This window comes from Ambystoma mexicanum, chromosome 1q (genome assembly GCF_040938575.1).
Source record: "Ambystoma mexicanum isolate Mex_15411 chromosome 1q, UKY_AmexF1_1, whole genome shotgun sequence".
In the NCBI taxonomy this organism is placed as follows: domain Eukaryota; kingdom Metazoa; phylum Chordata; class Amphibia; order Caudata; family Ambystomatidae; genus Ambystoma; species Ambystoma mexicanum.
The window spans coordinates 640,786,347-641,074,704 of NC_090922.1; the positions used below are offsets into that span (position 1 = coordinate 640,786,347).

At 46.3% G+C, this 288,358-nt stretch overlaps 1 protein-coding gene across 1 annotated transcript; it reads left to right on the forward strand.

The window, feature by feature from the left end:
- Positions 1–8,912: 8,912 nt before the first annotated feature.
- On the forward strand, positions 8,913–232,270 carry DDX59 (DEAD-box helicase 59). The gene is made up of 7 exons (XM_069641229.1): positions 8,913–9,930; positions 51,914–52,081; positions 58,609–58,698; positions 99,032–99,283; positions 126,971–127,123; positions 137,532–137,660; positions 223,406–232,270. The coding sequence occupies exons 1-7, from the start codon at positions 9,091–9,093 to the stop codon at positions 223,658–223,660; spliced, it is 1,887 nt and encodes a 628-aa protein (XP_069497330.1). The 5' UTR covers positions 8,913–9,090; the 3' UTR covers positions 223,661–232,270.
- Positions 232,271–288,358: the final 56,088 nt, after the last annotated feature.

The following is a 288,358-nucleotide window of genomic DNA, read 5'->3' on the forward strand; positions in this document are numbered from 1 at the left end:
CACCTTAAGTGTTTCCTAAAGCGTGCTCAAACATTGCATGCTGCCCTGGTTAATATGCACAAATTCTTCGAGTTTGTCCCCGAGCCCTGCCCTGAAGATCTGATCTGTAAGGGCTCCTGTAGGCATTCGCCACATCGGTATAGGGGGACTGGGGCCCTTGATTGTCCAGTGAATGAGTAATGGTGAGTGGTCTGATACCGACGTGCCCAGGTATTGTGCAGATTCTATTTGCGATAATAGATCTCTATCTGTGAAAAGGTAGTCTATTCTAGTATGTAGGCCATGGGGGGAGGAATAGTACGAGTAGCATCTGTCAGTAGGATGTAGTTCCCATGAGACAACCACTAGGTCTAAGTGGTCTATCGTTGTGTTCAGTGCCTGGGGGATTACATGTGTTTGGTGTTGTGGTGGATTAGATCTGTCTAGGACTGCATCCCTTACACAGTTGAGGCTCCCCCATATGAAGAGACCGTCTCGGTGATGTGTTATTTTGGTGCACAGTAGTTTGAGGTGTGCAGGTATGCCATGGTTGGGGAAGTAGGAGTTCACTATGCAGATCCTGTTTTGTTCAATAACTCTCCACATTATCAAGTATCTACCTTCTTTGTCTGCCTCTGTGCCCACCAACTGAAAAGGCACCTCCGGGCTCACCCACGTGAACACCCCTCTGGCGTATTTAGAGTAGGAAGCACCATTTCCTTGAACCCCCCCAGCATTCCTTCAGTTTGGCCATGGACTCTGCCATGAGGTATGTTTCTTGCAGTAGAGCTATCAAGACTTTTTCCTTTGTATAAAGGATTTGATCCTATTCCTCCTCAAGTATGTGCCCATTCCCCTTACATTCCTTGTCAATACCTTAAGTTGTCCCGTCATTATCATGGGTGTTTACTCCGCCAGTGGCTTGCATTCAAAGATATTTTCATCTTTCGCATTCGCAAATCTTAATGTCTTTTTAAACAGTTCACTGTGGACATCCCACTGTCGGGTTCACTCTTTGTCAACACAATGTTTACCAGGCATCATGCTTCGCCCACTTCTGCAGGCATCCCTCTGTCGGGTTCACTCTTGCCAGTCTTACAGTTCCTTTGCTTCCCTAAGTTTCTAATAGTTTGCCGGCCAAGACTTTTGACTGTACAGAGGATTTTGCAAAACCCCTGTATGACCACTTTGACCTTTCTCTTTTGGCCCTCCTACGGCCTTCTGGTTTCGGTAATTTCAACACTAGGGGGAATTAACCAGAGTTACCCAAGTGAGCATCCACATGGTGCCAGATCCCTTTTCAGCTGGTTTTCCCTTGAAGCGTTTACAGTTCTTTAATTTCCCTTTCACTTTGCCATTTGCAACTTCCATTCAACACAGTTCTGTTCTCTTATTGGTTCTTGCCTCGATTCACTGGCTGTGATGAACCACTTCGCATTTCTTTCATGTGGAGTCAAGGACGGTACCACGGTAGCTAGCATCTCTCCCTGTCCTGATTATCAGCGTAGGAGGGCTCTGTGTACCGTTGATATCTGCTGCAACACACGCTGGCTATTGTTCGCGGTCTTATGATTCCTTTCATGGAGGCTTCGCGGGCCGAGGTCTGAAAAGGCACAGTCACTTTTATCCTTTTCACCCCTACGGTTCTCGCCGTCTTTCTCCTACTATTGAACTGCAGTACTTGGATAGCTGTCTCGTCGTGCGGTTTATCTTGCTCCTTGTGTGCTCTCAGGCTCCACCATTTATCCCTTTGGGGAAAGGAAAGGACCGTCAGGTGTGTGTGTGATTCTGGTTAATTGCCTGACTCTGCCTGAACCTTGTGTCGGGACATGTCAGGTAAATGGCTCTAGGGTTAGTCCGTTGTTTTCCACGGCATGGGAAAGTGTTTGTGTCGGAAATGGGGGTTGTCATAAGGAATAATATTCTTCATTTTAGGAGGGTTGGTAAATTCAGAAGGGTGAGACTGGTAGGGTTTATGAAACAAACGGGAATGACCGGGATTATTATTGTGAAATTAACAGGGCGGATTGTGGGAACGGTAGGGTTTTGTCAAAGCAGACTGGGAGTACGGGAAGGAATATTCAGGGGGACATGGAGAAGAATGATTGGGAGTATTCAGGTAGGAAACAGGAAAACAGGGTTAGTGGGAGTTATGGTTTTCGAGTGCAACAGGGTTTCTAATGGATTTACCAGATGCAGAGGGGATGTTGGATTCTGGTAAAGGAGGTTAATTGGGTGGAAGGGAGGTCGAGTTGGTATATCCTATAAAAGCCTCAAGGACCTTGTCTTCCTCGTCCCTTTCTCCAGTATAGTACCACGCCTCACCTGGGGCATTACCCCAAGCATAGCCCCAGGCTCCCCTATCCAGGTGATCCTCCGTCGCTTGTCCACCTCCAGTGTTGGGATCTTAGAGCGCCAGCCCTTCCCTGGCAACCTGAATAAGGGATTCTCGGGGGCTACTCAGAAGAACACCTTCAGGTTTCTCACACCTGGGACCCCAGCAGTGAAGTTAACCTGTGGATACACTTCGTCCAGAAAACCTGGATTTGTTCACATTCCCATAATATATGGAAGAAAGTGCCCGCCGCTCTCCCACACCTCACCCAGGTGTCTCTACCTACTATACCCCAGCAAGCCATTGTAGTCCATGAGTAATATACCCAGTGCAATATAATGCATTGGATGAGGCGGAACCTGGCAGCAATTCTAATCTCCCGTGGGAACACAAGTGCCTCTACCCATTCTTCTGGGTCCAATGGTCCGACATCCCGCTCCCATCTATCCTTGAGTCAGGACAATTCCTGGGCCCCAAAAACTGTCAGTACCTGGTATAATGTCGAGGTGACCTTGGCGACAATGCAGTCGGGAAAGAGATTGGCTTCTAGAGGTGAACATTGTGGGACCTCTTCCAAGGAGGGGAACTGGGAGCTGATGGCGTGTGCAAGCTGCAGGTGTCTGTACTGTTCGCTACTCGCTAACTCAAAGGGTATCGCTGTGACTCGCAAATTCCAATTCAAAGTCCTTCCTTTTGGCTTAAATGGCACGCCAGCCATTTTCCCACACCTCATGGATCAAATCCTACAACCAAATTCCGATTTCCGTGGAGCTTATATTGACAATATTGTCATTCATAGTAAGACTTGGGAGTACCATCTCTTCCATCTTTATAACATCATGAAAGTCCTCAGAAACGCTGGCCCAACTGCTAATCCAGCTAAGTGCAGATTGGCCAAGTCAGCCATAAAATAGCTTGGCTTCTTCGTAGGGAATGGGAATGTACAGCCCCAACATTAGAAGGTAAAAGACGTCTTAGATACACCAACCCCCAAGACCAGAAGAGATCTTAGAGACTTTCTCTGGTTAATAAGATATTAGTGCAGTTTTTTCCCCAAAATTTTGGGCAAAACAGCCAGGCTGACAGATAAACGTAAGAATGTCGAACTGCAGAAACAATTTTGGAATGACGAGGATGAGATATGTTATAACACCTTGAAACAGATTCTGTGCCAGAACCCAATCCTAAAGGTAGTCGACTTCTCTAAGGAATTTGTGTTACAGACGGATGCCTCCCTTACAGGGTTAGGAGCCGTCCTGTCCCAGGTTTGCAACGGATTGGAACACCCCATATTATTTACTAGTCGCAAGCTGTTCCCACGTGAACAAAATTACTCTGTGCTGGAACTAGAGACCCTGGCCATCAAGTGGGCCATTATACATCTTAGATACTACCTATTAGGACAGAAGTTCACACTCGTTAGAGACCGTTCACTCCTAGTTTGGATTAGCCAATGCAAAGACTCTAACCCTCAGGTCATACAATGGTTTCTAGACCTACAACCCTATTGTTTCACTGTTGAGCACCGAAAACAAAAAGACCAGGGAAATGTAGAAGATTTTCTTTCCCGGTTCCCCTGTGAAACAAATGTGGCTACATCGCATGGAGGAAGGGTATGTGAGAAACCTGACGGTGTCTCCCTGACTCGTCCCTGGGGATCTGTCATCCAAGTGGCCAGGACACGGCCATCGCTATTAGATCCAGTTCCTGGGGGTGCTCCAGTGTGAGAGGATCACCTGGATGAGGGGTCCTCAGGGAGTGGAGGTGGGACACCGACGGGTGAGACGCGATATCCCCCTTCTAATAACACCTTTTCCCCATCCTACCATGTAGGATACTCAGACACCAAACCCCCCCTTTTTCCAACACAATCACTTTCTTATACCACGAAAGACAGTGGACTAACACTAGAGCCGTTTACCTGACATGTCCCAATACAAGGGTCAGGCAAAGTCATGCAATTGACCAGAACCACACACACCTGACAACCCTTTCCCTTCCCCACAGGGATAAAAGGTGGAGCACGAGAGCACACTACGAGCAAGGCAAACTGCATGTCGAGACAGCTATCCCAGGGCAGCAGTTCAAAATTAGAAGAAAAGCGGCGAGAACCGAAGGGGCGACAAGGAGAGAAGCAACCTTGCCCTTTTTCAGACCCTAACCCACGAAGCCCCAGTGAAAGTTATCGTACGACCGTGAACAATAGCCAGTGTGTGTTGCAGCAGATGTCAATGGTACAGAGCCCTCCTACACTTATAATCAGGGCCTGGAGACGTTTGCTACCGTGGTACCATCCTTAACTTCAGAGACAAGAACAGCCAAGCGGTTCATCACAGCTGTTGAGTCGAAGGGAGGACTGATAAGAAAGAGAACTGTGTTGAACGAAAATTGCGAATGGCAAAATAAGGGGAAAACCAGCTGCAGAGGGGCACGGCACCAGGAGGGGACTCACTCGATAGACTCTGGGTGATTCCCATATTGTTGAAACTACCGATACCAGAAGACGCTAGGAGAGCCACAAGGATAAGGTCATACGGGGGTCTAGCAAAACCCTCTGTACAGTCAAAAGTCTTTGACTGGCACGTAATTGGAAAGCTATGGGCGACGAATGCCACATAGTGAGAAAGAGGAAGAAACTGTGTGTTTGGCAAGAGTGAACCCGGCGGAGGGATGCCGACAGAAAGGGCCGAAGCATGATGCCCCAATGAACATTGTGTTGACAAGAGTGAACCCGACTGAGGGATGTCCACAGTGGATTGTTTAAAAAGACATTAAGATTTGTGAATGCAAAAGGAGAAATCTTGTAAGTTAAAGCCGTAGAGAACCCAACAGAGGGAGGCTGGTACTCATGAGGGATCTGAGCCCGGAAGAGGAGGATGCAGGGGTGAAAAGCCATCACCCACCGTACATACAGAAAGGAACTTTTTGTTTTATTATTTTGAACCCCTCAGATCCTCTGAGGCATCAGACTTTTTGTAGAAAAGAGACTTAACCACAGAAAATAACAGAAGATCCTGATACCTGAGAAGGGAACTGTAGTCTTGTGCTGGGAAAGCTTGAGAGTGTGCTACTCTCTTGAGTCCCGCCTTGTCTCATGCTCAAAACGTGGGGAAGGGAGACCCCTGGCTATAACATGGTAACATATCATTTTGTGAACACATCTTCCTTTTTTGTGAACACTATCCCATACTCTTTTTTTGGTATTTAGTTGTAAGGATTGGCAATTGTTTTTTTTTTCTTCAGTACAGGCCCTTTTATTTGATAACATGCCACTGTGGCTGCCTTATTTTTATTTTAAGGTCGTAGCTTGCTCCCATTTTAGATTTAGGTTTAGATTAGGCGTTTTTCCAGCCTACCTATACAGTTTAATAAACACCCTTGAATGTGATCACGTGTGTCCGGCTTTACTGTTGCCCGTCTATTTGGGAGTACAGTCCTCTGCCAGAGAGGTGAAGACCACAGACTTCCAAGCAAGAGGCAAGCTCTTACCTGCAAATGAAACACTGGTAACCAGGACCCTGTCACTGGAGGTGGCACAGCCCTATATATGTGCACACCGCAAGCCTTCCTGGTTGGGAAAAGCTGAAGAAAGGACTCATCTTGGCCCCCCTCCCCTTCAGCACCCTCGAGTTCCTGGGCTGGGTCCCTCAGCAACTGTGAAGCCCAGAAACCAACCCAAAGCTTGTTTACTGCCTCAAGATGCTTTTCGAGCTGACTTGACTATGCTAGACTCCCTTTGAGCTGCCACAGGAGGACCTGCAGTGCTACCTTTGGCCTTCATAGACCTTCAAAAGGCATATATGCCTTTTGAACAATCTCAATGCCGATTCGACTCAATGAAGAGCATTGTCAGTCTTGAACGCTGGCTTGACATCATGACAGCTACAGACTTGCTGTGTCTCAACTGCCAACTCAATCCATTAGAAGCATTGTGTTGACCTGACTCGAAAGCCAACTCGACCAGCAGAAATCCACTGACTTGACTTACCTCGACGCTGACTCAATCCACTGTGAGCCCTGTCTATAAGCCATCTCGATGCTGACTCATAATTGGGACAGCATTTCTTGATCCTCTCGACAGAAGGAAAGCTCCTAGAAGACTGGCTCAACACTGTTTATCCCAAAAGAAAAGAACTAAGGTAATGGAAGAGGTCCTCCCACTTTGTTCGCCTTAAAGGACTCTAGTGACTTTTAGGGCCCCCTTCTTTACCTTTTTCAAAGACATATTCGTAGACATTGCTGATGAAATCTTAAGTCTGAGCACTCCTTCCTAGCATTGGCCAGTACTGTTTTATTTGTTGTGTGTATTATGGTTAAACTAAAGCTCCTATTTTTTTTATAGAACCATGATTGGATGTTCTTTAATTTTGGTACCACAGAACTATGCTTGTTTGGATTGCTTCTGCCTCAGTAAACACCTCTCCTGAAAAGTAAAGAGTGGCCTTGCATGCGCTATCACAGCTAGAGGAACACAGGAAGTATGCCTGTTTTGTTGTGCATGTTTCACCTTTATGATTGGGATCACTGCTGGTTTAGGAATGATAGTGTCGGGGCTCAGTAGGAACTCTACTCATCCCTGTACTCCTGCAGAGCAGCTGTGATTTGGTCGTACAGACATAACAGAGACCGTGGCTACAAACATAAATCTAGATCTTGGGCTCTAGCTTGTAGGCCCATGCAGAAGAAACCCTACAAAGTACCAGACCTTCCTTTATAAGCCCCATCCAGAGATGAAAGTGTAATATAACTCATTGGTACGTCATGCCACCAGTTTGTTTGCCTTTTACAGAGCGTGCCTTTAGTTCAAAGGCCCAAGAAACTAGTCCTTGAAGCTTTTTCTTTCTCCTGAGCCAATTATAGAATCGACTCAGGCCGGACATTCAAGCACTGCATATATATATTTGTTTATTACCCAACTTCTTTTATTACATGTCTTAAATCACTGAAAGTACAGTGGGGTTAACTAGACTTTTCAGGTTGGCATTATCTTACATTCTGAGACTTATAGTTTACCATTCAGGACGTGAAAATTAAAGCTACAATGATATTCTGTTGGCTTAACATGTTGCCATAAGAATGTACATGTTGTCATGTGGCTTTATTATGCAATTTGTGTTTTTTTGTAAGTAAACTCCACAAGACATTATTACGGTAGACCTTGAAATCCAACAATTTGAGCCCAAGTTTGTGATCCTGGTCAACCCTGCTTCCCCCCACTGCCTCCTTAAGTACTTCATGTGCAGGCAAAGAGGACCAGAATGGGCGCACAGCCCCCAAATCCAGTGGTGTCACTAGGGGGGGGCAGGGCCCCTCCTCTGAAATCCTGCCCCCCCTTCTCTCCCCCACCTCAGCTGGGCTACTTTCTCTGCAGTGTCTCCAGTGCTGTGTCTGCCCGCACAGCACACACACAGGGCCACAATCAATAGTGCTGAGCTGTTAAGTTCCCCCTGCAGCCAAGAGCAGCCCCTCCAATCAGAGTTTAGCACATGAAACCGCTGATGGGTCATTGGTGACTTAATGTTTTGCTGCCTACAGTATGATGGGAGGGGAGGTGCAGCGGGGTGTGGTAGTTGGTGGGCACAAAAGATTCTCTGCAGGAGTGCTTCTGACTTCACACATTGCACTTTTATAGGCCCCCCCTTACCTTTGTCTGTGCCCCTCCTAAATTTGATTTCTGGTGATGCCACTGCTCAAACCCCCCACCATCTGTCCGTCGATCCCACTCCCTCCTTTTTGGATGCAACCAGAGTAGCACTAGTTCCTTTTTTCCACTTCCACCACTGACCCCATCCAGACCTACCCTTTTTGCAAAGCCCACCCATACATCCTTGTTCGCACTCAATGAAACACCTCTACAATGGGCGGCAATTATCGAAATATACCCCTAGCCCCACACATACTTGCCAACCCTACTGATTTAGGCAGTAGGCTACTGCTTTTTAAGCAGTCCTACCGCCTACAGATTTGGGGGACAGATCCTACTGCTTTTAACAGTGGCAGGTAATTTATGTGACTCTAAGGTAATTAATATGTCTGTGCAGTGGGCGGGTAAGTGATACATTTGAGTGATGGGCTCAGATCAATCCACTGACCTGACAGCTACATGACTCTGTCCTGCACTCTTGCCTGGACAGATCTTAGGTGAACCACCAGTGAAGGCAAGTGGCAGAGCGTACCGCCATTACAGAGCATCTGCCTATCAGACTGAGGAGGTAATCAGTCTCCATCTTGTTCAGTGTTCAACCTGCACTGCAGGAATAAATATGTACTGCCTGGGCTGCTGCTATAGAGCAGTGGCAAACGTTGCTTACCAGCTCTGTGTGATTATTTTCTGTGAAGTTAGTTAATTGAATTTGGTGTTAACTGACCATTCACAATTATACATTTTAAACATTTGAGCATCTTTCGATGTTGTGCTGTTTGATGGGTTGTGCATTTTAGAATTCTCCAGTGGTGCCAACAATGTATGTTTTGTAATTTCCTGTTTTGTCATTGTTATGCTAAGTATTATTTTTGAAACTTGAAAAATCCTACATCTTTTTGGTCACAGAAAGTTGGCAAGTATGCCCACATATCCGCCTGGAAAATTCGCAGGGACATTTTTTTCTTTCACACGGAGGATAGGTCTCCGTGTTGTATGGTGGGGGACGTGCCAACGTAAGACATGTGATGAGAGAACGTTGCTACGTCCTTTCCTTTAATGGGAAATGGCAATACTACTCTGTAAAATGTTACTGTGTTATGAGAGCTAGGAGCGCTCAATTCAACTGTGACCCATGTTTGTACCTCGGTCTCTGAAAGTGAAGAGGGCCGGTGTGGAAGAGAGCTTCCCGGCAAAGAGAAGCCGCTCTTGTTTGGGAGAAACTGACGTGCTAAGTACTTCATGTGCAGGCAAAGAATACCAGTATGGGCGCTCAGCCCAACTTTCCGATACGGGCTGCCCCGGAGGATCCGGCCTGTCAACCGAGATTTGCGCTGTATATTCACCCGCATCTCTTACCGATGCCTGCTCCCCAGCGGGCTCAGCCTTGCTCCCTGAAGCCCCTCTCCCACAGAGCTCCCCGGAAAACGCCGAGGAAGAGCCGGTGAAGTCATTCAGTAAGAACCAGCGATGGCCGGAGCCTGGGGAGCCAGTGTGCACGCAGTGCGGCCGTTACGGGGAGTACGTTTGCCATCAGACCGAGCAGGACGTGTGCAGTTTGGAGTGCAAGGCCCGGGGACTGCTGCAAGCTGGAGAAGGGCCGAAGCCGCCAGAGCATGCGGTGCCAACGCTGCCTCCAAATACGCCGCATTCACCCGAGCACCGCTACCGGTATCAGGAGCACCCATTCATCGCTCAACTGCAGGACGATCAGGTGCTGCGCTTGCAAGAACAGCTGGGCCTGTCTGTGCGGGGACCGAAGCCTCCGAGGCCCATTGTGGAGTTTGAGCACTGTGGTCTACCGAAGACGCTTCAAGAGAACTTATTCAGGGCTGGCTACGAGGTTCCCACCCGAGTGCAGATGCAGCTGCTGCCAGCTGGGCTAGCTGGCAGGGATGTCGTGGCCAGCGCAGACACTGGCTCTGGGAAGAGCCTGGCTTTTCTGCTACCCGTCATTACCAAGGCAATGGGACAGGTATGGCTAGCACAGCACATGAGTTTATGTACATGTTTAAGGAACCTAGTACAAATAGCATGGGTGCCGACTTTTGATTTTTAGTTAGGGGGCAACATATTTTCTATTTTGCACTTAACGAATCCTTAACCCACATGTCACAAAAGGTACCACGATGTGCACCAACAAGTGGTAAAACGCTAAAATCTTCGGCTAAAACATGGGTTTCTGTTGTAGGGTGTCCAAATGAATATAGAATAATGCTGTGCCTTTCATTCAGGAGCCTAGAAAAGCAAACCAGTATGAACGTAAAATACAGTTTATTTAAATTACCACTATGACATGTAATCTTTCCACGCAAATGTATTTTCACGTACAGTTGCCGCCTGATACATTAATCCATAATGGCGCAGTACATCAGAAAGACAATTTTAAATCAAAAAATGCTAACAACCTAAAATCTACCCAAGCGAGGGCCCATTATATGTGCCCATTCAAGCCATAGCCTCACGGCGGAGACATACAACAATGAGGTTACAATCAGCACTAATGTGCTGTGATTTGATGTAAAGCACAGGCCTACCCGCTGAGAATTAAGTCACGTGGAACCATTCCAGAGTTTTGATCCTTGCCTGCATAAATCGGATTAAAACGGAGACCATGGGGAGGAAGGTTCGAAGGGTTGGAAGAATACAAAGAATTATGAAACTTTAAGGGCCGTCTGAAAATGTCAGGGCTGGTAGGGCCTATTTCAAAAAGATATTTTGCAGACCCCTTCTCTACAGCTGGGAAAACGGTTAAGTTCAGAAGCAGTGGAGTGCTTGAATTAAAATGGAGTCAAAAGAATGCAGCAAGGGGGCTAATGGTTGCAGATTATCATGTCAAGGCATCCAGTGGGGAGATTACATGCTAAATGACCACTGACAAGTTTCTAATAGCTTTTTAACATTAGTGTGGTAATGGGAGAAGGCACCCGTGTAACACTGCAACACAGCGTTAAGAAGGTTGCTGGATACTGCAAGAGGCACGAGGGAGGTGATAGCTGGAAGGCACCAACAAATGCAACCTGTAATGTGTGCCCTGCAAAACGCACATTTAATCTCCTGAATTAAAGGACCATGTTGCTGTGTCCTAAGACTGCCAATGTACGTCCCCTCTATGGCTCGGAACTCATTTCAACTGAAAATGTTGATGGGGCCTGACGCTATCTGGCCATCAGAGTAAGATTTGGGAGGTGGGGTGATGACCATCATAATGAATGGTTTGCATTTTCTCAGCCCCGTTAGAAAGTGGGCCTCATAGAAGCCTTGTGCTTCAGGAGGCCTGTGGTTCTGCTGCACAGTTTGAAGGGTGGTAAATCCCTTCCTGTATCCTTGCTGCCTCTGCGAGGGTATGGATTAATTTTCAGTTTCCTATCTTTTTGTTTCTCAGAGTTTGTGTCTGTGTGTAAATGTCTCAGGACGAGTTCCATCTCACTCCTGTTTCCAATATCTCTCATCTCGCCTTCTCTCACCACACATTACTTCCCGCCCCATCCCTCATTCTTCTGCTCTGCCCTTTCCTACCCCCTCCTCCTCTCCAGATTTCCCTCTCTTCGATTCCTCTGTCAGTCTCTTAGGCAGCTTGACGTTATGGTTGCACACAACATTCTACGGCAGGTGCATTAACATGATGAGCTATCTTCTTGCAGGGACATGTGGCCCAGGAGCGGGTGGGGGCTAACTGGCCACTTAAGAGGGAGAGACAGACAGCAGCAAAATCATTTGGGTCGGGGCAGATGAAAGTCGAACAAAAAGGTATGGTTTGCAGGTGTAATGGCTGGACAAAACAATTCAGAAATTCTGAGAAGGAAAAATGGAAATAAAATGAAATGCACGATTTCTAACTTATTAAGCCCGGAAAGAACCCAGATGGCTCATTAAGAACCCAGCAATCCTTAAATTGTACCAACATACAGCCCTTACACCACTGACTAAACTGGCCCTAACCAGCGGATTGGAATCGTTTCTTGATAAAGCATGCAAATATCAACATGACATATAGGAGCCTGCGCTGTGCATCAATCCACCCAGCTCAACAGATATGTTTGGATGAGTGGTACTGTACCATGAGATGACTAAGTATCGCCAATATTTTTGCTGCCTGATCTGAAGAGAAACTTTATGGTGAAAACACATCTTATAATGTGCAGAGTCACTATCTGCAATGTGTAGGAAAGAAGGTTTCCTGGTACTCAAGGTAAGTTATAATGGGTCTTTAATGTCCAGTTCCAGCTCTTCCATCAAACATTAGGATTGTAGGGGAAACACAGGATACAAGTATAAGGGAGAAAACACTGGGACAGTCCCACACCCCATCAACACCTTTGCTTACTGAAAAGCCAACCGTCAATAATAGAACAGATGAACCTCCACATTCCACATGACACCCTCACCATTCCACAGCCTAGTTATGAGCCTATGCTCATAAGCATAGATTATAACACTTCCCCCTCCCTTGGGAAACAAAGAACGAGGGAAAATGACCAGCATTGTACCCAAGTCATCACAAAACAAGCACTGAACTACAGAACACAGCGGCCATCCATGTCCGTAATTGCAGCACCCAACATAAGGAAATCTTTCACTGGGCCAACGGGACCACTACCATAAATGCTCCACAGGCCCACACGGACCATCAACAAACACCGCACCACCACATGACCAAACTCCAGATCAAATGCCGATGTAATTCCTAGGTTTCAAAATACCACCTAAAATTCCACCAGAAACTACACAAACCCGCGATGGAAACCTAAAAGGAACACAAATAACAAATAATGCACTACCACCGTTCCGAGCTGCACCTCGGAACCCAGGACTGCCACTCCCAGATGACGCAGTTCATTAGAGAACACAACTTCCTAACCAACCTATACCACCATCGCACAAACATCTTCCCACTCTGGTCTGCACCCCAGAGTCTCGGAACTGCCACCACCGAGCACAACCCAGCTCAACAGAGCACAACAAAAGCGAGGGACCAGGCTAATACTAAACAAGCAAACCACTCCACAGTAATCTTACAAAGAGAATTACCAAAAGTCCTACAACGCATCTGACTGAATATGGCTTAACAACACATCTTAACACGCCCCAACCAACCGGTATAAAACAAACCTGGGGCAAACCCGTACAACGCCAAGGCACATGGCATGAGATTGAACTACCCTTGGAATTCGCTAACCTCTAACATGGCTATGTGCAAAAAAATGTACTCCCCACATGAAACGCCTATCATGCACACAACACCTCTTACATAGCCATGTGCATGTGGAAAATTCCCTACATGGCACTTAAGAAGACCAAAACACTGAGTAATAACCGTGTACTCGCCACATAACGCCAATGGAATGGTGGACCCACCAGCCTAAAACCGGAAAAGTAACAGTATACTGACCACAGAACACCACCCAGTTTCGTGGACCCAATCCGGCATCCACAACCTAAAAACTGGAAAGAATGGACCCACAAGCATCCATTATTTCAGATTGACATCCCACAATACAACATTGTGAACTCTCCCGGATGTCACAACATTGACCTGCATAAAGGCACATAAAACTTGTATACGCCGCCGCCACCGCACACACACCTAATAAAACCTGAGTATGCGCATACTCAATAAATACCTGAACAGCATATCGCGTGAAGCCACCGGGCCATCCACAATTATTATAGATGACGAGTAAGAAGCAATGGAAATGAAGCGACATAGATCCACCCGGACATCTACACCTAAGCCAAACACCAAACCCAAAGATTGGCATGAAAAACTTCATAGCCATATTGACACTACATTCACCCACTCACCTCACAAAACAACAAGAAAACAAAACATCATTGTACATTTCATACAATTCACATTTCTTGGTACAATTTGCATTACAATTGCTTTTCATTACATTCCCAATGAACGTTGTCCCTTAGACCACTAGCCTCAAGTCCAATATATTCCAGTCCTTAGGAAAAACCACCCGCCAGTCCAGCGTGTTATAGCCCCATTGTCAAAATTCCAATGCAACACACTGTGCTACGTAAAGATGAAAACACCACCCACATGTCCTTGCTTCCCACATAAGGAATAAACCCTCTAATCCATGGAAGCACCACCCTAAACAGTGAGCATAGACTAACAGAATTTCAAAATATGGCTTATCATGGCAACTATGGCTTAACATGGCCACAACAAAACACACCACTGGGAAGGGACAACGGCCTCACAACATTAGCCCCTTACTCTAACCGGAAGCTACACCTCGCACCCCTAAGAGTTGAGCCACGACATAAAGGACAACGACACACTGGCCCAAGACACTAACCTTGTCTATCAGTTACTTGATCTTCTTCGAGTCCACACGGTTCATTGAAGGGCCCAAACACGAATCCAGGAAGTGAAGATAAGTGACACTACATCCAGCGCCGGCACAAAAGTCCCCCTCTCACCATTCACCGTCCTCTGCTGAACGTCCAAGACCAGGACTGTGCATGTGGAATCCCATCGGGACCAAGTATAAGGGAGAAAACACTGGGACAGCCCCACACCCCATCAACACCTTTGCTCACTGAGGCTTCTTTATTGGCAACCAGCCTAAGCCCAGCAGTGCTGAGCCTACATTACAGCTCTCCAGATCAACTGCTAACCGTCCTCTTGGAATGTAGAACCATAACATAAGCAAACATGACATCAGAGCATGGGTGGAATCCAAGAGCAATTATAACACTTCTCCCCCCTTTATTCAACAAAGAAACAACCACCCTAAAGTCCACACTCAAACCCTCACACATGTCGGCAACGCGGACCGGTGTGCTGTCTGGCCTGCGCTCCCCAAACTGGGTCGAGTGCGGTGCTCCCACAGCGACAGAAACAGGTGAGGAGCTCCGTGACCCTTCCCCACTCCCGCTAGCAACGCTAACGGTGCCCATTTCCACGCCCCTTTTACCGGAGCGCAGCGCCAGGGAATCCGGGGATAGCAGAGAGAGGGAGAGCGGGAGAGCGGCCCATTTCCTCGCAGCGCCGCAGAGTCCGGAGACAGCAGAGAGGGGGAGAGCAGTGAGCAGCCCATTTCCATGCCCTCCTTGCCGGAGCCCAGCGCCGCAGAGTCCGGCGACAGCGGAGAGGGGGAGAGCGGTGAGTCGGGAAACAGACGATCGAGGAGCCGGCAGCTCTGGCCCACGCGCAACTGCGGTCCCAGCTCTCCGGCTGGTTCAGCGTAGTGCTTCTCCTTTTTCCACGGACATCTGAGGAGGAAGTCACCAGCAAGGGGGAGAGCGGAGACTGAGCTCTCTTGCCGGGCAGAGTCCCAACCCACGCAGAAGCTGTCCGTCCAGCAGTGGAGGAAGGAGTACCAAAGGGGCGTTCCCCTTTTTCGCTCGGAGAGGAAAATGTAACCCTGTGTCTACTAATCTGACATTGTTCTAACTATCTATTATCCAGAAGGCCTGGAAAGCATGGACAGTGATTAGAGGAAGTTGAACGGTGCCCTTCCAAGTAAACTTGCCAGCCAGTTTGCATCTGTCCCAACATGCAGCACAACAATGCGCGTCCGCCCCCAGCCTTTCTGGCCAGTCCCGGTGAACCTCCAATTGTATGGGACTTATGGGTTGACACGTTAAGTTTACCTAAGGGCGGCAGGTGGCGCCAAATTTACAGATGATGAAAAAGAGGCTGCTCTACTCAATTGTTTGGGAACTGAAGGACTCAGACTGTTCAGGCATCTTCCTGGCCCCAATGTGCATGCTGCCCCTGCTGCTCCCGCGGAAGGAGCTGAAGGGGGTGATGCCCTACCAGGAGTAGTACTAGCCTATGAAACAGCCTTAGGAAAATTGAAAGCGAGGTTTGGCAAGAGAGCCAATGTGGTACTTGAGAGATATCACTTTTTCTCGAGAGCTCAAGATTCCAGTGAAGGCATTGATGCTTATGTAACCGCTCTACGTACTTTAATAGCAACGTGCAAATTCACAGGCACCATAGACGAGTACATCCGTGATCAAGTGATGATGCGGACGTGTGATGTGCATGTCCGAGAGACTATGGATAGAGAAAGATCCACCTCTAGATAAGGTCATTGAGATAGCCCGTGCAATTGAAGAATCCAGGAAAAGTGTGAGAGTGATGACTGATAAGGGGTAAGCTGTACATGCTGTGATTCCGCGCGGGACTACGCAAGCTAAAGGGAGGAATAAAGACAACAGGGCTGTGTCTTCCTCGAAGGACCTGTGCAGGAAATGTGGGTGGCGTGGCCATGTAGCGGGTGCAAAGGGGTGTCCTGCTGCCAATGTGGTTTGTAGGAAATGCAAAGCTAAGGGACATTATGCCCGCATGTGTAGGGGTGTCCTATCCATCAAGGACTCGGTGAAGATTGTGGACACTAATGATGATGATGATGTGCAATAGTGGGCTACATGGGTTGTTCAGACGGGAGTGAGAGAAGTGTGCCTGAGGGTTCATTGCTGAGTGTGGAGAACTGCAAGAAAAGAGCTTGGGCAACGCTCATGGTTAATGGCGTCCCGTTGGAAATGATGCTGGACACAGGGTCTCCATACACTATGATATCCCCAGAGCTATATGAATCCAAGTTCCACAAAAGAGTATCTGATTTATCCTCTCCTGACATAAACCCATACGCTTATGGGCGTCTACCCATTAAAGTCCTGGGATTTGAATGGGCTGACATAGAGTTTCAAGGTAGAACAGCTAGGGGCAAGTTGTACATGGCCCACAAGGGTCACCCCGTTGTTGGGTGGGAAGAACAAGCTGCTCTGGAGCTGTTGATTAGACCCGGGAAACTTGTTCCAGTGATGAGTCTGACTGAAGAGAACAATTGTACTGTGTGGTCTCGGGGCATCACGGCTGAAATTTTGGAGAGTGGGTTTCCCTCAGTTTTTACTTCTAAGTTGGGCAAATTGAAGGGTTTTGCACACAAGATAGTTCTCAAGAGAGGTGTAGTACCTGTTGTCCACAAAGTCAGAAGGGTCCCCATCATGGCTCGTGATGCTTTAAAGGAGGAACTGCACAAACTCAAGGAATCTGGGGTCATAGAAGATGTAGAGTGTTCAGAATGGTTGGCCCCAGTGGTGTTGGCACGCAAGGGTGATGGGAGGAATGAGGATGTGTGTAGACCTCAGAGATCTCAATTCATGCATTTGGGTTGATAGACACCCCCTACCCAATATTAACGAGATGCTTTCCTTGGTATCAGGGGCTTCATGTTTTTCTACTTTTGATCTCACGTCTGTCTATCACCAGATAGACCTGCACAAGGAATCTCGCCCACTCGCATCCTTCGTGACCCCTTTTGGCGCATTCCGTTTTTTGTAGGATGCCCTTCGGCTTGGCCTCCGCTGCGGCGGTTTTTCAGAGGATTATGCAAAAACTCTTTGGGGACATTAAGGGGGTGGAATGTTTCCAGGATGACATCCTTGTGTGGGGTAGATCACAAGCTGAGCATGATTGCAGGGTTCTTAAAGTGATGGGTGTCTTGAAGGATTGTGGTCTCACTGTCAAAGTTAGCAAATGTAAAGTAGGGGTTCCCAGTGTGACTTATTTGGGACATTCATTGGACGCTGAGGGTATTCATCCCAAGGCAGAGTTGGTGACGGCTTTGAGTGATGCACCGGCCCCGGTAAACAAGGACCAGTTGAGATCCTTCATGGGTCTTGCGGAGTATTATAGTAGATTTGTGCCTTCGTATGCTGAAGAAAGGTGTGCATTTTGCATGGTCGGATCAGTGTCAGGCGGAATTTGTCAGGTTGAAGGAAGAGATTGAACAAGCCCCGTCCCTAGGGTCCTTCTCTCCGGCCAGGAAAACATTTCTTACTGTGAATGCGAGTGAGTATGGCATAGGTGATGTTTTGGAGCAAAGGGTGGATGGTGAACTGCGACCTATTGTTTTTGCATCTAGAGTGCTCAGAGAGGCTGAAGGTAGGTATGCCGTCATAGAGAGGGAGGCTCTCGCTGCTGTGTGGGCCTCCAAATATTTCAGGACCTTTGTGTGGGGAATCGAATACACCCTGCGTACGGACCACAAGCCTTTAGTGCATGTGTTGACCACTAAAGGGTTATCACACACGTCTTCAAGGATCATGAGGTGGATGGCCGATATGGCGGAGTTTAATTTCAAAGTTGAGTATGTCCCGGGAACTAGCAATGCGGTAGCGGATTGTCTGTCGCACTTTCCGAAATCTGACGGTGATCTTGGGCTCCAAGATGTGGCAGGGGACTATTGTAGCCTGGTTGCCAGTGTGGTGCCCGCAGTGTCGGAACATGAGTGGGGTACAGAATGTGCAGCTGATCCTGAGCTGATGGAAATGAAGACGGCGCTTAGCAGTGAAGTTTTAGGTCCAGCTTTGTCAAAATCCTATGGCCAGGTCTGGGAAGAATTGTCGGTGGGTCCATGGGGTGTGGCTAGAGGCCTGAGGTTGATTCCTCCTCGTTCCCTTAGAGGGAAACTTGTTGACTTGGCCCATGAGGGGCATATACGGAGGTCCATGACCAAGAGAAGGCTCAGAGAAGATTATTGAAGGCCCCAAATGGATGCTGATGTGGAGGACGTGGTGAAGGATTGTGCAGCTTGTTACACTAGTGACAAGAGCAAGGTTCCCGCTCCCCAACCTATTTATCCGGTGGAACTACCCCGTGATGTGTGGTCCAAGGTGGCGCTTGACATAATGGGCCCCATTGATGCATTGGGGGGAGGTTTAAGGTTTATTGTCGTTATGGTGGATTATACATCTCGATGGGTGGAGGCCACAGCTTTGTCTACGGTTACCGCTGAGAAAGTGGTGGAGTTCCTCTCTGCAGTGTTTGACAGGGAGGGTGTGCCTGCAGGTTTAGTTACTGACAATGGGTCATCATAGAGTTGCACTATACAACCCACAAGCCAACGGTCTGGTAGAACGCATGATTCATTTTATCAAGGGGGCCATCCAGTTGGCTCTTGCCAATGGTCTTCCGTGGAGAAGAGTGGTGTCAGAATCAGTGGTGTCAGAATCACTTAAGGCTTACCCCATCTATTGTTACTGGTCATTCTCCTTTTGAGCTAATGCGAGGGAGGAAAACTGGCTCCAAGTTGAGAGTGCCAGCCCTGGGTGGCGGTGTTCAGACACAGGTGGACATGCGGGAAGTTTTGGATCGAGTTTGGAGCAAGCAAGAACGGTTCTTGAGTGAGCAAATGGCCCGTAGGAAGCCCCTTCCTGTGAAGATTGGTGATTGGGTTCAGATTAGGAATCCTAGGTTTGTGGCCAAGGGTCTCAGCAAATACTTAAATCCATGCAAAGTGGTCAAGCGTGGTCGTGGCTATGTAAAACTTGATGATGGATCCACCTGGAGTCTCAGGCGTGTAGTAGTGGTGGACAAGGAGAAAGTGGTTTCTGCGGGTGGTGAGTCTAGTGTGCCCGGTAAAGGTTCAAGAGATGCTGGGGTGGGTTGTGATGTCCCCTTAGAAGGCTCAGCAGTCCGGGAGGAGAATGAGGGACTAGTTAACTTGCAGCCCATTGTTAGTGGAGCGGCTCTTGATCCCCAGGGTGTTGAAGAACATTCCTTTCTCATCACTGTGCCTGATTCTGGTGTTAGGGATGTTCCGGTGGATGAATGTGAAGTGTCCGCTGCTGGGGCGACCGACTCTATTCCTACACATACTCGGTCTGGCAGGGAGAGGAAGGTTCCCTCCAAGTACAAAGAGTTTGTTTTGGGTGCTGGTGTTTAGTAGCACCTCTTAGTTTTTGGTATTTCTTCCTTGCTCTTGTGGGCAAACTATTTTATAGTTGGAGTTAATATTGAGTGAATGTCAGTCTGGTGTGGTGTGTGTCTGTGTGTGTGTGATTGTTGGTCGAGTGTGTGAGGGTTTGAGTGTGGACCTTAGGGTGGTTGTTTCTTTGTTGAATAAAGGGGGGAGAAGTGTTATAATGGTGGCCTGTGGAGTATTTATGGTAGTGGTCCGGTTGGCCCAGTGAAAGATTTCCTTATGTTGGGTGCTGCAATTACGGACATGGACGTCCGCTGTGTTCTGTAGTTCAGTGCTTGTTTTGTGATGACTCGGGTACAATGCTGGTCATTTTCCCTCGTTCTTTGTTTGTTTCCCAAGGGAGGGGGAAGTGTTATAATCTTTGCTTATGAGCATAGGCTCATAACACTCCCCACAAAATCTGTCCCAAAACGCGGCGAGTACTGAAAACACTTTTTACGCACAGAGGATCCCTTGTGGTCCTCTTTGGTTTGGGTAGCCTCTGCTTCCTAAAGTCCTCCGAAAGTTGGGAATAGCTTTGGTCATAGCAGCAGACCATCCCCTGACTCTTTGAACCTGTTTTCACCCTTCAGAAATCTGCCCCTAACTTTGCCAGCTTCCTAGAAAGGTGCTTTGGGACTTTTACGCACGACCGCTCGCTTTTACATGCACCTCGAACCTTAAACCCAAGGCTCCACTCATCGTAGGGTTGGACCTATTAAGTTAGGGTTTTTCATTTCTGAAGATTATCTGCCTTTTTCCTGTGCAGGTATTGGTGGAGTTTCTAACTTTATCGCATTGGCTCCAGTGGCTATTTATATATTTTACATAGTGTGTTGTGTGTGCAGTATTTTGCTATTACTTTTCAATATTCACTTGTGTTTATTCTTGGGCCTAATAAATTGTATATTTTTGTATACTTCTGTCTAATGGTAATTCTTGGTGTTTCACTGTGTGTGCTCATCAAAGACCTCTGATCACCGTGAGACTTAGCCTTGAAAGCTCCCCAAGCTACGGTGAATTGGTCTGGCTATTTTCCCAGAAGTGTACCCCGTTTCACTAACGAGGGTGGCCTCCTAAATATCTGTCCATCAGGCCAGAGTTTAGAAATCCATTCTAACAAATGGCAATCTTACAATCTAACAACAACTTAACAATGTCTAAACAACCACTTTAAAAAAGCGGAATAGCTTGGATGCTATTTACCCTGGTTTCCCTGTGTGCTTTGATACAGTCAATCTTGAGTCACCGATTTGATAACTAAACTGTAACAAAGCATTCGCAAAAAGTTGTAAACGGTCGTAATTCGATTTCATCTAACATAAATACAAGAACACAATTTGAGTATGGAAAACGCCTCACGCACAAAGTTCTATTAAAGGTACAATAGATGCTAAATGATGACTATTACTATTATTTGTATATCTGTGGCCCATGTGTATCTTCAATTTCGACTGCTTCAGTAGTAGACTCATTGAGCATATCACATTCAACACAAATTGTATAGTATTTATTTGAAGTTGACTTGTTAATTCACAAAGATTAAATCTTCATAAGTAAAGTTGTCTGTTCATTTTGCACCATAAGTTATTCAATCATACAACACAAAATGGTAAATCATTAAATCAATTGAATACATTTTTTGTAAAAATATGTATTCTTTAAAAAGATACAGTAGATCATTGAAAGTAAATATAACATTTTAAAAATAAATGATTTTGAAATGTTACTTTTGAACTTCACTGTCGCAGGGAATTGGCGTTTGAGTTAGTACTATGCTGTCATCCTTCAAAAATAAACAGATAACATTTTTGACACCAAAAATAAGCTGTATTGTCATGTTGATTTTCACAAATGGCACTTTAGATGTCAAGCAACATTTATATTAATGCATACATCGCAAGGGTTCGAAATTGAGGGAAGCAGGGAGCTATTTTCTCCTGTTTGTAGTCTAAAGGAGTCTGGTTAGTTTAACACCAACCAGGAGCTACCTTTTGGCTCCACAGGCCAACTACTGATGCTGAACAAACACATCTATGTGAATTTGACTCTGTGTTTGGGCTAATCTATAAATAAAACATTCAGACACATCTATACAACATTTAAAGAAACACGGTTATAAATAAAGGACAACATTATATGTTTGCATTTTATGTGGAAGTTAGTTTTGCGCAACACTCGTCATTCCGCATAGGTAGCTCCTGGTCAGGGGTTACTTCTGGACACCCAGAAGCTGCTTTTAGCTCCTGCTTATCCAATCCGAAATTCGAGCCTGCCCCCCTATAGGAGGTCGAGTACAAGGTACTTGCAAGCAGGGGCTTCCCCAAAACCATTGGGAGGGGTGTGAGCTGATCGTAAGCTAGGTAAGAAGTGTGAGATTGGGGGAGTGAGAGAGTGGTTTTCTCGGGAATAACCCCATCAATGTGACTGAATGTAGGTGGCTGGCGGTGGCATTGAAAGAATCTATCACTCAGTTTAAGGAATTAAAACGGCAACTTTAGCACAGATGATCATTTTAATGTCATTTCATGGAATGTGCAGGGTTTTGGGCAATACATGGGGAATAATCTTTTTCACTCCTGCTTTTGCAGGAAGTTTGGCTGGTGTCTTGCCCCAACTTTGATGTGTATTATGTGGCTTTTAAACCTGCTACTAAAGGGAGCCTAGGGTGTCCATCTTGGGGTAAGGGTGCCGGCGGGGAGGCTTATCGCTGCAGTGCGTAATGATTCAGGTTTTAAACTGATAAATCTGTGGGAATTGGGCAGGGGCGTGTTGGTAGTAACCCTTTCACAGGAACTTAATCAAGTCCAGTTATATTATTTGGTGGTGAATATTTATTGGCAACAATCTCATGTGGATTTGGGGACTTTTTTGGGGAGATTAGCCATACTTCTTGAGGAGAGGTACACTGCAAGGTGTAGTGGTAATGTAATTGTTGCTGGGGACTTGACCTGCACCTGTTGGTTTGCCCCTCCTTCTGAAGGTGATTGTGTGCAATTTGGGGGCTTCATTGGGAGAATCAATTAAATGTCGACAAGGGAATTTGTGGCGACGGACAATGGTTGAATGGGGTCTGTTCGGGTTTAATGACTGTAATCACCAAACCTACTCTGAATCTATACGTGCCACAAGGTTAATCCGTTCTCTGTTCTGAGTTATGTTTTTTTTTTACTAGAAGCGTATTGGACATATGCACAGACTTTCATATTAAGGACTCCTTTCTGAGTGATCCTAATGTTAGTGGCAAACTTTAACATTCCCCCCAAAAAAGGGGAAGAGCGCAGACACTGCTCTCTTTTAGTAAACTGTCGCCTGAATAGGCTAAAATGGAACAATAACAATACTGAACGTTGTTCTTATATAAATATTGAACATTTTTAAACTCCTTTCTGGAGCAGAAGTTGTTAATATATTCTACTGCTAATTTTTTTATTTCTTTTATTCAAGATTTCATTTTACCACTAACAAAAAAAAGAATAGGAAGGAGAAGGCTGGGAAATATCACCGAATAGTTTTGATCAGGAAGGCCAACCCCCCAGAAAATTGAGCAAGAAAGTAATTGGAGAAATTAGACTAAGTGAGAGGGATATGACCAGTTTTATGTCAGTTTCATGCAGCAAGAAATGCAAAGGTATAAGAATTGGTGCAAATCCCATCGTCCCATTCTTTTACAGCATGATGGTGGAGCCTATGCTGGCCATTATCTCTGGGAACATGGAAACCGATTTTTGGTCTATTAACGCTCTTGAAACCCAACTGCCAGTTTGCTAATCTAATCCCCATTTAGGGGATGTATGGTTGGAGTTTTGGGTGTATGGGCTGGTGGCTTTATTCCCATGGATAGCACACATGTTGGGATTGTAGCAAACTATTGCTGTTAGCCGAGTGTGTATATATAGGCAAACCAGTTAAAAATTAACCTCTCTAAAACTAATCTGATGAAATGTTCTCTTAGTAAAAAGCCTAGCAAATTTGCATGGCTAATTGATAAGGCTAGACTGATTACTAGTAGTGATCTTGTCTATTTGGGATTCCTGATATCAGCCTATCCGAATAAATCTTAGTACAGAGAACCTAATTGGGGAAGCTAGTATGTTAGCAGCCCAAATGGGAGAGGTTAACAGGAAATTGGGGACATTTCCAGTCCTCCAATTCTATATTGGTAAATCAATCCCAAAACGAATATATGGTTTAGAAGTTTTGCCCATGTGGTTGGTGGATGAGCTGGGTTATTATGAGGTGTTTCTGTGGAGGAGAGTCTTGTATTTCATACCAAAATGTCTTCCTTTTAACTATGATACACCATGAATTGGGTTTGCAATCAACACATAGTAGGGTGGTGTGGAAACAGCAGGCCCTTTACAGGAAAATACTATGCCCTCCTACGAACACGATGTACGCTGATATGTATCCTGCTGCTTTGAAGTGTTCTGGCTTTCCAATAAGTGACTTTGTGAACCACTGTTGTATCCAGCTTGACGAATTATATCTGTCTCAGGAAATCTTTATTTCTAATCCAAGAAAAGTAAAGCTGGTAGTGACTCTCTGAGGGACTGGATGCAAAGGGGGGGGGGAGGCCCTGGCTGGCATGCTTTTTACGCACACTTAAAGTTAGATCATAAGGGAGTGGGCACGACAGAGCCTTATTTGGAGAGATTTCCTAATAGGAGTTGGAGGGATAATTTCATGAGGTTCTGATTGAATGTCCTGGAAATGAAAGAAATAGTGTGTATAAGGAGCCAACTGCTCAGGAAATTGGTATTTTGTCGCTTCTGTAGCAATCTGAAGGAGATTTAGAACTTGAGCCACTTAGTCTTATTTTGTGCAGCACTTCTGCCCCTGCAAATAGACATTTTTTGGAAATGTGTCCACAATCTTGCACATGTGGACTTGGGGAATTTGTGGTTGAGGGTTTTGGGGGGAGAATCTGTGTCGTTGACTCTTGCAGTCCTTCGATTCTGACAGAATCTGAAATTAATTTAGTCCCTTGTGGGCCTATCATTTTTACAGAAGCTGAAATTGATGTAATCAGTTGGTAATATTGGATGTTGAGTATCCAAGTTTTAGTCTGTATCGAGCCTGTCGCATTAGTCCATTTACAGTGTTTATTATTTTATCTATGATGAAAATAGTATGATTGTTGTCTTTTGGGTTTTACTTCATTGTGATATGGAAGTGTATTGTTTGTTACATTGTAACTTGGCGTTTTTTTTTAACTTACATTTTATTGGCTTTTTATTTTCCTTTGTACCAACAGTCGCCATGAACACATGAGCAAAACTCTTCCCCTTCCCAACTGACCCCCTTCCCCCCCTCTTAACACTTGTCAATGTTCCGTCATGAATATTATCGTTGACAGCAATTGCAAGGCATTTGGGGTCGACCATTAGGTTCCAGTTACCAGTATAACACACAGGCTCCCATACTCCACTGGTAAAAGGGTATGTATCCCACAAGACAGGTTATCTCGAGCCACCCAACTCTTGAACACATTCCAAAACCTATCCCTTATCCGGGTGATGCCCAAGCAGGGGTGGGGTCACCGTCCCACTTCACAACCCACCTCCCACCCAGAGTGCCTGTCTCACGCCAGGCGTCAACCTTCTTTTTCATCCCACCAGGTAATGAAGGGTCCCCATTTTTCTTGAAAAGATCTCATACGATCGTTCATTATTGCAGTGCAGTAAATTTTTCCATTCCCATAATCTCTTGGAGTTTTATCTCTCACTCTGACTTGGAGGGGACCTTTTTAATTTTTCCATCTTTGGGCCATCACCAGCCTCCCCACCCTGAGCATCGCCTGCCACATCCTGGGAAATCTGTATTCCTCCCTGTCCGTTGACAGAATGCCCAGCAACATCTGGATTGGGTCTAGAGTGAGCTGTAACCCAGTAATCTCCCTTATGCAGTCCAAGAGTTTGCCCCAAATATTTGTTATTCCTGGGCAGTGCCACCACGTATGGGGAAAGTGGCTCTACCTGACCACAAGCTCTGGGGCAAAGTGGGGAGACTCTTTGGAACATCCTAGATACTTTAAGGGTTTGCCTGTGCCAGTTTTGAGGTTGCGTTCCATGATGGATGTGAAGAGATTCCCGTGAAAGCTGATCTTCAAGATCTTTGCCCGATCTTACTCCCTATGGTCTCCACAGGCCAGACACGTCCACAATATCTATTAAAAGTCTGCCTCCCTGTGAGGTCTGCAGAGATGAGGGTTTTGTATAATTTTGAGGGGATCCACTTACTATTAACTGAGGAGTTTAAAACCTGCTCAAACGGAGTAAGTTCTCTGGACAAGAGAGCGTGCCATTTCTGGTCTGCAATCGCTTAAGTCGAAGGTAGTCAACAATGGTAATTGTGTCCTTCCCTAAGAACTCATCCACTTCCACGAATTTAAGAAATTCACCCTCCTTGAATAGTTGGTCTGCCCATTCCAGCGTTGAGCATGGCAAAATCCCTAGCCAGATAAGTGAAGTGCAGAAGCCCACACAGATGTCATGGGAGAAGGGTCCTCCTATTTGCTTTCTTTTTCCAAACCGTCTCGAGCGCTCCCAGGGTTTGGTGTTCCCTTAGCCAGCTAGATAATTCACTATGGATCGCCCATAATGGAGCCCTCACTTTATGAGGATGAGTTTCCCAATCTTCTAAATACGTCCGATGGGATCTATATCTTCCCTCATTTATTTCTAGGAGCACCTGTAGTTGGGAGGCTTGTTAGTGGTGGAGGAAGTCTAGGAAAACCAAAGCCTCCAAGGTCCCTTGGGAGTGGCTCTTTTCACCCTTGGTTGTTTGGTCTGCCATATGAACCTACTAATCGACCCATTCCGCTCGCTGGAGAAGCTTTGTGGGACAATGCTTGGAAGAGCTGTAAACGGGTAACGAAGGAGCTGGAGAATGTTTGTCTTGACGAAGGTCCTACAACTGTACCAAGTTGGGTCCCATCTTTTCAGGTCCCAGTTTATGGCTTTTAGAAAGGGGTTAAAAATAGCTTGTTTTAAATTAGTTGGATCTCTTGTGAGGTAGACCCCTACATATTCAATGGGTAATTTTTCCACCCTCATACCCAAAAGTCTTGTTCTGGAATCCCACTGGGAAGCACACTCTCCCATATGCATTAGACATGATTTATCAATGTTTATTCTTGGGCACGAGAACTGTTCAAACTTCTCGGTTTGGAGAAGATGTTCAGGGAGAGAGCACCGGGTGTCCGAGAGCCGAAGATATCATTGGCAAAAAGGAATAGTTAAAATTCTACCTGCCCACACGTTATCCCCCCTGTAGTGGATTGATTAGTTCTAGTAGCGATAGCTAATGGCTCCATGGATATGGCATAAAGCAGGGGCAATAAGGGGCACCACTGTCGTGTCCCTCTCAAAGTGAAATGATGTAGAAAATACTCAATTGACCTGTAACTTTGCGGTCAGGGATCTGTATAGTGCTTGAACCCATTTCCGAAAGTTCTCTCCAAACCCATTTTCTCAAACTCTCATATAAAGCCACTCAACCCAATCAAAGACTCTGATTCTATCGATACAAGGCAGGCATCCTGGCCTACTGATCTTGCTTGATGCATCAAATTGGTAGTTTTTCTAATGTTATCGGAGCCCTGCCTGCCCTGAATAAAGCCAACTTGGTCTGCATGGATAACAAAGGGGAGGAGACAATGGTCCATTTCCCAGGATTATTTCTAGTATTTTTACGTTATTTAGCAAGGAGATTGGTCTAATAGGAGGAACAGAGTGATGGATTCCTGCCCTCCTTGTAGATAACCACAATAATAGCTTCCATCATTGTATCCGGGATCGTGTCGCCTGTAGGGCCATGTTGAAGACTCTCACCAAATAGGATGCCTGGGTCGATGGTACATTTTGTGAAATTTTCCTAGAGAAGGCATGACTGCCAGAGGTCACTTCTGACTTCATAGTCTTGGTTGTTTGAATTGCTTCTTCGGGTGAGATAGGAAACTCTAGGGAGAAGCCAAGTATTTACCTGGGTTTGATGTCCCAGGCAGCTGAGCTGGAATGACCTGTGTGAAAATCCACTTAGTTTGTTTTTCACTTTTTATTGTAGTAGTCTTTACAAATATGAAAAAAATGTCTTTATTCCAAAAAGGGAAAGGGTTAAGAGATGGGCCTGTTGCAGGTGGTATGAACGAAGAATGCAACTATGCATGTTTTCTCTGAACCAAATTTAGTCCAAAGGGCATCTTTATAGCAGAATGCACATTGGTTAACATTATGGAATAGAACTCGGCAGAATATGCAACCAATGGTGAAACGGCGATAGCACTTTGTTTACACCATGTAACGAACCCTGAGGATTATGAAGAAATACCACATCTCTTCAAAAAACAGTACATTGGTAGACGTGACATTAAGGTTACCTCACGCAGCATTACGAACCCCTCTATCTTTTGATTTCTCACATTAATCTTTCCACCAAACAACCTAGAAGCACAATAACACATTAATTGCCTTTAAAGGAAGCATTATCACAAAGTGTGCTACTTTCCCATTGTAAAGCAATTTTATCTGATCATACCCAGCAGGTGAAGTATCCTAATTGAACTTTTATTGCATCACGAAATCCGAACTATTCAAAATGGCCGGCGGCAAGCGATGACGTCATCACGTTACGCATGCAAGCCCCATTTTGGCACTTATTGATACAAAGAAAAATGAATATCGGGTGGGCAACTCGTGCTCCGATTGGTGATTATGGAGTATAGACAATATGTGATATGGCACAGTTCTGTAATGTCTGAAATGTGGTTTACTTAGCCTTAGACTCGTATATGGGATTTAACCCAGGACTGCGCATCAAAACATCTTATCCGAGTACGTAGACTGGCTATGGCATCTATGCACCTGGACTTTGAATCGTGTATGTCGACAACAGCTTACCATTAGACTCTGCGGTTGCCAATTTCTCTGCATGAATACAACCATAAGGTGACTGGCATTCAAGCCTGGATCACAAGCTCAAGATGCTATGTCTCTCGTAGAAACCAGTCATCCTACCAACACTTAACCTTGGGACTTTTCAGAATAAACCTTGAAAATGACCAGGAGGTCGAAACACGTGTCGGCTGTACTACTCTATTAACTTGTGGAATAAACAACATTACAGAACTGTCATATCACATATTGTCTATACTCCATAATCGCCAATCAAGATGCGAGTTGCCCGCCCCGATCTTCATTTTCTCTGTATAATTTCTTTCAGATCACAGTGGATGATCTGTGGGGGGTGGGCATTTGCTGCCAATGCTCAACTTTATACTTACCTTAACTTCGAAGGTGGCAAATAGCGCACAGGAATTTTATATCGATTCCACCGACCTTAATTCATTTATTGAAACTATCAAATATGTTGACATTGCAGGTACCTGATCACGGACTCTTGAACATAGTAACTAACAGATATTAAGGTGTGATACTTGTTTTCATATCATGCTATAGTGCTGTAACCACATTATAAGAACTTGGGAGTTTCAAAGAAACTGGATCATTAGTAATTGACTGATGCATTGGCGAAATATTGAGGGCCCCAGATTGAAGGAAATTCAAACTTTGGCTAGAACCAAGTCAAGATATAATAGGAAGCCTGGTAGATATAAATGGAGAATTTAAATTTAACACAATATTCAATGTAGTTAAAACCACCATAGCTTTATGATATGCTTAGTGAAAAACATGATTTTCTCTATATGTCTATTTCTATCTAGAAATTATCCTTGAAGATGGTTATTAATGACCGAAATGCATTGGACGCAATTTGCAACAGGCCCATCTCTTAACCCTTTCCCTTTTTGGAATAAAGAACATTTCTTAACTATTTGATGAATCATCATTTCTTCATATTTTTAACAAATACTACAATAGAAAGTGTAGAACAAACTTAAGTGAATTTCCGCACAGGTCCTTCCAGCTGTCTGGGACATCAAACCCAGACAAATATTTGGCAAATGTAACAAATCACTCCATTGTGCAAACAGGGTGGCATCTGGTGACGGGACCAAATAATCAATAAGAATACAAGAACTACCAAAAAACAAAAAAACAAAACATAGCTGTGCCCACTCAATCCAACCTGGTATATCGACTCTAGGGAGAAGGCCAAGTCATGGGGGATACCCCGTATTGCCTATCGCTCGAGGAAAGAAGATATTAGAGACTCGTCCCCAGAGAATTCGGAGGAGTAACGGTTCTGATAATATTTGAAAAATTCCTCCCAGATTTTCTCAGAATCATAAATCCTAGGACAGTCTGGTGGCCTTTAAGAAGACTACCATTTTCCTTTTCATCTCCTCCCTATGCCTCCAAGCAAGAATTCTCTCAGCTTTGTTCTATGTTTCGTAATATTTCTGTTTAGGAAAGGACAGTTTTTGAATGAGAAGGGTCTTAAGCTTAGTTTTGTAAAGTTTTAACCTGCAAGCACCAGCTGGGGTGAGACACCTCCCGGGCTCTCCTTTGGGTTATAACTGCTAGTTCCCCCTCTTCTTTCATTCTTTCTCTCTTTTTCTGGGAGCCCAAATGTTTTGGAATACCTCTCCCTGTGGCCTTGAATCCCTACCACAAGGTCTCGCCCCCAACTACACCATTGTCATTGTGCTAAAAATTAGTTTGTCTGATAGGATAGTTCGGGCTATCTCTGCATCTTTAAGCAGGAGATTGTTATACCTCAACCTACCCTTTGTTGCAAGGCTCTCCCAGTTACCTACTCCAATCCTCACCAATTCGTTGTCAGACCAATGAACTGGAACTACCTGGGAGTCAGTAACTAGCTCCTTTTTGGACTAGTCCACCAGAATGAGGTCTATTCTAGAGTATGAGTTGTGGATGGATGAAACATAAGTGTGGTCAATCCTCTACGGAGGGTTCAATGAAGTAATTCTTAAGTCCCGGTCCATTCTCTGGAATCGTTTGGGATTGTTGTCTGTCAGCTGAGCCTTAGTTGCATACCCTAGTCTTTTTCGGTCTCATACAGGATCTCGGATCATGTTGAAGTCTTCTCCCACTAGCAGTTTGCCCTCCGCAAACAGTATCAATGTATCCTTCACACTTTCCCAGAACAGAATTTGGGCAATGCACTGTGCCCGTTGTGACTAACCTGTCTTTAACCCTCCCCTTCACAAACATTTATCAACCATCTAGGTCGGACAGCTTGTTTTCCACTTTAAACCCCAATCTGTTAAGACAGGACTATAGCCATCCCTCTATTCTTGGTCGTGGCTGATGGTTTAAACACTTCCCCTTTGCTCTTAAGTTAGGTTCCTTTCCCTTCTGCCAGTGAGTTTCTTGCAGTAATCTGATATTAAGGTCAGATCTCTGAAATTCCCCAAGGACCTTTGATCTTTTGGCTGGAGAACGGACACCCCTTGCATTTAGGGAGCCTATAGTGAAATCAAAACTCACAGCTAACATTGGAACTGGGTTGTATCACTGACACTGTAAGGACCCTGTAAGGACCCTGTGCCGCCATTTCTGCAACGGCACTTGACCATATGTTGAGGCAGAGTTATTAAGAAAAATGGACTAACAACATTTGAACTAATAAACCCAATTCCTTCCGTGACATTTCCCCCGCCCCACAAACATGAGCGTCTAGACTTCCAGTGGGTACCGAAGCAACGGACTAGTCACATTGTACCATTTCTTCCCTTGCCCGACAAAACATCACGCAGTCCCCCCTCTCTTATCCCCTCAATGAACCCCTCAAGTGGAGACTGTGATCGTGATTTCCTGAGCATCAAAGATGAGAACACACGTCTTAACTGTGGACACTATAGTACCTCCCTCTAGAAAATAACCAGCTTCATATCCACCCCTAAGGGGGCGTGTTCAATTTATTTGAACTTCGGGGCTCCTGGTACACGTCTTCTTGCACCCAAGTTTCCTTTCCCTGGAAACGCCCTGGAAGCCTCATCCGAGAGCCGGTATCGCTGTTAGGGAGAATTTTCATTTTAGTGCTTAATTCCTCCCACCTTAGAGACCTTCAGCTCTTTTGCTGAACTTTAGGACTTTCCCTGGAGAGATTGAGCCCCTTTTCTCACTCTCATGTATTATTGACCTGATTTGGATTATGTGTTAACTTTGTTTTCGGAGTCTGACAAACTCCATAGACATCTACTTTTTGCATGGTTAGCAAACGGCACCTTCAGTGCAGTGTCACAGAGGAATCCCTTAGATTTCTCATAAGGTTTAAATACCTTTTCTTGCGTAAACTACTGTTCCCAAGAATAGTAAAGTGACATTGACTTTACTTTTTCTCTTTGTAGGTCCAGCACACCCATTTTATGTGGAGTGCTGGGGGGTTACTTAGTAGCCCCTTTTCCTACTTACTCATGTAACATTTTGTATGTTACCCTCACTACTTTAAATGGCTGGTGGCAGCAGTTTAATTTTCCTACCATTGTGCTTTCCTACCGCAGGCTGAATCCTCAGCTGTAGTATAGCACCCATGGGTGACCATTTTGTCAAAATGCCCCCCCCCTCTTCCTTTTTCGCTATTTCTTGTTTGTGAGGTCTTTCTTGGGTTTTACTGTGTGCGCCAAACCAGGTTTGAGCTCTTTGTTCGTTTTGCCATTGGCGGGCTTCATTACTGGACCACGCCTCTGGCTCCAGTGTGTCTGCAAGTGCAGGGAGGTACTCGAAACTCCCCTGTCCTTAGTCTCCAGGGAAACCTGAATGTTCCCAGTCCTGATGCCACCTTGCTGTGTGAGTGACAGCTAGGCTGTGCATGAATGGGAGAAACCTGCCTAAAAGACAAGGGTTCTTGGACTGAAGACAGTCGACCACTGGGAATAACACCCCGATGAAGAAACCGTGAACGAAGCTTGCTGCATCCTCCTGGACCGTTTAACTGCCCGGTGAAGACCTGCTGCTGTGCTGAAACTCCTTTTTCTGATCGACAAGAGCAGCTCCGGAAAGGATGACTTCTTCCCTTGGACCAACTAACCCAGAGATTAACTTTTCTGGAAGACCTTCCCCAACAGGCTGTACTTCTTTGCTGCTGTTGAAACCAAGTGCCAGGGGTCGAGAAATCTGTAGTCTAGTGCAACATCTGTAAACCAGCCAAAAGCTCCAGGAGTCTCCTGAGGACCCTCTCGAAGCAGGACGACCCAAGCACCTCACCAGAGTGCTGGATTCAAGGAGTGAAGGAAGCCCAACCGGTGTCCAAGATCTGCAGTGGTGCTGTTTACCAAGCGCTGAAGCTGCGAAGTGCCGCTGATCCGAAGAATGGCCATACCTTCAGACCTTTTGAATTGCTGTGCTGGAGTCCTCCAGATATCCTCCCTCTTGTTCGCACGACTGAGGCCCAGGAACACAGGATCTGCATCACTGCAAGCAGACAGAAACCAGCTGGATCCTCTTCTTGATATGATATATTTTATTTATAGCGCGCCTATACAGACGTGTTTAAAGGCGCAAAGTGGTTCTTCTAACAAAAGGTACTGTTCTGACTTTGGGGTACTTAACTCCGTCTGTAGTTCTGCTCTTCTAAGCTGAGACTTGCATTAGCTGCTTTTCTAGAGTTGATTTCAGCTCTACCTTTCACAAGTGTATCAGCTTGTGACCCAACAGTGATTTTCTACAACAAACTCTCTAACTTGCAAGATATTTTGCCATCTAAGAGGTGCCTCAGCTCCATAGACTTTTCTCCAATTGACTGCTCCAATTGACTTTGGCTGTCCTGGCTCCCTGTAAACTCTTCCAGTCCATTGACTTTGATTCTTACTGTCCCTCATAGGTGATACATTGGTTAATATTGCTGGGAAAGGTTTGTATCTAGACTTCATTGGGAAATTTAAAAGTGCTCACATGCTCTGAGAACCTGTTTAACCTTTTCCTTCCTTTAACCTTTCCTTTCTATCAACCTCAGAAGTACAAAAGTGATATAAAAATGCCAATACTGTCCTAGTTAGTGAAGTCACCTCAGGGTGTAGGAAGTGTATGAAGCATCATAAAGAATATCTTCTTGCTTTGCCTTGATTGATTGATATTTTATTTCTATCGCGCTCGTACACAAGTGTTTCAGAGCGCGACAAGGCAAGGGAGGGGAACAGGGGAGAACAAAACAGCGATCTTACTAGGCCCAGTGACATTGAGAACGCGCAAGTGCATGGGAGAGGGGGAGGGGAAAAGTGCATGGAAGGAGGGAGAACAGGAAAGTGCAAAACAGAGGAGAAAGAGATAAATAACAATAAATAATGAAGGTAATAAACAGTGGTAATGCAGCCAGCAATTTGCAAGTGCTAGGTTTAAGGCAGCAGACAGGGTAGGTCTGATAAGTGCAAGAAGAAAAAGGGGGGACTGTATGGGTACAGATACAGACCCCAGTGCAAGGGGTGGCCCGGAGGCAGTACGGAAGGGTGGCAGGGTGAGCAGGTACCTGGGCCCGAAGGACAGAGGGTGGCCAGGTGCACAGTGCCAAGAGAGAATAGATCAGCAGGGGAGATGGGGAGCGAAGGCAGAAGAAAAGAGGAAGGTCTTGAGGTGCTTCCGGAACCGGAGAGGGTTCTCCTCAAGTTTTAGAGTGGCAGGGAGGCTGTTCCAGAGGGAGGCCCCAGCCGAAGACAGAGATCTACCCCCAGCTCGTTTCTTTGAAAAACGACTAACCCTGAGGGTGTTGGAGGCAGAGGAGTGAAGAGTTTGTGAGGGGAGGTATTTGCGGTTGGATAGCTGAAGGTATTTTGGACCCAGAAAGCCTTGTGGACAGTGCAGAGGGTTTTGAATTGAATCCTTGCATCCACTGGGAGCCAGTGGAGAGATTTCAGAGCTGGAGAGATACGATCCCAGGGCTTGAGGCCAAGGACCAGTCTCGCAGTCCTGTTCTGGATTAGTTGCAGAGGGCGGAGAGTAGAGGCAGGTAGATTTAGAAAGAGGCTGTTACAATAGTCCAAGCTAGAGAGAACCAGAGCTTGGGATACCATGAGCTTCTGGGGGAAGGAGAGGAAAGGCAGAGTACCTCTGAGGAGGTGCGGTCGGAAATTTGACTTTTTAGAGACCTGTCATGATGCCTACCTCCAAGGAGCCAGGTCCGACCCAGCAACCCCAGAGGCAGGCATCATTTCCCCCGGGGAGTGCCAGCGGGCCCAAGCTGGGGCCCTTTGGACTCAGTCCTGGCGCCTTAGGCGCCAGGCTCATGTTGGACCTCTGTCCTGGCGCCTTAGGCGGCAGGCTCATAAAGCTAGACATGTGTTCAAGTGTTTTAATGTGCACTTACCTGATGCAGACCATGCTGCCACATCCAGGCCCTCTTGAGGCCTGAATAGGAACTACTTTACCTGTGGGACTACTTTCCACCCGCGTGTGGTCGGGGAAGGATACATACCTGATTGGAGGAAGGATACACACTTGGAACTTCTTCCAAAGCTAGTTAAACCACACCCGATCAGCAACTCACGCTTCGCGTTGTTCTGCTTCTCGCAGCTGGACGCTTACCGTGTCGGCTCCTGCATCTGGACTTCAGCCACGCCTGTCAGCATCCTGGGTCTCCTGCAAAGGGAGACAAGAGACCTACCAGCTAATCTGCACCACAGAGACATCACCGACGATCCTGAAAGGGAAGACATAATTTTTAAAAGCATTTCGTTACGATCGCTGCAGCGCTGCATTTCACTCACCTTTCCTGGGTTCCTCCATCTTCAGCAGCGATCATCTGGATACACAGCCACTTCCCAGAGCATAGAGAAAAAGACAAGAATAAGAGGTGAGAGAAGGAAGGGAATAGGAAAAGCTCAGTTTCCTTCTAAGACTTACCTGTTGGGTCATTCCCATTTCATTTCAGGTCATGCTGCTTCCAAGCAGGACCCCGGCCCCTATGGGTAAAAAAGACAAAGACATTAGATGAGCGAATGCAAAAACATTACCTGAGCGCTCATCTAGGACTTACCAGATCTTTACTGGAACTGCACGTTTCACTTCGGGTCGGCGCCATATCTCCGGCATTCCGAACCCCGGCCCCTATGGGGAAAAGACATCAACATCAGCGCTTTGTTGCAAGAAGTCTCCAAAGGAATCTTCATTCATCACCTGAAAAAAGACAATGAACATTATTATTTAAAGCTTGAACTTTTGAACTTGCAACAGAACTTTTACAGCGCCTTACCAGTATAATCAAGCTTACCTGAACTCCCATCCAACCTCAATCCAGTGAAGTAACTGGGTTCAACGCGCCCCTGCGTCAGAAGCAGGATGGAGAGCTCCTCCTTTCAGACCCTAAGGTGAGACTTCATGGGGAATCGTGGAAGGGTATCGTGGAGGGTTGGAATAGAGTGGGAGGCTTGAGCATAACTCGGTCAGTAGGTAATACTCCCTTTTCACGCACAGGGGAATATTCCTGCGAGCCGAAGAAGCCAGAGTAGAGGGCCCTTCCTGTCCATCTTCAGAGTCCTGCGCTTCACCATTGAAGAAGCATCAGCACTCGAAGCCAGACCTGTGCCTCCGTGGGAATCAGGTGAGCGTTACAAGACCTCAGAGATGTGGGCGGAGAAGGGAAGGGTGGAGTCAAAGATGACCCAGAGGTTCTTAGCCTTGCAGTTGGGGGTAGGAGGAGGGCCAAGGGTGGCCGGCCAGAGAGTGAGGGGAAAGGATGGTGAAGGTGTGCCAATGAGGAGGATCTGCGTCTTGCTGGCATTCAGACAAAGATCATTGGGGAAACACCAATCTTGAATGGCAGTTAGGCAATCGGAGATGGAGAGGTGGTGACAGAGGGCAGCCTGAAAATGAGTTGTGTCGTCAGCGTAGCACTGGAATTTTAAGCAGAAAGTGGCAATGCAGTGGGCGAGAGTTGCCAGGTATTGGTTGAAAAGCCAGGGCGAGAGGTTAGACCCCTAGGGAACACCACAGGTAGAGAGGAAGAAAGATGAAAGGAGGTACCCAAGTTGGAACTGGGAGAGTCGATCTGAGAGGAAAGAGGTCATCCAGGCCAGAGCCTGATCAGTGATACCCAGGTTTTCACGGAGACGGTTGAGCAGGATGGTATGGTTGACCGTGTCGAAGGCAGAAGAGAGATCGAGGAGGATGAGGCCAGAGGGAATGTTAGAGTCAAGGTTGGAGAGCAGATCTTCACGGATGTTCAGGAGAGCAGTTTCCGTGCTTCTGGCAGCTCTGAAGCCAGACTGGTGGTCATGGAGACGGCCAACAGAATTGAAATGAAGGTTAAGCTGAGAGATGGCCAACTTTTCCAGGAGTTTGCCAAGAAAGGGAATAATGGAAATTGGGCGATAGTTAGCTGGACAAGAAGGATCAGCTGTGGGTTTCTTGAGAAGAGGATGCACAAAGTTGTGCTTCAGAGGGGAGGGGAAGGATCCCGAGGCAAAGGAGTGGTTGCAAAAATCAGCAAGGGCTGGAGCAAGGGTGTCAATGTGGTCCTTGATGGTTTTAGAGGAACGGGGATGAACCTGTTTTGATGAGGCTTTCATAGATTGGACTTGTCTGGCGACCTCGTCAGCGGTAAAAAGAGGAAAGGACGAGAAGGATGGTGGGAGGGTGGCTAAAGAAGGGTCAGCAAGCACAGATGGAGAGGGGAGAGGCGGGGTGTGGGTGGAGAGGGTGGACAGGATGTCCTGGGTTTTTTAAATGAAGTGAGAGGCAAGGGCATTGCAAAGAGCCTGGGAGGCAACAGGAGGGGTAGAGACTGCAGCAGGGTTGGCCAGCTCCTTGCAGATTTTAAAGAGTTTGGCCGAGTTGTTAGATGCCGCATAGACACGAGCTTGAATGTGGACTCTCTTCTTGGTGAGGACAGAGAGTCGGTATTGGCTTTGTAGCAGGCGACAGGCCAGTTATTCTGAGAACGTATTTTGAAGTGTATTTGTATTGTTGCACATTGCCCTTTTAAAGCATGCTTATTTAAAACTGACAGTTACACTAAAAGGTTTTCTAGTAAAAGAAATATTTAAGTGTTATTTGGATACGTATCTTGGTGAATTTCAATGCTACAGCTCCACAGCTCACATTTACCCCTCATGAGAAAAACCTGGCTGCTCAGTCACTCTAACCACTTGTGTAGTACAGACCTATACCAATAGGTGCATTAATACCCAGTGGAAAAGGCTGCTGTAGTCTCCCCCAGGATTACTACATCAATTCTTGCCTGACACTTGCTTATCTGGATTCCCCAAGCGTTCACCCTTTACCCTCATCATATTCTGCCACCAACTACAATGAATAGGGAAAAGGGCAACCCTCCACCCCTTAGTACTGCTCACCCTCACCCTTATCCTTTGAGGGGAGCACCTATCCAACTTCCAGGATCTACCTTCATTGTGACTAGAAGACGGCTATCTGGGTGCTCCTATATCCTGTAGGGCCCATCTTCCTCGCCTTATCGAGGATTGTGGTCTTTTGCGAGTAGAAGTGAAATCGGGTAAGAACAGTTCCGGTCCCTCTCTTGCTTCCGCCTGTTTGATCGGCCTGATCTATGGTGGGTTTTTCTGTCGTGTCCTTCCCAAATAAGGTTTTGATTACATTATGAATAGCCCTTTTTATATCTCTCTCGGTGTCGCTGTCTCTCTCCGGGAAACCAAACAACCGAAGGTTGTTGCGGCGCTCTGTTTCCAAAGTCGTACATTTTCTACATCGTCTCACTTTCCCTCCTCTCAAGTTCTGAAAGTATTGTCTATTTGGGTTTCTAGGATGTCGGCCGATGATTGATTGGTGGAGCCTGGTACCCAATGGGACTATGAGGGAACCAAGCAACCAGTCGGCGCAACAGACGGGTAAGTTAGCAAGGGAGCAAGAGAGAGAAAGCAGAGGAAAAATTTGGCTCTTGAGCTGCTTCTGGAACTTCAGGTGGTCCGGCTCAAGTCTGAGAAGGGCAGGGAGGCTGTTCCAGAGTGAGGCACCTGCAGAGGAGAGATCTACACCACCACTCTCTGCCTGGAGAAGCTTCCGACCCTCAGAGTTGGAGGTAGCTGAGTGAAGGGCTCTAAGAAGGAAGGTATTTTGGAAGAGGGTGTTGGAAATAGTGCAGCTCTGGCCCCAGAAAGCCTTGTGGATGATGCAGAGGCTCTTGAACTTGATCCTTGCAGCCACTGGAGAGATACGGTCCTTGTGCTTGAGGCCAAAGATTAGTCTTGCAGTCTTGTTCTGGATTAGTTCCAGGGTGCAAAGCGTAGAGGTAGGCAGATTGAGAAAGAGGCTGTTGCAGTAGTCCAGCCTGGAGAGAACCAGGCTCTGGAGACAGCGAGCCTTTGGAGGAAAGTGAGAAACGGTAGAATACCTCTGAGGAGGTGCAGCTGGAAAGTGGGCCTTTTTTGGCAAGGTCTGTGATGTGAGGAGAGAGTGGAGTCGAAGATGACACCAAGGTTTTTTGCCTCCCAGGAAGGCGAGGGTAGAGGGCCCAAGGATGGCGGCCAGAGTGAGAGAGGGGAAGCGGGTGCAGGGGTCCCAATGAGAAGAATCTCCATTTTACTGGCATTAAGGCAAAGATTGTTGGAGGCACACCAATCCTGAAATGCAGATAAATGGTCAGGAATGAGCGAGGGAGCAGAGGAGGCTGAGGGAAGCCTGAAAGTGAGCGGAGTATCATCTGTATAACACTGGAAGTAAGTAGAGAAGGTGCAGATCAGGTGGGCCAAAGGGACATTGAAGAGCCAGAGTGAGAGGATAGAGCCCTGGGGAGCACCACGTGTGGAGACAGAGGTGGTGCATGAATGACCATGTTGAAATATGAGGAAAGGTCAAGGAGAATGAGGACAGAGGGAGCGCAGGAGTCTAGGTTAGAGAGCAGATCTTCACGGGGGTTCAGGAGAGCAGATTGTGCCTCTGGCTGCTCTGAAGCCAGACTGATGATCATGGAGGCAGCCAACAGATTGTGTAGAGGGTAAGCTGAGAGATGGTCAGCTTTTCCAGGGGTTTTCCCAGGGAAAGGAGCGATAGAAATCGAGCGATCGTTTGTCGGACATGTAGGATCGGCAGAAGGCTTTTTTAGGAGGAGGTACACAAGGTAAGGAAGTGCTTGAGGAGAGTGGGGAAAGATCTAGTGGCGAAAGAGTGATTGCAGAAATCGGCCAAGGCTGGAGCAATGGTGGCAATGTTGCCCTTGATGGTTCTGGAGGAGTAGGGGAGCACCTGTTTGGACGACGCTTTCATAGATTGGACTTGTCTAGAGACATTGTCAGGTGTTGTCAGAGAAAAGGAGGTAAAAGGAAAAGGAGAGGTAGCGGTGGCCAAAGTGGGCCTGAGGGGGGATAGAGGCAGAGGAAAGCGAGAACAGGATGTCCTGAGATTTAGTGGTGTAAAATGTTGGGTAGAATAGGTGGTAACGGCTCACTTGGGTGATACCTGTGGCTGCAATGTGAGGTGTAACTATGAATTTACAGGGTTTCAATTCCCCAAGCAAAAGAAAGACTGGTCTCCACTAAATAAATGACAGGAAAGCATACATTTTTTTTGTTTATGTAATTTTTTTTTTTAGTGGCATTTGATGTTCAACAGTGAAATCCAAACATATCGGCACTGTCCACTTACATTTTATAACCCAGTAAATTTGTCATGCTTTAAAACAACAAAAACAAATCATGAACTGTGCCCTACGTTTCCCTTCCCTTACCCCCTCTTCCCTTGCACCTCCCACTGTCCACCCCACCCCACCCCACCCTCATCCAGCTAGACAACTGAACTCTTGTTCATCACAGCATGGTTCTAAAAGCGTATCCACAGTTCATACGTATCTTTGCGCTTGAATGTCACTACTTCCGACTGGGGCTTCAATTCTTGGTTTTCAATCGTAGATTACCTCGCATACCGCTTTGGTAGTTTGTATTACAAGTATGTTATTTATTGAGCACGGGCCTAGCTTGGAGAAGCAACAGAGCGCTTTACAGAGATATACAACAGTACAGATGCAAAATGGAACGCATTTCATAGGTAACAACTGAACAGCTATACAGTGGGGGTAGGATACAGAGGGGCACAGATGAGTGGTTACAGCTGTACAGGGGTGCGGAGTGGAGCGGACGGCGTCTAGTGAGTCAGGAGGTGTGTGGAGGGGGGATGACGTGATGACCTAGGAGTTTCCCACCAGCCGGTCTTTATTCATATATTCAGGAGCCTTAGCCTGGTGGGACATGTGTATTCCTTGTTGCGCTTCTTACCATGCTCTAGCATTGGCCCCCATACTGCAGCATATCTTGCTAGGGATCTTTTAATTCCTTACTACACTACACTTCAAATCTCACTGTATAATCTGTCATGTCGGGGGAATGTAGTTTTCCACTGCTGGGCTATGGCTATCCAGGAGGCTAGGAGGGCTTCGTCCAGGAAGCATACAACCCAGGTGGAGGTCTGACTTTTTGGAATTGCTGTGTGGTATATGTCGCTTAGTTCCTTGAACACATCCTCCCAGAGGCGAGTATGTTTCGGCCAATACCACCATGTGTGCATGAATGTGCCTGTTCCACCAAAGCCTCTCCGACCACAAAAGTGATGGGTGGAAGGTTTCAAATTAATCTAAACCACTGGCAATTGCTCTGGGCAACCTTCCACACCACCGTTTTTTAGCCCGTCTGCGCCATTGCAAAAGGGGACCAGCCGCGTGCAAATCAGTCAGCAGCTGCCGCCACCGAAGGTAGCAGCCCAGCCCGAACTGCTAGGCCAGGTTCCCTCTGCACAGAAAACCAAGCAACCCCAGACATGTTTCGGCCTTGTTGGACCTCCTCAGTGAGGTGCAGCCTGGTTCCCTGTGGCGCAGCGAGCAAGGGACCCACGTCTGGGCATACCCTCTCTCACAAGGAGAAACAAACTGACCACAAAAGTGATGGGTGGAAGGTTTCAAATTAATCTAAACCACTGGCAATTGCTCTGGGTAGACGGGCTAAAAAACGGTGGTGTGGAAGGTTGCCCCAAGTCCCTGTGCCATGCTCAAATATGTGAAGCTTCATGTGCTGTGCGTGAGAAGGATATCCTAGATATTTTAAATTGGGCCCTTGGTTGAAGTCGCCGAGAACATCCGGTCCTCAAATGCTGCAAAGTCACAAGCAGCCACTTTGCACACTTCAACATTACTCGCCCATTGTCTCATCAGCGAATATCTGAACCATTCCCTTTCATCTACCCCAAATGATGCCTTATATTCTTGAAACCAGAGCACCTATGAGCCCCTAGCTAAGTGACACATGAATTTGCATCCCTATCGTCCCACCTCTAGAAGCTTTTTCTAATGTATGCCAGGGTTCCCTTGTATCGTGGTGGCAGGGCCAGGAAATGTGTTAAGAGTCGCTTTATCGTTCCATTGTAGTAGTATTAATAGCTCCTCATTTGTGTAGTGACTTTCACCAATTGTATGGTCCTAATGTGCTGTTGGTTGAATGCCCTCGGGGACAGGAGTCCAGACATGGAAAAATCAAGGAGGTGCTAGTATGCAGTGTCCCACATTTTCATTGTCGCTGCAATAGCCAGCAGTTCTGTCATGGCCAGCGGCCTGTCTTTGGGAGGGTAGCCATATAACTCTCCTCAGCCGCTGACCCACTATATCCTCCTTGATTGTTTTCCACGGCTTATTAATTAAGGGGTACATTCATTAATTTAAGATCCACAGCTGTGGGGTCTGGCAGTAGCAGACACGATCAGGGCATGGCATCTATCGATCTATCTATATGTTTTTTATATTGCGCCACTCGCCCAAAGGCCTCGGGGCGCTCACAAGACAGAAACAGACGGAAAACATATAATGACTCTAATGGGTGGTGTCTCAAAATTGTGCTAGGTTTTGTATTTACTAAGCTATCCCTCTATCAAACAGTATTGTTTTCAGTTGTTTTTTAAAAACAGTTGTAGTAGCACAGATCCTAAGATCCGGGGGAAGTGAGTTCCAAATGGTTGGTGCCCAGGCATTGAAGCTGGCGCCGCCAATCTTCTTGAGAACCACACGTGACTGGAGTAACAACACACTATTGTTTGAGCGGAGGGTCCACCTAAAAGGAACTTTTTTTTTTTTATCCTTGAAAAGAGGTAAAGGGGGGGGTTGCCCAAAAGGCATTTGTACACCCAAGAAGGATCCCTTGAATTGAATTTGCTGATCGACTGGGAGCCAATGCAGCTTCCTAAGAGCTGCAGATATCTGGGAGCAACGCAGTCCACATACAGCACGAACAGCTCCGTTCTGTGCCACTTGAAGCATTTTTATATTGGCCTTGGAGGTGCCCACCAGAAGACTATATTGCAATAGTCTTTGCTGCAGAAAATGTAAATACAAAACAATCGGGGTTCTATTAGCCTCTGGTAAGTACCGGCGGATCTGTCACAGTAGGTGAGCAGGATGATTTAAGGTATGACACATTTCTTGAGACAGATGTGAATCGAAAAAAACTCGTAATATTTTAACTGATTCAGAAACGGTGATGGCATTATCATTCATCATAAAGCATTTGTACTGGGGGTTAAGGTTTTTTATTTTTTGTTGAGTGCCAATAATAAGCAGCTCTGTCTTTGAGTCATTGAGGGCCAGCAAGTTTTCAGCCATTCATATCCGTATAGCTTCAAATACTTTATTCACTCCGTTCACATCTTCACTGTAAGCCCCAGACAGTTGAAAAAGTATCTGGGTGTTGGCTTAATTTGCAAACCGTACACCCAGAGAGACCAGTAAATCACAAAGGGGCTTAGAGTACACATTGAAGAGTAGTGGGGACAAACATGATCCCTGGGGGACACCAAGTCAAGTGGTTTTAGTGAATGGGAGTTTCCTTTGGCCACTTTTGCAGTGCGCGGTCCAAAGAATGACTTGAACCAGTTAGCAGCCAGAGGGGTACATTTCCCAACCCCGATCAATCTATTCACCAGCAGTGCATGATCGACCAAGTCGAACGCTGATGAGAGATCCAACAAGAAGAGCAGGGCTGCACTGCCTTCCTCAACACAGTCTCAGTCCCGTGATTCATAAGGAAACCTGGTTGTTCAATGGCCAGGTTATCGTTTATCTCCACAAAATGTTGGTATTGTGTGCAGGCGATTTGATCTATTATCTTTAGTATGAAAGGGACATTTGTAATGGGTCTGTAGTTCCCTGGGACTGCTGGGTCCTCGTTGTCTGTCTTATCAGCGGAGTGATCCATGCCTCCTTCATATTTTCTGGGACATAGGCCTCTTGGAAATAGCGGTTTACAAAATGTGTAACCCATGGGGCCAGAGTTTTTGCGAAGTCCCTGAAAAGAGTAGCGGGAAAAATATCCCCCTTACAGGGTGTAGGTTTCATACTGTGTATAATCTCCATTACCTCCTTTTCAGATACTTCTTTAAAAGAGGACTGAGCAGTTGCCTTAGTTACAGTGTTGGGTAATATCTCTGGAGACTCAACAGCATTTAACCTGGTCCTGAATACCCTGTTGATGTTGCACATTTTTTTGTTGAGAAAAACCGTCATGGATACGCTGGCACCAATCATTATCTTCATTAATAGATGTCTTGACCACCAAACCTTTTAACTCCTGCAACACAGTACACCATTCTTTGAGTTTTGATTTTGCCTGTTACATTCTCATATTTAAGTTATTTTCCTTATCCTTGAACACTTCTTCCTTAAAAGCTCTAGCTGCCTGCTTATAGACTGGAGCCATGGAGGGCTATTGGCATAACCATAGTCCTCCACAGTCGGTACAACACTTTGCATGGTACCCTTGGCGTTCTTCCCAATGTGAAACGGGCATGGTATGAAGAGATGACTCAGACAGAAAAGTAGATTTTCAAAAACCTTTTATTTCAGTGGTCAGGATGGGAAAATGCCTAACTTGCCCTTACCCGAAGGTGGGAATGTTACCTAATGAAAGGAAAACTAAGGGAAGTCTAAGTCTGTCAGTCGAAAGTAAAAGTCTGTCTATCAAAACCTATGCTTGCCCTCACTTCTACAGAGTAACAGGGTGTATGGGATTTGTCCAACTCCATAGTGTTTAAAGTAAAATTAGGGTGACAATGGAACTCTTCCGTAACTTTTAGATCTTTTAGTTTGGCTGGGAATCGGACGCCCAGATATTTCTGGCTGATGCTTGCCACTCTTAACTCATTTTAATGATCTGTTATGTTTAAGTTCAACATTTCTGACTTTAGGAGGTTGGCTTTGAAGCCTAAGGTTTCTTTGAAATCTTCCAGCACCTGCTGTAGCACTGGAAGCAAGGTCTCCAGTTAAGTTTGCATGAGGAGGCTGCCATCCTTGAACAGCGAGATTTTGGACTCCTTACCCCCATAGCTAAATCCCGAGATCCCCTGGCAGTTCTTTACTCATTGGGCCAATGGCTCAACCACCATTTCGAACCGCAGGGGGGAGAAGGGGCACCCTGCCTGGTCCCCCTTTGCGACTGATTGGCCCGAATTCTTGTGATTTATTTTTTTGTGTTGAAACTCAGAGGCCTTGAAATAAATGTATTTGTATTTTTAATATATCTACACCTGACTGGGTGTGATTTGTAAGTGTCCTTTACTCTGTGTGCTTATTGAGGTCTTTCAGTCACCCTCACCCCTCCTGAGACCTAGTCTTGACCGCTGCCAAGCTACCTTGATTGGTCTGGCTTGTCCAGAAGGTTACCCTGTTCCAAGAAAATAGGCTGGCATTCTGAACCTCTGCCCATCAGGTGTGAGTTCAGAAATCCGTTTTAACACACTGTGCCTTAAGGTCAACAATATGTAGGGCCTGAAATGAGAACATTACCTTGACTGTGAGTCATATAGTGGGCTCCCACTTCCAGATCACACGCCCCAGACTTATCCTTGACTGAAATTCTGGACAGCTATTCATCAGTACTCAGTGTGGTTATTAGTCTCTTATTCTACTTCTCCATCAAACCCACCTGTCCCTCCTCCCCGATGTTCAGTTCAGTGAGGTGCATCGGATCCCGACCCCTGGGCCTAGGCTTGTGACCAGGTAGCCCTGGGCATGCTCCTTGATCAGTAATCTGTCCGTCCCCTCTAATCACCTCATCGGCCACATGCCTTTCGAATGGATTGTGTCCTCCCAAATCTTTGAAATGTAATGTCCACAGCTGTGCTGCTTTGGACATTTTTCGGCAGAGGGTGTCCTGCGTCGATGCCATCGGGTTGATGTCCCTCGAAGGCCTCCGTCGAGGGTGACGTCACCGGATGTTATAAATGGGATGCACGGCACCCGTAGCCTCAGTTCAGTTTTTTTCCGCAAATGTGTTTGCTTCGAGAACTCAGCGCGCCTCTTGTTACCTTCTTCGAAGAAGATGTCTTCATCTTCTCCGACTCCGCGGTCTAGGTTTAAGACATGCCGGAACTTAACTCCAAAATGTCTATTACGGACCTGCACCGCATCTGCTTGTGGTGTTTGGGCGAAAGTCACCATACCGACAACTGCTGAAAGTGCCAGTTGCTGACTGCCAAGGCCTTGTGGGAGCATAAGGGGAAGTTGCAGGTAGGTCGGGTTTCCAAACCTCGTAGAAACGAAAAAATCGACTGGTATTTACACTGATGATCCGAGGGGTGACTCTCCCCGTCGGAAAGAATCCAGGGGCTCTTGGTCCCGGAGTGGTCCCCGCCACTCGTCCTCGTCGAGGCACTCCCGGAAGCAGCGTCACCGTTCACCTTCCCCGTCCTCGTCCGATGATGGCTCCGTGAGGTTAGTGGCTTGTCCCACTAAATACTCTACTCCAGAGGAATGGGAGGCATTCAGGGAGCAAATGCTGGCGTTTTTTCAATCCTAGGGCACAATTCCGTCTGTGCCCTCGATGGAAGCCGGCAGGGAACGGTCTCGGTCCCTATGTGATGCGGTGTAGCAAGAGGGAAAAACAGATTAGATACATATGGAAAATCAATGATTCATTGATCAACCAAGTGGAGTGCATCCATACTTGGGATTCTGTCTCCCACAAACGGAAACAAATCATTGAAGAAGCAAAAACGGGGAGAAAGTGGTGGGCTTGCATGTCCCTACCCAAAGCAGTTCCAGGTTATGTAAATTTTTCCTACTGCCCCTAATCGAGTTTTACATGGCCAAGATATCAGCGATCGTCCTATATGGAGTTGCGCTGACACATGGTAAGGGCAGGAAGTTCCTCGATATCCAGGAAGCAAGGATCCTGAAGAGTGTGCTGGGGCTCCCTACTTCAGTCCCAGTGAGTATAATAAGACTAGAACTGGGGCTGGTGTCGTGCTGGGCGCAGTTGGAGTGCAGCCGTACCCTGTTTTTTAAGATGGGCAGAGCAGAACGGCCGCAGATTAACTATTATCTCAACACCACCAGGGGCAAGGGAGCTAAATCCTTGCTGCGCAAATTTTAAGAAAAGGCTTCAGAATTTTATGGAGCTACTGGACCGGTAGGGGCCGATTTCAGACGACTTATTAAAATCAAAGGTTAAGAAATAGTTCATCGTAGGATGCCTAAAAATGTATGGGGGTCATGACGTCTGGTAACTGCCCCAAGGGAGGTTAGTATGTAAAATAATTCCCATCGACCAAGCTGAGAGATTGGTACCTTAACTTTAGATTCAACTGTTTGCCGACATTAGAAGTGATGGGGCCTAAATCGGGGATTCTCGTAGAGTTACGGCTGTTTAGATTGTGTGGAAGGAAAATAGTCGCTGCAACATCTGGTGATGGATTGCCCAAGGGTATTGGAGGAGAGGATTACAACGTTTGTGCCCTTCATCAACTCCCCTTCTTGTCTTATAACGGCTCACCTATGGCATAGACCAGGGGTCCCCAACCTGTTGTGCTCAATGAGCAAAATGTTCATATCATATATGAAATGGTGAGCAACCGCTACTCTTCGACAGAACATAAGAGCGGTCAGTTTGCGGAAAATTATTGCAACAAATTAGAAATGTGATCAAATTAGGACTGCTAATAGAACATTTTAATTTACAGTACTTAACAGTTCTCTAGATCACGTGCAATTCTAGTAAAGAACATTTGAAGGCCATTAACTTAATTTGACATTAAGTGGTTGTTAACAGGAAATGTTGACAAAATGGAGTGGACAGTAGTACATTTTTAGATGGATAGGACCGTCAAGATGCAAAACATTTAAATAAAGATTAACAGAGGCTTCAGGATCCTGCGCAAAATATTTTAAAGTAATTTAGTGCAAATGTTTGGACAGTAAAATTGGTCTGAAACGGAACACTGATTTTCAGGTGTACTTTGGGGCTCTGCCTGGGGTTTTTGTGGTGATTTTAGAGGCAAATGGTGCATTCCTAAGCATAAAAGACCACTAATACTGTTCCTCAGTCAATGATTTCTGTATTGTGGACTGTGTTTTCTATGTTAGGACATTTATTTACATTTCTGATTGAACACAGAGTGATAATTATCCTCTTGAATTAATGTTCCAATGTCCTGGGGTAGACACCACAAAGAAGATGAACGAGTGCCAGTCTGGCTGGTTGGCGATGCCTAAACCTGACAGGAAGGCAATGGGAAAAAAATACTAATTTGCAAGAAATTAAAAGATATTATATTTTATTATATTAAAACGTTTAAAGTTCAGAGGCCACAAACAAAAGTGGCAGTTTGAGCCTTTGGTTGAAACTGTCTGGGGGAGAGCTATTGGCAAATGACGTCCCCCAGTTCAGGAGGTCGAAGTTATAGAAATCTATGCCCCGTGGTTCGATGCAGAATCTCAGACAAAATTGAACCATGATTTAATGAGTGGTGTGGACACGACTGGCCAGATCTATAGCTTCAAAGGGATATTAAAATTGCTAAAAGATTTTTAAAAAAATTTGTGAGAAACCAGAGCTTTTAGAGGGGGCTACATTTTAGAATGACATCAAATTCTTTTAAGTTTAATGCAATTGTCTAGACGCGTATTATGCCATCTTCTTGGAGAAGTAGTACTTGTACCACCAGTCCCCCACGGTTATAGGCCAATTCCCTTACTGCCAGTATGATATTCTCCAAATGTTTGTTGCTCAGACTGGACGAGTGGGCTCAAAGTAGCAATATCTTGAAGCCCTCCTAAGTGGGTTTCAAGGGAGGACTTAGTACAGTGGACCACTGCTTCAATCTGAGTGGTAAGGTTAAGGGAGGGAGCTTGTGTGGCTTTATTCAGATTTGGAGAAAACATTTGATTTGATTGATAGAAACTTCTTGTGGCGTAACTTACATGTTATGGGGGTCCCTGATGTTTTATTAAATTATATCTGACTGTGATACACGGACATCTCAGGGTCTGTCCGATATACAAGATTAGTGAAATATATATTCTTTTCCCGAATTACTATTTTGGGAACTATAGTTTGAAATTAAATATGATAAAAACAAAAAGGATGGTGTTTAGGAAAAGGGTGAAACATTCGTGGCTTTAAAAAAAAAAAAAAGAATGAGCCTACTCTTCTCCAACAGTTGTGCTTCGGTCAATTATTTTAAGAAGACAGCTGAAAGGGCATCATTAAGGATTACAGGGATTTTTAAGATTTTATTTCAAGTTTGGGGGCATACAGTTTGGACAAATGCCTCCAAATATATAAGGCAAAGGTCTGTTCAATAATTTTTTTTATGGCAGTGAAATCAGGGGTACGAATGGTCATGTCCTGGAGGGGTTACTCCTGTGCCAAATAGCAAGTCTCCCTCCAGGTCACCTGGTAGTGCCTTATGAGCTGTACTTGTGGTGTTCACATTGAAGGGGTCGGCCCAGTTAAAGACTTAACTTAAAAGCACATCTGGGATTTTCTGTAAAGTATAAAGTGAATATCGGTGTAAGCGCGATTGCAGCTTCCCATGGTAAAGAAAACTACTTGTGATGCGGGGGTGGAGGGGTTGTAAAGCACTGACCATTTGGATAGGTGGGTGGGCTACAACTAGATTTGGCACATTAAGTCAACTGAAAATAGCTCTTCAAGCAAGACCCATGGGCAGAGAGGCACATGTCCAAAATATACATACACTGCCCTCTTTAGCTTTTTCGGCAGACTTACGTATACATATAAGACGGCGAGGAGACATCTGCGAAATAAGATCCCCAGAATGTAGCAGGCTTATGCAAATGAAAGGTTTCAATTTTCCCTTCCTCAATAAATGAGGATTGCGTGTCGGAGGAATCGCAAAGTGTGCCTACAAAATGGGAGTCGATGAAGATGTATTATCTGTTCATTTGTCGTTTTTCTGTTCTGCATAAGCGTGGACATGCCTGGAAGCTGTGCTTTATATAATTAATTGTAATGATTAGATATATATTGAATAAGTTAAAGCTGCTTTATTATTTTGGGAGTGTTCCATGTGAATTTTATTAAATATGATACTTGTTTTTAACTGTTGCTAACTTAATAGAGAAATACAATTAAGCAAATATTGATGGATTAATACCGGTCATTACAAGGCAGGGCTTACAGATCACTTCAGTGGGGCTTTGGAGGTTACCTCCTAGAATTCCTTTGGCATGCAATGGCAAATAGTGCATTTTAAAGCAGTTTGTGCCTTTTTACATTAGAGAAAAAGTGGTTGGGAATAGAAATAATATTTTTCTGAACGATTTGGAGCCTCTTTTCTCTACCCAAACAGGATTTTACACAAAACATTGCTCAAAACCCAGACCCTTTGACGACCACTTCGTAGAGGTGCATGGTGATGTTAACCAGGTAGTTGGATGAATTAATTGGCTTGCTAAATTGAACATCTTTACAGTAACCTAATTAGATAAAACAGAATGAGTTTTCTCTCAGGACACAAACATGGGAACATGACTCATGAATCCATTTGCCAGCTGGACAAAGTATCTTAAGACGACAGGTTTTTTGCCTTATTTCTTTTAACAACGACACTGCTATAATAAATGAGAACATTTACTGAAAAATAATGTGCAAGGTGGCAATAAACTAAAAACTTGCATCTCCTAAAATAAGCCAACTGCAAGCAGGCTCACAGGGCAACATTCTCGCACAGTACAGGACTCTGTCCTGGCTATACTGCTACAGGGGTCTCATCCCTTTAGCACCTCCTTCTCGGCCCGCACACCATGGCCCAGAGCAACTGCTGAGCAACAATTTAGGGTGCCAAGAGCAACATGTTTCTCCCGAGCTACACGTTTACGATCACTGGCATAGACTAATGACAACCACTCTTCGGTCACTCATGCTGGCATTGGCAAACATTTGTATTGTAATCTTTGGCAGGCTGGATGAGGTGATGTAGGCTGCTCGGCTCGAGTTACAGGATTTTGTGGGAGTTGCGTAGGGCACTCGTAATAAATGCACCAATTGTCCACTTTACGAGAGATGGAGGATGATTTTTGGTAGCCGCACAGACCACTCTCTGCTGCAGACTGTGACGGTACCACTACTGATAAATTTATATTTCGAAGAGCTGCAAATAGTCATTATTTGGAATTATGTTGTGTGCTTACCTTATAATCGCAGTGAAAACTAATTTTATTTGTATTTCCTGCAGTGAATTCATTTTTATGTATTATGTAAAAGTAACAGGTGTACTGAAAACATTTTAATAAAGAAGTTATCTACATAACCAAACATCTGGTTCTCTCTAGGCATGCACTAACTCCTTCATTAGTGAACTCCATGAATATCTTGGGTGGAAGGATCTTGATGTATCCTAGTTTGGGTGTACTGAGTTGGCTTTCAAACAAATGTGTGTGCGCACATTGTCTTCTGACATTGTCTTCTGATTGCATCATGCTTACTACTGAGCCATTCTTACCCACGGCATGGGCTGGCCTCCCCTTTAACAGCCTGCCGCCCAAGTTAAGAGCAAGGGTTCTTTAAGGTGGACAGCAGTGCCCTTATCAGCAGGGTCAACCTGCTGCCACGGGTAATGACACCATAGCACCTACAAAACATACCAGGGGGATCCGTGAAGCAGCCATCATGACACCCACAATAAGGAACAAGGAAAAGGTGTGTTAAAAGTACAAAGTGGTTTTCTGGCTGTCTCTTGTATGTTTTCGTTTCCCCCCCAAATTAGTTCTTTGCACCCCCCCACCCCATGTAGTTTTTGTGGGTTCCAAGCGGTGGCTCGGTTTATGTGGGAGGGTGCGTGCCTAGGGAAGCCATTGGCACTAGGGGGCATAGGGGCAATTGCTGAGCAGCACTGCGGCTGTTTGGAACAGCAGACCTGTAAATGAGAATGCAGTCTGCATTTCAATCACTCTAATTGGCTGTGTGCCAACCCATCCCACCACCCACGGTGCAAATCTGAGCCCTTATCACAGATGCTCCCACATATATCTTGTTGAATCAATATCTTTATTGTGAGATTTTAGTACTCCTGCCCTTTATGCTTAGAAAACTGGTTCCTGATAATGTTTATACATTTATAGATCTATATTCTTTCGCAGAGTGAAACTCCTGTTGCTCTTATACTGACTCCCACAAGAGAATTGGCCATTCAAATAGAGCGTCAAGCAAAGGAGCTGATGACTGGCCTGCCCAACATGAGAACTGCTTTGCTGGTAGGCGGAATACCTCTCCCACTTCAATTGCATCGACTAAAACAAAGTATACAGGTGAGAGCTTTATTTTGAGATATTGGCTTTTCCTGGGGTGTTTATTTTTAATTAAATGTGTGTGTGTATATATATATATATATATATATATATATATATATATATATATATATATATATATATATATATAATATATATATATATATATATATATTCAGTAAAAAAACTTTGTTAAAGGGACGTTATGGTTCAAAGTAAAACCGAAAAACCCCTGAAATTCGGCAGTTATGGTAACATAGGCAACCATAACTTGCGCCACCGTGCACTGCTAGCACTAACACCCAGGACATCAAAGATGACACCACAAATATCAGAGTGACCCATATACTTTTTTTGCAAAGTTTGGTTAGGATCCGTCCAGGGAGAGCGAAGTTATAAGCCGCCCAAAAAGTGCTCTTCCTATGGAAACAGCAACTTAACCATAACTACATGGCCACTAACGTGGCCATGTAATATATATATATATATATATATATATATAATTCCCCACAGATGCCTGAAACTAGTCTGGTTAAGGAAAATGTATATTCAAACAGTTGTTTCTTCGCAATAATCTTTAAATATTCAGCCTGCCCTCTGTTGGAGGCCTTCCTCTGGAAAGTGTACCAACAAGCTGACAAGGTTTCATAAGTACTCCGGGATCTAGTCGGGATTTTGGGGAGGGGGGTGTTTTCCAGTTTGACTGCACAAAACATGTTTCTGTACAGCACTTGTGTCCTTACAAAGGGCAGGATCAACTTTTAAATGCAAGCTACAGCATCCTACAAAAGAGTTCTTTGTACATTATTAGGCACTTGCTGGTAATCTTCCGGGATTGCTGCGCATCAGGTTTCCACTATACCCAATTTATATCCATTGTTTGTAGATTTGTCATTGGAAGTAATTGCTGAAATCCTAGATGCACAACTGTGATTGGGTTTAGGACTTTACGCCCTAATAGTACTTGGATTTCATGTTGATAAGGAACACATTTTAAGCTTACAAATGAACTTTGTATTTTATGATTTTGCAGGCCATTTCAAGCATGGTATCCAAAAGTGTCTGCTGCTGGTCTTAGTTTCTTTCTCCAGTGTTGCTATCATACACAGGTTGAGTAAAGCTTCTCCACTTTTTGTACCAAGGTTCCTTGACTTTGTCCTGAAAGGACCATATGATGCTAGTGTGGTGGAACGCCTTGACGCAGGCAACTGATGAAATGCTGCCATAGACAATTAAAATTGAACAATGTATGATTCTGGAACCTATGGTCGACAAACATGTTGGCCTCGTACACAGGAAAACACCATCTCAAACGATTAGAGGGATGTAGGGCTAGAACTGTATAAGAAGGAAGGTTTTTCATTGGTTGTTTTTTTAGTTTTAGTTTTGCTCCTTATGAGCATTGGATTTACTACTGTCACTGCGACAAGCTAGTACACTGTAAGGCCACTGGTTGCATTTGTTCCATGGTGAAACAAAATAATAATGTTAACATAAAAATGAAAAAAATGATAGTAGGGTGGGGCAGGATTTTTTTATCTTCGTTAGGCTAGATAAAATTTTGTCATGATGATTTTGAGTGGATACTGTGAGGAATCTGAAGGCGTCCTCACTTCTTTCCACAACGTATCCTCCTCTCAGGTGGCCAGGGAAAGGCCCTCACTTTTGGATGCAGGGGGTTGATAAGCGAGGTAGGAACACCTGGGTGGAGGAGACTTGAGGAGTGGGGATGAGGCACCCTTGGGTGAGATGCGGTATCCCCGTTTCCCTTTTGTAAGGAGTGCAGTATCCACCAGGCCTTTGTACGCTGTTACCAATCTATTCCCTATATGGCCAGAAAAACCTTTTCCAACACACACCACTTGGGTATTGAGACGAGGAGGCCACCATTAACACAGAAGACAGACTGAAAGAAGAAACATGAGTGGTCTAGTTGTTGGACTCCCTCTCATGGAGCCGGGAACTTTAAAACTGGTGTCGGCTGAGAGGTTTAGGACGAGAAACGGAAAGCGCAAAGGAGAGTTGCAGGGCAGGAGCTGTGGCGGGCAGACGGCACCTTCCTGAGATGCTGGGAGGTATCTGGAGCGTGATCCGGTGCAGCGAGCGGGGCTCGTTGGCAGTCTGATGTGGAGCTGAGGAAGCAGTGCGGCGCAGAGAGGCGGTACCATGAGCGTTGAAGGGGCTCCTGAATGGTCGCCGGTCCAGGACTGCTGACTGCGCTCTGTACTAAGCAGCGAGGAAGCCGTGGAGGACGCTGTATGCCAGAGGGAACCAGCGCAAGCATACCACAAGCGGAGTGCAGTCTCCGGAAAGCCGCAGAAAGTGGAAACCAGACTGTAAGAAGGCTGGTGAGTCCGCCTGGGAGAAAAGGCAGGCCTGGACACAGTTGATGGGCAGTTTAGTGCTAGAGACATTTGATTTTGAATATTTGAGTTGAATATAAGGAAACCACGAATTCACATGATGAGGAGCTGTAAAAACAAGCATTGCCAAGAGCCAAGAATAGTTGTGCAAGAGAACTATAATAGTAGCCAAGTCTGTATGAAAGGGAGCCAGATGCTTTAATCAAGAACGCTGAAACAGAGAACAAGTTTCGTCTCAGGAGTGTGTACTGGGAAACATAGGTTGATGTTGTATTTGAAAGCTTAGAAACGAGTGAATGTTGACAAAGCCAGTGATAATAAAGCTTCAAGGGCACTTGAAAGGATATTGAGTCAAGCCTCATTGTGAAACTGGCAAGATATCTATGAAACCGATCCAAGTAAGGTGTCGGTTACGTGACCTATAATGGGTGGACCAGGTGGTCCGACAACTGCACCCAGACCAAATACACCCACCTAAGGAAAGGTCTCTTTGGGATTGAATAAAGGAAACCTATGAACTGAGATTGATGAGCTGAACTTTATACATTGGTGACAAATAACCAAATCTGAGGACTTGGGGAAGACCCCGAGGAACTTTGAATATCTCACTGTGTTATTTTGGAACATTGAATATCTCAGGGAACTGTTATTTTGGGACATTGGTAGAATTGAAAGCTTGGGGAAGGGAGCCCCTCTTTTGCAAAGTAAACTATTTGAGACTTGGGTAAGGGAAATCCCTTGTCCACCTTGGAACTGGAAGAAGCTCTTAACTTTGATGTTTTATTTGTTGCTGACATCCCTACACATGTATATAATTAGATGTGAGGGCAAGTATAGGTTTTGGACACAGGCCAACATTTGCTTTGGACTTCCTGACACAGACAATCATTAGTTTCATTTAGTTGTTGGAAATTGTTTATTAATTTTCTTTGTCTTGGGTTATACTTTTATAGGTTCGGCCATGATGATGGACTAGGGTCCGAAATGCATTGGCTCAATTTTTGTATTTGATTCTGTATGCCTCACTATGCACTTATATGCTCTTGTATTAAATCATTCAATCATCAAAATGTCTTTAATGAAGTTTTCTCTGTAATGGTACCTGTCCTTTTTACTATTTCACAAAATCTGTAAGTACGGTCTGGATGACTCAAGGGTGAGCATGCAGTACCAAAAGGTCCTTTTTGGTGTATCTGTAGTTCTGTGTCCTTCCGCCCTAGTGCCTAGGGCAGTTATGTTACTGTAGTGCTCTCTACACAGTTGTTAATATACTTTAACCCACATAACATCTGTTTGAAACATAAGTGGTGCCAGCTTTGATTCCTTTTTCTTGTTGCGATAATCTGACACCAGGTTTGGACAGGCAGTACTCTAGAAACTGCGTTTAGTCAGTTTTAGGTCTCCCCTCCTTCTTCTGGAGGTAAACGTGAAGGAAGGGGTAAGGAACGTTGGAGTAAGTAAAAAATTACTCCCGTAATTGTCACTCTAGTCCATATCCTCTCTTCCCCCATACATCCTTCAACCTTCCCAGTTACATTAGACTTCCCGTCCGGTACAGCCTAGGCAATGGAAAAGGACTGGTGGGATTAGGCTGTGGTGGTGCCGTGAGGGCAGGGTGCGGGGGTAGCGTGGCTGCGCTATCCAATCAAATTGAGAGATTTTCTTTATGCAAATATAATTGCTCCATCCTATCTCTGCACATGGGGAACTTCCATAAGTACGTAGGATGCATTAAAAGTACAGTAGCAGCTATGTTGAGTAACTTTTATTTTGCATGTACAACTGTACAATGACTTACTGTACCTTCATCTGGTTAGCTAGCCCTTCTAAGTTTACAATTTATCCTGTCTTACACAGCAGAAAAATCCAACTCTTTCGGATGGATCAAGGCTTTTTCATTGACTCTTCGATGGGTCCTAGGGCCATTCCCCTCTTTCTCATCCTTCCTAACCCAGGCATCCGTAACCCCAGGTTAGTGCTACTGAATGTTGACCCCTACTGTCTAAAATGACTTGTCCTCAGTGGTGCCTCAAAGGACGTCTGACTGGTCTCCCTCAGGGACTTCCTAACTGTCTCTACTCTATCCAGTTGTTAGAGATCTAACAGGATTTGGGATGCTGCCTTACAAATACCCGGTTTGATTCTGGCTTCATCTAACATACTCACTCTCCCTTATCCGTTTACTACTCTTTCCTCTTGTCCAGTCCGCCTCACTCTTCCCACCAATCTTCTGTCCCATCGATGGTCTTGCCTCCACCCTTTGATGTGTGTCCTTCCTCCACTGCTACTACCTCCTTCTTACCCCTACTCCTCTCTCTGAACCCCCATATCTCCATCCCCCTACTCCTGCTGCCAACCCTTCACTCCTTTCTACAAACCACTACTCCACCCTCCACTACTCACACACCCTCCTTTCACTCAGTAACATTTGGTTTACAATCACTCCTTACACCACCTTGTCTACCCACTTGCTACATGACCGCACACACTCCCCTTGCAGAACCACCTTCGCTCCTTTGCGAATGCTTCTTCTGCTCCACAAATTGTCTCCACGCTCCACTGCTCCTTTTTTTCCTCCTGCTGGTCTCTTGGTCCTCCACTACTGACCTCACCCACATGCTTACTACTTCCTATGCCCTGCTTATATTCCCCCCCCCCCCCCAGTCTCCCAGGACTGGCTCTCTCGCTTTGTCTCACTTGGGGTGTTTATGTATAATGAAGTCATAAGTATGGAGTCGAAGCCCCTCCCACTTTCTAAACAAGGACTTTCCGTGCACAGAAGATGCTGGCCTTGGAAGGTCATTGTTCATTTTTGTGTTCCTGGACCAGATTCCGTGGGGTTCCTGGTAAGCCTCTGAGTGGAGGGTGGGTCCGTTCCATGTTTCGTGCACGATGGTCTAGGGGGGGGCCACTGAGTTATTGTGCAAGCTTATCTGTGCTGTTCAGGCGCTCTGCCAGGTTTGCAGCGCTGCTGCTTTGGGAAGTGGGTGCTCACACTCCCCATCGTTGCTCATTGCAGCCTGTCTGCAGATTTCCAGAGTCTTTATTTTTATTCTCTAGGGCTGATCGCGGTGGCAGGTCGTTACAGCCTCTTTTCTGGATGGTGGTCCTCTTGCTCGAACACAGGATTTCTGAAATACAAAAGAGAAAACTGGTGAGCAATTTGTTGAGGCATAGCATGAGTAGAAAGCAGACCACAGAAGCATCTTGGCACAAAGGGCAGGAATTGGGGCCATCTATGCTTCCACCGTCCAACTAAGGGCTATGACTGGCTCTGTATTTCTCCCTGGTAGGCCTCCCAACCTCTGCTTAGAGGGGGTTCCCATCCCCTCTTGGCAAGGCCAAATGACTTGCCTTGTCACATGTGGCTTTCACTCTTCCATCCCTCTTGCCATCCATCGTAGAAAAAGTATTCAACTTCTTTCTGCTGCTATAAAAATAATTGCTTCTGGGTGGTAGAGAAAATCAATACTACTTATTCCAAATAGTGGTCATTTATCTGTTTCGCAATGAGATGTAACTAAACCGAACTAAAGCAATCCCCCCACCTCCCAAACCCTTTAATCCATCTAGCAACTCTGCATCTTTAACAAGAATATCTCTGCTCTGGAGAGGAGGCATTAGGAGTTATGTTACATTTAGTGCCTTCCAGAACATCTCCACACTCCTCCCTTTTCCAGTATCCTGCTTCATCATTACTGTATTATTCTTTATATCAATCTGGTTCCAATTATAGACTGCACTGTGGTGATTGGAGTTCCAGAGGCCACCTGCTCCCTCTACCCTGGCCCTTCATCTCTTTGTATCCCCCCTTCATCTCTTTTGCCAATTAGTTTTTCCCTGTAAATAAGCTTACAATTGATTAAAAAAAATAGCACACTAGTATATTCAACCTAATTGGTAGAAGGAAATACTAGGATTGTACTCTTTGGCAGACTAACCTCACAATAATGTGTTATCTTCATAGCATCCCAATTTTGTAATTCCTCTTCTGTTTCATCAAAACACAAAGGCACTATCAATGTGAAGGCCATTTCCATACCCATGCGCGTTTGCTGAACACCCTCTCCATAACTCACCACTCTATTTTAGGGGATATTCTCTTAGTGTTTCCAGCAACTTTTTCATTTCAATAACGATTATTTCTTTAGAATGTAAACTTGTTTTTCTTTCCCCTGTTTTAAGGTGATTATAGCAACCCCGGGAAGGCTACTGGAAATTTTGAAGCAAGAGTCTGTTGAACTTGGGTGCATACAGATTGTAGTAGTAGATGAAGTAAGTATACACCTGACGCTCTTTGATAATTAACATCGTAAATGATTACGCTATCAGATACCTCAAGTAGAAGCATGCACGTACACTTGTAGTTTGATGTTAATTGTTTTAATGTCGACTTGAGCATTCGTCTGTTTAAAGGCACTTTATAATCGAGGCCACATTTGTTTCTGAGTTGGTTAATAAAGAAAGTATCCTGCCAACCAATGTTGAGTACGAAGTTGTAGAACATATTAATGCTGCTATGCTTTCAATGACATTTCTAAGAAGTGATCATTTATGATGAAGCTCATTTCAATTATGCCCATCATGCATACAGCGTTGACTCTTAACAAAAGCTGAAACAAAGCTGACAAAGATTGGTTGGTATGCATAAAGAATCAATTGCACCTGGTCTATATAATTAACTGCAATCAACTGGTTTTTGTCTGTAAAAGCTTTCAGATAGTGAGCACATTGCTTGCTGCGACCCAGGTTGGCTATTGATTACCGTGCATGTTTTTATTGCATCGATTTATTGTTCTTGAACTTCAAAGTTTATATGGCCAACTATGCTTCAAACATAATATGTTTTGTGTGTATGCAGTATATGCTCTGAGTTTATTATCAGAAAGCATTCTGCTGGAATAGCTCTGGTAACCTGGTTAAACAATACAGTTGAGACAGTTGCCGAAATTCCTGTTTGTGTCTGCGAAGTCTGCTGCACTTGTGGTGTCAAGTGCACGCATTGTGAAAGCACGTCTTCCAATGGTTGGGTCTTCTGTTGGGCATTCCATTGTGGAGACATATGGGGCAATTACTAGAGTGAAGTGGAAGCAAAAGTAGCCCTAAATAATCATGCTCTCTCGTGCCCTGCAGCAGCTGGGCACAATAGTGCAGCTCTGAGGCATGCCCTCCTCTTTCAGGGTAGGACATGTAAAAAGGCTACTGTTCACCTTGCACTGCTACCAACAGTGGTGACACAGGCTACTTCCACCGTTGTCTGCCTCTTTTCTCCCTGCATTGACCAGGGGCCCTCTGCCACCACCTGCCTCAGCTGGCTCTAAGGTACTGCTCCTCTTGCTGCTGTTTTCATTTTGTCACAGGTCGTCTTACCAACTACCCATTTTGCTACATCTCTCAATGTCTGCAGCCCCCTGTCCACACAAGGATGCTCTGCTTTCTCTCAGCCCCAGATAGAGTAAACAGAACTTTGCAAGTTGCATTGAAAGTACCCCAATCTAAGGCTTGCTGTGATTTGTTACCCAGAGGGTATCGGAGCATCTTACAAAGTTCAAAAGGGAGTAGGTGAAAATGAAGTTACACTGTTTTTGTAAAAGGATTGCTATAAGGATAGCAGGGAGGTGGTCTGGTTGGTTTAGATGTAGGGAAAGAGGTATGTTTTGAGGTTTTTGGCAAAAGGTAAGGATGTATGGTGCAGACCGGATGCAGGGTGGGTGGGTGTGAAGGTAAGCTGGGGATTTGCCCTGGATGGCTTTTTATACAATGCAGTGTCCTTTTTAAAGCAGTTCCCTGGGGTATTGCAAGCCATAGGAGCTATGAGATAGCTGGGGTGATATGTGAGTGTTTTGAGTATCGAATGAGTCTTGCTGGTGCATTCTGCATTCTGAATGCTCGCAATGGGGTGGGGGGTTGGTGGGGCGAGAGTGTTGTTGGAGTCAAGTGAGGAATTGTTTCCGTATTCTAGCTTGGACAGACCGAGTGCTTGAACTATGGTACAGAAGTCGTGGGTGGGTGCACGAAGGATGTGCCATAACATGCAAAGGAGGAATAGTTGAAGGCTGCATGTTTGGTGATGGCAGCTATGTGGTGTGTGTGAGGGATAGATGGGGGTCAGTAGTGAAGCCATCGGATTTGCCTTGTGTGGAGATATGTGGGTGTGACGAATTGACTTCTGCCCTGCAGGAGTATAAGGCTAAAGCATCCACTCAGCCCTCACGCTTCTACAAACCAAGAGCCAACACAACCTTAAAGGTAAAACTGGGAGAGTCAAGAGATATACCTCCTTTCTCCAGCATGGGGTCTTGTATGGATTCACATGCTCATGAATATTCCCCGGCGTCGGGCTGGGAATCCTCGGTAAAGAAAAAATCAGTATCAGTTTCGTTTCTGATCTGTCTTGGTAGTAACCAATCGCTGATCTCTGAGTCATGCTGCCCCCAGCCAATGACTACCCTCTCCTTAAGCCCTGCCCCTGACAGCCATCCTCAGATTTTTACCGGACGCTCAAGTGTTGGGAGTCCTCGTGCTTTAGCTTGAGTTTTTGCTGCGTTTTCGCGCTTTTTCAGAAGATTTTCTAATTTTTTCGGTTTAATCGAGCCTCAAGCTCCACCGTTTCTACTTCCGATAACGGGGACCCGTTTCGGAATTCTTTTACGCCCCTCAAGGGTGAAGATTTTGTCGAGTTTACACTTCTTGGAGGATTCCGGAAGATCTGCGGCCTTTCTCAACAGACATGGCCCAGGACAAGGGGAGCTCGACGCCCGGATCCAAGCTGTTCAGGAACTGCCCTGGATGCGGATTATATAACGTTTTCAAGGAGGACGAGCATTCGCGATGTCTCTACTGCCTCCATGAGGACAAGACGCACGTGGAGAAGGACTGTGTGTTCTGCAAGAACCTTTTGGAACGGACCAAACAAGATCGTCGTTCCCGCCTCGCCACCTGGCTGGAGAAGGGCACAGCAAGTGAGAAGGCAAAGAAGTCGTCTGAGCGGGCTTCTAAGTCCTTTGAGGGCGCCCCGGCGACGGGGGCCCAACAGAAAGCCAAGCACCGCGAGTCTGCGGGCTCCGGGAGCGCCAAAAGGTCGGGCTCTTTGGTTGCCAAGCAGGGCGCTACTTTCCCGGCACGTTCGACCACGAGCCAGGGCTCTGGTTCGGGGAAGAGGAAGTCCGAGAACCCGGGTAGGCCGCTGGAGCGGACCCGGTCGATCTCGAAGGGGGAGCGAGGCGCTGACCCTCCCCTCCTTCCCCCCCCCAAGGCAAAGGCCGAGGATGCACCTAAGGTGGTTACGGCTTTGATCCACCCGGCTAAGGCCTCTACCGAAGTGGTCGCTGCGGCCCTGGCGGAGCCGGCTGAGACTACGCCAATGGAAACGGCCTCTGGGCCCAGAGTATCCCTGCCGCCGCAGAGGGAATCCTCTTCCAAGCCCGTCGCTAAGACCCCCGTGAAGCCCCCGGCTGAAAAAGAGGGTGGGGGCGGTTACAGACTCGGAATCAGCCTCTGAGGAAGAACTGGTGGAGACCGAGAAGGGCCTCAACGAAAAGTCCATAGGCCTCAACGAGAGGTTCATAAACCTCAACGAGAGGTTCGAGAAGGTTTGATCCCAGGGGACGGTCCCTGCTGACGTGATCGAAGATAGCGACGACGAACAGGGCCCAGTGGAGCGGCCATCCCGTCCGTCGCAGCCATTGCCCGAGCCCCAGGATAGCTCGGCGGCCATTTTGTTGGCAATCCAATCATTATGTACCGAGATAAGGACGAGATTGCCACGCACCCCGACGAAGGAGCCAGAACCAGGCCCGTCGGGAAGCCCTCCGAACAAGCGGAGGAGAGTCCACCCCCCCTCCGCTTTCGTGCCTGCGAGACCGGCGGACCCCTCATCCCACTCGCCGGTAGAGGATACGGCGACGGATACAGCGACGGGGACGGACGATGACGGCGGTGATGACACAGCGGACATCCCGCTGTCACCCCCCCCTCCCCCGCGGGCGTCCCCAGCCGACGAGGTTGGCTCTTTCCACGCATGCCACGATAACCAGGGCATCCAAGCGCTTCCAGCTCTGCCCTGAAGAACAGAAAAAGGAGGGGTTTCTGTACCAACGAAGAGAGGCTAAGAGGAAGACGGTCCTCGCGGTGCCTTTACTCGACAACATCTGGGACGAGGGGCTTGCTGTCCTCAAGAACCCTGCCACGACACCCGCCAAGAGGGACAGGTACGAGAAGAAGTACCGAGTCCCCGATGCCGCCCCCTTATGCCTCAGGGCCCAGCCCACGCCGGACTCGGTCGTCTCGGCAGCGGCTAAGAAGAAGGCAGCGGGCGTGGCGGCCGCAACTTCCACTTCCCTGCCAGACAGCGAGGGCAAGAAGTTGGACTCTATAGGACGACGAGTCATTTCGTTGGCGGCGACGATTAAGGCGGCCAATGCCTAGGCTATCGTGGCCCGCTACGATAGGGAGCTCTGGTTCAAGATAGCTCCCCTGCTAGATTTCCTGCCTGATGATAAAAGGGCGGAGGCCCTAGAAATTCTGCAGGAGGGGGAGGTGGCGTCGGATCACGCCATAACGGTGGCGACGGACATTGGCGATACCGGATTTCGCCAACTGGGCAACAGAGTTTGCCTCCGATGACGAGGATGGCTCAAGGCAACAGACTTTTCCCAGGACGTCCAGACCAGAGTGTTGGACATTCTGTTCGATGGCAACAACCTCTTTGGTAAGGCAGTGGATGAGTCTCTACAGGCCATCAAGACCGACTCAGAGACGGCCCGGGTCCTTGGGGTGCTGCAGCAGCGACGGCCCTTTCGGAGCCCCGGAGGCAGACAGGGTGCCTCCAAAGGATCCAGCGGTGGCTCCTCCACTTACCGCCAGGCGGCACGCCCCTCTTCCCAGGAGGCCTACAGAGGTCGCGGCAAGCAAGGGGGTTCCCGCCGTCGGCGGCAAGGCCGCTTCCAAGCAAGACTGACCCGGCCGGGTTGTCGGGCCCCCACCGAAGCACCCCGGTGGGTGGCCGGCTGACGAAGTTCGTCAGAGTGTGGGAGTCCATCTCCACCGATCGTTGGGTGTTGGACACCCTGGCCAACAGGCAATCGCTGGAATTCCTAAAGAAGTGCCCTCGCATTCCTCCCGTGGCCAGGAAGGAGAATCACGTCCCTCAACTGCTGTTGGAAGTAAAGGCGATACTCAGGAAAGGTGCCTTCGAGGTCGTCCCCAGGAGGCTCTGGGGCTCCGGAGTGTACTCGAGGTACTTCCTCGTCAGAAAGTAGACAGGCGGTTGGCGCCCCATCCTAGACCTGCGTCGGTTAAACAAATACATCAAGGCGCAGAAATTCAGGATGGTCACCCTCCAGCACGTGCTGCGACAGATGGAGGAAGGCGACTTCCTATCGTTGTTGGACCTGGAGGATGCTTACTTCCACATCCCCATTCTAAAAAGGCACAGGAAGTTCCTCAGGTTCGTGGTTCAGGGACGCCACTATCAATTCAGAGCCCTACCGTTCGGATTAAAGTCGCCACCCAGGGTTTTCACCAAGTGCCTGGCACCAGTGGCGGCGCGGCTGCACCTGCAGGGGATCCACGTCTACCCCTACCTGGATGACTGGCTAATCCGGGCAAGGTCAAGGGAACTCGCCGTCGATCATAAGGCGAGGACCTTCCGGTTGCTCACGGAGCTGGGGTTCTCCATCAACTACCCCAAATCCCACCTGGTCCCGTCTCAAGTAGCACTGTTTTTGGGGGTGAAGCTCGATACAGTGGCGCAATTGGCCTCCCCTTCAGAGGAGAGGACCAAGACCATCCTGGCCAAGGTGCGGCGCCTGTTGGCCATGGACGTGACCAGGGTGAGGTCCATCAAGTCCCTGCTCGGGATGATGTCCTCATGCGTTACCTTGTGCCCCTTTACAGACTTCGGATGCGTCCGCTACAGGAGTTCCTCGACGCCCGCTGGCTTCAGGCAAGGGGCTGCTTCGAGGACAGGATCCCCCTCGACGAGGAGTTCTGTCGGGCGATCCTATGGTGGGGCACCCGGGATCACCTCATGACGGGCATGGACTTTTAAACCCCGGCGTTTCAGAGACGGTGACTACGGACGCGCCTCTGGAGGGTTGGGGGGCCCACACCGGAGATCTCCACGCAAGAGACCTTTGGCTCCCGGAGGAGAGGTCTCTTCACATCAACATCTTGGAGCTCCGACAGTGTTCTGGGCGCTCAAGTCGTTCCTCCCGTCCCTCAAGGACAAAGTGGTGAGGATCTTCACCGACAACACCACCACGATGTTCTACATACGGAAGCAAGGGGGCACCAGATCCCCAGCCCTATCCAAGGAGGCCCAGGATCTTTGGCACTGGGCCGTCGCCCAGGGGATGTTTCTGGTTCCCTTCCACCTGGCAAGAATAAAAAATACCATCGCCGACTCACTCAGCAGGGAGCTGCGCTCGTGCCACGAGTGGGAACTGCGCCAGGATCAAGTGGATCGACTCTTCCAACGATGGGGCAAACCCCAGATCGACCTGTTTGCGACGGCGACCTGTTTGTTCGCCAGCAGGTTCCCACAGCCGAGGAGCATGGGCGATGCTTTCTCGTTCCCTTGGGACGGCCTGTTTCTATACGTGTTCCCTCCATTGCCGTTGCTGCTCCGCTCAAGAAGTCCAGGTGCAGGATGATCCTCGTCGCACCGGCGTGGCTGAGGCAGGTCTGGTTCCCGGACCTTCTGGACTTGTCAACGTCCCCGCCAGTCAGGCCGCCGGCGGACGCGGATCTTCTCTCCAGAGAAGGAGGCACCATTCTACACCACGACCCACAGTCACTGAACTTGCAGGCCTGACTCATGCAGCACTAGAGTTTGGAGGGTACGATATCCCGGCTGAGTGCAGAGAGGTTCTTGCAAAGGCCAGGGCGTCCTCAACTCTCAAGTGTTGCGGTCATAAGTGGAAGAGGTTCTCTGTCCGGTGCCGTGCACAGAAGATTAACCCTCTGCGGATTACGGCCCCTCAAGTGCTGCCGTACTTACTGTCGCTGGCCAAAGCTGGACTGGCTCACGCCTCCATAAAAATACATCTGGCTGCCATCTCCCGATATACCAGGACTACGGGACGGGCGTCCTTGTGGTCTCATCGCCTGGTAAAGGAATTTATGAAGGGACTATTCCGATCATTCCCGCCGGTGAAGGCCCCTGCCCCGGCGTGGGAACTTAATGTGGTGCTGACCAGGCTCATGGGAGCCCCATTCAAGCCTATGCATTCGCCGCCTTTGAAGTTCCTGTCATGGGAGACTGCGTTCCTCGTGGCCATCACCTCTGCACGACGAGTGGGAGAGATTCAGGCCCTATCTTGCAGGCCTCCATACTTGACTTTTCATGACACAAGGGTAGTGCTTAGGACGCACCTCTCGTTCATGCGCAAGGTGCAGTCGGACTTCCATCTCAATGAGCCCTTGGTGATACCAGTTTTCTTCCCGTCGCCTTCGATGCCGGCCGAGAGGACTTTGCACTCGCTGGATGTAGCTAGAGCGCTGAAGTTCTACGTGGACGGCACAAAGAGTTTTCGGAAGACGTCACAGCTATTCGTGAACGTTGGGTCTGTGAATCAAGGGAAGGCTCTCTCGAAGACTTCCATTTACAGATGGCTTTCCGGCTGCATCATGCATTGTCACCGGTTGGCAAACCGACCGCTGCCCGGCCACCCGAGAGCCCATTCGACCAGAGCGATTGCTGCTACCACAGGGTTCCTGTCTGGTGTGCCCATGCTGGACATCTGCAGGGCTGCTACGTGGAGGTCAATGCACACCTTCGCAAGATTCTACTGCGTCGATCGGGACTCCAGGGAGGAGTCCAGGGTCGGCCAAGCAGTGCTGCGCAACCTGTTTGCTTAAGGTGAGCCTGGTGAGGAGGTAAGAGATGCTTAATATTGAGTTGTTGTATTGCTTAATGTTGAACCTGTTGCCACCTCCCGTGGTTGTGCATGTGTATATTGATATGTGTTCTTTTATTCATGAGCATGTGAATCCATGCCAGACCCCATGCTGGAGAAGGAACAAGTTACTTACCTGTAACTGTTGTTCTCCAGCATGGGTCTGGCATGGACTCACATGCGAACCCTCCCACCTACCCCTCTGCGGCTCTTCACTTGGTCATGCTGCCACTTCACGTGCTACCAAATCTGAGGATGGCTGCCAGGGGCGGGGCTTAGGGAGAGGGCAGTCATTGGCTGTGGGCAGTATGACCCAGAGATCAGTGATTGTTTACTACTAAGAAAGACAGATCAGAAACGAAACTGATACTGATTTTTTTCTTTACCGAGGATTCCCAGCCTGACGACGGGAAATATTCATGAGCATGTGAATCCATGCCAGACCCATGCTGGAGAACAACAGTTACAGGTAAGTTACTTGTTCCGTACTCTAAATAGCAGGAGTAAACCAGGAGGTGGATGGAGAAGCGGTTCTCCAAGGTACTATACCTGACGGACAACTAAGTCTAAATGAGTGGGCGGGGGGGCTGAAAGGTTATGAACAAACTTGTTGGTACTATGCTATATGGGATACGATGGATGTGGAGAAGATGGCGACAATAAGGGGGGGTCAACGAGGAAATTAAGTACTTTTTGGTCACCCTTTATGAACTATGCAATCAAGGATACCACACATCTATGCATCCCGAAGAGACTGAGGGCACTGGGGATCTTAAAGGAAGAGGAGGGCTGAGCCGCAAGTACGAGGACTTAATGAGCTGCCCCTAGGAACTGGAGGGGATGTGGGACGGGGGGGGGGGTGACTGTGGTGTTGATGTAAGTATACAATGTTGATTGGAGACATGCTCTGTAAAGTATTACATGGAGATACAAAGCTAATCATATGTGCAAACAGCGTTGAGCAAATGAAGATTTGGTTAAAGAAATAGTTATGAGAATGTGGTTCCGTAACAACCCAGTAAAAACCCAGACAGCAAAGTATAATAGTCCAAAATAAAGGAATGTCCAATCAAGGTTCTATAAAAAAAATAAACTTTAATTAAACACACCAACTACAATACTAACTAGAAAACGCTGTACAAATCGACCCTTGTAGAAGAAACACAGAATATGCACTCTGGGCGACTCAGATTTTCCCAACTGCTGATGTGGATCGTCTGGGGATTGCTGGGCGCTCGACCTTCCGCTGTTGGTTCCAGTGAGAGGTGCCCAGGAGTTACAGGTTTGAGGATTCTTCTGGTTGGGTGCAGCTGCAAGATTAAACCTCTGTTTTAAGAAATTTAAGAACCACCGATGCAGGCCTCTTCAGGACACATTACAGGTTGGTTGAAGGAGAGTTCCAGTGGCGGTCTCTGCACACAGGTGACGACGGGCATCCTTCCAGTCATGGTCACAGCTGCTGCTCCTGGACAGGGTTCCTGCGAAGAAGGCAGCTGAAATTCGGAGAGAAGGCTTCTAGTGGCACTTGCTGGCGACCATTGAAGTTCCCTACTGAAACGCAAAACTGTGATGCTTCTGGCGAGGTCGCCCACAAGAGATCTGGTCGGTAACTGGGCAGTCTAGGGACCTGATGGCTCAGAAGGGTAGGATCCTCAAAGGCGTTGAGATACTTTAGTCCCACTAGTCCAAGGGCTGAAGCACAGATAAGGTTCTTTCGGAGAGCAAGCAGAGGAGCAAGGTTTCACTAGACTGGATACTGCAAGGGATTCTGGCCCACTTTAAGAGTCGTTCTTCAGCAGGCTGCTCTTCTTTGAGGAATTCTTGGCTCCAATGATTATCAGAAGAAATGGATGCAGAGATCCTCCTCTTATCCAAAATCCGAGTTGAAGGCAAGTCCAAGCCCACAAATGGTAAGGATCTGCATCATTCAAATGGCCAGTAGTTGTCCAATCGGGGACAACTACTGTTTTCACATTTGCCCCACACCCAACTTTCTGGCACCATGGATGTGGACTGGGACTAGACAGTCCCACTCCCTTCCTGGACCACACACAAACAAATGGAACACAAGCGCATGAAAGCAGAAGCTTGCCCGAGCAAGTAAATGACCTTATAAGGACTTTCCTGACATGAGAAGGCAGGAAGAAGGTAAAACTACTGGCTGGCCAAAGAACAAGTGAAAACCTTGTGATACAGCCGTTTTAGGGCATTAGCCACGTTTAGTAGCCAAACATAGCCAAATGCGTTAATCACAAATGTGCACACTAAAAATTATGACAAACCAGTAAAAATGTAACTGCTGCCATCAACCTGTCTTTAGGCACATATACAAGTAAGCAAACATACCTTGTGTAAAAAGCTAGTGTGATACAAAAGTATCCTTGTTGCACTGCACTGTAAGGTGTTATGTGCAATGTCAAAAGTACATTATTTCCCAAAACGGATAGTCTTATGGACTGAGTTTCCCCATAACATTGAGCAAAAGGCAAGGGAAGGACAGGATAAAAACTGAGCAAGTACAATGGGGTTCCATAAGAAACTATGGAGGGAACATTGCAAAAAGGAAAAGCTTTCCTAACAGTGTGAACAGAGAACAAATGTCATCTAAGGACAGACCAGGCCAGAAGAATGAGTATAGAAGAGCGTTTTGTCATAGCTAGCAAAGAGGAGATAGTCGGGGACCTGAAAAGGGGCAGATTGTGTGTGGGGTGTTAAGGACAGAAACCAGATTGTAAGGGGGGGGGGGGTAGAGTGAGTTGAGAAAAGATACCTGTATACAGACTACTTTAAAGATGTTTAGAAAGAAATGGAAGTCAGTTGTGAGACCGTTCCTTAAGATGAGAATAATGATATCCATTTTAGCAACGGAAATATTGAAAGGGCATGTAAGATATGATAGGACTGTGGGAGCACAATAAAAATAAGGGAGGAAGGGATAGAGTGAAGAGTGGAGGCAGTGGGATGGGCTCGAGTTAGAAACTGAGCAGTGTCAAGCTCAGTGAGAGGAGAGAATGAAGAGAGCTGAGGTAAAAGGAAAGAAGGGGAAGATGGTAAATTGGAGGGGGTAGTGCAAGAGAAAGTAGGGGGAAAAGATTAACGTAGAGTGGTGACTTCATTGGTGAAGTAGTCGGCCAGATCGGTAGAGGAGTTAGGAGAGGAGAGTGGTCTGATACGAATGGCAATAATAAGAAGCTGGAAAAGACACTGGATTGTGGGAAAGGGATAGAGTGAGTGAGGGAGGGAGAGCTAATGTGTTTTTTTCTAGTAAGGTATCATAGGAAGCATGAGGGGAAAGAGCCAGAGTCTAGTTCTTCTAACGATATTTGGCCTTACGAAATAGCAAGCAGATTGACAGGAGAGAGGGAGTTAGCCATGGTTGGAGGAGTTTACTTGAGGGGGTTGGGGGGTGCGGGGTATAGCGAGTAGAGAGTAGATTGAAGACGATTGAAGGTGAGAAGTAGCAAGATCTGGCGAAGGAGAGGAACAAGTAGTGAGGGTTAGAATAGAAGTAGAGTGTTAAGTGAAAGGAAGGGCCAGAAGAGCGCTGTCACGTCTAAGAAAAAAAAGTAGAGGTGGTGGAGGTAGGAAGAAAAAGCTAGGAGGAAATTGTCAGATGAATAGAAGGGATAGACAGTTACACAGGTGTCGCAAGAAAAAGAAGCAATTATGAGGTCAAGAGAAGAAGTTATGAGAGTGTGGAGAAGGGAGTTAGATTACAATAGATGAAAAGGGAGCAGAGGAAGTTAAGAATGAGTGTTAATGAGATAAGGATTAAAGTGACAAAGAAGAAAAAATGGGTGAGGAAGAATAAATGAGAGAAGTGCACTCTTGCGTGGGTCATGATCTCGAAGTGCATTCACTCTTGCAAACCCCTAGTACCTTTGTCTGCACAGACAGTAGCACTCCTCAGGGTTTCTTTTTTCCTCAGTTTTATTTTGTCTTAATTGGGCATCCATCTTGCCCTCCTAGAACCAGGCCCCCCTTTCCCACCTCCACCCCCTCCCCACTTTCTTTTATGACTGGGGGGTAAAATCAGGTTTTTCTCTTCAAGTGGTGCGCACTGCTTCGGTTTGGAGTGTCTGGCTTCCTGTCTACCGCATGGATGTGTCTGACCTGCAATGCACTTTCTGACTGGACCCGGTCAAAAAGGCTAGAACCCTACGAGATCCTCCAAGCAGTTCCCTCCAGGTCACCTCAGACACTTCATGAATCTCTCACGGAGAGAAGATCAGTGACTTTAACTTTTCCAGGGCACTTTGGTGTGGCGATGACTTTCCAGGCAATGCCGTGTTTGTTTGTTTGTTTGTTTTCTTCAACAGCTTGGCATTGTACTACCAGGGGAAACCACAAAGCTCTTGAGGCTGTGACCAGCGATTGTGCTGAAGGCCCCACAGGGTCTCACCAGTGCTTACACCAAGGGCCTTTTGAGTTCTCGTACTGGCAGAGGGCTTTTCAGAGTGTTTTCAGGAAACCTCTGTCGGGGATCCCACTCCGAGGCACTGCTTGCTGTACGAAGCATGCCCTGAGGCTGAGGTCTCGCCCGTTTCAACCAGATCTTGACTAAGCCTAAGGTGAGGGGGATCGGCAAGACCAAGCAATCTTCAAAACACTTAAGTATGTCACAGACCACAGTGGACAATGTGATGCGAGGCCTGACACTATTTTAACAGATTCTGCCTCAGTCATGTCCCCTTCTCAAGATTCAAGAGATTTGCCACAAGTCTGTTCACAAATGCACTACGCCCAGAGCAGATTTGGGACCCGTGAAACTTTTTCCCTCTACACCCCCATGTTGCTCAGAAGTCTTCTGTTCCATAAGTGAAATGTTCTAGGTCTACCTCTCTGTGGTCCACGCTCTATCCAATTTTGTGCTTGCAAAGGTTCATTGACCCCTGGCACATTCACCTGAGGCAGCCTAACTGGCATCCATCCCAGCATCTTCCTGGACTTCCGGCCACGTTGATACCCTGGACCCCCATCATTGCAGGCACCATGCGAGGACCAGTTCATGGACTGGTTCCAAACCATAATGAGATCATCCATGACTTTTTACTTCAGGGGACGATGTTAAGAACTGCTGTCTCGTACAAAAGCAGCTGCTCTGTCGCGACCCCCAGGATCTCCTCTGCTTGGTCAACCACACACTGTAGACCAATTGGCTCCCTTGCTGGTCTCTACCAAAATGCTCTCAAAACCTCCTGCAGACCCTGGGGAGTACAAAGGCCCCTCATACTCTTAGGACAGTTTTTCTAAAGTCCTACCCTGCCTTATAAACCTATACCTTAGGCTTACGGTCGGCAACCTTTGGATCTGCAGATGTTTTGGACTACAACTCCCAACAGCTCTAGCCAGCATAGTCAATGAGGGATCTTGGGAGTCGTAGTGCAAATCATCTGGAGAGCCACAAGTTGCAAACCTCTGCCTTAAGCAATACCAAATCTCCAACTATTTGATAATGCTGTACCACCTGAGATAATGGTAGCAATGGCAGACCAGCCAGGCTTATCTTAGGAGGGAGTTAGTGCTGTAGATGGGTACAAAGAAATTGTAGCATACATATGGTCAAAATAAACACTGATACACTGATGTATTGTAAACCGAATGGTTTATTTTATATACATGTAGGCAAAGATAAATCTTTGGGAAGGTAAGTACTATATCATAACTCATAAACCCACTTCTAAAAACCAGCACAATATTTATGATATGCAAAACAAAGTATAACCTTATTTAGAGCAGCAATATCCAGTTCAAGGCGAGTAAAACCTAATGAAACCCATTTAGAATGGCAACATGGTATTCATGGGAAGTAAAACCATATTAGTTAGACTTTTAGAAAAACACAAGGTAATTCAAGGGAGGCAGACCCTAATCGTAATTACCTACAGTGTTGTTCACCAACACTCACAAATGTACACCTATTTATCAATCTATCTATAATTTTCTTATATTGCGCCACACTCCCAAAGGCCTCAGGGAACTCACAAGAAAGACAGCGTAAAACAGAAATGGAAGAAACAGAGTGGAGTCCGTAGAATCGGAGCAGAGGGTGTGTTTTAAAGATTAATCCATCTGTGTGTCAAATAGTAGTGTTTTTAAGTTGTTTCTTAAGCCTGGTTATTGAGTCACATGCTTGTAGTTCCATAGTCGGTGAGTTCCAAATGGTAGGTGCCCAGGCATTAAAGCCTGCACCGCCAAACTTTTTTAAAGTGACACGAGGTTGGTAGAGCATTGGGTTATTATTGGTAGCAAAGAGTATGCCTAATAGGGGCTTTATGGACTCTTCAAGAAAGGTGTAAAGGTGCTTGGCCTAAAAGACATCTAAAAATCAGAACAGAGCCCTTAAATTTGCTGCTCGACAGGAAGCCAATGTAACTTCCTGCGAGACTCTGACATCTTAGAATGGTGGCTGAAACAGCATACTGCGCGAACAGCTCCGTTTTGTGACACCTGTAGCTTTCTAATATTGAATTTAGAGGTGCCTACCAGTAGGCTGTTTACAGTAGTCCAATTTGGAGTTTACAATGACTGCAGCAATCAATGTTAGATTGCCCTCAGACGGGTAAGGACATATCTTCCATAATAGGCTAGTAAAATAGGCAAATGAGGATTTAAGATAAGAAACATGCCTCTGAAAGGTAAGATTAGAGTCAAAATAGACTCCTAGAGTTTCTACAGTCTAGGACACAGCAATGGCAGTGCCATTTACCACATAGCAGTTATACAGAGTATCAAGGTTTTTTAGTGTGTGCTGAGTGCCAATGATAAGCAACCCCGTTTTGGAGTCATTCAAATCAAAGGAATTTGAGGCCATCCATATTTGTATGGCCCTAAAAACCTCACTTACTCTGATCCCAGATAGTTTAAACACAATATAATTTGCAAAATAAACTCAGAGGGAGGCAAGGAGATCACATAGGGTTTTAGAATAAACAAGTGGTGGTGACAAACTGGTTCCCTGTGGAACTTCACATGTTAGGAAGGTTCTTGAGGACTGGGCATTACCCTTCACTACATTAGCTGTCCTCGGTCCAAGAAAAGATCTGAACCAATTAGCAGCCTAATTAGTACATTTACCTACCTCGATCAGTCTTTTCTCTCTGCATCCACTAAGACCCTCCCTGGAAAGCAATCCCACCACAAACCATCACCCACTGCTACCCCCACGCCAAAAGCGGGCAGTAAAACGGACTCTCCTAATAGCATCCCTGCAAATACCAAACCAAGGGTCAGCCAGAAAACAATGTGCTCTTATCAACGTTCGCTCCCTGCCAGCGCATGCTGCTGAGATCCACGATCTCATCACAGACCTAGACATACTAGCCATTACCGAAACCTGGCTAAATAAAGCATCCGGTCCAGCCATATGCCAAACCCTACCACCAGAATACATCATCCTTCGCCAAGACAGAACATTTGGTAAAGGCGGAGGGGTCGCCCTAATTCTCAAGGAAACCCTCAACGCTAGGCAACTAAAAATCGCTGAGGCTGACCATTTTGACATGATATCACCAAAAATATTTCCTTCACCAAACGACACCATAACAATACACATTGTCTACTGCCCACAAGGCCCTACTCTTGACTTCCAATCTAACATTACCCATATCTTGGGGGACAACCTGAAAACTAGTTCAAGAATCATTCTAATGGGAGACCTCAACTTGGGCTTCAAGGACCCAAAACACAAGAAAAGCAAAGCCCTCACCAAAGCTCTCCAAGACCTAGGCTTCACCCAACTAGTGAATGACCCGACCCACGCCAAAGGTCGAATACTAGACTGGATTGCAGACCACAACTGTGCGGCTAACATTAGCTCTAACACCCCTTGGCCATGGATTTACCACCATCTACTAGATCTACTACACTATAACCTATTAAAACAAGAGGGATCCCAAACTCACCTGCGCCAGCCACTATGGCAAGATCTAAAAAAACTCCTCACTGCGACAGGATATTCCCCCCCCACCCCCCCTCCTTGAAACCTCTGCACTGGCCCAACCCACATCTAACAACCCTACCACACTAGTCGAGATCTACACCACCACTCTTAAAGAGGTATTAGATGTAGCTCCACTAGAAAAGAAAAAAGCCAAACATACGCTCCATGTAAACTCCTGGTTCACACAAGAACTCCAGATGCCCGAAACGCTAAACAAGCAGCACTAACCTCTTGGCAAACTAATCCCTCCACCACTACAAGAGACACCTAACTTACAATCGCGAAACAATATAAAAAGGCCATCTCAAAAGCCAAAGCTGCCACATACAACTCCAGAATTGAGAAAGCTAACTCACAATCCAAAGAGCTATTCGCCATCTATAATGAGCTGACCATCCCCCACCTCCACACAGCCTACCCAGAAAAACAAAACCCGGTGCAAAAACATCCAACATGCCATGTTAGACAAAATCAAAACACTCCAGAACAAAATTAAAATTCAGTTAGACAAATTGCCTAAAACCAACCTACCACCATCTAAACCCCCAAGTAACCCGTTAGCTGGAGACTCTCATCACAGCAGAAACACACCCAAACCCTTTGCATTTAGGGAAGTAACAATTCCGGAAGTCATTCTGATCATGAAGCACACCAAACCATCTCTATGTAAGATTTTTGCCCAGTCAACCTAGTCAAAGACTGCCACAGCCTTGGCCCAATTTGTCACCACCTTCATCAATGCCTCCTTCGCCACTAGCACTGTCCCGCTCACCCTTAAGAAAGCTTGGGTCCGGCCTCTACTGAAAAAACCTACCTTTGACCCGGACTCCTCAAATAACTACCGTCCAATCACCACCATGCCATTCCTGCTGAAAATTCTAGACAAGGGAGCATATTTACAGATTCAGTCCTACCTAGAAGCACACAACATCCTTGGAAAAAGGCAATCTGGATTCCACCCTCGACACTGCAGAGTCAGCCCTGCTCGACCTCAAGAACCAACTACTTGAAGCCATGGACAAAGGCAAGTCCTCACTCCTCCTTCTCTTAGATCTCTCGGCGGCCTTTGACTTGGTTGACCACAAGATCTTGTGCAAACATCTCACTGACACAGCCCACTTCCCCCAAGAAGCCACCGCTTGGATCACCTCCTTCCTTGATGGTCGAGCTATGAGAGGCTTTTCGGACCAGGCTTCCGCCTCTCATCACCCATTGGTTGTGGAGTCCCACAGGGGTCCTGTACCTCTCCCGCCCTCTATAATCTATTCACTCTCCCCCATTTCAGCGACCTAGAAGACTTCGGCACAGCATTTACCAACTATGCCGACGACACACAAATTCTCCTCCCCCTAACAGTTAACTATGAGCAAGACCTCAACATCCTCCAAGACACACATGCACGCATCGAGGCCTGGATGGCGGCCAATGGATTATGTCAAAACGGGGAAATAACAGAAATACTACTTGTAGGCCACAAAGAATCCCTAAAAAAACTGGACGACAAATATAGCTCCTTCAGCATTGAGAACAATGTCATTACAACCTCTGCTGCAGTGAAAACTCTTGGTGTATACTTGGATTCCACCCTATCAATGGATAGGCAAGTCGGCGCCATATCATCCTCATCAGCAGCAGCACACACCTCAAAAACAAAATGTTGTGAAACCCTACTTATCACATGAGAATTGCCTCAACATCACTAGAGCCACAATCGGCGCAAAAATTGGATTACTGCAACATCCTACTCCTATGCACCTCCATGAATAACTGCAGAAAACAGCGCCCTTTTAGCTGCACTTAATATCCCAAGGAGAGAGCATATCTCCCAGGCAAGAAAAGATGCGCACTGGCTCCCGATCAAAGAACGCATAACATTCAAGGCCCTCACAATCACGCACAGGTGCCTTGCACAGACCGCCCCAGCCTACCTAGCTGAAAGTATACACAAGGTTCCCTCTCGTAGGCCAAAATGCGACCAATACTCACACCAACTCTTAGTCCCAACTTTCAACAGAGCAAAAGCTGGCGGAACTAGCTTTCAAGTACTAGCCCCCAAAGCCTGGAACTCACTTCCGCCCACTCTAAGAAGTGAAGAATCCCTCACAACTTTCAGAAAAGCACTAAAAACAAATTAAATTTGATTAAAAGCTGTAATGCTTCCATCATTGTTCCTTTGTAACGACGGAACAACCCTCAACACTGTCACTGAATTTCCTCTGTAACCGTATATCTATACCTGCCTCTGTAACAACTGTATAACCTGCATCAAGTGAATAATCTGCAACAGCGCTGCGATGCCTCTGGGCCGCGGGACGCTTTATAAATCCAAATAAATAATAAATGGGAGAGCATGATCGACCAAATCGAAAGCTGAAGAAAGATCCAATAGAAGAAGCAAAGTAGCATTGCCCTCCTCAATGGTTTCCATTATGTTACATTTTAAATCCAACAGCGGTCTCTGTCCCAAAATTTGTACAGAATTCAGATTGTTTGTTCGGTCGGACGTTGCTCTGTTTCACAAAATTCTGGTACTATGTACAGGCTATTTTGTCAATTATTTTCAATAGGAAAGGCACATTAGTAATGGGCCAGTAATTACCAGCGACTGTAGGGTCCAGGTTCTCCTTTTTTATTAGAGGGGTTATCCAAGCCTCCTTGATGTTTCCTGGGATGAGGGCCTCTTGGAAAGAGCGATTTAACAAATCTAGTAACCCAAGGGGCAAGCCTAGTAGCAAAATCCTTAAAGAACACGGCTGGGAAGACGTCTACCTTACAGGGTGTGGGTTTGAGATTTTGAATGACCTGCAGCACTTCATCCTCTGATACTTAAAGAAAAGAGGGTGATATCTGAGGTTGAGACATCACATGACAGTACAGGATCAACTTTGGCTGGCTGCACATGTTTAACTTGATCCAGAATACAGTTTTGGTGTTTTATAGTTTTTTTTGCTTAAAACTGTTGTGTATGCATTGGCACCAGTTGTTATCCATGAGAATAGAGGTCTCTTCTATAGACCCATTGAGTTCTTGTAGAACTGAAAAGTTCTTTTAATTTACATTTAGCTTTATCTATTCTTTTATTCAGATTTTTCTGTTTGGCTTTGAAACGTTCCTCCTTAAAGCTCCTGGGAGCAGCTTTATATTTAATCTTGGTGTCATCAGACGGATTCTTCTGCCAATTACGTTCCGCCTTACGTTTCAGTCCTCTGGCATGTAGAACATCTGGGGTAAACCATTGGTTGAAACAAATTACTTTATTCTGTTTAAGTCTCACAGGAGCTAACTAATCAAACTCCTCATTAGTAGCTGCTCTAAAAATAGATTTAAAGTCCTCAAGAGAGAGACTCCCGTCTATAGATGGAAGAAGAGGTAGCACTTGAGGTATAAAAGCTTCAATAGAGACTTCTTTACACTTCTGACTCAGTGTAGAAGGTCTAGTTACTTTTGATAGTTTAGTAATGGACAATATAAATGGGACTTCAACGTGAAGAAAAAAGTGGTCAGACCAGATGCATTGTTCGACTGATGTGACCTTCAAAATTTTTTTTTTTTTTTTTAATGAATCCAGTCCAAGATGCTGGGAAGAACCGACAGAAGCTAATAGTTTGAAGTGATGACAATAATTAAAAAGCCTCATGATCTACAGGATTATTAGCCCATAAGTTAGTCCCCAAGAATAATAAAGGGTGTCGTATCCTTGGATGTTCCTCCAATGAAGGATAAACGTTGCTCTTCAAAGAGTGGTTTGTTTAGGTCTATATAAAAGTAGGGCACTAAGAGTTTAGAGTTCTCCAGCATGGGGTCTGGCATGGATTCACATGCTCATGAATATTCCCCGTCGTCGGGCTGGGAATCCTCGGTAAAGAAAAAACCAGTATCAGTTTCGTTTCTGATCTGTCTTTCGTAGTAATAACCAATCACTGGTCTCTGCGTCAGACTGACCACAGCCAATGACTGCCCTCTACCTAAGCACCGCCTCTGGCAGCCATCTTCAGATTTTTACCGCACGTTCATGTGTTGGGATCCTTGTGCTATTGCTCTCGAGCGTTAGTGCTATTTTTTCACGTTTTTTCTCAAACTTAGTTTTTTTCGGTCAAAAGAGCCTCAAGCTCCACCGACTCTCCATCCGATCAACGGGGACCCGTTTCGGATTCGTCTGCGCCCCTCAAGGGTGAAGATTCGTCGAGCTACGCTTTTGGAGGACTCCAGAAGTTTCTCAGGCCCGTTCATGGCCCAGGAGAAGGGAAGCTCGACGCCCGGAAAGCTGTTCAGGGTCTGCCCTGGATGCCAGCTGCAGAACGTCTTCAAGGAGGACGAACACTCTTTGTCTTTACTGCCTACACGAGGACAAGACGCACGTGGAGAAGGACTGTGCGTTTTGCGACAACATGTTGGAGCGGACCATGAAGGACCGCCATCAACGTCTCGCCAACTGGCTAGAAGGGAAGAGCCCGTCCGGCGAGAAGAAGAGGAAGAAATCCGAGCGGTCTTCTAAGACCTTTGAGGACGCCCCGGCGATGGAGGTCCAACATAAGGCCAAGTACCGCGAGTCCGCTGGCACCGGGAGCGCCGAACGGTCGGGCTCTACGGGCGCCAGGCAGGGCGCACCCTCCCCGGCACCATCAACCACGAGCCAACGCTCTGGGTCGGGTAAGAGGAAGGCCGAGCACCCGGCGAAGCTCCTGGAGAGGCCCCGGTCGAGCTCGAAGGCGGAGGGGGAGCGAGGCAGTGTCCCCCCCCTCAAGGATAAGGCGGTGAGCGCACCTAAGGTGGTGAAGGCCTTAATCCATCCGGCCAAGCCCTCTATCGAAACTGTTGTGGCGGCCCTGGCTCAGCCTGTGGAGGCTACACCAGTGGTGGCGACCTCGGGGCTCAGAGTCTCCCTGCCACCTCGGAGGGAGTCCTCTTTTGTGCCCATCGATAGGACCCCCGTGAAACCCCCCGTGGGGAAGAAAAAGGGGGGGCAGGGCGTCGTCGTGGATTCGGCCTCAACCTCTGAGGAGGAGCTGGTCGAGGTCTTAACCCACGGCCTCGGCGTGGAAGAAGACCGGCCCGTCGGGATGGATCCCGACGCAGGGGACGACGACATCGTCGAGGGTACCGACGGGGCCCCTGATCGCCCGTCGGATTTCCCTCAGCCAGCGCCGTGAGACAACTCGGCGGCCATTTTGTTGGCTATACAGTCCTTATGCTCAGAGATAAGGACGAGACTACCGTTGCCGACGGAACCTCTCCCGTCGGGGGACCCAGAACCGGGACCTTCTGGTGTTCCCCCTACCAAGAAAAGAAGGATCCACCCTCCACCTCCTTTTCAGCCGTCGCGCCCCTTCCAGCCCTCCTCCCCGTCCACCCGAGGGGATGATACGGACGACGAGGTATACGACGAGGATGTACCGTCGTCGCCTCCCACCAGGGCTTCTCCGCCCGACGAGATTAAATCGTTCCACTCAATGATTGCCAGGGCATCCGAGCTTTTCCAACTCTGCCCTGAGGAGAAGAAGGAAGGTTTCCTTTATCAGCGGCGCGAGGCCAAGAGGAAGACGGTCCTCGCGGTGCCTCTATTGGACGACATTTGGGATGAGGGCCTCACCCTCCTCAAGAATCCGTCCACGACGCCAGCTAGAAGAGACCGGTACGAGAAAAAGTACCGGGTCCCGGACACGGCCCCCCTGTGCCTCCGGGCGCAGCCTACTCCGGACTCCGTCGTCTCCGCGGCGGCCAGGAAAAAAGCGGGGGGGTGCGGCCTCCACATCGACTTCCCCACCGGACGGCGAGGGAAAGAAATTGGACGCTATGGGACGCAGAGTCATCTCGTCTGCAGCGACGACGATCAAAGCTGCCAACGCCTTGGCTATCGTGGCCCGATACGACAGGGAGCTCTGGTACAAACTGGCTCCCCTGCTGGACTTCTTGCCGGACGACAAGAGGGCAGAGGCCCTGGAGATCCTGCAGGAAGGTGAGGTGGCTTCGGACCACGCCATTACCGTTGCGACGGACATCGCCGACACTGGGTTCCGCCAGTTGGGCAACGGCGTTTGCCTTAGGCGGCGTGGATGGCTCAAGGCTACGGACTTCCGTCAAGACGTTCAGACCAGAGTCCTGGACATGCCCTTCAATGGGAACAACCTGTTTGGGAAAACAGTGGACGATTCCCTTCAGGCCATTAAAGCGGACACCGAGACGGCCCGGGCCCTTGGAGTTCTGCAACAACGACGGACGCCCTTTCGGAGCAGCGGAGGCAAGGGCGCCTCCAAAGTTTCCGGCGGCGGTTTTTCCTCCTGCCGTCAAGCGGCCCGCTCGTCGTCTCAGGAGGCCTACAGAGGACGAGGCAAGCCTGGCGGACCCCGCCGTCGTCGCCAAGGACAAGGCGCTAAAGCCTCGTCAAAGCAGGATTGAACCGGCCGGGGGGTCGGGCCCCCACCGAAGCACCCCGGTGGGAGGCCGGCTGGCGAGCTTCGTCAGCGTGTGGGAGTCCATCTCCACCGACCGTTGGGTGCTGGACGCCTTGGCCCGGGGCCACACGCTCGAGTTTCAAAGAAAGTGTCCGCGCGTCCCCCCCGTGGCCAGGAAAGAACTTCACGTCCCTCAACTTATCCTGGAGGTGAAGGCGATGCTCAAGAAGGGCGCCATCAAACTCGTCCCAAAGAGGCTTCGGGGCTCCGGAGTTTACTCGAGATACTTCCTCGTGAAGAAGAAGACGGGGGGGGGATGGCGCCCCATCCTGGACCTGCGACGTCTGAACAAGTTCATCAAGGCGCAAAAGTTCCTGATGGTCACCCTCCAGCACGTCCTGGGTCAGCTGGAGGAAGGAGACTTCCTGTCGTCGTTGGATTTGGAGGATGCCTACTTCCATATTCCCATCTTGAAGGGGCACCGAAAATTCCTCAGGTTTGTGGTCCAAGGGCGGCATTACCAGTTCAAAGCCCTCCCCTTCGGTCTGCGGTCGGCACCCAGGGTGTTCACCAAGTGCCTCGCACCGGTGGCGGCTCAGCTGCGCCGCGAAGGGATCCACGTCTACCCCTACCTGGACGACTGGCTCATCCGAGCCAAGACAAGGGAGCTCGCCGTGGTTCACACGGCAAGGACCGTCCAACTTCTCACAGACCTGGGATTCTCCGTGAACTACGCCAAATCCCACCTGGTACCCGCGCAAGACACTCTGTTTCTGGGAGAGAGGCTCAACACAGTGTCCCTTCTGGCCTCCCCGTCGGAGGAGAGGACCAGGACCATCCTGGGCAAGGTGCAGCGGATGTTGGTGGCCAACGCGGCCAAGGTGAGGTCCATCAAGTCTCTCCTCGGAATGATGTCTTCCTGCATCTACCTCATTCCCATGTGCAGGCTCCGGATGCGCCCGTTGCAGGAGTTCCTGGACGCGCGCTGGATCCAAACGACGGGCAGCTTCGATGAAAGGATCACACTCGACGAGAGTTTCCGACGAGCGATCCAGTGGTGGGGCACCCGCGCGCATCTGATGGCGGGCATGGACTTCCAGACCCCAGCCCACCAGGAGACAGTGACCACGGATGCCTCCCTGGAAGGGTGGGGAGCGCACACCGAAAATCTGCACGCAAGAGGCCTTTGGCTCCCGACGGAGAAATCCTTACATATCAACGTCCTGGAGCTCCGTGCAGTGTTTTGGGCCCTCAGGTCCTTCCTTCCGTCCCTCAAGGGCAAGGTGGTGAGGATCTTCACCGACAACACCACCACCATGTTTTACATCAGAAAACAGGGCGGAACCAGGTCCCCAGCACTGTCCAAGGAGGCGCAGGACCTGTGGCATTGGGCAGTCGCCCAAGGGATGTTTCTGGTGCCGTTTCATCTGGCAGGGATAAAAAACACCATCGCCGACTCACTCAGCAGGGAGCTGCGCTCGTGCCACGAGTGGGAACTACGGCAGGATCTAGTGGATCGCCTCTTCCGACGGTGGGGCACACCCCAGATCGACCTGTTCGCGACGGCGACGAACTCCAAGTGCCGGAGGTTCGCCAGCAGGTTTCCCCAGGCGAGGAGCATGGGCGATGCTTTCTCGTTCCCCTGGGAGGGCCTGTTCCTCTACGCGTTCCCTCCTTTGCCACTGCTAATCCGGCTCGTCAACCAGCTCAAGAGGTCACGGTGCAGGATGATCCTCGTCGCACCTGCGTGGCCGAGGCAGATATGGTTCCCGGACCTTCTGGACTTGTCAGCGTCCCCGCCAATCAAGCTGCCGGTGGACGCGGATCTGCTCTCCAGGGAAGGAGGCGCCATCCTCCACCACAACCCGAAATGGCTGAACTTGCAGGCCTGGCTCCTGCAGCGCTAGAGTTTGGAGGATACGACATACCGGCCGACTGCAGAGAGGTTCTTGCAAAGGCCAGGGCATCCTCGACTCTTAAATGCTACGGGCACAAATGGAAGAGGTTCTCTGTCTGGTGCCACGCACAGAAGATTAACCCTCTACGGATTACGGCTCCCCAAGTACTGCCGTACCTGCTGACGCTGGCCAAAGCTGGACTGGCACACGCGTCCATCAAGATTCATCTTGCTGCGATCTCCCGATACACCAGAACCACGGGGCGGACGTCCTTGTGGTCTCATCGTCTGGTGAAAGAGTTCATGAAGGGACTGTTCAGATCGTTTCCGCCGGTGAAGGCTCCGGCCCCGGCGTGGGAGCTCAACGTGGTGCTGACCAAGCTCATGGGACCTCCGTTCGAGCCTCTGCACTCGGCCCCGTTGAAGTTTCTGTCGTGGAAAACAGCGTTTCTTGTGGCCATCACCTCCGCACGACGAGTGGGAGAGATCCAGGCCCTTTCCTGCAAGGCCCCGTACTTGACTTTTCACGACACAAGGGTAGTGCTCAGGACGCACCCCTCCTTCATGCCCAAGGTACCGTCGGACTTCCACCTTAACGAACCCTTGGTGTTGCCTGTATTCTTCCCGTCGCCGGCTGAGAGAACTTTGCACTCTCTGGATGTGGCTAGAGCGCTGAAGTTCTACGTGGACCGCACGAAGTGTTTTCGGAAGACGTCACAACTCTTTGTGAACTTTTGACCTGTCAATCAGGGGAAGGCTCTCTCGAAGGCTTCCATTTCCAGATGGCTCTCCGGCTGTATCATGTACTGTCATCGGTTGGCAAACCGACCGCTGCCTGGCCGTCCGAGAGCCCATTCCACCAGAGCGATCGCAGCTACCACGGCGTTCCTTTCTGGTGTGCCCCTGCTGGACATATGCAGGGCTGCTACGTGGAGGTCGACGCACAACTTCACGAAGTTCTACTGCGTCGATCGAGATTCCAGGGAGGAGTCCAGGGTCGGCCAAGCAGTGCTGCGCAACCTGTTCGCCTGAGGTGAGCCTGGTGAGGAGGTAAGATGCTTAATGTTGAGTTTGATGCAATGCTTAATGTTGAGCCTTTGCCACCTCCCGTGGTTGTGCATGTGTGTACTGCTATGTATTCTTTATTCATGAGCATGTGAATCCATGCCAGACCCCATGCTGGAGAAGGAACAAGTTACTTACCTGTAACTGTTGTTCTCCAGCATGGGTCTGGCATGGATTCACATGCGAACCCTCCCGCCTACCCCTCTGCGGCTCTTCACTTGGTCATACTGCCACTTCACGTGCTACCAAATCTGAAGATTGCTGCCAGAGGCGGTGCTTAGGTAGAGGGCAGTCATTGGCTGTGGTCAGTATGACGCAGAGACCAGTGATTGGTTATTACTACGAAAGACCGATCAGAAACGAAACTGATACTGGTTTTTTCTTTACCGAGGATTCCCAGCCTGACGACGGGGAATATTCATGAGCATGTGAATCCATGCCAGACCCATGCTGGAGAACAACAGTTACAGGTAAGTAACTTGTTCCTTTTTATTTATTTTTACAAACATAGCTTCGAGAATGATTGCATGATTCGAGAAAGGGGTGATTGTATATGTTGAAATGTAACTCTTGTTTATAGAGTATAGCAACTCTTCCGTCCTCTAGTACCAGTTCAGTCGTTATGGACACACAAGTAGCCTGTTGGAGTAGTCAACTGTATGGCGTGATGAGCTGTTTCATGAAGCCATGTTTCAGTGATTAACAAAATGTCAGCATTAGTTTCCAAAATAAATTCTGCAATTTCAGCAGCATGTTTTACAAGCGAGCGAGTGTTAATTAGACAACATTTCAGTGCCTTGTTTGATACTCCCGGAATAGCTGAAGAGCCAGTAAGGTCGGAGTACCTTCCAGCATTACTAGGCGTGACCGGGCCGGGGGCAGGTAGACCAGCAGTATTACTCAGAATCGTAGGTAAGGGGGAACTGCCTGAGCTGCCCGGTGTGTTTTTAACCAGGGGGTCCAGCATTATGTTGGAAATGGAATCTTCCCATGAGGTTTCGTCAGATCTAGCCCTAAAACGAGCCTTGCAATTCCTTTAAATTGCTGCAACAAGGCTACATTGGGGTCAACATGATTCTGTAGAAATAAGTAACAGCAGGGACGACTGAGGAGAACAGCTACACTAACCGGCACCAACCGGCTTGGATGCACCAGCGCTGAAGTGCCTTGCTGCGTCTTCTAAAGGGCAAAGAACTAGAAGTCTAGTGTGAACTGTAGTTCTAGCCCATCGATGGCGAGGCAAGCAGTTGAAGAGCTGACAGCGGCTTAAAAAAGAACAAAGCACTAAGTGCTTTTCCAACAAGTAATGCAGGTTCAGGAAGATGATAAAATCCAAGTACAATTTAATCCAAACTTGTGTGTTTTAAAAAGTAGAATCAATAGTTAAAAATCAATGAATAAAAGGCTATCAATTAACGACAAAGGTTAATAATGTTTAAGGCGCACTTGCAACCCTGAACCAAATGTAACTTATTCTTCTGCTACGAATCGAGAGTTACACCACCATTACTTTTCAGAACTAAATTCAAAGAGAAGTAAAGCATTTATATAATTTTCAGAGGGGCAGTTAGCTACTCGTGGATAAGAACTCTGTAGGACTATTTTAGAAATGCACTAAGCAGTTCAGGGTAAGCAGAACCCAATGTACAATGGCAAAAGCGATTCAAGGTGAATAAATCCCTATTGGTCATAATCTAACACTATTTTTATTACGGGAATTGTCGGTTATACCAATGATCCTTTTCAGAAGAGTTCAACACAATTCGAAGGTCAGTAACTTTGTATACTTTTCAGAGGGGCAGAATGCAACTCTAGAATACGCGTGAACTCTAACACTATTTTAGAAATGCGCTAAGCAAAACGCAATGGTACACTTTTATAATGGCAGCAGCTATTCAAGGTGAGTAAACCCTACTGGTAGGGAAATATACAGATCATGCACACAGTTCAATGGCAAGTAAAATCACTTGTGTAGCAACTCAGAAAATGTTCATGTTGTAGGAATAAAATGGTTATTAAGCAACAGCAATAGCTGGTCAATACTTTCAAAGACGTGTAATACTCTTCAATGGCCTTAATGCTTCAGTAGTCCATCCCTACCCATGAATGAGTTCTTCAAAGTCAGATTGGAGGGAAAACCGGTAAGGCCCAGCAGCAGAAATGGCAACGTTCCAAAGGATTCTTTGATTACAAGATAATATGATGCTTTTGAGGGTCAAAAAGGTGCAGGGACCTTAGGAAAGGCTTCGTATAGGTGCACAAGCATTAGACTTTGGCGAATGGTATGGGTGAACACCCAAACACCGGAATCAGCACTCCAGCAACACCGAAGCGATAACATGACTGGTTAAATAGCACTTACTTACTTGAATATAACTTTCCATTGTGTACATAAAATACATTTCTATTTTACTATAACTACAAGTGTTTGAGTTTCTTTGGGCCCGTGTTTTTTCTGAGTTCATTGTACTTCTCTACAGCTCACATCCTCCTCCTAAGGCAAGCCTGGCTGCTCTGCAATTTTACCAAACCTTTGGATAGTACAGACTTATACTTGAGTTGGGGCCTGTATACTATGTTTTGCAGTCTCTCACCTGTTAGACTTTAGGAAAACTCGACTAACAGGCTTTACTCCTATCAGAGAGGAACCTACTCGGGACCCAGAGGAAGAGCAATAAAATGTTCCCTCCATGGATTGGGCCTTTCATGAAAGTGAGGCGAGGCTGCATACCATTCCGGTAGAATATCCTGCTGATGCGGGTGTGTTGTCCAGTGTCATTGGCCTTGGGGGCCACAGATCATTCCAGGGTACCTCTTCAACAAGGCATTTTTGCTGACACTCAAAATATTAATAGGAAGCTTTGCACAGTAACTCCTATGAACCGTAAACTCTGTTTATACTACGGACAGCTGCCAACAGATACCTTGTGATTTATGTGACGGAGCCAGTGTTGTAGCCCTGTATGGGGGGGCGGCGCCACCAGCCCAAAACGGGTGCCTGAATGCAGGCAGGCCCCCTCCTCACTCCTCCTTAATGGCAGAGATGACAGGCTGTGGCTGAAGTGGGGCATCCACCCCAAGAAGCAGTAGCCGGCGGCGGGGCCAGCGAGAGCCCCTGTTGCATCCGGAGCAATGTTGGAAACTGTGGCAGCATCCCTGTTAAGGAGTGCCACAAGCACAACAAAACAGACCGGAGGACACGGCAGTGGTCGACGGAAAACCAATGGATGTTGCATGAACCCAATCACCGGCAGGCACCAGCAGACTGTGTCTGCTGAAGCCTGTACCCACAGGGAGTCACCATTAGCCCACCAAGAAAAATTATATTTATTAAATAAAGGCCTCCATGGTGGTCATAGTGAAACCACTAACCCATCGGGCAGGGTTTAAGTAATGGGAGAGGGAGACCTGAGAGGGCAACAGGTCTATAGGAGCCAGTAGAGGTTCCAGGTTTGAAATGCATCTGGGGAAAGGTTTGGGGCTTATCAGCCATTTTAAGCCCCCAGATGGCCTTCCCTCTCACCCCCAGATAAGTGATTGCACAGGCTAAGGATCCAATTCCTGGGAGTGGGTGGAGTATTTAAGGTGTGTGCAAGTGTGTGTTAGTTGGGTGGAGGACGTCCAACAGACAAGTGGAGGCAAGAGCAAAAGGAGTGCAGATGCCATTATAAGCAGGGGCTCTGTGGAGTGTTTGTATGAGAGGGGAGAGTGTGGGTAGTAGAGGGAGAGTAGTGGAGTGGTAGTAGTGGCGGAGGTAGTACTAGTTGAGAATAAAGATAGTAGGTGGTGGGAGTAGCGAGTGAAGGGGATAAGTAGTAGAGTGGTAGTTGGTAATAAAGGGGTCTGCGGGGCACAATATCCCTGGGAGTTTAGAGAGGAGAATAGAGAGAATGGGAAGAGTGGGAGTACAGGAAGTAGCTATTGGCACAGATTAATGGAGAGCTTGACACTTGGCACATTAAGGAGTGGGGAGGGAAGTAAGATCGAAGGGTGGAGGTGGAAAGGTAGAGTGTGACTGGTAGGTCAGTAAGGGGGTGGGAGGGGGAAGATTAAAAAGGGGTCAGACACAGGTGTATGCATGTAGCGATTGTGGCACAGGGTGAATGAAGGCACTGCTTGTTACTCCCTGAGAATACTAAGGGACAATAGGCAAGGGAGAGGTAAAAGTTCCCTAGGGAGTCAGATAGCTGGCGATTTAGGGAAAACACATGAATTTAGAAAGAGGAAGACAAATGGGGGTTACTGATCCTAGTCCTACTAATCCTGATGGTGACGGCTGGGTTAGGAAGGTGGGAACCAAGACCGGGGCAGAGCAGAGAGAGAGGGCCAGCCCTAGCGCCAGTTCCACAAAAATCCCAATACCCCTGAAGAACTTTGAGATTAATAGCCATTCTGACCACTTATATTTTAATAAACACCCTTGCACTTACTTTAGGAGTCAGCATGATTCATTGTGACGGGACAACGGTGTCACACTTATCCCTGTATCCTATGCCATTGTCATCAGTGGTAGCTGCAGCTTCACTATTCCATAAACGAACCTTGTCCACATCTGCATCCACCTTGAGCTCCTCCAATCCCCCCTGCAAGTAAGCAAGCCTTCTGAACTCGTTGGGCAAGGACGTCTACTCCCCTCTCAGATCGGCCAAGGTGAATGCTCTCACTTCCACCAATTAACGTCTCTGAAAAGAGCTTGCTGAGCTCCAGGGCATCCTACCTCAGGGGAAACGAGCATAGTTTCGAGCTGGTCTTTGGGGATGTCCGGAATATAGCTTAGGCCACTTTGGAGACTTCTGCTCATCACAGCCGCACTGCAGCAAGAGGCATGCGTCTTTGGATGCACATGCCTAGGTTGGCATGGTTCGTCTCTCATTTTGTGCAGGATGTACAGGAAAAGATTTTAGATCTGCCCTATGAGGGTACTGACTTGTTCACCAGCTGCATAGACAAGAAGCTCACTAAAAAGATGTCCACACTAACCGCCATATCGCCGTCAGTGTTCGGCTAGCATTATTGCATGGGTATGACCATTTGGGCAGATGCTAGGTTTGGTCAGACTGTCCTTCAGATCCTTTTCGCTTAGTTGGTTCCTTTCTCCTAGGGAGATAGGTGCTTGGTATTTTCCCAGAAATATGGAGGAAAAGGAGCGGTAAATGGGAGTATGAAATAAGTACTTGCTGTAGTGGCTACTAAACTCCTAGTCCATAGTCCCATTTTCCCCATGCCCACTCTCCATCCACCTAATAAGAGCCCATTGTGTCTAATCAGAAGTATGACTCAGACCAGAGGACCTGGTTGAAGGTCGTTTTAGTTGAATAAAAAGAAAACGCCTAATTAGCGTTATTGCTTAAAGGGGATTCCCTTCCCATAGAACTAAAAACAAGGTGCTTGTCCAAATTTCAGAATAACCAAGAAAACAGTTCCCCTTCCTAACCTATTCAACTATCTTTCCCTACCACAAGATGAAACAAAACAAAGAAACGTGCTTTCACCCTGGGGTTTTGTGAACACCTCCTAGCTGGCCCCCACTTCTTCAGACAGTTTTTCCCAGGACACGCCCTGGCCTGGGTCACTGCAACAGTTCTAAAGCAAATGCAGATTTCTCTAAATTCCTCATATATACAAAAAGGGACAAAGTCGGCCATTCCGTGATCACTCGATTCACCCAAGTTTTTATTGCTTGCGTCTACGGAAGTATTAGACTTATCCTCCTCCACCAGTGTCTTATCTTGAAGCCCACCTTGCTCCCTCAGGATTTCCCACTCCATGGCAGCGTGGACTGTACACTTTATAATTCATTCTTCTCAATGTCCTCAGTTCCTGTATCCTTTGGAACCCCTCGACTCAGATTGTGGTCTATGCCAGGGATCTCTAGCCCTTGTTTCATCTTCTCATAGCGTTCTGCCAGATATTGCACCGCTTTCTCCTGTTGGGAGTTTGCAATCTGATTCTCTTGCACTTCTTTGATATCTTTATCTTGTTTTATATCACTTAGGAATCCCCGGTCGTGAATTAATCTGGCTAGTCTGTTTTGGGGCTCCTTGGACGTAAAAGGGTTCATGGTTTTGATTTCCCCATCGTAGTGATCTTCCACCCCAATCCCTTCTTCCATAGTGGCCTACTTACCTGGTTTTCCACAGCGTTTTTGCCAGGGTGGGTTGGTGCTGCCTGTGTCTACGACATTAGTCTTCACCTGCCTTTCGGTTGCTTTTCATTGGGGCGCCCTTCTCAGGTCCTCGCCAGTACTTCTGTACTCTCTTGCTTGGACTCTCAGCACAGGGTTTGAGGCGCTCTCGTCCCTGATGTTTCACAGGTTCCAGTCCGACCATGTCCTCTGCGCGGTCCTGCCTACAGACAGTAACTGTTTCTTCACCAGCGTCCTCTCTGCGCGTCTCCTCCATTGCAATTCTGCTCTACGTCAGGGAATCTCCTACTGCATGTGAGGACATCATAGATTTATAACTTGCTTCCGATTCTAATATGTCCAGTGTGAGGAGGGCTCAGCTCTGGTATCAGTAAAACAAAAAGGCTTCATCGCCTTTACAACTTCTGTGTTCCCCATGTAGGCTGAGAATACCAAGTTTATAGGGGTTCTTACTCGAGTGCTGGAGTCCTCTTCCCCAGGGGCCGGGGGAGACTCCAAGTTAGGTCCCACTTGTCCAAACCCATATGGAGGGTCTTGCGGAGCAGACTTGCTCCCCTAGCCTCATGGGGGTGGCTTCACACTGGAGCCAACTTCCTTCTCCTCATGCACCACATGTCTTTGGATCATGGGACAGTCTGGGCCACATCAAAGCAGTGTGTGTGGCGTGCTGAGCCTGAGATAATGCAGCAGCAGCTCGCACCATTTCCCTGCCCTTTCAAAGTGCTTCTTCATAAAGCACTGCAGCTCAGCTATGTTAATGTTAAAGGATACTTGTATCACGCACTATAACCACCGGAGTGGTCCCCTGGCGCTCTGACGGATCTGAATCAAAAAGGGGGTAGGTTATGTGTATTAGTAGGACAAAGTTTGGAAAAGAACAAGGGAGCTGTGAAGTACTGTTGGCAGCTTCAGTTCGGTTAACATTGTTCACCGAGCATATTCGTGTGGTATTCGGTTCTGAGTCCGGGTGCTGTTGAGTGGGGGTCTGTGTGGTGTGTTTGTTATTGTGGTGTGGTGAAGTGCGTGTGGGTTGCTGCGGTTTTAAGAGATGTGGTTGTGTTTGGTTAGAGTGTGAGAGGTATGTGTGGAGTGGTGAGGTTTTTAGTGGTTTTTTGGTGTTGGTTAATAGCCTTGTTAGGAGAAATGCACACTCCTATTGTTTCCTTCGTGATCTAGAGAGGTTGTCTTCCTTTCGGTGAGAAGGCGTCAGCCTGATAACGCTGTCTCCTCGCTCTGCCATTATGTTAAGTCGGCTATGTATTGGCCACCCCTTTTATGCTAATTTGTCCTTGCTGTAACTTAGTCCTTTTGTATCGATTTACTTGCGAATTACGCCCGTACCCTATTCCCTTTCTGAGTGGTTAAGGTTGTTGGTAGTGTTAGGCATGTTTGCTATTCTTCTGTCCTCATGGGGTTGTTGCTCGCGTTCTTTTCCACCCATCGTCTCTCTTGTTCTTGTAGGAGGTTCCCTTAGTTGGTCCTAGGTGGTGTCTGTGCCATCATATTTTCTGTCCATCTGTTCTTTGTGTTTCCTGTTTGATTGTTTCAAGTCGGTTACAGGGTGTTGAAGATCCAGGTTTTTAGAAGTTTTCAAAATTTGAGGTGGTCTTTGGTGTTTATCTCTTTCGATAGGTTGTTCCAGGCTTTTACGGCTAGGTGGGAGAAAGAGGAGCACCCTATTTTTTTCCTGGCGTATGGTTTTTGTTCTAGGCGTATTTCATTGCTTGATCTGAGGAGTCTCGTTGACTTACTTTCTTTTGTAGGAATTCAGCTCCCTGTCCGCTAATTGCTCTGTGTGTTATGCACATTGTTTTGAACGTGATACAATGTTTGATTGGAAGCCAATGTAGTATTTATAACGCTGGAGTAATGGGGTCCCTTCTGGATCGTTTTAGGAGGAGTCTAGCTGTTGCATTTTGGATGCATTGTTATTTCATCAGGAGCAGTTCCGGCATCCCAAGGTAGAGGCTGTTTGCGTAACCGATTCTTGACATAATGAGGGCGACGATTGTCAGTGTTTTGTGGGTGAAGGCGAGGAAAGGTAGGATTCTTCTTGTTGAGTGAAGGAGGAAGAAGCATTTCTTAATTATCGCGTTTACTTGTGGTTCTATGGTTAGACCGTTGATCATTAGGACTCCCAGGTTTTTACTACCTTAGATGGTGTGGGCGCAGTTCCAAGTTCCGTCGGCCATGGAATGTAGGTGGTGTTCTCTTGGTTTTTGGATATAATCGTGATGTTTGACTTTCCTGGGTTGATTTTTAAGTTGTTGGCATTCATCGACTCATAGACATTCTACGAGAGTTGAGTGATCAGCTTGTGTATCTTCAATTTTGTAGATGATTTGAGTGATGCCTGCATAGTTGTAGCATGTAATGTATTTTTTGAAAATCCTGATGAACTGAGTCTGGTAGATGTTGAAGTATAGTGGCGATATGATATGATATGGCATTTGTAACATGCCTATACACAAGTGTTTCAAGGCGCAACGAGGCAGGGTTGGGGGGGGACAAAGGGAAGGCAGACAACGATCCTACTAGGCCAGGTGTCATTCAGATCGCGCAAGTGCATGAGTAGAGGGGAAGGGAAAAGTGCAAGGGGAAAGGGGGAGGGGAAAGTGCAGTACATGGATAATAGAATAACAAGATAAATAATAAGGGCCAGCTGGTGGCAAGTGCAGACAAGTGCTGGGAAGGGGGGCTGTAGGGATACAGAGAAAGTCCCGCAGTGCAGGGGTTGCCAGGGAGGCAGTGCAAGGGGAGAGTGGCAGGGCCAAGGACCGAGGTTGGTGAGAGTGGCCCAGTTGCAGAATCAGTGCAAGTTCAGTCAGGAATTTAGCAGGGGAGAGCGGGAGAGAAAGCAGAAGCAAAGAGGAAGGTTTTGAGGTGCTTCCGGAACCGGAGATGGTTCTCACGTTTCAGGGAGGCAGGAAGGCTGTTCCAGAGGGAGGCCCCTGCCGCGGAGAGAGATCTACCCCCAACTCGTTGCTTGGAGAAGCGGCTGACTCTGAGGGAGTTGGAAGCGGATGAGCGAAGAGCTCGAGAGGGAAGATATTTAGGAAGTGAGAGTTGAAGGTATTTTGGCCACAGGCCCCAGAAGGCCTTGTGGACAATGCAGAGGGTTTTGAACTTGATCCTCGCAGCCACTGGGAGCCAGTGTAGAGATTTCAGTCCTGGAGAGATACGGTCCCTGGGCTTGAGGTCAAGGACAAGTCTCGCAGTCCAGTTCTGGATGAGTTGCAGAGGGCAGAGAGTAGAGGCAGGCAGATTTAGATGGAGGCTGTTACAGTAGTCCAGTTTAGAGAGAACCAGGGCTCTGGAGACCATGAGCTTCTGGGGGAAGGAGAGGAAAGGGAAGAATACCTCTGAGGAGGTGCAGCTGGTAGTGTGACTTCTTAGAGACATCAGATATGTGCGGAGAGAAGGAGAGTGTGGAGTCGAAGATGACCTGAGGTTTTTTGCCTTGCAGGAAGAGGGCCAAGAGAGGCCGGCCAGAGAGATGCAGGGAAGGAGGGAGTGGGAGTGCCGATGAGTAGAATCTGTCTTACTGGCATTAAGGCAGAGGTCATTGGCTGCACACCATTCCTGGATAGCAGACAGGCAGTCAGAGATGAGGGAAGGAGAGGAGGCGGCCGAGGGTAACCTGAAAATGAGCTGGGTATCATCCGCATAGCACTGAAAGTTGGGGCAGAGAGCAGCGATGCGGTGAGCAAGGAGTGCCAGATACTGGTTGAACAGCCAGGGAGAGAGGTTAGATCCCTGGGGGGACACCACAGGTAGAGAAAAAGATGTCAGAGAGGAAGGACCCCAGTTGGACCTGGGAGGGTCGATTGGAGAGGAAAGAGGTCAGCCACGCCAGAGCCTGACCAGTAATATCCAGGTTATCACGGAGACGGTCGAGCAGGATGGCATGGTTGACAGTATCAAAGGCAGAAGAGAGATCGAGTAAAATGAGAACACACGGAGTGTTAGTCAAGGTTGGAGAGCAGGTCTTCACGGATGTTCAGAAGAGCAGTTTCCGTGCTTCTGGCAGCTCTGAAGCCAGACTGATGGTCATGAAGACTACCAACAGAATCAGCGTGGAGATTAAGCTGGGAGATGGCCAGTTTCTCCAGGAGCTTTCCCAGGAAGGGAGTAATGGAGATTGGGCGATAGTTAGCTGGGCAGGAGGGGTCGGAAGAGGGTTTCTTAAGAAGAGGGTGCACAAGGGAGTGCTTATGGTCCTTGATAGTTTTGGAGGAACAAGGGTGAACCTGTTTAGACGAGACTTTCATAGATCGGACTTGTCTGGAAACCTCGTCAGCAGAGAAAAGGGGAAAAGCAGAGAAGGAGAGAGGAGGGGTGGCTGCAGAAGAGCCAGAGGGAGAGCAAGGAATAGAGGGAGGGTGGTGAAAGGAGGAGAGTGAGGACAGGATGTCCTGAGTTTTAGAAATTAAGTGTGAGGCCAGTGCCGTGCAGAGGGCCTGGGAGGGGACAAGAGAGGTAGAGACTGCAGCAGGGTTGGCCAGTTCCTTGCAGATTTTAAAGAGTTCAGCCGAATTGTTCGATGCCGCGGAGATGCGGGCTTGGATAAGGACTCTCTTCTTGGTGAGAACGGAGAGCCGGTATTGCGTTTGGAGCAGGCGGCAGGCCAGTTTGTCAGAGGATGAACATGAAGCACGCCATTTCCTCTCTGCCACCCTGCACTTGCGTTTTAGGGTGACGAGATCCAAGTCATACCAGGAATTACATTTGGCTTTGGGCTTCAGGCGGATTCTCATGACAGGGGCAAGGATATCAAGAGTATCAACTTTGGAGAGTGGAGAGGGCTGTGTCAGGGTGGGAGTCAGCCGAAGGGGGATGGGGTGGTGAGAAGGTGGCAGCGAAAGCCTCAACTGACACACGCTTCATGGGTCTGATGACCGAGAAGGAGGGTGGCAGTGATGAAGGTGGCTTTGCCTGTGGGGTGGGGTAGGGAAGGTGAGGTGTGAGGATAGGAGAAAGTGATCACTCCAGGAGAGAGGAGTGGAGAGAGGGACAGAGGGGGGGAAGGTCAGAAGAGATCATAGCATCAAGAGTATGCCCTGCAGAATGAGTCGGCCCAGGCGGGAGAGGGAGAGAGGGAAAGGGAGGGGGAGAGAGGGGGATGGGAAGAGGGGGAGACCAATCTGCGTAGGAGTGAGAGTGGCAGGAATCCACTCCGGAAAGATAAGGGCAACACAGCCTCCCCAGCACGGTTGGGCCTAGGCACGGAGAGGCTCTTGTAGCCATCAGGTAGGAGTGTGTCAAAGCTGGTGACAGAGCTGGCCGTGAACCATGTCTCAGTGAGACCGAGGACATCAAGGTCCAGTTCCTCAAGAAGGCAATAGATAGTGGAATGTTTGACAGCAGAGCGAGAGTTGAGTAGCGATGTAGAGAAGGTTGCCATCCTTGAAGGACTTCTGGGGAGGGGTACAGATCAGAGGTATGCCCTGCGGAGTTGAAGAAGGAGCACAGGGGAGGGAGCGAGGGAGGGGCAAGGCAAGGTAGCCGAGGACAGAGGAGGGGGGACAGCAGGAGAGGAAAGGAAGTTGATGAGGCGCGGGATGCGTCTATCGAAGAGGTGGAGGTTGGCCTGAGGGCCTTGGACCAAGACGGTCCCATTAGAGTAGACATTGATGATTGCCTTAGAGGAGTGGAAGGAGGCCAAGAGGACATCCCAATGGGTGCCACCATTAATGGGAGAAGAGGAGAAAGGAGAGAGCACAGAGACCATATGAAGGGTCCATAGGTCAGGTGAAGGCACGAAAAAGAGGATGTCAGTGAGAGTTTCCTTGGAGGAGGCACTAGTTTAGGTGTCCGCGATAGGGAGACCTGGGTTGGAGACCAGGATGTCTCCAACCCAGGATGTCCTTTTTAAACTTCTTCCTACCATACTTGGTGAGGAGAGCAGGATAGTCAATAGAGAAGCAGTTAGAAAAAATAGGGGAGACAGAGAGCACCATAGAGTAGATAGGGGAGGAGGTACCAGGGGTAGACAGACGAGAGAGAGAGGCAAGTGAGTAGAGGTATGGGACAAGAAGACAGGAATCTGGATGCAAGCGCAGAAAAACACACGACATTCTAAGACAGTAGAGAGAGATAGTGAGGATCCTTGTGGTACTCCACAGTCGTTAACTTGTGGAGTAGATTTGGAGGATTTTATCCATACGGTTTCTGTTCTGTCTGCTAGGAATGATTTAACCCAGAGTGGTGCCATGTCTGTTATACCTATATATTCTAATCTTTTGATTAGGGTGTCATGGCTTACTGTGTCAAAAGATGCCGAGAGGTTGAGCAGAATTAGAGCTGAGGTTGTGTTGGAGTCTGCGTTTGTTTTTAGGTCGTCTGAGATGGAAAGTATAGCCGATTCTGTTCGCTTGCGGGTCTGAAGTTGACTTGTGCTTGGTCTAGCAACTGGTGTTTTCCTACGTGTTCTTGAGTTAGTTTGTATACGTATGTTTCTAGGAGTTTTGCCAGGTAGGGAATGTTTGAAATCGGTCTGTAGTTGGAGAGGTCTTCCACGTCGCCACTTGTATTTTTTAGAAGTGGTTTAATGTATGCTGATTTGAAGGATCGTGGTACATTCCCTGTTGAGCGACAGATTCAAGATATTTCTGTAATATTCAGGAGGATTGATTTGCCGATGTCAGGGGTCTGGGATCCATGGGTGATCCTGCTTTCTTGCTGTATTTTACCAGCTTGACGAATGTCTCTACTGATAATTCCAGGAAGTTTTGGAGTTTGAGCTGTGGCTCATCAGGTCAAGTTGGTTGAGTGTTAGGGTTGGTTGGTCTGTTTTGTATGATTTGTCGGATGTCGTTGATTTTGTTTTTTAAATGGTCTGCCAAGTTGTTGCATAGTTTCTGTGAGGGTATTGGAGTGTTGGCGCAGGCTGGTGGGTTTCTCATTTTGTTTATGATGTTGAACATTTCTTTTTGTGTGTTGTGGCATTGGTGATTCTGTCATCATAATGCCTTTTCTTTGTCTTTTTAAATGTCCTTCTTATACAATTGGATTAGTCTCTAGAACTGGGTTTTCTTATCTTGTTCGTATTCTTTCCTCCGTTCTAATTCCAGCTTCTTGTTCTTTTTCATGTTGCTTAGTAGTTGGGTGAACCATTTTGCGATTGCTCTTTTTCTTGAGGGGGTAAATGGTTTTTCCGGGGAGATGTTTTCGATTGTATCAGTAATCCATTTGTGGCGTAGCTCCACTTTCCGGTCTAGGTCTGCCTTCTCCAGTTCTGCTGTTGAGGGTTTGCTCATCTCCAGTTGTTCTATTAGGTTGCTTCCTTTGATGGTTTTCCAGTTTCTTTTTCTGGTAGTTGGGAGTTTGAGGGGCTGAATGCGGACTTTGGTTGGTAGTGGGATCACAAATGGGATGATGAGGTGGTCTCTCCAAGGTATTTGTATTGATGGTGCAGTGGTGATACGTTTTCTTTTCTTGGCGACTATTACGTCAAGGGTGTGTCCTGCTGAGTGTGTTGCCCCTTTGACCAGCTGTTGTAGTTTCATGGTTGTTAGCTGCCCGATTAGTGAGTTTTGAGATTTGGCGTGTTTTTCTTCTACCTAAATGTTGAAGTCCCCTAGGATTATCATATGCTCATGTTGGATGGCTATGTTGGTGATGGCTTCTATGAAGTTGTCGACGAAGGTTACATCGTATGTCGGTGGTCTGTAAACCAGTATGAATAAAATGTTAGTTTTTGGATTTACCGCTAGGTGTATGACCATGGATTCGCAGTTCACGATGTTTAGAGGTTTGTCTGTTTTTACTTTCAGGTGATCTTTGAATGCGCAAGGCCTCCTCCTTTTAATTTTTTCTGTTAAACTGAAGGCATTTGAAGTTGGTGGGGAGGCAGTTTTGGAGTGTGATTTTTGTATTTGCCGTCCATCCATGTTTCTGTGATGAATAGGATGTCAATACCATTGTCGCAGAGGAGGTCGAAGATATCCGTTCGGTGTTTTGACATGGATCTTTAATAAGTTGCAGTGGATTTTTAAGGTATAGTTTGGTTGTGCTTTATTATCGGTGTTGTCTTTTGACTGGTTTCCTTCCAAGTCGATCTCTAGTTGAGGTGTTGGTACAGTTGTGTCTGTGTTGGCAAAAAGCTCTTCTAGGTTCAGTCCTGGGTATTTCAAAGGGGCACGCCTTTCTCTGTCTTCCTCTTTCTCACTTCGATGCGCAAGGCTGAGGGGAGCCTGGGAGAAAACACAAAGAACCCTGCTTTCTGATTTGTAGAGCCCCGGAGACAAAGGTGCCCCAATCCTCTCGTTCGAATGAGGACTGATCTACGTAAGGCTTGTGACTAGCCTGAGAACTTCCAACAGTGGTGGTAGGTTTAGCTGTCCTGTCAGATGTAAAGCTGACACTGCTGTCAACAGACACAGGGCTCCACCAAACAAGCTGTCACCATGACAGTGTGTGCCTCCAACAATTTGCTTGCTCAAAATGCGGATTGTATACCCCCCTCTGGGACATATCAAGGCCAGTCATTACCTGCATGGCGGGTATGTCAGGTGAGTTCCTTAAATGGCCACTGTATTATTTTCCAGGGGAAAAAGCTCTGTCCATACAGGTAAGTAAAACGAGGCACAGCGAAACATACGTAATTGATAACCTTACAATCACTGCATTTAGGGAATACTCTAAATTGTAATTACAGAAAATGTACAGATCAGTATAATAAAATATATTACATCACATTTCTACATTGTTTTCAGGCAAATTGTGTTGCACAACCCTAAACAGGTGGCATTGTCATTACTCGTGCCTCTCTTTATGCTCTGGTAATTATACCATTTAAAATTCTGCCACGGAACACATTTAATGGCACAGGTTATATAAATTAGTTTCCCCTATTTTATACAGAGTTACTTAGTCTTCTGGTGGTATATTTAATGCAATTGAATTGAGGAAAGTACAAGTATATTCTAAATAAGAACAGATGGTGAGCATACATTTAATACTGTGAAGTGGCATTAAGCATTTAAGTAAATGTAAATATAAAATCCTATATGCTACTCCTTTAATGTGTTGCTGTTTCATCCATCTTCCTGAAAACAGAATTGTGGACTTTAATTTGAGAAAACAAATATTAAAAGGAGAGTATGGGTTAGTGACATGCCATCTTCTTTTTAAACATTGTGCAACTTACCTTCATGCCCAATAACATTCGCACATGAACAAAAGCTGTACCCGCTGGAGCTAAATATAATGTATGGAATTTCAAAAAGTAAACACATTTCTTATTTGTGCGTTTTGTTTATTCAGGCCGACACAATGTTGAAGATGGGATTTCAGCAGCAAGTTTTGGAAGTTTTAGAGAGTACACCTAAAGATCACCAGACCATACTGGTGTCCGCTACCATCCCAGCAGGCATTGAACAGTTTGCAAATCAACTCTTGCAAAATCCACTCCGAATAACTATTGGGGAAAAGAATCTACCATGCTCAAATGTGCGGCAGATCATTCTGTGGGTCGAAGAACCTTCAAAGAAGAAGAAATTGTTTGAAATCTTGAATGTAAGTATTTTTTTATTTTAATGGCTCTCCATTTGATTTCATTTAAACCCCTAAAGTGCTGGTGTACACTGTTTTGTCCTCTTTATATATTTTACAACATGAATCTGTTTTCAATTCATTTTCATAGGCCGTGCTCCAGATAGGATTTTGAGGTGGGAGTATTTTAGGCATGATTTTTCAAATTAGAGGGTAAATGCAATTTCGAGGGGATTGGGACCTCCGACGTATTCCAGATCTATGACCGTAATCACCACAGCTGTGCTGCTTCAGAAAATCTTTCTGCGTCGATACGCTGTCCTCGAGGGCTTCCGTCGAGCCGGCGTCACCGGATGTTATAAGTAGGACGCACGACGCCCGTAGCCTCAGTTCCGTTTTTTTCCGAAAACGTGTTCGCTTCAGAGATCTCGGCGCGCCTCGGTTCTACTGAATCCTGTTATTTTGGTTCTTCGAACCTGTTTCTTCCTTGCGATATTGTATGTCGTCTTCGGCTTCTTCCGCCCCGCAGTCCGGTTTTAAGAAATGTAGGGTGTGCGGGTCCAAGATGTCGCTGACGGACACGCATGCCGCTTGCCTTTGGTGCCTCGGGGAAGACCACGATACGGATGACTGTGTTGACTGCCAATCGCTCACATCGAAGGCCTTGCGGGAGCGTAAGAAGAAGCTGTCGGTCGGTAAGGTGGTCAAGCCCCGGAAGTCGCGTTCCACTGGTCTTTTGACAGATGATTTGAGGGGCGACTCTGCATCGTCGTCGTGAGTCCGGGGGTTCTCAGTCTGGGAGTCGGTCCCGTCATTCCTCTGGCTCTTCGAGGCACTCCAGGAAGCGCCGCACAGGTCGCCTAACCCCGTCCTCGTCCGAGGACTCTGCCCGTCGGCGGGTTGCTTGTCCCAACAAGCATTCCACGCCTGAGGAATGGGATTCCTTCCGAAAGGAGATGTCAATTTTGCAATCGCAGGCCTCTGGTCCGTCAACTCCATCGAAAGACACAGCTGTGACCGTTCTAGAGACTCTGCTCATACGTCTTCGGGCTCGAGCGGTCATCGCGACCACCGGGCACCTTCGAGGTCCCGGTAGGACAAGGATGGTCGCTCTAGACATGCCGTTCCAGGTCCCGGTCCTCGATGCCCTTGAGACCGCGAGAACCTGCGAAGTCTTCGAAGAAGACATCGACGCCTGCAGCGAAGAGGTCGTCGATGGACTCTCCCGAGGCTCCGCCTCCGAGGAAGTTGTCGACACAATCGGCACCCAGGCTGTTGAGACACGCTCGGGGCTCCGCCCCGAGGCCTGTGTCAACGCCGATTCCATAGACACCCTCGACGCCTTTCGAGGCGTCTTTGTCGGAGGTACCCCATGGCACGGTGGAACCCCCCAAGAAAGGTTCTGGCCAAGGCTAAACATGTCTGTTCCTTTTTCTGTATCCTCCTTCCAGCCTCTGGATTATATTTCTGAGGTGGTTGAGGGGTCTGAGGAAGATGAGGTTCCTGATGGCCTCCTTTCTGGTCATAGCCAACTTGAGTACCTGCGTCAGTCGCTGGCAAAGACGAGGAGTGTTTAGATATGCCTCTTAAACTGGGAAGGTCTAGAAACTACAATCCCCAGCATTCTCTGGGTCTGCGTGTAGTTCAACACGCGCGGCCTTGGCCAGCTGTCTAGGATTAAGGACAGCATATTAACTAGTAACGGCAGCGTGCAGGTGTGGCTTATTCTGATTCAGCGTGGAGGCAGGCCGCATGCGGAGAGGAGCGATGGAGAGCAGGACTACATGAACTACAGACGGCTGCATTTCGGAAGGAGCAGGAGAGTGCAGATAAGGTTCACTGCTTTACGGTCATTGTCTGGGAAGTCCCGTGGGGCTCCCCAGAGCAAAGATAAGTACGGGGAAATGCACGGTGATTGCTTACATTGTTGGGAGTGATTTACAGCGGGTCGCATTTCGTCTGGGAAGTCTGGAGGGGCTCCCAGACATAAGATAAGTAGCGGCGAATGTTTTTGGAATGTTGTGATGAGAAAACAGTGTATGCGCTCATGTACTGCTGCGTTGGGACATTCAGGGTGTTTACTCATTTACGGTTGTGCTGGGCAAACCCAGTGTGTATCAAGCAATAGTGAATCTGCATCTTTAATGGGTGTCTATGAGTAATGAACTATTTACTGACAAAAGACTCAATATGATACATGGACATTACGTTTACCAAGTTCACCAAATCTTCACTGGTGCAGTAAACTAGTGTAGGAGGGAAATCATTTGTTATATGTTGCTTTGCTGCCCGAAGGGCCATGTGTCTTGTTTATCATGATGGGAAGTTTTCCTAATGTTTGTTTTCATCATGTTGCTTGCTTATGTGTTGTCTTGTGAACCAACAGGGGTTAGTACACGTATTAAGGTGTACTAGGTAGGAAGTCAGGTGATATACGTGGACAGTGTTGCGTACTGGACAGAGTAGGGTTCTTTCCTGGTGTTTCCCCTGTCCCATCCAAAGTAGGAGTTTGTTACCCTTTTTCCCTTTTCGGTTGTTCCTAAATTCCCCATCCTATCCACAACCTCTCCCTAGCGCCTCTTCCCCACTTTGGCTGCCATGTGGCGACCTGTTTTATATATCAGGCGTCTGTGCCAACCACGGTGGGAGGGTCGAGTTCATTCGGCTTCCGTGGTTCGGGGGAGAGTGTCGATCTCTCTTCCTTTCCTTTAAAGTGTGATTGTGACATTGCACGACGCCAGTGGTCTGGACACCCCTCCGGAGGTGGAGTTTGGTAGGCCTGAGCCTGGCACGCATGCCGAGTCATCAGACCGGCGCCTGATGTCGAGGGTCACGGATTACCTGGGGTGGTCTGACCCTCTGGGGATTTTCAGCAGGATGACCTGACTGATATCCTCAACCAAGGTCCACCAACTGACCCAGTGCTGCCATTCCATATGGCCTTGCAGAGAAGGGTGGCTGCGGCTTGGACTTCTCCGGAGAGTCTCCTGGCAGTGAGCAAGTCCTCGCCGAAGAAATATCGCCCAGCCAGTGGCAACCCCTGCTACTTGACCACGCACCCTACTCCCGAATGTTTGGTGGTGCAGACGGCTACGGCCCCCGCAAAGCAGGCGCCGTACCCTACCATCCCTCCTGATAGGGACGACAAACGTTTTGACGGCTGGGCGAAGAAGGTGTTTTCTTCTGGGGGTATGGCGCTTCAGGCTACCAACTCTGTCTGTGCCTTGTCTCGTTTCATGCACACTCTGTGGAACTGTATCTCCTTAGCGCCTGATCATATTCCCAAAGGGGAGGAACGGGATGGTTTTCTTGCTATCGTGCAGGATGGCAAGGATGCCATGTGTGAATCCGTTCAGTCGGGTCTGGACATGGTTGATTGCGTCAGCCGGTCCATGGCGGCGAGCACCGTAATACGCAGGTTTGCGTGGTTGAGGAAGACGGGGGTTGCTCCTGATGTGCAAGCCCGGCTCCTCAACATGCCCTTGGATGGTGAACATCTTTTTGGCAGCAAGGGTGACGAGAGTCTTGAGAGGTTGCAGACCTCCAAAGCTGCAGCAAAGTCGTTGAGCGCTGCAGTTCGCCAACCTCCGCCTTTTCGTCCTAGGGGACAGCAATGGAGGGAGGTTCCTTTCGATATTACTCGTCCTTTAGTAAATCGAGAGGAGCTGCAAGTCAAAGGGGCCACCGTAGGAGTGCCAGAGGTGGAAAACAGGGTTCTCGAAGTGCCAAGGCCGCTCGGGCAGTTGCCTCTTTGCCCTCAGGCACTGCCGCAGCTGCTTCAGCTCCGTCATGAGGCCATGCCCCATGGTTCGCCGTTTGGGGGAAGGCTGGCGCAGCATCTTGTAGAGTGGCGTGCCATTACTTCAGATGCGTGGGTTCTGGAGATCATAGCCCACGGCTACTGTCTTCCTTTCCGGCAGAGGCCTCACGACAATCCACCAGGGAATCTCTCTTTGAAGAGTCCGGATCCGCTTCTTGCGCAGGAAATACAATCCCTGCTGGAGAAACGCGCCATATAACTGGTGCCTGTAGTGGAGAGGAGCAAGGGATGGTATTTTCCTTATTTTTTGATTTCGAAGAAAGACTGGGGATTGAGACCCATCATGGACTTGCGCGGTTTAAACAAGCTCCTCAGGAAGGACAAGTTCAAGATGGTTAATCTTTCTCAAGTCCTCCAGGCCCTTCAACTTCAGGACTGGTTTGTGTCTCTAGACCTCAAGGTCGCTTATTTTCATGTGCCGATCCATCCCAAGCGCAAGAAGTACCTGAGGTTCGCGGTTGGTGACTCACACTTTCAGTTTCGTGTCCTGCCATTCAGATTGACCTCTGCCCGAGGGTCTTCACCAAGCTCATGGTGGTGGTGGCAGCATATCTCAGGAAAGAGGGGATTCACGTCTACCCCCTACCTGGACGATTGGTTGATCAGGGCGCGCTCTCCCGAGCAAGTCCTGGATCATCTGTCCGTCACCTGCCACTCCCTTCACAAGCTGGGCTTCTCCCTCAACTTAAAGAAGTCCCACTTGATGCAAACTCAGCGGCTCCAGTACATCAGAGCAGTGCTCGACACGTCCCTGGGGCAGTGTTTTCCTCCCCAGGGCGAGGGCTCATCACATTCAGCAGAAGTTGCACAGTTGCACAAGTTTCAACATGCCCAGAGTCTCCCAGCGTTTGAGTTCTTGAGGTTGCTCGGCCTCATAGCATCCTGCATTCTTTTCTTTTGGTTCCAGAGGCCAGGTTGTGGATGAGATCTCTGCAATGGGCTCTCAAGATGCAGTGGTCACAGTCCTCCGGCAGGATGTCGGACCCCGTTCAGGTGCCGCCCTCGGTTGCCCAGGACCTTCTTTGGTGGGCCGTCAAAGGCAATCTGATGAGTGGGGCTCCATTTTGGCTACCCTGGCCGGAGGTGACGATCGTGATGGACGCATCCCTCACGGGATGGGGAGCTCATGCCAACAAGTTGTCAGCGGTCGTTGGTCTCCGTCAGAATCCAGACTCCATATCAATCTGTTGGAGCTGAGGGCCAGCAGGCTTGCCCTGAAGGCTTTTCTGCCGACTGCGAGGAAAGAATGTCCTGATTCTGACGGACAACACAGTGGCCATGCACTACCTCAACAAAAAGGGGGGGGGGTGGGCAGGGTCACTTCCTCTGTGCAGGGAGGCGATGCTGCTCTTGTTCTGGATCATCGAGCAGGAAATTTCGATCTCAGCAGTTCATCTGGCCGGAGAAGAAAACGAGACGGCGGACACTCTGAGCATGCAGAGCGCGATCTCTCACGAGTGGGAGTTGGCGCAGGAGATTCTCCTGGAGGTCTTTGCCCTTTGGGGGACCCCTCAAGTGGATCTCTTCGCCTCCAGTGTCAACCGGAAGTGCGAAAGGTTCTGCTCGCGGGAATTTCCTCAAAGAGGAGCCTTAGGAGACGCGTTCCTGGTGGAGTGGTCATTCTAACTGTTGTACGAGTTTCCTCCAGTCCCCGTCATCCCGCAAGTGCTGCGGAGGTTACGGAGTTTCGGTTCCCGGATGATCCTCATTGCTCCGGCATGGGCCTGGAGGACGTGGTACCCGGACCTTCTCAACTTGTCCATCTGCCCTCCACGCCGTCTTCCCTACCGAGACGATCTGCTCTTATAGGGGGGGGGGGGTCAGGTTCTCCATCTAGAGGTCAGATCCCTCAACCTTCACGCGGGGATTGTACCTGAAGACGTGATGGAGGTGTTGCTTTCGGCCAGATGGCCGACAGCAAAGTCCCTGTACCGTTGCAATTGGAGAAAGTTCTGCGACTGGTGCAGGGTTAAGAATGTGGATCCTTTTTCATGTGACATTCCTGTGGTTCTGTCTTTTTTTGCTTTGGTTAGACCACAAGGGCTTGCAAGTGGGCACCATTAAAGGCTACCTGGTGGCGCTGTCCATCTTTAAGCGCACGTCTGAGGAGTGTTCTTATTTCAAAATTACTTTAATTTCTCAGTTTCTCAAAAGCCTCACTAATGTGTTCCCACCGGCACCTTTCCAGGTGCCGGGTTGGGATTTGAACCTTGTTCTAAAATTCCTAATGGGTCCTCCATTTGAGCTTTACATTCTTGTCCTTTGAGACTGCTAACACTTAAAACTGTATTTTTAGTTGCGGTCACTTCTGCTCGCAGAGTGAGTTGCAGGCACTTTCAGTTAAGCCACCCTTCACTGTGTTTCATAAGGACAGGGTTATCCTTGGAGTTCGCCCTTCCTTTCTTCCGAAGGTGCTGTCGGAATTTCATTTAAACCAGAAGGTTATTCTTCCGGCATTTTATCCTCCTCCACATCCTGGTAAGGAAGAGGAGAGGCTCCATAGGTTGGATCCTAGGAGAGCTTTAAACTTCGACATTTCACGCATGTCACGGGTCCGAGTGGACGATCAGCTCTTTATAGGTTACGCTGGAAGGCGTTTGGGACAAGCTGTTACTAAGCAGACTTTGTCTAGATGGATTATCTTGGCAATTTCTGAATGTTAACGCTTGGCGGGTAAGGACCCTCCGGTAGGCTTGCGGGCCCATTCTACTAGGGGTATGGCTGCCTCTACTGCCCTGCAGAGGGGTGTTCCTATTCGTAACATCTGTGAAGCAGCCACATGGGCTTCGGTCCATACTTTTGTACGACACGACTCCCTAGATTCGATCCATGGGCAGGATCTGGCCTTTGGCAAGGCGGTCCTTTATTCTGCAATTTGATTGGGCATTCTAAATTTCTATATTCTAAATTCTTTTCCCTCGTCCATACGTTGGTACTGCTTTGGGAGTCTGTCATAGATATGGAATACGTCGGAGGACCCAATCCCCTCGAAGAACAAGTTACTCTCGTACCTGGTAGCGTTCTTTCGATGAGATGGCCCGACGACATATTCCATATCGCTCCCTCCCTACCTGCCCCGCTACAGAATTTCTTATGCGATTGCAGCTTACGTTTCCGCAAGGCTTTCTGTGGTGATCTTGGCGGTGGTTTGGTGCCACGCATTCTGGGGAAAAAACTACAGCTGATGCTACGGGCGTCGTGCGTCCTACTTATAACATCCGGTGACGTTGGCTCGACGGAGGCCCTCAAGGACAGCGTATTGACGTCATCAATGCAGACGCCGAAAGATTTTCCGAAGCAGCACAGCTGTGGTGATTACTGTCATAGATATGGAATACGTCGTCGGACCATCCCATCAAAAGAACATTACCAGGTAAGAGTAAAAATGAGTAAAACGTATCCAACATACACCCAATGCATACGGAAAATCAGACCCGTAGAATCGGACCCGTAGACCAAAAGAGTTGTAGATCAAAGTTGTCTGGCTTGCCTTTAACCATTTTATTACACTTCTGGAAAATATTCTGTCATAAAATAACTTGTAAGTACGGGCTACATACACAGCTTCGTTTTCAAAATTCTGGACCCTAGAAACTCTGTTAAGACAACTATATATAGAGACTAATGTATTGCTTTCAGAGGGAGTGTGAGTAAGCAAATGTTAGCATATGATTTACTTACAGGAACTTGCACACATAATCTCAGCAACAGCCACAACCTGCTAAGCTACCTTCCCTGCTGTCTGCTGCAGGAAATTAATGTGGATCCCCACATTGTGTACAAAAACATGATTCTGGCAATTACAATTGGGAAGAAATATAGACAAGTGCATAAGTTGCAGACTGGTCCCAAATCCCTGCTTCAACACTAAAGTGTGTGATCCTGGGCAACTAATTTTACCACTGTGCCTTTTTAGCTACAACAAGTGATTTATTGCCAACTAGTTACTACTCAAAAAAGCCTGACTGACCCCTTTTCCACTGTTTGAACTATACCATTAATAGTAGTGATCATTTATATAATGCACATGACAAAGGGCCTAATTCATTGAGCATTTTCCAATGGGCTGTTGCCATTATAAAAGGTTTTTGTGAATTAGGCCCAAAGTGTATGTCTCGTGGTTTACTCCTTGCTACTTCTTTAATATAAATTCACATGAACTCCTCGAGTATTAATAACTCGCCTGTACCTGCCCCCATCTTCTACTTCCATCATAGGTGAGCAGTCTTGATTGCCCGATAGGTTTCTTCCAAGATAGTCAAGAATCTGCATCTCTGGCATGACACGCATCACAGCTAAATTAGCCCGTAATCGCTAATCACATCAGGGGGATTAAAGAGTGGTGGAAGTGGAAAAAAGGAACTACTGGTACTCTGGCTGCATCCAAAAAGGAGGGAGTGGAGTGGCCAGACAGATGGGGCGGGTAGGCAAGGGGGGAGTGTGGGACGGGACCAGGATCACAAACCTTGTCTGAACTGTGAAGCAGGGATTTTAATCCACTCTGCAAATTTGACCACATAGCTTCCAAGGTTTACTTGGTACAAATAGTTTGGATTTCAAGGCCAACAGTAATGATGTCTTTAAGAGTTTACTTACAAAAAACACAAATTACATAATAACGCCACATGACTACATGTAAATCCTTACAGCTACGTGTTAAGCCAAAAGAATATCATTGTGGCTTTAATGTTCACGTCCTGAATGGTATACTATAAGCCCCAGAATGCAAAATAATCTCAACCTGAAAGATCTAGTTAACCCCACAGTACTTTCAGTGATTTAAGACATGTAATAAAAGATGTTATATAATAAACTCAGATATGGAGATTCTTTGCAACAAACCTCCAGCTCATTGTTATTCATGATGTTGAAAACATTTGATTAGTGACTTAAAGGAACTTTATTTTTTTTGCGTGTCAATGTAGCAGATATCATAGATATATAAAGCTCCCATTTAATGATGTGTTAATATAAACACATCATTAAATGGGCGCTTTGGGTTGCTCACTTTAACTATCGTGCATATGAAAGGCTCTGCCACTGATAAAAGTATTGTTTGCTGGTGCAGATTCAAGACACCTTTTGCACTCTAGTGCCATCTAGTGGAGGAAAGTAGGCTTTTTAATGAAAATAAAGCGTAAATGGTACGCAGAAGAAAATTAAATGCTCTGTAATGGCCATAATTACATGCATAAAATGGTCCTTTACGCAGCTTATCTGGAGGGCTGTTCCTAGGCCACTGTGTAGTGGTTGGGTCAGAATATTACCACTTGTATACCTAATCTTAAAATGGATATAAAAGTAAGCAGATCATTTTGTGACATAGATGCTCATCCCATTTTTGTTCACTGAATAGACCCCATATTCAGGTTGCAGTTTTTGAGCCGTTGGGTCCAGTCACAGAGGAAGAAGCAAGACTTCAAAAGCATTTTCTCCAACATTTCAACTTCCTGCAGCTTCCAGTTACCAAGTATTATGGCACCAACACTAGCAGCACAGAAAGACTGGAAGACCTTGTGATCCACAAATCTGGCACTGAGTGAAGATGACTACAGCTACCAGAAGTCCTTGCAGCAGAATCATCATTGATTAACACCTGCACTTGCTGTGAGCTAGATGCTAAGACTGCCTCCCTGATGATGTGAAGAGCACAGAAACCGGTAGGAGGAGCACACCAGTGGCTGAGTAGGTTTACTGTGCATGGGAACTGGAGTACGCCCCTCTGATTTTTATTTAGGACAACCAGGAAAACATTTGCGGATTCCTGCTGAGGGATTTGCACTCTACACAAAGCGAACGCTAGCTCATTATTCCGCCAAAATTAGAAAATCAGCCCAGCAGCCATCAATTCTTCATAGTATCCAATTTTATTTGGCAAAAAGTTTAAAAAAGAGAAACAAAACGCAGAGCGATGCGTTTTGCGGGGTACTTGCTACTTGTTCACACACAAAGTAAAGCACACCCAGTGACACTTTTGACAACCAGCAGTAAACTATGTGGTTAGTCTCCATTGTCCTTTTTTTTACTTTCCATGTTTGACAATCTGACACAGCTCTGGCTTACTGATGGTTTATGGCGGCAGCCGTTTTGTAAGAGGTCATTAATGCTTATTCATATATCTTAGTGCCTCACCTTCTACAAGTCTCTTCTATATGCCATTTATCAATCATTTCTTAATATACAAAATTTTCTTTTTCGCAATTAAAGTGCAAATACAGAAGACAGCCCAATTACTTTCAAGAAAACATAATTTCACCAGTTTATAAGTTTTGTCAAATGCTCCATCTGAGTTAATGCATTGCTTACACAACTACCTTTTAATTAATTCACATTAAACTGGATGATAGTAAAGACACATTTCATTAGCTAGCAAATTTTATAAAGTGCTTCATGCATATATTTTTTTAGCTGCCATAGTTTGTGCCTCTATCCACACCCAAAGCGGAATTAGTAAAAAGTATATATGTATATACATAGATATATGTGCAAATGCACATATTTACACTTGAAAAAGTGTGCGACAATGGAAAAATGAATAAGTGCAACAATCATATGCGCAAGATATATATATATATATATATATATATATATATATATATATATATATATATATATATATATATATATATATATATATCTATATATATCTATATATATCTATCTCGGGCTTGTGGCATCTGCTTAGATCACATGCTGTGCATAGGCCGACATCTAGTGGAAGCTGCGGAGTATTGGTTGTTGTTTACGAAATTCAAAAAGAGATGTTGACAAGGCGTGCCAGTAATACTATCCCTGGTGTGACGTCCACTGTACCCATGGTCCTTCACATGTCGAGGTCCCTCAGATTGTTTTTTTCCAGCCATCGTAGACAGACGCTAAATTGCAGAGTTCTGATTTCAGCATAACGCCATTGAGTTATTAAAATAGTTTGTTTACTGTTCCTATCCTTTCTACGTTTCTATCACCGACTATTGTTAACATCTTCGGCAGCGGTGAAGAAAACATCCGTCGAAAAAGACTTCCATCGATGGATCCTTTCGGCCCTGGAGGGTCTCTTAGGACCGCATCGGCCCAGACAGTAGGGCAAGGGGAGGGAGGACATTGGAGAATGTATTTACCCCATTTCATAAATTATCTTCGCCTAGCTGCCATGTCATTTAACTATGGATGGGAACCCCTTTCAAATTCTGCCCAAGTTGTAACAAAAAATTCCCCTGCATCGACAAGCACCTGGTGTGCAATCTTTGCCTACCACGGGATCACCTCGAGGAGAGTTGTCGAGCCTGCAGGCTCTTCAAACCTAAGACGTTAAAGGATTGTTTAACTAGTCACTGGGCCCGCCATGCAGGCCAAGGCCACCATGGACGTGGAGGTTACCTACAGTGATGGCAACAACGCTGTGTTTTCAGATGGCAAAGGCGACGGGGAAACATTGGTTTCCCAAGCGCAATCCCCCCGACCCCAACAGACAGGCTGGCGGCCCTGTTACGGGGACGGCCCATGGCGGCGTCATCACTCACACTGCCCCTACCACTAAATGCACACAGCCAAGGGCCGTGAATCGACGCGTACGGTGACCAAGAGCCTACACACAGCGTCTCGGGAGAGATCCACAGAATCCCTGTGTCCTGGGTGCTCGATTTCCTGATCGTTGCATGACCTTCCCCGACTGTCGAAAGGCAGCACAGACGCTGTGCATAAATCCATTCCCGAATGTCGATAGATGAGATGTCTAGTCACTCCAGACGAGGTTCGACATGCCTCATTGAAAACTGCTAACAGCTTGAAACAATCGGGACTAGGCACCTGGTTAAGAAACGCGTCCCAAAAAGCCTCCTTAAGGGGAAAGATTCCAAGAAACACTCTTCAAAAACCTCTACCCACGAAACGGAAAGGTCTCCTACACCCCACAGAGAAAAGGATTCACATCCACACAGGGAAAAGGATTCACATCCTCGGGGAAGGGACTCCTTGTCAGCAGCATTAAAGAACAAAGGATTTTAAAGCTAAAATAAAAACTTGCCTTAGCAACAGGCCGCCTCCGTGAGATGCTACCTACCGTATCCTGAAAACTTACAGCACTTCTACCTCCGGATGCTCTCCCGTTATTTGTCTTTTCTACTACGACAATGCACTATTGCCTGGTTCACATGACCCATCTGTAACCGGGGACCTGTCATGACTCTGCTCAATTGCCTCGGTTGTCTGACCACTCTGTAACCATGGTCTCTCCTTATTTGTCGCTATTATATTCCCCACATGTATGTCACTGTAGTTTTCCCCACATGTATGTCACTGTAACTATCCCCACATGTATGTAACTACTAAATCTCAAGCGCCCAGTTACCCTTGGGTTCGATGTGCGATATAAGTAATAAACAAATAAACACAAAAAGGGGCAGCCCTCACCTCAGGTCCGAGTCACACCTCAAGGTCAGTTACTTCCACTGGACACTAAGTCCATACTGAGCTCTGCTCAATGGACATGCAAAGACATTGATAGTCATGAGAAGGTTGAACCCAGATTCTTTCCAAAACTTTCAAACTACCCCTCCCACTGCAGCTGCCTCTACTTCTCGGATCCCTGCAGATGCCCCTACTCCTCGGATCCCTGCAGATGCCCCTACTCCTCAGCCCTCTCCTAAGAGGTCTCGTCCTGATACCCTGGCTATTCTATCCCAGCAGGATCCACCCTTCATTGATCTGTATGATCCAGAGACCGATACAAGACAACTACATGGCTGAGGAGGGCGGAGAACACGACTATGACGATGGGGAGGAAGATATGAATAACATAGCCTCTGCCGTCACCCTAGACCCCCCCCTGTTGCAGATTCGTCAATAGACAACCAGCCACTACAAAAAGATAGGCTCATCAAAGCAGCTGAGCACTTCCACATAAAGACACAGGAGCCTCAACAAGACAGTGGGCCTCATTACGAGTCACCCGGTATGGAAATAACGGTGGCGGTGGGTTTACCATGCCGAGTGATCTCGAGTCCTGCAGGCGGACCTGGCGGGTTTAACACCGCCCGCCTGCAGGCAGACGTGGAAACACCGGCACCATCACGAGATGGTGCCGGTGTTTCCATGGTCCTCATTCCCATTGAGTCCTATAAGACTCAGTGGGAATGGGGATTTAGCGAATTCTGCCTCCGGAATTCCCAGGTCACTGTGGTTGAAATGCACCGGTAATTCCGGGAATCACGGAGGTGGAATGGTAATAAGAGTCCGGCGGTAACCGAGCCAGAAAACCCGGCAGGTTACCGCAGGACTCGTAATGAGGCCCAAAGACTTTGTTGAGGATATTCTAGGGGATAAGAAAGCCGTCAAGCAGTTCATTCCCATCCTGAAGTCTATCCAGAGAAGGATCCAGCCGTCTCTGGAAACGCCGCAACAAACGCAGGCAGTTAATCCACGCATCGAAAAGCTCTTCCGCCCTGCTCCCACAGATCACTGGACAGCTCAAACCAGACTCTCTTGTAGTAACAAAAACAAGAAAGAGAGCCACTTCTGCTGCCTTTCAGGTGAGAATCGCAAACAATACAACACTTCTGCCGAGTTATAACTGCCTTAAGTGGGATGAAGTGTCCACATTGTCATCAGCGCCTGAACCCCTTAAAACCGAATTGGCCTTGGTAGCAACAGAAGGCAGAGCACTTTCTAGCTTCATTCTAAGGAATAATTTAGACGCCGCTGACAACGCGGGCAGAATTATTGCAGAAAGTACAATTATTAAGCGTTGTGCGTGGCTACGCCAGTCCGCTTCAAGCAAGAGACTCGAGCTACGCTTCTTAATATGCCTATTGAGCCCAGCGTCCTCTTTGGAAAGGCCGTTGAAGACGCCCTAAGATCTGCTAAGGATGAATACGACACCTTAAATTCTTTGGGCCAACTTACAAATAAACCCCCAGGCCAAAGAGGCAATAACAATTTTCGTCGCTTTCTCTTGACAAAATTCTCAGAGGGGTTCAAGCTATGGACATAGCCGGGGATCGTCCTGGGGTAACAACCAAGGCCAGGCTTCACAAGGTTACCAAAGGGGACAGCGCCAATCTCGCGGCCCAGGGAGGTCAACCACTTCTAGAAGGGTGAGCCACACCTTCCAAACAATAACTACCCACTTCAGGTGCCCTCCCATGCCTTTCCAGTAGGAGGGCATATTTTAAACTTCACCCAAGCATGGGAGGGACTCACCTCAGACAAATGGGTGCTTTCCACAGTGGCAGGTGGTTGTGTGGCGCTAATCCTGCCACTCTCCCCCTACCTCCCACCCCGGAACCATCCCCCGCATCAGACGCACTCGAAGGAAGAACAATGCATCCTTCTCAAAGAGATCGAAACGCTTCTCCAAAAGGACGCCAAAGAAGTCATCTCGGTGAACCAGGTAAATAAGGGTATTTATTCAACCTACTACCTTGTGCCAAAAAAAGATCCAACAATGCATCCAGTATTAGGCCTACGCCCTGCAAACACCAATGTCAAGCCACAAAAGTTCTGATGACTACGTTACAAGAAGTAATCCCTCTGCTAAAGCGGGCGGACTACATGGCAACATTAGATATACTTATTTCATATTTCAATGTTCCCAGTGCACAGAAGATTATTGCGGTTCAAGATGGCAAACCAGCATTACCAATTCAACGTGGTAGCCTTCGGAATAGCATCCGCACCAAGGGTATTCACAAAGGTACAGGCGGTGGTGGCAGCGCACCTACGCAGGTAGACAATCCCAGTGTACCCTTACCTGGACGACTGGCTGATTACAGGGGAGACTCCCCAAATTTTCAGGCTAAACATTCAAAGAACTATCAACCTTCTCTTTCAATTGGGCTTCTCGATAAACGAGAAAAAATCGAGCCTACTGCCGAGCACAGCCAAACAGTTTCTAGGAGCTGTAATGGACTCAAGAGAGAGAAGGTTAGTCTTTTCATCAGAGGAAAGAGTCCAAAATATGTTACTGCAAATACCTCATTATCAGGCCGGCCGCCAGGTAAGCGTACACAAAGCTATGCGTTTGCTAGGCATGATGGCATCTTGCATTTACCTGGTACTGCATGCCTGTGCATGCACACCTTGCAGGAATGTTTGGCGAAACAGCGGTCTCAAACAAGCTGTGATTGGGATGAACTAGTGGTTGTTTCACCAACACTGTTACAAAACCTTTGTTGGTGGACAAGGGAAAATCTCTTGAGGGAAAACCCTTCTACGATCCAGCAGTACAAGCGATGGTGATGACAGACGCGTCACTCGTCGGGTGGGGGGCTCATCACCTTCATCGCACAGCACAAGGTCTGTGGACTCATGCTATGGCGCAGAACCGCATCAATTTGCTGGAACTACTGACCGTATTCAAGGCCCTTCAGGCATTCGAAATACACCTAACCAATCAGTCTGTATAGGTCCTCACCAACAGCACTACTGCAATGTTTTACATCAACAAACTCTGGGGCACACATTCTCCAAATCTGTCCAAACTAGCACAGAAATATTGGAAATGGGCACTCAAACGGAAGATATTCCTATCCTCTCAACACGTTCCAGGGGAACGCAACACTCTAGCCGACTCAATAAACAGAGATCCCCTACCAGAGGAGCACGAATGGAAACTAGACACAGGTGTCGTAGACCGCCTCTTCTCTCAGTGGGGTTTCCCCACGCTAGACTTGTTCGCTACAAGCGAAAACAAACAATGCCCAGACTTTGCGTCCAGGTTTCCCCAACCAGGTCCAAGGGGAATGCACTATGGATGAACTGTTCAGGAAGATTTACTTAAGCTTTTCCCTGTACTCCTCTTATTAACAAGGTGGTTAACAAGATTCACAGGAAACAGGTGACGCTCATCCTAGTTGCTCCTATGTGGGCAAGACAGCCATCGAATCCACATCTTTGCAAAATGGTGATGTGTGATTCCCATCAAACTCCCGTGCCAGAGCAACTTACTCACTCAACACGAGGGAATAACAGTGCACCCTCAACGTCACTGAAGTCATAGAGTTTGAACATCTGAACCTACCACAGAGGTGTATGGATATCCTCAAGGAGGCATGAAAACCAAACACTAGACACTGTTATTTCGACAAGTGGAGAAGAATTGTAATTTGTTGCCAGTCTAAACAAATAAAACCCTTACAAATGTACTCCATCCCGCATTCTAAATTATATGCTCCACTTGCTAGACTCAGGGTTAGTATTCAGCTCTATAAAAGTCCAGCAGCTTTACTGGCTTACACCACCTCCCACAATAAAGTATTGTGGTGGAAAGGGCTGGTCATCAAAGCATTCATGGAGGGATTAAAGGGACTCCACCCTCCAATTTCAAACCCACCGCCAGGATGGGATCTCAATGTAGTACTTGCAAAGCTCATGGGGCCCTCATTCAAGCCTATGCACAAGTTAAAGTCTTAAAAGCCTGACTTACAAGACTGCTTTCTTAGTGGCTATTACTTCCATAAAAGGGGTTAGTGAATTGCAAGCATTGTCGGTGCAGGATCCTTTCTTTGTCATACACAAGGACAAACTGGTTTTACGTACACATCCTTGGTTCTCTCCTAAGTTCATCTCAACATTTTATGTGAACCAGTCCATTGAGCTACCGGCTTTCTTTCACAACCCAAAGAGCTCAGCTGAGGTAAAACTCCACACAATACATTTAAGGAGGGCGGTCCTTTACTTACAGATGGATAGTCAGATGCATACAACTGTGCTATTCTTTATCAAACAAGACACTGTCTTTCACGCCAAGAGCTCACTCCACAAGGAGCATAGGAGCTACTCTGGCTTTTATTGCAAATGTTCCCTTAGACCGCATTTGCAGAGCAGCTACATGGAGCTCAATACACACTTTCACTCAGCACTACTGCACTGACACCCATTTCAAGACAGATACACAGGTAGGACAAGCGGTTCTAAAACATCTGTTTGCCAATGAACCTTCTCACAACCCACCAATTCTGATGCTTGTATTTGCTTAGATTGACATGCGCCCACCCTTCCTCCCCTTGGAGAGAAGGTGCATGGATGCTTTGAGCTTGTCTGATACATATCTGCTTGGATACACCTGTACTCACGCTACACTTCATGCTACCTCATGTCAGTAACAAAAAAGTCTGAGGGACCTCGACGCCTGAAGGACCATGGGTACAGTGAACATCACACTGGATAGTATTACTGGCACGCCTTGTCGACGTCCCTTTTCGAATTTTGAAAACAACTGTAATACTCTGCAGCTTCCACTAGATGTCGGCCTATGCACAGCACGTGAATCCAAGCAGATGCAAGCATCAGAAATACGATTACAGTGAGTAATGTATTATATATAATTACACACACGCTGAGGCTTGTGTATCTGCTTAGATCATAGGCTGACATCTAGTGGTAGTCGCATAGTATTACATGATTTGTATTTGAAAAGGGATGTCAGTAATACTATCCCTAGTGACTTCTACTGTACCTATGGTCCTTCACGCGTCGAGGTCCCTCAGATAGTTTTTTTCCGCCATTGTGGTCGGTCGCTAGTTGCAGAGTTGCTTTCTGGCTAATGCCTTTGATTAAACAAAGTTTAATTTTAGAATTCTTTCTATCCTTTCTATAACCGCCTGTTGCACTAACTGCTGTGGCGGCTCTCAACTGTCTCGACGAAAGAAGACTGCAGCCTAAGCGGGCTTCACCGGGCTTCAGCCCTTCACAGTATGGAGAGTGGGGGTGGCCATATACTTTGTCTCCTTAAAAGAATGCCTCTTCTGACCCCTTATGTACCCCTTTGTCACCGCGCTGCCCTCTCCATTAGAAACAGAGAATACTCCTTTTAAATGTAGCCCTTCCTGCAACAGGATGTTCCCCTGCAAGGACATGCACAGGGTGTGCAACCACTGTCTGCCAGGGGACCACCCTGGGAAAATCTGCAAGTCCTGAGTCTCTAGGTTTGCTGATGGTACTCTTGTTCAGAGGAGAATTGCCTAGCATTTTCAGTGGTGGACTGCACATGTGCGTGGGACAAAGGCTTATATGCAAATGGATATTTTCGATTGGATTGTGTCCTCCCATGTATTCCTCATCTTTAGATAAATAGCCTTCCAGATTTAGCTGCTTTTATGGGAAAAGTTTTTTTGGCAGAGGGCGCTATGTGTCTATGCGATCGACTTGATGTCCCTCGAGGGCTTCCATCCCGGGGTCAACATCACTGTTCGTATATACGGTACGTGCAGCGCCCGTTCGCTCTTGCGGAAAAATGGAACTGAAGCAAACGCTTCTAGAAATACGGGGCGCTTCGGTTCCTGCAAAACTGCGATCGAATGCAATGAATTTGTCTCATACTCCATCAACCCCGAAGACCGGGTTCAGAAAATGTCTACTAAAGAGCAATGTCCCTCACGGATCCTCACCGAGTGTGTCTGTGGTGTCTTGGCATGCAGCATAGGACGGCGGTTTGTGGGGCCTGTCAGTTCATGACTGGTAAGGCTCTGAAAGAGCATAAAGGGAAATTGGTGGTGGGTAGGCCCCCAACTAAATCCCCCTCAATGACTCCATAGAAGAAACGATCGACCGATGCGTCGGGAGACATCTCTCCTCGAATAAACGTTCACGCTCCAGGAGCTGGTCAGGGAAAACAAAGAAAAGGCACTATAGATCGCTGTCTACTTCTTCTGAATCTTCCCCGAGAGAAGTATAGCCTGTCCAACCAAATCCTCCACTCCAGCGCAGTGGGAGGAAATCAGACAGGAAATGCTTAAAATATTCGAGAAGGAGGTCCTGACCCCCCATCGAAACAAAGAAACGAGCCAAGCTCCTGTCAAGCCATCAAAAGCCAACCGAGAATGAGCTAAGGCCAATTCCTGCTCGCCCTCGAACCCGGGACGCAGGCCGGAGACCGCTCGAGGTCTTGACACGATGAAAAAACGTCAGACTGTATCCAGTCCTGGGTCGAGCCCTTTAAGGGTTCAGTCGACACCTAAAACGACACATAAATCACCAAAGTCCTCAACACCTTTCGAAGCCATATCCATCAACGCCATCAGCATTTTTGCCCTCAAAAACGCCAGTAATTACAAAGGAAGTAGAAAAGTCATACAAATCTTTGCCAAGGAAGGATTTTTTCAAATCCTTAACCTCTATTTATGAGGAACACAAGCCGTCCAATCAAAACACTCCTCCTTTTGGTTTGGACTTTGGCACTCCAAATGGCCCAGATGCTCTTCTCTCAGAAGAGTTTAAGCTAATAGATTTATACGAAAATCTCCAAGCGGCTAGTGGGATTGACACATCACCTGAGCTTGAGTTTGGCAGGTCAGACCCAGCAAACCATGCAGACCATTCTAATGCCTCTTATAGGAAGCTTATGACTAGGGTTATTGATTTCCTGGGATGGTGTAGACCTGCACCACCATTCGAGCAAGACGACCTAACTGACATTCCTGACAAAGGTCCACAGAAAGATCCCATACTTGCTTTTCATGTTGCCCTCCAAAAAAGAATTATGGTAAATTGGGAGGTTCCCGAATCTAATCCAGCAGTAAATAAGAACCTAACAAGAAAATATAGACCTTAAAGTAGCGATCCAAGCTACCTATCTAAGCTGCAAACACAAGAGAGCCTGGTGGTTCAAGCAACATAGTCTAATTCTAAACGGGCTGCATACCCACCATCCCATCAGACAAGGATGTTAAGCGTTTCAACGCTTGGGCTAGGAAGGTATTTTCTGCCGGGAGCATGGCTCTAAAGTCTGCAAACGCCACTTGCACCCTAGCAAAGTTTACATTCACCCTGTTCTTCTTTTCTCAGCATTTCAGGATTGAAGGTCCAAGCCTGGTATGGGGAGGGAGGCAGTTAGACCCTGAAAGCCTGACTGAGGTTTTTACCTGTGTGAGGCTTGCTTAAGGAAAATAAGGTATAAACTAGTGTACAATCGATGAACGTTGGACTTGAAGGAGAAGTCTTCATGCCTGAATGTTATGTTCTCCATATTTCAACCAACCCCAGTTGAGCAGATCTATTCTTAAGCCTCTAAGACATAGCTTCGAGTATGGAGGTTTGGGAAAATCTAACATCAGAGATCAGATAAAATTTAAATAAAAATCCTCCCCCTTCCGCAAGCCCTGCCAGTTTTTCCAGAAAGTGCATTAGAAATGTGACTTTGCTTACGTTGGTTGCGTACAGGGTTGCCACAGTTATTTTCAAGTTTTTAATCTTAACTTTTAGGCGTCAAACAACCTTTCTGTACCCCGCTTCACAAGCCCCTATCAAAATGTTTTAGATCTCTATGAAATACCAATTCCACCTCTGCTGCCTTCTTTATGGGAGAAGCATACGAAATATGAGGCAACTTGTATTGATAATTGCTGCAACAAATGTTTCCTGCAAACCAATTTCATCAGGTGCATTCTAAAAAGTTGACTGCATAACCTCAATCTCTTGGCTCGGGCATTAAGGCACCTAACATTCCAGGAAATGATGTTCACCATTTGGGTGCTGCAGTTACAGTACTCTTATTCTCTGCTCCGAGGGAGCTTCTAGAGCCTCTTGTCCAGGCCAGAGCAGGCCTGGTATAGTTGGAACGCAAACAAACTTCTGTGGTGGCTTCCACCCTTGATTTCCCTTGGTTGAAGAGCTAGTGCTGTGGTTCTCTGGTATGACAAGTCACGAAATTCCCGCTCTGACTCGTACAAACCGTCCCGAAAAATTCAGCAATTCTGAAACATTTGGAAACATTGGTATATTCCGATCCCTACAGGTGTCAATAGAGGAACCTCCCCACCAGCAGGTACACAACGGTTAGAACTGAAGTGTACAGGAGCAGTATAATCACCAACAATTACTTCACAGTTGGATAGCAGGCAGAGACCAGTGTCTTCATCACTTGTGAGCATGTTTGTGTATTTCATGTCTTGTGCATTGAAACTGTTCAATGCTAAGAGTTCTATCAACACAGTCCTCCGATCTCCATGCAATCTAAAGTGTCCGGTCATTGATCTCTCCATCTCTGTGTGGTTGCATAGGAGTGTAATGATCATTCTTCATCTCTGTCTTATCTCATCTTATTTGAGAGTACTCCTGGATGACCCTGCTTTTCTTTTCTGTGGTATGTTTTGTGTGGCCGTTAGTTTACTGTGAACTGGGCACCCACAGGGCATATCTGACGAAGCCAAATCTGCCATTTCCTCAATTCACTGTGCCATCTCTGAAAGCCCTTCTTTCATTATTTAGTGTAGTTTGTGCCACATCCTGAAATTTGCATATTTGATTCAGCAAATGAGCTTGTGAGATTCTTAAGATGTATTGTTTAGTCTGGAAGGAGGTCAGTTTAATTACAATGTCTGTTGGCCTGGTGCCTGGTTTCTCTGTGTCTCCTAATGGGCATGTTCAATTGATGAACGGAGGAAAGCACAGGGGCAACGCGCTGGTCTTGGAAGCAGAGCAACGGAGGTTCGAATTCCGAATCCACACTTAGAAATCGAACTCGGGTGCGATATTAGGCGCATTATAAAAATAATTTTAAAAAGACATAAATTGGGATATGTTGGTGTTTCGTTGTGGCCAATACTTGACCAAATAAAGAGTTAACTAAACGAACCATGTCCTTTCCTCTCACCCTATTGTTCATGTGTCTTGCGAGTAGGTTACTTATCTGGGAGTGAGTCTCTAGATCCTCTCATTTAAGGGAATGTGTATTTTTGGGGTACATTGTAGCTCCTCGCTCTGAGTTGTTGTCTTGTTTACTACTGTGGTCTTGGATAGTGTTTTCAGAATGTGATATACTTTCTGCCAAGGAGCTCCTTTCCGATTCCATGCCTATTGGCTCAACCGCAAGGTCTTCATAGACTTGTAGGTAGTGTTGGAGGTCTTCTTTTGTTAACAGCCTGGGTGCTGATGATTGGTTACTTACCATGATCGGGTCACAGTTGCTCGATTTACTCCCAGTGTAGGCCTTTGCCTGCAGCAAGCACCTCCTCTCGTCTCCCTGTTTTAGGTTTATTTTTCGTGGTTGACTGAGAATTTGAGCACTTCTGATTATGCGAGGGCCCCACGTGCAGTCTCAAGAACCAGCATTTGTTACAGCGCAAATGTTAGATTAACTACGAAACAGCTTTCTGGTATGGGCAGTATGGTGGGGATATATTAAGAATGTCGTACAGCAATGCCTTCCCTGCGTGGTGAAGTGCTGTGCTCCCTACATACAGTGTGAGAACCAGTCTCCATGAGAACCAGGCATCAGGATTTCACCAGAGGGGGCACATAGAAGAATCTCTTGCTGTGATCATCGCGGGTTCATGGCACTGCAAGAGATCCAGCATTGAGTCCCAGAAGGGAGAGTGCCTGTTGCATGTAAACAGAGCTCTACCGAGCCTATTTATCAAACCTGGATACAACTCCTGTGTGTAGAAGCCTCTGGCGAGAGTTCTTAACCTTCTCCAACACCACCTCTCATCTTCTTGGGGAGCGTAGCTTCTCCCTCACCAACCTTGTGGCAAAGAGCAGGGGCGATGCATCAAGCCCCTTTCTATCCTTCAGTTGCTATGCCTGTGTTAGGGAGTATTCTCTGTTTAGGCTGAATTTCCTAACCTAGTGAGTCCCCCAGCAGCTTTGCTGGATTTTTGGGGTTTATTTTTTCTCCTGCCAAGAGTGAGACTCTTTTACCCTCACTCTTGGGCATGATTTGAGTGTTTCTTTGAATCTAGATGTGTTTAATGGGCTATGGGGATAGGGCTTCATGTGTTTTTGTGATGTTACACAGCACCCTCAGTGCAGTGACACAGGGGTATCATAGGGACCCCCCACTATAGACTCCATACCCTGGGACTGACTACTGTCACCCAGGGCATGTAAAGTCACCATTGACTTTACTAGTCTTAAATTCTGAACAGAACCAGTACAAAACATCATATTGTGGACGTACTGGCTGGGGCAATTCAATTGCCCCAGGGTCTGTTAGTCGAGGGGGCATGTCTCCGTCCCCCCTGATCGAGTTTTGGCTGGTGGCAGTGGATACTACTTTTTATATTCAACCGCAAATATTTTCCTATGGGATTTCCCATTGTTTTAGGCTATTATCTTTATTTATTTACGGTAGCCTCGAACATACCGCCGGTTTATTTAATTAATATTAATTCTCTGGTTGGTATTTTTTTGCCAAAACTTGATTCTAAAATGCCGTTTGGGTTCTCTTCTGTGACTCCAATCCAAGTCGAGCCCTTTGTTCCACTTTTTGGCGGGCTTCTCCACAGAAGCCCTCCAAAGTGGTGCCACTCTGTCTGGGGTACTTAGGAGGGGTGGAGGGGGATATAGGCACCCTGGACTGAGTCGCACTCCGTCCTGATTGGCCCAAGTGGTGAGCGGCCGGCTCACCACTTAGCATGTTTGAGTGACAGCTAGGCTGAGTGAATGGGGGTTTTCTGCATAAAAGCAGAGCTTTGGGGACTGGAACTTCAGAAGTCGCCACAGGACCTAAGAATCCGACGAGGGAGAAGCCGAGCCGACGTGCCACAACACCACCACCGGTGGAGCCCTGCTGGACCGCCTCACCACTTTTCCCAACGACAGAGGAGATCTCCCGCCGGGGAATCTTCTTCCTTTGAATGGTGGGGATAACCAGTTTCACCGTCTTTTCGCCTTATCGACGTACCTCGTGGCTGCCTTGCCTGTGCCAAGCACCCCGGCAACCGGGATACCACGTTTTACCACGACCGCGAAACAAAGGTACCACCTTTAACCGGAAAACTCCGCGGCTGGTTTCTTCCCTGGTAGTGCAACGACCTTCATCTTTCCTCCAAGTCGAGATCTTCTCTTCCCCTGGACGACGACGCAACTTGCACCCACTACCAGGAACAACTGCCACCGCTGGAGGATCCTTCCCACTTAAGGTACCATGTCCCGCCTGGCTCCCCTTGCTACCGACTGTTCGGGGTAGATTTAGCCCCCAGCTTTCGAACCTGTGTTCGCCTGGGACACCCTGGCTAAACTTTCCTAAGCCTCTCTAAACTCTTTTTGAACTCTCTGCAAGACTTTCTAAGCCTAGACTAACTGTGTGATCTTGGGCGCATTTGTGCTCTGCTCTCTCTAAGAATGGGCCCAGCCTTTGGACTTTGGCTCACCAGTGACTTTTGCTCTTCTGCCTTGCTAACGGTGTTCCTGAACCTTAGAGTGGTGTACCTTTCCATATTCTGTCTTTTTCCCTCCCTTTCTCACAAACTTATTGGAGTGCCATCTAGTTAAGCGCTCACCTCTGTATGAAAATAAGTGGTGTTTTACTGTGACTTATCTGATCAGGAAAAAGGGGTGTACTTATTACAATAGTAACTGTGTTTAGAATATTTTACAACAAGAGTGCTGGAGTGTTTGAAACCGTGTGTTTTTAAATAAATAATTATATACTTTGATACCAAAGCTCTGGTCAGTGTTTGCTTGTATTATTGTATCTGAGTGCTTATTGTGTATACTTTGCATACTGTCTAACTCTTCTTGAGGGAAGTCTGACTGCTCAGCCACAGCTACCAGGTAAATCTGGGTGGTACACACTGCTACCAAGTGGGTTTACTGCCAACACCTGTAGTCTTAAATCTTTTGCAGTGTTCCCTAAGGGAACTGCACAGGTTTCTGTCTAACAGCCTGGAGCCTTGGCTGTAAAGTTGTTGTTTGTAGAACTAGTATGCATCCATAAAAACAAGATTGGTGATTAGATTGTAACTCTAGTTTTCAGGCACTATCTGCCACAAGCAAAACTGACTGCCACTGCCAGGTCGCTGTTGAAGGACCTGTCGCCAGAAAGAATATTGGATAAGACTGAGCCAACAGGTTTATACACAGTAGCTCCAGATTATGGAGACATATAATACGAAAAAGGATGTCCGCTGTCTGGAAGAAAAGTGGCAAACTGCTTTGATGCGATGTCCACTTTTCTCAGGGTCTGATTAATTGAAATTGAGCTTTCCAGCTCCGGGTATGTGTTATGCAGGGGAACTTTTGGCAGCTCTTGGCCATTTGTGAAACACTTGTGTACAAGCGCGATATAAATAAAATATCATATCATATATCCAAGATGAATGCTGCTTTTATTTATCATTAGGTTAGATTTTGAACGGTTGATTTTAAAGGGGACATAGATTTTACAAACATAAGATGTGGTTCCTATTTTGTATGTTCTGCACATTTTCTAGTAAAAAAACAATCCAATTTATCTTGTATTTTTATTACTATGGTTGGCCGTCATTTCTTGACCAGCATTCAAGCTTTTAAAGAGGGAATAACATCTGAATAGAAGAGGAAGTACAGTCTGCTGATCCATCATTCCAGTAAAGGGGACAGTAAAAGGTTGCATTTTCTTTTACTTTACACCATCAAGTGCATTTACCTACTAATCCTGTCCCACCAATAGTAGCAATAACAGAAGTAGTAGTACCTATTAGTAGTACTAAAACTACTACCAATACTTACATTACTACTACTATCAGTAGTGGAATGTTGGGTATTTTTCTAGTAGTAGTACTTTTTCTTAACAATAGTATTACTACCACAGTATGTCTATTACTTGTAATATTAGTATTACTGCCAACAGTAGTCATAGTACTTTGAGTGCTACTTCTTATGCTATTGGAAGTGCTTATACTACTACTAATAGTAGAAGTACTAGTATTTAAGTGTTGTAGTAGCTCCAATACAACTGTTACCAAATGTAACTGTATTGCCCTCAACAGTAATAGTGTCACTACTGCTACCACTAGTAGTAGAACTACTACCATTGCACTTCGTTCTAGCAGCAGTTGTATGGTTACTACCACTACTTACAGTAAACCCAGAAGTAGCAGTACTAATAACCACCTCAGAAGTAGCACTACTACTAGAAGAAGTAGTACCTATTAGTACTACTACCAATAGTTACATTACTACTACTATCAGTAGTGGAATATTAGGGATTTTTCTAGTAGTAGTACTTTTTCTTAACAATAGTATTACTAGTTCTACCAACATTTTTTCTCTGCAATTGTACCTCATTTTCTCTAACTGATTTTATATTGCTTCGAAACATCCCACTCATCCGCAACCCACCCTCGCCAAACAACCCCGAACTCCTGTATTTTCGTGGCAAAAATGCTGTAAAATAAGCTTTGTGACGAATGGTTACCCTACCCGTATTCGTTTTTAGTTATAACCACAGTGTGTCTATTAATTGTAATATTCGTATTACTGCCAACAGTAGTCATAGTAGTACATTTTATGCTACTGGAAGTGCTTATACTACTAATAGTAGAAGTAGCTCCAATACAACGGTTACCAAATGTAACTGTATTGCCCTCAGAAGTAGTGGTGTCACTACTGCTACCACTAGTAGTAGTAACTACTACCATTGCAGTTTGTTCTAGCAAAAGATGTATGGTTACAACCACTACTTACTAGTACACCCAGTAGTAATAATTTGACTAAACCAAGAAGTAGCAGTACTAATAACCACCTCAGAAGTAGCACTACTAATGCTATTACAAGTACCACTACATGTACTACTGGTAGTATTATTATTACTACTACTACAACTACACTACTGGTAGAAGTACTACTACCACTACTACTACTACTTCTTCTATTGTTAGTAGTAAGACTCATAGTAGTATTGTAATAGTGGTGCTTCTGTCATTAGTAATGCTACCAGTACTGGTGGTGGTACTAATAGTAGTGGTTCTCATATTGTCAATAGTGTTCATAAATACAGATTGCAGGTCTACTGCTAGCAGTAGAACCTCTACTAGTGTTAGCGGTGCAAGTTATACAACTCCAACTGGCAGTAGTACTACGAGTAATACTGTTATTAGTAAAGGTGGTAATACTCAGAAGAGCAGACCTGTTGCTGGTAGTGATAGAAGTACTATTAATAATATGTATAGTAATACTGCTACTTGGTACTATTATCAGTGGGGTAGGATTTGTGGAAAAGTGCATTTGTCGATGTAAAATAAAACAAACGACAATCTTTCCCTTACACACTGCTAATGGATCTGCCGACTACACTTCTCCTCGATCACTTCCACTTCAAGTGCCTAAAAACAGCTCACAAAATAAAGAGCCACCACCATAGGGAAGGAAATGGTTTACAAAAATGAAATGGATGGGAATGCTTGGTTTAGTGGAAAGTATTAACAATTGGCAACATCATACTTTATTTTTGTAAAAAAACAATGTTCCCTCAGACCTATTGTTTCTGTAGTATACAAATGTGGTGTCTACTTGCACCTGCAGGGTATTTGCGGTCTTGAATGCTAAAAACGAAATTGTTCACATGGAACAGAAGTAGCATCTTTTATCTCTCTATCAACCATGTGGAGATTTCATTGGATTATTGTGAAACATTTAAAGCACCCACACACATAAATGTCATTGCATAGCTGAAAACTTTAATTCAGAGGTTCAATTCTATTCAACTGTATAGTGTTCAAATATTGTGTTTTAACAGTCCAAATTAACGATTACTCTTTACCTTCTCCTTTTAGACTACATTCCAGTTGTCTCTTATTTTGATGGTGCCTTAAAGATGACTGTTATCACTATCTTTTTGGTCACTCGTGTCATTTACTTCAGCATTCACCTTTTCTGTGTTTTTTGGGTTCATCTTTGAAAACATAGGGCTCTCGGGCAGTTTGAATTTTGATTTAATGCCTTTTAAGTATTACAGCAGGAATGCTGGGTCACAGCCATAAATGCATGCAATTTCTTAATCTTGCCTAATTGTGGGACTGTTCCTTTTTTGACTGAAGTGTAAAGACTGCAGCTTGAAGTTTGTTTATTACAGAGATTGTTCCACGTGATTTGACCATTCTGATAATCGACATCCACCTGAATTGGTGCACACATGCTTTTAGCACGGTTTCCATCATCGTATTTCTTTACTAAACTCCTATTTTGCATTTTAGGACGGAAAGCTGTTTCAGCCCCCTGTTTTGGTGTTTGTAGACTGCAGACTTGGAGCAGATCTTTTGAGCGATGCCATTCGCAAAATTACAGAACTTCATTGCGTCTCGATACATTCTGAGAAAACTCAAAGTGAAAGGACAAGTATTTTACAGGTTGTTCATTACATTCGTTATAAACTGCTGACAAGTTGTAACTAAATACAGAAGTGCACTTTACAAATTCAGGGGACATATGATCATAAAACCGATTAATTTGTTACAAAAACCATAATCTCAACCCAGATAGTAAAGTGACGGCCCTACCAAAATAATGAGAAACAAAGAAAGCACAATCCCCAGGCGCTCCTTTTTAAATCATATTAAGCACAATCATGACTTTGCCCAAAATCAGGCTGCTTTCCTGAAAGGGAGACGATCTGTCGTATCTGTATATTGGTAGGAACAGGATTATAACACACCAAAACACTCCTTGGAAAAAAGGGTTTAAGAGTAGAGTCTGTCCTGAACATTGGCCCCTTTAATTTATCTATTTTGAAATGCTTTTTTTAAGGAACATCTCTCAAAATTAACAATAATTTGTCAATAAAAAAGTACTTGTTTAAATGTTCTTGCTTTCTATAGCTACACAAATGGCATTTTAGACTTTCCTGCATTCTATTTCCATCTCAGGTTTTTCATGCTTGCTGTTTGATATATCACTAAGAAACCACATCGCCATACATTTTTGTATAGCTTTTGATGTGTGGTAAGTCTTGAGACTGCCTTAGTTAATGTTTGTTTTTCTAAATTGTGTCCCTCGTTAGATGAGTTACCTGCTGAGCCGCCTTTTAAATCATGTTTGATTGCCCTTCCCACAAGGCTGACCAGTTCAGGCAATTGTAGTTCATTAATCACTCGACCAAACCCATTGCATGATTAAAACACACACACGTTTGTGCACAACTTGCACTCTCAAGCTCTTATTCAGGTCCTGCACCAGCAAAAAGGCGCACCATGAAATGGTGAGTGTTAAGAGTCTGAATACGGCACAGTGGTTATGTTGGAACATGGAGAAGAGTGTATGGCAGAGCGGCGGTGTGGTAGAGGGGTGAAGGAACTAAAGAGGAAAGAAGGGGAGCGAGAGAGAGCACGTGTGGCGAAGTGGCAAGGGGAGTGGGAGAACAAGAGGTGTAGAGTGAATGGTGTGTGAACGGAGGACAGATGAAGGGGAGAAAGAGGAAACTGGGGAGAGGGTAAGGAAGAGAAGGAAGAAGAAAAAGAACTAAAGAGAGGAGCCAGGGGAAAGTGGATAAGAGGAAAAGAAGGGTTCTAGATAAAGGGGAGGAAAGGAGGGAGAACATGGGATAGTCCCTAGAACTTTGGTCACAAGAAAGCTCTGACAATGGTGGAGAGGCCTACTATTATACTCAGATTTCTGGGCCCAAAGTGAATGTCTGCTAACCCCTCAGATCAAGTCATCTGTGCATTTGCCAGACACCAAACACCCATCAGAAGACCTAAGTGTACCAGGTTGGGTAACTGGTAGGGGAGTCCAGAAGGACAAAATTGCCATCCTGAATTCAATCGCTGCCAAAAGAGAAATGCTGGACATGTAAACCCCAGAGACTGAGTGTCTGCTGCTGCCAGGGACAAGGGTCGTAAAGAACGACACTGATTTGTAAAACCCTGAAACCAACTCAGGCTCAGTATAAACCTAATCCCTGTTTTATCACTACAAAACAAAAGACATTTGCTGAGTTCAAGTAGTCTGTTGATCCCTTCTATGACACTTCTTGTGCTTTGTTTACTACGTACTCTGCTGCTTGTTCCAGCGATACCAACATTTCTCCAGCATGGGGTCTGGCATGGATTCACATGCTCATGAATATTCCCTTTCAGCTAGGGAATCCTATGTAAAAAAAAACGGTTTCACTTTCACTTACAAACTGTATTTCTCCTTTAAACCAACCACTGTCCTCTGGGCCATACTGCCCCCATCCAATCTAAGCCCCTCCTCTGGCAGCCATGTTCAGATTTTTACTGTACGCTTCAGTGTTGGGAGTCCTTGAGTTTGCTCTGCGAGCTACTTATATGGTCTTCTGTATTTTTTCACGGAAAAAGGTTCTAATTTTGTTCCAAAAGAGCCTGCATGCTCTTTTCTCCATCTGCCAACGACAGCAGGGATTGGTTGTCAGTGAATTTCAGTGCCCCTCAAGGGTGAAGATCATCAAAGTTTCCAGAAGGCTATCTGGCCTACTTCGCACCCTCCGACCATGACTGAGGAAAAGGAAAGAAGGTCGCTCTTAAAGTCCTGCACCAAGTGCAGGATACGAAATGTGTTTGTGGAGGACAAGCACCTGCAATGCCTCGACTGCCTGTATGCAGACCACAAGGCAGGAGATTGTGAGATATGCCGTAGCTCCTCCAAGATGATGACAAAGGACCGGCACAGTATACTGGCGGCGTGGCTGAATGCCAAGGCCTCTGCTCCGTGCTCTGAGCAGGTCATGCCTCACCCAGATCGGTCGGTCCGAGGAGCAGTCTTCTAAGTCCTGTGAGGGCACCTCATCCGTGAGGGCCCAAGATGAGGCCAAGCACTGCAAGTCCGGGTCCATCGGGGTTGCCGCAGAAGTGGGTCCCACGGCCGACAGGGCGCGATCGACATCACCTTCGCCTCCATTGCCAGCTGGCAGTCAAGCTCCCCCTCAAAGAGAGAACTGTCCAACCCAGCTAAACTATGGGAGAAGCCTGAGAAGCCACGGACGGAGGAGGAGAAGGCTGAACTGACCAAAAAAGGTCCCGGCGGTACAGGAGAAGTCTTTGTTGATGATAGCCAGTGGCGGCTGCTCTTTCGAAAGCTAAGGGGGCTGACCCCGAGAAGGTATCCCTCACAGCGCAGAAGGTATCCCTCCCTCCGAGGCACAAAGCCACAGCAGTGACTTTTACAAGGTCTGCTGGCACACTGGAGAAGGAGACACCGTCTAAGAACCCGGTTTCAGCACCTCAGGGTGGAAAAAAGGGGAGGGGCAAGAATGCCCCAGATCAGTCGTGGCCGAAGCCATGGAAATTTCGTCCACGGACGATGAGGAGCTGGAGTCCTTATGCACGGTCCACGAGGACAAGGGGGACCGTGACAACGGCTCGGGTCTAGTGTTCCGATCATGCATGCTCTGCCGAGGGATGTGTCTCTGGACATACTATCAACCCTCCACACCTTGGTGTCGGAGATCCAGAAGAGGATGCCACAATGGCTTAGGGCGTCCCCACGGGACGAGATGGTGTCGTTTCATCCCATGATCGCCAGAGCCTTCAAGCTATTTCAACTTGTGCCCAAAGAAACCAGGAAGGAGGGTTTCCTGTACCAGAGTCGTGAGACCAAGAGGAAGACCATCATGGCGTTGCCCCTCCTGGATGACGTGGGAGGAGGGCTGGCCCCTCTTGGAGAACCCTTGCACCGCTCCGGCCAAATGGGATAGGCTGGAGAAGTACTGGGTGCCGGAATCGGCACTCTAGTGCCTGCGGTCGCAACCATCGCTGGATTCAGTGGTTTCGGCGGCCGCGAAGAAACTGTCAGCTAACCCACCCTAGTCGTCATCCATCCCTCCGGACAGCGAGGGGAAGAAGGACACCATGGGAAGGTGATTTTCACTACAGCGTCCACCATCAAGGCGGCCAACGCACTGGTGATCCCAGCCAGGTACGACAGGGAGATGTGGTACAATCTGGGTCCGATTTTGGAGTTCTTCCCGGACAAGAGGATGGAGGCAATCGCTCTCTTCCAGGAGGGGGAGATGGCATCTCATCACGCCATCACAGTAGTGCTGGACGTTGCTGACGCATGGTTCCAGCAGATGGGGAACAGTCTGTCTTCGTCGCCAAGGCTGGATGAAGGCCACAAATTTCCAGCAAGATGTCCAAGCGAAGGTACTGGGCATGCCTTTCGACAGATAACCTTTTCGGGAAGGTCGTTGACTAGTCCCTACATGCCATCAAGGCAGATACGTAGATGGCCCGTTCCCTGGGCACCCTCCAGTAGCACTACTCTTTTTTTGCTCCTCCAGAGGAAAGTCGGGATGGTCTTCAAAAGGTTTCTCCTTATCGTACCATCAGCCTTCCAGATCCACGACTCTGGAAGCTTACAGAGGCTGTTCCCAGGTGGCAGAGTGTCGCTGTCTCCCACAGGGCACAGCACCGAAGCAAGCCTGAACCGTCCAAGACATCGGGTCTCCACCTGTGCACCCTGGTGGGATGCCGGCTGACAAGGTTCATCAGCGAGTGGGAAAAGATTACCACCGACAGATGGGTGCCTGACGCTCTCACCCAAGGGCATACCCTGGAGTCTCAGCACAGGTGTCCACGGATCCCTCTGGTGGCCTGTCAGGAGCAGCACATCCCTCAGCTCTTAGAAGAGGTACGGGCCATGCTACGAAAAGGGGCAATAGAGCTGGTTCCCCTGGGGCTCCAGATACTTTTTAGTCAGAAACAACACTCAGGGACATTCTAGACCTATGACGTCTGAACAAGTACCTCGAGTCTCAGAAATTCTGGTTGGTCATGTTGCAACACTTGCTCAGCCAACTGGAAAGGGGGGATTTCTTGATGTTGCTGGACCTGGAGGATGCCTACTGCTACATCCCCATTCACAGGAAACACTGAAAGTTTCTACGCTTTGTAGTGCAGCACTACCAGGTCAAGGCCCTACCTTTCAGCTTGGAATCGGCTTCCAGAGGGTTCACGAAGTGCCTGACACCGTTGGCGGCCCATCTGCGTCTACGGGGATACACTTATATACCCGTACCTTGACGACTGGCTCATTCGGGCCCACTTGCGAGAGTTGGCCATCGGACACACGGAGGCAGCTGTCAAGCTTCTGACTGATCTAGGATTCTCCATCAATTATCCAAAGTCCTGCTTGACACCATCGCAGAACGTGTTGCTCCTGGGAGCCAGACTCAATACAGTGTCCTGCCTGGCATCACCCTAGGAGGAGAGCGTAGCGGCCATTCAAGTGAAGGTGCAGCGGCAGTTGTCGAAGACGACCATGGTGTAGACCATCAAGTCGTTGCTCGGTATGATGTCATCCTGTATCAACTTCCTCCGGCTCTGCAGGTTACAGATGCGACCCTCAGGAGTTCCTGGACGCTCGCTGGATACAAGTGTCCGGAAACTTCGCAGACAAGATCACTCTGGACAAGTTCCTTTGGGCACTAAGGTGGTGGAGTGTCTGCTCCAACATCGCCCCTGTGTAAGGGGGTTTCAGAACCCTACATTCCAGGAAACGGTCACCACGGACGCTTCCCTCCAGGCTGGCGAGCCCACACCGGGCCTCTGCACACCAGAGGCCTCTGGCTGCCAGAGGAGAAGGATCTCCATATGAACATCCTGGAGCTACGGGAGGGTTCTGGGCCCTCAAGTCATTCCTTCCATCTCTGAAGGGCAGGGTGGTGAGTATCGTCATGGACAACACTGCCACAATGTTCTACATCCGGAAACCGGGGCACTCGATCCCGGCGCTCTCCAGAGAAGCGCACGACTTGTGGCACTGGGCCGTCGGACAAGAAATGTTCCTTGTCCCTCTTCACCTAGCGTGAGGCAAGAACACCATTGCAGACTCCCTGAGAAGGTGATTGCGCTCCTGCCACAAGTGGGTACTATGGCAGGACCAGGTGGACCACATCTTCGCCAAGTGGGGCAGGCCCCAGATTGATCTGTTTGCGATGGCTGCCAGCTACAAATGCCAGAGGTTTGCCAGCAGATTCCACCAACCGAGGAGCCTGGGGGCCGCATTCTCCTTCCTGTGTGAAGGGATGTTTCTGTATGCGTTACCTCCATTGCCTCTCCTCCTACGAGTCATCAACACACTCGGACAATGTCAGTGCAGGATGATGCCAATCGCCCTGGTGTGGCCGAGGCAGATTTGGTATCCGGACCTTCTCAGCCTGTCCGCATCGCTACCAGCGGTCCTGGATCATCTCGCCAGAGAAGGCGCAATCCTGCATCACGACCCAGGATTACTCAACCTGAGGGCTTGGCTCCTGCAGCCCTAGAGTTTGGAGGATACGAGTTGACTGCAGGGAGGTCCTCGCCAAGGCCAGGGCGTCGTCTACTTTGAAGTGCTACGGTCACAAGTGGAATTGTTTCGCTACATGGTGCCGATCACAGAAGATTACCCTTCCGAGGGTCACTTTCCTACAGATTCTTCCATACTTGATATCCTTGGCCAAGGCCGGACTAGCGCACGCCTCGTTCAATTTACCTCTGGCGGATATCTCCCGCTACAACAGGTCTCCAGAAAGGTCTTCACTTTGGTCTCATCGACTCATAAAGGAGTGTCATGATCCCAGTCAGTGAGCATAGTCTTCATTCAGACATTCAGGTAAGGCACAGCACATTAGATCAATCGGCAGGTCAAAGGTGGGTGTTAGCCTGGCACATATGGCACTTATTCCATTCACAGCATCTACTTTCATAGACCTCTGTGGTGTTCAATAGTAATTTCATACACTAAGATGGCCACCCGCAAAACCCATTTACAAGTAGCAGCGCGGTTCTGTTCTTATCCGCAGAGGGATCTACTTAAGCCCTGCCTCTGCTGGAACGCGCGCTCCTCTGACAGCGGTGTAACGCTACCGGCGTTTCTCCTCACAGAACCTAAGAAACAGAAGATAATGGCGACATTAGTTTTACGAAAAGCTACAGAGCACTATAGTTCACAGAAGAGACTTACCTGAAAGACGTTATCTCTGACGCTGTTATATTAATTGAATAACATTTATTCGCTCGCTACATCTCCTCTGTCAGAAGTTTCACTCACCGCTGCAGCATCTTCAGTCAGCAGTTTTCAGTCACAGCATCTTCAGTCAGAAGTTTCATCTGCATCTTCCAAAGTTTTTTCCTCAGCTTTCCGAAATCCTGCAGGTATTTAATTAAAAACAGTTTTATAGAGAAGACATTTTATAAGCGTTTACGTACCTGAAGGTTTTTCAAGTTTTCACCTCCCAGTAGTTACCGCACTCCACCTTGAAGGCTGCAGTTACTCTGTATTGGCAAACTTACGTTTTAACGTTTACTCATCCCGAGTAACTCTGTAGCCATCATTCTTTCCCCAAATTCCTATAACCTGCGAAAAATAGGAAAAGACCAAAGTAATTAGGAAGAGAGATCTCTCCAACATAGGAATCATTTCAAGCCCTTAAGGACTACAGTATCTTCATCTGCTTACTTACATAAAGACCTAGAGTTTTCATCAGCATCCCAAGTTGCCATTGTTTCTCCATCTCAACGCGCCCCTGTTGAAAAACAGGATGGCGAGCTCCACAATAATAAAACACAGGTGAGTTAGAAGCACTAGTTAGAAGGGAGTGATTTTCGGTGTTTATACACATCTAGTAATTATCTCCATTAACAGATGTTTTAGCATTTCTATTGTTGTCATTTGTTTGTCCAAACAGAAAAAGAATCCTAAAGACTCCAAGGTATCTGGTCCACAGGCTGGCAAGGTATTACGCTCCCGAGGAGTAAAGGTAAGCGTTACAAGGAGTTCCTCAAAGGACTTTTTCGATCTTTCCTGCCAGTGAAGGCTCCTGCCCCGATGTGGGAACACAACGCGGTTCTGACGAGGCTCGTGGGGGGGGGGCTCCTTTGAGCCTATGCATCAGGCCCCTCTCCTGGAAAACGGCTTTCCTTGTGGCCATCACATCCGCCATGAGGGTGGCTGATATACAGGCCCTATCTTGCAACCTGACTTTACACGAATCAGCAGTGGTGATGCAAACGCACCCCTCTTTCATGCTGAAGGTTCCGACAGAATTCCACCTCAACAAACCTTTGATGTTCCCTGTTATTTTCCCCAAAACCCTTGTCACCAGCTGAAAGCGCCTTGCACTCGCTTGACGTTGCTCGTTCCCTTAAGTTCTATGTGGCACGCACAAAGGTTTTTGAAAGACTTCACAGCTTTTTGTGAACCATGGGAAGGCCTTGTCGAAGGCTTCCATTTCAAGGTGGCTCTCCGGCTGCGTCCTTCACTGTCATCATTTGGCGAACCGACCGTTGCCCGGCTGTCCGAGAGCCCACTCCACCAGAACTGTCGCTGCGACGACGGCGTTCCTGGCTGATGTGCCCATGCTGGACATCTGCAGGGCTGCTACGTGGAGGGCCATGCACACCTTCACGAAGTTGTACTGCGTGGACAGGGATTCAAGCGAGGAGTCCAGAGTCAGCCAAGCAGTTGCTATGCAGCCTGTTTGCTTGAGGCGAGTCTGTTCCAGAGATAAGAGTTAATTGCTTCTGTTGAGCCTTGTCACCTCCCGTGCTTATGTAATGTTGTACTGTTGTGTATTTGTTATTCATGAGCATGTGAATCCATGCCAGACCCCGTGGTGGAGAAGGAACAAGTTATTTGCCTGTAACTATTGTTTTCCAGCATGGGTGGAGCTTGTAACTTCTATGGCCTTTGTCTGAAGGTATGCCTGGCTGGAACTGGTTTGAACTGGGTGGGTGGCTGGCTGTCCTCTAAGGACAGCCACCCCCAGGTGATTGACAGGTCCATCAGACTGAATGGGTTCCTGCCTAAAAGGCAAGGCTTTTGGGACAGAACACTAAGTCGACGACTGGAACTGAACCTCTGAAGAAGACCACCAAGGACGCTGCACCTCTAGTAACCCCTGCTGTCCTGATGCAGTTTTTTAGTCGACAGGGAAGCTCTGCCAAGGATGACTTCCTTCTACTGGGCATAACCAGCCTTAAGATGCTCTTCAATTTGAGCTGACCGCCGACGTCCTTCGACCTTTCTGGGCTGCAGAATCCCAATACCTGGTGTCAACCACCTTGGAGTGCGTCATCTTGCCATTGTCTAATCTCGCAGGAACTTCGGTGGCATCAGTGTGGACCTCCAGAAGCACAAATCCTCTCCTCAGAGTCCCCTCACCAAAGTGCAGGACAGAGAAAAGATGATTCCAACTGCCGGTGATCGTTCACAACCGGTGCTGAGAAATGGGCGCCAAAACCACAAATCGACGCATGAGTAAGAAGACGTCTGTGCTGGCGAGTCCCTCTCTCGACCACTGCTGTTGGAGCCCATCGAGGGTCCCCACTTTCGTCCCCACGACCAATGATCAGGACACCGGGTTTGCAGCTGTGCATCCAGAAGGTGCCCAGCTGCATCATCCTTCACGCTCAAGGTACTGTGGGGCTGTTGGTAATCTTACCTGAAGCCATTTGTGTCGCTCCTTTGATTTAGGAGCACTGTTTCTACTGTTTGGGTATTCACCCATTTGCAGTCGCCCAGGACTAACACTGTGTGCCCTACAGGAAGGCGTCTCCTAAGCTCCTGTGCTTTTTACCAAGACAACATACTGTGCGAAGAACATTTGTATCGGAACTATTGCTCTCCTTTTGACTTTGGCATTGCTGGTTGCCTCCAAACCTGAACTGAATAACTCCTTTCTTGTTAGGGAAAAGACTACCTAAACCGTATAAGATTTGCTACAAGTATTGCATACCTGTGATTATTGCTCTATACAGTCTTGAACTTACCTATACTTGAGTTAATTTTAAATAAGTACTTTTACTGACCTGAAGTCACTCCGTGTGTGGATAGGAAAAGTATATAACGAATGTACTCGCCTGCTTTATTTGTCCTTATTATTTTAAATGTGCGTTTGATGTTGCTAGTATTTACACCAATTCCTTTAGTTTCTAACTGCCTTGTGTATATATATATATATTAAATAAATCCCTATTTTTGATATAACTACAATTGTGTAAAGTGTCTCTTTAGGACCATGTATATTCTGGTTTTGTTGTACTGATTTACAGATCACATTCCTCCTCCTAAGATGAGCTGGACTGCTCTCCCACTCTACCAACCTTGGGTAGTACAGGCCTATATTAGAAATTGGGGCCCTAAAACCAAGGGATAAGTCTTGTAGAGTCCAGTACCAATTGGACTATAGGAAAACGTACCTAACATTACTTAAACAGTAATACAAATTTATTTCCGTATAAAAACATGCATCTGTTACATGGCTCAAGAGAAACATTTGACTTGGGAGTTGACCAGATGGCTTTTATGAAGTCATTGTTACACTCAAGCGAAGGCCTTGATACATCTGCAAACTTTTCGCAGGACAAAATGGAAAAAGCAGTTTCATCATTCCTGCTACATAGTTTTGAAAATAAAAAGTTCAGTTCATACCAAGTGTTCTGTCTGCTCTGCTTGATTGCTAGTAAGAGTTTGTGGATGCTGCACTCCAAGACATAACTGGAACTAGAAGTTGCTGGAGAAGCTGAAATCTTTTTTGAACAGGCTTTGATTGGTTGTGTTGCAAGCGTGCACGTTGATGTATTTTCAATACTAATGTAAACAATTAAACCCTTTTTAATTATATACTAACTATTGCTAATGAAACGAAATTCCTTTGACCATTAGATTTTGCTTTTGTGTAGATGCTTGATTCGACAGTACATGCCATGAAGTGCATTTTCTCAGGACAGGGCACACAAGAATATAATTGTCAATTATACATAAATCCAACAATAGTGCCTCATTTGTAAAGTAAATATATATATGTTTGTATTATAGGGCCTGCTCAAGGGAGACTATGAAGTGGTGGTTAGCACAGGAGTCCTTGGAAGGGGATTGGATTTGGTGAACGTGAAATTAGTTGTAAACTTTGATATGCCTTCCAGCATGGATGAGTATGTTCATCAGGTAATTGTTATTGTACCAAAAATGTTTTCTAATTTGTGACTGGAAATGTTATGCATTAATAAATGCTGGTTAAACCTGCCATAATCTTTTCGAAATGTGTTCATATTGGTAAAGACCATTTTGGTACTGAAAATTGGAAATTGTGAGCAATGCATCAATTTATTGTGGTGCTGCCTGACCAAGCTCTAGGAGCCAATCAAACCTATTGGATCCCATGCTACTGGGCCTATTCATTAGTGCATTTTTAAATGATACTAGTGGGAGTGTTCCATCCTCGGTAACGCCACAATCCAATGTGGAGTAGATTAGGCTTGTTGGCCTACATCCACACAAAGTTCAAGAGCTCTTTGTCTGGCACTTTGAGCTGGGCTGGTTATAGTACACCACCTTCAGACCTTGGGGGCAGACAAAAATCTAACATGCCTTTGGATAGGGAGCATGTGTTTGAAGAAAATATCTAAATTGCTGTTTTTGGCAGAACAACTTGAATCTGTTGTAACTAAACAGTTAATTGCTTGTGTTGAAGCAAATGATTTAGTTGATCTGGCCAAATTGGGCTTCAGGCCTGAGGGTAGTACAGAAATGTTAAGCACAACCATTGTCCACCAGTTAAGAGGAAGCGATGGCGCAGGAGCTGCTGCTTTGGCCCTTTTGGCTATGTCTGTGCTTTTTAATACTGTGGACCATAACATATAGCTGGCAAGGTTGAAATTGAATGACATTGGTGGAAAGGTTCTATATTGGGTGACCGATAAACCGTTCAGATCATCCCCTTTACGTCAGTCCTTCTCTATAAAATGTGGGGTGCCACAGCAGTATTCTTTTTTCTTTATTCAATCTTTGCAGAAGTCCATTGGATAAGTTGATCAGAAATTGCACCTAGACCACCCTTGGTCCTGAAGCATCCTCTGGCCCCTTCCTCAGCTGAAAGAAATCAGCAGTGGCATCCCTATAAGCTTTTGTAGGTGGAATCTTTCTTTTACTGCAGATGTAGCACCCTCATCCTCTGTCACAGGTAAGATCTAGCAATAGGCAGAGGCACACTAAAACAATCTCTTGCATTTGAGACATTCATCATGTATAGGAGCTATAGAATTCGTGGGGCAGGTCCTTTCACTTACCTTAATGGCTTCCACCTTTTTAAAGTCCCTCGCACCACAGTTTAGGGGACATGATCAGCTAAAAGCCCAATCAGGATGCATACATTACAGCTTTCTTGCCCAATCTATTAGACACCACACGTCTGGAGGCCCTACTCGCCCCAGCATGTTTTGTGGCAGAGCGGCTTTCAGGCACCTTTATTGTCCCACTTGGCTCAACTGTGCTTACCGCACAACGCCACTCGTTTTGTCACCCAGGAAAAGCAGATCAGTGCAGAAATCTGTAATTCTCCAGCATTGGATCTTTCATTTATTCACATGCTGTGAATATTCTCTGTCGTCAGGCTGGGAATCCCTGGTTACTTTAGTAATTTTCCTGTGGCAAAAAGGACACCTTGAGTGTCCCATCAACGTCGTCGTGGGTGCTTTTGGTCTCCACCAATAGGACGTCGAGTGTATAGCTCTGCCCCAGCAGCTCTTCCCCTCAGATTTCAAGTCCTTCGAGCTGGTGGCATTGCTCGAGTTCTTCTATCCTGAGAGAAAATATTATTCCACACAATTATTTGTTACATTTATTCTCCAACCAGTGCAACCAACGACTATCTACGGTCCGTTTACGACCATGGAGACCGCTGGGCTGAAAAAGTCCTTGCTCAGACCCTGTGACGCCTGCGGCCTAAAAACGTGTACAAAGGTGACCGTCATGCAGATTGTCTATACTGTCTCTACCCTAATCATTCCCTGGAGAATTTGAAATCTGCCAAGGTTTTTCACAGAAAACCCTGAAGGACAGAAACGGTCGCCTCATTTGTTGGCTTAATGAACAAACGTACCCGGTGTCTCGCACTTCTAAAGGTCTCAGATCCTCTTCTGGACAAGAATTGTCCACGAAGCACCCTCTGATGACCAAATCGTCGTCTACACCCACCCCTATGACGAAATCGACATCGGGACATCACCCATAGATGACCCCTCATCGACTACCAAAAACACAAATCGTCCGGGAGTACGGAGAGTATATCATCCGGCAAGGGAATACCTAAAACCCTGTCAAGGGATCCTGTAGATCACTTCTTACTCTAGGAGTATCTCCTAGAAGCTACCCCAACATCATGCCAGATGACATTTTACAGCATGGAAATCACTTCAGGTTTCGAACTTCCAGGGGTCATGGACTCCGATCCTGAGGAAGGCAGGTCCCAACCTCGTGTTCATGACAAAACCCTCGGATCGCCTGCCATCAGTGTGACTCCACACTACCCCCTTTTAAAACCCACAATCCTGGCTCTCCCTGCAGGTGATTTCCACTCTACAAACACTGCTGGGACAACTCAATGCCAGGCTTCCACCTCCTCAGCTAAAGGGTGTTCATATGTACAGGAAAAACCAACAAAGTCATCCAGGGCATTTTTCCAGGGACCAAGACAAACGTCCAAGAGCCCAATCTCCTCCTCGACCTCCACAAAAGGATCGTCCACGAATACGCGAACAAGAAGGGGAACTAGTAAATACAGACCATGAGACCAGTCGAAGGCACACAAGCTCTACCGCCTCTTCATCTCCTCGCAGAGACGATACGTGGGACACGGATGACCCGGATCAAGATACACAAGGCAGTCCTGCTCAACCCTCGCCTCGAGATGACATTTGTGCTTCCACTTCATGGTATCTAAGGCGTGCCAGGAATTCGGTTTAACTCCTGCAGAAGAAAAGAAAGACTTTCAGTGGATCTCGCAAAAACAGGATTCAAACCAATTGGTAATGGAGTTATCCTCAGAAGAAACCCCAGAGGTCATGACGGCTCTCATGACCCACATCAGATATCTCTAGTACAAGGAAAAAGATATTGTGATACAACAACTGTTCCTGCGCACACCCAGATGGAAAGAGTGTGCATTTTTTAGAAGAGGCTTTCCAATCCCTACGTCCCTTTTTATTTTACTTTATTTTGCCTGTCCTTAGGCTTTTCCACTTTTTGAACTTCAAGTATCTCCTACTTTTTGTGACCTACGGGAATGATTAAAGATTGACACATGAAAAGGAATACGAAAAGTTGACCTGATCGCAGGTCTTCTCAATTACAAGACGACAGCTACAGAATCTAATCCACAGTTCTGGACAGCACTGTACTAATCAAAGTGGATCTGCCCCACCCCCCCTCCTCCCACCCAACACCTCTCCCTCACCCCCTTGTCCTTGAGTTTGAGCAATTGGATTACCAGTTCTTCATTTCATTGAAACTAATGAATCGCTCTTTTCCTATAAAACCGTTGTTTTTGTGTTATCACGTCTATCCTGTTAACGGTTCAAAGGAAACCAACGGCTTGCCTGTGCCCTCTTGCTTACAACAGTTTAACCTGTTTGTTGTTATTTTGTCATCCTCAGAAGACCAGGATGGCTACGTTGCACCAATTTCAGACATGAAGTACAGCATAAGGTGGTTGATATGCCGTTTGAGGGAGAACATTTTTGGTGACTAAATCGATGATGCCCTCAAACAATGAAAGCGAGCTCAGATCCTGCTAGGTAACTAACATCCTTAAAGGGCAGAAGGTCTTTCCATTCCTTTCGAGGTGCCTCGGGTCACTCTAGGTTCTCATCCTCAAGGACAACAAACTACAGCAGGTCCGGATACTATTCTCAGGGATACAAGAGAAGCTACCAGGGACAACGCAAACATGGATCATCAACCTCTCAGAGGTAGATCGAACAAAGCCCAGCAATGACTGCCTCAGGGGCACACAGTTGGGAGGAAATGTGGCGTTTCATCTCCACAAGTGGCAAGCAATTACAAAAGACAGATGGGTGCTAGATGCCATCCAGCATGGACACTTGTTTGAATTCAAACGCACACAGAATCTGTAAGCTCCCATAAAGGTATCGCATCTGCGCCTTCCAATTTTAAAACAGGAAGTGCGTCAAATGTTAAAGAAACAGGCAATCGAAAGAGTTCCTCATTCTTCAAAGGGAAAGGGAGTATACTCCAGATCTTTTGTCATCAAGAAACCGGATGGAAAGTGGCGTCTAATCCTGGACTTGTGAAAGTTAAACAAAAACATCTAAACATTGGCTAGCCGCCTCAGATGACTGCATGTCCTACTGAATAGCTGATACCCCAATTTGACATGTATGCTTGACTTATCTGCTCTGTTTCTTGATTCTTATGCTCTGTACTATGTTTTTTACCTGTACTTTTTGTACTATGTTTTGGGATTCCCATGATCTGCACCATGTCCATGTAATGTTGTAACCACTGTTGAAGATATGCGCCCGGTAGCCCCTGGGCCTGGTTCTGCGCTATATAAATAAATAAAATACAAATACAAAATAGTTCAAGATGGTCACACTACAAGACGTCATAAAGGCGGTACAACCCCATGAATATCTAGCAGTGTTAGACCTCAAGGACGCATACTTCCCAATACATCCAAGACACCAAAAGTATCTCTGATTCCAGGTCAGCGAAAATCATGACCAATTTCGAGTACTTCCATTCGGCCTCACATCAGCCCCATGACGTTTACCAAATGCTTGCCACCAGTGGCAGCTTTTCTCAGGAAACTGGGCCACCACGTCTACCCATACATAGACGACTGGTTGGTTCAAGGTCCAACATTTCAACAAACCAGTTTCTCTGGGACAAACTGAAGCCCTTCTCCAACATTTGGGATTTGCAATCAATTATGGCAAATTTTGCTCAGTTCCATCGAAGAGTTTGGTATTACTGGACGGGCAATTTCTCACAGACCAAAGCCTCGTCAAACCCTTGTCCGACAGAGTGAAAAAATGAATAGCCCTGACAAATTCCTTCACTCCGAACGGACAAATGATGGTGTGCAAATGCATGGCTCTACTAGGGACCATGTCCTCCTGCATTTCACTGATACCATATTGCAGGCTAACATGCGACCGGTACAAAGATTTCTAGCTATGAGATGGTCCCAAACACATGGGTCCTGGTCAGACAAAATTAACATCACACAGTCTCTATCAAACTCACTACAATGGAGGACAGTCCTTGGCAACATCCTGAAAGGGATGCCCCTTGTAGAACCCAATTACATCTCACAATCGTAACCGTTGCTTCCTGGCATGGTGGGGAGCTCACCTAGACAAGCACCAGGTCAAAGGCCTGTGGACCCCTGAAGAATACATCCTCCACATAAATGTGCTGGAGCTTCATGCAGTACATTGGGCCCTAAAGTCGTTCCTCACTCTAATCAGGAATTCAGTTGTGTGAGTCCCCACAGACAACACAACCACAATGTTTTATCTGTGCAAACAAGGCGCTACGCGGTCAAACACCCCCCCTCAAGAAGCGCAGACCATTTGACACTGGGCCATTCACAACAACATTCTGTTGCAGTTCTTCCACCTCCCGGGGTTACACAACAAACAAGCGGACAACCTCAGCAGGGATTTGTTGCAGTCTCACGAATGGCAACTACACAACAACCAAGTATCCAAAATCTTCTGGAAATGGGGTCCTCCTCCTCTGGACCTCTTCGCCACTCAGAGCAACAAGCAGTGGAAGAAATTTGCGGGAAGGATTCCACATCCCGACTCCCAAGGGCATGCATTCTCGTTCCCATTGATCGGCATGTTCGCATATGCGTTTCCCCCATACCCTCTCATAAGGAAAACAATCCAGATGATATACGCAAATATCACTGCAAAATAATTCTGGTAGCAGCGTACTGGCCCAGACAAACCTGGTTCTCGGACCTCTCTTCAACTGACAGCGGACAATCCAATCCATCTAGGATCTCACGCCAATCTCCTATTGAAGAATGACTGGGTGATTCTACATCATGACCCGGGTTCCCGCATTAACAGTGTTGCTCCTGATCACGCTGAATTCCGCCACTTAATCATCCCTCAAGACTGTCAGCGCATTCTAGCTGCAGCTAGGGCTCCATCCACTAACATTTCCTACAACCACAAATGGAAAAGGTTCTGTAGATGGTGTGCGCCGCAGCCCCAACCTTCAACCACTGGCCATAAAACCTCAACAGGTTCTTCCCTACCATCTCAAATTGGCGAAAGAATGTCTAGGGATCTCCTCTTTAAAGGTACACTTGGCTGCAATCTCTAGATTCACAAGGAAGAGGATCACCTCCTCTCTGCAGTGACAGGCTACTCAAACAATTCCTAAAATATCTTTTACCGTTCCTTCAAAGAAAATAATTCCACTGGTATGGAGCCTGAATCTGGTTCTGACTGGTCTCATGAAAACCCATCGAACCTCTATAAACAGCATTCTTAATCGCTGTTACATCCTCCAGACGAGTTTCGGAACTACAGACTTTAGTGGTGGACCCTCTGTATCTCCGATTTACGAAGGACAAGGTGTAATCCTTTACACAAATCCTCACCTCAACCTAAAAGTGACATCGGAATTTCACAAGAATGCAACGTAACCCTGCCTGCATTCTTTCAAAACGTCACTTCCCCAGCGGAGAGAGCCCTACACTCTCTGGATGTGAAAAGGGTGTTAAAATATTATCTGGACCGGACAAAATCATTTAGAGCAACTAAACAGCTCTTTGTCGCCTTTGGCCCCTCAAACCAGGGAAAAGCCATCACAAAACCAGGCATTGCAAGTTGGATATCCTCAAATTTCCTTCTGCCACACAAAGGCCAACAGGCCTCTGCAAACTGCGGCTAGGGCACATTCTACAAGAGCCACAGCTGCCTCAGCGGCTTTCTGGTCCAGAGTGCCCATCAAAGACATTTGCCAGGTGTCAACGTGGGCAGTGTCTCACACATTTACCAGGCACTACTGCCTACAACAGCAGCCCGCTGAAGACGTGCAGATGGGATGGGCAGTCCTTCAACAGCTGTTCCAGTAAGGTAAGCCCCGCAGCTTCCGGGGTATTTTCTTGTACTTGCATATGTATACTTCTCGCATGAGCGCAGGAAAATGCTAAAGTTTCTCATCTTTGTTTGCCTGATTTATCTCCTCCTAACATGTATACTGCCATAAAATCTATTCACAGCATGTGAATCCATGAAAGATCCAATGCTGGAGAAGGGAGTTGTTTCTTACTTGTAGCTCCATTTCTCAGACGTTGGTATCCTTCATGGATTTACATGCGCCCTCCAGCCCCCCCTCCAACCACACATCCTCTACAGGGAGTTATATTCCAGCTAGAGTGGTTAAAATCTGAGGGGAAGTTGCTGGGGCGGAGCTATACACTTGACCTCCTATTGGTGAGGACCAAAAGCATCCACAACAACGTTGATGGGACACTCAAGGTGTCAGTTTTTACATAGTTGAACAGCATCGCACCCCAACATTCCCTAGCCCTCACCATTCCAAACCACTTGCTTGAGAGGAGACCAATGTATTGGATACAGCCAAACCAAAAAGTACTAGGGCGAAGAAGTGCACAGAAGACGTGATGAACATTGACCATGCTAGTACTGGTAAGAGGTGGCCCCGAGAAGACATAAAGATCAAGGTGTCAAAAGAAACAAAGGACTTTGGCAATCCACCAGGGAGGGCGGTTCTATGTGATTTATTTCCAAATCATTTTCAGAGAATGATTTTTTTAAACTAAAAATGTATAACAAAAAAAATGTAATGTTTTTTATTTTTATTTTGGGTGTTGTCCACCAAACCCTGTTTCCCTATGCTTTTAACCCCACCCTTACCCCCTTCCCACCTGTTTTAACCCCTTATCCACCCCATATATATAACAAAGCAATATATGTTTTTTCGTTATAATTGTTTTGTTAAAATAGTTTTTTTTCGTTATAATCACTGGGTATCGGAGGCACTGGCAACAATGTATAAGACAATGGACTAAAGTATAGAGCCTGAAGAGGTAATGGATAGGGAACCCACCCAGAGCGGAGGACGCGGGCAAATTGATGAGGGGGTTTTCCGAACATGGAGCTGCCACGGTTCTGCAGAAGCAGAGGAGAGCAGCCCGAAGAGCCAGAGAGACGGACCCCAGTCCCAGGAAGCCCTTGTGGTGTACCAGTCCCAAAGAAGGTAGCAGGAGGTACGAGAGACCCGACAGGGACACAGGGTTGGAAGAGAGGCAGGCTCAAGCGGCTCTCCCCGGCCCAGTTGTATGAACCAAACTATTGGGAAGTGTGGAGGGAGCATCCGAGGAGAACTTAACTGGCAGCAATAAACCCACTGACCGCCAGAGACGGGTTGGGGAACCTAGCAGTATAAATCAAGCATCCGAGGGGGGATTTCCTCACAACAGTGGCAGTCATAAGCCCACTAACCCAACAGAAGCTGAAAAGTACAACAGAGGAAGGATTCCTCATTACAGTGGCAGGCATAAAACCACTCACCCAAGTTGGAAGACAGATTACCACAGATAAGCGTTTCTTCAACCAAGAGTATAAAAGAACTAATCAGAGGAGTATCTCCTCTTCGCAGTGGTAGTCAAAAGACCACTTACTGAATCTCGAGGGAACTATTCATAGGGAATAATATACCTTACCAAAGAGGCATTGGGAGAGAAGGCCGGACCAAAGAAGCATTTGGGGGCCTAGTGAAGAAAGCTCAGCAGGAGCTACGAGAGTTACGCTGACAGCTCTTTGATAAGAGGAGACCTGTGTTATTTAGAACTTCTTCGGTTTAATTTCCTTATTTTCCTAGTTTTAGGCAGGGAAATCCCTCCAAGACTGGGATAGTTAGGTTTTGTGGTTTTAAAATCAGTTTCTAACCCAAACATGACATCTCCTTGTTGCACTCCTTCTTAGACACCCTTGCAACACCTAGAAATGCAGGTCTATTGGAACAATCCCCCTTGTTAGAGTAACCTCCTGGAACTTTGCTGAGCCGCGTCCTTTTCTTCTGGTGTAGGGAAGTCCACAGAAAGTTGGATAGTTATGATAAAAACCCTTTTAATATTGTAGCCTCATGGTGTAATCGTACCCCTATTAAATAATTTAAATGAGAACTTTGTTGTATGTCTTCGCCAGTCTATGATCCTGGTGGCCATCTTGACATACTCTACTGAGGATTCCCCGATCACACATTCCAAAGGAGGCAAAGGTGACATGGCTATGTGCATCTTAAAGGCAAATAGCCTTAATCATTTTGGATGCTAACATTTTTACAACAATTCTGGCCAGCTGGTGACAGTGTTAAAGCATGAACATTAACCCACTTGATGCCATGGAAGTTATGTGAAATGGTCATATCTGGTCGAATGGTCAAAGGATCGACACCAAAGGACCGAAAACCAAAGGATTGAATATATTTTTTTTTTTTACATTTTTTGGGTTTTTTGGGGGGGGTCCCCCCAACCCCTGTTTTCACTAAACAAACCCCCCCCCAAAATATATAATAAAAAAAAAAATTCGATCCTTTGACCATTCGACCCTTTGGATTCAATTCTTTGACCAGACACCGCCATATATTACTTAGAGGTACAAAGAAACTCTCCAAGGGAAGTGGGAAAAACAATAGACATCAGACTAGTTGTCTAAGTCTGTACCTGTTATGAGTAAAGGAGATGAAAGGGGGCTAGTATCTACAGAGGACTTGTGGGCGAAGCGGGAAAAAGAAGCAGTCCTAAAGGAATAGAAAGGGTAATATGGAGGGACGAAGAGACTTCCTGTTAGGTGTGAGAAGGTGGGTGGGGAGATATCCTGTCTAGAATGGAGGTGTTGGATAAAGTATTGCCCGGAGCTCATCCTGAGGGTGTGGGGGGCAGCCAATGATGAGTGAAAAAAACATACTGGTCCATTGGGTACACTTATACTTTGGTGAAAAGGGGGAACTGGAGATGCAGGGCTGGATGCATAGTTTGAGCAATCCAGTTGTATTTATTCATCTGTGGTACCTGAAAATTGCAGTGTAGCCATCTGGACCAAAAGGCAGTTGCCTTTCTACCGCCAAACAATTGAGAAGTGAGGGTGGGGGGGGCAATTTAGTAGGTAGCGAGGGGCATGGCTTTGCATAGGGACCCAAGAACGAAGTGAGGACATTCTGTGCTACACTTCGTGAGTTGTGTGGCAAACAGAGTATGATTATAGGTTTACCCCAATGTTCTCAAGAAGGGAGACTTGTATACAAAGTTAAGATTTCACAATAACGTATGACTTTTTGTGTACAATACAAAAGCAGAGTTTGTTAGGATAGTGAAATAACTCAAAAGTAAAGTGTCAGTATGATTGTGTCTGTGTTTCTGGGTGTGAGGTGAGGCTTGTCTCTCAGCAAACAAGGTCCTCCTCACCTTCTCCAATCGGGTTTGCCAAACCAATAGTGTGCCTCAAATTCAATCCAACAGTTAAAATAATCCAAACTAAGTGATTTGAAGGTTTTGGTTTGCACCAAAGTTCAGTTCAATACCAACAAATAGGTGGTACAGGTACAAATCAAAATGTTTTTAAGGAGTATTTGTCGCACAGGGCCAGATCTCTGGAGGTCGTCCCGTCTTTCGACCCTTAGCTCCTGGTGTGGACTTTCACCAGGTGCATTTGGTGTCCTCCTGCTTGTTGCTTCCCAAGTGGTTACTGTGGTGCAATTGGATTGCAGGCTGGTAACATCTGTCAAAATATAGTGCACCCTGAAGGGATTTGGCAGAAAGGTGTGCCCCAATATTCTCACTCTGCATCAATGAGTTTGCCTTGGGCACACTTCCTGCCCTCTCTAGTCCTGTACTGGCCTCCGGCATAACATGCAGTCTCGTTCCTTCCTCTGCTGTTAATCTGCCCCCCAGATCAACGTGATTTCTGGGACCTCTGTCTAGGGTAATGGCTCTCTTCTCTGAGGGGCTGTGTTTATCCCCCTCTCTATGCTTTTACTCTCTTCACTCTGAGAGTCTGACCTTCTCTCTGTCTCTGCCTTTCTCTAGATTCTGTCCTTCGACTCCTAAGCCTCTTCCAATCTCCTTCCCAGCAATCTTTTCCTCCATTAATGACCCCACCCCTCCCTCATCCTGTGGTGTCTTCACCTATATTGTCTTTAATGACTTGTATCTCTAGCATCTTGTATCTTCTTTTTAATCCATTCATCAGTAATATTACTTACCTCCCTCTCCATGCAGCGCTCTTCAATACCATCTGTTTCGGTTCCCTTCTGATATTTTCTTCCCCTTTTACCAAAGTTCTCCCTCTGAAGCAGATACCCCTCTCCTCACTCTCACAGGCAGTATCCCTCTGACACAAAACATTTCTTCCCTCTACCGTTAAATCTCACTCTCTCTTGGTACAACTTAATACCACTCTTTACAAACAGACCTGTGCCCTGACTGTTCAAAATCCCCCCCTAATACGTCTGTTAACCTTTCCTTAGGAATTCCATTCCAGCTCTGTACCTTTCGTCCAACCACAATGTATTTTGTGTATTCTCCTTGACTTCAACTTTCCTTCCAGTTCAATGTATTGGCTTCCTTGCCAACCAAATCTATTCCTTGGATCCAGCTTTCCCTATACTTCTCGCACTACGCCACTCACCAGGGTCTGACCCAACGTCCTCTCAAGTCCTTATGCTAACCAAACCTTTCTTCTTGAGGTCTTTTGGGTACCCATTCTTCCTACTGGCAACTCTCAGACTAACAAACCCATTGGCAGTTGTTCTGCTTTATTGGCTGCAGCTGGGCTTTAGGGGTTTGTTTGCCTCCTGGCTGGTCCATGTGCACAGGGTCCTGTGGAAAGTGATGGGGGCAGCCTATAATGATATGAGACCTGGTGGGCATTTTTGTTTTTCCTGGGATTTCTGTAGCGGCAGGTGTTAAAGTTTTGCAAAAGTTCACTAAAGGTAGGACTTCAGAAGACGCACAGTTGGGGCACAGGACTCCAACTCTTAGTATAGGCCTGCACCACACAAGTATGTTGGTAGCAATGGCTGAGCAGCCAGACTTGCCTTAGAGGGGGAAAGGCTTTTAGCAAGGTACAAGGACCTGAGAGTATACAGATAGCCCAAAGAAACACTGACAGTTATATACAAATATTGGTTTATTTAATATATACACTAAGGCAAAGATAATTCTTTTGAAAGTACCGAAACATACAGTAAGCACATTGAAGAACCAATGCAATGTTCACAGTAAGTAAGACACATTGATAATACTTTAAGGATGACTGTATACAATTCAAAAGATAAGTAAAATACTTTAGTAATAATTGTTTCGGGTAAGAATGAATGACACACAACCAACATAAAGCAGGTAAATACTTTTCAAGACTTGTAATACTTTTGGCAGTGGCTTACTACTTTAGAAGCCCATCCCTTTCTAGTTATGTCTGTCTCATGTCTGCCTCAGAGTCAAATTGTAGACCACAACAGGCAAGGCACAAGGTGTAGAAAGTCAGGAGTTCCAAAGGAGGCTTATGCTAACCAGAAAGTAAAGCAGTGGTGTTGGAAATGGATTCATGAATGGTCCCATGAATGCACACAGGCTTTCAGCCTGGCTGAACACCCCAACATACAAATCACTACTGCAGTAACACAGGAACAGCAGAACAACTCTAGGTAAGTTTGACCTAGAGTCTCACAGTATCTTAGGAGTGAAGAAAACGATGCAGCAGGAAGCTGTCTTGTGAAGTAGCAGCCGGCCCAGTCGCCGGATACTTGGTCGTGGTGACAAAGAAGGAACACTGGCGTGTATCTTACTGCAGCAGTCGAGTGGAGGGATGTCCAGCAAAGGATTCTTCGTGGCTCTGATTTTGGTGCGCTTTTCAAAGCACCAGTGAATTACGGTTCTCCAGCATGGGGTCTGGCATGGATTCACATGCTCATGGATATTCCCTATCGTCAGGCTGGGAATCCTCGGTTAAAGAAAAAAGTTTAACTTTCACTTACTGTATTTCTCTTCTAAGACAATCACTGTCCTCTGGGCCATACTGCCCCCATCCAATGACAGTCCTCTCCCTAACCCCTCCTCTGTCAGCAATCTTCAGATTTGTACCGCATACTTCGGTGTTGGGAGTCCTCTAGTTTGCTCTCTGAGCTACTTGTACCTTTTCTCATGATTGTGACGGGAAAAGGGTTCTATTTTTGTTTCAAAGAAGCCTGTGTGCTCTTTGCTTCATCTGCCGTCAGCGGGGGGACCCTTTGTCAGTGAAGCTTTGCGCCCCACAAGGGCGAAGATCGTCAGAGATTCTAGAAGGACCTTGGGCCTACTTCGCACCCTCTGCCCATGACGGAGAAGGAGGAGGGCCCCTCTTCGGGCCCTGCACCAAATGCGGGCTACGGAATGTGTTTTGTGGAGGACAAGCACCTACAATGGCTCTACTGCCTGCACTTGGACCACAAGGATTGGCTCCTGCAGCCGTAGAGTTCGGAGATGCAAGTTGCATGTGGACTGCAAGGAAGTCTTCGCCAAGGCTAGGGCATCGACTTTGAAGTGCTACAGTTACAAGTGGAAGCGCTTCGGTACAAGGTGCTGGTCTCGGAGGATTACCCCTTTAAGGGTCACAGCCCTGCAGATCCTTCAATACTTGCCATCCTCGGCCACGGCCGGACTGGCGCACGCCTCTATCAAGGTACATCTGGTGGCTATATCCCGCTACACCAGGTCTACAGGAAGATCCCACCTACTCATCAAGGAATTTCTCAAAGGACTTTTTCAATCTTTTCCCGCCAGCGAAGGCTCCTGCCCCGGCGTGGGAACTAAACATGGTTCTGACGAGGCTCATGAAGGGGCGCGGGGGCGGGGGGGCCCTTGCGCCTACGTATCAGGCCCTTCTCAGGCTCCTCTCATGGAAAACGGCTTTCTTTGTAGCAATCGCCTCTGCCAGAAGGGTAGTGCGGTCAAGGCCCTGTCCTGCAAGCAACCATACCTAGTTTTCCACCAATCGAGGATAGTGCTGTGTGTACGCACCCCCTCTTTTATGCCGAAACCCCCAAACCTTTGTGAACTTTGGTTCTGTGAACCATGGGAAGGCCTTGTCCAAGGCTTCCATTTCAAGGTGGCGCTCCGGCTGTATCATGCACTGTCAAAGGCCGCTGCCCGGCCGTCCGAGAGCCCACTCCACCTGAGCGGTCGCTGCAATGACAGCGCTCTTGTCTGGTGTGCCCCTGATGGACATCTGCAGGGCTGCTGCGTGGAGGTCCAAGCACACCTTCACAAAGTTCTACTGCATCAACAGGGATTCCAGTGAAGCGTCCAGAGTGGGCCAAGCAGTGCTATGCAACGTGTTCGCTTGAGGCGAGTCTGTTCCAGAGGTAAGAGTTAATTGCTTCTGTTGAGCGTTGCCACCTCCCGTGGTTGTGTAATGTTGTACTGCTATGTATTTGTTATTCACGAGCATGTGAATCCATGCCAGACCGCATGCTGGAGAAGGTTTAAGTTACTTACCTGTAACTATTGTTCTCCAGCATGGGTCTGGCATGGATGCACATGCGAACCCTCCCTCCGTCTCCTCTGCGTCTCTTCTTGGTCATACTCCCACTTTACGTTCTTCCAAAACTGAAGTTGGCTGCCAGAGGAGGGGCCTAGGGAGAAGACTGTCATTGGTTGGGGGCAGTGTGACCCATAGGAAAGTGATTGGTTTAGAGGATAAATAACTGTTTTTAAGTGAAACTGTTTTTCTTTTACCGAGGAGTCCCAGCCTGACTGGGAATATTGATGAGCATGTGAATCCATGCCAGACCCATGCTGGAGAACAATAGTTACAGGTAAGTAACTTAAACCATACCGTCCAGTTGTTTCGCCTCGCTTTCTCGGTCCAGCACTGAGGTGAGGGGACTTAAAGGAGTGTAATCTTTCCTCTGGCGGTCTGGAAGGAGTCCATCAAGTTTTGGGAGGATTTGATCTCTAAATTCTTTGCACAGCACAACGGTCGCAAAGCAGTCACTTAGTAGGCTGTGGCAGTCGCTAGAAGTTGTTGTGGTCGTCTTCAAACTATGCGCCTGGATGCCCTTGGGTCTGGTGCGCTTTATAAATAAATAAAATACAAATACAAATTCTTCCTCAAGATTCTTCGTTCGAGTGGTTGTCTTCAACTCAGCTTCAGGATCCATGCCTCTTATGCGGGAACCCAGGCACCATTCAAACTATTAAACATTGTCACCATTTTTGGTCAATGGTGACCCTTCTGTGTATTACCACAGCTGTGAGTAAAAATGACACAAAAGTCGGTAGACTATGACCACTGCCACCAGCCATACAGATTAGCATATCACTGTAGCCAAAAGGTTACAGGATTGGTGAGAAAGGGGATACACTGTAACTCCTTAGCACTCCACATAAGGTGGGGTGTGCTGATCCCACAATAGAAAAGATAGGAAGGATACGAAATGTCTCCCTGCCCATGGAACCTGTCATGATGCCTACCCCCGGGGACCCAGACCAAGTCCAGCAACCCCGGAAGCAGGCCTCAAGTCATTCCAGGCAAGCCCAACAACCCCTGCTAGGGGCTGTTTGGGTGCAATCCTGGCTTCTATGGCGCCAGGCTCATATGGAGAATCAGTCCTGGCGCCACAGGCGCCAGGCTCATAGATTAAAACTTATCTGATGCAGACCATGCTGCAAGAGCTCCAAGCCAAAAGAGGCTTGGAAGGGACTACTTTATTTGGGGACTATTTTTTTACTCGGGTGGGGCTGCGCAGGAATACTTACCTGGGACTACTTTGGAGGCTATTTAAACCATGCCCGAAGAGCAGCACACGCTTCGCGTTATTCTGCATCCAGCAGCGTAACGCTCACCGTGCCTGCAAGTCTGCATCCAGTCTTCTGCCACGCCCGCCTCGAGTCGGGAGCTCCTTGAAAAAGGGAGAAAGGAGAAAAGGTTAGAACAAGAGCAATACCTTTAATCCTTACCTGAATTCCTGATCCATCGCGCCTTCGAGCTGGAAGAAAGTTATTTTATGCGCGTCGCCTCGCCTGCTGCAGCGCCGCGCTGAACTCACCGGCCTTTGCAGCATCTTCACATTCCACCGCATCCTTCGGCATGTTCCCGCCGTACTCCGGCACCTAAGGGGAAGACCAGAACAGCAAGGTGAGCCAAGGGAATACACAGAGTTAATATTAGTTACCCCACATAGACTTACCTGATTTTACCACCGGAGGTACTATTGCTCTTCACGGGTTGGCGCAGCTTCAACTGCATACTCGCCGAACCCCGGTCCCTAAGAGGAAACAAAAGAACAGCAAGGTGAAACAAAGGGACAAACAAAGGGAAACCTCATCACTACAATAGACTTACCTGATTTTACCGCCGGAGGCATTATTCCCTGAGAATTCATACTTTCTCTTAGCGCCTGAATAAGGGGGAAAGCAACAGGTTACATATTGACATTATTTTATCGAACTGTTGTTGAATAATACAACTCCTTACCTGAATATTACCGGTTGCCACGAGGAACTCTTTGCTAGGGTCAAGCTGCAACCTGCAAGGAATCGGACAGAGTGAAAGTCAGACATTTGAACTCTTACGAACTACATACTTACGGCGTCTTGCCAGGAATCTGAGTCAGTATTGTTCTGGAACTCACCAATTCCTTCGAGCCAGTGAAGCAACTGGTTATCTACGCACCCCTGCGCTCAATGCAGGATGGAGAGCTCATCTTTTCAAACCATCTGGTGAGACTATGAGGGGACATCAAAGTTGATCAGTGGGGACATCAGCGGGAGTGTGGGGGGGGGTTAACGCTCCACTCCACGGGTGGTTAATTCCCTTTCTCCATTTGCAGAAGAATATTTCTACGGGCCAAGCAAACGAAGCTAGGTGGGCCAGTCCAGTCCGTTATCTCGGCACTACACGTCACATTGGTGGAGACCGCAGCTGTCCAGTTCAGATCGACGCCCCTGTGGGAGCCAGGTGAGCGTAACAGAACCTGTGTTCTCACAAGGAAAATTGGCAACTTCTACCCCCGCTACACGTGTTTTAATGATTCTCACCACCATTGGAAGAAAGCTCTTAATCCACTGACTCCCTCGATCAAGTTGCTCAGCGATCCGAGATCTGGATCGCTTGGAGCTCGCTCTGGAGAATCCCTGCTGCGCTCTGAGGTAAAATGGTAGCGGCTGCCACGTTGCGGGACCCAGAAGCAGGCTCCTTTCACCACTTCATGAGGGCATTGTAAGCCAAGTTGCGGCTTGATTCCTGCAAAGGCGTGGGGCTGGCAGGTCTGTGGACGTCCCCTGCGGTCCCTGCCTCCATTGCTGGTGCCACCATGGTCCTGGATCTATCGTGGGAGCGGAGTGTTGTCGAGACAGCGGAGGTCCGGTGAGATAGCAGAGGCCGTGCGCTGCAGCCCCCGGGTTGGGTGACTGCGGAGCCAGGGCCGGCCCAATGAGACAGAGATCTTCTGGCGTGGAGAGCTAGGGGCGCCCTCCCACCCTATTTGGAGTGCTGTGTGGTAGAAAGTGCTGCGGCTTAATGGCTTGCCCAGTCTGGGAAAGGCACGTCGGCAGGTCAGTGCGAGAGCAGGGTGGCCTGCATTGAAGACTGGGGGCATGCACAATCCTTGAACAGGGTCCTGAGAATACAGCAGAACAGCACTATAAAGCAGAAAATGGAGAGAGCTAAATGTGGATAGGAGCGTGCATCTTGTAGTGCAGACGGCCCAGTGGTCTTTGGTGACACAAATTAGAGAGCTGCCGTGGGTGCGGGGTAGACCTGCGGCTGAACGGACATAGGTGGTCCTCGCACGACCTGGCGAGATTGTAATCCCAGCCACACATCCTGAAGAGCCTTGATTCACCACTACAGAGTGAGGCTCTGGCATTGTTGGAGACAGGGGCCGGCTGGGGGCAGCAGCTTTAACCATTGAACCCTGCTCTCATGAGTATCTGGGAGGCCCCTTTGCATTGAAGTTCATTTGCAGGTATCCGGAATAGCTTGCACTGTAGCGATAACAGGTAGCATTGAGGGCCTGGACTACTGGAGGCACTGGGTGCTCAACAACATATATTGAGTCCCTGAACACTGTCTAAAATCATGGAAGTGGTATCCTGATTACTGGTACCATCTATAAAGGGTCCTTGGGTAGGGCTGGAGAATACTACCGGCCTAGATCTGCCCCTAACTCTCGAAAGGTGGCAAAACCTGGGGTGACGTCAAATCGCTACTATGCATGAAGGACCAGGAGAGGAGCACTAGGGAGACTCGGGCAGAGATCCATTTGTCCCCGCCAGGGACAGCTCACCCAAATCCTTTGTTCACTAAGCAAGACCTCATGGGGATGCTCTCCACTCTGAAACAAGACCTCATGGTGGAGATCAAAGCTACAAAAGAGGCAGTGGTCAAATCTGTCGCAGACCACAACTCGCACATGATGGGGCTGGAGTTGCGTGTGAATGAAGTCCAAAACACCCTGTGTGACCAGGAACACGAACAAGCCGAGTTAGCGAACAGAGTGGTGGGCATCGATGAACAGCTGGAGGCGATCTGGGCTAAACAAGAAGACTTGTAGAACAGATCACAAAGAAACAACATCTGGATACGAGGCATACAGCGACATGTACAAAATCAGGTCCTCATGGAATAAGTGCGAGACCTATTCCGATCCTTAATGGAACTCCCGGAATACAGTTCTGGAACTAGATGGAACACACCGGGTCTACTCCTCGATGCAGCAATGGCGTAACCTATTGCCCGATGTGCTCTCCAGGGTCCTCTACATGCAGCTGAAACAGAGAATTGTGTCTGCAGCTCGGAAAAAAGAGCCGGTAGAGTTTCAGGGGACAAAGCTTTTTCTGATCAGGATCTCTCATGTCGCACTCTGGCAAACAGATGGAAATTGCACGTAATCATGACTTGGTTGCAATCACGAAACATCAAATATCGCTGGGGGTTCCCCTACAAGCTTCTCTTGGAATACCAGAATGAACAATATGTGATTAGTTCGGAGGAAGAGGCTACGGATTGATGGGCGCTACCCCAGACTTTAACCTTCAGGATGCAGGAGTGAAGGCCAGCTCAGGTTTGGGCCTCGAGAGCAGCACCAGGAGACCTAGAAGGAGACGGAACTCGGGGAAACTGTTGGCAGATGAGTTGGGGTCATGCAGGGGTGTCCCTACCTGATACTCTGGTCTATTACGTCTCTACCGATTTGATCCATTGCCTAGTGATAACTCTAATTCTTTACCAGCTTCACTTTGGGTGCAGGAACTCAAGCCGTCGGGGATGGCGCATATATGTTGCTGTTTGTTTGAGGTTATGGGGGAATAATTGGGGTTTGGGGGGTGTTATGAGGGTGCCAGGAAGGAATTGCACCTGTGGATATGTTACTACGAATGTTAGACGTTTGGCTTTTCTGGTCACACGTGGGTACTCCTTGGAGGGGACTCACCTGACTATTTGGCCAGATGTAGACCATGATGGCGTTCCCTGATAGTCCATGCCTGACCCTGAGTACAGGGTCTTAATTCACATGCCTGACCCTGAATGTACAGGGTCTTAATTCACAGGTAAAACACAAGGCACTGATGCATAGATTTTCCTCTCTGGATTCAGCACTGGTTTTCTTACAGGAGACCCATCTACTAGAGAGAGATGAAAGGCGCCTCTGCAACAAACTATACCCACAAGCATATTTTTCTATTATTAGCCTTAAAAAACGGGGCAGGCATCATGTTTTGCAAAGGGCCTGCCTTTGAGGATGTTGGGAGTAATGCGTGACACAAAGGAGGTTTCACTATAGGAGCGGTATATGGCCCTAATGAAACGCAAGCAGATTTCCTTGCAAGGTTCTCAGATACCCTGGCTGAATTTGCTGAAGGGGGGGGGACGAGAGTTATCTTGTGGGTAAGGGGGGGGGGCGAAGAGGGCACTTCAATTGTGTTGTAGATCCGACTAGGGATAAATCACTGGCTCCCACTACCAATGGTAAGTCCCATTTTTATGCCATGACGACATTGCTGAGGAAACACTCGCTGATAGAGGCGTGGTGTTTTTCTTCCATTCAGGAGAGATGGATTATACTTTTTACTCTGCTGTCCATAAGGGCTTATCTAGATTGGATATGTTCTTGGTCTCTAATACTGTTACGCTCACCTGGTCTCTGCGGAGGCATTGGGGCACGGTTGCATCCCTCCCTGAACTTGAATCACCCCCTTCAAGCCTCTCCCTCAGTAGAAAAGCTGTGATCAGTGGTACGTGGTGATACTGCTCCTTCGTGGAGTTAACAGTGTGTGAGTGCGCCAATCTGTGATTGTTGTACCTCTCAAACCCTTCACCCCAAAGTACGGTTTCTGTTAGCATACGCCAGCCCATAAAGCTCACCTGTGAATTATGGAAGATAAGCTCTCTGTCCTGCTACTTCTGGCAGGGGCGCGTCGATTGGGATCTAGTTCCTTTACTGATCCCTGATAAGGATTAGTCCAGTCCAGCTGCGACTATGCTTCTCCTTATGATTGGTAAGTCTTTCTTGAGCTCTTGTGATGCTGTTCGTTCTGTTTGATGTCTTTATATGTTGCTCCTATTTATGCCCGCAGTAATGTCTCTCTTCTGTTTTCTTCCTTTAGATGGAAATGCCTCCTCAATGCAGCTGTGAGACGCGAGACGCGGCCGGATGGAAGATGGATGCTACCGCAATGTTCCACAGCAGGTAAGTGATGGTTTAAGGAAAAGCGCAAAGTATGGCGAAGCGCACCCTTAAACTGACTGTTTTTTCGATTTCTTACCTTGTCTTCTGTTTTTCCTTGCAGGCGCTGCTGTCCATGATGGAGTGTGTCATGCTGCGATGCCAAGATGAAGATTTCGGCGTTCCAGAAAGTGTAAAGATGAATACTTGGTTCGTCGAAGAGATGTACAGGTAAGAACAGCTTCCCCAGTTAGTAAGTATGCTGGCAGGAAGCAGGATCTTCAAAGGTAGGACTGACCTCCAGCAACGGTGAGCGTTACGCTGCTTGCAAGTGCAGAATAACGCAAAGCGTCTTTCTTAAGGATCGGGGCAGCTTATATAGCTGAGCTCGTGGGCACGCCCATTAGGGCCGGCTTACCAGCCACACCGTGCCACTCGTAGAGAGTGAATATGTGCAAAGGCAATCCATTAGCAGCCACACCCAAGAATACACTTGGGGCTGCTTAATGTATGGAATGTTCAAGGTCCATGCATCCTGCTTAATCGATGGAATGTTCAAGGTTAATGCATCTGAAGTGCTATGTCCATAAGTGAATATCTCTGCATTTCTATCTAGATCTGCACTGGTTAACATTCAGTCTTTTCTATATGTGATGTACGCCAATATTTACAATTATATCCACATGTGACACTGGCTGTCATGATCTCTGCTTCCAAAAGATCAGGACTTGCCTGACTCCCTTGGAAGCAGACCCATAACCCCGGTTCCGAGTGCCAGCCAGTCCCAATTGGGACCTTTTGGACCCTGTCCTGGCGCCAGTGGCACCAGGCTCATAAAGATGCCCAGTCCCAGCGCTGGAAGCGCCGGGCTCATAATGCTTGGGTGGACTTACCTGCAGCAGACTATGCTGCTTACTTACCTGCCAGTTGAACCCCTGATCCTCTTCTGTTTGGGACTGCTTTTCCTGTTGGGTGGGGCAGGAGCCACTCCCTAGGTTCAGAACACTGGAACTCTTCTGGAAAGCAGGAACTCTTTTCTTAGGCGTGGCTGTGGAAGGAGACACTAAGCACTACAGGAGGCTATTTAAACCACACCCGATGGATGAATCGTGCTTTGCGTTATTCTGCATTCTCTGCAGCAGAACACTCATCGTGTCTTCTGCTTCTGATCCTGGTCCTAAGGGAACAAAGGCTTACCATCCTGGAATCCAGTCTTCAGCAGCACCTGTAAAGACAAAGAAAGAACAGGTTAGCACTACGGTCTTCAGTGGCAGCGCATCTCTTACCTGGTCCATCGGCTGTCACCAACGCCTCGCGCTGCATTCCGGCATCTGAAAGACAAAGGCTTACCTACTCTTCGCATGCTCCGGAGGTCTTCGCACTGCATTCCGGCATCTGAAAGACAAAAGCTTACCAGCTCTTCGCACGCTCCGGAGGCCTTCTGCGCTGCATCCCGCATCTGAAAGACAAAAGAAGGTGCGTTTAAAGACATTGGGCAACTTTATTACTCACGTGCCATTACTCCTTCCCACGCCGAATCCAGTGGGTATTCCAGCACCCTTCAGCTTCTCTAAAGCTCCGAACTTGTACCTGCAAGATAAAAGGGACAGTTAGTGCGCATCGTGAAGCAGGCTACAAGCGCTTACTTACGTGCTTCCAGGCGCTTCTATTCCTCACGCGGGTTTGATCCTCAACTCTCATCAGCCCGCCATCCGCCATCGCCGAAACCCTGCAAAACAAGAGATATCATTACAAAAGACTTTTAAGACATTTGAAGTGCCCAGAACTTACCGTTCGTGCAGTTAACGACGGACAGCAGTCCTCTGAGGTCAAGAGGCCTGCACCCTTATCCAGTGAAGAAACTGGTTACGGCACCCTGCCCCGAGGCAGATGGAGAGCTTGGCGTTCACTTACCTAAGGTGAGGGTGTTAACCTTTGGGGTTCTACAGGAGAAGAGAAAGGGAAGAGGAGAGAGGCACCCAATAACCCCAGTTCATTAATCCCATATTTTCTATCTGCAGACATCTTACTCTTCGAGTCAGACATACAGTGCACAGAGGTCCAGCCCAAAGAGCCAACCGTGTGTTACACATCACCTTTGAACATACGCCATTCACCCAGTCAAGACCTGGCCCCTCATCGGGAATCAGGTGAGCGTTACAGAACGCAAAGCCTATCGCAAAACTCCCACCCAGGTGCTATGGAAACCTCGGATACCGACCAGCTAGCCCAGTTACTTGGGGAACTAAGAGCAGAAGTGCATGCAGCCCGTCAGGAAACGAATGCTCTAAGAAGGGAACTGATTATTTCCAAGGAGCGAACAGACGATCTCGCTAGACAATTGCTACAGTCACAAGCCGGACAAACTCTGTTACCCGCATCAGGGGCAAATCTTCCTTCAACATCCTCTACGAACCCAGTGCAGATCAACCTACCTGGGAATGTACCTCTGGCTCCGCCCCAACGATTTTCTGGTGACCCAAAGAGGTTTGCAGTATTTATTAATCAGTGCCGGTTGCACTTCTTATGCCGGCCAGCAGCCTTTCCAACTGATCAAGCTAAGGTAGCTTTTGTGCTTTCGTACCTTAGTGGCAATGCGGCAGACTGGTCGATCCCTCTAGTTAATCAAGATGATCCGGTTCTCCATGATTTTCGAGCTTTTCAGCTCAGTATGGAAAAACTGTTTGCAAGACATTCACAGGGGCAGGCCTTGGACAATGAGCTCCTTTCATTGCGACAAGGTAATCAAGACCTTTTGGCTTATATTGCGTCTTTCAACAGACTGATAGTGGAAACTCGATGGCCTGAGGACAAAAGGATTACGCTGTTTTATAGAGGTCTACGTGGAGAGCTCAAAGATGTGTTAGCCCAAGTAGTGAATCCCCCGCAAGACTGTTCGGACTATATTGACTTAGTCGTTCAAATTGACCACAGACTGCAGAACAGGAAGGCCGATCGTTCCAAGTTTGATGCTCGAGTATTTTCCAAACCACCAACTCCTACCAAAGGAGTAGACTCCGGGGAACCCATGCAAATAGGGGGCCTGAAAGGACCACTAACACAAAAGGAGCGGGAAAGGAGAAAACAGCTGCAATTATGCCTCTATTGCGGAAACTCTGGGCACTTTCTTCGAGACTGTCCGGTGAAACCAGCCAAGAAGGCAGTAGGAGCTGCAGTTGCCAGGGTCACAAACTCTGAGCAGGGAAACGACCTCGCCCGACAAGAATAGAGGTCCTCTTGCGGAGCGTTAAAACCAGTTCCGTGACCTCGCATTTCGTGATACCTATGGTCCTCATTAGCCCTGAACATCCGGATCGATTACATGCGATTGAAGCTTACGTCGACAGCGGTGCCATCGGCAATTATGTGCATCATGAAATGTTTTTGAGGATGAATCTGACTCTTTGTCCAAAGGCTGTAAAGGACATCATTACTACGGTGGATGGTACGGAGATAGCCTCCGGACCAGTAACGCATACCACCCAAGAAGTGACGCTAGTAAGTCATGATGGACACCATGAGAAGATCGTGTTCGATGTGATCAAGGCCCCCCAGTTCCAGATTATTCTAGGAATTCCTTGGTTAGAGAAGCACAATCCTCAGATCGATTGGCGAGCAAGAACGGTTCAGTTTCCAGAATGTGTCTCCACTTGTCACCCTCGACCTGGTGTTGCACTGGCAGCAATTTCCTCGGAGGCTCCTCAGTTACCTCCTGAATACCTAGAATTCCAAGATGTTTTCCGGAAGGATCAGGCTAACTCTCTACCTCCTCATAGGTCTTATGACTGCCAGATAGACCTGATAACTGGATCTACTCCTCCTTGTAGTAGAATTTATGCCCTCACCAAGCCTGAGAATCTTCACCTCCGACAATACCTGGATCAATACCTAGCAAATGTGTTTATTCGTCCTTCCAAGTCCCCTGCTTCCTCAGCTTTGTTCTTCGTTCCAAAAAAGAAGGGGACCTTAGAACTTGTATAGATTATCGCGCCCTGAACCAGATCACCGTTAAGAATAGATATCCGTTACCTTTGATCCCTGAACTCCTGGACCAAGTCAGAAAAGCATGCATATATACAAAGCTGGATCTTAGAGGAGCCTACCACTTGGTACGAGTAAAAGAGGGCGATGAATGGAAGATGGCCTTCCGCACCAAGTATGGGCTATTTGAATATCAGGTCATGCCCTTCGGACTTTGCAATGCCCCGGCCGCCTTTCAATATTTTATGAACGATGTCCTCAGAGAGCTCATAGATGTGTGTGTTGTTGTTTACATTGACGACATCCTCGTTTATTCTTCATCGGAAACTGAACATCGGAAACACGTGAAAATGGTCCTCGAGAGATTGCGTCAACACAAACTTTTCGCTAAGTTGGAAAAATGTGTTTTCAACGTGACTGAAGTTGAATTCTTGGGATTCATATTATCACCTAGCGGAGTGCGTATGGATTCAAAGAAGGTCGATGCAATTCTCAAATGGCCATCGCCATCCTCCGTAAAAGGTGTTCAAAGCATGTTAGGCTTCGCTAACTTTTACCGCAGGTTTATCCCCGAATTCTCTCGAATAGTCCAGCCCATCACCGCCTTGTTAAAGAAAAACAAACGTTTTGAATGGTCTACCGAGGCGGAACAAGCTTTCCAGAATTTGAAGACTAGATTTATCTCTGCACCGATCTTAAAACATCCTCGCCCAGAACTCCCCTACATCGTTGAAACTGATGCTTTCGAGCCTTGCCATGGGGGCAGTTCTATCACAAAAGGACCCAGTAACCAATCAGTTGCATCTCGTGGCATTTTGGTCGCGCAAATTCTCGCCTCCTGAAATCAATTACACTATTACTGATAAGGAACTTCTAGCTATCAAGTCCGCCTTTAAGGCTTGGCGGCATTATCTTCTGGGGGCCCGACACACAGTTACTGTGATTACAGATCACCGAAACCTGCAATATTTGAAAACCGCAAAAGCTCAATCCTCTAGGCAACTCCGTTGGGCACTATTCTTTGCCGAGTTTGACTTCATAATTACCTATCGACCTGGTACAAAAAACGGTAAAGCTGATGCCCTTTCTCGGATGGGAGTGGAAGAACATTTGATCAATCCTAAACCTGTACCTATCATTCCCGAACAAAGAATTCTAGGTGTAATCGCCACACAATCCATAGAGGAAGTTAAGCATAAAGCCAGGCTACTGGTAACTCCAGCAGACATACAGAATTGGCATCTGGAGGGAAAGGACTTTACGGTGAAGGACAACCTATTATATTTCCAAGAACGGTTATACCTGCCCAGCACAGATTTACAGAAAAAGGTAATCTCTTATCACGATTCTTTAATGGAAGGACATCCCGGTATGACCAAGACCTCGGAAAAGGTGAAGCGCTACTTCTGGTGGCCGTCTTGGAAAAAAGATATCAGAGACTTTATAATGTCCTGTGGAGTATGCGCCCAAAACAAGAGTCAAAAGGAAAAACCAGCCGGCCTCTTACGCCCTATTGACATCCCGCCTCGCCCTTGGCATACGCTTTCTATGGACTTCATCACCGATCTACCTCCATGCTCCGGATACAATACGATCCTAGTAATCGTGGACCTATTCTCCAAGATGGCGCATTTCATTCCACTCAAAGGCTTACCAACAGCAGCAACTCTGGCCCGAGAATTTCTCGAAAACATTGTCCGACTGCACGGTTTTCCTTCAGTTCTAATTTCGGATCGAAGTAGTCAATTTATTTCTCATTTTTGGCGAAGTTGCTGTCGGTCGGCTCAAATTGATGTGAGACTTTCGACCAGCCACCACCCTCAAACCGACGGACAAACCGAGAGGACCAATCAAACTCTGGAACAGTATTTGCGCTGCATGCTACAACAAACTGAAAAAACTTGGAAAGATATCCTTTGGATAGCCGAATATGCCTACAATAACTCTGTCCACTCGGGAACTGGGAAGACCCCGTTTTTTCTTTTATACGGTAGTCACCCTCGAACCTCGGAGTTGGATCCATTCCAAGATCTTGGAACACCAGCAGTAGACCACCTGCATTCTACAATCACCCAAGCCTTTAAGGAAGCCGTTTCTCACCTTCAAAGGGCTAAAGAACAATACAAGAAAGGAGCAGACCAACATCGGAAGGAAGCCCCCCAATATCAAGTAGGAGATCAAGTCTGGTTATCCACCAAATATCTTCCTCTAAAAGGACCACACACATTCAACCCAAGATACCTTGGTCCCTATTCCATCACTACCATAGTAAATCCAGTAGCGGTCAAGTTGGACTTGCCCCCTCACATGAAGATACATCCGGTCTTCCACGTCTCTCTATTAAAACCCGTGCAACCTCAAACCCGACTAACTACATCTCCAAAACCTATTCTAGTTGATGGAGAACTCAAGTTTGAAGTCAAAAGCATCCTGGATTCCAAGATCTCCAAATCTAAACTATTTTACCTGATTGACTGGAAAGGCTACGGTCCCCAAGAAAGATCCTGGGAACCTGCAGAATATGTCCACGCGCCTCGTCTAATCAAAAGATTTCATCGAACATTTCCTAACAAGCCCAAACCCCCGGAGAAGCCCGGTTTGGGAGGGGCCTTGAGGGGGGGTGCTGTCATGATCTCTGCTTCCAAAAGATCAGGACTTGCTCGACTCCTTTGGAAGCAGACCCATAACCCCGGTTCCGAGTGCCAGCCAGTCCCAATTGGGACCTTTTGGACCCTGTCCTGGCGCCAGTGGCACCAGACTCATAAAGATGCCCAGTCCCAGCGCTGGAAGCGCCGGGCTCATAATGCTTGGGTGGACTTACCTGCAGCAGACCATGCTGCTTACTTACCTACCAGTTGAACCCCTGATCCTCTTCTGTTTGGGACTACTTTTCCTGTTGGGTGGGGCAGGAGCCACTCCCTAGGTTCAGAACATTGGAACTCTTCTGGAAAGCAGGAACTCTTTTCTTAGGCGTGGCTGTGGAAGGAGACACCTAAGCACTACAGGAGGCTATTTAAACCACACCCGATGGATGAATCTTGCTTTGCGTTATTCTGCATTCTCTGCAGCAGAACGCTCATCGTGTCTTCTGCTTCTGATCCTGGTCCTAAGGGAACAAAGGCTTACCATCCTGGAATCCAGTCTTCAGCAGCACCTGTAAAGACAAAGAAAGAACAGGTTAGCACTACAGTCTTCAGTGGCAGCGCATCTCTTACCTGGTCCATCGGCTGTCACCAACGCCTCGCGCTGCATTCCGGCATCTGAAAGACAAAGGCTTACCAGCTCTTCGCACGCTCCGGAGGCCTTCGGCGCTGCATCCCGCATCTGAAAGACAAAAGAAGGTGCGTTTAAAGACATTGGGCAACTTTATTACTCACGTGCCATTATTCCTTCCCACGCCGAATCCAGTGGGTATTCCAGCACCCTTCAGCTTCTCTAAAGCTCTGAACTTATACCTGCAAGATAAAAGGGACAGTTAGTGCGCATCGTGAAGCAGGCTACAAGCGCTTACTTACGTGCTTCCAGGCGCATCTATTCCTCACGCGGTTTCGATCCTCAACTCTCATCAGCCCGCCATCCGCCATCGCCGAAACCCTGCAAAACAAGAGATATCATTACAAAAGACTTTTAAGACATTTGAAATGCCCAGAACTTACCGTTCGTGCAGTTAACAACGGACAGCAGTCCTCTGAGGTCAAGAGGCCTGCACCCTTATCCAGTGAAGAAACTGGTTACGACACCCTGCCCCGAGGCAGATGGAGAGCTCGGCGTTCACTTACCTAAGGTGAGGGTGTTAACCTTTGGGGTTCTACAGGAGAAGAGAAAGGGAAGAGGAGAGAGGCACCCAATAACTCCAGTTCATTAATCCCATATTTTCTATCTGCAGACATCGTACTCTTCGAGTCAGACATACAGTGCACAGAGGTCCAGCCCAAAGAGCCAACCGTGTGTTACACATCACCTTTGAAGATACGGCATTCACCCAGTCAATACCGGCGCCTCTGCGGGAATCAGGTGAGCGTTACACTGGCCCACCTTCACAATCCTGTCTAGATGCGAAGCAAGCTAGCATTCACAATTCTATCTAAATGTGGTATTGGTAATATTCCCCATGCAGTCTAAATAGTGCTGACATTCACAATCCTGTCCGGATGTGACGCTGGCTAGGGTTCATTTTAAATAAATCTGCCCATTGTTATCATTCACCATTCTCTATAGATGCGACGCCGCTAATATTTCACAATTCTATCTGAATGTGGCACGTGCTAATATTCACTGTCTTATTCATTCTACTATCTTAGAAATGCACAAGCTTATGATCACAATGTTATCCCAGTGTATGTAGGTTGTTATGTAGCAGGGCCTCCAGAGTAGAGTGATTGCTCTACTCCCCACCCTTGCCACTCCTACCTTGTTCGTCGCTGCTGGTGGACAGCTGGCCACTGGCTTCCCCTGCTGACACCTGCAAACGCTATCTGGAGCCACCCCTGTGGGAGCTGCCCTTTGCCTTAGGGCCCTTAGCAGCAGTGGCAGCCGGGCAGAGCGCTGCCCTGTAAGGTCAGTTAAGAGCGTTGATCTGACCAATGACAGGTGGAGGGCAGGCTGGGAGGCGGGAGGGGAAGTGGAACAAGAGGACCAATGGACTGCAGGGAGGGAGGTCGAGGGAGGCAGCACAAACCGCACAAAGGATGGCAGAAACACGGGCCACAAAACAAAATTAAACACACAGAAATGAGATTGGATTCACCTGATGGACCAGTAGCAGAGGAGGCAGGCAAATGGGGCTGCAAGCACCTGGTGGAAGATAGAAAAGCTATTGCAAAACCATAGCTATACGGTAAAATCTTGGTTACTAGATTAGGAGAGGTCCTCCCTCAGTTAATTATTGATGATCAGACTGGTTTCATTAGAAATGGGGATGCTCATGATAATATTCGGCGGGTGGTGGATTTAGTAGCATTAGCCCCAAAAATTCCAGGGGGGCTGTCCCTTCTTTCTGCACACCGGGCTTTTGACAGTATGTCATGGGACTTAATAAAAGCGCTTTTACCAGCTTATGGATTTGGCTCTTCTTCAGCAGGTTGATCATGGCAAACTTTCAAATTCCATCCACCAATGTTCAAGTACATGCTCTTCGGTCATCTCCACTTCCCTTGGGCAGGGGCACGAGGCAAGGCTGCCCTTGTCTCCTTTAGTTTTTGCATTGGCAATAGAATCTCTGGCGCAAATGATACGCGGTAACCCCTGCATATTGGGTCTGACGTATGGGGGAGACGCACAAGGTGGTGCAATACGCCGATGATATCATTTGCTTGCTTCAGAAGCCTCTGGCTTCAGTCCCATCACTTCTTGAGCTTCCGGAGAGGTATGCCTTGATATCAGGCTTCCTCATTAATCACCAGTAGTCGGTGGGGTTGGTGATAACTGAACCACCTGAAGTCCTTCAGGCTCTACAATCCGCTTTTCCCTCTAGGTAGGCAGACCAGGAAATTGCATATCTTGCGGTTCGTATTACTAACCCGTATGGTCCCCTCCGGGAGGCCAATATTCCAGCGTTGTTCAAGGAGACACTGCGACAGTGGGAGATGCAGAAAATCTCATGGTTGCGAAGAAGTAGCGCAGTCAAGATGACGATACTTCCAAGACTCTTGTATGTCTTCCAAGCATTACCAGTCCTTGTCCCCGAATGAGATTTATTAGAGATACAGCAGGCAGTGGGCTGGAAAAAAAAAGAAAAAAAAACTAGAATGCCTCGTAATGTGCTTCTTGGATCAAGAGGGATCAGGGGGTAGAGATAGTCCCATCTATACAACGCTACTTTTGGGCGGCACAGGTTGCGTCCATGTTGCACTGGGCATCGGAGGAGAGGCGATCGGAATGGAAGATAATAGAGCAGGTCAGCTCCTCTTACCCATCTACCGTTTCTCTCGAAGTCTGCGAGGGATACCCAGCAGACTCATTTGAACTCCACTAGATCTACCGTGGGTCACTGGGATAAAACCTGCTCTGAACTAGGCTTTAGAATGGGATTGGGTCCCCTGTCTCCGGTATTACAAAATCCGGAGTTCTCCCCAGTAATGGAGAAGAGGGTCTTCGCACAATGGGAATCACTTGGGGTTTTACAGCTCAGAGACTTGTATAAGGAGGGAACACCACCCACATGTATAAACTGTAAAGAGAAGTTTAACTTGCCTGAAGCAGAGCGGTTTAAATATTTTTAAATGAGACACTGGCTGTCTAATACTGGGATAAACAAGCTGGCTGTTGACCCCCCACGTTGATTGAATTTAGGATTTTGGAGGGTCAGGAATCGCCTAAAATTTCCACTTGTTACCAAGGCTTCTATAGAAGATAAATGACCATATATGGCACATTGGGAGAGGGTAACAGGAAGTTGTCGGTTGGTCAGGTGAGGGCAGAGGTGGAGGGAGGCCGTGTTAAGATGGATTTCTAGAATCTGGCCTGCTGGACACATTTTAGGAGGCCACACTAGTTATAGTGAACAGGGAACACTGAGAGGTTTGCCAAAACCCAATCGAGGTACGTGGATGAGCAGTCGAAGCTCATTCCTAGGAGAGTGTTAGTGGGGACAGTGCCCTCAATGAGTCCTCACAGTATGGCACACAATGATTCATTTTAGACAGCAAGCACAAAACAGTTATTTATAATTGGCCTTGTGAACATTGAAAAATGAATCTAACGGGTAGTAATATTGCACAATACTCAGATACAAATGTATACATTCATCATAGGTTCAAATATACATCAGACGACTTATCCAGTAAAGCAGGTAAGTAGATTAGATGCAATAAATAATGGAACCAGATCACAAGCCAATATCCTAATTTAAGTGGTCACAAACCTAAGAAGAATGGGGCCCTGTGCCTAAAAGTCACAGAAGCACCAACGTTTCTCAACAGAATGGTGCCTTTGCAGGTAAGTTATAATGTTTTTGTGTTGATGATTGTTCAAAAAATTCTTCAATAATTTTACTAAAGGTAAGTAAATGTTTTCTTATATTTTGTTATTCTACCCAGGCTCGACAACCAAAAGGTGAATGGAATGGAACGAATGTAGGAGACACAGGGACTTATTCCCCATGTTTTCCTATAGGGAACAGTTGGAGACAGATGCACTGTGTTCAATTACACCCCTAACTCTGATTTCTGCAGGTGACTTAGTGGATTGTCTATGGGTCGCTAGGCGCTCGTTCTGCCGTTGGTTCTGGTGAGAGGTGCCCAGGAGTTATGGGTTTGAGGATTCTTCTGGTCAGGTGCAGCAGCAGGATGCAACCTCTTTCAAAGAAGAAATGCAAGAAACACTGATGCAGACCTCTGGGCACTGCACGGTTTGGAGAAAGATGAGCTGCAGCGACACTCTCCACACATAAGCGACGACGGGTGTCTTTCCAGTCACGGTCACATACACTGCTCGAGGACAGATTTCTTAGATGCTGGGACGCTGAAATTCAAGGAGACAGCGACTTGTGGCACAAGCTGCTGACCACCGAAGTTCCGGACTTGAAAGCGGAATGACGACGATGGAGCTGGTCAGTCCACCTGCCACGCTAGGGACACTTCTGAGGGCTCAGAAGGGCAGGATCCTCAAAAAAGACATTGAGACTAGCTGTTCCCACTAGTCCAAGGGCTGAAGAACCACTCGGTCTTTGGAGATCCTGTGGTAAAACAGGGCTTCACCGGGCCTAACGCAGGAATTAATGCTGATGCTCTTCAGGAGTAATCTTTCGGTATTCAGCAGACTGTTCAAGGGATTCTTGGTTCTAGCAACCTCCTGAAATGGCTGCAGAGGTCCTCTTCTTATCCAAAATCTGAGCTGGAAGCAAGCCCAAGGCAACCAATGGTAAGGATCTGCACCATTTAAATAGCCAGTAGTTGTCCAATCAGGGACAACTATTGGTTTTACATTTGCTCCACATCTAGACTTTCTGGCACTATGCATGTGGAGTGGGACTAGACAGTCCCAGCCCCTTTGTCAGACGGACGACACTTCATTATCCCGCAAAAGCAGCAGCTTTCTTTCTTGACCTGTCATTGAAGGAAGAAGGCCGAACAACAAAAGGGCCAAAGAAGCAAGCGGAAATCTCATGGCACTGGTATTTTTGGGCACTAGCCACATGTAGTAGCCATACATGTGCAAATTTGCTCACGAAAAACAATTCAAAATTGGTGAAAATGTATCCGTTGCCACCAGCTTGTCTTTAGGCACATATAAAAGTAACCACAAATAAGTGTGAGGTGCTGTGTGCAATGTTAAAATGGTACACACATTTAAAAGGTCTAAACAGAGTTTCCCAGTACTGATAGTCTGAAGGACTGATCAGTTTCCCCATAAAAATGAACAAAAGACAGCTGAATGGTTTACTTCCTTTCAAAAATTCAGAACAGGGTTAAAATCAAAGCAAAAAGAATGGGGTTCAAAGGAACTTTGGAAGGAAAGTTGTAAAAAAGAGAAATCTTTCCTGAAAGGCATCAGTACAAGTAACCAGAACGGAGAAGGATTGTATAGAGGAACAGGTAGGTGATTTATACAAAAGGTGAGGAATTGGGTGATGAGAGAAAGTGTACTGTGCTGTAAGTGTGTGCATGGAAGTTCTGTGAGTGAGACTGGTAGTAGGAGAGTTGGGAGTGAGTAAAAGCGTGACTGAGGCGAGTGAAAGGGTGAGGGTGACTGAGGCAAAGGTGGGGAGTAGTAGTAGTGTGGAGGTGGAGTATTAGTGAAGGGGAGGGGAAGTAGTATGGAGGGTGGCAGTAGTGTGGAGAGGGGAGAGTAGTAGGAAGCAAGGTTGGAGGGTGTAGGTAGACCACAGCGAAAGGGATAGAGGAGGAAGAACCTGGAAGAGAAAGTGATATTGGGTGGAGTAGGAGGAGAAGAGTAACTGAGAGATATAGGGAAAGGAACACCAGAGCATGGAAGGGTAAGATAGAGCGAGACTTGAGTGTCTGGAAGACACACAACTTTGAATTACATCACATTAGGGTTCCTATCGAAAAACTTCCCAGATTGTTCACTTGGTGAGGCTAGATAGATAAGGCGTTTGCCTTTAGGCCATCACCTTGAGCTATATAGCGCGTTGATGCTAGGGGTTGCCGATTTCTAGTTACAAGCCTGGGATTTAGGGATACATGAGTTTGGGAGGGAACTGTCAATTCCTAGACAAGTAGGAAAGAACGTTTTCTCTTATCTGGATGACTGGCTGATTAGACCTTCCTATTTGTGTGAATATCCTTCTAGCCCATCCTTGGTATGAGACATTTCACAATGATTGAGTTCTCCAAAGATCAGAAGAAATCTTACTTTCGAATGGATTGCGTTTTCCCACGTATTCCTTATCTTTGATATTTCCAATATCCAGCTTTGCTGCTCCGGAATTTTTTTTTCCAGCGGGGCGCACAGTGTGTTGATGCCTGTTGACTCAATATCCTACGGAGGCCTCAGTCTTGATGTTGACATCACCGCAGGTATATGTAGCACACGCAGCGCCCGTTGGCCTCCGTTATATTTTTCCGTGCTTAAAGCTTTGGCTGCGGTATGCCTCGTTCCGGACAGGAATACTTCGAAAGTCTATCTTTGATAATTTCTATATTTCTCGAGTTCCAACGTGAAATGGCTTGTCTTCGGCGTCGTCCACTCCTCGATCCGGCTTCAAAGAATGCTGTAACTGCGGTGCGAAGATTTCCGTGACGGACCCTCACAGGATCTGCCTATGGTGCCTGGGGTTGACTCCTCCGTCTTCGGAGTGCGACGACTGCCTATCTATGACGGCTGAGGCCCTGACAGCGTAGAGGGAGGCTTGCGGCAGGTAAGGCCCAAAAATCCCTCTCGACACCATCAAATCAAAAAACCTCCGAAGAGTCGAGATGAGTTTCTCCTCGTCGAAAAAAGCCCAAACGTTCCCATTCACGGAGTGATTCATACCATTCGTCAACTTTGTGATCCGGAAATAAACTGCGCCATAGATCGCCATCTTCCTTGTCTTTTAGTTCACCGGAACGGGTCATTTGCCCCACTAAATCTAGTTCACCGGCCCAGTGGGAAGAGTTTAGGCTCCGAATGTTAACTGTTTTCGAGAACGTGGCCTTGCCCCCATCGACTACACCTAAAGGCGATGCTCCGGTCGAAAGACCTCGGAAGCACAAGAGCTGGGCGTCGTCGGACCCTACGGCCAAATCTCCTTGAGAGCGATCCCATCCCTCAAGTCGAGAAAATGTCCCCTCGAGGACTAAACCATCGACTTCAGGACCGAAAGGTGCGTCGTCGACACAGATAACTGTGGAGAAGTCATTGACGCCTCGAGCATCGACCTCCTCGTCGCCACATTTGTCGAAGCATTTGAAACAACCGTTGAGGCCATCGACGTCCAGGTCGACAATTTCAAAACTTTTGGTTTCTGTGACAAATATAATGACTTTGGTTGAAAAGACTTATACTCCTTTGCCACACTCAGATTTCTTCAAATCTCTCTTCTATTTATGAAGATGCAGCGGAATCCTCTGATGAAGGGAGACCCTTTGGGTTACATTATGGAACACCATCAGTGCTTGAGGCATTGACATCGGAGGACTCGAGCATGAAGAACTTGCAGGAATGCCTTCATGAGGCTAGTGGAATAGATACTTTGCCTGAGGTTGAATTTGGTAGCGCAGACCCTGGTGACCACGCTGAGGTGACATACCGGCAACTGATGCCAGGGGTTATGGAGTACATGGGATGGTTAAGACCTTCCCCAGTCTTTGAACAGGACGATCTCACTGATATCTCAGAGGGCCAGAGGGGAACCCAATTGTCCCTTTTCATCAAGCCCTACAAAGGCGTGTCGCTACAAATTGGAAAGCACCAGAGGTTATTCCTGATGTAAATAAAAAGCTGATGGCTAAGTACAGAGTTTCTAGATCTGACCCTTTTTGACCTCTGCAAGCACCCAATACCAGAAAGTCTGGTACTTCAGCAGCCACCTCCATCAGTAGGCAAAATGCATATCCTATGATACCTCAGTATAGAAATGACAAATGTTACAATGCCATGGCCAACAAGGTTTTTTCGCCCAGGATTATGGCCTTGAAGTCTGCCAAGGCTACATGCACGCTAGCAAGGTTCACACACACCCTTTGGGAGTGCATTTCTATGGCAGCTGACCATATCCCCAAAGGGGAGGAGCGAGACGGATTCCTTAACATAAAAAGGGTGGGAAAGATGCTATGTGCGAATCCGTCCAGGCTGGTCTCGACTATGTTGACAGTATCAGCAGAGCTATGGCGGTGTTGACGAGGAGAGGAAATTACTGACGGGCCCATTGGTCATTACTCACCCTCGAAAACTAGTAATGCATGATAGCTGCACCATGTGAGGACAGAGTACAGGATTCACATACTCCAGCAAGATTCAATAATCAGGACTCAGTAAATTGGCAAAGGGAAGTCCGTTTAATGATACACACGTCAGCAGATGTAAATCAGCAGCATCACGAACACCTGCCTCACCCCGACTTCCCCAAACTTTAGTCAAACAGCCTCTTTTATGGGCAAAATCCATCATCATTGACGTCTAATTCTACAAAAAATCATCATGCAATATAATTGGTTGGGAAAGGTAACTTAAGTATAGGTGCTCTATCTGTATGTGGAAATTGTGGATCGGATAACCCTTATCGGGTTGGCGTCTACGCCCATCCCTCTACAACACACGTGATTGACGTCACTACAAGTACGACGTCTCATTGGTTACAGTGTCTATAGAACCCTAGATTACATGGTCCCTTGTGACTGGGCAAGTTACACCCCAAACCTTAAATCTCCATTTTAATTAGCAGCATACAGAGTAGACACCCAGGTGCCTAGTGTCCCAAGATTCACCCTTCCTCCCTTCCATCAATCAGTGTTTTAGGGCTATGTGTCAATTAGTTGGCTGGGTATGGCCTCGGATCTGTAGTCTCTTATCAGGAACGGTTATGGCACCCTCGGGTTCTGGATGACATCAGGCTGGGGTCATCTTCGCGCCTGTCTGGTCACATGCTGGTCCACCGTGAATCTGCTTCAGTTGCCAACCTTTTGTGCATTTCAATTCTGTGTGCGCTTGGCCACCTGGATGGGCTTCTCTTATCTTGACCTTCACGGGCGGGCTGGTATGAGCTGTAGTTGGAGTCTTGTGAGCTCATGCTCACCTCCCCTTCTCTGGTTGACCTCGATCTCCCCGGCATAAGCCTCTTTGTTGAGTTTCAATTCCGCTCCTTCTCTGGTCTTTGCTGGGTTTCGAAACTCAGCCTGTCAGGCATTTGGCAGCCTGGGTACAATTCTGCTTTCACAAAATGGAGTCGCACGTGTACATTGTGCAGTATTGAGGTAGATATATGGTTGGCGCTTGCCGCTCTATTCTTCTACTAAGCATTGTAGGCAGTATCGATTTCTTAGCATCTTACTTTTCAAGCTTATTTACACAAATTCAACAGGGCGGTTGCTTCCATCTTGTCTCATGGCACCAGTCTCTTACGTTTTAAGTGTCTCTCCCCTGCATCCATTATAATTATCGTTGCAGTTACTAGTACTGGCATACGTGCTTTCAGTAGCCAATTCCGTTTGTTCTCGGGGCTGCTCGGGCCCTTGGTTTATTTCCATTGGCCTTCCATTAAGGCTTTAGGGGTCTCCTCGTGGACCGTGTGCAGGTATTACTGACACTCTGAACAGGCTGAGGTTTTGTGCTCCACACCAAGACACCACAAGCATACTCAATGCGGATCCGTGAGCGGCATCTTGGCATCGCAGTCTTAGCACATTTTAAACCTGGTCTTCGGGGTTGTCGAAGACCGACATTTTCTGATATTTCTTGAAGAAATGTCTGAAGCGCGCCGTAGTTCACGAAGCGTAAGCTTACTCGGAAAAACGGAACTGAAGCCAACGGGTGCTGCTCGTGCTATATATACCTTTTGATGATGACATCCCCAAGACGGAGGCCCTCGAGGGACAGTCGACTGCATCGACGCACAGCGCCCTCTTCCAAAAATCTTTGTCGAAGCAGCTGAAGCTGGATATTGGAGATATCAAAGATGAGGAATACGTGGGAGGACACAATCCTTTCTAATGAGGCTGTTGCAGTAGTCCAGCCTGGAGAGAACCAGAGCTCTGGAAACAATGAACCTCTGGGGGAAGGTGAGAAAAGTTAGATTACCTCTGAGGACGTGCAGCTGGAAGTGGGCCTTCTTGGCAAGGTCGTTGATGTGAGGCGAGAAGCAGAGAGAGGAGTCGAGGATGACCCCAAGGTTTTTAGCCTCTGAGGAGGGCGCAAGGGTAGAGGGCCCAAGGAGGGCAGCCATAGTGCGAGAGGGAAAGCGGCAGCAGGGGTTCCAATGAGAAGAATCTCAGTCTTACTGGCGTTGAGGCAGAGATCGCTGGAGGTGCACCATTCCTGAATCACTTATACACAGATGAGCGAGGAAGGAGAGGAGACTGAGGGAATTCTGAAAAGGAGCTGCGTCATCCGCATAACACTGGCAGTTAGACAAGAAGGTGGAAATCAGGTGGGTGAAAGGGGCCAGGTAGACATTGAAGATACAGGGTGAGAGGATAGAGCGCTGGGGGACACCACAAGTGGAGAGGGACGTGGTGGAGAGAATGGACCGAGTGTGTCCAGCAGAGTGTGTCGAGCCAGAGGGTAGAATGGAGAGGGAGAGAGAGTTGCAAAGGTTGCGGGAGAGCCCAGAGGGAGGAGAGGTCCGAGGCATCCAGGTGGATGTTGAGCTTTGAGGAGGAGTTGAGGTTGAGAGGAAGAGACCAGAACAGAAGAGTTGGGGTTGTCCATTCTGAGAGGAAGAGTGTGACCTGGCCAGGTAGCTTATAGATGGTCGCCACAGTTGGAGAGAGGCCAGGTATTGAAAAGAGTAATAGGCCTGTGTGAAAATGACATATGCAGGAACCCACTCGGGAAATATCAAGGCCACTCCACCTCTGGGCCGATTTGTTCTGGGCTCTGAGAGGATCTTGTAGCCCTCAGGAGGAGAGTGTCAAAACTTGTGTCAGAGCTGGCTGTGAACCATGTCTCGGTGAGAGCAAGGACATCCAGGTCTTTGAGGGGGTGGCAGATGTCAGAGGAGTGTTTAACAGCAGAGCAAGAGTTGAGCGTAGCTACGTGGAACAGGTTGCCACTTTTTAAAGATTTCTGGGGTGGGGTACAGAAGTGAGGTATACCCAGCAGAAGTGACCAGAGGGGCCCACGAGTGGGCAGAAGCAGTAGACTAAGGGGGCAGGATGGCCAAAGGTGAGGTGGATGGGGGTGCCAGAGAGGAGGCAGAGGAGGTGGAGATTTGCCTGCGAGCCCTAGACCATGCTGGTACCATTTTGATAGACATTAATAATGGGAGTGAAAGGAGGCCAAGAGGAGACCTCCCATCAGGTGCTGCCATTAATGGGAGAGGAGGAGAAAGGAGTGAGAACAGAGACCATGTGAGGAGCGAGAACAGAGACCATGTGAGGTGTCCATAGGTCTGGAGAGGGAATGACAAAGAGGATGTCAGCGAGAGTCTATCTCAAGGAAGCGATGATGTAGGTATCAGCGATGGTAAGGCCTGGGTTGGAGACCAGGATATCCTTCTTGAATTCTTTCCTTGCAGACTTAGTGAGAGGAATAGGATAGGAGATAGAGTAGCAGTTACAGAAGATGGGAGAAATTGAGAGCACCATAGAGGGTGCGAGGAGGAGAGGGTGAGGGAGAGAAGATAGAGGAAACAGCACAGCCCAGAGCTGCGCAACGCAGGATGCACAGGAGGGGAGGGTTCACACAGTAGGAACACACCTGAAGCACAAGCGGGTTACGCACCCAACAGTAGTCCCCAGTAGGGTGGGAACCTAGAGGGTGGGAGCGAGCCTAGTGGACACAGCAGACACCAAAAATAACCCACAGTAGATGGAACCTAGAGGGGTACAGCGTAGAGAGCAGAACAATCAACAGTGAGGAGGCACAGCAGCTTCAGAGAAATTGAGGCACACAAATACAAAGTACGGCTAACCGCGGGAGGGGAAAAGCCTAATGCGTGTAGCTCAGTGCATTCAGTTTGAAGGACGCCCCGTTACATATCATGATTTTGTGTACACATCAGTTTCCTTCTGCTGTATTTGGCAGCGACGAGTAAAAATAGTGTCCCCCATTTTGGTTCACATCACTGTTGTTAGCTAGAAACCAGTTATGCAATTGTTTCTTTACACGTGTACTGGGTTGCGGTACACACATACCAGTGTCTTTTTGAATGTCTGATTTGGACTACTTCATTGAAGGTGACCTTCAATGTATTGCCACCCCCTTTTGTGCCACCCTTTTTACTGGGCCTGTTGGTCAACAAAAGGAAACCCTTGTACTACAACTAAAGGGCCAACTTTCATCCACTGTGCGAGTGAGCGACTTACTCCTGGGTATGGGGCATCCCTCTCGGGAAATGATTCAAGCATCCCAACAGGCTTCTCATTTCTTCCTGACACACTAGGCTAACTCTGCTTTAAACCAGTAGCCCCACTAGAATTCTATCTCTGGGGAGGTCAAGAAGGGCATTCAATTGCATCTTAGGTGTACAGTCATCTTGTGGGTTTCACTTTGCAGGACCAATTTATCATTTTAAAATATTTTATTGGCATTCATAGTTTACATATAATTGCATCCTAATTGCCACTTTTTTACTGCTGATGATTGTATTATTTTCACAACAGTAAACAAATAATACCATAACAGAAAACTGTCTTCACATCTACAGTTACATTTGTGGTACAGATCGGATTATGTGGTGAGGCACATAGGTGTGTCCTATGTCCTGGGGAGCCTGATCATGAGGGCGGGAGTACTGGTAGTCCCATGTCCACTCTGCTTTCTATGTCCTGTCACAACTATTTTAAATATACCACATTATATTCACGGCGGTTTGTCGTCTGATGGGTGAAACAGGTCCCATATCAGTGTTTTCCATGCTTCATATGCAGGGCTTGCATCGCTCCCTGGCCTGGACACCCCGTCTCCCGACACTCTGGTTTCTGCCTCTGCCCAGTGTTATAGTTCTTTTAGCCATCTGGCATATTGTGGGCCCGCCGGTGCTTTCCATGCCATTGCAATGGACCTTTTAGCTAATATGCATACCATGTCCATGAATTTAACAACATGTCTAAATGTGCTTATTCTCGGGTAGGCTCCTAACAAGCATTCCATTGGCGTCCAGTTATACCTTACTATCCCAGCCTTTCTGCAAGCTTGTTCGATTTTGGCCAGGAAGTGTTGTATCTTCAGGCACCGCCAAAATATGTGCAGCATCCCTGCTTCGCCTGAACCACACCAGGGGCATAATGGGCGTATTTTGTTGCTAAAGCTAGCTATTCTACTTGGTGTCCTGCACGTTCGGTACAAGATGTTCAACTGTATCAGCCTGAACCTGGCATTTCTAGTCACCTCCCGAGGGTACATTAGTATTCTTTCCCATTCTCTTTCAGTTATGTCTATTCCCAGGTCTGCTTCCCACCTTTGCTTCAGTGTTTCACTTTTAGTGTTTGGTCTATCCAGCAGCTGGTTGTACAAACTGGACACCTGTCTCCAACCCTCCCCCCAGACTGTGTATCAAAGTCAACAGGGGGTCTGCCGATGGTTCCTCTGGCCAACTCTGCCATTTCTCCTTTGCTACCCCTCCTGGTCCTCTGGTACCATAAGAACTGTCCACTGGGAACACCCTATTTTTCTCTGAGATTCAAATTCCTTAAAAGCACCCTCTTCATACATGTCTCCCCAGGTGTAAATGCCATATCTTTCCCAGCGCCGTACGCTTGCTAGGTCCGGTCTGGTCTTACAAATATCAGCTGCGATCGGGGTATCTGGTGAGCAAGGGTGTCCCCGGTTCAGTAACCTTTGAGCCCTTTTCTATAAATGCCTGCCCAGTTCTACTATCATTTATCATTATTTTTTACCCAGGCACCCGAGTGGGACCCACAATATTTCATTTAAATGCACTGGTGTCACTAGTTGTTTTATCAACTTCGTTTCCGTGGTGGTCTCGTCTGCAAGCCACTTGGCCACAAAGCTGAGTTGTGCTACAAGATAGTATCTCTCCATGTTGGGTAGCTGTACCCCTCCCTCCTTATACGGCAGGATCAGTGTGACCAGGGATAGTTTGTGTCTGGCAGGGCCCCATAGAAACTCTCTCAGTATTACCTCTAGTAGGGGAAGAATGATGCTTTGATATAGTAATGGATGTTTTGGAAGTAATATAGAAACCTTGGTAGTACTATCATTTTGACAATAGCAACCCTGCCCAGCATTGATAGTGGCAATTTAGACCAGAACTTCATGGATTTTCTCAAGCCCTTCACTGCTGCCTCAGTGTTGTTCTCATGCATCTGTTCAGGCGTATGCCAAACATTCACTCCCAAGTATCTGAACGATTTCAGCTGCCAGCGGATCCTTTCAGTCGGGAAGTCTCCCTCCTTCCTACATGCTAGCCCAGCCACTGGGTATATGCAAGATTTGTCCTTGCTGAAGCTGATTCCGGACACTTTAGCAACGTTTTCTAGTATGGCCAGGATTACTGGGTCATTAAGGTGTGGGTCCCTTATATACAGTAAAACATCATTGGCATACAAGGATACCACATGGTACGTACCTCAACTCTAATTCCCGCATCAAAAAATTGCTTCCAGCGATATATAGCAATTGGCTCGAGTCCCAGCACATAGAGCATCGGTGACAGTGGACAGCCTTGTCTGGTATCCCTCTCTATGTCCCATGCTGCTGGCGCTGTCCTTCCGGTTTTCACCCTTGCTAGTGGCGCCTCATAGAATAATTTTATCCACTTAATGAAGTGATCCCCAAACTCAAATTCCCTCAAGACAGCAGTTAGCCACTCCCAGTAAATCGAGTCTAACGCTTTTATGGCATATTGATCTTGCGAGTCTGCTGTGTGCGCCACAATGTGTTGCTGTCGCCTCAGGTTTATGGTCATATTTTGGCCTGGGATAAACCCGTTTTGATATTCATGTACTATATTCCTGATGACCTTCGACAGCCGTTTGGCTAATACAGTGGTCAGTATTTTGATGTCGTAGTTTAGCATTGCCAACTGTCTGTAAGAGCCACATTCATCTCTAGGTTATCCCAGTTTGGGTATTGGGATAATTGGGGTCTCCCTCATGCTTCCAGCACTCCCTTTTCGTATGCCTCCTTAAACACTTCATGTAGTATCGGGGTCAGCTCCGAGCCGTATGTCTTATAGAACTCTGGGGGCAGCTCATCGCTTCCCGGGGTCTTGCTGGTTGCTAGGGACTTAATCGCCTCGCTTAGATCTACAATCGACAGTTCCGCCTCCAGCGTGTCGCGGTGTGCGTCAGCCAGTTTGGGGAGGCCTATTTCTTCATGCGTGTCATTTTGGGATATTAAAGTGTCGTGGTCGTATAGTTGCGTGTAGAATGTTAAAAGACATTGTTGATTGACCTCTGCGACATGTGCATCTGGCCCATGTCATCTTTGATTACTGCGATCATGTGCCTCAGGTTTTCTTTCTTACACAACCACGATAACAATCTGCTAGGTTTGTCTCCTTCCGAGTGTGCTCCAGTGGCTTTCGCTATATGTTCAAATTTCGCTAGCCTACCCCACGTGTCCCGGCAACTCCCCCCTGGCTGACGCTAGTTCCCGTTCCAACTCCCTCGTTTTCTGGGCCTTAGCTTCCATTTGCCTGGTCTTCTTCTCCCACAATTCCTGATCGCTTTGAAGAGTCTTTCCGATTCCCCCTGCGCTAGCAGTAGCTTCCCCTCTCACCACCACCTTCAGCGCTTCCCACACTGTGCTCCAGTCCTTCCCACTTCCCACATTATGTCCTGTGTATTCCACTAGCCTGCTCTGGAGTCCCTCTCTAATGGCAGAGTCCATCAGTGCCTCTGCTGGCATACACCATTGTGGTATGGGCGGCCTGGTGTCATGCATCTTCCATTCCATGACCATTGGTGAGTGGTCTGAAATCGATCTGCCCAGTTAGTGTGCCGATTGTACCTGTGGGATGTGGGCCTTGTCTATTAGCAGGTCATCTATTCTGGTGTATAGCCCGTGAGGAAAACTTTGTCATGTGGGTGCAGCTCCCTCCACACATCTGCTAGATCTAGGTTCTCTATCACACCATTCAGTGTCATTGGGGCCGCCATTGCCCTCTGCCGGCGGTGTAGATCTATCCAGATCCAGGTCCCTGACACAATTGAAGTCACCCCCAAATAAAAAAGTTCAGGTGCGCTGGGATCCCATGGTTAGGTTGATGGGAGTTAACTATGCAAATTTCTAATTGCTCAATGCTCCCTGTAAGTATCAGGAATCTTCCATCCGCGTCCGCTTCCACCTTCATCGGGAAGAAGGGCACGGTATAATTGATCTAGGTATACACTCCCCTTGCATACCTGGAGTATGTCGCTCCGTATCCTTGCCTTCCCCAGCGTTCCTGTACCTTATGTAGGTAATCTGCCGTGAGATGGGTCTCCTGCAACAGTGCAATTGATCGGTTTCCTCCTTAAGGATTTAATTCTATTCCTGCACACGCTCATCCCTCTGACATTCCAAGTTAGTACCCTAATGTCTGCAGCCATTTTTGTGTGTTTTATTTTCCTTCCCAGCCCACTCCGGCTCACATACCAACAAGTTTGTTATCATAGCCCTCCCCCACCCTCTACCTTTGCCCCATTTTTTTCCAGTTGTGCCCTGTTTTACCTGTTTCTGTGAAGAGCATGTAACTTTTCAAATAGTAAAACAAAATTAACCAACTGTGCCCAGCAGTTGCTCCATCCAAGCAACGCTCAGGTGGCCCCACGCCTTCTTGGCCATCCGGGTATTCTTGCGCAGGTTGTGTAGTGTTCGCAACAGGCCGACACCAGTCCTTTTGCAGGCTGCGTCCATTAGCTCAGGCCAAGTGGCCCAGCAGTGCTCCCGTCCCAGTCAAGTTCTGTGTCTTGGCAGCAGTGTTCCTATTAGCTTCAAGCACGCACACCTCCCATCTGTCAGTTTATTTGTCGCAGTTGCCAGTTCCTTTATTTCTATATGGAAGAGCGTAGACTACGTTACAGCCTCTTCTCCCTTATCCAAGTTATTGTGTTCCAGCCACATGGTGGCCGCCTCAGGTGTCTCCAGGAATACAGCTCGGCCCTTGCACAGCACCTTGAGCCTGGATGGGTACATCAGCATGTATTTGAGATTTAGTTGTCGCTATTTGGCCTTGATCGTGACAAAGGCGTTTCTTGCCCTTTGCACTGCCGGCGTATAGTCCGGGTACATGGCGATTCTGACGTTATCCATTTTTCTCTCCTCCTTCCCTTGAATACTGTAGTATGATTTCCCTGTCCTGGAAATTCAGGATCTTAGCTATCATCTAGCGGGGGTGTGATCCCGGCGGAGGTCTTTTATGTAATGTTCTATGGGCCCTCTCCACCACAAATCCCTGTGAGTCGAGCAGTGCCAATTTCTTGTTGCAGTAGCGTCTCTACAAAATTCATGCGGTGGGGTCCTTCCATTCCCTCTGGAATTCCCAGCAGGCGCACGTTGTGTCTAGCTCATCCCTCTGCATCTTCTGCTCTCGCCTCCAGGACAGTGTTTTTCTTTTCTAGCTCCTATACCCTGGTCTGTAGGTCTTTCAGTATTTCTACTGTTTCCATTTGCCCTCTCTGTGGCCGCCACTCGCTCTGTCAGATTGCACATATCCTGCCTCATTAGCTGTATGTCCTCTTTGACCTCCCCTATTTCGGTGTCTTTGAAAGAGCACAATGCTGCTATTGCATCCAGCATCTGGACCCATTTCTGACCTTGGCTGTTCTCTTGCCTTGGCCGTGGCAAAATAGTCCATAATTGAGGTCTTGTTTTTCTTTTTTGTTGGGGACGCTCGCTCGTGGTCCACCTCGGGTGACAGTTAACCGTAGCCCCTGCTTCCTGGGTCCGGAAGTATTGGGAGGAGGGAGGCTTCAGTGTGTAATGCGGCTACCCCTTTTGAAATGGCTAGCAATGGTGGCAGAGTCTGCGTTTCCTGCTACTATGGCGCATCCACCCTCAGCCCCAGTTGATTGCCTCTTTATGTGGCGGAGCGTAGCACCATAAGCCCTGCCTTTTGCAGTATCAAGAGTACTCACTTGCCTTTGCACATTTCATTGGGTTTAGTTGCGTGCGTCTTTCTGGATTGCAGCAGTTCTGCCCTCTGTTGCTGTATTGTTGATTGTCCCCCAACAGGACTGCGTTGCTGTGCCTTTGGTGCCGAAGTTATTGCCGCCCTCGCTTGTTGCTGCGTGCCGGCTTCCGCGGCACCCACCCAGTCACTGCGCACTCCAGAGTATTGGGGGAAGGTTCAGGTCACCAGCTGCCAGCCTGCCATTATGGTTCAAGTTGGCGCCTTTCTATTGTTTATGGGTGCAGCTTCACCTTTCCAATGCGCTAGGTGCTGCCGTCGTGAGCAGTTCAGCGCTTTGCTAGCCCCGATCCGGGCTGCCGCTCAGATGGTGCACAGACCGGGTAGCTCCCCGTCTCTGCCTTTGGGGCCCACTTTGTGCCCCTGAGTGGCCCTTTGCTGCGTTCTCGTGGGTCCTCACATGTGTCGGAATCACCCTTCTGTAGTTTTCTCCGGGGTGGTGCAGCAGGCTCTCCCGTGTGTTCGGAGCCCCTCACTCCCACTGTGCAGTGGTGTCTCCCCACCACAATTAGTCCGCAATTCGGACCGGACTCCTGCGGTTCAGTTTCACAGAAGCCGGTCTGCTCTTGCTGTGTGGGTGGGGGATGTTAATGTGCAGCCCAGCCACCCGTCTGTTAGGAGCAGCTTTGCTGTCACCTGCTGTTTCCTTCCCCCTGCTCTAGTCCCAGCACCTTGCCGCTTTGGGCAGTAAGCTTGTGCACTGCAAATACTAGAAATTAATATGGAGCAAGTACTCGCTATTCGTTTCCCTGCACTCTGTTGATTGTCGTGTTTTCCTCAGGTGTGGGTGTTTATTCCTGTATCCAGATGTAGGTCGCCATCCGGCTCTGCATTGCTTTGGCAGCCCGGCTCATGCTGGTGGGCCAGTCCCCCAACTGACAACGTGTGCGATGCGTACCTTCTGTTCGTGCAAGGGTTCCACGCCTGTGTTACATGTCCCCCCAGGGGGTTGCGACCTGCCGTTGTGGGTGTCCAGCCCCTCTGCTTGACTGCTCCCGCTTCAGAAGCCAGTCCCAGCCACTGCACATGTCCCTCCCTGCTGGCTGTCTGAACTTGATCACCAATCTAGCAGTGCCCAATTCCGACAATCTTCCGGCTCCGTTATTACTCCCTTCAGGCACCGGGCGTGCTTCATGTAGCTGTTTTTGCAGTCGCTTGGGTGTTCGCACCCCATCGGTGCCGCCGCGGTCCTTCTGTGTCCCTCTCTTTGGTGCACCGCGTTCCTCTGCTTGTTCGCCGGCTCCTTCCCTACACAGTGCAGCTCTTCCAGCACGCTTCTGTTAGCTTGCTCGCGGAGTGCGGGGTTGGCGTTACAGCGCCTCAATCGTTCATGCTATGCAGGACTCGATTACTCATCACCCGTCGCGACTGCCTCTTGCGAGGGGGTCAGTGTTGCCAGCCTGCGATGTGCCCAGATGGTCACCCCACTCAAAGTTTTCCGGCGCCATTGCAGGTAGCTGTGCTGGCCACAGTTCGACTCATGGTCAGGGTGGGTGCTTACTTCTCCCTACTTGCAGCATTTGCAGTAATGTTCAGCACTAAGTGCGGCCCCGCCTCTGCTACTTTTCAGGACCGCAGTTTAGTTCGCCATCTTGTCTGCCCGGGGGCACCCGTTCAATGACCTCTAGATCCAGCGTACAGGCTCCGATTCTCTTCGATATTATGCCAGCTGGCTGCAGAATCACTTCCCCTACTTGTAGGAGGCAATTTTAAGCCTTGCCGTTTCTGTTGTCAATGGGATTCAGGATCTTGCCAAGGATCTGGACGGGAGCTCTGGCCAGGGACCTCTCTACTCCATGAGCTCAGGCCAAGCCACCCTTTGGAGGACCAAGACCCCACTGCCTCAAGCCCTTCTGACTATTTGGAGTTTGAAGGAAAGCATCTTGAACCAGCTCAGGGTATTATCTGTAGAGTTTGCTGGAATTGAAGTGACTTTTGCCAAGAGCACAAGGGTGCCGATTTTATGGGCGTGCCACCTCCAAGTCCACATTTGTTTTATTTCAACAAACCGAGAAGAATAACAGTAACACCCTCTGTATGGGGTGGCCATCAATCTATGGTTATCGGCCATGTATCTATAGGCAGTCTCTACCTACTCAACCAAAATGTGGGGGCTACAACCAGCAATGATTCAGGAGGTTTTTATTGCAGCTGGAGGATGCCCTCCACACCATAGACTTGTTTGCATCGCTGATCACCAATAGAGGGTACTGGTGCACTTCTTAGGATGGCGTAGAACATGACTCTCTAGGATTTATACTATTCATACTGTGTGAAAAACCTGGTGTTACCTACCAATTAGCACCTCTCCCGGTAAATGTGTCACCATAGAACGAGCCAACTCTGATTCTCATAGCCCCACATTCTGTAGTTAAGGATGTCCCTTCCTCTCATCTTATGGTGAGAGTCATCTGCTGAGCCAACATCAGGCCTTGTTCTCTGCCTTTCCTCTCTGTAATTTTTGCATTTTGATTCCTGAGCACCTAAATCGGGCCATTTTGGCATTTTTCCCAGAATAAAATCTGATATTATTTGCACATAGTAGTCCAGCAAATTAATTTGATGAGTTTTGGGCCCCGGACTGCAGAATTTAACCTCTGTTCTTGCTCCCGGACAATATTATTTACTTAGTTTCAGACCTGGCCATGCCCAATATCGAAGTTGACTGGCATCAGACATATTTAGTGGCTCTGGGCACCCAGCCCAACTTTTATTTGTCTTTATCCCTGGCTTATCCTGTTAAGAGGCATTTTGATTGTTGTATGCAACAATCCCCCAAATTAGGGCAAATAGCCTTTCTTGTTGACAGGGTTTCTTTTTGGATTCAGGCACCAACATGTTTGGACCTATGCCGATAGCCGTCATGTGCCAAGTCACTTTACCAACATTGGAATACAGTCTTTCTGGTTGCATTCGTTTACACCATGTACAGTGAGGAACTCAAACTATAATGTAAAAGCATTTCAATTTGAAATAAGTAAAAATAATGTAATCGCTCAACTTGTAAATGCGATGCTTTGTGAAGTCTCATTTTAAAAAAAATCTTATTTCAGGCAATTGACAACACGCACACAAGTGTGGTGCAAGGCAGGACTGGTAAGGGAAAGGTCTATTTATTTAGCCATTTGACAGCAAGGGGATGATGGAAAAGAGGGACAGCTGTAGGGGAGCATTGGTGAATTCATGGCCATTTTAGTAAGGAAAAGGTAGGGCTGGTCTTGCGTCTTCAGAAAGTGGCAGTGTAGTAATACTTTCCATTGTGTCGCTCCGTGATGCATGGCGTTTAGAAGTGATGATGCCATCAAGATGTCCACCAACAAAATAATGAATTTATTTCTAGGATCTCATTTGAAAGATGTTTTCAGGCCAAAGAACTGGCACTAACAACATTCGTCCTGAAGTCGATATTGTCTAAAACATTTCCATATTCATATTCTGCAACCTCATTCGTATTTTCAATTGCATGTTCCACAGGCACTAAAACCGAACTCTATGAAACTTGTCAAATATGGATGTCTCCATGAAAGATCTGTTGAAATTACTCTTTGATCTAACCATTATATAGCATCCAATGGTAGCTCACAATTTGTGTACAGCATAATTTTTTTGCAATCATCTTCACTGTCTGCTATGTTTGGAACAGTGTGAGAATCATTATCACATAGTTGATAGTTTTCTCCACACTCACATGTCTCTTTACAAGGTTGTTTGCTAAACCTGTACACTGTGGACTGCATCTATTGTTTACACTCTAATATTTTATCAAATCCAGAATGTGGAATCTGCAGTACATAGTATTTCACAGAGAATGGGAACTATTTGTCCATCCCCCATGTTCCATTCATGTGAAATGAGAGATGGGGCCTCATTACAAGTCCGGCGGTAACCCTGCCGGTGCTACCGTTGGGTTGCTGCCTGTCTTGTAAATTTTACTGCCACCTGGCTTACCGGTAACACCGGGAGATTACAACTCTGGGGGTCCGGAAAGGCAGGCGCTTGGAAATTGTAATTCCCCATTCCCATAGAGTCCGGGAACACGGAAGCACCAGCACGTTAATAGCAGTGCCAGTGCTTCCATGACGGTCTGCTTAACTTGGCCGCTGTTTCCGGCAGGGTCTGACCTGTCAGACACAGCGGCTCCAAGAGGCAGACTTGTAGATTCCCGGCCCGGAAACTACAGTGCCGGTAAGCTTACCGGCACTGTAGTTTCCGGACCGGCAAACTTGTAATGAGGCCCATGAAATTGTTGTCCGTGATTGGTCATCTTGGTACCATATCATGACCTGGTAGTCCACTCTCTTTATTGCAGGTATGAAAAGCACCTCTTAGGCGGTAGGTAACCTTTTCCAGCTAGTCTGTTTTTTGGAAAATGTAGTCAAGCACAACTATGCAAATTTAGTTGTACTGGTAAGATTGTCGGGGAAAATGAATGCGAGTTTATCCAGTACCCGTCCAGAAATGTATTCTTGTGTTCATAGTGAATAAAGTGCTAAATGGGAGTCTTCTGTATCGAATCCTTTCCAGTATGAAATCTTACCACTCGCTGACAAGTACTGTGCAATAAGATTCAGACAAGACGTAGTATATAGGTAATGCAGAAGCCTTCAAAGAGTAGGAATTGAAATAATGTCTTTTGAAGTAAGCACAAAGTACGCCTCTTGGTTGTATGAGTTTTGGATAACTTCTTGTAGCAAGAATGAAAACCTGTGTCCTGCGCAAATGTATTGGGGGTTTGTAACTCCTCTTCATGTGTAATTGATGGCACAAAGCATTATCTTCCTGATTGCCTTTTCTCGTGTTCTAAGACAGTCCAAAGAACAATGAGACATGTCCACTACTTAACGCCACGCCTGTCTTTTTGGTCATTTGTGCTGAAACATTTGTTTATCTTTGATGGTAATGTGTGAAAGTAGCTTTTTTATAGTACCTTTAGCTTTGACTGTAGTTGGTTGGCTTAATTCCCTGCAGCAAAAAGTTATAGGTCTCACTCAATCTCCAAGTTAAGACTCTACAAAATAAAACCAAAGATCCTGATGAAGGTATCCGTGCCAACACTAAGGGATTCCTAGCCTCACTGCCCTTTAAGACTTTATAAAATGAATCAGTATAATTCCTGACAGTAGTGTTTTAACCAATTTAATATTACTCAAAGCCTTATTATTCAAAGTTACAAAAGTCTTTCATATACATAATGTATTCATCAATATATGAAGAAATATTTAAAAAATACAATCCTATTAACACATTCTGGTCATTTATGTTCCAAAACACACATTTATATCTTTGTCATATGTTTTCCAATTTAAGGGAACAAGATTGGTGACTTGCAGTCACTCAATGCATTTCGGGGGGGGAAGCTTTCATCGGGAATGGAGACACCACTCTTCACAAAGTTCGACAATAATGAAAACATTATTTATGTTAGGGGATTTTGCAAAAGTCCCGTCTGTGACAAGACTTTAGAAAGCCCACCTTGGATGAACAGGGTTGCACCTTTTGGGTTTAGCCTGAACTATCCAAAGGTTTGGTAGCTGTGGACTAGCAGCCAGGCTTACTCTACGATGGAAGAGGGCTGTAGCGAGGTGCACAGGACCCAGAGCATACTTAGTTCAAGGAAGCTCTTACACACTTGGAGTTACCTATGAAATAGGTATTTATATACACAAAGGCTTTGAGCATTCAAGTAAGATGAGTACTATTAGACAATATACAGAACAGTTGCAATATTCAGAGTTAGTTACTTCAGAATAGCGATATTGGTAACAAATCACATAATCAAACCTCCTGAAATCTATATGCAAACTTGTGAAAACTTTGAGCACATTGGATAACTTCAGCTTAGCCTATCTTAGAAAGTCCAGCCATAGTCAGAGGGGACACTGTGGCAGCAGTGACCAAGGGCTGAGGAGGACAAGGCAAAAAAAATCAGAGTTCAGGGATCAAAGACCCAGAGTTCTGCTGAAACTCTTTAGGTTTGCAGGTTGGTAAAAGTCAAGTTTCACAGGGCAACGAAATTACGAGGTTCCATCGCTGCATTGCCTCAAGGACAAGTGTTATTGAGGCAATGCACAGTGGGTTGTCCACACCAATGTAGCTCAAGCTAGGCCCTGGGGAGGTGAGGGATCCAGCTATCTGCACCCCCCAAAAGCACTGAATCAACAAAGCAATGCTCCAGGTTAGTAACTGAGCTGGACGGTACCTTTAAGCAAAGAAGCTGATGCAGCATGACGGTCCCCACAGTGAGGTGACAACCGACCCCGGTTCGGGTTTCTCAGTCTTGGTGACAGGAATGAAGAAATTGGAGTGGATCTGGCGGTTGCTTTCGTGCGGTCGGTTGCCCAGCAGAGGATCTTTTCAGCACTGGCTCGATGGCACCTTTTTTAAGGCCCTGGTGAAGGACGGTTATCGTGCGGTAAACATTGCTTTGGTTCTCGCTCCTCCTCTCGGCTGGGGGGGCTTTCAGGAGTGGGATCCAGTCTCAGGTGTTCCACAAGGATGCCCACAAAATTTCACACAAAACTGCGCTTTGAGAGACGTTGCACTGCAAAATGGCACTGGACCCCAGGCATTGGCACATTGTGGGCCGGGGAGGGCCGTAGCACTTCCAGGTAAGCCGCATAATGCAGTTAGCCTTGGGACTGGTAAGACCCATGAGTCCAGGGGAGGAAGTCCTCTTCGGGGCTTCCCTGTCGCACAGAAATTGAGGTCTGAACAGCAGTGGTTACTCAGACGGCTCTGGCAATGACTGGAAATGGCTGTGAATGTCCTCCTTCGTTGGAATCTTGGTTCCAGGGGTTGACTGAGTTTCAGCTCCAGGACCCTCGGATTTATTGAAGAACACAGCTAGAGTCCACTAATCACCATTCAAACATGGTTGGAGGGGGGGGGGCTGTCCAATGGGTACAGTCAGCCACTTAGTGCAGACTGGTTCCAGGCACGCACAATGCAGTACAAAGACCAGAGGAGTTTTGGTCACCTCCCCCAAGAGTGTCACAAAGGCTGCCCTTCTGGGAGAGAGGGATCCAGAGTAATGGGAGCATTCTTGTGAGATGAGCATCATAGAGCACTAATATAAACCTTGTTTTCCCTAAAGAGTTGGTGGAAGTTTTGAAGCTGCAATTTGTTGAACAATTTGAAGTTGTGGTGAAACATTCATCAAATATTTGACCCCAAAAGCACTTGTGGTTGTCGCTTTGATGTTCAGGGTGGGGAGTATGCCTGAACTGCAAACTGCTGGAGGAGTGGGCCTGTCATGGCCCAGTGGAAGTAGAAGACGTGCTTAAAATGGGTACTGATGAATACAGTTTATGTTGAAGAAGAAACTAAAGACATTTGTGGCAGAAATTGTCCTGACCATGACAATTGTTGATGAATTGTTCAAAGAAGAGGAAGAACCTTCTATTTTCTGGGTTGGAACTTTCTCTTGACCAGTTGGAGTTTGTCCAAGTGGAGTTTGGAACCTTTTGTTGACAAAGTGGAACTACATCAAACTGAGTTTGAACTTTATATTGACGAGTTGAAGTGGAAATAAACTGTGGTTGAACATTATTGCAAATCAGAATTTCCTTGCTTTCTTTTCTTGAACTGTGAAACAGAATCACGTTTGAACTTGTGGAAGGGGAGATCGACCAAATTACAAAGAGAGACTATGGTAATATTACAAATTGAAATATTACAAATTGAATAATTGTTTGTTGAGAATTGCTATACATTTCCTTGTTTGTTTTTCTGTATGTATAAGTGTGAGGGACAGATATTCTTGTCAGTGTTTCCTTTAGTTTATTTTAGGTAGATAAATCCTTTTGAGAGTAGGGATAGTGAGGGGTTCAACCTTAGTTTATAATAAAATGGCATTTGTTGAGAAATCTTCGCAAAGTTGTCTGCCTCAAATTCCTGACCCCCCATGTAGTCTTTGCAGGCTTTCCAAGGAAAGCCCGCCAAAGACAAGACTCATAAAGACCTTCCCCACCCAGCTAGGTATAAGAAGGCTCAAGAAAGGACAAGTCATAGAGAACAGGGCTTATAAAGATGCAGCCACCCTTTTGGGCAAATGGTGACCCTTGTGTCCCTTACCGAATCTGCTAAGACAGCCTGCGACAAACGTCCACAAAACATTGTGTAAAAAGGTACACTGCCACCAGCCTGTCGGATGATCTGGCCACAGCAACCAAAAAGCTGCTGGAGAGGCCAGAAAAGGGAGACCTTGTTTCCACTTAGCACTCCACGTAAGGTGGGGTGCTGATCTCGCCAAGTAAAATCTAGGTGGGACAAAGTGTCCCCCTGTCCTGGTTAACATTGGGTTATCGCAGGTAAAATAGAAATGTAATCTCAAGGTACCTCCAGCAACACGGACAAAGTGCTGTGTGCTGCAATAGGAAAAGGTAGTTGCCAGAAAAGTTGGAGGAAAGCAAAACTCCGTTAAAAAGTATCAAAAAGAGGTAAAAAAGGATTCCCAGGATCAGAGTAAAAGAATGGGAGTGTGGTAAAAGGTCCCCACTCACTCAGGAGAATCAGACCAAAAGTCCAGCAAACATGCTGGGGGGACAAAGTGGAGAGAATTTCACTCAAAAATGAAAATCTTCCTAACCATTCACTAACTCGTTTGCGAGGGTATAAGTTGAAATAAAATCTTGTGTATAATAGAATATAAAATCTAACCTTCAATCTGGTTTTTATACGATAAGCATACTCGTATCCCAGTTATCTCGAAATGGTAAGTTCATTTTCCAAATGTTGTTTGAGTCTGTAACATCTAGATAATTATAAAGGCTAATCAACAATCACTCATTGTCGTGTCCTTCATTATGTTTCACAATCCAGAAGACCGAACCAATACATCTCGGAAAATATATGCTACTAAAATGCAAATGAACCTCCCATTAAGATGTTCTTAAAGTGCCAATGTAGAAAAGTCTCTACATAGAACGTAAAAATGTAAACAACCAAAAGGACATCTGTGTCCCCACCTGTATTATCCAATATTTTGTTTTGTGGCTGCATTTTTTAAATGTTTGTTTCATAGATTATTATTATGTATATGAAAGACCTTCTTGTGTAACTTTGAAAAATGAGCCTTTGAGTTATATTACTTTGGATAAAACACGATTATCAATTATATTGCTGTTCACTTAAATAATCAATCGTTTTTGTTTACAATATTGAACATTAGGTAAAAGATTTTATCTAACGGAAGATTTGAATAATTTGGTTTGGGAAGTCCCCCTTGCGAGTGCAACACTGTTCCTACAGTGGTCTGTATGACTGTTTTTCTTTTAAACTCCCTGCAGCCTCTTTTGCCATGTCATACACTTCATTGAGTTTCTCTCTATATGTGAAACCATAAGGTGGAGCCATTTTTATCACGGTTGTAGTGCAATAGTAAATTAAGATGTGAAAGCCAGGAGTATGCTGTTTACTACTTAATTTTACACTCCAGGGAATGCATTTCAAAGAAGGAGCCGGGGTGCAAAACAGATTTGGCCTTTCCTAAATGCATTCCCCCACCTCCTCCTGCTGTCCGGTTTTGCGCCTACAAAAGAACAAAGAAAAAACACCACATGAGAGAAATTGTAAACATTACTCTTAATTATGGAAATAATTCCCTCATTTCATTCAGTATGAAGCATCCTTCTGATATTACATGGAAAGCACAAAAGAGATGGGAGTTGTTGACGTGCAAAACACTGTATAAAGCTTTACAAAAATTGTGCAATATGTTACACAAGATGTGTGCAAAACAATTGGAACACTTACATAAATTAATCACAAAATGTCTCATTTATATTTATAGAATTCAAGCAGATCTGACCTAGACATCTGTGAATAGAAGTAGAGAGATTGAGTTGAAATATCAAGCAGATGGGAATTCTGCTTTGGTGGTCAATCTACAACTTACCTTGCAGCAGTTTAGTGAGGTACCAGACACAGGTCAAATTCCTGGGACCACAGCAATCCGAACGACGATATGGGGAAGGGTAGTGGCCTAGCCCATCTCCAGCATTGCAGACAAAAAAAAAGCAGACAACTTTATTACAAGAATGTGTAGAGGATGGTGTTTCTCATTTCGTTGATCCTAATATCGCTAGCATTTGTGGACATTAGTTCAAGATACAGTTCTTGATAAGGGAGGCCTGTAATGGATGGACGATCAGATGGAGATATTGAATAGGCCCATCACCATTACTGAATATCAAATTTGCTATCCGAGAACTTGGTGATGGGGAAAGTTCTTGGTTTTGATGGCTTGTCCACCAAATATTATGAAGCCTTTCTGGATATTGTAGCCCCTGCCCCACCTTCTTAAGGTTTACCATGAGACTTTAGTGAAAAATAATTGCCCAGAATAATTGAGGAGGCACTATTACTGAAAGCTGACCAGGATCCCACCTCTTGCTCATCATATAGGCCCAGTTCCCTTATAAATTTGGATAACAAAACGTTGGTTAACCTCCTGGCGGATGTCTCCTTCCTCTATATTTTTATTGTATTAATGTGCAGACCTTGCTTAAGAGTGGTGGAGCTCTGTACAATGTGTGGGTAGCCAGCGTTTGGGCTGGCATGTTTCAACAGCAACGCAGTACTGGGAGTTCTGTTCTGTGCTTCCATTGCGATTAGTCCATGCTGTTGAAAAAGGCCAATGTTTGAGAGGTTTGAGAAATTGGAGAATTGTGGGGGCATTCCGAGGTGATACTGGGATCGGGTTCCAGAGGGTGTGTGCGTGACAAGAGAAGGATTGTTTGGAGGTACTCTTTGTGGTCTAGTTGTGATTCGAGCCAATTGTCAATTTGTAGCGCAAGGAGCGTGTGCCACCAGATATGTGGAGCTCAGATGCCAGGTACACTGGTGTACTAGTTGTAACTGCTTTGTAGATGATACATACAGACTTGAACAGTATGCTGGCCTGGAGAGAAAGCCGATGTAGTTCATGTAGGACTAGGGTGATTTGGTTAAATTTCCATGCGTTTGTGAGAAGACATGATTCAGCATGGTGGACTGCTTTTAGGGGAGCAGCCAGGAGCCCTGTCAGGGGGGCATTTTTCTCCCCATCGATGAGCAAGACAGCAAGAGCCTGCGCTACGGTCCGTAAATCCTGCAGCGGGATGGAGGGTTTGATTTTGCGATGGGCGTATATTTGGAGCTCGCTGTTTGGGCATTATTGTCTAAGTGTTTCTGGAAGGACAGGCTGCTGTCAATAGTGAAGCCCAGGTTTTTGCTGAATCTGAGAGTTTGAGATCAAATCCTTCTAGGTGAATATCATTCAGATTTTACACTTTGTTTAGCGGGGGCGACTGGTGAATTCAGTTTTGGCTGGCTTAAATTTGAGGTAGGTAGTTGACATCCATTACTTTATCGCAGAGATGACTGATATACTGTGATCTTTTTACTCTCATGTACCGTCCGCGTATTGCAGTATGGCTGTATCGGGATCTTTGAGGAGTGTACCCAGAGGCTACATGTTATGGTTAAAAAAGATTGCTGAGAGGTTGAGCTTTAGGGGACTCTGGGAGACGGTTAGAACACAACGTGTTATTCTGGAGGGCCTGGTGTCCGCCCGATAGGTAGGCGGTAAACCAATTCAGGACAGTGCCAGAGAATCCTGTCCTGTTGGTGAGGCGGGAGAGTAGCGTGTCGAATGCATCTGAGAGGTCGAAGAGGACGAGGAGGCACGAGTCGCAGTTATGATTTGGAGGGAATCCTCTTACCTGGATGGTGGCCGTCTCGATTCTACACTTGGGAATCAATGATGCTGCGGGGTGCGTTGAGTACTGGGCCCCATCAATGGTTTAATGATGAAGGCCGGGAGGATATCGGAGTAGGAAGTAAGTTTGCGGAAGCCAATTGTTTTAGGAGTTCTGGAGGAGAGAATGCTGTGAGAGGTTGATTCGATGATCTGCTGATCACTACTCCGTAATCTAGATACACTTTCATGACAACTTTGGAAAAGTACTGGATTTACTTAAATCAGTGGCGCTGAAATGGAAGAATGTGCGTCTTTTTTTTTGGTAAAGTCGCTCTCAAAATGACAGTGGACCCAAAGTTCCTTTCTGTTCATCTAGCGCTACTTGGATCAGTTGTGCTTGGTGATATTAAATGCAGGCAAGGAGAAATTAATATGGTTGCCCTGTACTCACTGTGCTTGGGCTAGATTGGCCCCTTAATGTGGGTTAGACGAACAGTACTCGGCACTGATAGGGTGACCAATGTACCAGGCTTCGTGCCTTTTATTTAAATTCAACTTTATTGACGATTTTATATCAGGTTAATAAACACCCAAAATACATCATCCATAAAAACAGCCCATCAGTAAACATGATAGCCCCCTGATTGATCCCCCTCCCCCCGTAATAGGCATCTAGATCCGAGAAATCCACGCACCCCTTTTCCTTGGGCAAGATAAGCATATACTATGGAATCTTCTTGTATTGTTTGTATTTTATTGAATTTATAAAGCACCTTCTGCCAAAGGCGCACAACAATAAAGGGGAATTCAAAATCACTACAAATCAAAATGGTGCAAATGCGGTATAAATAAAGGTTACATCAGCAGAGGGAGAAAGCAATCTTTTGGGGGGTTTTTTAGACGCAAGAAACAAAAAAAGGTGGAGTTAAATATTTGTTTGTTAAATGTGAAAAGATGAGGAGCGAAGTGAGAGGGGAAGGGTGTTTCAATGTTTAGGAGCCAAAAGAGAGAGCAGCAACTAGACGAGATGCAAGGAGAGTTAGGAACAGTTAAAAGCAGTAGATTCTGGAATTGTAAGGGGCGGGGAAGGACATTGAACGAGAGTAAAGAGGAGAGGTTGGGCGAGGCCATGCATGCATTTGAAAACAATCGAGAGAAAGTGATACAAAAGACGGGATTCAAAAGAAAGTAATGAAATTGAGAGCAGGGAGGATGTATTGGGGAGTGAGGAGGTAGATAAAGGAGACGTAGATGGAACGAAGCAGAAGAAGATGGCAAGCAGGGAGACCAGGCAATAAAGATGAACAGTAGTTGATACGGGAAAAGACATTAGTAGTGTGAAAGGAAAGGTAGGAGAGCGCATGACGAATGTTAAAGTATAATGGCAGGAGCAGGCAATAGAGGAGATATGAACAGAGAAGGGTCAAAAATTACACCCAAGTTGCGTGCGGAAGTGGAAAGGATGGAGGGGGAAGGGGGTGTAGTGGGAGAGACAATAGAGGGTGGGGGGAGAACAGAACCTCGGTTTTTGAGGGATTTAGATGTAGAAAGTGGGAAGACGCCCAGTTCTGGACTGCTGAAAGAAAGCTTGAAACAGTGGAGTGCCTAGCCGAATCAAAGGAAGAGAAGGAGAGAGATCTGTGTCATCAGCGCAAAGGTGAAAGGAGATGAGGGCAGAGAGAGAAAAGAAAAGGGCAGAGTCCCGAACCTTGAGGGACACCATAAAAGAGAAGTGTGTCCAGCCCAAGTAATGGAATAGGTCCGTTGTGAAAGATAAGAGCAAAACCTTTTGAGAGCAGACCCAAAGTGGAAAGCGATGAGCTGAGAAGAGTGGTCCACAGTGTCGAACGCTGCAGGCAAGTTGATAAGAATGGAAGAAAGCTTGGAGTGGCGGGTTGTGAGGAGAGAATTAGAAACATGAAGAAGGGCAGTTTCACTGGAGTGAGATGGGCAGAAACCAGACTGCAAGGGGGGGGGGAGAAGAGAATTAATATTCAGATAACTGGTTACCTGCTTATAGGCGGCCTGTTTGAGAATGTTTGTGAAAGGGTAGAAGGGAAAGAGGGTGGCAGTTGGCTGGGGAAGACTGATCGAGAGAAGGGTTTTTCAGGATAGGGAGAATATGCGCATGCTTGAAAGCCACAGGAATGTACAAGGGAGGAATTATTGAGAGAAGTAAGGTACGGAAGAAGCTGGGGATATACATGGGATGAGAGAAGAAGGGAGAGGGTCAGAAAGAGGCAAGAGGCGGCAGGATGAGCACAAGTTAAGAGAAGAGTCAAGTTCCGTAAGAGGGGAGAACAACAAAAAATAGAGTAATTGAGGAGAAGAGGCACAGGGGGTGAAAGCTAGACAAAGGTTAGAGAAGAACGGGACAAAAAAGCAGACGAATCGGGGGCTTTGGGAGAGAGGATATTGTGTAGAAGCTGATGCTTGACGAGGGTGGTGAGAAAAGTGTAAGTTGTAAATCTTAGCACTATGTAAAGTAGATTCAAAAGAAGAGAGAAGCATTGGAAGCGTAGCAAGATGGGAACGGGGGTGAGTTTTTCCTAAGCCGCTTGGCTTTGCACAGGCTACCGTGAAGGGAATTAAGACTTCAGTGAGCCAAGGCTTTGAAGTTTTATGAGTCTGGGAGAAAGGATGTAGATTGAAAGTTGAGTTGAGGACAGATAGTACAGAGGAATGTACAATACTGGCAACTAAATCGTGAGAAAGGGAAGAGAAGAGCAAAATTGGGGGAAGGGAAGAGTTCAATGACAAGAGGAAAGATTATGATGCCTACAGGGACCCCAACAAGCAATCAAGGTATCTGAGGCGCCAATTGCCCTCACCGCATCTGCACCATAGTTTGTTGCCCACCACAACTCGCCTTATCCAGCAGTGAAAGACCGTCTCCAAGCTCAAGTAGCCTACAAGCCCTGTATTAGCAGAGCTCAAGGAGACTTACCGGAGGAGGATGTTGTGTCTGAAGGGAGCCCAAAGTTGATTCCTGATAGTAAACAAGATGGCCCCTGTGTCCTCTTGCTTTCTATTGCCTGTTACCTTGTTTTTCCCAAAGTCCTGGGAAGCCCTGACTCTGTTCCTTCCCCCTGACTGGCTGTTGGGTGGAAGTTCCATAAATGGTATTGTGGGGAAGTCCAGGCCTGACTGGCTGGAGCCTTCCCAGTGACTGTATGTTGTGGGTACACCCTGTGGGTGGTACCTGGGTGAAGGGAGTGTGTGACCTGTGAAGGATTTTAACCGGGCGTCGCACACTGGATCAGGACTCTTGCCCTTAGCCTAGGATGTAGCGCTCAATTAGAATACTTTTTCTTTATTTTCAACGAATTCAAATTGAGCCGATACCCGACCCGTCTCACACCCCCTTTTACAAATACCCCAAATCACAATGGAACATGAACCAGATCGGTTGGTGGGAATACAATATTTATTTGTTTTAATTTCAAAGGAAAGCCCACAATTTTTATATTGGGCAGCAATCACCAATAGGGTTATAATTACAATTAAAATACACTTGGGTAAACTTCTACAAGAACATATCCAAAGCACAAATGAATAGGAACACTTTTTCAATTAGGATAAATAGCACCCAAGTTAAGGTTTCCCCCTGCAATGTTCCCTCAACCCACAATTACTCGAATTCTGAGTGGATAGAAAGAAGCAGTAGGTAATCGGGGATGTGAGGCAGCAAACCGAATCAAAATCTGACCTTCCGTCACAAAATAAGGGGCAATGGCCTAAAATGACACTCGGATTTTAACAATTAATTATATGTGTGGTTAAATAATGATGTACATATGTTTTATCACAGTATCAGGGATGTTTTATCACTAGCAACTATAAGGGAAGGTATCACCAAAGGCCTACATTTCACAAAGCAGGTTGAAATTGAAAACACAGTGCAGTCAAATCACACGTGGAAAAGTGGCATTCTTTTTTTCAGCTTTAAATGTCAACTTTTTTTTAAATGGGTGAAATACACTGAATCGGAATGGGGGTTTTAGGCTGGGTGATAGATGAACATCACACGAACAATATAGAAGTGAAAGGGTGACTATAGCTGAAGAATTGGATGATCTTTTCAAGGTGAAAGGAGGTTCGATTTTAGGAAAGCCGTGAAAAAGCGAAAATCGGTTTTGAAAGAAAAAGGACAAGTTTTACTTGCACAAGATTTAATGGCTAGAAAAGAGGAACGCCACCCGTGAATATAAGTTACAAGCAGTTATAACCCTTCACGCAGTGTAGCCCTTTTCTTTAGGGAAAATTAATGTATTTAATCAAAATATCGCTAAGGACGTATGATCTATGCAAGACAGTAATGAATGGAAGAATTGCGCGAACACTAGAAAATCAAGGACAGGGTGCACAGAGAATTTGAACAGTCTTAAACAAGTTACTAAGGCGAGGATAGGACTTCTTTGAGAGTAGAACAAAGACACTGTATCAAGATACGGTAGACTGTGTGGTTATGGGATGGGGAAATACTCACAATCCACTTGAGTCTGGGGATTTGGACAGTCAACCGGTTCTGGACTCAAAATATTCTGGTCACAGGATAACGGCGGACACAACAGCAAGCAGCTGGCCAAGTCTGGTCACTGGATGATGGCACGGGTACAGCGGGCATACAGGGAGTGGGCAAAAAGACAGTCTGGTCACAGGATGCTTCCCAAGAGGGTACCACAGCTTTTCCCCTTTGTTATTGGGATTTGTAGTGGAATTTGTGGATCAATGGCCTTGCTGAGATAGTATCATCTATGCTTTGGCTTTGCAGTAGAGTCTGGAATCTTGCAAAGGTGGATCTGGAATGTTGGGATATGCAGGCGCTGGAAATTCAGGAGAGTGTCCTGCCCTGTGAGGTGAGCTCCCGCCACTTATATAAAGTGGGGGGCATCATCGGGGTTATGGTTGGGCAGAACTAAACTAGACCTACCCCCAAGCACCGGATAGGTCAGCCAATGTTGGTTGCCTGCCCTAGGAGGGGACTCGATTTATGGGGTTGTGTTTTTATGAGGTGCAAAGCCTTCCCACAGTCTTATTTGCCAAAAATCATTCTTAACATAAATTAGACATTTGTACAGTTGTGGGACTTCAACAAATTACATATTTCACGCAGAGCATGGCAGTCCAATTCTCATGTTTGTACACCATTGTTTTGCCCTTGTAATAGTTTTTCGCGATTTTAATAAGAACTGCTTCACCCAAAATCCCACAATTTTAGGTGTGTGTGCATGTTATAATAGGGCAGATTTCTATAAATATTTTATGTTCCACCATATGTACTTTCTCCATGATTTACATTCTCCTGGGGTTTGTGTCCCATACATGCTATGGACGGCCTGCAACATCTTGTTTAGATGCCTTGAAAATCACATTTAAGCTGTACAACTTTTACCTTTCTGCGCTGTCCGGTTACAGAATTAAGTCTTAAAAGTTTATTCATCAAATAGTATTTTGAGACAGATGGTCAGACTTTGTCCTTCAACTGGGACAATTTTTTTTCTTCAGCCACCACCAACTGTCAGTTTCAGCCCAGGGTGGCCATGGGGGTTTCCCAGTTTGATTGAATGTTTATTGCCACTTCCCCCACTTCACACATAAGTGTCCCAGATCTATTGTCTCAAGCTGAAGCCCAGACCAATGTCTGACAAGCGTGTGACATTTCTTTGTCTTGGTCCATTCAAAGTTTTCAAAGGTAGCAGTTAACAGGTAGGTGTCCCAGAATCTAGTATGGTTTCTTTTGCGGGAAGGCCTCAATTTAGCAAGCAGAAAAACCTGTTGTGGAGCTTTCTCAGTCAAACCGATGCATTGAATTCTTTTTTATTTTGTTCTGAATCAGAAGCAAGCCTATTCAAATAAAACATTCCATATATGTTTCTCGGCAAAAACCCCTTTACATTGCTACGTCAGAAACAGGTATTTTTCTTAATTCGCAAAACCACGTTTAAACATGTGGTGAAGCCTGCTGGTATGTCCCTTACAAAAGATTTTCTCTTCCATCTGAATTTCCCACATGGTTTTGCAGCCCTAGTCAGTTTCTCTCATACAGCAATCCATTTAAGACACAGATCCACTGAAATTGACATAGGCCCTTAGGGCTAGGGTTTCTTTTGAAGCAGTGATTTGTGACATTTTGTAGCCCGAAAGTCGAGCGTTTTTCTGTGCAGCAGAATGTAAAGCTTCTGTTGATTTCCCAGACTTGGTCTGACACAACCTGCCATTCAGGAAATAATGTTCTTTTTTGATGGAGCACAATCTGAATATGGATGGGCATGGCAGGGCCTCACTGATAAAAGCAGAGTAACGTAGGACAGATAAAAAGAGCATCAGAGTGGCATCATTTTAAATGTAAAATATTTCCCTTTTTCCATGGGAAACTTTGGGCTAGCAGAAAAGCAGCGTCGCTTTTCACTTCGCTTCTTTGGTACACACAAGAACACATCCTGACAACAGCCTTTCTTGGGGTGCTCCCTATTCCAACTTGCCCAATGGTGCTTGGCAAAACAGTGCAGCCATCCTTTTGTAGCTGCAAACCGCAGTTTTGATGCGAGGCAGTGGTGCTCAAAGGAGCCAGCGCAGCCATTTTGCTGGTTCTGCTGAAGTCCAGCTTGGTGATGTGGCGGAAGCACTGCTGAGTGGGTAAATAAATCCCACAGACCAATATGCACTTCTTGTTATGGGTGTCTAGTTTCTGGTATGTGACACAAAGACCGAGACAACCCTGCCAGAAACTGGTATGAATGCAGTGTGGAGTGCTGAATGGCTGGTTACTTGTCCCAATACACATTCCTTGTTGCGAGTGTCTGAGAGGGAGGAGAATGGCCTGAATGCCCTGTGAGCCTGATTGGCTGCCTGACTGCTGAATGCCCTTCTGAGTTATTGGTTACCTGAGAGTGACCCAGCAGAGTGAATGAGAGACAGAACAGTATATCTGGGGGCCTCTCAAGGCTAGAAATCGTTCAGAAGCTGAAGTCGAAACTGATGCTTAATCTCAAAGCCGAGCCTGAAGAAGTTTGACTGCTATTACCTTCACCGCAATCTGAAAGCTGCTGTGCCGTCAAAACTGATCCAAGAGAGGACCTGGTTAGGAGACCTCCTCCCAAGCTATGAGGGACCCTTGTGCACCGCTAACCTTCGCCGAAGCTCCCTGGAAGTCCAATGCTCGACAGGCTGCCAACCAGAGACTGGGACCGGAGAGAAGCACCGGACAGCCGTCCACCGTCGGCAACCAGGGTTCGCAGGTTTGCTATAACCGCTAGGCCCGACGAAGCTGTGTTGCCCAGAAGCAGGAACTGCTTGACCCAGAGCCGCCAAAGATCGGAGCCGCAACGCTCCACCTGATTAAGACACTTGGAATCCAAGGACGCTCTTGCCTGCACCGTCGATCGCTTTGTCCCGCCACAAAGTCAAGGCTGCCTAGGAGCATCCGCCTGTGGGTTCCAGCCACCCGAAGACTGCAGAGACGCCGGACAATTTGATGCCCTTGCTGGGCCAACGTTCTTCATAAACTCTTTGCAGTAACAAACTATCATCGTCTAGGTGCCCCGCATGCCTCATCCTCGCAGGACGCCCATGACCGATCATCGACGAGCACCGCCAGGACCAAAGCTGCTGCCTTGATGCCGGCATTTACCATTTATTCGAGGGATCCCGATGATCCGTGGCTCCTGCCTTAAAGGGAGCCCCTCAAGAAGGATCCGTCGACGACCTGACGTCGAACTCTGCTATTCCAGGTAGATTGGTGTGGTAGAACTAATTTAGAATCAAATAAGACTCATAGAAACAATATATGGGCTGGGCTTGTATTATATCTTTATTTACAGGTTGCCCAGGTGGGGGGATCCTCTTGCAGAAATGTGCATGGTGGTAGGGGCCCAGTACTCTGCCTATTGTTTTAACCCACCTGCTTTCCTCCTATATCTATTTTTGGTGCACTTTATCAACTGATTTGTATGATATTTGTACTGGGTACAGTTGATGCATTTTGAAGTAATCAATAATGGTGGTACCACATAGAAACCGTATATATTTACCATTGTAGATTAATCTGAGTACAAAGTGTGTTATTGTGATTGTGTATATAACCTTGAACCTTATTTATATAAAGAACTGTGTTTTCACTAACTTAGTGTGTGGGCATTCCTTTGTGGAGGTTTATGGACTACACTGTACTTAAGGACCAGCCTGCATCACCTCCTGAGAGCTTAAGCCTTGATTGCTCGCCCACGTTTACCAAATAGAGAATCTTGGCTGGGGTCCTCTGTGCCTCTCCTCTACCGTATAGAGAGCAGGAGTACAGACATCCCCCTCCAGTCTTGCATCCAGCCATTTCTGTCTTTTTTCCAAATTCCAATGCTGTTCTACAGGGCAGTACAGGGAGGCAGGCGTGGTAGCCGCAGCTCAGTCCGCTGCGGTAGATGCCTGGACATTGTTACCAATGCTGCGTTGATGAATGCTGTGTCGATGCGAAGGAAGTTAGAGGAGCTGACCCATCAGTGCAGGGGTGAGCGTCAAGCCGCACTGAACAGCTGCTTCAGACTTCTCACCTCTGCTGCTATTTAATCTAAGGGGTGCCTTGCACGAGCCATAGAAAACACAGGAACTTCCCCTTCTCTTCTCTCAGCATAGGGTCTGAGACTGCAACCGGCCAGCACCTGAAATAAATATATTTGTTTAGGTAGCAAGGTTATCTCAGGGTCATGCTCAAGACATTCACACAGCCCAGCCACAAAAATGTCAGCCGCTACCAAGTCCTGATATATTTTGGAGAGCACTACCGGGTAATTGGCTAGTAACAGATCATCCAACGGTCTAGTTATCACCACTCCAAGCTATTTAAACTCCTCCACCTGAATCTTAAGTGAAAGCCGGGGGAAAGATCACCAAGATCTGCTCCAGATTCCCTACTGAAGGGGAACAGAACCGAGACAATCTGTGTTCTTTTGCTAGAGTTATTTCATGTAATGCAGCTGTCCACCCTGTTCTCTTAGAGCTCTCTAACTTCTGTGGCTTTCTCAGTCCTTATTAAAGTTTTCATGCATCTCTTTCCCCCTTTCCATATGGTATTTGTGCAATCAGGTTCTTAGGCTCCCGTAACCTGGATAGATTTCCCAGCTGTTATTTACAGTATTCGTATTGTTCTCTTTCACTCTTTGCATAGGGTATTTGCACACTCAGTTTCTCAGGATCCCGTAACCTTAATAGCTTCCCAGACGTTATGAACAATGTTCTTGTCTTTCTTGATCCCTCTTTTCCTAGGGTGTTTGCACACTCTGGTTTCTCAGGCTCCCGTAACCTCAATAGGTTTTGCCACACATTCTGACATCTGTTACCTTTTTAAGCACTTGTATAAATAAAACACATAAACCCACTTCTTGGATGAGGTCTAGTTTCAGTACTAGTAGAGCGGTAACAGGCGCTCATCTTGCAGCCTTCACCCAAGTACCATGTAGTTCCTGGACACAAAGGATAATGTATTGGAATTCTCATTCAGTTGTCTGAAACAATGTTGTGATGCCCCCAAAGATGAGATTCTGACTTAGAAGACCAACACCTTTAAGGCCAAGTAGTTAAGACCAATGTAAAAGCCTTTGCAAAAGCCAGTGTCCTCATCTTATCAAGCATCAAACTGGTGTAGGACATTCCAGGGCTTCAGGGGCTTGCAGGAACATCAGAGACCTGTTTGTGTCGTAGGTGTAAATTACAATGCACCTAACGGTTCTCGTCCCCCACCTATCCCCAGAGTCCAAACCAAAGCAATGAATGCTACTAACACATTCCACCTCAGTAGGGAGGTGGTTGATTATACATCAGGAATCATGGAGGCAAATCACCTGTGACGCTTGATCCCTGTTGGTTTGAGTGGAACAAGCTTCTACTTCCCCCGGTTGTTCACTCCTCTCCAACTCTCAAGCAGTCTTTCTGGGCCAGAATCAGTGATTGGGAAGTTCTTGGTTCTCAGGGTTGTGGTGAGGGCACCTCCTTCCAATGATGGCTCAAGCTTCTATTCTCACTTCTTTGGGATCAAGAAAAAGGGCAATGCTGGATGCAGGCTGATCCATAACATTTTCCATTTTGCCCCAGAATATTCAAGATGGTCACCCCAGTAAAGAGGTTTTCCTTTCTGCAGAAGAGAGGCTGTATATGTGCTTTGGAACTTCAAGACACTTATCTGCATATTACCAGCTGGCCACTGTATCACAGATTCCTGAGATTCTCCCTGGAGCCTCTCCACTTTCAGTAGAGGGTGCTTTCTTAGCAGTGGTTCTCAGAAGGAAGAGCATGCCTAAATAAACTCACTGGGAAGATTGCCTGGTTAGAGCTTAGCCTACCAGGCTACGGTAAGGGTTCTGAATCTGGCCCTCTGTGGAGTCTCTGTATCAGCTGGAGAAATTGTAACTGGAGCCTATTCAACACCTCCCACTTATAGGATACATATGGGTTAATCATGTGAGAAGGGATTATGGACATTTTCCAGCAGTGCATATTGTAATATAGAAAGGCTCTGCCTGCATTGTTATTCCAGAGTCTTCTAGGGCTCGTCGTCATGTGTCCTGGTGGCCCCCAACGTAAGGCTCCACTTCACAGAAAGTGTGCTATGCCAGATGGAGGACTATGGTCTAGAAATACAGTAGCATTACGGTGACACATTGTTGATTATTTGCTTATAGAATGGGTAAGAACTGCAAATGGAAACATTGGCATCTGGCGAATGTATGCAGTGTAATGTTGGTATTTTATCTGTGGAGAGTGTGAGCATGTGTATTACCCTCTTGTACTCTAAAGATTGCTAAAAGTATTGTTGTGGTTGATCATTTTGATCTGGATGAATAGAGAAAATATACTTTGACAAGTTTAATAACATTGCTTGAGACATGTTAATATTGGAGTGCTGATCATTTTGATAATTCAAATAGCTTCCTCTAAGATCAGATTTCAAAGTATTTTTAATTTCCAGTGAACATTCATCAAAATCCAGTGGTTGAACAGATTCTTATTTCTTGAAAGTAGTGCGTTATTTATAAAGACCCTCAAAGTGAGTGTATGGAGGACTCCTGTATTTAGAGCTCTTATTCCAAATGGCAATCCCAGAATCAAACATTGGATACATACAGCAAAATGAAAACAGTTGGTGAATTTTTGAAAACAAAGCTCCTTTTTGACTTCCTTCTGGAGACAATATATGCTCCTGCGCAACAGCTGTGCTATTGTCATGTTTTGTTTGTTTTTTTGTTCTCTTTATTGGCATTTCAACAAAAAACAATAGCCATTGCGCTGCAAGATGAAAGTTTAAAGAAAAATGTAAGTCATCTCTGCGTGTCCTTGTGGATTACATAATCACTCCGTTTATGGTCGGGTACTTCACGCAGATTATTGCTGCTGTCTCTGATGTGTGCTTCTGGTGCTCACCTCAAGGTCTGCCACCGCCTGTGTGAGCCCAGCTGCCCACAACCAAACAGGGTTCTTAGAACCCCAACTTCTTAACAAATGCAACCAAACACTTGCATGTGTTCGTGTCCAACCCCCGCCAGCCCTCTGCTCTCTGGCCCACCCCAGCCCAACCATAGCCCTGCCTCATCTTCAGCCAATTCACCTCCCGCTGCTATTGCACGGGTCTCAGGGAGGCATGTCGTCTGAGGGTGCGAACAGTGCTTAGTCTAGTGCGTTCCATGCTGCAACGTCATAGCTGACCTCCCTCTGTCCCCTGTACACCGTCTTTTGCCAAACCTCTGTCTCGGCTTCCGCCCATTTCCCCAAGTCTCCCCACCATTCCTCTATCCGGCGCCCTCCACTGACTTCCGTGCTAGTGCAATCCTGCGCTTGACCACAACGCAGATGAGACCTTTCATCTTCGGAAGGTGTGCTTGAGCGTGCCTGCTCTGGAACATCCCCAGTAGGCGTGCCTCCGGCGGCCACTCATACATGCCGATCCCTCCTTTTGAAACTCTTCCTACAATATCCTGCCAGAAGGTCCCGATTACTGGGCATGACCAGAACCCAGGAACCTCGAGATGGCATATAGGTTATGTATGTCTATCGGAATGGCACTGTTACGGCCCAGAGCTCTCAACCCAACCTCGTTCTTGTTGATTGACGTCTTCCCTCTGTCATCAACATCCTCTCTTCCCCTGCCACTCTTCCTTCCGCCTGGCCTCCTTGCCACTTCGGTCGGGCCTACCAAACCTCTGTACCCCTCCTCGGAAATCCTTCAAAGGTGGCAACCAGCTTCACTTAGCTACCCTCAATGATGGCTCTGCTGTTAAACACCCCTCAGATATCTGTCTCCGTATTGAACACTTTGACCTTGGCGTCTTCGCCCTTACCGAGACGTGATTCAATGCCAGCTCTGTCACTGCTCTTGACACTCTTCTTCCGAGGGAAATAAGATCCTCTCCAGGCCCAACCGGTCTGGAGGCCGAGTGGCCCTGACCTTGCCTGATTGGGTCCCTGCTACCATCATATCCACTCAATCCTACTTGGTGTCTCTCCTACCTTCTCGCTCACTCGCCACCATCTACAGGCCCCCTGGCCCGGTCTCTTGCTTCCTTTCTGAATGGGCTGATCTCTCCTGACTTCTACCGCTAAGCATCTCCTCCTTGCAGACTTCAGCATCCATCTTGACACTCTGAAGCAGCCACTGTACTCTTCTGTGACCTCTGCGATTCTCTTTCCCTCACCATTCTTCCCTCTGGTCCAAATCACTCAGCCGGACGCACCTTAGATGTGCTCATCTCGGCAGACATACATATCGCTAACCCGCTCACTGCTCCTCTCTCCTGGAGCTCCTAGGCTCCCTGGATAAACTGCTGCCAACACTGCCATTCTCCTCCATCATTCGACTGATGAAGCGGCGTCAGTCGCTGCTTTTGCCGCCACTTTAATGCCCCTCCTTTCCCTGATATTGACGCTCCCATTGACAAGCCCTCGCTAACATTCACCACTCCATTTCCAACACCCTTGACACCCTTGCCCCTGTCATGAGGATTCACATGAAACCTGCCTCCAAGTGCAGCAACTGGTAGGATTCCAACCTAGCCTCACTGAAACGAAAGTGCAGAATTGCTAAACGTAAGTGGCCGATTTCAAGCTCATCCAATGCCAAACTGGCCTGCCGCCTGCTCCGAAGGCAATACCGTCACTCCATCCGCTCCAAGAAGAGGGCCCATATCCAAGCCTGCACTCACCAACAAAACGGCTGAACTGTTCAAAATGTGTAAGGAACTCTCCAATCCTGCTGCAGTTTCCACTTCATGTCCATTCCAGGTCCTCTGTTCTGCACTTGCCCCGCATTTCACAATTAAAACACAGGACATCTGTCCTCACTCGCCTCTACCACCTTCCCTACTCCCCACCTGTTCTCATTCCTCCCTTGGCCCCCCTCTCTGCCTCACCCATACTCCCCTCCTTGCCCATAACACCGGATGAGTTCTCTAAAGTTGTCCGCTCTATGAAGATCTCCTCCAAACAAGGGCTCCCCTGTTCCTCCAGAACTATCAAGGGAAATATACTGTCCCTCCCCTCCCCTACCTTGGCTGACTTCTGTAACCAGAACCCCTCAAGCACTCCCTATTGCACCCTCTCCTAAAAAAAGCTGTCTGCTGACCCTTCCTGCCCTGCTATCTACCACCCTATCTCCAGTGTCCCCTTCCTGGGCAAACTCTTGGATAAGTTGGTCATCTCCCAATTGACCCACCACACTGAATCTGTTGGGTGCCTCCATGAACGACCAGTCTAGCTCCAGAGCACCCAGAGGCACGGAAACTCCCGTCCTGAACACCCGTGAAGACCTGCTCTCAAATCTTGATTCCAACTCCCCTTCCGTTCTCATTCTCCACTATCTTTCCTCTGCCTTTGACACAGTCAATCAATACATCCTCATTAACCGGCTTCAGGATACACTTTGCGTCATGGACCTGGCACTGGATTGGCTGACTTCCTATCTAATCAACCTTCCCAGGTGCAAATGGGCCCTTTCCTCTTCTCCACCTTACTCTCTACCTGCAGCGTTCCTCAGGGCTCTATCCTAGCGCTGTGGCTCTTCAACTTCTACCTTGCCCCTCTGGCCCACTTGCTGCCCTTCTTTTCTCACTTCCAGTGTTATGCTGATGACACACAGCTCTCCAAGATTCCTTCCACTACCACCTACTCTTCCTCTCTCATGTCTGACTGCTATTCATGCATGGTGAACGGCTAACGATCTGTCTTAATGCTAGTAAGACCGAGATCCTTTCTTTTGGGACCCCTGCTCCCTATTTCCCTCACACTCTCTGGCCACCCTCCTTGGGTTCTCTCCCCTCACCATCCTGAGAGGCCAAAAATCTTGGTGTCATTTTCGACTCCCCTTTCTCCTTCTCCCCTCGAACCACGGACCTTGCCAAGAAGGCCCACTTTCAGCTTCACCTCTTCGGAGGAATTCTCCCCTTCCTCACCGTCCCCTAAACATTCAAGAGCTCTGGTCCTCTCTAGGCCTGACTATAGCGACAACCTCTTCCTCAGCCTACCTCTTTCCTGCCTTTGCGCCCTTCAACTTATCACAAATATGACTACAAGACTTATTTTGGCCTCGAGCCCAGGGACCGCATATCTCCAGCTCTAAAATCTCTCCACTGGCTCCCGGGGGTTGCGAGGGTCAAATTCAAGACCCTCTGTATCATCTACAAGGCTTTCTGGGGCCTGGGACCTCGCTATATCCAGCTCTAGCTCCCTAAATACCTCCCTTCTATATCCTGTCTGTCCTCTAGCTTCAAAGCTCTGCAAATCAGAAGTTTTTCCAAGCAGCGAGTGGGGTGGGGGGTAGATCTCTCTATTTGGCAGGTGCCCCCTCTGGAATGGCCTCCCTACTCCTCTTACTTGAGCCGGATCGCCTCAAGTTCTGGAAACTTCTCAAGACCCTGCTTTTCTCTGCTTACTTTCCTTTTGACCGCCCTTGCTAATGTTCACATCTGCTGCTGCTGCGACTGGCGGCCTGGTCCCTTATGAGTCTTACAGGTTACCAGGCTCTCCTTGACCAGTCTACACCAGCACTCCCCCCAACCAGCACTTCCAGGCCCCCTTCCCTGACTAGCCTGGTGGGATGGGCCTCCCTCCAGAATCCACCCTGTCCTTGCACTTAGACAGTGGTCCACCCCCGGCATACCCTGGCACTTAGCCCTTTTTGCATTCCCTCAGCACTTGCCTAACCCCTACCCCCTTACCCGCCTTATTTTGCACTTGCACGATCTGAATGTTACAAGGCCTAGTGGGACCGTTATTATTTACTCCCCTGTTCACCACTACCCCCTTCTTTTGTCTTCTGGTGCCTGGAAATGCCATTTGCTGTATAGGCGCCATATACATATTCAATAAATAAAATAAATGTACCCCCTGTGTGTAACATGTATTTGTAACTGCTTGAATCGAGTGTTCCTGGATACCTTTGGTGTGTATCAGTGGTTTGGTCCATTCCCCTTCTGTGAAGGGTCTCCCCATGTTGTCCTCCCACTTAGCCCTACCTTTAAATTCCAGGGTGCTGAGTAAATCCAGTATCATTTCTTCTGTTAAGTAATGAAAGGAGTCCAGCGTGGTGTGCCCTTCCATGCACTCCTTCATTCCTGGCCATCTGGCCTCTATCATTTTAGTCACCCTATAGTATGTCAGAAACTGAGCCCTGGGGATATCGTATCTCTCAGCCAGCTCTGGGAAACCCATCAATCTGCTGTCCTGGCACAAGTCTCCCAGGGCAATTACCCCGTTAGGCTCACAATGAAGCCTGAAGCTACGAACCTCCCCTTGTTTCCTTCCGCAGATGGCCGTCAAGGGTATATTGGCGGAGTACGGATCCTGCCTCCCCATCCTCTACCAGAGTCTGTGCCATAGTCTCCGCCCCAGTGCAATTAGCCTGGACATCCTGTGCAGACTGGCATCTCCCACCCAGAGAACCTCCCACAGGTAGTATGGTCTGAGTTCGCTCTCTATTGGCCCTGTGTCCAGCGAGGCCTCATCCGCCAGACTGGTCATAATGAACTGCAGCTGGCCTGCTAGATAGTACGTCTTGAAATGCGGCAGCCTGATTCCCCTGTCTTTGTATTCCCTGGCCATTGTGCCCAACTAGATCCTGCACCTCTTGCCACCCCCCCCAGCCCCCAGATATATTCCCTCATCAAGGAGTCGATTTTACTGAAGAACTGTCCCAAAATATCATAAGGTATGTTTACGAAATGGTACATCAGGTGTGGCAACACCACCATCTTTAGGAGCGCCACTCGGCCCATCATTGACAACGGGTGCCTCTGCCAGAACTCCATTGATCTCTCGATCCCCCAAAGCGCTCCCAATGTGTTCATGTCATGCACCGTCCAGGTATCATGATAAACGTCCACCCCCAAATACCTAAAGGTGTCCACGGCCCACTGTAACCACAGGTTCGATAGGCACCTACGCTCCAACCCTGCCAGGCTCGCCAGTGGGAACAGCTCGACTTTTCCTTGCTGATGGTTATGCCAGGCAACCTTGCAAAACCGTCCAGGACCTCAAGCATATACGGTAAATTAACCTCCGGATTATATACATAGAGTAACATGACTACATGTGTGTTGCCCCCCGCCCCCACTGGTATGCCCGCTTCTTTGTCTACTCTGAGAAAAGCTGCCAAGGGCTCCAGAGCAAGGATAAACAGCATAGGCGAGAGCTGCCACCCCTGTTTAGTTCACGTACACAGTTCCCAAGCCTCTGAGACATATTTCCAGTTTTTACCCAAGCCATTGGCATCTTATATAACGGGTGCACCCATCGCAAAAATAGCGGGCCAACCCCAAAGCGCTGCAAGACAGCTTGTAGCCATTCCCATTTCACAGAATCGAACGCTTTTAACGCGTCTAGCGAAGCCACAGCATATTCTTCCTCCGCCCCGCTGTGTTGTCTATTACATGATGCAGTCTACGCAGGTTCCAGGACTTATTCCTGCCAGGAACATAACCCATTTGGTCAGGGTGCACCAGGGCACTGATCACTCTTTGCAGCCTATTCGCCAGTACCACAGCTAGAATTTTACAATCCCGATTATCATTGCGAGCGGCCTATACGAGCCACATTCGAGCAGCGACTTGCCAGGTTTAAGTATCAGCACTATTATAGACTCCTTCAGGCTTGTGGGCAGTAGGCCCACCTCAAATGGCGCTTGCAGCATCTGCAGAAGATTAGGCGCGAGTTCGCCCACATACTCCTTGTAGAATTCGGCCAGGAGAGTGTCGGCCCCCAGCGTTTTGCAACTAGGCAGCGTGAGTATGGTCCCCTTCAGTTCTTCAGTGAGCGGGGCATCAAGCATCTCTGACAGCGCTTCTTCTATGTCCTTGGCGCATGCTCCCCTTGTCCGCAATATTTAACTTCCGAAAGAATCGGCTAAAGGCTGCGTTGATATCACTTTGGGCCTGCCATTCTTCCCCACACTCATCCTTGATAGAGCTAATGTTTCCCCTCTTCTCCTCCGTGCGACACAGCCAGCCAAATACTCGCCCGGGCTTGTCCCCACTTTCGTGGAGCCTCTGTGTATTTGGCATGCCCATGTTTGCCCTGTCGCTCCCAGTCTGCTATAGAAGTCTGTGCCTGCTAAGCTCTGTCGCTCCGCATTGGTTGCCCTGTCCCATCCACCAATGCCTCCATCTGTGCCTCTATACTAGAGGTGCTACGCAGCAGTTCCCTCCGTATGCCATCCGTTTTGCCTATCGCCTCGCCCCTCATCACCACCGTAAAGGATTCCCACCACCGTAAAGGATTCCCCCGCCTTATCCTACACTCCCTGATTTCAGGGAAAACAATTCCTCTATCCTGTCCCCCATATGTGCTCTGAACTCATCGGGCAGTGCTTCTGCTTTTAATCTCCCTGTCCGGATTGGGGGGTCTGCACACAGCTCTCTGCCACGTAACGGCCATCGGTGCATGGTCTAAGAGGACCCTTGCATTGTATTCCGCTGTGACTAATTCAACTAGGGATTCAGTGTCCGTGAGCAAGTAATCTATGCGTGTGTACCCCGTGCAGGCTTGAATGGTAGGAGTAACCCCTCCTGTCCCCATGCAGCTGCCTCTAGATGTCACAAAGTCCAAACACCTGCAGTAGGTGCCCAGTGCTTTCGCCTGTGGCGCCGGTTTTCTATGCCTTACATCTGACCTATCCAGCGCTGGGTTAAGTGCACTGTTGAAGTCCCCCCGCCCCAATATCCACAGGGCTCCCCTGTATGGTGCCAGTCTGTGGACCAGTGACCTAAAGAAGGCGGCAGCGTCGTGGTTGGGGGGCATACGTGTTGATAGTGTACTTTTCTTGTTTTGGTGTGCGTTTTATACTCAACTAGAAGAATGGCCACCCAATTGACCTTGCTGTCACTTTCATTCTGGTTGTGATGACAGTAGACAACACAACACTTGTGATGGGGTAAAGCTAGTTCAACATCTTAATTAAGATTTTGAGTTTGGTGAATGCCTATGCAGGTGGTAGGGGTTAGTATAGACAACAAAACTTGTTCCCATGTGGCTTATCGCTGTATAGGAAGGAACTAAATGAAAAGTTGAGTTTTATTAATTATCCTGGGTTTCCCTAGTCATTTTAGGACAAAGGTTCTAACTCCTGAGCAATTCTCAGTCTTTGGCTCAGTTATTAAGGATAAGACATGTGACGCCTATAGCGGCAGCATTTCATTTTTTAAATTTTTTTTATTGTATCTCAAAGAATACAGCTATACTGAAGGTGTCGGGATGGAGAAGAGACCAGTCACTCATAACTCACATGTAGGGAGAAAAAGTACAATATTCTTTGCAGAGAGAAAGAAATGAGGCCCATTGTCTGGGAGAGACTTGGAGCCCCAGAGAGAATGTTTTTTTAATTTTTTTTTTTAAAAAAATTTAAATGGTATGTTTGGTAATCCAAAATTGTGATTATATTTGTCTTTCGAAGAATCGTTAGGATAATTACTAAAGAACGATTTACTTATTTTTTTTTCGTGATCTTTTCGGTCTCGATCCAAAATTTAATGGCCGTTAGAATTAAATGTTTGTCGTTGCCATTTAGCAGATGGTTCCAGCGTTCTTTTGTAGTCATCTGTTATTTTGATATTCTAAAGAAGTCCTTAAATAGATTTCTTTTTTCTTGTAGGGCAGGACAAATCATGATATGGAACAATGTCTCTTTGGTTCCGTTGCTCTGGCAGAAGCGAGAGTCTGAGGATTTGATTTCTGTCTGTTGGGTGATACTCAGTCTTGGGTTGGTAAGATGTTCAATCGGAACTTTAAGAAGAGATCTCGGGTATGTCGATCTGGAAAACAGGTCAAGTATGGTGGAAGTTCATGAAGGGCTCTTATGTCTATTTCGCATACTTGATGGCGTTTATATTTAGTCTGATCTTCGAGAGTTTTTATCCAGTCGCTCCTTTGTAGTGTTAGCTTTGCGTGTTGTGGCCTGTTCATTAACGTTTCTTCGGTGATGCCTTCAGCTTCCATTTGAGTCTTCCTTGTTGGTCCATTGTTGGAGAATCGTTGCGTTTGTAGCATATTTTTTGCTTTTCAATATTTCTATGGCTGGGATCTTTTCGTGGCTTATTATTTTCCTGTAGAGATCCATCTGTTTCCATGATATTATGGATTGTAATTATTCCAACGCCAGTTCGAAACGGATCCTTGTCATGGGGAAGTTTTTTGGTACTGCTAGTCTTTTCCTCCAGAATATTGCTTCGTAGAGGTGCCATTTCAGCCCTTGGTTGTTTACCAGGGTTTCGCCAGCGTAGGTCAATATGGGAACAACTTTTTGTTTATAGAAGATGATTGTTGATTTAAAGGAATATGTCCCGAATTTGCAGTGATAGAACCGACCTAGTCTGGCTAGGGATCTGGCTTTGTCTTCGATGTGCATTTTCCACTGTTGTTCCGTGGATGATGCATTGGCCATTACCCCTAGATATTTGATGGATTTTGTTGTTTCAATTTCTTTGCTTTCAAGATAGAACTTTGGGGTTTTTCGTTTCTTCTTTGTTTTTTGGGTTGTTAGGTTCATTACTTTGGTTTTGTTTATGTTGATCTGAAGTTCATTGGCTGTCATGTAGGTTGATACTTTGTCCAGAGTTTTTTGTAGACCCGATGGGGTTTTGTCCATGACTGTGATGTCATCAGCATATATTTATGATAGAACTGATTCATTATTTAGTTTCGGAGGATTTGAGAGTGGATCTTTTATTGAGTTGACAAAGTCGTAGGTGTATAGATTGTAGAGGCAGGCGGCTAAGGGACATCCTTGCTTGAGACCATTGGAGGTATTGATCGGTTGTGTGACTTTACCCTGTTTTGTTAGCCTGACTTGGACTGAGGTATTAGTGTATAGTTGCTTGATTGGATGAAGAATTGCTGGTGGACAGCCCCATGTTGTCAGTTTGGTCCATAGTTTGGTTCTGTTTACTGAATCGAATGCCATTTTTTAGGTCGATGAAAACCGCATAAACCTGTTGATTTCTTAATGCCGCCTCGTATTTGAGGAGGCTCAGTATTATCAAGTTGACGTTGGTTCCGATTTTGCCTACGAATCCTGTTTGCCTTTTTTTCAACTTTTCCGTTGTTTGTTGCCCAATCAGTACGTTTTTTCAGTAGAAAGTTAGCAAAAAGTTTTCCTAACGGGTCGAGTAAGGCTATGGGTCTGTAGTTATGTGGGTTCTTTCTGTCACCAGTTTTGTAGATGGGGATCAAGATGGCTAGTGTCCAGCTATGTGGGATTTGTTGGGTTTTTTCAATGATAAGGAGCAGGTGGGAGAAGAGGCTAGCCCAATTTTCCGGTGCAGCCTTCAGGATTGCGTTTGATAATCCGTCTGGACCTGGCGCCCTTGATGGATTTAGAGTTCTAATGGTTTGAATGATGTCCTCAGTTTCCCATTTCAGATTCCATGTTGGGCAGGTGGATTCTTCTTGGATAGCCTCTATATGTGCACTTTTATATAAGGTGTTGAAATGTGCAGTCCATGCTTCTGGATCAACTTCTTGGATCATGTTTGTTGTTCTGTTGTTACCGTTTAGGAGTGACCATAATTGCCTCGTATTTTTCCCTTTGATTGCCGCTAGAATAGCTTCAGCGTCAGCTTGTTGCAATAATCCTTTGACTGATTTAAACGAGTTAGAATAGATCTGTTTTTCTTTTTTTATGGCGATATTTGCTGCTGTTGTATTCAGTTTTTTTAGTTGACGTATTTATTTTCAAAACACTTTTTTTCTTTTTTTTTTTTTTTAATTTCCATATTGAATGCATGTTTATGTATAACAATGGGATTGGTACTTTCGAAGGATTGGTAGTCTCTGAGTACCCATTCATAGTTGAGTTTTACATGGTCAGGCATCGAAGATCTTTCAAATTTGGATACTAAGTCGATCGTTTGATGTTGTTTTATTCTTAGTTTTGTTAGTCCATTGTTTATTTCGAGTTCTGGGAGGTCCAGGGACGAGTTCTCGATTTGTTCTGTTTGCCATGTTATTGAGATTTGACAGTGATCGCTGTTAGATTGTGTGGAGTTTTCAGTGGCAATTAAGTTGTTCTTTATTCCTTCAGAGATGTAAATATAGTCAATAATCGATTTGGAGTTACCACTGGACCATGTTGGGGGCATTTGACCTTGTGTGTTTAACGGTTGTTCTGTTAAGGTTAAATTGCGGATCTCGATCTCTTTGGTCCATTTTCTTGCTCTTGGAGATATTTTCTGGGTGTCTAGACGAATTCCTTCAGAGTTGTAGAGGTGGATGTTTAAATCGCCGGCGACTCAAACTCAGTTTGCTCGAAAGAGTTTGCTATTCTATCGTACTTGTCGTAGATGGAATCTATGAATTTATTATCAGTCATTGATATTGCATTCCAATAGATATTGAAGATTAAGTGTGTTTTATTCGGAGATTGCTCTGGTTTGGGTGGCGGGATCAAAATACAGATGACCATGTATTGGGCCCATGGATGGATATTTTTATTTTTGACAATTGACCAGTTGGGGTCTATCTTAGTCAAGATTACCATGCCAGATGATGGTCTGCCTTGTTGTGCTTTAATTGTCGGGTTCATGAAAGTGGAAAACCCATCGCAGACCACTTCTGTGGATAGCCAAGTCTCTTGGAGGCATATTATAGCTGTTTCTTTTTGTTTTATAGGACCCTCTGAGAGGAGATGTTTGAACCCTCTAGTATTTCATGAAGATAATGTTTCTGTTGTTGGATTTCGATTTGAGGTTGGTTGTTATAAAAAGGTTTTCCTTTGTATACTTTGGAGAGTGTTTCTGGGTGATGAATTTCTGGTTGAATATTTAGGGGTGATCGTTTCCCTTGGTACTTCCGGGATGCTGGTTGTCTGGTGTGAGTTTGTTTGCCTGAACTGGTTTTCATTTCTTGTTAGGTATGGTTCTTCGGTTGTTCGTGGTCTACTTGAAGATTGTTGTTGGTCATATTTGCGTTGAATCGGGGCAGATTGAGGCCTGAATTCGGGGTCCAATTTTTTTTCTTTGAGAGCCATAAATCTTGTTACTTGGATTGGTTCTAGGATGAAGCCCCATTTGGCAAGTTGTTTTTTGGCAGACGTAACTAAATGGATTGTTTGGTTGTGATAAAAATCAATGTGGGCTGTTCCATCTTTTTCTTGTTCGGAAAATGTATGACGTTGATGTCTTGTGTCGCGATCTTCGACAATGTCGGGATAGCGTTCAGTAGGCGAAGAATGTTTACTCTGTTCAAGATTAGTTTTTCATCCGGTCTTAAATTCACAGCAGTTAGCGACAGTCTGAATATGCTTGGTTCCTGACGCGGATCTGTAAATGTTGGTCTAATTAGAGATGTATTCATATCAATCAGTTTATTTCCCGTGGTATCAGAAGGGACGTCAGGTTCCGTGAAAACCAGGATTCTTCAGTAGATATTGATGAATACACAAGTGACATGTTTGTCGTTGATTCATCCCTGTTTGTGTAGATTGAGGTTGAAGAGATCTCACAGTATTCATCTATTATGGTCATTGAGTCTTCTTGGGAGTCATGTTCTCTGTTGCGAGTTTGAAGTGAAGACGTAATCAACGTTGTATTTTGTGTATCTACTGCCGTTGGTGTTTTAGGCTCGGTGTCGTGGTCAATGGCATCCAGTAATGCATCTAATGGTTCTTGTTCTTCGATTGAGATCAATTCTCCTTGTGGTTTGGGTGTCTGTTTTTTGTTATTCTTTGTATTAGTCTTTGTCGTTTCTTTGATCAATGGATTAGCACTAGTTTCATTTTTGTTGTTGATGGGATCCTTTGTTGTTGAGGGGTGGGGTTTCGACTTGTGCTCTTGGTTGAGTTGCAATTTTCGCAGAAAGGCTCGTGATCCTGTTTTGACGGTTTTTTTTGGTTGGTTCTTTTGTAGTTGTTGCTTTACCCGGCTGATTGCGTTTGGTTAGATCAAAAATGTCAAACGGGGTGCATGCTGGAGGTTATGTACTAGCGATCTCGAGATGAGTTGGTAGGTTGTGCATTTGAAATTCATATTGGGTTGTTTGGTCTTTTTTTGATTCGCCTTTTGGTGAGGAATGTTCTGTATGAGGGTACCTTGATCTTGGGGCCTGAACGGTTGGACGTGTCCTTTGGCTTTGTCGTCCATTATTTTGGTGGTAAATGTTGTCAGTGTTTCTATGAGAGTTTGCTTGTCTAGTCGATCAGTTCTTGCTATTTCGGCTAGGCGATTCTGCCACATTCTTGTATATTCTGCTTCGTGATTCAGTTGGTCTTGTATTGAGGTTATGAAGCAGTCTAAGTTTGTTTGTTTTGTTAGGATCATTGCGAGTAGAGTGGCTTGGTCTTTGGTGGCATCAACTGTTGCTTCTTGGATCTTTAAGAAGGGGAGCATCGCTACTGATAGGACAGCCACTAGCGTATTTTGAAGATCCAGCATGGTCGTTGGAATTCTTTTACTGGATTCTGGACTATTGGGTGTTTTTTCTGCATTTTGTGGAGGGTAATTGGTTCTCTTCCGGGAATGTTTTAGGGAAGAACAAGTTAGCTTTGGTGGGAAGTGGTGTTGATGTACTAGATATCACATTCGTGTTTCCCTTGTGTTTGTTAGGGCTTTCGTGTTCTTCTATTCTTGGAAGTCCATGATGGCATCTATTTCTGTGATGTCGATTGAAGGTCGAGACGCTCGGTTTGAAGGTTTGGAGAAGTTGTCTTGGGGGGAGTCTGTGAGGTGGTAAGATGACTGCCACTGTTGTTTTGCTATGAGTGCTCTTTGTCGCAGTGTTAGGTTCAGCGTTGGGTCTTTCGGTTTTTTGGTTACAGGAGTATGGAACTGGAGATCAGATTGGAGTGCAGGTGGGAAGCCTCCATTTCCATAAACTAGTAGGGATGATTTGGAAGTCGTTTCTGGTGTTTGGTTGGTAATAGTTTTTTGACTTTTGTCGTTCTTCGGTGTTTTAACTGCAGTTGAGGGTTTTTGGTGCTTCAGTTCTTCATCAGGATGGTTGGAAGAGCATGGTGAATTGCTTGGTAGCTCAGTCGTAGGGGTAAGTGACGGTTCTTGGTTCGTAGGACTGAGAGATACTAGTTTCTCGTTGTTGTTGAGGATTTGTGGCGGACTAAGGGTAAGAGGCTTTGTTTTGCTTGTGGTATTGCTGGATTCTTTAAGTGCAGTAGGTTGCGAGTTCAGTGTTGAAGTATGTTTTGAAAAGTTAGGAACAGTTTCTTCTAATTTCTCTTGGAGGCGTGTTCTGGGTTGGTGTTCTCCAGATCTGTTTTTTTCCTTTTGAATGTGTAGGGACGTAGAGGGTGCAGGCTCACTTAGTTACTGCGTAAACAGCGGGAAACAGCAGACGACGACGCCCTTGTCACCGCGACGGGCTTAGCGCCGCAAGGGCGGCTGGTTTTTTCTTTTAAGCCCGCTTCCTGGGGGCGGGGCTTCAGTCCGCTCACGTGACTCAAATCACGTGACCTCACGACGAAAAAAAATATATATATAAATTCCGCAAACACAGCGCTCGCTTCAAACTGCTGTGCAGGAGGCACAGGCTTACGCAAATCGGAGCGGGATTTATTCAGGTAGGTGAAAAGTCAATTTCTTCAGTTTGCAGCTCACAACTGGTGCCTTGATTAACACAGCGGGCAACAGCAGACAACGACGCCCTTGTCACCGCGACGGGTTTAGCCCAGAAAGAAATATAAATGCCTGTTGTGTGCTATACCTTAGACACTGGCATAGATCAGACCTGTAACTGAAAGGCAGGGAGAATGAGATGAAAGGCTCCAGAGCCTCTCTCAGAATATGGAAGTGGCAGAGAGCAGAAAGGAGAAGCCAAACCACGCATAATGTTGACCGGTTGGTGGGCAATAATAACTTTAGTCTGGCAAAGGCGAAGAAATACCTGCTCTCAAAGAGAATAGTAATTCCCTTGCAATGATGCCGGAACAAAGGGCATGCTGGAGAGGCATCCCCTAAGGTAATGGGAGTGAAAGAAGATCTTGCTGGGTAAACCTTTCTGGACTAAGAACAAACCAAAGAGCAGCCAATAAGCATGCTGTGTGTGAACCAAGGAATAGTTGCTTTATGCATGAGACTGTGTACCTTGAAGTAAGTAATCCTGACAATGACACTGGGTCCTCTATCCTTTGCCATTGCAGGAAAGGGGTTTAAGCTGAGGGATTTCGGTTTATCTGGAGCCTGCCTTTTCCCTGGGGACGAAGAGTTGCTGTTTCCAGCAAGGTTTTTTTGGGGGCTAAATCAGTGTTTTGTATACGTAACCCCTGCTGTTGAACAGGTTTTGGCGCTGTTTTACATTTTGCTGTTTTAGCTGAGTGAGGTGGAGGTACTGTTTGTGTGTGAAGGGACAGTTTGTATTTGTTTTACTTCCCCTCTGGTTCTTGGTGTACCACACCTCTGATCTATTAGGATTGTGGCCCGTGGTTCCATTTAAAATATTGGATGGTGCTTGGCTGGAAGTTGCTTTTTTGGGAGGATCTGTCTCCTGCCAGCTGACAGGGCCTTAGGAAGTACTATCTCTGGTTAGTTCCTGGCAAAGGGGTGCTGTATTCCCGGGGTTTTCCCACTGGCAAGGGGAGGTCGGGTAAAGGTAAATCTTGATGGTCTATATGGAAGCTCTGACCTAGTACCGTGTTCACTACTGTCCAGCTACAAACAAGGCGGTGCAGTGGGGCCGGTGGAGATGGGTCTGCAGAATCTCCCCTATATCTCCTCAGAGGGGGGTTCTTGTCACCTAATGGGTAGATTCACCAGGAGCCCACAGGCCCCATCCCAAGCGGAGGGCTCTTGTTTGAAGGGATTTCATTGCACTTTATTTTAACTAATGTATTGAATGGAATTGTTTCATGTGAAAATGTGTTTGTAACTGCACTTTCTTTTAGGCTCATGTTTGCTGACTAGATTAAGGGATGCATTGTGTGTTTTTTGTAATTCGCTTTTTAGGGCAGCTGGTGTGAATGTGTAGGTGGTTGGTTGATCTGGTTTCACAGCTCTTAAATTTAGTTTTAGAATGTTGCATGTAGTTTGTTTATTTATTTGTAATGCGCGCCAGACCCAAGGGTAACCGGGTGCAGTGAAGAGAATATGCAAAGCTTACAGTGTTACATAGAATTACAGTTTGCAAAGAATTACAATGTTAAATAGAATTACAGTGTTACATAATTTACAGTGATAAAGAGAAGGTATGTACAGACTTAGCAGGGAGCATATCTGATCAAAAGGTTGAGGCATTGCTATAAAGCGAGGCGGTCAGTTATTTACAATGTTACTATAATTTACAATTGTGATATCTCTAATAATACATATATACATTCAGATAAAGTAGCATAACACAAGTGTCTATCGGTAACTTACATAATTTTGTCAGTGAGGCGTTTCATAAGATTCATTCTAAAGTGTGAGAAAGGTTGGTCTGTTCTCAAGTTGTGTGGCAGGGCATTCCACCATTTAGCGGCTAGCACAGGGAAACTGGTGCTGCCAATTTTAGCGAGTTTAAATCTAGGAATTACCAAGCAGTTGGAGTTGGGAGTTCTTGTAGGTCTACTGGAGATTTTTATTTTGTCCATCAGGTAGCTAGGAGCAGCGTTATTGAGGGCTTTGTGCGTCGAGGAGAACATTTGTAGATGGATTTTATTGTCGGTGGAGAGCCATTTGTATTGGTGTCTGATAGGGGAGATATGTTCCCTTTTATTTATGCCCTGAGCAGCTCTAAGGGCAATTATTTTGTAAGATTTGTAGCCTTTTGGTGCTAGTTTTACTAGCACCACTGTAAAGGGCATTACAATAATCAAGTCGAGATAATATTAAGTCTCTTGCTAGGATCATGCAACTATCGTTGGATAAGAAGGGTTTACCTGCTCTTATTAATTTACAGGTATAAGCTGTAGTGGAAGCTAAGGAGTTAACTTGTTTGGTGAAAGACCTGGTGTAATCGAGATAAAAACGTAGTGTTTTTACTTCTCTCGAAACCTTAATGCTATTGCCATCTATATTAAACATGGAGTATTCCTTGCCTAACTTGTTGATATTGGCATGCTTGCCCAGGATGATCAGCTCGGTCTTATCATTCAGGCAGAGGCCATGGGATGCCATCCATGCCTGAACAATGATGTACACCCTATTCGCCAACTCCCCTGTCCTTGCTGTGATCCCCAGAAAGCGGGAGGAGAATCTGCGTATCATCTGCATAATTAGTGTAGGTGATACCTAGAAGGTCCAGATCATCGAAGAGGGGTTTAGTGAATATGTTGTATAGGGTCGGTGAGACACGAGCCTTGAGGGACTCCGCACGTTATTGGTGAAGGGTCGGCTGCAGAAGGGGAGAAGACTCTCATTGTTCTCTCGCTCAAAAAGGATTCAATCCATTTAGTGGCATGGGTGGAGAAGTGTGCAGCAGTGTCCAAGTGTTTGCAAAGGACCTTGTGGTCCACTAGATCGAAAGCAGCTGAGAGATCAAGTAGGAGGAGGAGTACTGTTTTACCTTGATCTCTCAGTTCATCTATTTGGGTCTTTAAATCAATGAGTGCAGTTTCAGTTCCATGGAGTGGACGGAAACCAGATTGTCTAGCTCCCAATAGATTATGTAGTTCAAGGTGTCTAGTGGTTTCCCATTGAGTTGAACCATTAGAATCCTGTTCTTAGACCTACACAACTTGCTGATTGATTTAATTTTAAGTTTTTTAAATTCAATGGTCATTTGGTTAATTTATGGCATTTGGAGTACCTGTGCTGTAGTAGCCACTTAGTAGATCCTTCGTGCATGACAGTAGCAAAATGAAAGTGCCGCTAATTTGGTATTTATGAGAAATGTACTGATTTTTTCTTTAACTGATTTCTATCCGCGTCATCCACTCTACTTTAAAAATAACTATTTTGCTTTTAACAGATTGGAAGAGCTGGGAGATTGGGTCACAAAGGAACTGCAATTACCTTTGTAAACAAAAAGAACAAGAACCTTTTTTGGGATGTTGTGAAGAGAGTTAAACCCACCGGTTCCATTCTTCCTCCACAGTTGCTTTATTCACCCTACCTTCACGACCAGCAAAAGAAAGAGCAGAAGGCCAAGCAATCTCAAGATCAGCTTGTGACTGGTGATACGCTCATGGCTCTTATCAGGAAACATGATAAAACAAAAAAATGAAAGTTTGCATTCACGGTTTAATTTGTTTATTCTGTAAATAATACACCTGTAAAGATTGAGATGTCAATTATTTCTGTTCATTTCCAGTCTACACTGTAAAATATGGAATTGTACAAAGTTTAATAATGTATATATTAAATTTAAAGTCTACATATAAGTGATCCCTGAAATATCACATTGTTTTCTCACGTTTTTCATTCAAATTTTTTTTGAATTAGTCATTTTGAATGAGTCGTAAAATTGTTCAAGGTTTGACTCCAGAGCCGCTCCTCAAATCCCAATCTCTTCCAAACCCTTCCCACTTTGCTCAGCATGAAAAACAGATGAAATGGGAAAGGGTTAAACAAGAAATAAGGAAGTATCCCAGAGAACCTCTGCCATCTTTGAGGCCTGGCAGCTCTTGCACAAAAGCTGTTCACTACCTGCCACTTTGTCAGGTCTACCCATTGTTGGAACAAGTTCTTCAGGTTGGTTTTTCCAGTGCCTCATAACTCTTCTGACATTTACCAGAGCCAAACTTTGCCATTTGTATGCCGATCCTATGATTTCTCTTAAATTGGACTTGGTGACTTGTCCAACAACCTCCCCAATACACTGTCAATTATTTTCAAGACTTCTCAGTTTCTTCATGTGTGGGCTATCTAGTCCACATGGATAAGCATGCCTTCTGACACTAAACCCCTAAACAAAGGGAGAATCTGTAGGTTCTTTGGAGAGGCCTGTTTGAAAAGAAGTGTGTGATTGCATCTCTAGGACCCACTGCCCAAGAGCCAAGCATTGTCATCATTGTACTCGCTAGTCAGCTGAAGTAGAGGCTAGGCCCTTGATATCACTTAACTATTTATTTTCCAAAAGCTTAAGATATTTCTCAATGGAGAAATTCCCAAGTCAATTCTTCCCCCAAAACCCAGGAAGGACAGGGCGAAGCAACAAAATTGCTGATATTTTATGAAGACCAATGTTGCCAAGCCATGGTGGATTCTCAAGTTCTCAAAGGATTCCATGGAACCCTCCTTCAAGGGATGTGTATCTTTAATTCTGCATTCAATTTGCTATGCATTCACTTTTTCACATTTACTTCTTTGTACCTTTACTACTTCTGTCTTTCACTTCTTGCATTTGCTTCATCATTAGAGGGGCAACCTGCTTTTGTGCCCCCCCCCCCCCCCCTTCACCCATATTCTTCCCTGCTTATCCCCCTTTTGACACCAACCCTAACCTTACAGTAAGACTACCAAATCCATTGCCACTTTGATAATATGAAGAAGACGTAGTAAATGCAAGAGGTAGTAAATGCATGACAAGTTGAATGTAGAAGAAGTAAGTGTAGAAGAGGGTTTTAGGCAAAGTAAATGGGGATACCCTTTGAAGATCTGGCTCGGGTTTCTGGGGTCCTGGGAGTCCCATGAAGGCCAGAAGATTGATTGCTGCAAAATGTCGTGTTGAGCCAGATGGTGCCTCCTTATGTCAAACCGATCTTATTTATTTCTCACCTGTGCACCTCCCCCACCTCCAAGCTTCCCTGGAGTTTGATGGAACTGCATTATGTGTCCGAACGGATCGGCTTTGGATGATGGAATGTCATGAAGGACTCAGAAGGCAGTATGTGATTTATGCCTGGGACAATTGTGGGATCTTGGTTGCCCAGAAATAGTCCATAATGTGATGTGCGATCAGCCCACCGCTGGCTTTGGCAAGTTATAACCTCTCCAATTTATCTGTTTCTTATGGCCTTCCCAGAAAAGAAATACATAGAATCGACAGAGACAGCATGCCAGAAAGGTCCATCATGTCCAGGAGAAACCTAATTTTCAATAGAGATTATTCCCATCAGCAAAACTGGGGGTATTCAAAAAAGTGTTCTTTTAGGTGGGACTCCTACAAACCTCCACCCGCTTTACCATATTTGTTTTCACCATTATTGACCACCACCTCTGCAATTCAATACCCAAACACGTCTGGGTTTGGTTGATCTTCATTTCAGGAAACTGCTGCCTTGGGATCGGCGTCATTATCATTACACCAGTTACGTTGCCAAATACGTTTTATACGGCCCGTGAAGATATTCAGTGATCAGCAGAACTTCACTGACTCAATATGCCACGGTCTCCAGAGCAATGGCAAAATGGGGAGAACAGGTACATGTTACAGTGCTTTTATACGTCAGAGAAATCTCATTGAAGCCAAATTCTGACAGCGTGTGGTGTAAGTACAGCCATTTGATGCTGTCCGACGTTTTTTCAGCATTTATGGAGTCCAGTGGCAAGTTACCTCTGGATTTGGATGCTGTGTCTATGATGTGGCCCAACATTCTCATATGTTCTGTCGAGGATCTCTGAGGGGTATAAAGCCAACCTGGTCCAGGTGAATTTTCCCTCTGATGCATCTTTGGGCGTGATCTGCAGTCATTTTGGTCAAAATCTTTAGGTCTAGACTCGAGGGTGATTGGGCTGTAGTTTCCACACTGCTTTCATGGAAAAAACACATACATCAAATTTCAGGTTAGGTAGAAGTCTGTTCAGCAGACTTTAGCTACAGGAGAGATAACTGAGTGTCACAGGTTTGTTATGCGCTCCAGAAGTGTCTCTGCTCACAGGCGGAGAGAAGCCGGTTACATCTTGACCATATGGTGATTATTCAAACATTTGTCACCAGCTATTTCCAAAAAAGGAAGGAAAGGGAGAAGAATAAAAAACAAGTTAATGGAAAACTTTGTTTTTGTACTTGCGCTTTCCATCATTTCATCCTACTTTTGCACTTCCTCTTTCAACCGGTCCTTCAACACCTGCGTCACTGTTAGTTTTCGATTCTCATTTAAAGGAGCTGTGGCCTTTCACCCGAAAAAGATTGTGGTATCATAATATTATCCATATATTGTAAGCCAAATTGCCAAAACGTATTAGAAATCCATGTAAAATTGATGCTCCTCTGGGTGTTGGTATTCCTTTAATTGAGTCCTATAATGACCAATAATTCATTTAATTTTTTTATAGCACACCTTATACCATAACTGAGTTTGGTTTCTAAGTGCGGATCCGGGATTCAAACCTCTGTTGCACTGCTTGGTCTTGCTTCCAAGATCTGCCCCTGTGCTATCCTCCATTCAGAATTCATCTGGGGATGGGGGAATATAAGCAATCTTTCTAATATGTTCAGCATGATTGTGAATGGATTCCGAATTATCTGCCCCATATGTACACAGCATTGTTATTTGAAGTACAAGCCTGTCCTTGGACTGCCAGGGAAATATCGAAAGCCAATCTATTTGATAGGCCAATCTATCCAACGCCTAGTTCAGTTAACAATTTATGAAGGGCACCTGCAGTCTTGTTAGCAGCATCTATACAACAGTTTATAACCTGATAAAAGTTAAACCAAACCTGCCCGTGGTTGGGAATAATTCCCTCCCAAGCGTTCACACAGAATGGTGATGTGATGTGGATAGATCACGTGAATTCCTCATTTGTCCTTCCTGAGGCGTTTGCTAATCTGTGCTGCAGGTAAAACATATGCCTCTGTGCATGTACCCAAGTAGTTGCCAAGGGAGTGTTTTTATAAGCTGAGTTTCGGCACAACGAGATCATGCCTGAGAACAGCAAAATTGATTTGGTGTGTTTGAGACAAGCGGGTGCACCAATGGCCTCTTATTGACTTGTTTCAACAGACCAGGCTTCACCCTAAGAGTAGTCGTAGGTGAATCTCCCAAAATATATATGGTGTCTTTGGTACAGTGTGGTAAAGCTGTCTCTAGTAGACCATTTCATTTTACATTAGGAGAAATATGATAATCAGATCTATAAATGCAACAGCCCCACAGTTATAGTTTGTTCCCAGTATCTAGGTGGCATCCCACTGTTAAAAAGTATGGTTGTGTCTTTATGACCGTGTCCATTGGCGCACCAAAAGGAGGGGCCCACAAAGGTGCCATTGCTGGTGACGTTAGCCTGAACATATAGTTAGTGGTTTGCAACAAACTCTGTGGAACATCACTGTTTGAAATATGGGTGTGGGTTGTGAATAGGTTTTAATTGGTGTTACAAGAGTCGTTGGCTGGGACAGCAATGAAGGAAATGCTTGGGCATTTTGGGACAGACGCAGCGATCGTTTACATTTCTGTTCTTTGCAATCAAGGTAGAAACGAGATTTTGAGAATATATTCCTGGTGGGAACGTTTTTCCTTTCGGTTCACAGTTCCTTTTCCCATCTTCAATCATGACATCAGAAAAATAAAATTATGTTTATCGGGCAGATGAGTACCGCATTTCCAGTCCCGGATCAGTACTATTCTTAGTTCTTAGAAGTCGTTTTACATGTTCACTTCAGTCCTTACAAGGCAATGGCTTTCATTCCTGATCTTATTCAGCATATGGAGGAAGTCTCACAGCAGGATGAATGAGTTCCAGTCGGTTGGTAAATAGCACCGCCATTCAAAGTGGGCAACATACCTGCTGGTATAATGTTACTTTCTTGCACAGTCACTGTTTGGAATATCTGCTTTTGATCTGTAGGCAGTAAGCATACTACATGACTTGGCTCACTCATCTTTTAGGCACTGGGTTCCCTGCTTGTCTCCCAGTGAAGCTCAGTTTTGTTATGGCCCTTGACGAGGTTAGGTACACATAGCCTATTCCTCTGAACATCTTCAGAGGTGGTACATGGGCTCCGGATTTCTTTCCTTTGCTGGCAAGGTTTCTTGTGGCTCCTTGGCCCTCTCCTCACGACATTGTGCCAGTGTCTTAGGTTGGAAATGTGCTGCTTCTGGACCTATAGATGGTGGAAGGACTCGGACTACAGTGGGTCATAGTCTAGATTTGTTTATTCAAATAAAAAGGAAAATGCCTACCTGGCCCTATCGCTAAGAGGAAAATTCCCTGCCTTCCAAAATAAAAACTAAGGGTGCTCGTCGAAGTCCAACATAGAAGAGTTGTGAGTCCAAATTACTAACTGGCCCTACCACTTCAGAAAATATAACTAAAAAGAAAAGATGGCTTGCGCTATAGCCTCAGAATGGGTTTCTGCCTCGCGCCAAGCGTATAGGACATATTTTCAGTCTTGGAGTTTCTTGATAATGTCTTTACATCATTCACAATCTTTGTATCATTTCATAATGCTTCATTTCGACAATGTCATTAAAGCAAACATCCATCATATACAATTCATCAAAACAGTTCATAAAAACAAAAAGGAAAAAGGTTGGCGACACAGGAAATTGGATAAAGACCATGTGATAAACAACCTAGATAAACAAAATATCCCAGCATCATTATCAGTGTGTGTACTTCTTCATTCTTGCCCACACAAGGTATTTACAGGTAGCGTAAACTGCAAACACATCGCTGGAATTGACACAAACAAGCATGGCCTATCAATCGTCTGACAACCACATACCTGAAATAATGGCTTCGGGTATCGTTCCCTCAGTGACGGTGACGCTGAGCATATCATTAAAAAGTGGACCATGGTTTCATTCGTATTGCCACACAACGGGCACATGGAAGATACATTATTGTTCCATTTGTGACAAAGGCTTGCAGTTTGTAAGATCCCTATATGCAACTTAATTAACAGTGCTCTTTTGTATTTCAGGTGTACATAGTCTAAATAATACTCATTCACCTTTATGCTGCAGTTAAGTGTCAGAACCGCCGATCCTGCAAACACTTGGAGCAATTGTCACGGTCGACCTTTACCAACGCTGCAGCCTTTATCATTGCCTTGGTGGAATTGGATATAATACTTGGATTGGTCCAGTACTCTCTGAGACCCAGGTTGACTAGCAACTCCTTAACATGGACAAACCACGGTAAGTAGGGTCCCCCTACATAGAAATGACATCCATCAATGCCTCTGCATTTAAGCAAGGAACCATTCGACCATAATCGAGCCCAATAATAAACTGGCCGCAATAGAAATATAAATTAAATGCATTGCACCCCTGTTTCAAGGAATCCAGGTAAATTGGGCTTGGAGAGGGCTACAACCACGTACTTATTTTCTACAGTAACTAGGGAGCTGATGCTTGCCTGCCCCCATAAATTGAGGCCTGCCTAGTTTGGACTTTATAGGCATCAAGAAAGACACAGACTGCACTGTTGCCCTGCTCAGTAGTGAACCTTGCGGGGGTGTGGCTGTACCTTGCCAGTGTGACCCTTGCTTTGTCCAGATGCCTGCTCCAACTACAAGGCAACATTACCCTTACCCCCATGTAGTCATAACAATCGACCTGTTAGATTGGGCCCTCATCCAGGTCCAGCCTTAATCCTCTGGGCTTTCTCTTTGATCTGGAACTAAATACCATCAATTTGGTCTTTGACATGTTGATGGTCCAGGCGATTGTTCTTGCAAAAATCCACAAACAGCCCTAATTGCATGCGTGCACCAGTAGGTATTAGTGACAATAATCCGGCGTTGTCAGCAAGCAGTAGGCCCAGGATCCGGTCTACAGCTAGCGCGGGGGCATCTGACTGGGAAGCCAGGAGCTCGTCAAGTACTCAGTTTATGAAGATACAAAATAACTTGGGGGGCCAGTATGCACCCCTCAATCTTGATGGCTCTTGAGGTACTGCCATCTATTCCCCAACGGACAACAACTAGGTTGACCGAGTACATGTTCTGGATGGAATCTAAGAGATGTATCTAGTATGTTGGTTAAAATAATAAATGTCTTTTGGATTGTTGTCTCCAACAAATTATTTTTGTTTCAACTTATCACTGGTTAAATCCCTCCAGTATCACTTCAGCTTTTTACCAGTGGTTAAATCCCTCCAGGATCACTTTGCATAGTCTCCTCTGTATCCCACCTTTGTGGCATTGGGACTCCGCAAAGTCCTTGAATCTTTGGTAGTTCTCAGTCCAATTAATGTCATATATTTCTCGTCTTTCACAGCCTTGGCAAGAGACACACATCCCTTTCACTCTTTTGTTCAGAGATCGTCTGCCTATTTGATTCTCTTAGCTTCTTGTACTGAGGGTGGCTTCTCCAGCCTTGATAAACGAAGTTTGCATCTCTTCCCCTCTGTTTTGTTTGGTGCCTCGTGCCTGTTCCACTCTTTCAGACTTTCATACTGTTAGCGGCTTCTACACTCGGGTTATGCAGTACTAGTCTCTCTCTGTGTTACATGGGTCTTGTGCACGTTCCATTTTCCCAGCCTCTCATATCATTGATGACTTTGGAACCCAAAGTTAACCTTTCCTGGCGTTCTCAAGTTGGAAGCGTTCACTTTGCTGTTCGTGTACGTCTCATCGGTACCGCCACTTACTGCGGAGCTCGGGTACTCTGGCTCCTTGCTGTCTCCTGGTCTCGGCGTCGGTTGATGGGCGCCAGGCCCACCACTGATCTCGAGTGGTTGCACCACCAGGAAAGAGTGTTTTCCTCCCATCTTCATGCCGCTCCTGACTGGAGAATATTGCTGGTTCAGGGCACCCACCTTGTAACCTTAAGCTAGCAGGTCTCACTTCAGCAACGACACTGCAGGCTCCACGGCTTGGTGTCGCTCAATCCCTCTGGGACCTATCCACAGAGGCTCGTCCCTGCATATCGAGAGTCCTCCTTCCTCCATATGCGTCACACACTGCATACAAGGTCTCTCTCCATTCACAGTTCTTACTGTTCAAGTACATCATCACAATTTGATAAATGTGTCCTTTGTCCTTGACAGCGCCATTCAGAGATACCCAGCATTACCTGAAGCCAAAAAGAGGGTGGAAGGAGGATCACTGGTAGTTGTACTCAAAATATGAGAACAAACAGATTTTACAATTCCCATGAAGGCTGACCATGTTATTTGTTCAGAGATGTCCTTATTGGACTGGGAGTCCTTGTCCCCGCTAGTGGAGCCACTCTCAGTGAGGTCTCAATTGCCCACACGTGACGACCAGCAACAACATCCTGGCCACATTCGAATTTGCCGCCGAGAGCCCGCAGCCCCATTCGCTACAAAGCCCTTCCGGCTCCTCCCTCCCTGCATTAAAGGGAACGGGATTCGCATGGAGAAGGCTGTCGGACAAGGCCAGCACTCCTCTTAGCAGCTCTTCGCTGCTCGTCGCCGACAACGACTTGGTGCAAATGCTCAAAGGTAAGCGGATCCTAGCATCCCCTCCTATGCAGCTCCACCTATTTGAATCCAGGCGCGAACGTCTACGCACACATACTTTCATTGCCCCACATAAAACTCTACCACAGGCCACAAGCACACGTAATTTGCGCCTACCATCTAGGCCATGTGCTGCCTCCCACTCGACTGCTACAGGTACGCCTTCTCGCAACACAACCACTGGCGCTACCTTTCACCAGCTGACCTCCCTCCAAGGCACCAAACATTAAGCCAGGGGTGCACAACTGATTTTGACAGAGGGCCGAAAGTACCTTACATGAGGGCTATAGTGGGCCGAAAAGTAAAAGTGGGCGGGGCGGTAGACGGGACATGTCAGGAGGCTTTTTCAACCCCCAATTTGTATTAAACACATTGAAAAAGATATGTTTTTGAGGGGTAACGATTTTTATTGCATTTCAAACTTACATTTTGTACTACACATTTTCCATTGCTATCATTTATTTCGATTTAGTTATTGTATATCGTCTGTTTAATTAAATTATATATATTTTATTGACCCTTGATTGGACATTCCGTTATTTTGGACTGCTATAGTTTGCTGTTTGGGTTACCCAAGAGGAGTATGGCCTTCGTTGAGTCAGGTTTCCTCAAAAAAGCAAAGGATGTACATCTCCTAACTGTGCCTGTTTTAGCTTTATTATTGAGTTCACTCTTGGAGTGCAACACTATGCCCCATGGCTCCCATCCCCAACCAAACACTATGCCCCATGGCCCCCTCACCCCCAACCAAACACTATGCCCCATGGCCCCCTCACCCTCAACCAAACACTATGCCCCATGGCCCCCTACCCCCAACCAAACACTATGCCCCATGGGCCCCTCACCCCCAACCAAACACTATGCCCCATGGGCCCCTCACCCCCAACCAAACACTATGCCCCATGGCTCCCACCCTAACCAAACACTATGCCCCATGGCCCCCACCAAACACTATGCCCCATGGGCCCCTCACCCCCAACCAAACACTATGCCCCATGGGCCCCTCACCCCCAACCAAAAACTATGCCCCATGGCCCCCTCACCCTCAACCAAACACTATGCCCCATGGCCCCCACCAAACACTATGCCCCATGGGCCCCTCACCCCCAACCAAACACTATGCCCAATGGGCCCCTCACCCCCAACCAAACACTATGCCCCATGGCCCCCACCAAACACTATGCCCCATGGCCCCCACCAAACACTATGCCCCATGGGCCCCTCACCCCCAACCAAACACTATGCCCCATGGCTCCCACCCCAAACAAACACTATGCCCCATGGGCCCCTCACCCCCAACCAAACACTATGCCCCATGGCTCCCACCCCAAACAAACACTATGCCCCATGGGCCCCTCACCCCCAACCAAACACTATGCCCCATGGCTCCCACCCCAACCAAACACTATGCCCCATGGCCCCCACCAAACACTATGCCCCATGGGCCCCTCACCCCAACCAAACACTATGCCCCATGGGCCCCTCACCCCCAACCAAACACTATGCCCCATGGCTCCCACCCCAACCAAACACTATGCCCCATGGCCCGCTCACCCCCAACCAAACACTATGCCCCATGGCCCGCTCACCCCCAACCAAACACTATGCCCCAAACACACTCAAGCATGCACCCATACAGACCTGAACCCCCCACCCCCCAAATCAGCACACACACAAACATGCACCCATACAGACCCGAACCCCCACAAACATTCATAAACATCCGACACACCCCCCACCCATCCGACACACCCCCCCACCCCCGCATCTCAACATGCACTCAAAATACATTAAAACACAAACATTCAAACACATCCGACACACCCCCCCACCCCCGCATCTCAACATACACTCAAAATACATTAAAACACAAACATTCAAACACATCCGACACACCCCCCCACCCCCGCATCTCAACATGCACTCAAAATACATTAAAACACAAACATTCAAACACATCCGACACACCCCCCCACCCCCGCATCTCAACATGCACTCAAAATACATTAAAACACAAACATTCAAACACATCCGACACACCCCCCCACCCCCGCATCTCAACATGCACTCAAAATACATTAAAACACAAACATTCAAACACATCCGACACACCCCCCCACCCCCGCATCTCAACATGCACTCAAAATACATTAAAACACAAACATTCAAACACATCCGACACACCCCCCCACCCCCGCATCTCAACATGCACTCAAAATACATTAAAACACAAACATTCAAACACATCCGACACCCCCCCCACCCCCGCATCTCAACATGCACTCAAAATACATTAAAACACAAACATTCAAACACATCCGACACACCCCCCCACCCCCGCATCTCAACATACACTCAAAATACATTAAAACACAAACATTCAAACACATCCGACACACCCCCCCACCCCCGCATCTCAACATGCACTCAAAATACATTAAAACACAAACATTCAAACACATCCGACACACCCCCCACCCCCGCATCTCAACATACACTCAAAATACATTAAAACACAAACATTCAAACACATCCGACACACCCCCCACCCCCGCATCTCAACATGCACTCAAAATACATTAAAACACAAACATTCAAACACATCCGACACACCCCCCCACCCCCGCATCTCAACATACACTCAAAATACATTAAAACACAAACATTCAAACACATCCGACACCCTCCCCCACCCCCGCATCTCAACATGCACTCAAAATACATTAAAACACAAACATTCAAACACATCCGACACACCCCCCCACCCCCGCATCTCAACATACACTCAAAATACATTAAAACACAAACATTCAAACACATCCGACACACCCCCCCACCCCCGCATCTCAACATACACTCAAAATACATTAAAACACAAACATTCAAACACATACGACACCCCCCCCACCCCCGCATCTCAACATGCACTCAAAATACATTAAAACACAAACATTCAAACACATCCGACACACCCCCCCACCCCCGCATCTCAACATGCACTCAAAATACATTAAAACACAAACATTCAAACACATCCGACACACCCCCCCACCCCCGCATCTCAACATGCACTCAAAATACATTAAAACACAAACATTCAAACACATCCGACACACCCCCCCACCCCCGCATCTCAACATACACTCAAAATACATTAAAACACAAACATTCAAACACATCCGACACACCCCCCACCCCCGCATCTCAACATGCACTCAAAATACATTAAAACACAAACATTCAAACACATCCGACACACCCCCACACCCCCGCATCTCAACATACACTCAAAATACATTAAAACACAAACATTCAAACACATCCGACACACCCCCCCCCACCCCCGCATCTCAACATACACTCAAAATAAATTAAAACACAAACATTCATACACACAAACATAAAGCAAAACAAACCCGACACACAAACACAAACAGACCACTTACCGGAGACGTGCTGGAAGGCAGGCAGGTAAGCTGGAATCGCACTACGGCTGGCATGGTCCAAGGCTGAAATGCCTTCCGGCATTAAGCCTTATGGGCCACGCCAGCCGTAGTGCTGCTGGCCCTCCATTGGTGCAGCACACACGCATTACGTGGCTCGTAGGAGCGACGTGATGCGTGTGTGTGCTAGCCAATGAGGGCCAGTGTTTTCACCGGCCCGGAAGACAACAAAGACTTTCCTAATGGAGGGCGGCCGCGGGCCGCCCTCCATTAGGAAAGTCTTTGTGCCTCGCGGGCCGGTCAAAAGGGCATGGCGGGCCGCAACTGGCCCGCGGGCCGTATGTTGTGCACCCATGCATTAAGCCCACAACTAAGTCCCTGGAACTCCCTAAGGACGATTCTACGGTCTACAAAACATCAACTTTCATGCCTGTGACCCTTGAAAATGGGACCCCCACTATTGCCAATTCTTCTACCTCAACCTTGCAATGTATTGATGTACCTACCACTGTTACTATGCCTGTGACCCCTGAAAATGGGACCCCCACTATTGCCAATTCTTCTACCTCAACCTTGCAATGTATTGATGTACCAACCACTGTTACTATGCCTGTGACCTCTGAAAATGGGACCCCCACTATTGCCAATTCTTCTACCCCAACCTTGCAATGTATTGATGTACCTATCACTGTTACCATGACTATGACCCCTGAAACTGCTGTACCCTTACCACAATCCACCTCCCCCACAGCCCCTCACCTCAAATGTGCCCTGATTAACGCCCGGTCTGTCAACACCCATGCATTGGACATCCATGACCTCATTATGACTAACGACCTAGACCTTCTCCTGGTCACCGAAACATGGCTTCATGAAGCCTCGGGCCCAGCACTCTCCCTTGCTCTCACACCTGGCTATGCTGTCGTTAGGCAAGACCGCCCTACCAAAGGTGGAGGTGTAGCAATTATAGTCAAAGACATCACCTTCAGGAAAAATGACAAAACTACTAATGACACCAGCGACTACCTCCAACACAAACTCTCCATCTCTCACCACTGCACCATTACTCTCCATCTTATCTACCGGCCACCCGGCCCCATAGGGGACTTCCAAGCCGCCATCACCCACCTTTTGGCCGACAATCTAAAGAAATCTACCAAAGCAATCCTCCTCGGTGATGTCAACCTTGGTCTTAATGACCCCAAAGACCCTGCTTCTAAATCAACTCAGCCCTTGAAACACTTGGCTTCACTAATACTGTCACAGACCCGACCCACTCCCTGGGTAGGACACTTGACTGGATTGCACAGCACAACTGCCCTCTCACAATCACTGGCAACTCCCCCACCCCGTGGTCTGACCACCACATCATAACCTTCAACATCCCCACACCCCACCCTCCCCAACCCCTGCCACCTGCCCTCACTATACGCGCCCGGATCCTCACCAAAGAAAGACTCCTACTATTCCTTGGCACAAAATTACAACAATGCTATATCGGCAGCAAACATCTCAATTGCTCCCCTCAAACCTCGGAAGTCCAAACCTACGAGCCACACCAACACCTGGTTCACCCCAGACCTCCTCAAACTCCGGACAGACAAACGCTCTGCTCTTACACTCTGGCAAACCTCCCAAGACGACAAAGACAAACCTGACTTCAAAACCCGCTCAAAGGAATATAAAAAGCCATCATCCAAGCCAAAGCCAAATCGTTCGAAACCAGAATTTCTGAAGCTATATCCAACAGAAAGGAAATGTTCACCATATTCAAGGAACTTGAAACCGCTACCCCTGCACCCCAAAACTTCACCAAAGACAAAGCCTTGTGCGATGGCATTCAAACAGCCATGCGTAACAAATTGGACCTGCTCCAAGCCAAAATTATGAACTCCAGACTCACCCTCCCTACCCCCCCACTCCCACCCCCCCTCACTCCCACACCCCCTCACACCTCAGATGCCTCCCCCACCTTCTCCTTCAAAACCATCCAGGAGGAAGACATCATTAAACTAATGAAAGGCATCAAACCCTCCAACTGCAAAGGAGACCCCTGCCCTGCTACCATTTATCAAGGACTGTGCCGACTCCCTCGACCCATTTCTCACAGCCTTTGTCAACGCCTCCTTCACCACAGGAAAAGTACCTTCATCCCTCATGGAAGCCTGGGTCAAGCCTCTCATAAAGAAACCCTCACTTGACCCTACCTCACCCAACAACTATAGACCCATCACCACCGTCCCATTCCTTCTTAAAATCCTGGACAAAGCAGCCTACCTGCAAGTCCAACAATTCCTCGAAGAGAATCAACTCCTAGGTTTGAGACAATCTGGCTTCCGCCCGAAACACGGGACTGAGACTGCCCTACTAGACCTTAAAAACCAGATGGATGATGCAAGAGACCTAGGCAAACATGTCCTGCTCCTCCTTCTCGATCTCTCCGCCGCGTTCGACCTTGTTGATCACGACGTCCTATGCCACCACTTGACCTCCACTGCTAATTTCTCAGCTCATGCCAGTGCTTGGATCACCTCTTTCCTACAAGAAAGGACCATGCAGGTTTTCTCGGATCTAGCTACTGCCTCACCCACCATTATGCTATGTGGCGTACCACAAGGCTCATGCCTCTCCCACCCTCTACAATATATTCACTCGCCCCCTCTTCCTCATCATTGATGCCATGGGGATCTCCTACACCAATTACGCGGACGACACACAGATCCTCATTACCCTGACAGGCGACTATGACACTGACTCCAAGACCCTCAACACCATCTACAACACTATCCAAACCTGGATGGCGGCCAACAGCCTCTGTCTCAACTCAGACAAAACAGATCTCCTGCTTGTAGGCTCCCCTGACCCTCTGAAAAAACCTGACGACCAATTCAGTCACTTCATCATTGACTCCATCAAAATTCCAGTATCCGAGTCAGTAAAAACCTTAGGCGTCTATCTGGACTCAAGTCTCTCCATGACCAGACAGGTGAACGCAATTGCCTCTTCGGCTGCCTACCAGGCCAAACTCCTCAATGCAGTCAGACCATACCTTTCGAATGACACCTGCACAAACATAGCAAGGGCTATCACTGGATCACGGTTGGACTACTACAATGTTCTCTTCCTAGGGACCTCCACAAAAAACCTTGAGAAATTGCAAGTTATCCAAAACAACGCCTTACGTGCAGCACAAGGCATTTCCAACAGAGAGCACATCTCCGCTGCTAGAAGAGCCTCCCACTTGCTCCCCATAAAAGAGAGGATCATTTTCAAAGCCCTGACCATCACTCACAAATGCATTCACCTCACAGCTCCAGCATACCTATTGCAAAGGATCCCACCCTGCCATGTCCTCAAGACCAATTAGGACCCCTATGCTAACCTACTCGCCGTACCCATGGTAAAAAGAGCAAGAGCAGGTGGTGCCAGTTTCCCCTACTTAGCTGCCCTGCACTGGAATGCCCTCCCCACTTCCCTGCGAGCAGAACCCTCACTGCCTTCCGTAAAACCACGAAAACCAACCTATTCGCCTGACCTCTTCTACCCCGTACATTATGTTCATCACCTATATGAATATCTGAACTGTGTACGCTTTTTATGCATGACCTGTATTACATCTCTGCGCCCAATGTTGTAAGATATGCATAATGTAATTAAGTCTGTTCCAAGTAACAGTGCCACAATGCCCCTGGGCTTTCTGTGCGCTATATACATTTAAAAAATAAATAAATACACTCCTAGGCAGGGTCTTGCAAAGCGGGCTGACTCCCCTCTGGGAAGAAGATACAAATTGTCCAGATTCGTCACACCATATATGATGACCTATGCACGCAACAGCAGAGCAAGCTGTTAACAGTACTTGAAAGGATCCTTTCTCGGCAGGCTGAAGTGTACTTTTCCGCTTATGGACCTGCACATAGTTGCTGGCTGTAATGGATGATCTGTACTGTCAGGAGGCTCAGATAGTGCTTCTTTAACCTGTGAGTGATTACACCTGACACATTTCATTAGAGCTGAGCAGTAATTCAGGAAATTATCATCACACAGCTGGAGGCCTGCCTGATGAGGAGCTAGCGGGGGTGTACTGGCTAGTCTCATGGGACGGGATACAAGGCTGAGAGGATAGATCAGGGACAAAGCTCCTTTCTTGAAAAACAGGACACCGCTGAGCATTATGGGTTTGATACCCGGTCCCCTGCTTAGAGGCTGTCATGAAGCGCGATATAAAAGCCCAATTACATTTTTATATATATATATATATAAGGGTTTTACGTGTGGATAGTCAGTGTTTTCTGTTTAGTGTTCTGGATGTCCATAAGGGGCAAGGGCAATGCATAAAGCCATGTCAGATTTGTTTTTTCACAAATCATAGTCCTGTTTTTAGGTAAGTGATTGAACATCCCACTGCTTTGCTGGATTGGGGTGATATACACAATGCAAAGGTTGCTGTATGTTTAAACCGCTGCACACTTCTCCAACTTCCTTGTCTGAAAGGTTTGTGCTGTGTCACTGTCTAGGGTGAGTGTTAAACCAAGCCTAGGTACTGATTTCATTAAGAGTTTCTTTGCAATTTCAGTACAATGTGGGTGCTTGCAATGGTAGGACCCTGCCCAACCTGAATACATGTCAATGATGAAAAGATAGAACTCAAAAGAACATTTTGGCTTTTAGATACAATCCATTTGTAAATATACAGATGGCCCCATGGAGGTGGGGGAGAGGTCTTCCAGGTTTTATTTGAACCTTTTCATCGATATTCTGGACAAACGAAATGGACTAATAATGTTGTGCCATAGAGGGGAAATTTGGTGCAAACCAATTTTATTGTACTGCAACAGGCTTCTGCTTGCTCACCCCACCCCATTGCTCATATGAGCCACCATCACACAGGCAAGGTATATTAAAAGAGCCTTAGCTGCAGCCATCTGCAAGTCGTCCTAAGCTATTGGTATGTAATGAACATCCTTTACAGCACCAGTCCATATTTTGATATTGAAGCTTGATCTTGCATTATTGCTAGATTAGTGAGTGTGGCTAGCAGGGACTGTCCATTAGGTAAAACAGAATATCATCATGAGCCAGCAGGCTGGAAATGCCACAGGGTCTGTCTGCATCATCAGGGCATTTTCACATGTGACGGAGCTATAAACCGTTTCATGAACTTTACATTTAACAATAGCAATATAAAAAGGCAAAAGACCATTCATAAGAGCATTAACCTAACCATTGCTTATTTGAGTGTCTGCTAAAGTTAGGAACCCTTGGTTTTCAAAGTCATGAGTAACCTCAAATTCATATCTGGTATCTGTTTAAATGGTGGCTAATTTGCCTTTGGCCAGGCTACAAGTACTCGCAATAGGAAGTGGTTTGGCTTATTGAACAGATCAAACATGTAGCAGATGGAAAGCTGCAATTTTTTTGATATTGATAAAAACCGCATATCTGCAACAATGTGGCACTTACGTTTTCGCATGCAGAATCCATTCACATAAGGTTCAAAATCGGGGTTCTGCAATGGTGCATCCTTGAAATCAAGTATGGGGGGTAGACTCTTGAGCACTGATATGTAACGGTCATCAGGATCTCCTGCAAATGAATTAAGGATGCTGGGTTTGGAATCGAACGTGTTAAGGTTTCATTTGCTACTCAAAGGAGCTGTTTGTCATACTTTGTTAACCTGGAATTAGAAATGTTTTCTGGCTTGTAGCTAAATTATCAGATTTCTTCTCTGGCAGGGCTGCAGCTGTAAATGATTGAGGGTAAGCTCGCCAACACTGGAATTAATGCTGAGCTGTAATAGTGTTAAGGATTTCAGTCAGGCGAGACACACCTTGGTCTCAGCCTAATATGTAGTGCACAACTGAGATGCTTTTCTCCTAATCCTACGCAGATTCAATTTGAGATGGTACACAGCTCGTATCACACCCCCTTTGAAATATCCCGGGTCACTTTGGGCCATGAACCAGGCTGGCTGGTAAAATGCAATATTTATTTATTTATTTTAAAATTCAAAAGAAATCATACCATTTATGAGGCAGCAATCACCAATGGGGTCATGATTACAATGAGGATGTAATCAATACACTTGGTTTAACCTTCTAGTGGAACATATACAAAACACCAGGGAATAGGAGCACTTTTTTGATTTAGGAAAGATAGCACCCAGGTTAGGATAGCCCCCTGCAATGTTACCTCAAACCACAAATAATTCTGAATGGATACAATGCAGAAAACGGAATCCAAATCCTCACCAAATGAGAGTGGAAAACTGATTTTAAACCATTCACAATGTTATGAAATGACACTCGGAAATGCACAAATAAATAATGAATGTGTGTTAAAAACCTTGAAGTAAATACAATTCCTCACTAAAGCAACAATGCAAAGACACTAACAGTGACAAGCAATGGATTACCAAGAGCATACAATTGAAAACTGAGTGGAAAGTTTAAAATGGATTGCAGCAAAATGACACGTGTAAAAGTTGCATGTCCTTTAAATTTCCGAGTAAATTTACTCAAAAGGTTTTTAATATAAACTGGTGAAATACTCTGATTTGGAGTGCGGTTTTTGGGCTGGGCAATAGATATATATCACAGGTACAATATAGAGGTGAAAATAGGTCTCTAGATGGTGAACTGAGAGAGATTTGGAAGGTAGTGAGGTTCATTTTTAGTAAAATGTAGCAGTGAAAACGAGAAAATCGCTTTTAAAAGTGAAAGGCAAATTTTACTTAAACTAGATTTAATGGCTAAGAAAAGAGGAACGCCACCTGTGAATATAAGTTACGCTGCAGTTGTAACCCTTCACACAGTGTACCCCTTTTCTTTAGGGAAAATGTATTTATTTAGACACAATGGGCCTCATTACGAGCTTATCGCTCCATGGCTACCTCCAACCTCGTAATGAGGACCAATATCACTAATGATTTATGATCTATGCAAGACAGAAATGAAGAGAAAAGTGGCGCTAACGCTTAGAGATCAAGGGCAAGAACACAGAGCATTCTGACAGTTTTATCAAGTTACCAGGATAAGGATAGGATGGCTTAGCGTGTGGGATAAGGACAAATGCAAGACAAAGTAGATTATGGATTTCTAGGGGGTAGGGATGATACTTACAGTCCACTTTTAGTTTTGGGATTTTTAGACCGTCAACCGGTTCTGTTCACTACACGGCAGCACGCCTGGCAAATGACAGCTGGGGAAAAGACAGCTGGACAAGGTCGGGTCACCGGATGGTAATTCTGGTCACTGGATGGCACAGGTACCATGGGATGCAGTTAGTGGGCAGCAATCCAATCTGGTTCAGGATGCAAGAGGTACCACAGCGATCCCCTTCTTAATGGGAGATTAGTGGGTTGATTCTGGATGAATGGCCTTGCTGGGAATAGGATCAGCAATGCTTGGATTTTGCAGTGGGCCCTGGAGTAGGGTCGGCAATGCTTTGGCCTTGTAGTTGGAATCTGGACTCAGCAGGATGAATGGAACGGGAACGCCGACGCAGGAAAATCAGGAAGAGTATGTGTGTGTCTAGAGTCTTGTCAGGGACTCTTATTTATAATGCATGGTGATATCATCAAAGTATATGGCTGGCAGGCTTAGCTAAGCGCACCTCTGACTGAATTGGTCAGGGGTGCTAGTCTCCACCTCGCTCTCAACTGGTTGGATTTCAAAGCAGGAGGGCAGATTTATGATGTATGTTCAAAAACCTCCCACAGTTATTTTAGCCAAAATCTGATTTTGCCACAAACGGTACATATATACAGTTGAAATTATATACACAGGTTACATATTTTATGTTGAGCATAACACTCCAACTCTGCAATCTGTGAGACATTGTTTCGCCCTTCTAATACTTTTTGGTCAGTTTGAGTATGAACGATTCGGCCTAAAATTCCATAACTTTATAAACATGTGTGGATTATCATAAGGGATGTAAGTATAAAAATGTGCATTGGCATCACGGATACTTTCCTTGTAATCCCTGATTCTTTGCCATTTCCATTCCCAAAGGGTCAGTGAATTCTAACCTGTCTCAAATGAAAGCCCATAAAATCACCTTTAAACTGCAAAATGTTTACATTTTTACAAAGTCTTGCTGCAGAGAGAAAAGTCTTTACATTTTTATTCATAAATAATCTTTGGAAGCAAATGACAGTCCTTTGTCTGTAACTGGACCATTTAGTGTCTTTCTTTAGCTGCCACCAACTGTCATTTCCTCCAGAGCAAGGTGGGGGTTTCCCCGCTTGATCGTAGGTGTATTGCCCCTTCCCCACTTCACACTTCCTTGTCCTGGAACTTCCATTGTCAGTGGGTTCAGCCTAGACTAGATTCTGACCAACCTAATAATTATCACTGCGGTGTTCGTATCTGCTGAGAGGCGCTCCTGTTGATAGCATCCCCCCCTAAGCAGAAACCTATTTTTCTTTGGGAACCAGCAAAATGGTTGCGCTGGCCCCTGTGAGCACTCCCCACTGCACTGCATGCTCCTCTTCAGGAATTAATGGTGACATCAGTTTAACAGACTTTGTGCCTAACTCACAGAAGCATTTTAAAATGGCAAAACCCCATTCCAAGATGGCTGCCGCACTGTAGAACTTGCATCCAGTTTAGAAACAGATTATGCAGGGATTATCTGGAAGCGGCCCGCATCCTGATTGAGCCACGGGCACACCCATCAGCAGTTTAGTACTTCGATAACCCGTTCACAAGCCTGTGGCAGTGATCGGGACTAACGGATTGCGGTCTGCAGGCTCCCTTGGCGTGCTGTGGCTGGGTCTCCGCCCTGAGGTGTTCCAGGTGGTCGTGGGATGCGAGGACCGCGGACGGCAACACACAAGGTGTCCGGTTGGAGCGGGTGAGCCGCCGTTGTGCCTCCCCCGTGAGGATAAGCACCAATTGAGATTCTTTGCAGCACCCGACAGGGCCTGCTTTTGGCAGTGGTGAACAACGCAGAGACTTTGTTTTGCTCATGCAGGAGCTCCGGACCCTCACCCTGCCATGTTTGTTGGGCTGTGAGAGACACTGGGCCCTCTTCAGACAGAACAGGAGGCGCACTGAATCCCACCTTCACAGGGATCCCTGAGGAGTCCATGGACATAAATTCACACGTGGACAGATTAAGCATTTATAATTTGCCTGACCCTAGGCCAGCTCACAGACAACAGCTTCCGGTACTTATTGGGCACCCGCAGTGGCAGGAATAAGGGATAAGCACATTCCCTTCCTCAGTCTGCCCTCATGTCACTCTGTCTGTGTTAACAGTGGACATCAAGGCCACTTACATTGGGAAAATTGGACAGAAGTGTGACTTGTCATAAAGCTTTCACGTTTGGAAGGTGGTATAATAGCATAGTGGAGTGTTATTAGAGCATTGTTCTTTGGATAAATTGTAGTCCTCATCCCAAAGGATTTAGGACTCTGAAATCTTGGATTTCCAATAAGCTGCCCCATCTCAGGTGATTCAGCAGGCTACAGGGACTTCTCTGCTATATCTAGCAGCACGCACATGCAGAGAGGTAAAAGGAAGAATATCCCAGTGTAGCACGAACCAGCTCGCCAAACGCAATCTAATCCTTTGCAGAGACTGTGGGCAAAAGATCTACTGGTCCCACACCTGAAATATACCAAAGCCCACTCTTCCACTCGAAGCTCATCATGAACATTTAGAAATGGCAGCCTCCAAAGAGGATCTTGCAAAAAAGGTTCCAGGACTTTCAAGAAGAATGTTCTGCCTCCTTTCAATCTCAATTTTCTACGTATACATCTGAAATTCGGCACTCATCTGATTTCAGCAAAGAAATCTCCACCCTGGGGACCGGGTCGACACACATGAACATGCAAAACAAGAATTGGCACAGGAATGTAGGCAGTCAGATGTGGCTATTGAAGACTTGGCGAGTGTAGCTCACAATCTTGAACTTCACTGAAAATTTGGACAATAGATCCCGGCGCTCTAATATTCTAATTAAAAACCTTTCTGAATCAGTGACAGACCTGGATCTAAAACACACTGTAACGCACATCTTTGTAGATCTAACCGCAGCAGAAGAGTCCAACAATATCCTATTGGACTGGGTTCATAGGACAGAACTGAAAAGGATGGGGCCCGCCCATGAGATGTACTAGTAGCCTGTGCATCATATCCACAGAGGGGGAAAATCCTTCAAGAGGCAAGAAAATCGGCACCAGTAACATACACAGGGCGGAGATTCAATTATATCGGGATTTATAGCGGACAACCCTCCACAAATGCAGGGACGTGCAAGTAGTGATGACAACGTTGCAGTCACGAGGGATCAAATACAGATGGACATTCCTGTTTGGAATAGGTGTTTTTTGTAGAAGGACACCTGCGTAGAATAACTTCTTGAGAGGCAGGTATGGCCCTTCTACAATTCTAAGAAGATACTTTGGTGGGACAAACAGAAAACACAAATACTCATCATACCAAGCAATCTACTTCCTGGGAAGGATCCTTCTGAGATCAAGGCCGCAGAAATAGGGGCACTCAGAAAGAAGACTGGAAAATGTATCATGGGGGACCAAACCGAAAGCATCTTCATAGGGCTGCAACAATGGTAAAAACAAGCAAACTACGAACAGTAAAGCGGTAATACCCAACATTAACGGAGACGGAACACACCATCTTGGATCTTATCTGTTCAGGTAACAAATGGGGGTTTTAGGATACCCCACACTTTTCCCTGGGACATAAGTTGATTCACAGCTGCAGGTTCTTACCTCAGGATACACTAGGTACTGTGGCGCACACCAGGGGACATTTGAGGGGGGATAAGAGGGAAATTTGGAATGTGGGTGGGGAATCTCAATAATGGGATGGGGGAACCATAGTGCATGGTTTGTTGTACCATATTCAAGCAAAATGCTGGTTCAGATACGCATTAGCCTTCTCGAGGTCCCAATTTTGTTGAGTCAATTTCAACGCTCAATATAAGGGAGCCGAACACCTCGGTAAAGCGGCGGAAGCTTGAGGGCTTACTGGCACGCTACCAACCGGACTTGGTGGCACTTCTGGAAACTCATGTCTGGGATTCATATAAGCGTAAGCTTTGATTGCAACACTACCCAGTTATTCTACAGGCGAATGCCAAAGGGAAAATGGCTGGGGTACTTTAGGCAATTAGGGTGCTAGCCCAAATTAAAGTGATATGTACTAAGGCCCACAAAGAAGGCTGCTATACTTTTGAGATCCTATGTATTGGGCCCACGACACCAAACAGTGGCTTCGGTGTACGCCCCCAATGTAGGCCAGCAGGTCTTTCTGAAGATGACCATTGCACATTTGGAATCCTTCAGGGAGGGTGAAACATTACCCCTTGGAGATCTCAATATAGGTTGGGACCCTAGACGTGATCGTAGTACTATCACTCGTTATGCTCAACCTCCCATCTCCAATACATTAAAGCAAAAATGCACACACATGTCTATGGTAGAAATTTGGTTAACTCTCAGAGAAGAAGAGAAAGGGTTTACATTTTACTTACATGTCCATTGCTCCTTTTCACATATAGATTATGCTTGGGCTCAAAGCCCACTTCTAGACAACATTATGCAGATTTTGTGTCATACGGTAATGCTGTCGGATCACTCCCCAATCTCTATATATTTAAATAACCCACAAGCGAAATCAAGTATTATGGGCCTAGAACTATTGAGGGATCAGGTTGTGAGACACAAAATAGAAGAAACGATAGGAGAGTTCTTTGATCTTAATCACTTTGGGGAGACCGCCACAAATTCAGTATGGGATGCCTTCAAGGCAACTATGCGGGGGCTTCTGATAGAGGGGGCCATTAGACAGAAATAAAAAAGTGCACTTGAGATAGGAGGATCTACAGCGCGCAATGAACTTGAAACAAACACAGGACCTGCTAAACAAAGAATTTTTGGAACGGCTGCAGGCAGCTTAAACCTATTTCATTCAAAAAAGCTGAAAAACCGGTTATACTTTACACAGAAATATTATAGGACAGATCGACTTTTAGCTAGACAGCTTTGGCAGAAAAAGCAGTCTTAGACAATGTAATCAATTCGGTGTCCTTCGGGTGAGATAATCAGAGACTCCTCATATTATTTCACAATTTCATACATTTTACTCTAATCTATATGAATCGGAAGTGCCTGGCCCAGGATGTCAAAGAAAGTACAAGGATGCAGTCACTCTAGCCCAATTAGCGACAGCAGATAGGGACCAACTTGATTTAGACATCAAGCAAGAAGATATTCTCAGGGTCATTCGCAACCTCCCGATGAACAAATCACCTGGCCCTGATGGATATCCTGCTTTATTTCATAAAACATATCGGACGGTATTAGCCCCTAAACTAACTTACTCATACAATTCCTTTATTCATTCTGGTCACATATCCCCTACAATGGAAGAAGCCAAAATAGTACTATTTCCCAAGCCCGGCAAGGATCTGTGCTTGTGCTGGTCATATCGACCAATAGCCTTAAATAATCTGGATGCAGAAATGTATACCAAGGTCTTAGCTAATAGGGTAGAGGATCTGTAACCCTCATAAATGCACTTGGACCAATCAGGCTTCATAAAACGACGGACGCATGATAATGTTAGGAGAACGTGCCATATATTAGAAAAAGTCGATAAGAAAAACAACCCAGCGGTCCTCTTAACCTTAGAAGCGTAGAAAGCTTTTGACCGGGTTGAATTGAAATTCCTTTTTCAGACTATGGCTCGGATGAGGTTTGGGGAACAATGTATAGATAAAATACAGGTGAACTATATACAACCCAGTGCTAGGCTACTCATTAATGGCCATTTATCCCTGCCCATTGCTTTACAACGCGGGACCAAAAAAGGGTGTCCATTGTCACCACTCCTATACGCACTCCATCTGGAACCGCGTCTGGCCAAAATCAGACAAACGGAGGCTGTCCGGGAGATAGATTTCGGCAGAATTTCACATGAAATAATGGCATATGCTGATGATATGTTGCTACTAGCTTCAGCTCCTTTCAACTCACTACAAGCGGCAACACAAGAACTGGAAACGTCTGGGTCGGATGCTGGTTTAACAATAAATACATCCAAATCAGAAATCTTAAACCTATCCCTCCTGCACGATGACCTGCAGCACCTGCGATTACAAACACAATTCGGGTGGGCTCAGGAAGGGATCAAACTACTGGGAATTACCATAACTCGCACTCTGGCAGGGCTGTATGAGGCTAACTATCCCCCTCTGTTCAAAGAAATTAAAAACTGTTGATTTGCCGCCCGCTGCCGGTGTCTTGGTTAGGTAGAATCAACTCAATAAAGCTCTCTATATATTTCAGGCACTACCAAGCTGCGTTCCCGCCTTCTTTTTCCAAAAATTGCATGGGGTGATCAACATTTTTATATGGAAGAATAAACCTGCAAGGGTAGCGCTGAGGCAAACCCAGGCGTCCTGGGTTTGCCAAATTTCTTCAAATATTATCAAGCTATGCTAATCCGAGTCGTGAAAGATTGGTGTGTGGGCAGCACAGAGAAACGATGGGTCCAGATGGAAAAGGCACCAGGCTGGCAACAGCTTGGAGATAAGCTGTGGCTGCCTAAACAAGATTGGCCCCCAAACATGCAATTCAGCTGGATAATGAGTTTGGTCAAGGAAGTCTGGCATATGGCAATCAAGAAATGTCAATTGACGGCCTTCCCTTTTCCCCTTACACCTATGTTTTACAATCCACAGGCCTCGAACCGCTGGCATTTGTTAAATGGCGACAAGCAGGCTACAATAGATTGCGAGACATGTACCAGGAAAATGATCCCAAACCCTTTACACAATGCAAACTAGCACTGCAATTGTCAGAATCTGCCCGATTCCAATATTTTCATGTTAGACACTGGATTTTGACTCCCCCCCCCACCAAATAAGAAAGCAGCAATGCGAGACCTAACCCCTTTCAAGACATTTGTCACATCTAATCCAGGAAACCAAGCTCTCATCTCGAATATGCATAAAATAATAGCTGACATCACTCCTAAAAGCTCTCCAAAATACATACATCGATGGCACCAAACACTAGGGGTAGAGGTACCGGAAGAGGAATGGGATAAGTTGTGGAAGGAAATGCCCAAAGCTACCCACTCTATGCAGGTTCGCAAATTCTGCTACAAGCTCATCACACAATGGCACTATACACCAGCTAGGGTACATAAAATGAAACCGTCTATTTCTGACAGGTGTTGGTGAAAATGTGGGGGGACTGGAGACATGTTTGTTGGAGCTTCCCATGGCTGACAAAATATTGGGAAGAGATAAATGTCCATATGACACAAGTATTCGATCTACGGGAGCCGGGGTCACTTAGATCCTGCCTTTTGGTGGTTATTGAATAAGACATGTGTCAGAGCTCCAAATCAATATGCAAAGCCTATGTCATTTTACAGCTGTATTGGTAATAGCTCAAAGATAGAAATCTAAGGATCCACCACATATCAGCAAATGGTTCTCTAAAGTCTGGAACTATCTTGCATTCTAATGGATCACTTACTCTTTACAAGGTGACCAGGCTTAGTTCACCAAAGACTAGGGCACGATACTGAACTTTTTGCAAAATGACTATAGCAAGGCTTACTGCCCACAATAACTAAGAATTCTGGGCATAGCTTGAAATGTTAGGAACGACTTTGTTTGTACCATGTACAGCGGGAAAAAGGGAGTGGATTGGGAGGGTGAAGGGGGGGGAGTGGGTTGGAGGGCTTTTATGTTTGTTAATATTCAAAATGCCAATAAAAATAATTTTAAACAAAGAAAATACTATGTGAATAAGTGCCATAGTCTGTAAAAGGCTACCTTGACAGTAGAACTAATTTGGGAGTTTAATTTCAAATCTGCTTGCCAGAATACTTATCAGAGTTTCAGAGTAGAGCAGAGGTAGATCAAATGAAAGTGGGGGGAATCTTTGAAAGTTCTTTTAATAGCTGTATTCGGCTGACTAGCGTTATTTCATTTTGGTAGAATTAATTTTAATCTGCTTCCTGTCATCCATTTCCTGACCTCATACATGCAGGTGGTCAGTTTATCCTAACACTCAGGTGGATTTATAACTCTAGAGCTTTTATGTCATTGACGTAAGAATGAAAGAGAAGCTGATATTGTTGAATATGGCCATAAGAGGTTTGATGTAAATGTTAAAAAATAGAAACTCGGAGGGTGAACCAAGGGACCTCCCAGCCAACCGTGAACCTCTAAACAGGAGTTTTATTTCATGGTAAAGACTGCGTTCCGAGCCTCTTGAGAAGCGTGAGGTCACATCTTATTTATTTTTTATTTAAACTTCTTTTTATTGGCATTTCGCAAACAACACAACAAAAAGACGAAAACAGCAAGAACACATACTCTGCAACATGCATATGCCTGCAGTTACTATCCCCAACGGTCCCATTCGTTAACCGCATTTCTGTTTCTCATAGGGTGGGCTGTACCAGTTCCATGTAGTCAGGCTGCTCTCTGCTTGTTGCACTGGGTTGTACTTGAATGTTTAACTTATTAAGTCCTTTCTCTGTTAGTGGTGGGTCATAGAATGTTCATATCTTAGTACTTGTCCTCACTGTGATTCTTCAATCACTTCTCCTGTTTGATTCAACAGGTAGTGCACATATGGTTGCCACTTGTCCACTGAATTAGAGCGGTAGATCGATAATCCCTTGTATCCCATTTCCATGTCTTACAGTACATTATGTCCTAGTGCCAATCATTTATTTACGGGGATGCTGGCCCTTTCCACAACATCGCTACCTGCCTCTTGGCTAGAAGCAAAAGCTGCCAGGTTAGTCGTCTCCTGCATTTGGGGATTGATTTGGTGTATCCCAGGAGTGTGCTGTCAATGGTTTTGGATCTAGCCTCTCCCCAATAATTTCTCCAATAATTTGGAACACAGCTTCCCAAAATGCGAACACTAAGGGGCACCACTAGGCCATGTGTATAAAATCAGCCACTGCTGCTCCACATCTGATAGCAGGTCGGAGCCTCTGCGAAATAATCATGGAGGCGGGCGGGAGTATAGTAACATTGGTGTATTTCCAATGGATTAGTTTAAATCTGGCATTTATTTCAACCCTTCTAGCCCCCTCACAACCATAACTCCATTCCTGATTGTAGATGTCATGCCCCAAAGATAAACCCACTTCTCCCTAGGGGACACTTTCTCCACTTTAGAACTGAGGCACATGGCATACATAATTGAAACCACCCTCTTATTGTGCCCCCCTATGAGTATCTTGTCTAGTATAGGGGCAACTTCGGGCTGTTCAGGAAATGTCGGGAACACCTGTTGCAGTGACTTTCTCAATCTATAGTATTGAAACACCTCCAAAGCGTTTAGTCTCCCCCTGGCTTTCGGTTCTTCCAGTGTTACGAACCTTCCGCTGGGAAACAGATCGCAGTAACTGGTCACCTCTAGTTTTCTCATGAGACTGACGAAACCTGTTTCCGAGGTGTGTGGAATCCCTGGGGTGAATATCACTGGCAGCTTCGGGGAGTAAAGAACTTCCTTCCTTGATTTATGTTCTATACGGGTCCATGTTTTACATGTGAGCTCCACAATGTCCCTGGCCTTGGTTACCCTATCTGGAGCAGTGAGTATGCTAGACATTAGGAGGAATGGCGCTGGCAGTGCACTTCTTACCTCCATATGTCTCCTCTCCCCCTGATCCTCAAACCAATAAAGGATGAACCCGGCCTGGGCTATGTTATAGTACGTTTCCAAGTCAGGTAAGGCCCATCCCCCTCTGTGTATCGGTGCCGTTAGCCTATCCTAGGATACTCTGGCCTGTTTCCCGGCCCAAACGAACTGTGCAAGTAGAGATTTTAGCTCTCAAAAGTAGTCTGCTGGTATCGAGATGGGGACATTAAGGAACACGTACAGGAACCGGGGCAGCAACACCATCTTGATTAGGGAGATTCTGGCGTAAAGATTAAGGGGCAGATTCCTCCACCTGGTGGTGGCATCCCTCGCCTGGTCCAATACCTTTTGGTAGTTATGCTCATATAGTGTGTTCGCATCCCGAGCTATAGCAAACCCCAGGTATTGGGTCTGTGTTGTGTGCTACTGAAACCCCCACCTATCAGCATACTGTACCACGCCCTCTGTTAATGGAAAAATAACCGATTTTGCTGCTTTAATCGTAAAACCTGAGAAGACCCCAAATTGGAGAACATCTTCCATGATGGGGTCCAGATTCTGCCTGGGGTCCTTAATGAATAACACCATATCATCCGCATAGAGCCTGTACTTGAAAAAACAGATGCCTCTGTGTAGATGGACCTCCTTTATCCATCCAGCCAAAGGCTTAATCACCAGTGCAAAGAGCAGCGGTAGAGGGGACCCCCCTGTCATGTACCTCTGCCCAGTACTATCCCCGGCGTGAGTTGACCATTTACCGGTTCTCTGGCGATGGGTGGCTCATACAGTAGCGATATCATGGCAATATAATGCTCTCCTACCACATTCTACCCATAACTGTGAACAGGAAGGGCCACTCCACTGAATCGAATGCCTTGGTAGCATCCAGCAGTGCCGCTACTACGTGGTCCTCCTGGCTCACTGCTGAAATCAGCCCAAACATTCTCCATATCCCAAAAGAGGTGGAGAGTCCTGTTATAAATCCAGCCTAGTCGGCTCTCACCATCTTGCTCATCAGGGGTGCCAGCATAGAGGCTAATATCTTGGCCAGGATCTTATTATCTAGGTTGATGAGAGAGATCGGTCTGTACGATGCACAGTCATTTGACGCTTTGCCAGGTTTAGGCAGGACCATGACCAGTGCCTCCCTTAGAGTCTCGGGAGTTTCCCCTTGCGGATACTTTGGTGGTACATTTGCAGGATATAGGGGCCAATCTTTGTGGCTTAGCACTTGTAGAACTGCGCCGTGAAGCCGTCTGGTCGAGGGGATTTCCCAGAGGGAAGGGATCTGATGGCTGCTAACACCTCTTCCAGTGATACTTGACAATTCAATCCCTCCCTTTCCTCATCTGTGCACCAGTGTAAGGCCATCTGGTCCAAGTAATTATCTAGCTCCGCCTGGGAAGTGTGTGCGTGAGAGGAGTATAGTTCCTTTATAAAATCGGTAGAACTCCTGCGTTATCCAAACGTCATGAAATCTCTCCGCTCCCTGCGTGTCGGTTATTGACAAAACCCGTCCCCTCTGAGCCTCCAGCTTTCCTGCCCTCGCTAAAAGCCTGCCTGGTTTCTGCCCCTCCCCATATTGCCTCACCGCTGGCCCCCACCCAAGCAGTTTAGTCTCTCTGTGCGCTAACGTCTTAAACTGCTCCATGTATTGCTTTATTTCTGCTTGTTTTCTGGGGGTCGCAGCGGACCCGATTGCCTGCAGTGTTACTATGCATGACTCTATATCATCCAGCTCCTGTCTAATTTGTTTCAACATCCCCACCTCTTTCGAGATGCACTCCTCTATCATCATGCATTTAAAACTCCAGTCCACCGCTCCAACATTTGTTTAAAAAAAGGTGTCTATTCATCCTGATGGCCTTTTTTGAAATAGTGTATCCATCAGGGCCTCGCTTTTAAACCGCCAGGGTTTTCTCTCCCTCCGCCTACCGTCAATTCCATGTTCAGTAATACTTGGGCATCATCTGAAAGCGTGCAGGCCAGGATTGTCACCTCCCTAATAGACCCCATGAATGCTTGGGAAATCAGAAAGAAATCGAGGCGAAATGCGGAATTATGAGCCAATGAATGGAAGGTGTATTGCCTCAGCCATTGACTCTTGAGCCACCACACGTCTTTTAGCTCCCACGTCTGACACATGCCTCTCAACTCGCCAGTCCCCCTAGATGCGAGGCAGGGGCGGGAGGGGTTGCTGTGCGGTCAAGAGTCGGGTCCATTACTGCGTTAAAATCTCCATCCCATATAATATTCCCCGGTCGGGCACCCCCCAAGTGAAGGGCAAGCCCTTCCAGGGTTGTCACTGTGTTCTGATTCGGACCGTAATAACTATTTAGTGTGTACAGTCAGCCTTGGATCATACCCCGCACTATTAGGCCCCTCCCCTCTCGGTCTTTGACCATGGTGATCAGGTTGAACCCTACTGCACTATGAACAACGATGCCCTCCCCTCTTGCGTATGAGGAAAAGGAGAGAAAAAAAAGGTGACATCCCCAGCCCCTCCCAAATTTGGATTCTAATTCTGGTGTGAGATGCGTCTCTTGCAGGAACACAATTCCCACTTGATGTCGCTGCAAATAAAGGAGCACCCTGCAACATTTTGATGGGCAGTTTAGCCCACGTACGTTTCATGTGAGACATTTTAATTGAATCTGCCATGACTCGAGTATGTTGAGATCCAGTTTCCAAACCCTGTATCTTGCTCTGTGTGTGTCCTAGCCTGTTACTCTATTCCGTCCTCGTTGTGCAACCGATGCCCCTCCCTATGTTGCAATGTTCCCCCTCGTCGTGTTCCCCTTCCCTCCCCCAACTACAACCCCATCCTGCCAGTAATATACATGCCCACCTGCTCTCTAAGCTGACAACCCCAACCAGTTAGCATCTTCCTCTGGTGAACCTTGCTCCCGCTCGAGCGGATGCTAGTGGCTTGGCCATGCCTCAGCACTCACTAAGACAAGGTCCATTCCCTGACCACCTATTATCATTCCTTTCCGTTTGTTGGTTCTTGGTCTTTGATAGGTGTAAGCATTTTTGGTTCGATTTCATTCTTTGTTTCCCCTGGGTCTTGGGTTCCACGGCAGGTGTTCAAGAAATACGTTTGCCTCATCCGGGGTGTGAAAGAACAGTGAGCGCCCCTCATGTTCCACTCATAGTTTGGCTGGGAACATAATGGCGTAGCAAATGCCCCTCTCACGCATCCTTTTCTTCAAGTCTATGTAGGTTCTGCTTGATGCTTGTACCTTATTGGAGAAGTCCGGGAAGAGTTTTATCATGTCCCCTTTGTATGTCAAGATACCCTTCTCCCTTGCCTTCTGAAGGGCCAGGTCTCTAGCCTGATAAATCAGCATTTGTGCTATAATCGGTTGCGGTGGGGCTCTGGGTATCAGCTTCCTGCCACTGGGTATTCTGTGTGCTCTTTCCATTACAAAGATGGCTGAGAAACCGTCTAAACCCAATGCATCCCTCAGGATCTCCTCCACCAAGGGTTCCATGTTTCTCTGGTCCATTGTTTCAGAGACCTTTATTATCCGTAGGTTATTTCTCCTGGACCTCGAATCCAAATCATCCTGTTTTTCATTTAGTTCTTTTAGCACCCTCTTTACTTGTTGCAAGTCCCTGGATGTCGATTCATAACTGTTGAAATCCTTCCCTCCGCTTCATCTAATCTTTCTCTGTGTTTGTCCAAGCGAATTTGCATGTGGTCCACCTTACATGTCAACGTGTCCATTTTCCCATCGAGGGACTGTATACTGTTCTGTAGTTGGTTGAACATCTCTTTTATGTCACGGAATGCCATTGAAGTGTCTTAAACTATTGGCTGGTTACCTCCTTCTGGGGGATCGATAGTCTCATTGTGCTTGGGCCGAGAAGGAGTCTTGAAGTGGAGCTTGGTTTGCTGCTTCCTGCCTTTATTTGCCTTGGCCATCTTTAACAGTGTTGTTCCTCACTTATGTCTCTTCCCTGCTAGGGGTTGGGTTCCTATGTGGACTGTGCATCTCTTCCCGACGGCTGCGTACTAGTTTCCACGTAGTATTCTGGGCTTGTGGTGGTAATTGTTCAGCAGGGTCTGATGCCTGCAGCAATAGTTTTCCCAGCTCTTTGCGGTGTCCAAGTAGCGGTCACTATGCTCACCTCTGATCAGATGGTCATATCTGTTTAACTAGTGGTGCAGGGGGATGTTGGGCCACCTGGTCTGTTAGATCTTGCTGAGATGATTTAGCGTGGCGACACCCAACTGAATAGGTGGGGGTGATGATCCTCAGTGTTGTGGTTTCTGAACTATTGATCAATAGGGTACAGTGACTTCTTTGGGCTATTTGACTCAGTGTGCCAATCGTGCGAGATGAGGGCCAACCCGGCGGCCAGCCAGTTATCAGACTGTATTTTATGGTGTTCTCGGGGCCCCAAGCAGCCGCCACGCACAGCAGACACCCCCCATCCACTTATCCCGGCTGTGACTTCCTGACTTGGAGCTGGGTTGTAGTTTAGTTGTCCTGATACTTTATTCTGCTGCTTTCCCCTTATTGGCACGGTCTCCCCTGTTACACTGGTGTACAGTTCAGTGAGCACTTTGTGTCCTGTTGTGGACTAGATGGGTCTCTGCTCTGTGGGGTTAAATTGTTCCCCACCCCTCAGCCACTGGTGTCTTTCTCTTTCCTGCATGGGCTATCTAGTGCCAGGTCAGGACCACCGCTCCCTAGGGATGGCTGACGCTGCACATACCTCTTTCTGAGCGTCTATTCTGTCACTCAGGGCTGGGCTGATGCTGCTCCGCATTGGTGTCTCCTGTCGGGGGTGTGAGAATCTCCCTCGATCCCTCTGGGCAGTGCCGGCGGTTACCGGCTGTGCTCCTCTTTGCTTCATTAGTATTTCTCGAGACAAGACGGGGCTCCCATTCTCTAGGCACCACAACAGCCAGTAATACTGGCAGATCGTGCCATCACAGTCAGGCTGTTGGCACTGCTGTTTGTTCTGGGGTGGGGGAGTCCCAGCCGCGAGATGTAGTGCCGCCTTGGCTATTCCCTCAGCTGCTGCCTCCCAGCTGTTGATGGGACGGGCCTTTTCCGGACAAGTTGGGTCTCCAATTGTGTTTGCTACTCACAGGGGTCTCCTGTCTCGCTCTCTGGTGCATGGGCACAGTGGCCGGGTGTGTGTACGGTGCCCCTCAAGCCGCTTTGCTCTGCTTTGACATACCCACTCCACGTGAGAAGACACGCCCAGGACTTCCCCCCCCTCGATCGGGGTTCTCCAGGTTGCCTCCTCCTTGTGTCGCACAGTGTCTCCATATAGGTCTCATGCTGGACTCAGAGCCTCTATTGCACCGCACAGATCTTTAGGATGCAGAATCTGCAGTCTTCGGAATTCAGTAGAGTATGCTTGAGACCCTCACTGAGCCAGTCGTCTTTGAATGTGATGTTTGCCCAGTAGAACGGCCAGATCTTTCCTGGATTTTGTCGTGGTGCTGAGAGCTCATGGGCTCACTGCCATCTTGGTTGGGCTCTCTAGTGCCCCCCTGTGAGGCCACCATCTTCCCAGCTGGGCAGCAGATAAGTATTCCCACACTGCCTCCCTCACCCCAAAATTCCATTGGCCCCTCACCCACTTTTTCCGTCCCACGCCAGCTCCTGTTCACACTGTTCCGCTTCCCACCCACGGCAGTGGCCACCATGGAAAGGGAGACTGGACTATGTGTAGTTGTCTTCTCCCTTGACTATGGTGACCATCTTGGTTTGTATTGTTTTTTAAAGTTGAGACAGTGCAGCTTCCCAAAAATATATATACTGTTTGCACGTTGGTAACTATGCAGGGATGCTAATAGCAATAAACCCCTCCGGGCGGAGGCATTACCAAGTCTGATCATGCCACAGAGCTCATGTTGAGATAACTTGACCCTGGGGAATTATTTGATCGGTAATGCCCCCACCTCTCCGGGTTTATTGCATAAATAAAGGGGATAGAGGGGAATCATGTGGAACCCTGTATGGAACATGTCGAGCATTTGAAAAGAACGGGTCAAGCCTTAATTTCTGAGATCTATTAAGTAAAAAAGATGTAAACCATTCTGGAGCCATAGCAGTTAAACCAAAATGCAACAAAGGTATGCCAAAGTCGAACATAACCAGCACGGAAAGGACACCATCATTGGATGCAGCAAGGATGACATCTCAGATCGTCAAGAATGTGGATTCTGTAGGGGTGTGGCCAACGTGAGTCCCTGAAGCTCCCGCTGCCCCCAAACATATCCTGAAGAAATAGCCAGCTATCCGAAGGTATTTTTGAAGAAAAGCATCTCAACTGAAAGGCAAAGACTCTGAGAACACACAGAAGCGGAGCGGACGCTAAAGGTGGTTGCGAAACCAAGTTCGGAACGGCGGAAAGTAACACGCGAGAATGCGGAATGGCAAGTCCAAAATGGCCACACACTACGCTCTGATCACGAAGGGCCGTGAACGGAGCTGAGGAGCATGAGGCACTGCAGGCAGATCTGACGGATTACGGCGTAAGGCTGAAGCAGAACAGATACGACTAGCTCACCAACTGCTGCGGTGCCCTGTGGCACTGTACGGACTGCACAGAACACAAACGTACCCAATCGAGGCAGCCCTGAAATGCACTGCAGGAACCGAGGAGTGGACGCTGAAGCCCCAGACAAGAAAGCAAACGTGTCCTTCTGCACCGGAGCCTGAGGAGAGAATCCCAGACCACGGGCTGTAAGCGGTGCAAACAAAGTGCCCCATACAGAACCTAGGGGGAGCGCTGATGCACTGCACAAGACCCCAGTCCCAACACGGCGTATGGAACGAGGTACACGTGTAAGAGGATCTCCCCGGGTAAACCAGTGCCTGCATTGAGAGGGACGCAAAATCCTGAAAACCTTATGAAAAGTGCTGTTTCATTCCACCGGGGAGCCTCCTGCTCCTCAAACACAAGTAAGCACAGAGGATACTGTGAACTCTGCAGGGGAGCACGTATCAATGCAGATACTCACGGTTAAACGGCCCGCACGTGTACACGGCGTCCTTACAACACACCACCATACCATTGGAGAGACAGGGATCTCACGCATCTCAAAAGGAATAAGTGAAGTGGAAGTTGAAGGCCTCTCTCCCCCACCGACCCTCATACGACAACTGTGGCCGATGTGAATGAATCATAGGTGCCCAAGGACAGAACGTGGAAGCGATAAACCCAAAGAGCCGTGGATGTGCCCACATTGTGCAGGTATAAACATCTGCAATGGATAGAGCACCCTGAGCCAGGGACCAACACCGCACCACTACTGGAGAACACTAATGCGACCCAGAGTGCGGACTGGCCTGGCTAACCCGTGGCAGTGACCAGAAAGGTATCCACGCCAAACAGCATAAAAGTTGCCTCAGCACAATTCCGAGGTAAGAGGGATTGGAGCATCTTGGCCGGGAGAAAGACACCTACATCAATAAGGAGGGAGGAAAACAGCTGTGGTGCAGGGCAGCCTCAGGAAACAACAAAAGAGTACTCTTTCCCCCCCGACAATATAGACACACTGCCGGGTAATATCTGCACAACCAAACTGCGCAATTCGTTTGAGTACCCAGAACTGACATCACTAAAATTCTGATGCAAGCGCAATCATAAAAGAAAACAACTAGCCGATTATGTCTCTGCTATAAAGGGGGGAGGTGTAACAAGACTCCACAACTGCGAACACTATCTTACACCATTACTCTTACTCCTAGCACCTAAGGAAAACGCCCCTACACTTCGATCACCCTAAGACTCACCTAGGAGCGGCGCCAACCATACCAGCCGGACAACACAGCTTTGGAGTGCACCCATGCACTGAGCCTGCTCCAGTGGACAGATACTGATCAATGATAGCCGGCTATTTACATAGCAACCCGCTAGAACGTTCCAAATCTCTGAACGCTCAACACAAGGGCACTGAGGCAGCGCAGCATTGACCTGTAACTACGTTAATCAAGACACCAGTTCTCTATAACGACTTGTGACGCAGCACAACACTTTGTGCGCTACCACTGCCTGAGCCCACTATGGGAAAAGAAAAAACTGACCAATCAAAGTAGGATCGACCAATTTGCCACGTCCACAACAAATACCCAAATCGAACAAGAGCATCCGGACAAAATGGCAGAAGCAGAAAACTCAATATCCTTGAAAGACATCATGGCCGTTTCACTCCTTCGCCATGATTTACAGGAACTGACGTCCCGTACTGGGGAGGCGGAACAGCAGATATCTGGGACGGAAGACGGACTGCAGAGCTTAGAACAACAAATGCAGGAGTCACTGCATGCCTGAAAACCATGGAAGGAAAGGGTGGATGACAGCGGAGGAAGGTCAAGGCGTAACAATATTCAAATCCTAGGCCTACCTGAAAAAAACAGAAGGGCCAAGCATGGAGCTATTCCTGCAGCAGTGACTCACAGATAGGTTTGAACCAAACACATTCTCCAAGTTCTTTTCGATCGAACGTGCCCACCGAATGCCAACTGGAAGACCAATACCTGGTGCACCACCATGCACCGTTATAGCAAAATTGTTGAACTATAGAGACCGTGATGCGCTACTCAAAATGGCACGAGCTAAAGGCACGCTAACATATAATGGATCCAGAATCACATTCTTCCCCGACTACACAAGGGAAGTACAGAAAGCCAGACAATCATTCGACCAATTTAAGAGACAGCTACAATCCTTAAACGTGAAATATGGGCTAATGTTTCTATCCCAACTAAAAATATATCACAAGGGTACCACAGTCCGCTTCATGGACCCAAAAGAGGCATGGAAATGGGTGGAGCGTCACATAGAAGGCGATTTAAAAATAGTGCGTAATAACAGGAAAGAGACAGAAATCCACGACATATGCCGGAGAGACGACCACCGGACCAGCGACTACCAGAGCAAGACCCACCGCTCCAAGAAAGGGAAGACTGATGCCTAGAGACATCCGGAAACTAACACACCCTGCTGCACCGCAGATGAGGAGCAAAGCAAAAATTTTGTGGAAGTCAAAAGTAACGACTCTCTGGGCAGAACATGGATAGTCACAGTAGTGATGGCCAGAGCGGACAAAGGTTTCTTCCCCATTTAACCCCCTGGGAAGCCAACCGGTGCTGTGTAACCTGCGGAGACTCAGGGACTGACCACAGATAAGTCAGTCTAAGTTTGTCAACAAGTCAATTGGCAATTCCACTGGTTGATGTGTTGACAGGATTCAATGTGAGATTGTTTGACTGTCATATGATTCTAAGTTTAGTTGGGCGACTGATGCTTGCTTGAGTCGCGACAGTATGTTGTTTATTTTCGGTTTGGGCGACAGATGCTTCAAGTTGGGATGGAGTATGGGGAGGGGGAGGAGGGGAAGTGGGGGACAGTTTATGTTATCTTGAATCTTAAATTGTATGTTGAAGGTTGGGATGAGTGGAGGGATTCACTGAGATATTCACAGATTCGGATGAAACTCATCGTACACAGCACACTAATAGACTGGCAACGAACAGAGACTCGAACTGCCGGCAACTACCTTACACAGGACATCCGTTACTCAAACCCAAGACCACCAAATGTCCACACCTAACAGAATGACCCGGGTCCTAAAATTGATGACCTGGAATGTGAAAGGGTTGGGGAGCAGTATAAAGAGGAGACTAGTGCTACAATTTTTAAACAGGCACACCTCGGATGTGGTTTTCCTGACAGAAATCCACCTGGCAGGCACAAACAGCACCCTCTTTGGATGCACTAACTAGCGCACCGCGATACAAGCGGGATTCACAATGGGCTCAAGAGGGGTGCTTATACTTATACACAAGAAACTCCCGTTCACCCTGTCAAAGGTAACACAGGATACTGGAGGTAGGTTCATATACGCTACAGGTACACTGTGGGACAAAACGGTCTCTTAGTTGGCGGTCTACTCCCCACCCACATTATTAGCCACACTGATACAAGACATATCACCACTACTGATTGAGGATACGTCCAAGATCCTAATCTTGGGAGGGGACTTTAATAAGGTCATGGATTTAGCCCAAAACCGCACACACCTACGAGGCAGAGACCCCAACACACATACTAAACTGGCAACAGTCACCAAAGCGTTTGGACTCCGGGATGTGTGGCGAGATTTACACCCAAGCGATAGAGAATACTCATTTCATTCCGGGGCACACGCTTCACTCTCACGACTGGACTACTTTTTTCTACCGACACCCAAGATACACATGGCTAAGCAGGCAGACTTCCTCCCAAGGGGCATTTCAGACCACTCCCCACTGTTTATATGTATAGAAACCTCCAAACCATCACCTCCACCGCTGTGGCGCTTGAACGGCTACTATCTGCGCGTTCCGGCGCTTACTGAACGCATGCAAACCACAAGCAAAACGTACTTTGAGCTGCACATAGGGTCAGTGGAATGCCCCATAACACTCTGGGAGGCTTACAAACCAGTGCTCCGTGGAGAAATGATCTCCTGGACCACGGCACACAAAAAAGCACACCTAAAAGCAGTGGAAGATGGGGAAGAGGTAGTTAAACAAGCTGAAAGAGCCCATCTTGCCCAGGACCAAATAGAACCACACAGTGCCTTAATCCTGGCCCAAAAGAAATTGCAAAATGTGGCATTAGATAACGCTAGACAGGCCCACAGCGCAATGAGAGCCAGGATCTATGAGACGGGGATAAAGCAGGGAAGATGCTGGCGTGGTTGGAACAAAGGGACGAGGGCCATAGCCAGGTGAGAATGATCACGCCAGACAATGCTGATCCGCTCCTAACAGATGCAGAGATAGCAGAAGGGTTTGCGAAATACTATGAAGAACTATACCAGGCCCTTAATGCCAACCCCTCGACTTTCATGTTGGACGAGATCACCCTCCCCTCCCTGAGCACTGAACAAAACATTATTTTAGAGGCAGAAATCACAGAAGAAGAAGTGCTGTCGGCAATGGCACAGCTCCAGACTGGGAAAACACTGGGTCCAAACGGTTTCCCTGTGGAGACCTGGAAGAAAATAGGAGGCCTTCTGAACATGCATCACAAAGCCAGAGAACTAGGCAGCCTTCCAACAGACCTTAGAAAGGCCACTATAGTAGTGATACCCAAAGCCGACAAACCACCGGATAAGTGCAGCTCGTACAGGCCAATATCCGGGATTAATAGCAAGACAAAAATCCTAGCCAAAGTCTTGGTAACGAGACTGCAGAGTCATAACATCCTTGACCCACCCGTATCAATGTGGTTTTATGCCTGCCAGATCCACGAGGATGAATATACGCAGACTCCACCTAGCAATAGAACGTGCCCAGACTCTAGAGGTCCCATTAGCACTGCTGGCAATAGATTTCGAGAAACCGTTGGACTCCATCTATTGGAAAGTGCTCTGGGAGATCATGCAAAGGATCGGATTCGGTGAACAATTTTTGAGTTGGGTCCTACTACTTTATGCTTTACCAATAGCTGAAATTAAAGTAAACGGTTGGGTGTCAAGATCCTTCGCGCTGGGAAAGGGGACGAGGCAGGGCTGCTCCCTGTTGGCACACCTTTTTGCACTAGCAATGGAACCGCTAGCTATGCTACTGAGGGAATCACACACTTGGAAAGGGTTCCCAGGTTTGCTGGAATGGGAGGATAGAGTCTCCCTATATGCGGATGACCTACTAATATACTTAGATGATCTGGCTTCGGCATGCCCAGTGGTGACACAATTATTAGAACAATATGGGGCCTTTAGTGGACTAAGGGTTAACTGGAAGAAATCCACACTGTTCCCGATCAACGATACAGGGGGGAGGATCCCTGTGTCCTGTCCATATAGGGTCGTGAACGACCACTTCCGGTACATAGGTATCCAAGTCATGCGAGACCTTAACAAATATACATCTGATAATCTGCAGCCCATAATGGACAGATTTGGAAGAGACGTACAACACTGAATGTCGCTCTCCCTGACTCTATTGGGACGGGCAGCCCTACTTAAGATGCTAGCACTCCCACGCTTTCTATACGTCTTGCAAAACACCCCAATGCACATACCAACAAAGATATTCCAGACAATAGATTGCACAATCAGGAAACTCCTATGGAGCAGTAGGCACCCAAGAATAGCGCTTCAGAGATCTATATGGGAGAGTGGGATTGGTCTTCCAAGACTCCAGACATATTACTGGGCTAGCCAGTTGTCTGTGGTCAATGATGCACTGCATGATGATGGAATGCTACCACACATAAGGGCAGCGCCAACAATGAAACTATATTTAAAACCACACACGTCACTTCAGAGAGACATGTTGTCACAACATCCAAAATCTGGGCAGAGATACACACCTTCCTTGGATGGGAAAAGAAGGTAAGACCACTGCAGCCACTGTGGGAGAATAGCAACCTCCCTGAGGTGAATAAACTACCCCGATGGCCGGCCTGGGTGGAGGGCGGTGTGCAAAAAGTGGGCGATGTAATAGCAGACGGGGGCCTCAAACCCTTTGAAGAGCTAATGCTGACATGTGGCCTCCCAGTAACCGAACGAGATCACTACACACAACTCTGACACGCACTACAGCAACACCTGCCTGCCCTGTCCGACATGCCAGAAAGCAGCCCAGTGGAAAGAAATATAGTCACAGAACTGATTGCCACAAAAGTTACCACAGTTATGTACGCTGCCATCACTTCCTTTGCCACACCTGGACTGTTGAGTCTGAAAGCCAAATGGGAAAGGGATGTGGGAGATATTATGCCAGAGGACTGGATTAAGGCCCTAATGTACCCACGTGAAGTGGCCATTTTGGCCAGACTACGCCTGATACAATTAAGGATACTGCATAGGGTGTACTATCCAAGAGTGGCAATGCATCGCTGGGGCAGAGTAGCAGAACCCAACTGTCTGCGTTGTCATAATGCGGAAGGAAAGTTTTTCCATATACTATGTGTTTGCCCACGCATACAACACTATTGGCAGCAATGCTGTAATATACTGTCAAAGGTCCTGGGTCAAACAATTCCCAGGGATCCCAAGATGATGCTGCTAGGAATGGAGGGGGGAGGAGGACTTGTCCCGATATGAAAAATTGTGCTTGTCAACTGCCACTGCAGTAATTAAGAGAAATATTGCAAAACTATGGGGTGCTGCAGAAGTGCCAACGGTTGAACAGTGGACCACAGATGTACAGTTATGCGCTGTTATTGAACAAAGAGTATATAGAGCAAGGGGTTGCCAGACCAAATTTGACAAAATCTGGCAACGGTGGGAAGATGCAATGCAAGAATTTTATCCGAAGCATGGTGCGAGATGTCATACATGATGATAAAAGTAATATGGTTATGTTGCATGTGACATAAGTAACTATTTCAAATCCAATGTCTCCCTCTTTTTGTTTCTTTGTTGACCCAGGCAGGGTCTGTTGTTATAAGTTTCAATGCAAAAACCAATAAAATGATATTTAAAAAAAAAAAAAGAATGTGGATTCTGTCAAATGACATTGGCGAAATCCAGATTGATGTGAATCAAATCAGCCACAAGATTGTACAAAGGCATTCAATTGGACTGGAACCTCCTTCTCCGACAGCTAATAGATCCATGGTAAACCTGCAATAGGTCGATAGTTGGTCATGGTCTAAACAGGATTTTTTTTAAGAGGGGAGATACAGTTACTTGTTTAAACTGAGGAGGAACTGTGCCGTGCAAAAGTGAAAGATTAATCACAACGGAGACAGGTATAAGCATGCTGACGAGCAATAGATGCAGGTGAAGTATCTTCCATCTTGCAAGTAGGTTTCATTGTCCAAAGGGGAGAGTGAATCGATTCCTCAGTGGTAGATTGAAACTGAAAAGGAAGGACAGGAGAATTAAATGTCGATTTCAATGGGGTTGGGAGTCAGCAGGTCTCTTGACTATAATTGTTATTTTTGCGTATTTATATCTGCAATATTATCCATAAAAAAGTAATATTATTGGCAGTCTGAAAGGAGGGGGCAGATGATTTTGTTAGACATCTGGGGTTAGTGAGATATGAAATTACTTTAAACAATTTATTAGTGGCAAAATTGATTTTATTTGAAAAGAGTGATTTGAGCATTTACAATGGCTTTCTTGTGTTCCTGAAGAGTTGACTTTAGTAAAACGTGGGCGAGTCAGACCTACCGGAACCAAGGTTTGCTATTAAAAGAGGAAAAAATGTAAAGGATTCCCTAATCCATACCTACAAGGAATCTGCAGACCAAACACAAGGAACCATCTGGAGTCAAACAAAACCTACCGGTCATGGCTTTTGTGGAACAGGTATTTCATGTGCAAGCACAATGAAAACAAAGATGATCGACATAGGATGGAAATATCCTTGGGCACAAAGGGACTTTAAAAACTGCAATACAAAGAATGTTATCTATGTGATCTCCTGCCCATGTGGCCTGCGATACATAGGGATGACTACACGCCCAATACAAACAAGACTGGCGGAGCATCAATCCTGCATCCGGACCAAAAAAGTATCAGCACCAATGGTCGAACACTTCTTGAAAAAAAAATCATGGCCACCAGGACTTCAAGTGGCCCATCATTGAGAGAGTTAAAGTTCCAACAACAGGAGGCAATCTCCATGATCTGTTGTACAGACGAGAACAACAATGGATCTTCAGGCTCAAGACGGACACCAACGGTCTGAATGAACCTACATTATGGCAGACTCTGGCAATGCTATAACGACCATTCACTCAATCATCTCTCATTTAATGCTGTAGTTATATGTTATGTTTGATGTGTGTTGTATGTGATCTGATGTCGACCTCGTGCTCTGCCTGAGTTTCATAGCAAACTGCACAAGTGTACCACCATCATTGGCTAGAACTATTGATCCATCCCCCAGGAAGAACGACAGCCCTTCCAGGTGTCCACCACCATACAGAAATGTTTTACCACAGATGAGAAGGGTGATATACTGGTATTAGGCATGAGGAACCAAGTTAGGCATTTATATTATATTATATCCTGTCTAGATACCCATTTTTTGTCTAGGCACAGATGTTCTGACCTATCTTTTGTCTTGATCACGTATATAGCACGTACCACCACGACCAGAAACACACAGGGGTTGCCTTTCACCTGTAGCATTTACAAGACAACCACATAACAGTCTCCATATGAGATAACTACATACATTCCTCGTATTGCAAATACCACACTCTGGACCACACACAAAACAGATAACCAACGGTCAATTAGCTGTGCACGTACATAGTATCATAAGGTACTAGTACTGCAATGACCAGGAGCATTTGGGAAACATTCCCCAGTCCATCTTCTATGTTTTGGCACTCGAGCATATGTCACGTGATTTTACAGTCAGGAGATCCAATCTATAAACCTTACTTTGGATTCCTTCCAGTCACTATGTACGCCGCGTTTTGAGTGCATATGTATTCACGCTGTACAATGCCCCCTTTGTCAAGGAGTAAGAGGTGGACCTTTTTGCACCGCCTCGAGATACAAAAACGGCCGTATAGTCAGTTTTTGATGTCCACCCTCCCGCTCACGTGACTTTTTGTCACGTGATCCCACACGGAGGCTTTCTTTGTAAAAATCCCTGTGCAGAGCTCCTTGAACTAACATCAGATTGCCGCCAGTCCGAAAAATTACATGGGAACAGTCTATCCCTTACTAAGGTTAGTTTTTTTTCTACCTCCTTGACTTTCGCCTCACTTTGTCAGGCCACGGGATTCATAGGAGTTTGCCCTGTAATGTGATAAGCCCTGCAATGTGATAAGTGGTATTTTCATTAACCCCAGTTGTACCTAACTTTCTCCTGCACTCTCCGACCTTATACACTAGAGGACTATTGTTTATTGTGTATGTGTACAGGGGCACACTCACCACTGAGCTGCCCCTATGTGCCTCGAACTCTTGAGCTAGTACATGTTTGAATACAGACATTTTTAAATTGTTAGTAAATTTGCAATACATATGTTGCCATATATCAGGTGACCTAGACCTAAGAAACCACATTTGGTTTGTGTTTAGGTCACACCGCATGAGGCTGATCTCTACAAGCCCCTGCAGCAAGATTGAAGATACTCTGTCTATGATAAGGACCACCCGGGAAAGGGAGAAAACCACTTCCTGAGGGTAAGATGCAACACCCCCCCTGTGGCAATAAGAGTATCCAAGCTGTTTACTTTAGAACTCACTGTGCTCTCCCTCCCCACCCATTTTTGTAATCCCAACAGGAGGGTCCTCATAAAAAACAGTCAGGTTATGCTGCATTACAATCTGAAATACAGGTGACCACTCGATATCAGCTGTATTAGCCCTGATGAAAGTGGTACCTAACTCGTGATCACCACTGAAACCGGTCGGCTTGCCTTGAAACTGTGTCTGTACAGGAAATGGACTAGGAAATCGAAACATTCTGCACGCAGACTCCAGTTTAATTTCTCCATTGAACAAAGGGAAAGATCCAGATTTTTGAAACTCTCAGCGTTTGAAGTTTAAGAGAAGTGAAGAACACTTCACGCATGAGGATAGAGGAGAATTCATCTCAGAACTCCGGTCCATCTTTTTTAACCATATCCAATTATATACACCATGGTCTCATGGTATAAACATGACGGTACCAACCAGGGAACTGTGGATTTTTAAATAACTCCCCTCCATAGAAACCAAATAAAGTTGAAAAAATGTATCACTTGGAAGACAGTCACTATATGATATGCAGGCAACAAAACGCAACCAAATATTGGTCTCTTTGAAGAATTATCAAAAAACAAGATCATCTGTATCAAAAAGTGAGACTATTAATTGTGTCTTTCAATGGCATTGCCTTACCAGCGGTAATGTTCAGTCCTTCAAATGTTTGTGTCAAACGTGATGAATTTGGATTCGTACATTTCAGAATTCCTACTCCACATGATCGAGAAAGTGTGATGCAATTGTATTTGATGTAAATCATATGTCTGGCAATGTTAGTAGATGCATTTGTAAGGGGTTTGTTCCCCTGGGTGGTGAAAACCACCCTGTGAATGCGTTATGAGAGGCTATTTACTTAGAAACCTGTAGGGACTAGGAGAAATGGGCACACCTACTCTACCGCGCACCAGTGCAAATATGTGAATCCGGGAGTATTTTTCTTGACCATAAACACCAACTTCTGTCCTATGAGTGTGTAGAGGGGCACCGCCAGGAGCAAGTCATGTGCTAACTCCAGGAACCCCTTTATTTTGCTGTGAACAGACACCATCTATTGATCCATATAGGGACTGACTCCACTTAATATTTCTCTCTTAGACGAATGGAAGCACTGTACGTATGAATTACCCAGCCCAGATGGGTGGCTTTTATATTATAGGCATAAATAAATAATATAGCAGCAATACATTGCCAATACTATGTATAGTGAATGAATAATTAATCACAATAAATGTCTAGTTATAACATTAGCAACATCTTAGTTCATAACATTGCTTCAAGACCAAGAATCAAGTGACTGAAACTACAATAAATAAAATAGCAGCTACTTATCGAATCAGAAAGGCCATGTCCTTCGAGAATAAATATAGATTAGTGAGTTCATACATAAGATTCTCATTTGCAACCTGCGTAACCCAGGATAACGACAGACCTCGCCCCCAATTTTAAATACATGTCACTATAGTGAACATTTAGATAAATAGATTCAAAATGCAGCACCTAGAAATGTCGGCACACAACCTCTTGGATACAGAGGAGCCGAGATTCCCTTGGCAGAGGTAAATTAGCTGCCAATATGTAACTTAAGGAGCGAGGCAAGGACTGAGGGTAAACCCCTGACCAAACTAACATGCGTATGTGTCAACAAGTTTTCTGATTTTCCTTTGTAGCAATAGGGGATATTCCGACATAGAGAAGTCAAACTAATAAGGAGGTTTAACCAAGAAGGTTTCACCAATTGATGCACGCTCGAAAAAACCGATTTATTATACTGTTTAACACTTTTCCAGAAATGAACATGCCAGATGGGTCAGAGAGGCAGTACTAGTTTGTGGCTCTCTACGTTCAAACTGAGGGAAAAATACAGATCATTCCCACAAAAGAAAAGCTGAACGTGTAAAGGCATGAAAACCCAATACGCCTCTTGTCACTTTCTTCCCTAGCCAAACTTCTCCACAACTAAACAAAAACACTGGGCTCACTCACCAGCCCAATGAGTAAAACTGGCTGCACTGGTTATGCACATAAAATCAACATTTCTCTCTGTCTTCTATCGCCGCCTAGTGCTATGTCCAGTTGAGTTCTCCTTTTCCTTTTACTTATTGTGTTTTTTTCTTCTTCAGGGTGTTAATGCCTCTGATGATAAACATAGCGTAAACATGCACATAGCGCTACTGACCAAATCCACATGGACATGACTGTTCCTGGACACAAACCCTCCTACCTTGATGAGGCAAAACTGAAAGGAGGGGAATTACATTTGTGATGTCATCTTTGATGTCATGGTGTGTTAGTCCTTGCAGTGCACAGGGGTAGCGAGAGGTATGGTTGCTGAGCTTACCATTACTGGCGTATTTGTAGGGGTTTTCAGTTTTACCTGTAACTATAACGTCCCTGTAACAACGTTTGTCCATTGAATTGCATTGTTTTTACTAGAGCAACTTAACCATAATGTGAATTTCATTGGTTTTTAGCAGGATAGCCTTAGTTTGTAAAGAACTGTGCAACATAGTGCAACTGCTGGCACCATGTTATTGCGGACAGCAGTCGCAGACTATGCATCTGTTTGCGGAGATCGTGTGGCATCCAACCTGCTGAGGAAGGCAGGTGCTCTCTTACAAGTGGTACAAATCACCAAATGCAAAGGACATAGATAAACAGCACCATGTGCAAGAATTGCCAGGGAAAAAAATAGTAGGTTTGCAAACTGTGCACTTATGAAGAAAACAGGACAAAGGCATAGGGAGTACACCATAACAGAATGCATCAACAGAAGTGATGCCTGCCTTCACCAATCTTACTGCACTGCTAGTGTAAAGGGGAACAAAGAACGAACGGCCAGAGTAACGACTGGAAAGTGCTGAATGTCACTACAATGTAGTAAGGACCCTAAACTTTGTCTAATAATTGCAAAGATGCTGCAGTATGCAATAGTACAGAACCATAATGTGTCCTTTTGTAGCACAGCAATGACAAGCACCTTAGGGTGGCAGGAAGAAAATTTCCCTCATGACGCAATTATTTTCCATAGTAACCCCATTGGTACGCACAGTGCTGTGAACCGTAAATTATGTGATATATATTGCTGCATGTACACCAAACACATTCTCTTTTTGGTAAGAGAACATATTGGAAAGGAAAGCAAGGCAGTACAAGCGGCAACCCTTGCACAACAGCATATGATCATAGGAATGGAAAGAAACTCTGTGCATAGGGAAATGGACAGCGTGGAAGTCAAAGTGGAGAAATTGGCGAACAATTGTGCCGCTTTACAGGTTGCGTAGAAGGATATGTTTAGGACAAAATGAAACAGCACTGACTGCACGTGTACTCCTTCCCCATGTCGGAGCCTGCCATTTCCTCAAAAACCGTTTCATGGGAGACGTTACGGTAATACATCAATCTCTTCCTCCCCTCAGAACTAAGTTCTGAAAACATTGATTTCTGAACCATTCCACCCACAAATCCCCATTTATTAAACAAAGAATAACAGGCAGAATGGCACACAAAGCCCTGTGTTTTTGGAACACAAATAACATACATAAGCCTTAGAATGTTAGTAGTACAAAACAAATAGCTATTTTATTTTTTTACCATTACGTTTACTATTAATGCTTCTCTTCACCACTAGCTCACTTTCTACTCTCATCTGAAGCACAGTGTAGTAATATACAAACAGAAAAATAGCCTTCTCAACTCATTGTAACTGCCCCAATGCACATTCACATCACCACAGCTTCCCCATCATACTCATACACGCATGCACACAGCGCACATACATTGTAAAACAGACCAAACCATGCCTTCTTTTTTTTCAACTGACCCCAAAGAATGCCTACCAAAAAGCAAGTCTGTAGAAAGGAATGCAGAAATAGAGCAAATGAAAAAAAAAAGTGTCCAAAGTAAGCATCCATCTCTAGCAGAGTTTACACAGAATCTTGAAATAAAACAACTAATACAGTCATTTAGAGAAACAAAGGAAGCTTCAACTACCGAAACTTTGGCTCCTCTATCAAAATGTGGCACGAAACAGAAAACGCTTTACAAAAAATCGGCTAGCAGCACTGCTAACAATGCTCCTATGAATCCTGATATACTAGCAAGAACCCATAGTAATAAAAGTATTTTAGCAAAAATGTTTCGCCACAGAGTCCTTCAGAATCTAATAAGACGAGGAGCGAAATCATCCTCAACCCTTAAAACCTACCATAGAAAAGTAACCCTACAAGCTCTCGTAGACAGTGCAATCCTTCTCAAAAGGAAGTTATTTATTTTAGTGTTAAATAGGATGAAACCACTAACAAAACGAAGTACTAAACTACAAAAGAAACTTCTCAATAAACGGAATGTCAACAAAAATAACTTCTTAAATATTTGTGGGGGTGAATGGAGTCACACAACAACCACAAAATCATATTTTAATGAAGAAGCATACAAAAAAAATCAAACAAACACAATTCCAATCCATAGCAGTGGACGAGGGTATGAAAAAATCAATAATACCATCATGGAACAAGAAACACTGCTTCCAAAAGTATCCCCTGAAAACTCAGAATTACCTCTCCATTCGACTGAACCAGACCGTCCAGTATACAAATGGCCATGCACGTCAATGTGTAACATTCCTAACAAATCTTTCAAATGTTTACGTCAGTTCCTCGATCAGTATGTGAAAGGTAAAGACAAAATCAAAATGAAAGTGCTGGAAAATATGGATATCTGTCCAGTGCGCAAATACACAGAACTACAAGGACATTCATTAGCCTGCATTTCAGGACCTATTTGCAAAAGCACCTTCCATGATATCAAAAGGATATCAATACATCATTCAAATGTAAGAAATCTAGTGTATAAACTGTACAATGCTAAAAGTCCAGCTTTAGAATTAGCCAATTTAAATAACACTCTTCTGCATGGTACACCCAAATACCTACAAGAAGAAATCAACCGCATCCAGAGAAAATATTTTGGAAGTGAAAGCCACTTACAAAATGCAATAGTTTTAGAACAGACTAGCAACAATTCTGCACATGGCAACCTTCTATTACACACATACAAAAAGAAATACTAAAATTTAAAAGTACATCGGCTGAAGTACCAAACCATGTGTGCGTGTGTTGCCGCAGAACGTTTTACAAAAGGAACACAAAAACTATAGACGTAACTTACAAAATAGAAGACAATGAAGATTCCAAATGGTTTAAATTAGCTCTACCTTTTAGCAGAAAACAAATACCAAATAAGTGATCCCCTAATATGTTGCAGTTACTGCACTACAAAACTGGACAACAACCAAACTCCTTCACGAGCCATCACAAATAATTTGGAATTATTCCCACTACCAAAACCCCTGCAACAACTCAATTTGTATGAGAACATCATAATTCAAACAGTTCACCCATTTCAAGCAATAATACGCCTTCAACCAAAAACAGCAAAATTACCTCCCTCTGAATTGGTGAAGGCATTCATGGCAAAGTAGTTTATTTGCCATTAGATCTGACAATAAATGTGCACACTCTAAGAGTGCAACGTCCAATAGAGCATTCTTTAATTGTCTTAGTAAATGGTGTACCAACAAAACACAAAAAAAATTGGCAACAACTGATGGACTTACATAAAGTTAGACAAGCCTTGCAATATCTGAAAGACAATAACGAATACTACAAAGAAATAAATATTGAAGATAGCTTAAGGGAAACAACTGAAATAATTCAAGAGTCATCAGAAACTGGTCAATTTGAACTTCTGGATCCTGTTGCAGTATCCACTCTTTTGGACCATTACACAATTCATCCATTGCACTCTAATGAGAGCATACATGATGCACTAGAAACTTACCAAATGCGACAAACCAAAGGGTCACCAATGAGCATATGGGAAAAAAGTATAGAAGCACGTGCTTTTCCACTGCTATTTCCTACTGGCAAAGGCGGAAGATACAATAATTGACCCACTCAGATTACGGCATCTGATTACCCCTCATTACAAATGTATTCTCAAGATCCCAGATTTAGACAAAATGTGGAAAATATTCCACCTACTCTTTGAAAGTGAACTAGCAACCCTATGTTACGGAGTTGCACACATATTGAAATCTGAAACCCACTTTCAAAATATGTCAGCTACGCAATTAATACAAAAAGTGCAAGAAAAAGATGAGGTTTTACAATCAAGTATAAAAAATCTGTTTGCAAACATGCGTGGTACGAAAGAATACTGGTTCCGATGGCACGTAGATGTATGTTGTATGATCAGAAGCCTTGGACCACACACTTGGTTTGTTACATTAAGTTGTGCAGAGTATGCATGGGAAGATTTACATGATTTCCTACGCTTATCAAACAACAACAAAACCAACATAGATATACTAACACCTGGAGAACTTTGCTCTCTAGATCCTGTTAATGTGTCAAGATATTTCCATCATCGTTTCATTGCTATGCTACATTTTATTTGTAATAAAACTGTTCCTCCCCTCAGAGAAGTGCAACACTTCTTTTGGAGAAAAGAATACCAAGCCAGAGGAGCACCACATATTCACATGCTTTTATGGACCAAAGGTGCACCTAAATTTGGTCAGGATAGTGATGCCACTGTTTTGCAGTTCATCCAAAAATATGTCACTTGTGAAATCCCTTCACAACGGACACATGGTGATTTTCATAGACAGATTTTACAATTTCAAAGACACAAATGTGGCAAATATTGTCGTCGCAAATACAAAAGCAAAGGGAAATACTACACCAAATGCCGCTTTGGTTTCCCTAGACCAGTTACAGAAACAGGTGAAGTGACCAACTTCATGTCTTCAGTTCGACATAGTGTTAAAGGTAAATCACCTAAGAACACGTATTACATAAAAAGAACAGAAGAATCAAAATATATCAATGATTACAATGCAATCATTTCCCTCTTATGGAATGCAAACATAGATGTGCAGTACATTGCAGACATTTCCACTGCAGTTGCACGATATGTTACAGCCTACTTAACAAAAGCAGAAAAAACAGAGCTTCAAGACCTCTTGAATGACCTATCATCAGACAAAACACTATCTCAGAAATTGTACAGCCTAGGCATAAAAATGCTCTCTCATAGAGAATGTGGCGCCTACGAAGCTGAAGATCATTTAACCGGTACTGCTTTGTATGGGAAATCAGAAAACATAGTATGGCTAAGTCTTGGTCCTGCTAAATCTAGAAAAAGAGTTCTGAAATCATATGAGGACATAGAAACAATTGCCAAAAATTATCCCAACAGCCAAGACATTTTAAACAACAATTTACTGGACACATACTATCCGAACAGAAGTACCACTTTGGAAACCATGTGTCTATACCACATAGCTCAAAACTTTGCATACAAAAATAATATAAAACCAGATGAAAGGAAAGGTAGATATGGAGTGACAGATTGTGAAGGCAGCTTAGTAAAACTTACCAAACGGAGCTTAATTAATCATGTCAAATTGTCAATAAAAACTCCTCAACAGAAAGAACTATATTACATGTCCCTGCTACAACTTTTTAAACTATGGAGAAAAGAGGAAGAGATACTAGATAACTATGACTGCTATGAAGATGCTTTCAAAGCAAATGAAAGCACTATCACCGATGTGAACTTTACGCAGTATAAAACAATGTTGCACAATGAACAGCAACACGAAGAAGAACTTCTGGCCGAACTAGATAAGGATTTCAAAAAAGGTAGCAGGTGCTCCTCTCCAGAAAGAACATGGCATGATAACCTGTTCTGAGATGAGAGTTTGTAAGAAGTACTTAAAACAAACTACGAAGAACTCTTTGCAGGGAAACACATTATCGTTATCAGAGATCTTCTATAATTGACACCAGTGAAAGGTGAACCTATTTTTAAAACCTTAGGACACAAACTCTGCCGTAAAACTGTTGGCAGCATAGGAAATGTCAACCTTTGGCAACATTTCCAATACAGAGAATTAACAGAAAACAAGCGTCAATCTGCAGATCTCACTAACGCCAACATTTTTTAAAGTTTTAGAGTTGGTGTACTATCACAAGAAGCACAACCAATATTGAAAAACTGGCACATTCATGTACTTTATGACGATAACTGACGTGCTACTAATGTTATGGAACAATTAGCGCACAGAAATGTCAATTGTATGGCCTTAATGCCAACTCTTGCAAGCGGTTTCAAATTCAATGAAACAATGTTAAAAAAAGAAATGCAACCAATATTGGAAATTTGCTCACCAGATAAACTGGACGTACATGGTATGACACTACCCATGTGTCAGTAAGCCACAACAAGACTAAATACCTTAGAAAATTCCATCTCCAACACAGCTGTGTTGAAAAAAATATTAAAATTATCCTTAAATTATAGAGTAATGCTTAACCTTGACGTGGAGCAAGGGCTAGTTAATGGGGCACTGGGTACAGTTGTTCGCTTTAAAACATACCCACGTGACAACAACATTCAGTTTGTCAATATTCGCTTTGGCAAACTTTCAGAAGTGAAAAGGATAGGTTGCTCAACAGCTCGATTCCTTCTCTTCAAAGACATGTATGTATGTAGAGAACAATTTTCTCTAACTCTTGCATATGCAGTCAACATTCATAAATCCCAAGGTCTTACCGTAGTCAAAGCATTGATAGATATAGGAAACACAGTCTTTAAAGAAGGCATGAGCTACGTAGCTCTATCATGCTTACGTACACTTGACGGTCTATTTCTAATCAACTGTGATGCAAGTAAAGTGAACGCTGGTATTCCCTGCATTTTAGAATATAATAGACTGCGTGCACTGTACACCCCCCATCTGAAATCATATCCTGTTCCACAAAAAGGAAAACGTGGTAAAAGAAAACTAATTGAAACAGAAATGCAACAGATTCTGACGGCAAATCCTTCAAAGAAAACAAAAGAAGCTAAAACTTCATCAATTACCACAAGCAAAGAAGACCCTATTAGGGAAAGTAGATCAGGTACTTCTTCAAAGAAGGAACAGAAATTCCAAAAAAAACACCCAGAGACAGAACTAGCTGGTCCAAATGAAACTGGTGTAAGTTGCTATGCAAATGTAGCAATGAATATTCTATTGCAATTGCCAACAATCGTTAACAATATTTACTTACACAGTACAGACCAATTGTGTTTGCAAATGTTAGTCATTCATAGAAACGCAACAAACAATCCTGATAACACATATAGTGTTCACGGAATAAGACAAGAATTGGATTACTGTGCTGGAATGGTGAGATTCACTATAAACTCACAAGAAGATCCACAAGAATTTCTAATGTGTTTACTACAAGTACTTGAAAACAAAAAGATACCTATGAATGAAATCTTCTAGATTTCATACATGTGGAAACATACATGCACTCTCTGTAACAATGTGACACAGGAACAAATCCCAAATGAGCGATTTGTGTATGTATCCATACCTAATTGCGAATCCGTTCCATCCATTTCAGCAACTTCTACAGAATGCAAACCATGGCAGATTATGTACTATCTGCAATTCAGATAATCGTTCCACCTTACTGATGCAAACACATAGTAACTACATAATACTTATGCTTCTACGTTACAATGCAGATGGTACCAAAAATAATTGCAAGCTGACTGGATTCACATACGGTCAAGTGTCACTTGGTAAGAAAACCTTTACAACAATAGGTATAATCTACCATGCAGGAGCCACAACCAATGCAGGCCACTACACTGCATATATTAAAAAGAAATGTGGATGGTTCGAATGTAATGATAGTACCTTTACTCTAAAGCAGAGATTGTTTGCAAACGCGTATTTAATCTTCTGAAAGCCAAAATTTCATTACTAATGTGTACTTCAACATTAACAAAAATTCAAGTAAAAGACTATATACAGTTAGAATACGCCAACAGGTATCTAACTGCCCAAGACTCTATTACAATCACACAGATAAATGAATACCACAGATCCGTAACAAGAAATACACAGTTAGAATACGCCAACAGGTATCTAACTGTTTAAAAAATCTGCAACAAGCCAACATACATAACATTCATCAGAAACAACAAGTAAACACTCAACGGAAACAAAGAAATAGTTTGTAGCATAGCAAACAAAGGGTTGTTTTAATCCGACAAGGATTTTTTTTCCCAGAACCAAGGATTTGAAAAACAAACACAGAAACTGAGCAAAATGCGCAGTACACTGGTTTGTAAACTAAATATGAGGGTAAAAAAAAAGCTAAAATGTCTATTGTACAATGTATTAAGTCTTTATAAAATACAAACACTAACATGCTCTTTTCTTTTATCACAGAAATTAAAAAAGGATATTATCGTCAAGTACTAAAGTCATGTAAGAAATATATCCGAGCTCAACAAAGTAAACAGTAAGTATAATTTCACACATGTCATACATATTCAAATCTATACGTCTGATCTATGGCAGTAGTATGATGCAGTGGCTGTAGGCAGGGCCTAGAGTCTTGGAAGTATAACCTAAGACCTACACCCTGCGGCTAAGCAACCAAGTCTGTAGGTCCTACCCACAACCATTGCAGCATATCAAAACCATGGTAGCTTATAACTTCAATGCTTATAACTTTGGTCTTGGGTGCATGGTCTGCGGCCATGCACCTAAGATTCTAGGTCGTGCACACCACCACCGCACCACATCACACCCATGCTGACTTATGTCCTCAGTGCTTACAACTTCCCGGTCCTGGCCACAACCACTGCAGCATATCACAACCATTGTGGCTATAACTGGAGTGCTTATAAATGTGTTCTTGGGTGCATGGCCTTTGGCCATGCACCCAAGACTCTAGTCCCTCCCCACAACCACCTGATCGATGTTCGATACTACGGGTGTAGCTATTGCTGTGAAATGCTGCAATGGGTGTGGCCAGAGGCTAGAGTCTTGGGTGTAAGGCCATAGATATTTGAATGTATGGGTGTGCAGTATATAAAAACCATAGCAGCATATAACTCCAGTTTGGTGAGGATTCGTCCAGGGGGAGCGAAGTTATAAGCCACCCAAAAAGTGCTCTTCCTATGGAAACAGCAACTTAACCATAACTACACAGCCACTACTATATATATTACTATATATATATATATATATATACATATATATATATATTGCCAGGTCAGCCGTTATATATTCGTTTTCATGTATGTGTCTTTCTGTGATTGCTGTTTTATTTTTTATTTCTTTATTTTTTATTTCTTTTCTCTGTGTTTCTTTCAAATATATATTTGAAAGAAACACAGAGAAAAGAAATAAAAAATAAAACAGCAATCACAGAAAGACACATACATGAAAACGAATATATAACGGCTGACCTGGAAACACAGAGAAAAGAAATAAAAAAATAAAACAGCAATCACAGAAAGACACATACATGAAAACGAATATATAACGGCTGACCTGGCAATCAAAATAAAATGAAGAAACATTTTTTTGTCGTGTAATTTACACAGCATCTTTATAAAAGCATGTAAATTTTTATGTTACAAATTAAATATCTGCTCTTTCACAGACCCATGAATTATATGCAGCATTACAGATAGGACTTGTTTGTTTTTAGTGTTTATTTCCTTAGTCTATTTTGAAGCAATTTTTTATTAAAAGTGGTATGTCGTGTGTAAATAAAAAAGAATACATAGCTAATAGTAAACTAAGATACTTTGTTATAATTGCTCTGTATTACAGGGGGGTTCAAGTAAGGAAGGTATATCTACGACGTGAAAGAAATCTTGTTACATTTAAACAAATCCTGAAAATTACTTTTTTTCATAAATCCGACCAGTGAAACTCTCGATACTACATTGCTTTGGTACCCAAGATCTCTCTCCACACCCTGATGCCCGCGGGCTTTGGCGCGTTAAAGCAGATAACTAGATAAATATATCTTGTCAATAAAGGAATTTGAAGGGCCTCTAGTTTTATTTTACTAGTCGCCTTCTGCTTTACAACCTTGTGAAAGTGTGCTAGAACATCCTCTAATGTCTTTGATTCCCATCCAATCACTACTAATTGAATACCCTGATAACCTTTGGGTTGTAGGTTGTAAACAAAAGCAGCCATGACAGCTTGCTGGGCGTTAACAGTGGCATCCTCCACAGCAGGTTGTTGATCACATTTTTAAAATCTTACTCTATGGTCCGCCGACTATCATCCTTGTTTTGTTTGTATGCGTTTATCTTTGTCCAATCACCTTCTTATGACATATGTATATAATTGCATCAAAAACACCCTTTATTGCATCGTTTAAAGCAGGGGTCTGCAACCTTTGGCTCTCTAGATGTTTTGAACTTAAAGTCCCTTCAGCCTTAGGCAGCATAGTCAGTGGTGAGTGATTATAGGAGCTGTAGTACAAAACATCTGGAGAGCCACAGGTTTCAGAACCCTAGTTTAAAGCACCTGGTTGTTCAAGTTCTTGTTGCGACCAGCTAGCCTTGTCCACGACTGGATAGTCTATTATTTTAGTAAAGCACTCAACTAAGTTAAATAGGTCTGAGCACACCAAGGAGCATAGACCTTCATGGTATATTGTCCATCTACAATACCTGGCAATTCTCAAAGGGGGCCTAAAAAAAGGCACCTTGGCCACCCACTGGTAGGCTACGGAAGCCAGAAAAGTGTTCCCCTGATTATCAGTTGTTGACTTCGAAAACATTGATGTGTTGGTGCCTTTAAAAAGGAGGGGGGGTTGGGGGGGCAGCGACACTGAACTAGATGGGTCTAATGTAGATAAATGACGTCTGTGTGCAGAGGATTCTAAGACTTTGTGCATAAGAGTGCAGTGCCCATGGTCTGTTGGTGTGTGGTGGCAGATTGCAGAGTGGTTGATGAATCTGGACTTGACTGAGTTAACCATCTAACATCAGAAAAAAAACAAATTTGAGTAAAAGTCCAAAATATCTTCTGTTGTTTCAGACGGTAGGGGTTACCCCCTCCTTTTACAAGTGGATAAAGTTGACTGCAGGGCATATTCCGGTTTACAGATGAGGTCAATGTCACTTTTCTTTTTTTTTATTTTTCTTGAGAGTCCTGCAAACGCCTGGTTTGTGACTTTCTACATCTCTAAGACTTGCACATCTCTTAGGCGTCTCTGCATACGAGCTTTTGTAATTGGGGAAACTTAGATTCATGGGACACTGATGCCCCTCTTAGGTCTACTATTTTACCCATGTTGAATGTGCCTTCCTCTGGGAATTCTCTAGAAGGATCATTCCTACAGAAACTCTGCATCTCTGGTAGACAGCGCCCCACCAGAAACCAGGACACGTGCAGACTTGAAATCTGCTATTGCAAAGAGGAATGGACCAGAAAACAAGCCTTCTATGCCAACGCCCCAAGACTATGGAACCACCTCCTCGAGAGCATCAGACTTGCCCCCACGCTCCTACAATTCAAGAAAGAACTCAAGACCCACCTCTTCAAGGAGTCTCTCCTCCTCAACACCTCGTCCATCACATCGCCCCTCGCGCCATCCGACTTTCTAGATGCCGCCTACCTCTCTCCTCCCCACCACCTGGTACAGCTGTACCCCTCTTCTGTCGCCTACCCCCTGCTGTATATCTGTTCCGTTGTTACCACTGAAAAGCACCCCGTTATGTATCTGTATTGGTATATAGCTCTGTAAAGTGCTTGTTGCTTCTCAAAGCTAATTCCGCGCTCAATAAATACCATAGTAATAATACTAGTACAGTGTCGTTGGGGGAACTGCTACTTGTTTACAGTGTACTAGTTTCACCCCATGAGAGGACAAAGAAGTGACTTATTCGGGGAGCATTTGCTGCTCAAACCACGCCCAGCAGTTCCATTCCGAGATGAGATGTAGGCAAGATGCAGCTCATGTAACTGGAGGGGGGAAGGGACAGATGAGACAAAATGAGCCTGTGCCATTATCGCTGAAATCTTCCCACAGCCTCGTTTGTTTGAAGCCAGGCAGTGGTTCCTTGATCACGAGAAAGGGACTGTTCATTCAGTTGAAGGGGGGGGGGGTACATTTGCATTTATTAATATTCAGTCTCCAGGGACTATACTTTCACTGTGGGCCCTTGCATTCAAATGATGCCGGTCATCCCGTTTGAGCTCTGGCTGGCTGCACAGTTTCAGAATTTGCCCTGGTCAGGTTCATAAATAATCATTCAGTCATTCAGTGTGGGACCACTTTTTCATTGTCATCTTACTAAACAGTACCTAAAGCCCAGTGTCAAAAAGGATGCAAGTACTTGGGTGACAGGTTTTCCCTCGGGATACTTGTAGACTGAATTAGGCAGATTATGTATCAGGTTTACTCCCTCCTCTCTTATCCCTCTTTTCTGAATAAGTTCTACACTGACCTGGAATCAAAAGGTTTGGGTGCAACTAGTATGGGAAATACCAAGAACCTATGACCAGCCAACTGAAACCATAAATAGACACCATTCTGTTAGCTTCTGAGGTGGTGTGAAACAATCCTCTAGATAGATTGCTGACTGACTGCACCTGAGTTCCCGGCACCAGCAGTTGTCATGCGGAAACCTGCAGATTAGAATTTTGGGTCGGGTTCGGTAGAATTCCATTCAGCAGATTATAGCTATTGGAGAGTGACACAGGTGCGTTATTGGCTCCAGAGGTCACTTCTTTTACAGGCAGAGTCCAGCAGGTTATGTAACGATCATAAAGTTATTCACCAGGTGAACAGTTTCCAAAAGAGAAAGGAACGTAAAAACAAATAGAACCGGTACAAACAAGTTACTGGAACATTTTGCAGGTTCATCTAGCTCTAGTGCCACATACACACTTGTTGCATTTCTCATTTCCAATGTGGTGCACTTCATCTCATCTATCAACACACTTCATAAAAATCGAGGTATGGTTCAGGCCTAACATGCTTCCACTGCGTTTTAGGATGACAGTTATGGTTGATTGTTTTTTTCGTTTTTTCGAGACAGGCAGCTTACCCCGAACTAGAAAGGCATTGTAAAGTTTAGTCAAGTTGGGTGTGAGGATGTCTTTGAATCTCTTCTGGAATTCAGCTGCATTCCCATCTTGGCTGCATGCTTTGCCATTCTTGACATTCACAATTAAATAGCCAACTCCTCCTTCTTGAATGGGAGAGTCATCTTTGACCCACCTGTCTGTGACCCTTTATATATGACCAAGCTCTGGAAAAAGCCGTTGCACCAGGGAAGTCTCTGAGCTCTGCGTTGATTGTGGGTTGATTGGTGGTCGGCGCATCCTCTGTACTTGCCAGCTCCTGCTTCCTCATTATGCATGCATTCGAGTGAGTGAGAAGAGGGAACCCTGCGCTGAAACCATTGTCTATTGCAAGGTGAGTGCCGGAGTGTTGCCACGGCAGAGATTTCTGGCTAGGGCCTGTAGTTGCGGTATCCCCTGCCTTTCCATTTCTCTCCCCTCCTTGAACATGGTCAGCGCTGGCCAGCACTTCCTTATTCTAACCTTCATCTTGTGTATTGCGCATATGAAAAGCAACAAACGTTCAAGATATGGCCTACCAAGTGCTGTGTGTGCCCCGGTCAGGGAAACGTGCGCGCAGCCCCTCTCGTGACATACCTGGCACCAACACTCTGCCAAGAACACAAAACGATAAGAAGGATAAAAAGGGTCTAACGGACACCTCTCAAATGAAAATTACCTGCTCTTGGAAAATAAGGAAACTGTCGCTGTGGAAGCTGTAAATTCGATTGACAATTTGACCCCTGAAGAAAATGTCAGTAAAGGTGACAATAATGAACGAAAAGCACGCTTTTTGTTCCCCTACAATTGACAATAACGGATCACCCCTCAATCTGTGCTTACGTTTACAATGTAACACTGGCTCATAACAGTACTAGCTATAACAATATTATAGGCTCTAATCTTCGGCAGGACAGGGACGTCATTTCCAAAATGCCATGGTAGCGGAAGTGACATCACACGACCCGTGACCTCTGATGACATCACAGGAAGTGATGCCATTTCACCCCACCATGTGGCATCACAGGAAGCGATGCAACGCAGCCTTTCACCCTTCAAAAAACAGGAAATGGCATCACATAGCATTTTTCCAAGGTACACTACAATAAATATGGTTAGGCTATCACTGTAATGTGATGTGCATTATCCAGAACAGGTCTGCAAGACTTGTCCCTCAAGCCCAGGGATCGTATCTCTCCAGGACTGAAATCTCTGCCCTGGCTACAAGTGGCTGTGAGGATTAAGTTCAAAACCCTCTGCATTGTCCACAAGGCTTTCTGGGGCCTGGGTCCTCAATACCTTCAACTCTCTCCTCCTAAATATCTTCCTTCTCAAGCTTCTCGCTCATCTGCCTCCAACTGCCTTAGGGTCAGTCGCTTCTCCAAGCAACAAGTTGGTGGTAGATCTCTTTCTTCGGCTGGGGCCTCCCTCTGGAACTGCCTCCCTGCCTCCCTGAAACCCGAGGCGAACCATCTCCGGAAGCACCTCAAAACCTTCCTCTTTTCTTCTGCTTTCACCATTTCCCCCGCTGAACTCCTGCTGAAACTGCACTGGTCACCTGGCCACCCTCTGATCTCGGGCCCAGGTCCTCCTCCCCCGCCAGTTGCACCCCTGCACTGCCTCCCTGGCAACCCCCGCACTTGGGGACTGGATTCTATAACCCTAGAGTCCCCTACCAGCACTTGCCAACAGCTGGCCGCACTTTTTACTTATTGCTTTTATTTATTCTATTTATCTGTTTTTTTTTTACTGTCGATCCCATGTACTGCACTGCCCCCGGCACTTTTCCCCTTCACCCTTCCCCTTCTTGCATTACTTTTGCAATATACCAGTATGGCCGGGCCGCGCTTTCTTTTACAAACTGCGTTCCCTAGTGATTTACCACACATGGGGAACAGGAACTCCGCGAATGAAATGGGAGGTATTGACCGAGCCATTTGAACAGGGAGGCCTGATGGCGCTGGACTTTGAGATCTACTACATTGTATCACATTGTATCGTCGCATGATACCCCATTATATTTAGACCTTGAAGCATATAGTGCTCTACCCTAAAACCCAAAATCAATCATCCTCGCCGGTCAACACCTCGACTCATGCTCATTTGATCCGGTCCATACAACAGTAAATGCATGGTGGAGGCTTTTTAAGAGACTTGGGGTGGTGTCACTGTCAGACCGCACTGAGGAGCTCTCTGCCACTTACTCTCCTGTAACGTCCCCCACTTCGGCCCTGCGAAGAGGCATCATGTCAAAGGGCTCTGGAGGGAAGAAAAAGGGCCCCATGGATTCATACACAAACACCCCTGTCAAAACCCCGGGAACTACTGACCTGACACCTGGGGATGAGCAACCCTCAGCCTCCGGATCTGCAACGGATGACCATTTACTGGCCACCATGCAAAACGGATTCATGGCAGTAAACATGAAACTAGACGACATTGTCTCCACTATAGGGTCTCTGAAATCCAAGTTAGAGAAGGAAGGTGCATGAATAAAGGAAGCTGAAACGAGGATCGGTGAAACGGAAGACAAAGTCGTCAAACACGATCTAGACATAGCTCAGCTACAGCAGAAGATGAACAAGTTCCGTAACATAGGTCAGGACTTGGAATCGCGCTAACGGTGCAGTAATATCCGCATCATAGGGATCCCGGATGCGGCCTGCAAGGGCCCAATGCAGCAATTTGTGGAAAACCTACTGAAATCAATGCTTGACTCTTCGCAGTTCTACCAGCACTTCCTGGTGAAGAGGGTGGAGAGGGTGCATCGCGTGTTTGCCCCGTCCCCAAACCAGGTGCTCCCCCCGAACAACCCTGGCTAGGCTCCTTATCTACCGAGACAGGGATCTCATCCTTCGCCTGGCCAGAGAGAAAGGAACCCTTTGATACAAATCCGCTGACATACACATTTACCCTGATTTCTCCGCCAACGTTCAAGCTCAGCACAAATCATGCAATGCCGTTAAAAAACAGCTACGTGTGAGACAAGTCCCATACGCACTTCTGTACCCGGCAAAACTGCGCATCCAGCATGGAAGGCATGCCCACTTCTTTGAGAATCCTGCAGAGGCAATGCCTACGTTGAAGCCCCCATCTCCATACCGCTCCTGAGGCATGACAGGGATGGCGGAAGCAGCCCCCGTCAGCGCAACAATGAACCGGACATCATGAAAAATTACTGATTTCAAAGGGTGGGCTGTATCTGCAGCGAGGTCCACAGTAATAACCTCCCCCACCACGGGGCCAAGGCAAGATGGTCCATGCAGGACTCAAGGGTGCCGGGCGGCAAGTCCAGACATGACACTGTGTCCTTTCATTCTACTAATTGTGGATATGTAATTCTTTGAAAATGGGGTCTTGGCTGTCTGAAGAGTTCTGATTTCTGCTCATGGTGTCCCCGTGAGGTGTTCAAATGTGTTTTTGGGTCAAAGGATGTCATCGTCAAGTTGGTAGTGGTGATGTGGGTGGTGGGAGGGAGTTGTGTCAAGCTGGGGATATATGACATGTCAGTTACCTGTTATTTTAGAGGTCTTATAGGTTGTACTATTATAATGTTATTAATTAGTAAATTGGAAAATCAGTGAAGGCTGCTCCTCGACTAAGCAAGACAGTTGTTTCCTACGTTCATCTCCATCGAGACTGGGCCCTTATTCAATAACAATGCGACGCTATAGATCAGAAAATCTCATTCATGTCATGGAATATACGTGGACTTAATCACTGCATTAAGTCACGCAAGGTTGTAGCATACATTAATCGCCAAGCCCCAAAGGTAGTGATGCTTCAAGAGACACATGCCCAAGGGAAAACTAATGAAGGGTTTGCTGCTAGCTGGGGGCCATAGAGTGGTTACACTGATTACTCCTTGCAATCTAGAGGCGTGATGACACTTATACATCGCTCTATCCCTTTTCAGGAGTCCAAACGCTGTATAGATTCACTGGGGAGATATGTGATGCTGTGGGGTGAATTGGCTGTGATCAATACAACTCTAGTGAACACTTATGGCCCTAATATTGATGACCCTGAGGTCTACAGCCAGATAATGGGGATCCTAACAGGGGAAGCCAAAACACGTATCGTTTGGGGTGGAGACTTCAAGTTAATCCTGGACTGTGTGCTGGATCGGTCCAGAATGACTCAGCGAGCCCTTACGAATGCTGGTCGCACAGTGTTACAAGTCCTGTAACGCTTTGAATTAGTGGCTGCTTGGAGAGACCGCAACCCTGGTACATGCGAGTACACTTATTACTCGTCGGTATATGACACCCACTCCAGGATCGAGTAGTGGCTGGCCTCGGCCATGCTAATGCCATGAGTACATGACTGTAGGATTCTCCCCGGAACAATTTCGGATCATTCTCCCATTATACTGACTGTGTGCTGGGATGGATCATCCGTTCATCGGCCCCCCCATGGTGCATGCCCCCAACTTGTCTACTAGACCAAGTTTTTCTTGATAAGCTCAGTGAGGGAGTGACAGATGTTTTCCATAGAAATGAAAGTTTGTGCAGTATCAACACACAGTGTGGGAGGTTTTTGAGGTATTGGTTAGAGGGGTGGTGATATGCATATCCTCAGGTGCCCTCAGGGAGACATGACGGGAAACGGGCAGTTTGGAATTGGACCTCAGAAAGCTCGAAAATGAATACGGGGACACACAGGTTCGTGCACTTTTCAGACTCATTAATAGCAACCTGTCGAAGTTCAGGGAACTGGCAGTTAGGGGGGTTAAACTGATGTATTTACCCATTCAGGCGAGATGGTACGGGGAGGCGGATAGACCAGGTCGGCTCCTTGCAAATGCCGTTCGTTCTGAGAAAGGGATACTGCACATCAAGGGTATTAAGGGACCCTCTGGGATTCTCCATACTGCCCTGGAGGCTATCAATGTCGAATTCCGTCAGTACTATGAATCTTTATACTCTACTCGGACCAATGCACTAAGGCAGAATTGGAGGCACTTGGCAGAGATACCTCTTCCAGCGGTGTCGCAGGAGGCGCAGCTAGCACTTAACCAACCATTGACTTTGTTTGAAATTATAGAGGCCATCAAGTCACTCCCGTCCGGCAAGGCCCTTGGCCCTGACGGCTTAGGCATTGAATTTTATAAAGAATTTTGCGATATTCTTGCCCCAAACTACTGCAATTATGTGAGGAGTCTCTCCAACTTGGTCGATTACCCCCTCTCTCTCAGAAGCAGTGATCACAGTGCTACTGAAGCCCAATAGAACTGCCACAGAGATGACCTCTTATAGGCCCCTCTCCCTGATCAATTCCGACTCAAAAATCTTCGCTAAACTGCTGTCCACTGGCCTCCTACCCTACATGTCGCATCTAGTACACCCAGATCAATCTGGGT

Coding starts and splice junctions, on each gene's coding strand:
- DDX59 (XM_069641229.1), top strand. CDS start 9,091: ATGTTTGTACCTCGGTCTCTGAAAGTGAAGAGGGCCGGTGTGGAAGAG. Junction 58,699..99,031: donor AGATTGTAGTAGTAGATGAA/GTAAGTATACAC, acceptor TTGTTTATTCAG/GCCGACACAATGTTGAAGAT. Junction 137,661..223,405: donor TGGATGAGTATGTTCATCAG/GTAATTGTTATT, acceptor TGCTTTTAACAG/ATTGGAAGAGCTGGGAGATT.